Raw genomic sequence first — 252,510 nt, forward strand, 5'->3', positions numbered from 1 at the left:
CTCAAGACAGCAATGACTGTTGATCTCTTACGGAGTTTAACGCCCCAAAGCTACGTCTGGACTATAGGATGCACTTTAGTGGACTGCTAGGTATACATTTTCGAGTCATCTTTGCTGCCTGGGTATCCTTAACGTAAGCAAACATCTAATGACACAGGCATTTTCGCTTTTTGTCTCCATCAGAAAAGCAGCAACCGCGACCGGGATTGAACCCGCGTCGTTGGACTCAAGAACGCGAAGCCACTCAACCTTTTCAGTAACCTTAACATCTCCTGACGCAAAACCTGGAATGCCACGCAATCACACTTTTCATGAAATAGAAAAATCAGGGGGCCTATAAAGACCACAAAACTACTGCAAGAAAAGCTGCAAAACCTTCTTTCAGTTGTAATATATCCCAATTAATGTCTAAACCGCTCAGATGAAATGGCAGGCGTAAGCGACCAGCATACCGAAACTGAACAGTTCAAAAGGATGCCTTATCAACCCAATCACGAATCTTTTAACCAGACCCCACAGATTACAAGTAAAACAATGCAGGCATCGCGCTCAGGGCTCTTCAATGCAAAAACATAGCTCTTGCGTTAAAAGTGAATACAAATACATTGATGGGCCCAAAAGTATCGTTGTGTATAATAAAAGAGACGTGCTGACCGATTTCAGAGCCGAAGTGAACAACTTCGCATCTGCCTGACTGTGTTCCTGCTTGTGCCAACGGGAAGGTATTGGTATAGAGATGTCTATAGGCGACAAGAAAAAAAATCTTATGAGTTTCTACTACTACTACATTTCTATGAGAAGCAAGGTTGGACAATCACCGCTAAGTGACAACTTTTAATTGAGAAAACGAACGCGTCTTCACTTCTTCGGTACATTCCTTTCTGGGGTGAACAAACCGAAGTAGATGAGTCGAAACATCGTTTATGACTCTGGCTCGGCCAAAGCGGGATCTGGATTAAAAACGCATATGCCTCCAATGAGGGCGAATGGTGCGCAATATTGGAGAATGCAGCATCCCTTCCAACTCCAGCACTGAAAAAGAAACGTTTTAGTTAAAAAAAAAAATCTTTTGAGAAGCGCAAGTACGTGTGCCTCGAAAACACAACTTATCATTTGACAAAATGATACGTGTTTCTTAGTGATCAACTCTATAAACATGGTTTGGAGGTTATGGTAAAGAATATTAAATTTTTATTTAGTTCAGAACGTTTACAAAGAACTGTCTTATGACGAAAACTGTCAAAAGAACTATTTGTACCTTTGAAGGCATTCTTTACTCGTGGCATTTATTTGTTTTGTTTAATAAATGAGCCAGTCATTCTCATTTGCAAAAAAAAAAAAAAGTCGTCCTGGTTTTAATGCAAGGAGCCTGACTGGTTGCCCCATATTACAGAACATGGCTCGGTGTTGCTTTTATTGGAGGTATTAAGAAACAAATGGTAAGGTGTCTGGTACAACTCCGGCAACATTTTCTAAGGAAGGTTATATGTCTGGCTCATAGATAACTGCAAAATACGATTAACATAACACATGTGTAGTTAGTTATTACTTCTCATTACTTTATTGGGGTTTTATACACGATTCAAATTCCTAAGAGCTGTCAATACAAGTATTTCTACTGTGAGCAATTGGCAATTTAAAATGGCAAAAACTGGTGTTTTAAACAGCTAGTAAAAAGAAATTGTACTGCGTTCGCATGCTCAAACGGCTACGCACTCATAGGGGGTGTTTAGTTATAAGAGCCACAGATAAAGCAGCCATAGTTTCATAACAAACAACATGGGCTCATGTGGGGGGTGGAAAAGCGATTTCATTAGATGTTGCAACTTCCGGAGGGTCCGAGAAACAAACGTGGGATATTTAAATTGAATTCAACAAACCTCCACTTTTCCTTCATGCAAGTCTTGCCGGAGGAAAAGGATGAGCATAAGAGGAAATGGGCAAGAACTAACAGTTATAAAACTACTTAAAAAATGTTTTTACCTTGTGTTATCCCTCTTCAGCCGATGTTATCACAGCGGTCTGCAGCGCTTTGATAACACCGGCGAAAGGGGACCTTTATAATCCTCAGGTAAAGACTTGGGAGTCCACAGGCAGTCAACAACAGTCGAGTGGTGGATACCCTATTAAACAACCTTTAGCACCAGCTATTTTAGCGTAACCCATGGGTTTGGTCACCATAGTGGACACATCTTTTTCATAAGATTCTTTCCTAAATTACATTGAAATTATAACTCACCGACCAAAGCATAAAAATGCGACAATGTTCCCCTTGCCCTCCCGCCGCGTTGTAGACGGCTAAAGTTCGTTTCTTTACTTTTTTGAATAGCCCACTAATCCATACGTGTAATTCGGCAAGCATAGCCAGGGCCTCTGCTCTCGAATCCCTTATGCGAAAGCTAACATTACAAGGTTCCCCTCAGTCTAGTGCTCCTGACTGGCTGTACACGCCGTACTCAAGGCCAGGATGCTAAAAAACGGTCTCCTTCAACCCGTGCAGAAAGAGCGGTGCTGGCTAAAAGCGCCATACACCGCTGCGCTGAATAGACATACCACATAGATTGGCGGAAAACACGTTGGTCTTAAAAGTCAAATTTGTGAGGCATCAGGTATATTCGATCGGCGTGCATTCGATCCTCCCTCTGAATGCGTTTTTCAGCCCTTTTCTTTCCTATATAAACATAACATCTTAACTTCAATGAATGTACCAATAAAAAAACGATAATATTTCTCTGTACCACCTACCACCCCTTCCGTTATATACTGCTGACTTTTCATTTGTATCTCTTCGAGTAGCCTATGATTACCAAACACAGTAATGTATATCAACTGTGAGCAGCAATGTGTGCGCTGCTCTGGGGCCCACTACAGAGAGACAAGGAAAAGCGCCTTGTACAATTGTGCCCAATTCACACTGCACACCATCTGCTTCTGGCGAACACTACTACCATCATGTGATTCCTCATCCTTTTCTACTAGCCCTGCAGATAATCATTCATGGTGCTGGAATTGTTGGTGGGAGCTCGGGATGAACGCTTTGTACCGGCTACCCCTGAATATTTTTCTTCTGTGTGTTCGCTGTGCTTGACGCCGCCTTCATGAATAATACATACGTGCATAGATACATTCATATATACACATGTACATACACGCGGGCGGCCTACATGCATAGATACGTATATATATATATATAAATATATATATATATATATATATATATATATATGCATGTTTGCCTGTGCTTGTGTGGGTGTGCGTTTGTGTGCGTGCAAGGCCATTGCATGACGTGTGAGACCACAAAGTTACACAAGATATGGCAGCTAACGGTTTTTTCTACGTACCCATTTTGTTCCACAGGGGAGAGATTCCTGAATGGCAGTCTCCTCTTCTGAGTGTATTGTCATTGGAGCAAGCAGCAGAAGAGCCAGGACCACGTGCAGCTTGAAATACTGTTCGCGAATCAACAACATGGCGTGCGATTGACATTTAAGCCCAGAACAATGAGTTTCACATTGGTCGCCTGCAATGCAGGTATCTTAAAACATTTCGATAGAACGTGGAGCACAGTTTTACTAGTAATTGCGGTTTTAATACTTCTCATGCAATTTGATTTATTTTGTGGCGGATAAATATATGGGGCATGCTGTAAAAGCTTTGCGTCGCCCCGTCAACAGAGCGGGCGGCACCCTTCCCAATCGGAGGGCAGGAGTGAATTCAGAAGATTTCAGTAGTAATGAAAGGGCTGTTGCTCATTCCTACGCGTTCAGACTCGCTAACTTTCTGTCTCAAATCCCAACTTGGGCACTGCCGACCGCTGGTCATCACACGGCGAACAGGCTGCATATCCTAGGTATTCAATGGCGCGGAATATCACACGGCGAACAGGCTGCATATCCTAGGTATTCAATGGCGCGGAATGCATGCAGGCAACCAAGTGTGCGCCGCCATTTATGCGGCCAAACGTCTGTCGCTAGGCGACGTTGTGCGCACGGCCCGCAGATCAGGCACCCCTCTTCGCCTCCATGCAACCGTGTCAGTGCGCCCACGGCCTCCGCGATCGGCTGCCGGCGGCGCGCCGTTGGCAGCCGATCGCGGAGGCCGTGGTGCGCCACGGCCGGGCTAGAGAGCGAGCGGCGCGCGCCGCTTCCTCTCTAGCCCGGCCGTGGGTGCGCCGTCACTCGTTACGTCGAGCTCCGCGGGATGGCGGCACTTGTCCGTGATAAGCACGACTGTGTTACACGTTACGAACTCTTCGCCGAACACAAAGTATTGCGTCGATTTCACTGTGAGTGCGATTAATAACATCTCTGTTGGCGCCACAGTTTAGAATCGGATGTGAACGGAGCAGATGACGCACGCCGGTGTCTTTTTTTTCTTTGGCGTGCGGCCGCAGTGGCCCAGGCTGAGCCGTGTCCGTGGCGCATCGGCCATGTCTGCGGCCGTTTCCAGTGTTGCGAAGCGAAGAATTTGACCACTAAACTTTTCAACGAATACCGTGTACCCAAATGGGTACCACAACCATAAAGGCAATAGCTTTCCCCCATTCGAAATTAGCGCGTCAAAAGTTGTCTCCCCGCAAAAATCAGGCCTTGGTGCACTAAGCCCCTCTAGGTGGCGAGATTTGTCCAGGCATCTCTAAAGAGCGAGACTGCAAAAATGGCTTTCACCGGCGCGAGCGCTCGAATGCGTCCACAGGGTAAGAAGACCCAGACTACCCAAATGGGTACCATCAAATTTCATAACTTTCGTTTGCCTTTTTGCTATTGCAATTTTTTTGCACTTCTTTCTATGGATAATGAACCAAATAAAAGTGTGTTGTAGTATTTTTGTAGCATTTTTGAAGCATTGTAGAATTTTGAAAATATTGGTCCTTGCATTCCACACGCACTGAAACCCAGACTACCCAAATGGGTACCATCAAATTCTATTACTTTCGCTTGCTTTTTTGCTATTGTAATTTTTTTGCCTTTATTTCTATGGATAATGAATCGAATAAAAGTGTGTTACAAAAGATTTTTGTATTTGCGCATTCTTGGGACTGAAGCGGATATAGTTTTCCTATTGTATTTATATAGGTGACATGTGTTGGGGCCTGGTTAAGGTGACCGCGTGGTCATTCTGTCCCACTTCATGCCATAAGTCCTGATTGGAGCTTAAAAAAACATTATGATACGCTATGTAACCTTAAACAAGAAACTATGCAATGGGGATGTTAAGTTTAGAAAATTCGCCTTTTGCTTTTTTCTGATACGAAGTTTTGTTGGTTATTGATTATCAGTCATTCGGCAGGGCCAAGAATGTTTCGATAAATGCCAAAACAAGCGATAAATACCAAAACAAGAATACTTATTACGCAAATGGCGTCTTGTCCTCATACGGAGACACCATTACTCAATCCTGCTTTTCCCTATAAAAATAATAAATATCCTGGGGCAGTTTACAAACAAGGAGGTGAAATAAGAATTTTGTGCACATGAAAGAGGTGGTTCTGGCCTTTATAAATGATTTACGCCGCAGTAAAAGAGAACTTAGGACGGCAACACACCGGAGCTCCCATGAAACTTGGTGGCGTCCATTTTGAAACGATGTTTAGGAGTGCGGTCAAGCCATTCCACATCACATGGTGCTACATTTCACTTCCGTAGGTTTCGAACATCAGCCGCACCGCTCTGCAGCATGAACTCTTTTCGTTTTCACGAGAAAACCGACGAAGAAAGTCGCGTCTCCATATGAAGACACCGTGACTGAAAGGGCTATGTTTTAAATAGGAAACTTAGCCAGTGCAGTACGACTGCTATCCTCAGGTATGAAACCTGCGCCACGTAGTATAGCGAGACACGCCCGAAAGGCTGCATGATGTTCATCAAAGATATTGGAATAGGAAGGCGTGGGGATTGAGCGCAGGATTCATGGGTTCTGCAGCGCGAGCTTCCCCTGTACGCTTTCCGAGCTGCGGGTCACTCAAACTTCTTGGGGCATGCCTAACTCACCGCGATCCAAATGGGATTTCACTTCGCGCCGTAGTGTGCGCGTGCTGCCCTAACGGTATAGCGAGACTGCGCTATGTAAGCACGCTACACGTGCCCGTTTCGCTGCCCAGTTTTCGCCTAAAGAAGAGTTTAAATATCAAAGTCTGCGCTCAAAACTGCAGCGCTGATAAAATTTACGGCGTTTTTGGGCGGTTCAGAGTTCGACTGTACCGTCCACGCTAAAATATAAAGTCGGTCCGGGTTCTCCTATGAAAGCGTTGGCTTTTTGCTTAGAATCAAACGAAACGTAGACAAGGTGGCGTCAGTATGCCTGCAAGATTGGTGATTGCGGTTCAGCGCACTCAACCACAGAGCTAATGCGAAGAAACGAACTGTAGCATATGCGTATGCGTCACGCCGAAACCGAAACCGAAACTAGTTTACTGAGAACTACTTTGGCGCAGTAACACAAAGCAGTTCGCCCCCCCCCCCCCCCGGAGCTTTGTCTCCATTGCCGCAGAAAGTTGTTCCCGAGTATTGTTACGAAACTTACATCCAGTTTTACTCGCTAGACCGGAAAACGCCGCATTGTATCAACACTTGGTTAAAACTGAAGTTTCCAATCCTATTTCCTCTATAGACACCATACCTAATAGTAGTGGCGTATGCAGGATTTTGCTTCGGGGTTAGGGAGCGGGGAGGGGCACATAAAAAATTAAGAATATAATCACAAACAGAAATCACCAAAATAACAATAATAACAAGTAAAAATTAGTATATAATTGAAAACAACAAATACGAATGAACCAAAAAACAAAAAAAGCCTCCGGCTTGATGCAGCCTTAATAATCACCCCCACCCCGAAGATTTCACGGGGGGTCGCGGCCCCCCGGTCCCCTGCGGCGTACGCCAGTGCCGAATGAACATTAAACGGTGATATATTTTTAGAAACTCTACGTCCGACCGTTACTTGGATTATGTAACAAAGACAGAAAATGAAGACTACCAAGACCATGAGAGTGCACATTAAAATTATAAAAGAGTCGAAAGTTGGGCGAGTTGGTATTGACGCATCTTAAAAATCAAACTGCGCGCAAATTAACGAGGACGTGAACACACTGAAGACACCACAAGCGCAGACTCACAACTGGTTTATTGTTACAAAAATCAGAACATTAAATACCCAGGCGCCCCACATACGTCACATTCTCAACGCTATCGGCTGCACACACAAATAAAGGTAGAACGACTGAAGGAACGTGCTATCGCGCTTTTGCGTAGTAATAATCTAGAGCGTCTGGCGTCTTCCGTTAAGCACAAAAGGGAACTAAGCTTGACATTTTCTTCAATGCGAAGACGCATAAACCGGGCATTCCATTTAGAGCAATTGTCTCCGAACGTGGAACATGGCAGCGGGCTGTGTCAGGGTTTCTTATGAAACTTCTAGACACTTTACATGTCAATGACCCGTACATGGTCCCCAACTCAGCAGAGGTCGTCAAGAGTATGGGGGAACTTGACAATGGAAGCCTTGATGCATTCAGCATTGATGTGGAGGATCTTTATTACTCTATGCCGCATGACGCATTAATGAGCAGTGTAAAGAAATGCATAACACAGGACAACGACGAGTGTGCATTCATTGGTAGGTGCGGGATGTCGCTTAATTCCTTTTTAGAACTGTTGTCCTTCTACCTGGCCTCCACTGTGGTCGAGTGGGAAGGAGGAGCATTTATTCAGAGGAGTGGCGTGTGCATAGCGTCCCGAGTGGCCCCTGTTCTCAGTAATATCTTTTTGGGAGGTGTGGATAGGTGTCTGAATGAGAAGCTTGAGGGGCTTGTTGTAAAAGTGTTCCGGTATGTGGATGATTTTCTGGTGGTGGTAGACAGGCCCTCCTGCAGAATTTGCCCCGACGTACTAAAGGTTTTCAAAGAGTGCGGTTAGGGTCTTCGATTTACCTTCAAATTACCTAGAGATAGAGTGCTCCAGTTTTTGGATTTAAGGATGACTTTCGGAGAAGGGCACATGTGCTACGCGTACGCTCCCAGGTCTGTTAAAGCCCTTTTAAGCTTTGAGTCGGCGCACTCGAAAGTGGTGAAGCAGGGTATTGCACTTTCCTGCTTGAAGTCGGCCATTTCAAAATCGTGTGAGCATTCAATGCCCGAAAGTGTCTTACAGCAGGTGGAGAAGCTAAAAAAATCCGGGTACCCTGATCATGTTATTTCTAGAGCAAGTGAAAAACTGGTAAAGTGGGTAAAGTCGGATAGGGAGGCCATACCACCAAAAGAAAAGCCGAAAAACTTTGCCGTGGTGCCCTATGTTCACAAGATGTCACACGGTATAAAACGAGTGGCCGGGCGGTATGACGTAAAAATAGTGTTTTCAGCTCCTAATAAGTTAAGTAAGATCTGCCCAAAAGTGAACAAAAGGGCAGGAAAACGTCAAGGAGCATGTGGTATTAATCACAAAAAGAAGTTCGTCCAATGTGCCACGTGGGTTGTTTATTCTATACCACTTGTATGCGGCAAGGTATACATTGGCCAAACCGGGCGTTGTTTAAATACAAGACTTAAGGAACATAACTATTCGAAAGAAAAACGGGACCTCAGCCACATGTCTTCCCATTGCCGCGCATGCGTTCCTGAATGTACCCCTGAATGTACCCCTGTGTTTGAGCGCACAACCATTTTATTTAGGCATAAGAATCAGCAGACAAGAGAAATTGTCGAGGCCAGACACATTTTAAAAGCTGGTTCAGATTGTATTAGTCACCCATCTATTGCATTGCTTAGTCGCGAAGTCGCCTACATAGATGGGCACTAAACATGAATTTGAAGCCTCTTCAGGGCATGCGTGGTGAAGAGGGGGAGGATATTTCATGTGTGATGGTGTTATCGTCGCGGAATTATCTGTCATTCGTGTGCTTCTGAGTTTTTTTTATTTGTGTGTGCAGCCGATAGCGTTGAGAATGTGACGTATGTGGGGTGCCTGGGTATTTAATGTTCTGATTTTTGTAACAATAAACCAGTTGTGAGTCTGCGCTTGTGGTGTCTTCAGTGTGTTCACGTCCTCGTTAATTTGCGCGCAGTTTGATTTTTAAGACACATTAAAATTAATATTTTGGGGGCGACTCATAGCTTTAATTACAAAGAGAGAACTTTAAACAAAATTCACCGTTTAGAACGTATGCATTAAAATTAGTGCTGAAGGAGCTACAGCACCAAGCAGGTAAGTTGCTTAGGAGGGCTGTGCGCGTAAAATGTTGTAAACCGGTGAAGATTTGCATACCAAAGAAAACAGCCCCATGTTGAAGACCGGAATCTGCAACAAGGAAAACGCGAACATCAAAAGAGATTTGCTCTCAAGTTCCCCAACAAATATTTTTCCCTAACTGGTATACTGCTCTTAGCAGTTTTAAAATGCAAAGCGCCGTTATTCTTCGATGCACAATTCATGGGAGGTTTTTGTAACAGCAGGATCCTAGATTGAACTTACAAGGTTAGGTATGTATGTTGAGAATATCTTATTACAGGGCATTTAACACGGAGTCGCAAAACAATGTCAGCTCGAAACTACGCCAAATCTAACAAATACCAAATACGGCAGTAATTACAACTTATTCAGGAGTTTATGGTCACAAAACCTACTGAAAGTTTTAAATGATAGGTAACAAAATTGGTACTGTTCAGTTGTAGAATTCCGTGCAAGTATTCTTCAGGAGAGGTTTGTTTTTGCCTTGTACAAACGATGTCTGATTGGATGATCCCCAATGCCTTACTTCCAGACTTCAACTGAATAACCTTGCCACCAAAAAATCAACCTGCAATGTCATGACATTTGGCCACAAACATGAGTTTTGAGGCGCAACTTCTTCATAATGGCATTTTAAAGCATTAATTTCAAGAAATGCTTCTGTGTGTGGCAATTCTTGTCGGTAAAAAGTTTGCCATGCTCTGTTTTGGGTAAGTGCGTCCCCTTCGGGAATCTACGACTCAGAGTGACGCAATCTTACTGTGTTATATCGTTTTAGCTGCGTAATGATTGGGTCGAAAGTTCCGTTTTGGAAGTAGGTGTGTTTTCTGCAGCACCAAATGCATTCAAAATTATGAGTTTAATTTTGCATTTATTTTTCTATATTTTTTTAGAAGTACGTAACGGTTAACATTCGTTTCAAAGTTTAGATTCAGTTCGCTCCAAGTTCATAATTATGCATTGCACAAAAGAACTGGTGCAGTAAGAATCGCTCTTTCATTTGGTGGGGTGATCCCCTGCACACAAATAGCTGAAGAAAGGGATGAAGCGAATAGCAGACATCACGGGCACTTCACGCAAAAATGTGGCATTGCCAGCTTACCAAAGTCCTGCTTGTGTGTTGAACGCTGTACCCGCAAGCTATTGGTGCTGAGTCCACTCTTGGATGTCCCTTTTAAAGAGACGACGCCGTTCTCCGGTCCAGGGAATGTGGGGTTGCTATGTGCGGACCTTTTTGGTTTTTATTTTCTCGTCCTAGTAGCAGTGCGCAAATTGCGCCTATAATTATTCTTTTTATTTCTAGTATCTGATTAAAGAGTAAAACTGCAAAATAATTGCAGAAAGCCAGGGACAAATTGGATGTACGGTTCTAGTGTCATTGAACAAACTCGCACTTGCTTGCAATTTTATTTTGAAGCTGGAATTCACCTACTCTCATATCAGAAAAAAATAGCTCTTCAAAAATAACTCACTGGTAGATAACAAAGCTCTCATTACAGAAATGGCCCTAAACATAAGGTCTGATAAACGATTGTAAAAACAGAAACCGCAGAAGTTGTATGTGCAGAAACACTCCGAAGCTGTATTTGAAGGCGGGTCATGGCGCATGAGCATTCCAATATAGCAAACTGGGACGCCAAAGAGAGAAGCAAAAAATATTTTTTTTGCATTCTCATCATTTAGAGTGAACACGGCGCAAATATCCAAATATCACCAAAATCTTGGGGTCAATTTAGAGCGATGGCTCCAAATAGGAATTTAAAGAATCATAATATATTCACTGCCACACCTTATCCCACAAATCGGTGTTAGTTTTAGCATCGTTGAAAACACTCAACAAGACAATGTTTTCCTAATATATCAGGCAAGCTATCGAAGTGATGGTCTTAAGTGGTTTTTTGGTTTTTCGCTTTTTTTGAAGCACGGGACCATGAGAACCTGATCAGGGAAGAAAAAAAACATTCCTGCTTCTTTATCAAGAGTAACAGAAGATATCGCCCAATTAAACCAAATAAATGGTTGCTTCAAAACATAACGCGCATAAACTTCTCTGGTAAGAAAAGGTGTTTAAATATCTATTTAAAATCGTTGGGTATTTGCGTGAATTGCTATAAACGTTGAAGCAAAAGAAATAAACTGTTTTTTCCATTTTTATTAATTTCACATTTTGGAATAGGATGTTGTATATCTCCAAAGTCGAATTTAACGCAGCACATTGGTTTTCTAGACGTTTAAATACGGTGCTCCCGAAGGATCCAAGTACACACAGGAGGAGCAAATTGCTTGTAGAAAATTCTTTAAAATCGTGTGTTCGGGGCAACCATAACAAATTGGAAGTCTCGAAAGCTGGTAAAATTAATTTCTCGTTTTAGGATTCTCGATTTTATTTTTAAGCCAGATTTTCATAGCCATCAGTGATGCTTGCGGCTGCAATGAACTACCCAAGCATAATTATACAAAATTTCAAGAATTCATTCACCATGGGTGCAATCTCACACGTTTGAAAATCTGCAGTATCAGAAACATAGACTGTTGCTTTACGCAAGAGCATTTGGTGTATTCACGAGCCAAGTCGCATAAAAATGTATATGAAAGAGTAAAGGAGAAGCCAAAAGAGATGACCCCTACATAGTAATAAAAGAGGAAATATTTCGTTGAGATAAAAAAAAAATGAGCCATTGGTTAGGTTCTAGGATCTAGGCTGGCGCCAAAAATAGTTTCGTAGCACATACTCTGGGCAGCGTAGAGCTTAGTAATGCTCCTGTAGTTGTCACTATGTAATCCTTAAGCTGCACAGACTTCTAATACGGTCATAAACAGCGGTGTTTCGGTCCTTCTGTGTAGAGTAAATGCTGTGATACGGTTCATGATCACGGGCGGGTTGGTTAACGAGTGGTTGAAGCGACAATGGTCGTTGGAGGGGATGAGGCCGTGCTCGTTATCGGTGCCTAGCTCCGGTTTTTAGTTCATATCCCAGATCCATCCCAGATCCATCCCAGATCCATGACTAACATCCACCATGGCCCAGGTCCTACAATCCTGATAATCTTCGGAAGATAACATTCGTTTAGTGGGCTGATGCAAACGTCAGAAGTTCCCTAGCCAGTGACTTTGTGTTTGGTCTGTGGCTAATGACGCAAGGCGCTGTGGAAGCTCAGTGATGGTAGGGATGGCCAAAAGCTGGCGAACGTGTTGGATGGCCATAAGGATGGTTGCCAGTCGGTGGATGGTTGCCCGTCGGTGGTCGGTTGCCAGTCGGTGGTTTTTTGCTGAATACAAAAAGAAAAAATCCTGTGCGTCGGGATTTCGGCGCACATGGGGAAAACTCACGTGGTAGAAAAATAGGGCGAACATCATAGCCCGCGCTGAAGCTTGGCCGGGTGTACTGCCCGAATCGCATGCCGCAAATAACATTAGCTGCCTCTGTCTTGTGCCATCGCATTGAAGCTGTATCATTTCCTTTACACACAGCCGGATGGTTTTCGAGGGCCTTGAAATAAACTGGAGTTTAAATCGTGACACGAAACGTTTTTTCCGAGCGGATGCTCCAAATTGGGAAATATAGAATTGCAACTAACGGATATATAAATGCAACTAACAAAAATCAAGAAAAAGAGATGTCATCAACTTTCAGTTTTTATTGGAAACCTTAGATTACATAAATTTCTTTTGTTGGGTAAGTATCGCGGAAAAGTAAAGTTTACGTTATACGGCACAAAAAATTATATGCCCTTTTGTTCGTGCACGGTCTGCCTTCGCTCTCAATACCTGTGCAGAAACTATAAAACACTCCCATATCAAACCACAAATGTGTGAATGCCTTGCCAGTGCCAGTTGTATTTATTACCCCAGGATCCTACATCAATATAGAGATCTTTTACTCGCTATTATGAAACAAAAACCAAGGAACCATCGAATTTGCGACCTCATTCATGTTTATTTATATTTTAATATTTTCAAATACATCTGCCATTGCTTGTACACGGCTCTGTGAGAGTAAAGTCTTAGCACAAACCAAAAAATACTTTAACTGAAGTATATGTTTCCGTTAATCCGTATAAATTTTTCTCTTTGAAAGCAGTTAACGTCTTTTGGGGAGATCTTCGTGTTGACATGTAGATGTGCTGACAATTGGGACAGCCTTTTATGGCGACTGCTTATCAATGTAGACTTACGAGTACAAACAAAACGTATATATTCTGCCAAGCAGAATAACCAGTTCAGTACAATCGTATAAAACACAGAAAATTAGAAGTCGTAATTATTACTAGATGCCATTTATATATTTAGAGTAAAACAATTGCACTTCTTTGGAGCTAGCACCCGACGTCGCTATTGGGGACTGAAAAGTTCTTCGAAACCAGAACTGTTAGGTCGAAAAGTCATCGCTATAATTACAGAGACGAATTTTTTAAAGTATATGAAAAGCTTAGGACAATAGTGAAACATTCAATCCTGGTTACCGTATATACTGCAACGCACCAATGGAGACATTTTTGCAACTATATTTAGTAAAAAAATTAGCAACACGCTCTTCCCAAAAATCAGGTGACGCACAGAAACTACAGGAGGCGAGCTGAGCACAAAATAAATATTTACTAGTGCAAAAGCTCCCAGGGGGCGGCGCATAAAATAGCAGGAGAATGACTGTAAAAAGTAGAAACTCCGGCTTGTAAAGTCTTCTGTGTATGTTTCGGATCGGAAGCTGCCCAAACATGGCAGAACTTTCACTTGGGTGTGCTGACAACCCACATCTAGATCCGGCGCTAGCTCAGCGCGTTTAGGGATTGTTTCGCCACACTGACCTGTGACTGCAGAGTTGCTGCCTCCAGGGGCATCATTTTTACAAACTGAACCACACATGGCGTTCTAAAGATATTATCGAGTTTTCCTGAAGACAGCGGAATAATGTAGATTGAGATGCGGGAATATTTCTGTGGCTGTGGTGTAGTTCAGTGTGTTTATTGAGGTTGACTGCAAAATGTATTTGCAAAGCTGGATGGTAACACAGAGAAGTAGGAAGAGCACAAATCGTTTCAGTATATCATAAAATAAATGCAATATTGAAACATTCATTCGAGCAGTTATTTCGATAAGTGTACGAAGTGTAGATATATATTGTTACTCTAAATAAGACGTAAACCACAGATGTATTTAAGGCGCGTTTGCGTAACGGAGGGCTCCGCGAAGATAATTGTGGCTCGTGCCCACAATGCTTTACATAGGTGGTGTACTAGCGTGTCATTCGTCTTCGTGTATGGTTGATACACCGTAACAAAAAGGCAGTATTGATTTGGCGAAAATAATTTTTATTGTAATATCCTGGTACAGCAAACCCTGTTTAAGAAATAAATTACATTACAGCTTGCCGATTTGTATACATATTAGACCTCCTTAGACTCAACCTTTGCAAGCATTGGCCTGATTTTTTCTTACTCAAACAACAGCATTTGTATTTTTTCATGATGGCTGAAATTGGATATGTCATGACACGAATTCCATAGCCTGCATACTTCTATAACGATGCGCCGTAGTGAAAATGAGGGGACGGCATTGCTTCTCTCCGCGACAACATTGCGCTTGAACTGTCAGCTGTGGCATGCGATGTATCCGTAACAATGTGCCGCGTCTTTCAAAAGCTTTGCGCCTTTTATCTGGCGGTCAATGTAATCTGTTGTTTTGAAACAAGCCCTAAATGCCTTTGTAACACGCGTGAAATGAACAGAAACGTAACACCACTACGCTTTACGTGCGTCGTGCAAACCTAGTTTATATGCTGTGACCTTTACCACTACTACGATTAGAGAATCAGACACAATTGCGAAAGAGGAACGTTACAGCGGATATAAAATAAAATAAAGCATTACATCTTAAATACAAGTCAAGTTTTTTAAGAAGTCAAGTCCTCGATTTCAATAATCCATGTTTGTACTGCAAGAACGCCTGAAAAGAGGCTTCTTCGAAGCACGATGTTTACTCCTGACGCAGTTAAAAGTGACCGTTACATTCTGATTTTGAGTTGGGTAGCAAAAATTAAAGCGGAAATAAGCACCTCTTGGTGGGGAAACGTACAAATAAAGATATTATTTACTCTGCAACACCGACAGGTAATTACCGAACTTAAAATACAGTAAGAGACGTTCATTATATGTGCAAACCTGGGATATTTTGATGCAAAAATGTGTTTGAGCGTGCAGTGAAGAGTGGCAAAGCACTGTGTTTGTTTCGCCGTATATTTTCACAAACAAAATCCGCGGTAGAAACATCTTCGTTACAGTGCGCCTTGAAAAAATTGTCGTACCTGGAAACTTGAGTGATGACTTGTTTCTTTCTTCTTCAAGGACAATGGTAGGTTGCCATTGATTATCTGAGATTGCCAGCCTCGAGAAGAAAGTTTATGACAGCTGCATCTTACCGGTATTCACCTACGGAGCAGAAACTTGGAGGCTCACCAAGAGGGTTCAACTTTAATTGAGGACGACTCAGCGCGCAATGGAACGGAAGATGATAGGCGTAGAAGAAGAGAGCGGAGTGGGTCAGAGAACAAACGCGTGTTAAGGTCATATTAGTAGAAATTAATAATAATAAATGGACGTGGACAGGGCATGTAATGCGAAGGCAAAATAACCGTGGTCATTAAGATGGGTAACAGAGTGGATCCCTACAGAAGGCAAGCGTAGCAGGGGGCGGCAGAAAGTTAGATCGGCGGATGAGATTAAGAAGTTTGCAGGGATAAATTGGCCGCAGTTAGGACAGGACCGGGATAATTGGAGATTAATGGGAGAGGCCTTCGCCCTGCAGTGGGAGTAGATAGGCTGGTGATGATGATGATGACAAATGGCAGAAGAAGCAACTGGTTGCGATAAATAGCGATTATAAATGTTACCTCAGCTTTCTCGGGATTTTCAAACTTACTTAACTAGCTGGTTTAAATCGGTATAATTAGAAATCACTAAGCTCACATGCGGGATTGTATCGGTGCCTGCGCTTGTGTCGCGCGGTGGTGTAGCCTAGAACTAGCACATCAGGATGGCTAGGATCTGCTCTGTGACCCTTCGAAAGACACTCCACTCCGTTTTCTTTCTGCCGACAGCGGGGGCGTCCGCCGCTCTAGCCCGGCCCTGGCCAGCGCTGCTCCGTTCGGACGCCGCCCCCCATAACCCCAGGCTGGCAGAATCTCTGGTTACTCTTTGTAGAGCCGCGTGTGTGAATTCAAGTGACGTCGCATGGGCAATTGTTTTGGGTTCATTAACAGCTTTGCTTTCCACCCACCTTCACAGCGTGGACTGGAGCCAAATTTTTGCGCTTTTTAGCGTAATAGAAATACAATGAAATGAATAACCCGCAATCACATCACTTTCAAAGAGGAAGTATGGATATACAAAATCAATAAATAATTGCAAAAATATTGCGCATTTGCCTAAAATTACGTTTTTGTTTTCCGTCTACAAGCAGTGCGTGAAATGTTGTCAGACACGTCAAACAATGAGAAGTTTAAAGGTGTTTAGGAATTTTTTATTAAGGTGATTGTGTGGCATCAATGTTTGATGGCTCATACCTTTGCAAACTTTTAATACCAGGGACTATTTGCCACTTTCTTGCAACTGAAGTGAAGAGAAAATCTCTGGGTCAGATTTATTTAATAAAAAAATTTGTTTCACAAAGTGATGATAATACAAAAACTAAGTACAAGCTAGGCAATGTATTTGAAAGCATTTTGTTGTATTTGCATATATTAAAAGATTTTGCATGAACGGCCGATTTGTCTTTCTATGCAATGCGAGCCTACCATGAACAATGGAGACGCCACTTAGCATACCAGTAAACAATATTGAAATCCTCAGTGTACGCAGGCCAAACAATGTTTACTTTTTATTGAAATCGGCAACATGGTTCTATATTTATTAAGCATGAAAATAGGCCACCTAACTTTAAGCTTCAGTGTCCTACTACAACATCCTGAATAGTTTTTAAAAGTAATATTCTACAATATCGCTGCCAATTTTGACACTGAAACCTAGGGGCGATATAAAAAGTGTGAGCGATATAATAAAGCAAGATAAAATAACTACCCTTCGTTTGAAATGTAAACTGAAGCCTTTTCGCACATTACGATCGTGATAGACTGCCCACCCGAAAACTTCGTGCGAAAACTATAAATGACACTTTCCACGATAAAAAACACGCACCTTCGTCATCGGCATTAAACCTCTTATTTAGTACAGCCACATTGCTTTCCGGTGCGTCAATCTTCTCACTTTTAACATCTCTATAGTGACGCATGTCAATAAACTCCTCTCTTCTATCTCCTTCGTTCAGAAGTTCTCACGGAGCATCAATTTAAGACTAGAGGCAAATTCCTCTAAACCTGAACGACCACAAACAAGTCACCACACAAGTTGCCAGGGACGACAAATTTTTCACGGCGCACTGTAACGAAGATGTTTCTACCGCGGATTTTGTTTGTGAAAATATACCGTAAACAAACGCAGCGCTTTTGGCCCGAACACATTTATGTATCAAAGTATTCTAGGTTTGCACATGTAATGAACGTCTTTTACTGTTTTTCAAGTTCGGTAATTACCTGTCGGTGTTGCAGAGTAAATAATATCTTTATTTGCAAGTTTCTCCACCAAGAGATGTTTATTTCCGCCTTAATTTTTGCTACCCAACTCAAAATCAGAATGTAACGGTCGCTTTTAACTGCGTCAGGAGTAAACATCGTGCTTCGAAGAAGCCTCTTTTCAAGTGTTCTTGCATTACAAACATAGATTATTGAAATCGAGGACTTGACTGCTTAAAAATTTTGACTTGTATTTAAGATGTATTGCTTTATTTTATTTTATATCGGCGGTAATGATCCTCTTTCGGCAATTGTGTCTGATTCTCTAATGGTAGTTGTGGTAAAGGTCACAGCATATTAACTAGGCCCCGCACGGGGCACCTTAAGTAATCTTAGTGACGGGGAGTGGTGACACCGCTTACCCCGAACCTCCCATACTTAAGCTGTTACCTGCCGTGGTGCGAAGTTGAAAAATAAAGGGTTAGAAGCCGTGAACGGTGGCCGTCGGAGCCTTAGTCAAGCTCCGGCCGATGGGCTCCCTGTCTGTTTATCAGGCTGGGAGCTCCGGGACCTCTTTGACCATCAGGGTAACGTCAAAGAAGAAAGTACCCCAGATCCCTGCCTTATACTATGTCGCATGGCATTTTAAAAACCCTCTCTTTCAAACGATCGGGCCCCAAAAAGGGCCCGCACCGATGTAATATTCAAACCTCTGCCCAACATGAAGTTTAACACCCCGGACAACTTTCCTCGCTTCTTGGTGATACAATCCAATATCAAGGAATCTCCAGTTACCTGCAAAGCTGTCTTCTTAATTCCCACGTTCATTGAGAGTGTAGTTGGTGCGAACTACAAGTCAAAGAAGTTGACATCAGGGGACGTGCTTGTTGAACTATCTACTAAAAAACAACCTGACAGTTATTTTAACCAGACCGACTTACTTGGCCTTGAAATAACTGTGACGCCCCATCGGAGCCTAAACAGTTCGCAGGGCGTGATTTTCGAGATGGACCGGCTCAATGAAAGCGAGTCTGACCTCCTCAAGGGCATGCGTGATCAGGGCGTTACTGCGGTAAGAAGAATAATGATCAGGCGGGATGGTCAAAGAAGTAAAATCAAAACATGTGATCCTAACTTTTGACCGAAGTGTCCTAACGGAGTCTGTCACTACAGGCTTCCTCCATTGCAACGTCCGACCCTACATACCAAACCCACGTCGCTGCTTCAAGTGCCAGCGGTATGGGCACAGTACTAACACCTGCCGCGGAAAACTGACATGCGCCAAATGTGCAGGACATCATGACCCTTCAGAGAACTGCGCTTATAATGTTTTGAAATGTGCCTACTGTGAACGACCCGATGCCGCATACTCCCGGTCATGTAGTAAATTCAAAGCAGAGAAAGAAATTATAAACATGAAGGTCACCCAGAACATTACCTATCAAGAAGCACGACAAAAACATTCGATGTTTTCACAAAGGTATGCCGACGAAGCTCTCCGGGGGCGGAGCGACGTCTTGTCACAGCGGCCACCCAGCACTGCGAAGCAGACTTGGTGCCGTCCCAGCCCCCCTCCCCCCCCCCCCCCCCCCCCCGGGTACTGCCAAAGGCAGCCCAACCAGCCGACACGACACCTGCGGTGCCCGCAGGTGTTGTGCCCCTGTGCCCTGTGAACGTCAGGAGTGACGGCTCTGCCATCGGTCCTCCTCCGGCTGCCGGACTTCAGGTGGCCATGGACGTAGATGTGGCGTGTCTCACGACCATTTCGTCGTCCGACAAACAACAGTCGATGACGGCAGGGACTCCTGCCTCCACCTCAAACATATCCCTCGGTGGAGCCCGCAAGGACTGTATCTCGTCACTGTCACAGCACTCAGACGATGACATGGAGGTAACACCGTTTCGGCCAGTGCCAGCGCCAAAGGCGGCAAGAGAACAGCGCACCATGTTAGGATGGGGCAAAAAGCCACCAGCTGCCCGTGTCACAGGCCCAAGTCCGAACTGAGTGTGGTAGTTGATTCATCCAGCCCTAGTCCTAATCTACACCAGCTAAAATCTTCATTTTAAACATTAATGGTACCTCCAATAATTACACAGTGGCACTGCGGAGGTCTAATTAAAAACCTAAATGATATATATGAAATCCTACACAAAACGCAAACATCCATCCTGTGTTTACAAGAGACACACTTGAACTCCAGACACACCAAGTTCCTGAACCAGTACGCAGTATTTAGGAGGGATAGAGGTAGCTGCACGCATACCTCTGGTGGCGTAGCTATAGTTATGCAAAAATCTTTCCCTTGCCAATCTCTTCAGTTGTGCACTGCCCTAGAAGCGGTTGCTGTACGGGCAATAATTTTCAACAAGATAACAACCATTTGCTCACTATACATTCCTCCTGAATATTGACTGTCTAGCTCTTAATTTGAATCTCTTATCGATGAGCTGCCAGAACCGCTTTTACTTGTAGGTGACCTGAATTCGCACAGCCCACTATGGAGATCTGAACGCACATATTACCGGGGTCGTTTGAAAGAAAAATGTCTCTTCTCATCCGGAGCTTGTCTCTTTAACAAAAAAGAGCCGACATATTACAACATTACATACAACACATACTCACACACAGACCTGGCAATCGGCTCTTCTGTCCTCTCTCCGTCTGTTGAATGGGGAGAGGTTGACTACCCTTACGGGAGTGACCACTTCCTAGTAATCTTGAAAGGCATTGACAAAAGCCCCTGCAGATCCACCTGTCATAAAAAGTTTAAGGAATCTGGTGCAGATTGGTTAAAATTTACATAATTATCACAACTACCGTACACATCTTTAAGCCATTTGGGAATTGATGAAGCCTGTAAACTGGTTACGGCGCACATTGTTCATGCTTCAGAGTGCTCGATTCCACAAAAATCCGGCGCCGCACCTAAAACTAGGAGGCCGTGGTGGAATGAAGAGTGCAGGCATGCGCGGCAGGCTCAAAATAAGGTGTGGGTGTCCTTCGCGGGTACCCCACGACGCAAAACTTGATTTCTTTCAAATGTGCAAAAGCCCAAGGAAGACGCATTCGCCAGCAAGCGAAAAGGGAGAGCTGGCACTCTTTTGTAACCTCTATTAATTCGTACACAGATACAGGCCAATTGTGGAACAAAATAAAAAAGCTTAATGGACGGAAAACACACAACCTACCCTTGGTCAGCAGTACAGGCGACACCCTGGAGGACCAGGCAAACACACTGGCAAAACACTTCTCTTATGTATCAAGTTCTGCACACTACACGAATACTTTCTTGCAACATAAAACATCTATGGAGAAAAAACCGATTCGCGATAACAAAAAGTCTGACGAACCAACTCCGCATTTTGCGTAACAGAGCTTTTGGTGGCCCTGAGAACATGTAAAACTTCAGCGCCAGGGACAGGTGGCATATCATACGCAATGATCCAACATCTGCACACAGCAACTCTCCAAACACTCTTGTACTTACTTGATAAAATATGGGCGGCAGCATACTTTCCGAGGGCCTGAAGAGGAGGAGTATTAGTTGCTGTGTTAAAAGATGGCAAAGATGCTTCATTTACCTGCCAGTTACCGGCCAATAGGTCTGACGAGTTGCCTGGGGAATATTTTTGAGAAACTGGTAAATAAGAGGCTAATGCATTTCCTTTAATATAACGGCATCCTGGACAGTTGTCAGGCTGGTTTCCGATAAGGTCGAAGCCCAACTGACCAGCTAGTTGCCTTTGGGTCGTATGTCAAAGATGCTTTTATCCACAAACAGCATTGTCTTTCTGTTTTCTTTGACCTAGAAAAAGCATACGACACAACTTGGCGTAACGGCATACTGCTTGAACTGCGTTAGAACGGTGGTTTGGGCTAGTTGGCCTTGTGTCGTCGTTTCGTTGTCCCGTCTTTTTGCGCTGTTTCGAATTTCAGTATACTGCTTGATCTCAAGGCATTCGGTGTGTCTGGGTAGATGTTAAACACTATTGAAAGTTATTTCTCACAGCGAACATTTACAGTAAGAGTAGGGACAGCAGTATCTAGAACGTACACACAAGAAAATGGTGTTCCTCAAGGTGGAGTGTTAAGCTGTACTCTGTTTGTAGTTAAAATGAATTCGCTCGGGAAATCATTGCCACCCACAATCTCCTACTCAATGTATGTTGACCACGTCCATATTAGCTTCAGATCATGCAACCGGTCCATATGTGATAGGCAAATATAGTTAGGCGTAAACAGGCTTGCGAAATGAACGGAAGAAAATGGTTTTAAACTGAATCTTCAAAAAAGTACATGTGTTTTATTCACACAGCAGCGTGGAATTCACCCAGAACCCGACATCATGCTGAACGGAGAAGGGATTCCCGTCAAGAAAGAACATAAGTTTTTAGGTGTTATACTTTACGAAAAGCTAACATTCATACCGCACATAAAGACACTCAAACAGAAATGCTTAAACACCATGAAAATTTTAAAATTGTTGTCGCATCAGTCTTACGGTGCTGATAAAGATTGCCTTCTACGTCTCTTTGTCAGTTTAGTTAGGTCACGTATAGACTACGGAAGGGCAATGTATGGGTCCGCGCGTAAAACTGCCCTAAAAATGTTAGACCCAGTGCTACATCTGGGCCTTGCTTCGGGAGCCTTCAAGACAAGTCCAATTCAAAGTCTCTATGTAGAATGTGACCACTGGTGCCTAGAGTACGAGCGCGCTTATACAGCACTGCTCTATGTTATTAGAACATTGCCTATGAAGACTCATCCGTGCCTCTCTATTCTGAATGATACCTCATCTGCCCATTTGTATTCAGCACGCCTATCGATCCCTCCCCCTTTGCCCTTACGTGTCAAAGGCCTTGCAGAAGAAGTAGGGGTATCTTTCGATGAGGGCATGACGACCTCCATTGCCGATGTAGTCCCGCCATGGGAAATGTCAAAGATTTGTTGCGACACATCCTTTAAACTTATTGATAAGCGTCGTGCACCTCGTGAATTGATCATGCAGCATTTCTTACATTTACAATACACATATCCATATACCTGATTTTACACGGACGCCTCCAAGTCTGCTTCTGTTGTATCGTGTGCTGCACATTGGCCGGAGTTTTCCAGCACAAGTATTTTGAACACAAATAGTAGTATCTTTACGGCCGAAGCTTATGGTATTTTAATCGCAGTGGAGTAGATTACACAGAACAAAATACAAGAATCGATTATCTACAGAAACCCCTTAAGTGTGGTTACAGCACTAGATTACTTTAAACCTACCAAAAATGTTGTCCTCGGTCACCTTTTTAAAGCTCTTTTGACTGCTTATAAGTCAAAACTTAAGCTTGTTTGCTGGATCCCTGGACACAGTGGCATTCTGGGCAATGAAATTGCCGAGCGGGATGCCACTTTCGCGGCCCTCTATAGGGGTGTTGACATACAACAGGCCCCTTACATCGATTTGAAGCAAGTGATCCGAAGGGGAATCCGTAAATACTGGCAGCACACGTTGGACACACACACAGAAAACAAGCTCCACTTAATAAAACCCCACCTGGGAAGATACACAACATAAAAAAACAGTATCGATTTGCGGACTGCGCATAGGTCACACTTACGCTACACATGCATACCTTTTGAATGGTACACTCCAACCAGTTTGTGACAAGTGTGGGGACCGGCTCTCAGTTCTCCATGTGCTAATAGACTGCGCATCCTACAATGAGGCTAGACAACGACACTTTCCTAAAATCTATAACTGTAACACTCCGCTACACCCTTCACTGTTTTTAGGAGATGAACCTATGTTCACGAACAATTGCCTTTTAAGCTATATTGCAGACATGAAGTTTTTAAAGCTCATTTCGTACAGTGCATGACCTCGGAGCCTACGCGCATTGAACAAGGCTCTGATGTTTCCTTTGTTAACATGAGGGGACCCGCTCGCGTAGCATGCTCTTCGGCTTGAGGTGCAGCCACGTTCCATCCATACTTCCCTACATCTGACATTATATCCTCGTGTTTTAGTTTACGGGCCCTCTACACCAAAATATACAGTATTTTAGAATATATCATACTCGTGTCATACATATATGATGATCAAACATGACTATTGAAAGACCACGTCACGTCGTTGTGGCGCTGTTTGGTCTTAGTTACCCTTGCGCCAACAAGCACAAACATACAATACATATTAACTAGGTTTGCACGACGCACGTAAAGCGTAGTGGTGTTACGTTTCTGTTCGTTTCACGCGTGTTACAAAGGCATTTCAGGATTGTTTCAAAACAACAGATAACCTTGACCGCCAGATAAAAGGCGTAAAGCTTTTGAAAGACGCGGCACATTGTTACGGGTACATCGCATGCCACAGCTGACAGTTCAAGCGCAATGTTGTCGCGGAGAGAAGCAATGCCGTCCCCTCATTTTTACTACGGCGCATCGTTATAGAAGTATGCAGGCTATGGAATTCGTGTCATGACTATTTCAATTTCAGCCATCATGAAAAAATACAAATTCTGTTGTGTGAGTAAGAGAAAATCAGGCCAAAGCTTGAAAGGTTCAGTCTAAGGAGGTCTAATACCTATACAAATCGGCAAGCAGTAATGTAATTTATTTCTTAGACAGGGTTTGCTGCACCAGGATATTACAATAAAAAGTACTTTCGCCAAAACAATACTGCCTTTTTGTTATGGTGTATCAACCATATAGGAAGACGAATGACACGCTAGTGCACCGCCTATGTAAAACATTGTGGGCACGAGCCACAGTTATCTTCGCGGCGCCATCCGTTACGCAAATACGCCTTTTAAATACATCTGTGATTTACGAATTATATAGAGTAACAATATATATCTACACTTCGTACACTTATTGAAATAACTTCTGGAATGAATGTTTCAATATTGCATTTATTTTGTGATATACTGAAACTATTTGTGCTCTTCCCACTTTTCTGTGTTACCATCCAGCTTTGCAAATACATTTTACAGTCAACCTCAATAAACACACTGAACTGCACCACAGCCACAGAAATGCTCCCGCATGTCAATCTACATTAATACGCTGTCTTCGGGAAAACTCGATAATGTCTTTATAACGCCATGTGTGGTTCAGTTTGTAAAAATGATGCCCATGGAAGCAGCAACTTTACAGTCACAGGTCTGTGTGGCGAAACAATTCCTAAACGCGCCGAGCTAGCGTCGGATATAGATGTGGGTTGTCACCACATCCAAGCGAAAGTTCTGCCATGTTTGGGCAGCTTCCGATCCGAAACATGCACACAAGACTTTACAAGCCGGAGTTTCTACTTTTTACAGTCATTCCACTGCTGTTTTATGCGCCGCCCCCTGGGAGCTTTTGGAGTAGTAAATACTTCCTGTAGAGTAGTAAATACCTCCTGTAGTTTCTGGGCGTCACCTGAGTTTTGAGAAGAGCGTGTTACTAATTTTTTTTACAAAATAATAGTTGCAAAAATGCCTCCATTGGCGCGTTACAGCATATACGGTAACCAGTAATGAATGTCCTAAGCTTTTCATATACTTTAAAAAATTCGTCTCTTTAATTGAATTTAGTGATGCCAATGCCACCTAACAGTTCTGGTTTCGAAATATTTTTAAGCCCCCATAGCGACGTCGCGTGATAGCTCCAAAGAAGTGCAATTGTTTTACTTTAAATATATACATGGCATCTAGTAATAATTACGACTTCCAATTTTCTGTGTTTTATGCGATTGTACTGAACTGGTTATTCTGCTCGGCAGAATATATACGTTTCGTTTGTACTCGTAAGTCTACATTGATAAGCAGTAGCCATAAAACGCTGTCCCAATTGCCAGCACATGTAGATCTCACCACGAAGAGCTCCTCAAAAGACGTTAACTGCTGTTAAAGAGGAAAAATTTATGCGGATAGACGGACACATATAATTCAGTTAAAGTATGTTTTTGTTTTGTGGTAAGACTTTCCTCTCACAGAGTCGTGTACAAGCAATGACAGATGTATTTGAAAAGAATAAAATGTACATAAACATGAATTAGGTTGTCAATTCGCGGGTTCGTTGGTTTTTGTTTCATAAGAGCCAATAAAAGATGTCTATATTGATGTAGGATCCTGTGGTATTAAATACAACTGGCGCTGGCATGGCATTCACACATCTTGTGGTTTGATAGGAGTCTTTTATAGTTTCTGCACAGGTATTGAGAGCGAAGCCGTGCACGAACAAAAGGGCAGATAATTTTTTTTGTACCGTATAACGTAAACTTTACTTTTCCGCGATACTTACCTAGGCAAAACCAATGTATGTAATCAAAGGTTTCCAATAAAAACTGAAAGTTGATGGCATCTTTATTTCTTGATTTATGTTAGTTGCATTTGTGTAAAAAGAGACTTCAATATTTCCCAGTTTGGAGCATCCGCTCGGAAAATACGTTTCGAGCCACGATTTCAGCTCCAGTTACGGAGCAAGGTAGAACGTCGTAATTTATTCTGAGGCTCTCGAACACCATCTCGCTCTGTGTAAAGAAAATGTTTCAGCTTCAATTCGATGACACAAGACACAGGCAGCTAATGTTCTTTGCGGCATGCGACTCGGGCGGTACACCCGGCGAAGCTACACCGCGGGCTGTGATGTTCGCCCTATTTTTCTACCACGTGAGTTTTCCCCATGTGCGCCAAAATCCCGACACACAGGATTTTTTTTTATTTTTGCATTCAGCAGAAAACTAGCCACAGCGGCGGAACGTACACCTTGTAATGTCCACCGACCGGCAGCCATCTTTATAGTCATCCAACACGTTCGCGAGCGCCTCCCGTCATTAGCCACCGACCAAGCACAAAGTCACTGGCTGTTGAATTTCCCATGTTTGCATCAGCCCACTAAACGAAAGTTATCATCCGAAGATTATCAGGATTGTAGGACTTGGGCCATGATGGATCTTGGTCATGGATCTGGGATGGATCTGGGATATGAACTAAAAACCGGAGCTCGACGAAATATTTCCTCTTTTATTACTATGTAGGTGTCATCACTTTTGGCTTCTTTTTACTCCTTCATATGCATCTTTATGCGATTTGGCTCGTGAATACCCCAAATGTTCTTCCGTAAAGCAACAGTCTATGTTTCTGATACAGCAGATTTTCAAACGTGTAAGATTGCACCCATGGTGAATAAATTCTTGAAATTTTGTATAATTATGTTCGGGTAGTTAATGTAGCCGCAAGCATCACTAATGGCTATAAAAATCTGCCTTAAAAAATAAAAACGAGAATCCTAAAACGAGACATTGAATTTTACAAGCTGTCGCTTTAAGACTTCCAATTTGTTATGGTTGCCCCGAACACACGATTTTAAAGAATTTTCTGCAAGTAATTTGCTCCTCCTGTGTGTACTTGAATCCTTCGGTAGCACTGTATTTAAACTTCCCGGAAACCAAAGTGCTGCGCTATGCAGATATACAATTTCCTAGGCGAAGATGTAAAATTTGTGGAATGAGGGTAATAACTCCTATAAAAAACCCAAAAACCCAGTTTTTTCTTCTTCTACATGTATAGCAACGCACGCAAATACCCAACAATTTTGAATTGATATTTATAACACCTTTTTCGACCAGAGAACTTCATGCACGTTATGTTTTCAAGCAACCATTTAATTGGTTTAGTTGGGCGATTGCTTCTGTTACTGTTTATAGAAAAGCAGGAATGCTTTTTATTTTTCTTCCCTGATCGGGTTCTCATGGTCTCGTGCTCCAAAAAAAAAAGCGAAAAACAAAAAAGCCACTTAAGACGATCTTTTCGATAGCTTGCCTGATATATTAGGCAAACATTGTCTTGTTGAGCGTTTTCAACGATGCTAAAACTAACACCGATTTGGGGGATAAGTTGTGGTACATAATATATTATGATTCTTTAAATTCTTATTTCTAGCGATCGCTTCAAATGGGCCCCATGATTTTGGTGGTACTTGGATATTTGCGCCGTGTTCACTCTAAATTATGAGAACACAAAAAAAATGTTTTTGCTTCTCTCCTTGGCGTTTGCCGAATGGCGACCCAGTTTGCTATACTGGAATGCTCATCCGCAAGGACCCGCTCTCAGATACAGCATCGGAATGTTTTTGTACATACAAGTTCTGCGGTTTCTGTTTTTACAATCGTTTGTCAGACCTTGCTTAGTGCCATTTCTTTAATGAGAGCTTTGTTATCTACCAGTGAGAGTTATTTTTAAGATCTATTTTTTTCTGATATGACAGTACGTGAATTCCAGCTTCAAAATCAACTTGCAAGCATGTGCGAGTTTGTTCAATGACACTAGAACCGTACATCAAATTTGTCCCTGCCTTTCTGTAATTCTTTTACAGTTTTACCCTTTAAAAGTATAGAGACAGGAAGGAGATACTTGAAATAAAAAGAATTACAGGCGCAATTCGCGCACTGCTACCAGGGCGAGAAAATAAAAACCAAAAAGGTCCGCACATAGCAACCCCACATTCCCTGGACCGGAGAACGGCGTCGTCTCTTTAAAAGGGACATCCAAGAGTGGACTCAGCACCAATAGCTTGCGGGTACAGCGTTCAACACACAAGCAGGACTTCGGTAAGCTTGGCAATACCACATTTTTGCGTGAAGTGCCTGTGATGTCTGCTATTCGCTTCATCCCTTTCTTCGGCTATTTGTCTGCAGGGGATCACCCCACCAAATGAAAGAGCGATTCTTACTGCACCAGTTCTTTTGTGCAATGCATCATTATGAACTTGGAGCGAACTGAATCTAAACTTTGAAACGAATGTTAACCGTTACGTACTACTCAAAAAAATATAGAAAAATAAATGCAGAATAAACTTATATTTTGAATGCATTTGGTGCTGCAGCAAAAACACACCTACTTCCAAAACGGAACTTTCGACCCAATCATTACGCAGTTAAAACGATATAACACGGTAAGATTGCTTCACTATGAGTCGTAGATTCCCGAAGGGGACGCACTTACCCAAAACAGAGCATGACAAACTTTTTGCCGATAAGAATTGCCACACACAGAAGCATTTTTTTGAAATTAATGCTATAAAAGGCCATTATGAAAGAGTTGCGCCTCAGAACTCATGTTTGTGGCCAAATTTCATGACATTGCAGGTTGATTTTTTTGTGGCGAGGTTATTCAGTTGAAGTCTGGAAGTAAGGCATTCGGGATCATCCAATCAGACATCGTTTGTACAAGGCAAAAACAAACCTCTCCTGAAGAATACAAGTGAACAGTGCCAATTTTGTTACCTGTCATTTAAAACTATCAGTGGGTTTTGTGACCACAAAGTCCCGAATAACTTGTAATTACGGCCGTATTTGGTATGTGTTAGATTTGGCGTAGTTTCGAGCTGACACTAATTGTTTTGCGAATCCGTGAACCTTTTCTAAATGTCCTGTAATAGGATATTCTCAACATAAATGTCTCACCTTGTAAGTTCAATCTAGGATCCTGCTGTTACAAAAACCTCTCATGAATAGCGCATCGAAGAATAACGACGGTTTGCGTTTTGAAACTGTTAAGAGCACTATACCAGTCAGGGAAAAATATTAGATGGGGAAATTCAGAGCAAATCTACTTTGGTGTTCTCGTTTTCCTTGTTGCAGATTCCGGTCTTCAACATGGGAATGTTCTCTTTGGTACGCAAATCTTCACCGGTTTACAACATTTTACCCGCCCAGCCCCCCTAAGCAACTTACCTGCTCGGTGCTGGAGCTCCTTCAGCCCTAATTTTAATGCATACGTTCTAAAGGGTGAATTTTGTTTAACGTTATCTCTTTGTCATTAAAAAGATGAGTCTCCCCCAAAATATTAATTTTAATGTGCACTCTCATGGTCTTGGTAGTCTTCATTTTCTGTCTTGTCACATAATCCAAGTAACGGTCGAACGTAGAATTTTTAAAAATATATCACGGTTTAGTGTTCATTCGGCACTGGCGTACGCAGCAGGAGACCAAGGGGCCGCGACCCCCCGTGAAATCTTTGGGGCAGGGGTGATTATTAAGGCTGCATCAAGCCGGAGGCTTTTTTTGTTTTTTGGTTCATTCGTATTTGTTTTTTTCAAATATATACTAATTTTTACTTGTTAATATTGTTATTTGGTAGCATTTGTTTGTAATTATTTTCTGAATTTTTTATATGCCCCCCGCTTCCTAACCCCGAAGCAAAATCCTGCATACGCCACTGCTATTAGGTATGGTGTCTAGAGGAAGTAGGATTGGAAGCTTCAATTCTAACCAAGTGTTGATACATTGGGCGTTTTCCGGACTAGCGAATCAAACTGGATGTAAGTTTCGTAACTCAGAAACGATGAAACAAACATTTTCCCCTTGCTTTGCGAAGCATGTGTAGCCGCTAAACAGAATTTCCGCTGCTAATGCCGCTAAACGTGCTGTTTTATACATGAACATCAGTTCACTGATATTCCAATACACCTCTATTTGCACTGTCCAAGCACAGTGACAATACCTGTTACACTTTATGGATGTGTGACAGGGAATGTCACAACTCCATAAAATGCTGCGTATATAGTATTTAGGAAGAAACAACTACTGCGAATCACTGCTCTTCGTTAAGCGTGAGCAATAACTGGTGTACGCCCGCAAAAATTTTCACTGAATCCCTATGCATCTGCGTCACTCCTTAATGGAGCGAGCGAATGAGCTACCCAGAAGCGTAAGTGAGGAACAAGGATAACCAACAAACTGCCGTAGATACCTATTCCGCGCAGTTATATTTATATCTATTTATTTATTTATTTTTATTTATTTCATAGTACCCCTAAAGCCCATCAATAAGGGTATTACATAGAGGGGGGGGGGGGGGCATGCACGCACTGAAAACATATTTCAAGCAGTATTAGACAAAAATAGAAAAAAAGTAGAAAAGAAAAAGAAAACCCGCGTTAAAAAACAAAGATAGAAATGAACGAGAAAAAAAGCAAATTTAATACTACAAAATATCGCAGGAATACAATGTGTTAAAAAAATAATTTGAACGAATAAACGGATTGCGCTTGCGCAAGAAGGTGACAAGGAAATTGATGTACGGAATTAGTTAAGTACAGTTGAATACAGAAAAACGATGAAGGGCAAAAAAAGAGAACAGCGGTGGGTGCACAATAATACATATCCAGAAACAGTACACTTCAAATCATCACGGTTGGCAAAGCAGTTCTTGAAATTTAGTGATGTCAGTTTGAGTTGCTATATGTGAGGGTAAATCGTTCCATCAGATATGGTGTGGGGCAGGAATGAGTGTGCATACAAGGACTATTCTCAAATTGTCCTCAGACAAGAACAACACGAAAATTGGCCTTTAAGGAAAAGTGTAATGAGAAGTACATTGGCTGCGGGGGAAAATATCCCACTTCGAACTCTAAACCACGAAAATGCTCTTGTTGGCACCATGAGCGAAACTTCACCGAAGGGCTATGGGAACACCATAAGTTCGCATGCATATAATATCTTCTGAAAGCCGCGCTTGTGGTTAGACTACTTCGCTGTGCAAGCGCAAGTTCATACAAGACATATTTTTGACACGTTTGAAAAAGATAACAGAACAAAAAATTGCTCTGAATGAACAGAATATATAAAAAACACCACTGCCAACACACGCACGAGCTGCTAAACAGAGACTGTTTTACATCTCGATTTAAACTCAAGACAATTTTGGCGAATGTTTATATGAATAGATGCTGAATCAAGCCATTGTTGTTTAAGCTTTGAAATCCTGAAATTAAGCGATATTTTAGCCGTACAGAGACCATTATTGGTAGCGATAATTTTGTCGAAATATTGTTCCTGAATGATTTGACGGCAGATTTTAGAAGAACGGCCCCCGCCACCTACGAAAGATCAGAGAACTGTTAATCCCAAAAGGTTCACATGTCGCAACGCTAAACCTAGAATATCAAGGTTACAACGTCATCAAGCAGAGATTCGGAATTGGTAGTTGAATATAAACTAAGGCTTTTCGTACGGCGAAAACACTGCATTTTTGGCCAATATATAGACCTTGTGTCTCTAGAAACCTCCGATAGAACTAGTATGTGTTCAGCGAGTTGAGAAATGGCATGTTAGAATCAATTGCAACATTTTGGATGAACTTCTCATCGATTTCTACTCTAGAATGTTCCTCTTCATAATTTGTGATACCGAGACTTGTTGAGTCTGACAAAAATTCTTGTCGAATCATCTGCTTATTGAAATGAAACACTCCTCTGCTCGAAAACTAACGAAGATGTAGGTATCACACGCTTGTTTTGGTATTTATCAAAACATTCTTGGCCCTGCCGAATGACTGATAATCAATGCGCAAACAAAACTTTGTATCAGAAAAAAGCAAAAGATTTCCTTCGCGAATTTTCTAAATTTTACATCCACATTGCACAGTTTCTTATTCAAGGTAGCATCGAGTATCATGGAGTTTTTTTAAGCTCCAATCAGGAATTATGGCATGAAATGGCACAGAATGGCCACACGGCCACCTTAACCTGGCCCCAACACATGTCGCCTATTTAAATACAGTAGGAAAACTATATTCAGCCTGTTCGCTGTGTGATGACCAGTGGTCAGGAGTGCACAAGTTGGGATTTGCGAGGGAAAGTTAGCGAGTCTGAACGCGTAGGAATGAGCAACAGCACTTTCATTACTACTGACATCTTCTGGATTCACCCCTGCCCTCCGATTGGAAGGGGTGCCGCCCGCTCTGGTGACGGAGCGACGCAAAGCTTTTACAGCACGCCCCATATATTTATCCACAATAAAATAGATCAAATTGCATGTACTTCTTAGAACCGCAATTACTAGTAAAACTGTGCTCCACGTACTACCGGAATGTTTTAAGATGCCTGCATTGCAGGCGGCTAATGTGAAACTCTTTTTTCTGGGGGTAAATGTCAATCGCACGCCATGTTGTTGATTCGCGAACAGTATTTCAAGCTGCACGTGGTCCTGGCTCTTCTGCTGCTTGCTCCAATGATGATACACTCAGAAGAGGAGACTGCCATTCAGGAATCTCTCCCCTGTGGAACAAAATGGGTACGTAGAAAAAACCGTTAGCTGCCCTATCTTGTGTATCTTTCTGATCTTAAACGTGATTCAATGGCCTTACACGCACACAAACGAACACCCACACGAGCACAGGCGAACATGCACATGCATATATATATATATAAACGTATCTATGCATGTAGGCCCGCGTGTATGTACATGTGTATGTATGAATGTATGTATGCACATTTGTATTTATTAATGAAGGCGTCGAGAACAGCGAACACACAGGAGAAAACTATTCAGGAGTAGCCGGTACAAAGCGTTCATCCCGAGCGCCCACCAACAATTCCAGTACCATGAATGATGATGTGCACGGTTAGTAGAAAAAGATGAGGAATGACATGATGGTGGTAGTGTTCGCCAGAAGCAGATGGTGTGCAGTGGGAATTGGACACAATTGTACAAGGCATTTTTCCTTGTCTTTCTGTAGTGGGCCTAGAGCAGCGCACACATTGATGCTCACAGTTGATATATATTACTGTGTTTGGTAATCATAGGCTCGTCGAAGAGATACAAATGAAAAGTCAGCAGTATATAACGGAAGGGGTGGTACAGGGGAATATTTTGTTTTTTTTATTGGTACATTCGTTGAAGTTAAGATGTTATGTTTATATAGGAAAGAAAAGGGCTGAAAAACGCATTCAGAGGGAGGATCGAATGCATGCCGATCGAATGTACCTGATGCCTCGGAAATTTGACTTTTAAGACCAACGTGTTTTCCGCCAATTTATGTGGTATCTCTATTCAGCGCAGCGGTGTAAGGAGCTTTAGGTAGTAGCCACCACCGCTCTTTTTGTACGGGTTGAAGGAGACCATCTTTAAGCATCCTGGCCTTGGGTGCGGCGTCTACATCCAGTCAAGAGCACTAGACTGAGGGGAACCTTGTAATGTTAGCTTTCGCATAAGGGATTCGAGAGCAGAGGCACTGGCTATGCTTGCGGAATTACACGTATGGATTAGTGGGCTATTCAGAGAAGTAATGAATTGAACTTTAGCCGTCTACAACGCGGCGGGAAGGTAAGGGGAACATTGTCGCATTTTTTATGCTTTGGTTGGTGAATTAGAATTTCAATGTAATCTAGGAAAGAACCTTATGAAAAAGATGTGTTCACTATGGTGACCAAACCCGTGGGTTACGGCAAAATAGCGGGTGCTAAAGGTAGTTTAATAGAGCATCCACCAGTGGACCGTTGTTGATTGCCTGTGGACTCCCAAGTCTTTACCCGAGGATTATAAAGGTCCCCTTTCGCCGGTGTTATCAAAGTGCTGCAGACCGCTGTGATAACATCGGCTGAAGAGGAATAACACAAGGTAAAAACATTTTTTAAGTAGTTTTATAACTGTTAGTTCTTGCCCATTTCCTCTTATGCTCATCCTTTTCCTCCGGCAAGACTTGCATGAAGGAAAAGTGGAGGTTTGTTGAATTCAATTTAAATACCCCACGTTTGTTTCTCGGACCCTCCGGAAGTTGCAACATCTAATGAAATCGCTTTTCCACCCCCCACATGAGCCCATGTTGTTTGTTATTAAACTATGGCTGCTTTATCTGTGGCTCTTATAACTAAACACCCCCTATGAGTGCGTAGCCGTTTGAGCATGCGAACGCTGTACAATTTCTTTTTACTAGTTGTTTAAAACACCAGTTTTTGCCATTTTAAATTGCCAATTGCTCACAGTAGAAATACTTGTATTGACAGCTCTTAGGAATTTGAATCGTGTATAAAGCCCCAATAAAGTAATGAGAAGTAATAACTAACTACACATGTGTTATGTTCATCGTATTTGGCAGTTATCTATGAGCCAAAAAAAAAACCTTCCGTAGAAAATGTTGCCACAGTTGTACCAGACACCTTACAACTTGTTTCTGAATACCTCCAATAAAAGCAACACCGCGCCATGTTCTGTAATATCATGCAACCTGTCGGGCTCCTTGAATTAAATCCAGGAGGAATTTTTTATTTGCAAATGAGAATGACTGGCTCATTTAATAAACACAAAAAAGAACTGTCACAGTAAAGAATCCCTTCAAAGGTAGAAATAGTTCTTTTGACAGTTTTTCTTCATCAGACAATTCTTTGAAAACGTTCTGAACTACGTAAAAATTTAATATTCTTTAAGATAACCTACAAACCATGTTTATAGTGTAGATCACTAAGAAACACGTATCATTTTGTCAAATGATAAGTTGTATTTTCGAGGCACACGTACTTGCGTTTCTCAAAAGATTTTTTTCAAGAATAAAACTTTTCTTTTTCAGTGCTGGAGTTGGAAGGGATGCTGCATTCTCCAATATTGCGCACCATTCGCTCTCATTGGAGGCATATGCGTTTTTAATCCAGATGCCGGTTCGGCCGAGCCAGAGTCATAAACGATGTTTCGACTCATCTACTTCGGTTTGTTCACCCCAGAAAGGAATGTACCGAAGAAGTGAAGACGCTTTCGTTTTCCTCAATTAAAATTGTCACTTAGCGGTGATTGTCCGACCTTGGTTCTCATAGTAATGTAGTAGTAGTAGAAACTCATAAGAATTCTTTCTTGTCGCCTATAAACATCTCTATACCAATACCTTCCCGTTGGCACAAGCAGGAACACAGTCAGGCAGGTGCGAAGTTGTTGACTGCGGCTCTCAAATCGGTCAGCACATCTCTTTTATTAAACACAACGATACTTGTGGGCCCATAAATGTATTTGTATTAAGAGCTATGTTTTTGCGTTGAAGAGCCCTGAGCGCGATGCCTGCATTGTTTTACTTGTAATCTGTGGGGCCTGGTTAAAAGATTGGTGATTGGGTTGATAAGGCATCCTTTTGAGATCTTCAGTTTCAGTATTCTGGTCGCTTACGCCTGCCATTTCAACTGAACGGTTTAGACATTATTTGCGATATATTACAACTGAAAGAAGGTTTTGCAGCTTTTCTTGCAGTAGTTTTGCGGTCTTTCTAGGTTCCCTGAGTTTTCTATTTCATCAAAAGTGTGATTGAGTGGCTTTCCAGGTTTCGCGTCAGGAGATGTTAAGGTCACTGAAAAGCTTGAGTGGCTTCGCGTTCTTGAGTCCAATGACGTGTGTTCAATCCCGGTCACGGTTGCTGCTTTTCTGATGAAGACAAAAAACGAAAATTCCAGTGTCATTAGATGTTTGCTTACGTTAAGGATACCCAGGCAGCAAAAAATTATACCGCGCAATCCACTAAAGTGCACCCTATAGTCCAGATGTAGCTTTGCGGCGTTAAAATCCGTAAGAGATTAAGAGCGATTGCTGACTTGAGTTGCAACATTAGGTTACCTGCACTACAAAAAAAATTCGCTCCAATACACGCGGTGCAGGTGGTTGGAAAGCAAATCTTGAAACAACACCCACAACAATTGCCCATGCGACGTCAGTTGAATTTACACACGTGGCTTTACAAAGAATGAAACCAGAGAATCTGCCAGCCGTTACGTCTAATTCGCGGGGCCGGCATCCCGAATGCCGGAGCGTCGGCCACGGCCGGGCTAGAGTGGCGGACGACGCCGCCGCTGTAGGCCGGCCGTGAGTTGGAAGTGGGAGAAAACGGAGAGGAGCTTCTTTTGATGAGTGAGACAGCGGATCCTAGCCATCCTGATGTTCTAGCTTGGGGCTACAACACCACGCGGCACAAGCGCAGACACTGAAACTATTCGGCATGTGAACTTAGTGATTCGCATTTATACCGATTTTAACTAGTTAGTTTAGTAAGTTGCAGAATTGCGAGAAGGCTGAGGGAACTTTTATAATCGGTATTGATCAGAACCAGTTGCTCCTTTCGCCTTTTGCAATACTTGTTAAAACACTACCGAGTTGGTATTTCCTAATCTAGAAAACGGAGTCCTATTCCTGACAAGCAGTGCGCAAAAGGTAGCGTTTCTCTAGCTTCCAGATGTCGGTATGTGGTTTCTACATTTTGTTTTCTCTCCCTTCAAACCAGTCCTTAACGTATCTTTGCCGTACGACCACTTAATTCCGTCGTGTCCGGGTTACCCTGGAGCTGCTGTAGAACAAGTTAATCAAGCCGTGCGAAGGAAGCGCGCACTGAACGCGAAACACGCCAGAGCAAGCCAAAAATCACCGTCGCTAAAGCAGACAACAAAGCCGTTTCTCCAATGTGGCCGCCGGTGCGAGCAGGCAGCTGCGCGCGGGGAACGTTGGGTAATAGCGCCGTACCACCGCGCCATCTACACTGTGCTTCGGGAGTGAAAACCGCCATCCCCTCCCTATCCGCGTTCGGAGTTTCTTGCCCCGCACGCCAGGAAGGAATCGTTGGCTGGTAGAGGAAAAAAGCTATGCAAAAAAAATTCAGGGAAGCTTCTACTCATCCGCAAGACTTGAAGCGAAGCTGTTGTACGTGAGCATTGCCAGACACATAGTTAAGTGTCACGGTTTGTTTGCATAGTTGGGGGAGCTAGTAATCGTCGCCATATGCTTCGAAAAGGACGTCATTTTCATGGCGAGCGATAGATTCAAAGTCATCCTCAGACTTCTAGACTTCCACCAGCTTAACTAGCAAAGCTTGCCGTAAGTCTCCGAAGGTTAACACCATAGTGATTCTGCAAGAGTTATTTATTCGGGAGTAATGAAGGACACATCACCACGCATTTTTGCAAGTTTGAAATTGTTTATTTACATGTTTGTTCGTTGCTTTGCACTCTGCTAGAAGTAGCCATCGTCATATGCATCGATACTGTCGTGATCCTTACGAGAAGCAGTACATGTGGGGTAGCGCTTGACGACAGCGCTGAAGTTTATTTGTTTGATAAAGCAACTGCGTAAGCCGGGGACACGGCGGTCGCAGCGATGCACGCGGTCGCGAGCGGTCGGCATTATCTCGCTCCTTCAGGTGTTTACCAGTTTGCTTGCCAAAGCCACTGCGCGTGCCACGAACGCTCGGTGGTCACGGCAAGGCACGTGCTCCCGTGGACGCTGTGGAGGCATGTGCGCAGTGGACGCTGTGCGGCCGTCGCGTGGAATGTGCACACGAACGCATAAACACAAAAAGTTGCGATTTGCTAAACAGCGGATCGTAATTAAATATTTTATTCTAATCCCAGTAATGCCAGAAGGGGAATGTGGGTATCATGATAACTATTAATAAAGGAAAGAAATAAATAAAACCTAACGAAATCAGAAACAAGGATCCATTACACCGGCAATATCATCACCATCTTAATTTGAACGTGCCCAAAAGCAGCACATGGCCTTAAGCGGTGCTGCACAGGATGAAACATACAAAATTTAAAGCAAACACAAACAATTTGAATATGTAGCCTGAAACCAGAAAAATAAATACGGGAAGAAATATAGAAATAGGCGATCAGTACAATTGAGCCAGAGCGGGCTTAAATAAATGCAAATTGCTGTTGAAAATTTCAATTGTAACTTGCCTTCTCATTGTACAATCTAAACAATCTTGCATAGGAGAACAAGTAAAACTGATTGGAAATGATAGAAAGTCGCGGAAAGATTTACAGGGAACCCTCATATCAACAGATGACGATAAGGCCTTCACAATCAATGAAGCTGTTGTAACGACTTCAACAAAAAAATCAAACCTGTATTTAGCCTATTTTTAGACAGTTTAGCCCCCTGGGATTTCTGCAACATATTTTCGTACTGATTGTGAACACTGCGGTCAAAATACTTGTTCTATACAGTTCTAATAAAACGTTTTTTATATATTTCCAAGCTTAGCACTACTTATTATACCCAACCTGTTCCAAACAGCAGACATAAAATGAAGTTTTGGAATCACCATAGTTAAGAACAATTGACTACGACATGTCTACGACTACGAGTGTCTACGACATCTCTACGACATGTCTACGACATGTCTACGACTCTTGACATGTGGTAGACACTCGAGTCACGCCCTAGGGGTAAAAAGAAGGTCCCCCAAGCACTCACCCAAGCACAGGAAACACAAATACCTTAACATAAATACCCCAGAAAGTGGATGGGCAACCCCCCCCCCCCCCCCCGGTAGCGTAGTGGTTATCGCACCAGACCGGTATTCTGGAGGTCGTGGGTTCGGATCCCACCTGGCGGGAATTTTTTCTCCACTTTCTTTCTTTCCGAATTCTTTATCTGTTTCAATAACCTACCACATCCTCCCCTTTGCTTTCCGAAGTTTTCTTGACTGCCAACCCTTATTTCTGTCTTATTTTCAACGAGCCCCTCGTTTCCCATTCTAATTCGCTACATGCATAGCGAGGGCCTCTGTTCTGGCAGTCTTGGTGGCATAGGAAGCTTAAGATGGTTCAACGCTGGTCGACCACTCTTGACATGTCGTAGACACTCGAGTCACGGCACGGGGGTAAAAAGAAGGTTCCCTTCACCCCGAGTAGTCCGAGTGGCGCTGGCTACCACCCCCAAGCACAGGAAACAAAAATACTTTAACATAAATACCCCAGAAAGTGGAGGGGAAAATGGCCCCGCCGGTAGCGTAGTGGTTATCGCACCAGACCGGTATTCTGGAGGTCATTGGTTCGGATCCAACCTGGCGGGCATTTTCTCTCCACTGTCTTTCTTTCCAACTTCTTTATCTGTTTCAATGACTTACCACATCCTCCCCTTTGCTTTCCGAGGTTTTCTTGACCGCCAACACTTATTTCTGCGTTATATGTATATATATATATATATATATATATATATATATATATATATATATATATATATATATATATATATATATATATATACTGTCGCTAGATGAAGATAATGAACAATGGCTAATATCCCTTCAAAGGAAGACAGATGTGTGTGGCGCGGTGCCGGGCTCGAGGCATATTATGGTCGACATGATGTAAATACACCTTTCACATCCTACCATTGTTCCTGTTAGCTTTGCCCTGCCACCCTGTAACATCTTTGGTGGAAGGTATGGTGTTCATCCCCCTTAGGGGCCCCAACTTCGCCCCTTTTGGCTGCTGAAGCGGATTCCGTTTTAGCTTTGTACGGCTGCTGACGCCTTTGCTCATGTCGGCGGAGTGGAGTTGGGGAGAAGGGACGCGCGCTTAGGGGCTGCGCGTACATATCAAGCATTAGCGGCCCTGCATGTCTCTGGGGCAGCCGCAGTAACGGCATTTTGGGGAGCGCGGATTCCGCTCAAGACGCTTCGAAAGTACGCGACCAATTATGGCAATAAAGCTCCAGTGTTGCTGAGTGGCCTGCCTCGGGCCAGCGGGTTACGCTTTCAGGGCGTAACCCTTCAAGCACCGCGACTTCTAATGGCCACGCGAAGCATGAGAAACTTGCTTCTCTGATGTTTACACATTTCCGTGTTTCCGCCATGTTTGGGAGAGGAGACGAACGCCGAAAATTTGATGAGGAAGGTTTGGCTCCGGGGAGAAAGCGGAGAGCTGAGAGGAGTCCTGAGCCGTCCAGGTGGGACTCCAGGGCCTCATGGACTCCGTCCCACTCTCTGGTGCTGCATGGCGGCCACAGAAAGTCTTCGGGGGGCCGAGCCCGTCCCCTGAAGGCGGGCAACAGTTGCGTCCTCCCTGCCACAAACTGGGGCCCTCCAGGACCAGATGCGACTGGGTCTGGACAGCCGCCCGGCAGTGCTGGCACAACGGGTCTTCGACGAGCTCCAGGCGGTGTTTTCGCTCGGCCGTCCACACGCACCCCACGCGGAGGCGCAGAACAGCCTTGCATTGCTGTGGGGCATCCATGTGGCCCGCACGGGTTAAGGGGCCTCCCCAGCGGCCAACCTCGGGTCAGTGTGCCGGGCCCGTACATACCGTTGTATCAGCAGGCGGGCGCCATCCGCAGCTGCCTGGGCTGCCGTGGGCGTCAGCGGCCAGCTCGTCTGCCCTCCAGCCCAATGTGGCCTGGCACACACTGCAGCCGCATGCGAGCTCCCCGTTCAGCTAGCCGTGCCACCTTGTCCCGCACGGCACACACCAGGAGGGAGTGAGGTTCGCCCTCCCAGATCCGCAGTAGGACAACTAGGGTGTCGCACAGCAGGGCGCAGCGCTCAGGGTGTGGCTCCAGCTCCAGTAGTAGGTCCAGGCCAAGGCTTACGCCACCTTTTCGGCCGTGGCGGATGATGCGGCGTAGTGCAGCCGGGCTTGCCTGATGGCCTCCCCCAGCAATGCCGCCGCGTGGCCGAACCCTGCCGCTGCCGCACGGAGCCATCCGTGTATACCAGGGTATGGCCCTCCAGGTCGCCCCACATGGTGCCCCGGGCCAGCTGCAGCTGCCCGCAGTGCGACGTACGCCACTAGCTGCGCAGGCCCGGGATGTCCATGTGCACCTCGGCCTGCAGGGCAGGGGGGCGGCTGGAGAGGGAAGGGGGGGGGGGGGGCTGCTTTCACGGTGGCCACCACCTCTTTGTACAGGGAAAACCTGCGCCCCATGCGCGAGTGGTGGTGTGTACGTAGCCGATGCAGCAGGGGGCTGCCTTCCTCAGCCCGCCGCAGCCGGTCAATGTGGCCCAGGGTGTAATGACCGGGTTGCGGACCCGGCGTGCCCAAGCATGGACCTCGGCGCTAATTAGCGCGTTCGTCGGTATCGGCTCTCGCCTCGTGTCAATATGCAGTGAATACAGCGGTTCGCCAACCCTGTGTGAACCGCGCCCCTTTACCTCTGAGTGACTTCAGCGGAAACGAGCAGGCGTGCCCGGGCACGGGACTTCCTGAGCCCTCCCCGCTCGGGTAATTCTGATGAAACAGCAGGGACGACTTAGGAGGTGCGGGCCGTTAAATCGGTCATCGCCGAGCAGCGGGAATCAAGCATCCAGGCGCCCCTCGTACTGGGAAAGAAGGTCTTCCCGTACCAGCGGCGCTATGGCATTCTCTCCCTCGTGGTAGCGCCACCTCTCCCTCTTGGTCGCGTGGGCAAGAAACCAGAACGGCTTCACGCCATGGTGGTGCCAACGTGCGTGAAATTGTGGGTCTGTGATTGGACCAGACATTTGGGAGTTGAACTCCCCTGGAGAACTCTAGGGACTTTTGATTGAACAAAAAGGCGGTGTTGCGAGCCGCCGTACGTTGCTCTTGGGGTTGCTTCTGGCGCAGTTTCTGTTGCTGTTTGAGCACAGCATTGAAACTTTTACTCATCATGTAAATACGTGTATAAAGTTTTTCTCCTTCATCAGCAACCATCGGTCTCTTGATCAACGTCTCCGGTCACCAGTCCCGCTACCAAGATGGATTCCCGAACCCCGGAATCACAACTGGTGAACGCGGTGGGATTAGACCACCCAAGTCACAACAACTGGTGGCATGGGTGGGATCTGACCACGCAAAACCCAAGTCCACTGGTCCGTCATCATTTGAAGCGTCCATGCCCCCGCCTCAGCCAGCGTCTTTCCACAGTGGGAGTCTCAAGGCAGGCCCAGGAAGGTGCGGACGCCCCTGCTGTAGTCGCCCTCCAGTTGCCGCCAGCTGGGCTTTCGCAGGGTGACCAGTGGTAGCCCGTACATCAGCAGCCCCACACAGCCACGGCATTGTAGAGCCACAGGGCCGTTTCCTGCTAGCAGCCGCGGTCCCGGGCGGCCATCTTTCGCACTGCCGTAGTGGCCATCTGTGCCCTGGCTCGGAGCTACCTGGTGGCCTGCCGGAAGTTGACGCAGTGTGCCTGAAGTTGACGCAGTATGAGCCCCAGGTAGTGCAAACTGGTCTTCCAGGTGAGCTCCTCGCCATCGATGTGCAGGCACCTGACCCTGAGATGGGACTGGGCATCCGAGTGCACCAGCATTGCCTCCGTTTTGCTGGTTGAGAGCTGTAGGCCAACATTGGCCAGCTTGGCCCGCACCGCGTCCAGGGCCGCCTGCAGCTGCAGCACGACGCTTCGGCAGCTCCCCTTGGGGCCCAGCAACCAGCATCCAGGGCCCCAGCACCCACATAGACATGTACACCCTGTGTGCCCCTCCTATAAACAGGCTGTCTGGCAGTGACGCCATGACCAGGTTGAAGAGGAAGGGGCTGACTACGGAGCCCTGCGGGGTGCCCACGTCCATTGGCCGGGGCGCCTACAGGGCGCTGCCCACCTGCACCCGCGCCGTACGGCCCGTCAATAACGCCTCGCCCCGGCTGAACTGAACTGTGGCCGTTTTTTTGGTTGTGTGTGTGTGTGGGGGGGGGGGGCTTTTTTCCTTAGTGTTTTAGCCTTTGGCTTGTATATACTGTACATATATGTCCTTGTTAGTCCTGTATGTGTATCCTCCCCTTCTCGCTATCCTCCCTTTTCTGTAAAACTGTGTTCCCCATCCCCCCCACCTGCAGGCGTTCCGGTGTCCACCCTTAGGGGGGATAAACTACTCCTGCTGGTGGTCTTTCCTTTCCTTGTTAACGATAAATTCATCATTCATTTGGTTCCACCATTGCTTGAGTCGAGAGGTTGGCCTGACCGATCGAATCTGCTGCGCGGCATACAATGGGCGCGAGAAATTAAACTCCGGCACTGGATAGGCAGCGGCAGACTTAGCTTGGGCTTGAGACGTGCAGCGAGACTCCCTGCTTAGTGCACGTAAACTTTTGCCGTCTAGGGCGTAACTAATGGTCGATCGCTAAGGTTGGAAACCTAGGGCGCAATCTAGTTAGTGGATCACCAAAGCAGCAAGGTTTTCTCATCCCTTTTGTAAATGCATTTGTGCACCTAATTGTAAATACAGTTTTTGTTTCCATCATCTCTTCGTCCCGTCATCGTCTTCTCATCTCTTCGGATTCTTCACCAATACCGCCGAATTCTTCAAGCGAAGAGTAGTTTCTTCGCCAACACAACAAACCCACATCCTCAAGCACTGTATGCAATTAAATGATGCGACACTCCAAGGTTTTTTGGGTAATCATGGCCTAAAGATGTGCCACCACCGTCCCTGTCCTTCCTAAATATCATGTAGGTAGGTAGGTACGTTAAAAAGTAAAAGCTCGTTAATTCGGATTTCTAAGGACCGGAAAAAATGTCCGAATTAACCGAATGTCCGTATTATCGAATGGTCGAAATAAACACAATAAATGCAAGTTTTTTTTCTACATACCTTTATTTTACAAAGTAATCGCGTATGCTTGTCTGCTTTCGAGCAGAAATTCGCGCGGACACAATTTTTCTGAGCCCTTCAAGGTGCTCAGCAACGGGAACAAAGCCACAAAATGGCACCGATGGCACCGCCAAACCTACACGCGAAGAAAAGACGTTCAACCAGTCTCAAGTCAAGCCAAGTCGATAATTGATGTCCATGGCGATGCTGCGTTTGAGCTTCATTTTTGTTCCGAATTGTTCTTTTTTTGTTTTTGAGCCTCGCCAGCGGCCTGAAAGTCGCCAAATTATCCGATTTGCGGTCAAATCTGTCCGAAATAACGCGCGCCCTGTCTCATAGAGTGATGCGTATATTTACAGGGACCAGATGACGTGTCCGAATTAACCAATTTTCCGAATTAACGAGAGTCGAATTAACGCGCTTTTACTGTATTTAGAAAAATTGTGTGAGGCATTTAAATGTGTTGATTTTACACGCATCCACTTGGCTGATCGGAATGTACTATCACGTAAACATCATCTAGATTTATCGCGTAAGCATAATCTAGATTTTTCAAAGGGTCCGGCCAGTTCTAGTAGATTATGTTTTCCTTTTTCATTGTTCTCATGTAGGACGACCCGAGTGTGTTGTTCATACTTGTGTGCTTTAATATATTGCCTTTCGGGGTGTTACACTCGCAGGGTTCTTTTGTTTTATTTTGTCGGTAACCCTTGAACGTCGCGCCACGTTGCCTGCGCTAAGATGCAGTCACCGAAACGCCTATGAACGATGGGATTACATGTTTTCGTAATACACGAAATCATAAGAACACGCAAGTTCAATCTCAGGAAAATTTGGTAGGAAAAAAACTGACAGTATTAAGCGAGAAAAAATTAAATTTGCAAGCAGTTCAAATAAATTACTACCGTTTACGCTTTTCGAAGGCTTTTCATCTAGTTAGGCAAGCCCGAATTTGAGAGTTTTATGGGAATATTTAAACCTAATCACAAGCTACTTGCAGCACAAAAAATGTTATACTAATAATAATGAGACATGATTTGAACGATTGTAAGGTTTAACGCGCCGACGCAACGCAGGCGATGAGGCACGCCTTAGGGAAGGGCTACGGATTAATTTTGCCCACCTGGGTATTTTTAACGTGCGCTGCAATCTCGTACACACAGGCGTTTTTGCTTTTCCCCTCCACCAGAAAAACGACCGTCGCGAATAATGAGACATCATACGCTAAACAAACAAATTGAGATGCACGTCAAGGTCGCATCCTTGGGTTCTTGCTCCTAACCTTTTATTGAAGTAGTCTGTATTTCCCATGCAGCGCAATTTATAAGTTACGGAAAGATACCAGTTTATTTTTGATGCACGCAAATGCGGTAAATTTAGTACCTTAACGTTTAAAAAAACTGGAGGCTTGAAAGTTCTACATTTATTACCCTAACAAAAACAAAAGTGGTCCTTTCCAGAGAGAAAAACACAAGAACAAACGTCCATGACAGATAAATAATTATTCGCACTCCTATTAAATGTGTCCCTATCTTCAGGAGCCTGGGAGTCATTTTCGAAGAAAATTTGTCCTGGGATAGCCCTGTTAACTGAGTTGCGCGCGAAATTTATTCCACTACAGGTATTCATACAAAGCTTCGTTCCCTTTTGCCTTCGGGCATTGGGTTGCAGATACTAATTCCTTCTTCTTGTCAGATCTGGAGTAATGGTACCTATTTCGATAATGTACCACTACTTCAAATTTCAGCAACTATTCTTGCTCGGGGAAAAGGACATACGTGCGATTTTCAATTCGACATATGATGCCCCCACACACCCAGTTTTGAAGCAGCTTATCATTGTGGCAGTGCAATGTATCTGTTTATTACATTTCATGAGAAAATAGAAAAAATATTAATAACTACCAAGAACCCTAACATATAATTAAAAAAACAATTACAATAGCCGATGGACTAAAGAATGGCAAGTCACTCGAGCACGTACTGCATTCGGTCTTCATACGTTGCAATATACGCTACCAGCCGTAAAATGATACTAAACCCAGACAAATGCAAATTAACGCGGTTTTCTCGCCTAAACAAAGCACCTTTAGTTGATAACCTCAGTGGGACCGAGTTGGAAGCCGTCTCATCTTATCGCTATTTAAGAGTAATTATAACTTCGGCTCTCTCGTGGAAAGCACACCAGTAATGCCAAACGCACGTTAGGCTACCTCCGGCCAAATTTCCGCAAAGCCCCGGTTTCGTTAACGCTGTTACTCTACTGTGAGGGTGGTGCCAATGGGCACAGAAAGAGGGATATTTTAACAGATCTGATGTTGAATAAATAATGATTGCATGAATATATGAAAGCATCTTGAGCGTAGAAGAAAATTTCAGGGCAATTCAACTCAAAATAATAATGCATTAAGAATGGTTTAGTTGCTTCTTGACTTGGTGGGTTACAGCAAATTATGGAAACAACCAGCAAATATAGATTTAACGCGTAACATGTTTTTCAAAACATGCAACGTTATCTCATTATCTCTGCATTGAGCCATTTGTTTGCTTTATGGGGGTGATTACTATCGTCACTTTTGGGGATAGGCACGACGGCACATGGCGCTAGTACAGAGTACTTGAAATAAAGCTCAGCTAAGGTTGACAGGCGTCACAAATCTACACGTATATTTCTCACTTACTCTTTGTGGTTCGCTTTCATGCAACGGTATATACATTCTGTACATTCGTATGGATGTGAAACCTGCAAAGCAAAGTGAACATGAATAATTTAGCGGACGGTAAAGTTCTATAAAAACCTTTTCTAACGTACCTTGCGTGAAATATCCCCTTACTCAACAATATCAATTTGCGGAAACACAAGTTTACAAGCGCGTGAGATAACACGACAGTGCTGCTTTGTACTCTGATGACCCCTTTCTCGTAGCCAATCAAGAAATTTAGTTGATCTTCAAAGTGCTCCCGGTGGACCCTACAACAAGGTCATTCATTGTTGTTATTAATTTTTGTGGAATACTGTAGGCCAAACGTACAAGGCCTAGGGGCACGAAAAAAACCATAGAATTAACACGTGCGCAACAAAAGCTTAAAGGGACACTGAAGTGAATTTTTCAAGCTCTCGGTTTGGCTTGCACTGCGTAGACTGGCTCAAATTAACACACTTTTCATCGTTTATCTGGTAGATAAGTCGGTAATTATTTTATGAAGCGCGAAAGAAGAAGAACTACCATGCGCGGTCTGCGGCGGCCGCACCAACTAAAAGCTGTGACGACGGGAGGAGATGCACCGTGATTGGACGATGTCCGAGATTAGCATTCCAACATGTTTCCGTTTCGGTTCTGTAAAACAACATGCTTGACATCCGACGTTATCGTTGGATATCTCAATAATCGTCATACCGCGCTTCTGCCATGATGTCGGCTGTAAAATGCCTAAGATGAGCCTCCCGGGACTGCTTGGAATCGTAGCAATCATTAGCCGAGGCATACGCAGTGGATGAACACCCTCCGCGTCACCGCAGACGCTCAAATGCCATGCGCTTTTCCCCCATATTTGGAGCTTGCCTCAATCATGCCTGTATCGTAAAAAGCGTGTTCGCACCAAGCCAAGGGTCTGCTGATTATGGCTTGCGCCCACTGCCCGCAAGCAGTGGGTGCTTATGGCCACAGCACGCCAACGAGAACTCGTTAGCGCGTCAGTGTCAGTCAGCGCGAGTTCTGCGAACTCATTCGTGGAGCAGTGAAAATTACGGCCCAAAAATGGTGAATTCAGTATAGAAAACATCGACCTAAAACGAAAAAAATCTACTTACAAAAAAGAGAATGTATCCTCGGGGATTAGAACTTGCAACTTGCAAAATAACATGCTTAGCGCTCCAAACCACTCGGCCACGGACCAGTGCTGCCGGGGTTGGAAATATGAGGTATAAAATGTGTAACTAGTTTACACTTTAGTTTTAGCATTTCAAGCAGCTTAGGTGACTATTTGTTGTATAGGGGTCGTGAAGTAAGCGTCCCCCAAATTTCCACAGTATCCCATGTCTAGCAATTGCATTTCTTAGACGGAAAAGCGTTCGCAGATGCGTAGTCGTGCTGCTGACCGCTGTGCTTGTTCACCCAGCGCAAAAAAAGTGCTTCCTGCTCCCTAGTTTTACGCTGTACGGTAAAAGTTTCAGTTGGTTTCCTTAGTACCTACATTGACTTCGCTGACTCTTCTCCCGCCTTCAAGTGGCCTTCGATTTTCCTATTAGCGTGCCAGTCAGCGCGAGAGAGAGAGAAAGAAAAGCAAACGGAAAGGTTGAGAGGTTATCCACGCTTAGAGCCCGTATTGCTACTCGACACTGTGGAAGGGATGTGCAGGGGATGAAAGAGAAAGCAAGCAAAAAAGAGGGGAAAGGAGAAGGGCCGCGCACACACTTCAGTCCCTTTGCGAGCACTATAGTCTTTCGGCTAAGCCTGTTTCCTTCATAAAACGCAAAAGGGCTTTTGTTGCCTTCTGCGAAGTCGATTCTAGGGGTCGGTGTCCTAGAATAGTCTCTAGTGTGAATGGTTGATTGTCCAATCGGTTAAGCTCGGCGGCCAAAACACGTCTTTCTGATGAATACTGCGGGCAACGACAAATCACATGTTCAATTGACTCTTCAACCTCGCAGGCGTCGCACTGGGCACTACTGGCCATCCCGATGAGGAAGAAGTAGGCTTTTGTGAAAGCCACTCCCAACCACAGTCTACAAAGTAAAGTAGACTGTGATCGTGACAGCCCACACGGAAGACGGCGTTGGAGTAGAGGGGCTTGGTTATGAAGGCGCAATTGCACAAAGTCCGGTGTATTCCATCCTCCGCGCAGGTCCTCCGCGCGAACTGACGAAGCAGCCTAGCGGCATCAGTCCTTGCAAGCGGAAGCAAGATGGTCCTTTCACTGTCATGGCCTGTCCGGGCAGCTGCATCAGCCGAAACATTTCCGGTGATTCCACAGTGACTTGGCAACCACTGAAATACAATATTATGGCCCTTTATGACAGCCTGGTGAAATAATTCTCGAATTTCTGTCACCAGTTGGTGCAAAGGACCGTAGCGTAGGGCTGCTCGGAAGCTTTGCAGGGCGCCTTTGCAAGCGGTAAAAATGAACCATTTTTGGGGAGAAGCTTCCATGATGAATTGAAGAGCTTCACGGATGGCTGCAAGTTCAGTAGCCGTCGAACTCGTCAAATGGGCGACACGAAATCGAATTTTGGTTGATTCTGATGGTATAACGAAGCGTCGCATGTGCGCTTGTGCAGCGCTTTCGCGGAGCGACCTGGACTTGTAGCTTGATACAGTGTACAAACTAACAAAGTAAAGAAAATCACATTCTTCCACTCACAAACGTGTCGTGGCTTAGTTTCAACTGAGCGAACGAATTGCGACGACCCGTCGGCGGCCGGCGAACTAAACGCTGAGCCGACTCACTCTGTCGGAAGGTCGGCGAGCCGCGCAGCAGCACAATCAAGCCAAGTCATTTCTTTCTGACGGCGCACTAAAACGCCACAGAAAAATGGGCGAGGATTCAAGGAGGAGGACAGCATTTTCGAATTGATTTTTCTACAAAATAAATTCGCGTAAATTCACTCAGAGTGGTCGATACATGGCCTATGGACTCCAGACTACAATTTGGGCAGTGAGTTCCAGTTTCATTTAGTGAACAATCAAAGTGAAACTCACGGTTCAAACCGAATTGCGGTCTGGGCGCAAATTGGATGTCACTCGGGGCGCAACTTGGAAGTAATTTCGAGTCCCCGTACTCCACCCGCCGCGGTGGCTCAGTGGATAAGGCGTTGCGCTGCTGAGCACGAGGTCGCGGGTTCGATTCCCGGCCGCGGCCGCCGCTTTTCTGAGCGAAAAGCAAAAACGCCCGTGTGTACGAGATTTCGGCGCACGATAAAGATCCCCAGGTGGTCAAAATTAATCCGGAGCCTTCCACTACGGCGCGCCTCATCGCCTGCGTTGCGTCGGCGCGTTAAACCCCACAATCAATCAATCAATCCCCGTACTCCGCACCCTGGCCATCATCCATGGAGTGGAGATGCTGCCAATTTTTGTGCTTTCTTTTCCTCTCTCATGAGCCGGCGTTGCACTGCCACTCTTTTTCGCTTTCTATCGTAAAAACAAACCCAACGAGCGTTCCTAACTAAAAGAACGAGGGGGCTGCCGTTTATTTACGTATATTTTGCCCCAAATATACCTGCAGTTATCTTCGCGCTAAGCAGCGGTGAGATGCATGACAAGCGCCAGCAGTTCACCAGTTTCGAACGCTTGTTTTTATCACCCGGCTACGCCGGTCTGCGTTATCTGTGTGTCAAGTGAAGCACGTGTTCCCTTCTTTATTTTTATGCCTCACGTGTTATCTCTTTCGATAGGGAGAGCATTTAGGACGAACGTCACCAGCCGAGAATAGTCTTCTTTGGTCTACAGTGTTCTGGATGTAATTCGACGGTTCGAGAAACTATCGCGCCCAAAGATAAATGCCCGCAGAGCAGACGCCGCGGTATTCGAATTCCGACACTATCCTGCGCACGTCCCTTTGTTGACTGCTGCTTTGCCGCCTCTGTATTCCTTGAGTTGTTTGGGGAGCACAAGTTCGCTCCAATAAACTTGTTTTTTTTTTCTACAAGACAACTGCGTCATCTATGGCTCCGTGACAATATACACTCCTTGGCTATCAAAGCCTCTCGGTTATTCGCCGCGACGATATATCCGCTACGACGGAATGCCGTGGGGCTCTACCGGGGTCAAGCGCGCGAGCTACGACGACAAAGCGGGCCCCTAAAGAGCCCTTGATATATGGCGAATAATGACCAAACCGCTCAGTTGAAATTACAGGGTCAAACGACCAGCATGCTGAAACTGAACCGCTCAACCGCTGAACCGCTCAACCGCTCAACATCGACCTAATCCCCAGTCTTTTAACCCCACTCCGCAGATTACAAGTAAAACAATACAGGCATCGCACTCAGGGCTCTGCAATGCAAAAAATAGCTCTTGCGTTAAAAGTGAATACAAATACTTTGATGGGCCCAAAGCGATCGTTGTGTTTAATAAAATAAACTCGCTAGCCGATTTGAGAGGCGAAGTCAACAACTTCACATCTGCCTGGCAGTGTTTCTGCATGTGCCACAGGAAAGGTATTGGTATAGGGATGGCTATAGGCGGGAAGAAAGAATTCTTTTGAGTTGCTAAATTATTACGAGAAGCAAGGTGAGACAATCACCGCTAAGTGACAACATTTATTTGAGAAAAGCGAAACTGCCTTCAATGCCTCCATACATTTTTTTTCGGGGCGAACAAACCAAAGTAGATAACTCGAAACGTCGTTTATGACTCTGCTTCGGCCAATTGAGGGTTTGGATTAAAAGCGCAGACGCCTCCAACGAGAGCGAATGGTGCACAATATTGGAGAGGGCAGCATCCCTTCCAAGTCCAGCACTGAAATAGAAAAAAGTTTAATTGTTGAAAAACTCTTTTGAGAAACTCAGGTGCATGTGCCCCAAAAATACAACTTATCATTTTATAAAATGAAGGCGTTTGCTAAGTGATTTACTCTAAAAACATGATTTAGAGGTTATCTTAAAGAATATTAAATTTTGGCTAAGTTCAGAACGTTTACAAATAATTGTCTTATGACGAAAAACCCTCAAAAGAACTCCTTTTACCTTTCAAAGCGTTCTTGAGTGCTGGCGTTTCGTTGATGTGTTTATTAAATGACCCAGCCGTTCTCATTTGCAAGAAAATTTCCGCCTGGTTTTAATGCAAGGGGCTTGACTGGATGCATGATATTACAGAACACGGCTTGGTGTTGCTTTTATTGAAGGTACTCAGAAACAAGTTGTAAGGTGTTTAGCTCAAAACCGGCAACATTTTCTAAGGGAGGCTGTATCTCTCGTTCATAGATAACTGCCAAATACTATGGACATAACACATGTGTAGTTATTCAATACGCATCCTAATTACTTCATTGGGGCGTTGTACACGATTAGAATTCCCCAAGGCTGTGAATACAAGTATTCCCGCAGTGAGCAAGTGGCAATTTAAACGTCATAAACTCGTGTTTTATAACAACTACCAGGAAAGCAATTGTACTGCTTTCGCGTTCTCAAATGACTACGCACCCATAGGGGGTGTTCGGTTACAAGAGTCACCGATAAAGCAGCCATAGTTTTAGGTCAAACAACATGGGCTCACGCGTGCAGTGTAGAAGTAATCTCAACAGATGACGCAACTAATGGAGGATCTAAGAAACGGACGTGGGAAATTTAAAGTGAACTCAACAAACCTCCGCTCTACCTTCAAGCAGGAAGGAAGAGAAGGGAGAAGGGAGTGGCATAAAAGGAAAAAGGGGAAGAAATAAGAGCTAAAACATTTAGTGCCCTTACACTCTGTGAAGAAGGATGACCAGCAAAGCTGCGCTGCCGAGCCTGGACGTGAGCTTTGACTGGATCATATAGTTCAAGGGGTGCACAAAGCAAAACACGTTTGTTTGTAATTTGCGATTTAGCATAGTTCCTGGTTAATTTACTGAATGAACTTTTGAAGAACTAGAGTTTTGTTCCGGTGGACAAACATGGGGCTGTTCGTTTCGATCGCGTAGAATCCCGTATGTATTGACAGCGGACGAGAATTCCACAATATTTACAACTTCACTGTGAGCCATGTAATTTTGAAAACTATATGAAACCCGGCGTTGTGCTAGAGTCGTCTTAGCGGCGAAATGTCATGTAATTTTTTTCGCTATACTTTCAATAAAACAAGCGTTAGAGCCACTTTCTGTAATGGTATTCCCTCCGAAGATTGACTGTGCAACATTCGATGTGCGCAAGCCATCTTACAAAGATCAAGCTTACAACGATCCCCTTAAAAATCTGCTTCACCCCCTAACGCAAATGAATTGCTGGGAAGACATTTTAGGCCGCAGCCCCTTGTCTCCCGTCTCTGGGCTCAGCCGCGTCAGCATCGTCGTGACCGAACGAACGATGGGAAGACCGACGAGTTAAAGAAAGCAAAGGAGGAGAGTGTCGCGAAATCGGGAGGGGAGGGTGGTTCGCCGCGGCGGCGCGAGCCAGCGCTCTCCGAAAGTGTGCGGTGGGGGAAGGGAAGGGGCAGTATGCTGTGCCCGCACGAGGCGCTCGACGCTTGGTGAAAACGTGAGGGGGCGTGTGCGTGACAATGATGTGCGTTCGCTTAATGCTATGTTCAGACTACGGACTAAGAGCCCTATCGTGCGCTATGGACGTAAAAAACGGCGTTTCACGCAGTTCGGTTGGCTGAGACGTCAAATGGCGTCAAATGGCGCGCCGCCGCCGCAGAGGCCCACCGTCGAGAGAATCCACGAGTGAGTGCTGCGCCAGCGCACTGCAGACATCAGGAGGGAGTGCTGGACTGCGAGTAACGCAACCGGTAGTGCGCCTCTACAGCGGCTGTTGTGAAACGCGCACATGCGCACTCAGCCAGTTCCTACTGAGCAATGAGCGACGCAGCTGGCGGAACTGCGTCGACTGCGTCGTCGGCCGCTGCTGCTAAACGAGCTGCCCGAGCAGCTGCCAAATATCGCATTAGGGAGTATCGTAATCGCCAGCCAATTCTTTAAAGTAAATATAAGCCGTCTTGTATTAAAATATAAAGGCCCTAGGACCTTGTTTTTTTTTTTTGTTTTTTTTCCATGCGCCAGGGGTGTGGCGCGCAGTTTTACGATCCCGGGGATTTGAGTGGGCTCCGCAACATGGCGCTACGCTCGCTAGCGATTCTTGTCTACATCGCTCTGTTACCGGAGACGATCTGCTGGATTCTAGCCATAGACAGCTTTGCTGTAAACATTGTTCTTTACGTTGTGTTATCCCCCTTCAGCCGGTGTTATCACAGCGGCCTGCAGCGCTTTGATAACATCGGCGAAAGGGGACCTTTTAAATCAAAGCTGTCTATGGCTAGGATCCAGCAGATCATCACCGGTAACAGAGCGATCTAGAAAAGAATCGCTAGCGAGCGTAGCAGCATCTTGTGCAACACATTGGTCAAGGGCGCCGACACTACGGTGCGCGAACACTGACAATCGAACCGTAGAATTAGCAGTGTCGTCGACTACGAGACGCCGAAGAACTCTTGTGTTGCGAACTTCACGGCTGCACAACTCGGGAAAAAATTTCCCATAATCATGCAATGCCCCTAGTACGAAACCGGTCAGTTTTCATGATTGCGCTTTGTACGCCCAGTGAGCGGTTAATCGTTTTATTTACTTATTATTTTTTTAGCTCAACAAACACAACCTCAGTCTCGAGCCGCGGAATCTGCGGCGCTTTTCAGCGCGAAACTCTCCTAGCGGTTCGTGACGCCCGCACGCCCCCCTAGAAAGGGGCACTGCCGCTGCCAATTTTTGTGGGCGGCGACCACAGCCTCCTTCAATGCTTGGTCAAATTGGAACAGGGGTTGCTCGCGCCCGGCAAGAACATGAAGCAGCCAAAGCTCCCTGCCTTTTTTGCATCTGAATAACGTTTTGCTTCAGTGAATGCACTGTACTTTGATTTCTCGCAGCTGTGGCGTATAATAAGCACAACTGGTTTAGCTTTTCTCGAGTGGTCGCTTATATCAAAATACTGCTTATAAGGAAAGTTTTCGCCGTCCGGCTGACTTCGCTATAACGAGGGATTACTGTGTGGCAGACAAGAAATCCTCGGAAAGGAAAGGGGAGGATGTGGTAGGTCCATGAAACAGATAAAGAATTTGGAAAAAAAGAAAGTGGAGAAAAAATGCCCGCCGGGTGGGATCCGAACCCACGAACTCCAGAACACAGGTCTGGTGCGATGACCACTACGCTACCGACGGGGCTATTTTCCCCTCCACTTTCTGGGGTATTTTATGTTGAGGTATTTTTGTTTCCTGCGCTTGGGGGTGGTAGCCAGCGACTCTAGGACTACATGGTGTAGGACTACTCGAGTGTCTACGACATGTCGAGAATGGTCGACCAGCGTTGAACCCTCTTAAGCTTCCTATGGCACCAAGACATCAGCTAACCGTTTTTTCTACGTACCCATTTGGTTCCACAGGGGAGAGACTCCTGAATGGCAGTCTCCTCTTCTGAGTGTATTGTCATTGGAGCAAGCAGAAGAAGAGCCAGAACCATGTGCAGCTTGAAATACTGTTCTCGAATCACCAACATGGCGTGAAATTAAGATTTGCCCCCAGAACAAACTGTTTCACATTGGTTGCCTGCAATGCAGGCATCTTAAAACATTTCGGTAAAACGTATACGTTTTTGCTAGTAATTGCTGTTTTAGTACATCACATGCTAATTTGATCTATTTTATTGTGGATAAATATATGGGGAATGCTGTAAAAGCTTTGCATCGCTCCGTTAACAAAGCGGGCGGCACCCCTCCCGATCGGAGGGCAGGAGTGAATCCAGAAGATGTCAGTAGTAATGAAAGGGCTGTTGCTCTTTCCTGCCCGTTCCGAATCGCTAACCTTCCCTCGAGAATCCCAGCTTGGGCAGTGCCTACCGCTGGTCCTCAAACAGCAAACAAGCTGCATATATAGGTTTCCCTAGTGTGGTTAAATAGGTGACATGTTTTGTGGCCTGGTTGAGGTGACCTTGTGGCCATTCTATCACGATCCATGCAATAACTCATAAGTGAGGCCTAAACAACTTTATGATAATCGATGCTCCCATAAACAAGAAGCTGTGTAATGTGGACGTTAAAGTTTCGAAAATTCGCAGACAAAAGCTTTTGCTTTTTTTCTGATACGAAGTATTGTTTGCTACATGATAACTCGGTCATCCGACAGGGGCAAAAATATTCCGGTAAGTGCCAAAACAAGCGTGTGATACCCACATTTTCATTAGCTTTCGAGCAGATGAGTGTGTGATTTGAATGAGCAGATGATTCGACAAGAATTCTTCCCTGACTCAACAAGTCTCCGTGTCACAAAATATTAACAGAAGAATTCTTGAATAGAAACCGATTCGAAGTTCAATAAAATGTTGCAATTGATCTTAAGTTGCCATTTTCAAACTGGCTGAACATGTACTAGTTCTATCGCAGGTTTTGACCCAAAAATGCAGTGTTCTCGCCGTACGAAAAGCCTTAGTTTAAATTCGACTACCCATTCGGGATTTCTGCTTGATGACGTTGTAAGCTTCATATTCTAGGTTTGTCGTTACGACAAATGAACCTTTCCGGAGTAGTGGTTCTCGGATCTTTCATAAGTGGCAGGGGGCCTTTCATATAAAATCTGCCGTGAAGTGATTCATGAACAATATTTCGACAAAATTATGGCTACAAATAATGGTTTCTGTACGGCTACAATTTCGCTTTATTTCAGAATTTAAAAGCGCGAACAACAATGGCTTGATTTCAGCATATATTTATATAAACATTCTCCAAAATTGTCTTGAGTTTAAATCGAAATATAAAACACCGTCAGTTTAGAAGCTCGTGCTTGTGTTGGCAGTGGTCTTGTTCACATATCCTGTCCAGTCTGATGAATTTCTTCTTCTCTTATTATTTTTTTGAACATGTCAAAGATATGGCCTGTAGGAATTTTTTCTTTCACAACAAAGAAGTGTAACCACAAGCGCGGATTCGTGGAGATATTATATGCACTCGTCCTTGTTATGCCCCATAGCCCTTCCGTGAAACTTCGTCCACGGTTTACCTTAAACGACTATTTTTGTGTTGTTCTCTCCTGAGAACAAAAGATATCTACGGCAGTTTGTTGGTTATCTCGTGTTCCTCACTTACGCTTCTGGGTTGCTCTGTCGCTCGCTCCATTAAGGAGTGACGCAAATGGATAGGGATTCGGTGAAATTTTTTGCGGGCGTACACCAGCTATTGCTCACGCTTAACGAAGCGCAGTGATTCGCATTAGTAGTTTCTTCCTAAATTCCTTATCCGCCGCAATTTATGGAGTTGTGAAATTCCCTGTCACACCTCCATAAACTCTGACAGGGAATGTCACAGTGTTCGGATAGTGCGCACCGAGGTGTACTGGAACATCAGTGAACTTATGCTCATGCATAAAATAGCACGTTAAGCGGCGGTAAACCAAGCTGTTATTACAAGCAACAAACCGAGCCGCTACACATGCTTCGTATAGCAAGTCTGTTTCACCGTTTCCTTATTATGAAACCGACATCCAGTTTGACTCACCAGTCCGGAAAATGTCCAATGTATCAACTTTGCGTTAAAATTGAAGCTTCCAATCCTACTTCCCCTATAGACACTATACGTAATAGCAGCGGAGTACGCAGGATTTTGCTTTGTTGGGGGGACACGTAAAAATTCAGAAAATAATGAACAAATATTACCAAATAACAAAGATAACAAGTAACAAATTATTAAATAATAACGAAAAACAACAAATACAAACCCGGAAACAAACGAAAGTGGTGCGGCTTTATCCAGCCTTGAAAATTCCCATCCCCCCCCCCCCCCCCCGACCCAAAATTTCGTGAAGGGCCGCAGCCCCCTGGTCCCCTGCTGCGTACGCCAATGCTAAATGACACTTGTACCCTGATATATCTTTAGAAACGGTACGTCCAACAAGTACGTCCAACCGGACATGAAGGCTACCGGGAGCATGAGAGTGCACAGTATAAGTAATATTTCGGGGCAACTTGTCGTTTTAATGATAAAGAGAGAACGTTAACCAAAATTGACCCTCCAGAACGTATGCCTTAAAATTAGGGCTGAAGGAGCTACAGCAACAAGCAGGTAAGTTGCAGAGGAGCGCTATGCGGGTAAAACGTTTTCAACTGGTGTAGATTTGCGTACCAAAGAGAAGCGTCCCATGTTGAAGACCGGAATCTGCAATAAGGAAAACGAGAATACCAAAAGAGATTTGCTTTAAAGTTCCCCAGAAAATATGTTTCCCTAATTGGTATAGTGCTCTTAATAGTTTTAAAATGCAAACCGCCGTTATTATTCGATGCACTATTCATGAGAGGTTTTCGTCACAGCAGAATCCTAGATTGAACTTACAAGGTTAGGCATGCATGTGGATAATATCTTATTACAGGGCATTTAGAAAATGTAAACGGATTCGCAAAACTATTAGTGTCAGCTCAAAACTACGCCACATCTAAAAAAAATACCAGGAATGGTCGCAATTAAAAGTTATTCAGGACTTTGTCGCCACAAAACCTACTGAAATTTTTAAATGATAGGTAACGAAATTGGTTATGTTCAGCTCTGTAGAATTCCCTGCAAGTATTCTTCACGAGAGGTTTGTTTTCGCCTTGTCCAAACGATGTCTGATTGGATGATCCCCAATGCCTTACTTCCAGACTTCCACGTGCCCCAAAACTGAATAATGTTGTCACAAAAAAATCAACCTGCAATGTCATGTATTTTGGCTACAAACCATGAGTTTTGAGGCGCAACTTTTCCATAATGGTGTTTTAAAGCATTAATTTTAAAAAAATGCTCCTCTGTGTGAGAAAATTGTTATCGGTACAAAGTTTTCCATGCTCCGCGTTGGGTAAGTTCGTAACATTCGAGGATCTACGACTCAGAGTGACGCAATTTTACCTTGTCATATCGTTTTAACTGCGTACTGATTGGGTAGAAATTTCTGTTTCAGTTTAATTCATGCTGAATTTATTTATCCAATTTTTTTAGCGCAGTACGTAACGGTTAATATTCATTTCAAAGTGTAGTTTCAGTTCGCTCCAAGTTCATGATTATGCATTGCACAAAAGAACTGGTGCAGTAAAAATCGCTCTTTCATTTCGTGGGGTGAACCCGTGCACACAAATAGCCGTGGAAGAGAGGGATGAAGCGAATAGCAAACATCACGGGCACTCTTCAATGCCCTTTCTGCAAGGCCTCCGGAACTATAGAACACTTTCTTTTAAATTGCCGCAGCTTTTTCTCGATGCGACGCACCCACCATCAATACACGTTTAATCGGCTGAATCTCCCTTTATCTCTAACCGTTATACTTTCCCTGGGTGCTTCCGTCCTAGGATATTGCCACAGAGAAGTTGTGATCGCCTTTCACTCCTTTGATGTGGCGACAGGCCGGATGCCCTACTAGACAGCTATGTCTCCATTCGCAATTTTTTTTCTTCCTTACAATCCCGGTCTATCCAAAGATTTCTTTCTCTTCTCTCAATATTTTTCTCGTACTTCACTTTTTTCTCTCTCTAAAATAAACCGGGTCACAGCCTAGTCATTACACGCAGCTTCTTGGCCAATCCCCCCCGTGGGTACGCGCCGTGACTTAAGGATCCAACCAACGAACCAACCAACCAACTTCACATAAAAATGTAGCATCGCCAAGCTTACCAAAGTCCTGTTGCTGCCGGCGTGTGTTGAATTGGGTACCTGCAAGCTATTGGTGCTGAGTCCTCTGTTCGACGTCGCTTTTAAAGAGACGACGCCGTTCCCTGGCCCAAGGAATGCTCGTTGCTATGTGCGGACCTTTTTAGTTTTCATTTTTTTCGCCTCATTAGCAGAGCGCTAATTGCGCCTGAAACTCTTTTTTTTAATTCAAGTATCTTGTTGTTGTCATCTATCTTTTAAAGAGTAAAACTGTAAAATAACTGCAGAAAGCCAGGGACAAATTGAGCGCGCGGTTCTAGTGGCATTGAACAAACTCGCGTATCTTTGCAACTTAATTTTGAAGCTGGAATCCACTTTCTGTCATATTAAAAAAAAAAAAGCTCTGAAAAAAATTACTCTCCTTGGTTGATGACAAAGCTCTGATTAGAGAAATGGCACTGCACATGAGGTATGATAAACGATCGTAAATATAGAAACCGCAGAACGTGCGTGTACAGGAACATTCCGAAGCCCTGTCTGAGAACCGGTTGTTGCGTATGAGCATTCCAGTATAGCAAACTGGGACGCAATTCGGCAAACGCCAAAAAGGAGAGAAGCAAATTTTGTTTTTGTTTTTTTTTTTTTTGCATTCGCATAAGTTAGAGTGAACACGGCGCAAATTTCCCAATATCACCCAAATCTTGGGGCCAATTTAGAGCGACAGCTCTAAATGAGAATTTAAAGAACCATAATATAATCAGTACTACAACTAACCCCACAAATAGGTGTTAGTTTTAGAATCGCTGAAAACACTCAACAAAACCAAGTGCATAATTCTTAAAACATTTCACGCAAGCTATCGAGGAGACGGTCTAAGGTGCTTTTATGGTTTTTCACGATTTTTTGGAGCGCGGGACCATGAGAACCCGATCAGGGAAGAAGAATAAAAATCATTCGTGCTTCTTTATTGAAAGTGACAGAAGCAATCGCCCCAATAAACCTATTAAATGGCTGCTTCAAAACATAAAGCACATAAACTTCTCTGGTTAGAAAAGGTGTTATAAATATTTATTCAAAATTGTTGTGTATTTGCATGGATTGCTATAAATATGGAATCCAAATTAAATATACTGGGTTTTTGGCATTTTATAGGAGTTGTTATCCTCATTTCACAAATTTTACATCTTCACCTAGGAGATTGTATATCTTCAAGGTCGAATTTAGCGCAGCACTTTGGTTTTTAGGACGTTCAAATACGGTGCTTCCGAAAGATACAAATACACACTGGAGGAGCAAATTGCCTGCAGATAAATTCTTTAAAATCCTGTGTTCGGGCCAACCATAACAAATTCAAAGTCTTGCCGCTACAGCTGGTAAAATTCAATTTCTCGTTTTGGTGTTCTCGTTTTTATTTTTGACGCCAGATTTTCGTATCCATCAGTGATGCTTGCGGCTACAATAAACTAGCGAAAAATAATTATACCAAATAGTTAAAATTGCTTCATCATGGGTGCTCTCTTAGACGTAGGATAATGTGCAGTATCAGAAGTGTAGACTGCAGTTTACGCAAGAACATTTGGTGCATTCCCGACCCAAATCGCATAAAAATGTAGATGAAGGAGTAAAGGATAATCCAAAAGAGTTGACACCTACATAATAATAAAAGAGCACATATATGTTTGAGCTAATAAAAGGTAAGCCATGGGTTAATTATTCTAGATTGATGCCAAACAGTTTCGTAGCGCATAACCTAGGAAGAGTAAAGCTGTGTAATGTTCCTGTGGTTGTTACAACGTAATCCTTAAGCTGCACAGGTTCCTAATACCGTCATAAGCAGCGGTATTGCGGTCTTTCTATGTCGGGTAAATGCTATGATACTATTTTATGATCCCGGGCGGGGTGGTTGGCGAGTAGCTAAAGCGGCAGTGGTCATTGAAGGGGAGGAGGCCTTGCTCGTTATCGGTGCTTAGCTCCGGTTTTTAGTTCATGGCCCAGAACCCGGGGCCTGGGCAATTCCTACCATCTCCTACCAACCAGATATTCTACGGATGATCACTTTCGTTTAGTGGGCTGATGCGACCGACAGATGTTCCATAAATAGACAGTGACTATGTATTTGGTCGGTGGCTAATGGCGCGATGCGCAGTGGAAGCGCAGTGATGGTATGACTGGTCAAAATCTCGCGAATGTGTTGGATGGCCATGGGGATGGTTGCCAGTAGGTAGACACCAACCGGTGTACATTCCGCAGGGGTGGCTGGCTTTCTCGTGAATGCAAAAAGAAAAAAACTCCCGTGTGTCGGGATTTTGGCGCACAGGGGGAAACTCACGTGGTCGAAAGAGCCTGCCCCTTTTAACTACCGCGCGGATTATAAGCCTTGGCGTAGCTTCGCCAGGGGTAGTGTCCGAGTCACATGCCGCAAAGAACATTCGCTGCCTGTGTCTTTGCCACCACCTAGAATCTGTGACATTTTCTTTACACCGGTAGGGATGGGGTTCGATAGCCTCGAAATAAATTACAACGTTCTACCTTGCCCCGTATTATAAAAAATAGAGTTGAAATATAGAGTTGAAATCGTGGCACGAATTTTTTTTCCCGAGTGGGTGCTCAAAACTGGGAAATATTGAAGTCTCCTTTTTAAATGTGATGCAATTAACAAAAATCAAGTAAAAAGGACGTCATCAAATTTCAGTTTCTTTTTTTTTTTTGGAGACCTTAGATAAAATGTATTGGTTCTGCGTAGTTGAGTATCGCGTAAAAGTAAAGTTAAGGTTGTGCAGTAGAAAAAAAATAGTCTGCACTTTTGTTGGTGCAGGGTTTGTGGCCGGTCGGAATACCTTTGCAGAAACTATAAGGGACTCCATCACACCCGTAAAATGTGTGAATTCCTTGCCAATTCCAGTTTTTGTATTTAATACAGCAGGATCCTACATCGAAATAGAGATCTTTTATTCGCTATTATAAAACAAAAACCAAAAAACCAGGGAACTGACGATCTCATTCGTGATTTATTTACATTTTATACCTTTCAAAAAAATCTTTTATTGCTTGTACACGGCTCTGTGAGAGGAAAGTCTTCGCATAAAACAAAACGTACTTTAACTGAATGATTTTTTTGTCAATCCGCATCAATTTTTTTTTTTCCTCTTTGAAAACATTTAAGCTCTTTTGAAGAGATCTTGGTGTTGAGGTGTAGATGTGCTGGCAATTGCGACAGCACTTTTATGGCGACTACGTAGCAATTTAGACTTACGAGTACAAACAGAACGTATATATCAACCGAGCAGAATAACCAGTTCATTACAATCGTATAAAACGCACAAAATGTGAAGTCGTAATTATTACGAGATGTCATGTACAAATGTAAAGTAAAATAATTACGCTTCGTTGAGGCCATCGCACGACGTCCCTCTTGAGGGCCTAAAAAAATTCGAAACCAGAACTCTGCCGCATGGGCATCGCTGAATCCAATTTAAGAGGCGAATTTTTTAAAGTATATGATTGAAAAGTATAGGACAATAGTGAAACATTTATTACTAGTTATTGATTATGCTGTAACGCACCAATGAAGGGATTTTTCGGCAACTATCCAATATTTAGTAAGAATTAGCTACACGCTGTTCTCAAAAATCAGGTGATACGCAGACACTACAAGAGGCGAGCTGAGCAGAAACTAATTGTTTCCCTCTCCAAAAGTTTCAAAGGGGCGGGGCATTAAACAGGAGGAGCATAACAGCGAAAAGTAGAAACTCCGGCTGGTTAAGCCATAGAGTTTCTTAGTAAGTATACTAGAGGGGAAACTGCGCCTGGTAATCCATGTCGTCGGGGGGGGGGTTATGGGAAGACCCCACTTTTGGCTTGGGCTTGGCATGACAATTGGATTCTTAAGCGGTTTTGGGGATTTGCTTTCTTCACTAAGCATTAACACGTCTACGAGCTACGAGGGCGCCGAAATACTCCCTGTTTTGTGGTTTCCGTGTTCGGTGAAACAGTAGGCAGCGCGTTATCTTATCATCGTCCACAACTGTTTAACGCCACGTTTTCTTTTTTCTTCAAGTAGAAACCAACTTGCTTGGCAGCAAATTTTGTTAAACTATAGCTGACGGTCGGTGCACCGGTTCACCACGAAGGCGACGTTTTCATAGGCACGCTCAAAAAACTTTCCAAACTTTTCAAACAAATAATTATTTGAAATTAATAGTTAAATAATGAAGTAACAGTATCTAATGAGTTTCCCCCAAAATATTAATACTGTTCGTAACTACCACCTTGGCCTGCAGAATGGCAGGCACAACCATCCCGGGAAAAAAACGCTTTACTTCCTTTTTCCCTAGTTTTAGAACAGCCCGTTTTATTTTCCACTTACATAATTGCACACTATTCTTGGCGTTTTGCGGCACTTTGTTGAAATTGGCGGTCACTAAAACGTTTCATTCCAAGCTAATGATGAAACTAAGGCTAGCGCATGATGTAATGGCGGCCCATGACGACACAGACGGCCTTGATGTGAGCCTCATAGACGCTAGCGCCAGATTCCTCTCTAGTGTATATTGTAAGAACGTCTGTGGGTAAAGCCTTCTATGCGTGTTTCGGATCGCAAGCTGCCCAAACATAGCAGAACTTTCACTTGAATGCGCTGACAACCCACATCTAGATTCGGCACCAGCTCAGCGCGTTTAGGGATTGTTTCGCCACACTGACCAGCGGCTGCAGAGTTACTGCCTCCAGGAACATAATTTTTACGAACGGCACCACACAACCCGTTCGTAAAGACATTATCAAGTTCTCTTGAAGAAAGGGGAGTAATCCAGATTGAGATGCGTGATTATTTTTGTGGATATTGAGTAGTTCAGTGTGTTTATTGAGGTTGACTTCAAAATGTAATTATAAAGCTAGGTGGTAACACAGAAAAGGGAGAAGGGCACAAGGCGTTTCAGTAAATCACAAAAAAATATATGTAATATTTTAAAACTCCTTCCAAAATAATATTACGATAAGTGTGCAAATCGTAAATAAATATTGCTACTCTAAAGAAGACGTAAAGCAAAGATGTATTTAAAAAGCGTATTTGCGTAACGGAGGGCCCCTCACAGGCTATTGTGGCTCATGCCCTCAATGCTTTATTTAGGCGCTGTACTAGCGTGTCCCTTGTCTTCGTGTATGGTTGACACACGGTAACATAAAAGGCAGTATTGATTTGGCGAAAGTCATTTTTATTGTATTATCCTGATGTAGCAAACCCTGTTTATTAAATAAATTACATTACAGCTTAACCTTTTTTATAGATATTACACCTTATTAGTCCAAACTTTGCAAGCATTCATCTAATTTTTTGTGACTCAGACAACATCATTTTTAATTTTTCATGATGACCTTAATTGGATTAGTCATGACACGAATTCCATAGCCTGCATACTTCCGTAACAATAGGCCGTAGTGACAATGAAGAGATGGCGTTGTTTCACTCTGCAACAACATTGCGCATGAGCTGTCAGCTGTGGCATCCGATGTACTCATTATACTCTGACGCGTCTTTCGAAAGCTTTCCGCTTTTGGTCTGGCGGTCAAGGCAATCTGTTGTTTTGATAACAAGCCTGAAATACATTTGTAACACGCGTTAAAAGAACAGAAAAGTAACTCTGCGACGCATTTACGTGCTCCGTGCAAACCAAGTTAATACACTGTGACCTTTACCACTAAAATTATGAAAAAAATCATTCGCACTTGCTGAAAGGGGAACATTACCGCCGACATAAAACAAAACAAAGCCCTACCCCTTACGGAAAATTCAAACATTTTAAGTAATAATGCCTCGATTTCAATAATCTATGTTTGTACTGCAAGAACACCTGAAAAGAGGCTTCTTCGAAGCACGATGTTTGCTCCTGACGCAGCTAAACGCAACCTTTACATTCTGATTTTGGGTTGGGTGGCGAAAAGTGAGGCGGAAATAAACAACTCGTAGTGGAGAAACCTGCAAATAAAAAGGTTATTTACCCTGCAATGCCGACAGGTAATTATCGAACAGAAAATATGGTATGAGACGTTCGTTATGTGTAAACCTAGTATATTTTGATGCCAAAATGTGTTTGAGCGTACAGTGAAGAGCGCCAAAACCACTCTGTTAATTTTTCCTTGCATTTTCGCAAACAAGATTCCGCGGTAGCATTTTCGTAACAGTTCACCGAGAAAAGTTCGTCGTACCTGGCAACTTGAATGGTGATTTGTTTGTGTGCGTTCAGTTTTCGAGGTATTTTCCCCTAGTCACCAAAATTGATGCCCCATAAGGACTTGTGAATGAAGGAGACAGAACGAAGAATTATATTGACATGCATCACGACAAAGCTGTTATAAGCGATAAGATTGACACGCAGGAAAGAAATGGAGCTGTACTAAAAAAGGGGTTTGATGCCGTTGACGAAAAGCCGTTCTTTTTATCGCGGAAGGCGTCATTTATAGTTTTCGCAGGAATTTTTCGGGTGTGCAGTTTACCATGATCACAATGCGAGAAAAGGCTGCAGATTACATTACAGAACAATGGTAGTTGTTTTGTCTCTCTTTATTGGATCGGTTACTCTTTTATATCGCCCTTAGTTATCACTCTCAAAATTGGCAGCAAAATACAAACTTCTATAATATTACTTTTCAGTGTGTTATAGCAGTTCACTAAAACTTAACTTTAGGTGACCTACTTGTATGCTTAATAAATATACAGTTAAAACCTAGATATAACGAACCTGACAAAAAATTCGCAATTTTTCGTTAGATGCAGGTTTCAAGTTAAGGCTCCAAAGCCACCTATCTTAAAGGGACCCTGCAACACTCTTTGAGCAGTACAAGTAAACCTGCGCGACGTTTCGATTACACTGCCAGGAATACCTGAGCCAAATATTACGCGTGCACGTGAAGCGGTGAGCGCGCAAATAGATGTGAAAGACGCGAAAAAACAAACCGCTCTCTCTTCAGTTGTCCTCATTATGCATGGCCTAAGGGACGTCACATAGGCCATGGCTGCCCGATCGGCTGTCACTGGTCAACTCCGCGGCTAGATTCTCCCATTTCCGTCGTCGTCATCGCTGTGTACGAACCTCTTCTATGCCTGAACCTGTAGGCACAGTTTTGCCGTTTCTTTTGTGTTTTGAGTGCGCGCGGAGTTTGAGTGATGAGCTCAATACTTCCCTTTCAAAGGGACCACTCGACTACAAACGTTTATTGCTTCAAAAACGCCCCACCAGCCCGAGCGCGCACTTGCGAGCAGGCACTCATGCCTGCTTTTTTGTGGCACCAGACCGGAAATAGGCCCCTCCGCGTTGCGGAGAAAAGGAGAAAACTACCCAGCATGTGATATATCGAAGGCCGCCGAAGAGAACGCCGCGAGCCGCCCCCCCCCTCCGGGAGAGAGCGCGCAGCTTTCGTCGCCTTGTCCGCGCTCGAGTTGAGAGGGAACGATTATGCGCGATTTCTCATCGCGCGTAGTTTCATTAATTGTGAAGGGATTTTCATAATTCTTGCGGGAGGAGATTTCTGGGACAATAGACTTTATCCCAAAATACAGTACTAGTAGTCGATGGCAAGTGTTGCAGGCTCCCTTTAATGTTAGGTGGCCTATTTGCATGCTTAATAAATATAGAACCATATTGCCGATTCGAATAAAAAGTCAACATTGTTTCCCCTGCATACACTGAGGCTTGCAATATTGTTTACTGGTATGCTCAGTAGTCTCCATTGTTCATGGCAGGCTCGCATCGCATAAAAAAGAAAAGTCGGCGGCTCATGCAAAATTCCTTAAATTATGCAAATAAATCTAAATGCTTTCAAATATTTTGCCCAGCTTGTGTTCAGTTTTGTATTATTATCACTAGGTGAAACAAATTTTTTGGTATTTAAAGCTGACCCAGAGATTTTCTCTTCACTTCAGTTGCACGAAAGTGGCAAATAGTTCGTGGCATTAAAAGTTTGCAAAGGTATGAACCACTAAACATGTATACCGCACAATAAGCTTAATAAAAAATTCCTAAACATCTTTAAACTCTTCATTGTTGGAAATGTCTGACAGCACCTAACGCGCTGCTTTTAGACGAAAAACAAAAACGTAATTTTTTAAAATGCATAACATTTTTGCACCTTTTTATTGGACTTCGTAAACACGTGCTGCCTCTATGAAAGCGATGTAATTGCGTGTTATTCATTTCGTTGTGTTTTTATTACGCTAGAAATCACAAAATCTTGTAGCGGTTCATCCGCTTGCACGTGTACATGCCGAATTGGCAATCTCTGGTCGGGAAAAAGAAAAGGAATCTCCCTCAAATGTGGCGGTCTTTGGAGCGCCGCGTGTTCTTGTGTAGCTTCTCCGCCCTGTCCAGAAAATAAATGCCCCTTCATCGTAACAGTTTTGGTAGCGGTGCGGGGTACTTCTCACCGGAAGACGGAGTTCAACGAACTTCGCCGCAGGAGCCGAGTTGCGGGTCTTTCCTCTTCGAGCAAGCGTGCATGCGACCACAGAAGGTACAAACAACCACTCCGCCGCCTCCATCGGAGATACACCAAGAACCGCGTTCTCTTTCGGGTAAACCTGAGGACGACGTAGAAGAATGGCTCATCCACTTCGAACAGGAGAGCAAGTACAACCGTTGGGACGGGGCAGCGAAGCGTGAAAATGACGTGTTTTTCTTGAAGGACACAGCCCTGGTATGGTTTGAAAACCATGAAGCGAAGTTTACTTCGTGGGATCGGCTAGTAGAGTTAATGAAGGGAATGTTCGTGTATGCTCTAGCGAAGATGAAACGGGCCGATCACATTGTACTCCAGCTGTGACAAGTCCTAGGCGAAAGCTGCACCACCTACATCGAAAAAATCCTGAAGCTGTGTAGAGCAGTGAACGCCGCAATGCCTGAGGACTACAAGGTTGGCCATGTACTGAAGGGAATTGCTGAAGCTGTGTACATATTCCTTATTAGCAAGGAGCATTTGGACACGTGATGGATGTAATTCGGCATTGCCGCACGTTCGAAGCGCTAAAAGTGGGCTGATAGGAGAGCCCTGAGGAGAGCCTTTTAAATGCAGAGCATTTCAGTAACTCACGATGTCACCCGCGTTGACGTCCGTAGTCGTAGTCCGCACCCCTCCCCCTACACTATATAAACAAAACATCCCCCTCGCGAGGGGCACGATCAAATGCAGAGCATTTCCGGGGGCGCACGACGTTAAGTAGTTTGCGTTACGTTAATGTTGTTGCACTTGTGGCAACTACTGACGAGAGAGCGCTCGTCAGCAGTAATTTGAATGAGTCAAGGATATAAGGTGCGTTCGTAGCCTCCCATTCTGTGTCGGCTTTGTGGCGCAGTGGGTATAGCACCATGTACATTGCGTTCCGCCCGCAGGGTCGAGGGATCGAAACCAGGCGCCGGATAGTATTTTTTTTTATATAGTGTAGGGGGAGGGGTGCGGACTACGACTACGGACGCCTACGGACGTCAACGCGGGTGACATCGTGAGTTGTTAGCTTCATTCGATTCAGACGCGATTCCCTGCAACGCCTGCAACGTTGCACGGTGCGCTGCACCAAAGCGCTCGATTCGCCGCTGCAGGAATGGTGCCGTGCACCGCGTCGCTCGATTGCTCATGGTGCAGCAGTGTTGCCGCCGCGGTGCAGAGAACCGCTGCACCTGCTACGGAGGAGGTGCAGCGATTCGGTGCCGCGAGCGTTGGGGCGTTGCGGGTTGGCGGGCGGCTACCGGCAGTTGCGGCGACCGCGTGAAAATGTCCGTCGAGCTCGAAGATACGCGGGACGAACTTAGCGTCGCCGCTGATGCGTACGACGCAACCCAGATGGCCGTAAACATCCAGTTGTAGAGGACGACAGGCGAGGATGATTAGCAGACGAATATGCCTGCACCTCGCTCGATTGTAAACACGCAGGGGCGCTGCTGACGGTGCAGCCGTGATGCACGGCACCGCGGAACCACGCTGCTGCACTGCACCGGCACCACAGAACTTTCTCTGCAACGTTGCCGTGCACCCCTTCTGAATCGAATGGAACTACTGAAATGTTCTGCATTTAAAACAGCACGCGAGAGGCAGGAAGATGGTCAAACGTGAAACGTGCCGTGAACCCCCTGCCACGGCTATGACGCACGTGGAGCGGCTATGACGCAACGTGGCGCGGCTATGACGCAACACAATCCAACACAATCCACCTTAATCCAATACAATCCAAATCCAAACCAATCCAAGCCAAGCCAAGCCAAGCCAATCTAATCCAATCCAATGACAGACCGACGGGGAGCGATGCGGACTACGACTACGGACGTCAACGCGGGTGACATCGTGAGTTACTGAAATACTCTGCATTTAAAACACGTCGTATAACTCCAAAGTTTGGCCGCTTATCCAACGTAATTACTGTCGCAAGCGTGGATACTATACTACTACCGTTGATCTCGCGGCTACCATACGGCAAATAGTCCGTGAACAGTTGCGGCCGCAGGGAGACGTGGTTACATGCGGCTACATGAAGACACACAGGGCAGCTTGTCTGAAGGCTCTGTGACGAAAGATGTTCCGCGCCAATGCCCTAGTGTCCACAATGAATGCATGCGCCCATCCATCAACGCTGCAAGCGTTCAGTCCCAACGAGCTCACGGAAGTCCTAATGGTCCCTATAAAGGGGAATCAGATTTTCGACGGCCTGGAGGCGTTCCTCGTAACCACGATGCCAACTTATGAGCCCAATTTACAAGTGTGCCACCCAAACACAGCAAACTACGAGGTTGGTCAACGTGCCTACCAGCCAGATATGCAAAATGCGTATTTCGAACGGTCACATGCGGGGGTGCGCCTGGCACCTGTTGGGCACCGAAGTTGGCGTGACAGGGCTTCTGTCCTCCCTGACAGCTCCCTGTACACTTAGCGGTGCCACTTGCCGGGAACTGTGCGAAGAAAGACATTTTGTTGCCGCGGTGTCTTATTCGCATCAGCAGTGGGCACAATTAATTGTGGGCGTTGACCTGCTCCGCTCGTAGGATAGTTCTTCCAAGAGGCATGAAACTTGCCCGTTTTGAGGCTCACGTGAACGAGTCCGTCGTTGTGGTGTGTGTGAAAGTGGGCCTGAAGTTGGCACTAGCTGCATGCCTGATTCACAATTTCTGGACATGATTGACAAATCACTCCCAATCAGCTGAGCGTGCTACGCTGGTGAACGTTATATTCCTGCATGCTTCTTTATTTGACTTTGCCCAAGATTTCACAAACACCTGCATTCCATCTTCACACGGGCGTCGCACAACTGAAACTGACTCGGCACGTCCCATTCTAAAAATGCCGTACAGAGTTGGCCCATATGAACGAAAGGACAATGTCAAGAAAATTCTACAAATGGCGTGATACAAGAGCCATCTAGTCCGCTGGCTGCACCGTCATCTTAGTAAATAAAAAATACAGTTCATGGTGATTTTGCATGGACTATGGGCGCCTGAATTCTATAATAAAGAAAGAGGGATGCCCACTTATTCGAATACACGACGTAATTCATTGTCTTCACTCAGGTTTTTACTTCTCGTCCGTGTGCCTACGATACGGGTATTGGCTAATCCCGTGGAACCTGCGCACAATGAAACAACGGCCTCTGCCTCATGGTTAGGATCTGGGGTAACAACTTGGCCTAAGTAGATATATTGGCTTACAACTTCCACTTCCTCGCCCCCTATCCCAAACTGCTGTGTGTCCCGAGGTTATTGATCATTACTTTAGTTTTCTGCAGATTAATTTTCAGGCCCACGGTTCTACTCTGTTCGTCCAGTGCAGAAAGCATGCTTTGCAATTCGTCCCCCGAGTTACTTAGCAAGGCAACGTCATCAGCAAATCTGAGGTTACTGAGGTATTCTCCATTAACAGGCTCTCACCTGTTCCCAATCCAACGTTCTGAATACTTCTTGTAAACACGCTGTGAATAAAATTGGAGAAATTGTGTCTCCTTGTCTGACGCCCTTCCTTATAGGTATTTTACTGCTCTCCTTGTGGAGGATGATGGTAGCTGTGGACCCATTGTAGATATTCTCTAGTAATTTTACATAATGCTCATCTACCCCCTGGTTCCGTAATGCCTGAAGGACTGCTAGGGTTTAGATCGAGTCAAATGCTTTCTCATAATCTATGAAGGCTATATATAGGTGTTGAGTATACTCCGCGCACTTCTCTACCACCTGACTGATCGTGTGAATATGGTCCAGTGTTGAATAGCCTTTACGAAACCCTATGTCACCAAAGGAATGAAGAGGACAGAGGCAACCTTACTGTTCCGCATCCGGACCAACTCAGCGCGCACACCGGCGTGGCTCCATAAGCTGAACATTATCTCTTCACCTCTGTGTAAAACGTGTGGTGCTACAGGCGACATCGGTCATTTTATTATAGACTGCCGAGAGCATGCGGAGGAGTGGTTAGCTCTGTTTAAAGAACTGCGAAGGATAGCCGCTCCGCATGCCTCTTTGAACGATTTAATTTTCCCGGAAGGCCATTGGATCACGAGGAGGGACATCTTTCGTTTGATCCTGCAATTTTTACGTGTCACAAGCCTCAGCGAGTCATGGTGAATTCCTGCGCATAGCGGTAAAAATGTGCTGATCGGGTGGGCAATTGCCGGCATACCACGCAAGGCTAGGTCCACCCGTCAATAAACATCACCACCACCACCACCATCCGCGCACTTCTCTACCACCTGACTGATCGTGTGAATATGGTCCAGTGTTGAATAGCCTTTACGAAACCCTATGTCACCAAAGGAATGAAGAGGACAGAGGCAACCTTACTGTTCCGCATCCGGACCAACTCAGCGCGCACACCGGCGTGGCTCCATAAGCTGAACATTATCTCTTCACCTCTGTGTGAAACGTGTGGTGCTACAGGCGACATCGGTCATTTTATTATAGACTGCCGAGAGCATGCGGAGGAGCGGTTAGCTCTGTTTAAAGAACTGCGAAGGATAGCCGCTCCGCATGCCTCTTTGAACGATTTAATTTTCCCGGAAGGCCATTGGATCACGAGGAGGGACATCTTTCGTTTGATCCTGCAATTTTTACGTGTCACAAGCCTCAGCGAGTCATGGTGAATTCCTGCGCATAGCGGTAAAAATGTGCTGATCGGGTGGGCAATTGCCGGCATACCACGCAAGGCTAGGTCCACCCGTCAATAAACATCACCACCACTACCACCATCCGCGCACTTCTCTACCACATGACTGATCGTGTGAATATGGTCCAGTGTTGAATAGCCTTTACGAAACCCTGCTTGTTCATTAGGTTGACTGAAATCTAAGGCGGCAGAAATTCTGTTAGCGATTACCTTGGTAAGTACCTTGTAAACAACTGACAGTAAGCTAATAGGCCTGCAATTTTTCAAGTCCTTCATGTCACCTTTCTTATAGATTGGGATGATCGCGCTCTGCAAAGATTTCGGTACACTCGCGGTCATTACTCATTGCGTATACAGGTTTGGCAGTTTTAAAGCAAAGCTTCTATCTCTACCTGCCAACGGTTCTTTCGTGGCGTGCGGGACAAGAAACTCCCAACGCGGCTGGGGATGCGGAGGGCGCATTTCCCTAACGGAGCACAGTGTAGATGGCGCGGCGATAGGGCGCTATAAATCGGCGTTCCCTTCACGCAGGTGACTGCTCGCATCGACGGGTGGGTCTGCGGGACGGCTTTGTCGTCTGCTTTAGCGACAGTTGTTTTGGGCCTGTTTTGGCACTGCTTCGCGTTCATTGCGTGCTTTCTTCGCATGGCTTGATTAACTTTTTCGGCAGCACCTGCTGGGTAACCCAGACCCGACGGAATTAAGTGAGCGTACGGCGAAGATACGTGGTTCGCTTGGCGGCAAAACAAAATGTAGACACCACATGCTGGGATCTGGCAGCTAGAGAAACGCTACCTTTTGCTCAGCTGCTTGCCACGAATGGGACTCCATTTTCTAAAGTGGTGAATACCAATTCGGTTGTGATTTAAGCGGTGCTACAAAATGCGAAAAAAGCAACTGTATAATAGCGATAATAAAAGTTCCCTCAGCTTTCTCGAATTTCTCAAACTTACTAAACTAACTAGTTTAAATCGGTATAAATGGGAATCACTAAGCTCACATGCCGAACTGTTTCGGTGGCTGCGCTTGTGTCGCGTGGTAGTGTAGCCCCAGGCTAGCACATCAGGATGGCTAGGTTCCGCTGTCTCACCTTTCGAAAGACGCTCCTCTCCATTTTCTTTCCGCCGACGCGTGCACGGCCGGGCTAGAGCGGCGGCGTCCGCCGCTCTAGCCGGGCCGTGCCCGACGCTGCTGCGTTCGGGACGGCACCCCCGCGAATCCCAGGTAACGGTCGGCAGAATCTCTGGTTTCACTCTTTGTAGAGCCACGTGTGTGAATTCAAGTGACGTCGCTTGGGCAATTGTGGGTGTCGTTTAAAGCTTTGCTTTCCAATCGCCTTTACAGAGTGGATTGGAGCCAATTTTTTTCTAGTACAATTTGCCCGCCTTCCTTCAAGAGGTCTGCTGTTATCTGATCTTCACCAGGTGCTTTGCCCCCTTGCATTTTTTTTTTTCAGTGCCTTCTTTACTTCTGTCGTTACTGGTTGGATGTCTATCCCCTCTGAACTACTTTCTCATAACATATTATTCTGGATGCCGCGGCTACTGTGAAAATCTCTATAGAACTCCTCGGCCACTACAACTATTCTATCCCTATTTGCGATGACATTGCCTTGCTTATCTTTAAGAGCATACATCTGATTTTTCCCCATGCCGAGACACCTTTTCAATGGTGTTTTCAGGATGCCTCCGTTCTCTACAGCATGCTCGATCTTCTCCATATTATACTTCCGTATGTCAGCTGTCTTGCGCGTATTGATTAACTTTGTAAGCTCCCTTCTATTCTGTCAGCTAAGGTGGACACTGTCATGCTTTGCCTTTTCCTAATTAAATATTTCGCCTCCTGGGAAAGTTTACCTGTATCCTGTCTAGCCATCGTGCATCCGACTTCTACTGCACACTCCGTGATAATGCGTGTAAAATTGCCGCTGGCGTCATGTGTCGTAAACTCTGCTTCCTCGGTTAGAGCTGAAAATCGATTCTGCAACGCGCTCCTGAATTCTTCAAATTTACGTCTTACTGTTAGCTTATTAATCGGCTTCTTTCGTACGAGCTTATTACGGTCCGTCCCCAAATCTATCCTAATTCGAGATCTGACCATACGGTGGTCACTACACCTCCCCCTTCCGAGCACTTCCACATGCTGCACGACGACAGGGTTATCGCATAGTATGAAGTCTATTTCGTTTTTATGCTCCCCATTAGGGCTCCTCCTCGTCCACTTTCGGCTCTCCCGTTTGCGGAAGAAGGTATTCATGATGCGTAGATTATTCCGTTCTGTGAACTCTACTAATAAGTGCCCACTGTTATTCCTACAACCCAGACCATGGTTCCCAAGTGCCTTGTCTTCAGCCTGCTTCTTGCCTACTTTGGTATTGAAGTCTCTTAAAACTACGGTATACTGTGTTTTTAATTCAGCCATTGCCGATTCCGCATTCCACTCAGCCTTATCCACTCAACATTATTCACGGTTTATCCATGTTTCACAGGGTTCAAAGCAATATTCGTGCTTTTGAGACCTTTCATGGTTTTAAACCTTTGAGGGTCAGTTTCCAACGCGCCTGAAACTCAGTGAAGCGGTAACCACATGCAGCGACGAGAAAAACGTAACTCAATGGGTACAGCAAACAGGTAGTGTGGGTGACAGCGACGGGCGAAGAAAAAAATCCCCCCCCCCCCCGATGCCCTCTGTCGTTGTCGCTCCCGTATGGGATGCTTCTGGACTGCCAAAAGCGACTCGACAGCGACGGCCGGTGGCTGTTGCTGTCGTCGCCCCCGGCGGCCTGTGTATAATTTTTGTTTTTGCTCGTCGGTGTCGTCCACACTACCTCTTCGCTGTACCCATTTAGTTACGTTTTAAGTGCGATGCACTTTATAAGCGACCCCAGACCATCCACCGCCGGCGGCGGCGGCGTCCGCAGCCCTGCTCTCCCTAGCAACGGCGCAGAGCGGAGAGGAGCGTCGGTAGCAACGGCGCAGTGACGTCACTCACCACGTGACGCCACGCCCTCACCGCTCCCTCGCGGCGCGGCGGTGTGCGCCGCGCGCATCCCTCTCCTCACCCGCGCCGTGACGTCACGCACCGCCTCCTCTCCCGGCAGCTGCCGTGCGCCACTGCGCGCGTCCCCCTCCCCCTTCGCTCGCTCCTCCTCTCTCCTCGCTGGCTGCAGCTGCGCGCGCACCCCTCTCTCTCGCGCGCCCGCCTCCTCTCTCAGCCACCTGGCTCGGCGCGCTCAGCGCGGCGTACCCCCCTTTATATGCAGCGATAAACCGCCAGACCTCCGTGGGTCGGCTCGCGCGCGCTCTCTCGCTACAGTCTCCTCCTCGCTCTGCTCCAGTTTAGACCGTTCGCTGGCTGGGCGCCTCTCAAGGCGATGTCAGAATTACTACGCCGTGTACTCTCGCCGCAAGAAATGCATTCGCACTTCCTCACGATTCCCTTCGGGGAGGTGGGGGCAATTTTTTCGCGTCACCTGTCGCTGTCGCTGCATGTGGTTACCCCTTGATGAATTTTGATGTTGTTTCTGCAGCATGACTGACAAAAACAATAAAACTTTTCGCTGACAGCCGAGTTCATCATCCGTAACAGAGAAATTTTCAGGCCATCAAGCAATTACTTTGCCAATCCTTGGAAAACTGCGCAACCTTCCCTAGGCTTCCATCCCCTGCCTCGACACCACGACCAGTTGTGGACCAGATACACCCTTGAGTGGTCCTTCCCGCCTGGTGACGCCACTAGCTATTTTTCTTAAGCAAAATTGATTGAGCCGGATATCGAAAACACTGGTCAATGGATGACGCTGGTGGTAATACTGATAGCTGAGCGAGTTGGTGTACGTTGCTCAGTGTAGTCACCGAGCAGAAGCGCCCTACGAGACTGCGACATCTTGCGGCGATGGACCTCCACGTAAACGACGCATCCGCATACTACGCATGGATGGGCCCCATCATCGTTCCCTCCTAGACTTTATCCGCGAAACGAACATTTCCATTTTCATCTAACCAACTTTCTTCATCATCAACTCATGCCTCTTATCTATGCCATGTGGAAAAATAAACGCTCCAAAAAAAGACGAAAGACGAGTTGAAGTAACAGAGGGCAGGCGCTGACTCTCGACTGGTGTTTATTCAACAAACACAGTTAATGTTCCGCTCGCCAGCGCGGTAGTGACGAAGAGTTTTTTAGATGCGACGCATCTCTTGCTCTGATGCATGTCCCTCCTGCGTCGGCGTCGGCGTCGGCGGCGTCCGCACGCCATCTGCGCATGCGCGCCTCTCCTCCGCTCTTCTCTCCGACAGCTGTGCGCAACACTCTCACTCCGTCTCATTATCATAAACAACAGCGGCGTGCGCGCGCTTCGCTCCGCTCGCGTCTGCTCCGGCGCGCAAGTACGCGCATGCACGACTCTCCTCCGCTGTCTCCTCTCTTTCAGGCGCTGTGAATATAAAGCGGGTAGCGCGCTGCGGCGGTTCAGTCAGCGCTCGCTCTCGTTCGACGCCGCGTGCCTTTACTTGACGACTCCGTGCTTGACTTGATTCTTCCGATGAAGACGTGTTGGAAGCGACGGTCCCTTCAGCGAGTGGGCTGACACAATCCAATACCAGCGTCAGCGCAAACGCTCAAGGCAACGTTAAGACCAACTGAACCCCCCGATGCGTCTCATCACATCAGGGTTCCCTCGCTAGATGATGGGCGTAATTTTTTTTCCCCGAAGCACGAAAAGAAAGCAAAAGGGACATTACAAATGGTACGTACACATCGCCGTATGGTCAAACGGAGTATTGATCAGATACGCAAATTCCCCTTATGTCAAACCCAAGTACGGAGAGCTGAAGCTTTTATCATCCCCTCTTCTTATGTGGAAGGTCTCAGCAACTTCACGAACGGCCACATCTTTTTGGGTGAATATAAATGCGGTGTCATACGAAATAGTGGCTCGCAATCATACTCCTTATGTTCAATGATCCCGCCACTTGGCAGTGGCGGCGACACCTTGGACGCACCACTAAGCGCATGTCGACCTTCTTTGCCGCAGGTTAGTTACGGTTTACGACAGAAAATTTTCGTTCCGTATTTGTCGCCGTGACTGCCAAGTTCAAGTGTCTCAATTTCTGTATTTTGATGAATATCGTGTACCTGCAACATGTCGAAAGAGTCAGCTAAGATAAGAGGCGAAATGAAAGCGGAATTTCTAAAATTTAAGGAGGAGCTGAACCAAACACTAAAGACATTTAAGGAAACCCTCGAACGTGACTTGAGGGGTGACATACGAGATTTACGCCAGGAGCAAGAAGCTCTCAAAAAAAGCATTGAATATGCTCACGAGGAAATTACGGACCTAAAAATGCGACTTGAGACTGAACAATCAATAACCAAGCAACGAACGCAAGAGAAGCAGGAACTGCAGGCAAAATGTGACGGCCTTGAAAGGAAAGCGTTTGACCTCGAGAGACGACTCACTCAGTCAGAGCAGTATTCGCGTTCCTTCGCGCAGTATTCGCGTCAGAGCAGTATTCGCGTTCGCGACCAGGACGAATTTTTCTTCAACTGCGAAGTTTCCGAGAAAGCTGTATAGCTTTCCTTTGTAGCCGTATGGCTGCAATTAGGTGGATGTCAAACTTTCCTTTACAGAACGCTTGTTCTGCAAACAACAAAAATGATCACTTAGAGTATTTCCTTAACCAGTTTTCTTTTCGTTTCAATGTAATCATGCTCACCGAAACTTGGTATAGTAATGACAAAAGTATGCTCCAGTTGGCTATAATTTTTTTTTTCATTAATAGAACTGGCAGACGAGGAGGTGGTGTTGCTATCTACGTACACTCTTCCAGATATTACGACTTAGTTCCCGAGTTCTCAACAATCAGTGAGGACTATGAAATGTTGACCTTAAAATCTAATTCAGAAATTATATGTGCAATATATCGTCCACCAAATGGGAACATACCATGTTTCCTGCAGTTTATTGAGAAGTTCTTGGATTATGTTAGTAAAAACGATTTTTTTCTAATATGTGGAGGTGATATGAACGTAAATATATTATATGACAGTGTCATGGGTGGTAGTTTACTGATGACGTTACAATCCGCTGGTTTCGTAAATTTGATTAATACCCCAACACGCGTCACCCAGGCCACTTCAAGTTGCCTGGATCTCTTAATAACCAACGCCGATACGCTTATGTCCGATCGCGGGACGATTACATCAGATATAAGTGACCATTGTCCAATATTTATGTTCTATCATAGTAAAAATCAAACCGGAAACTTTCAACGTAAACCATTCCTTACACAACATATAACGGCCAAAACCCTTGAATCCTTTAAATTAGACGTTGTCGCTTATAACTGGTCTCGCCTCTTCGAAATAACAGATCCGAATCTTGCACATTCAAGTTTTCTTGCAGCATTCCTTAAAATGTGTGCAGCCCACTTTCCTTTTAAGCTTCTTTCCCGTAATAAAAAAAAACAAGGAAACCATGGATTACGGTGGAACATATAAAAAAATTAATGAAAAAAATAAACTTTACCATCTCTTTCTTAAAACACAATCTGCAGATACCCTGACAGCTTTCAAAAAAGCACGAAACAAACTAAATAATCAGCTAAGACAAGCTAAGGCAGCATATCACCAGCAGTTGTTTGATGACATTTGTTCAAAACAACCAGACGTTGCTTGGAAACTAATAAATCACTCTCTAGGCCGCGGCAAAATAAACACACCAATCGAAAGCATAGTCCAGAATGGCCATAAACTATCTGGGAAAATTCTTGCGGATTACTTCAATAGGTACTTTACAAACATTGACGTACCAGCCGGTGAAACTACTGCTCTCCAAATACCTATTAGTGGTCCTACTGGAAGCGTTTTTTTTTTTTTGAGCCTACTGATGATTTCGAAGTATACAGAACTTTTATGAGTATAAAAAACAGTAGAGCATTAGATATAGGCAACATTCAAATTAAACCTGTTAAGTACGCCCTAGAATTTATTACCCAAATTCTAACTCATATTTACAATTTAATTCTTCAGCATGCGTTGTTTCCAGATAAAATGAAGCGAGCAAGAATAACGGTAATTTTTAAGCATGGAGATAGAAATGATCCTAAAAATTACAGGCCCATATCTGTCATACCAGTCTTCTCCAAGTGTATAGAAAAATTAATCTTTTCGCGTATGTCTAATTATCTTGAAGCAAGAAGTATCATTACGAACGCACAATTCGGTTTTCGCAAAGGAAGGTCCACTGAAGCAGCCTTGCTAACAATTAAGGAGCACATATTGTCAAATATAGAAAACAATAAGTTCACTTTAGCACTCTTTATTGATTTTAGTAAAGCCTTCGACTGTCTAAACCATAATATTTTAGCCGAAAAGTTATCGAAATCAGGAATTCGTGGGAAGCCCTAAACACTTATGAAATCGTATCTCGAAAACAGAGTGCAGTCAGTGTATATTTCTGGTGAACAGTCTATTTTTCTACCAATTTTAAATGGTGTTCCTAAAGGCAGCGTGCTAGGTCCCCTGCTTTTTAATTTATATTTAAATGATATTACGCACATTGACTTAAATGCAACATTTGTAATATATGCCGATGACAGTACTATACTTCTTTCTGGTCCTGATGAGAATAGTCTAATGCTCAAATGTAATGCGGTTCTGGATAAATTATTTCATTGGTCAAGTTCAAATAGAATTAAGGTTAATCCGACGAAAACAAAAGCAGTTTTATTCCGAGCTGAAAACAGAAGAGTTGAACTGAAATATACACTTAAATATGCCAATCATGGTGTAGAATTAGTAAATGATCACAAGATCCTCGGTGTAACGTTCCAATCCCAGCTTTGTTGGAATAAACATGGAGATACTACCTGTAAAAAACTATCTTCTGTAGCCGGCACGATAGCGCGCACGCGACGATTCTTCCCAGAAAAAGTTAAACTGAACATCTACAATGCTTTATTTGCCTCATATATAAATTACTGCAGCTTAGTATGGACTACTACAACTAAACAAAACATCAATAAACTGCTCATCTTACAAAAGAAAGCCGTTCGCCATATTGAAACCTTGATTATTCGTGTTCCACTCGTACTTTCTTTCCACGTTACAACATAATCAAGGCAAATTACATGTACGACTTCCGAATTCTCCGCTACTTCTACTTTTCTTCGCTACCGATAAAAAACTTTCTCATACATTTGGCATCACTCGAGGCCCAAACTCACCCTATAAATACCCGTAACACAGACAACTGGCACCAACGAAAATTCCGCAATAACTACAAGTTGCAATCACTAGAGCACAACTTGCCATTAATTCTAAATAGATACGATTTTGCAGCTAATTTTTCTTTAGGACAGCTAAAAGTGTTTTTTGCCACCAAAGAGTAAACTGGAAACAGCCATGTATTGATTGATAAACATCACTCTCTGCAGTGCAAATGGTTTTGCTGATAGCCCATTTCTTTAGTTATACATTCCCCTCCCATTCCCATTTTCTTGATGCGTTTTTATAAATTTTATACAATTTTATACATTTTAATGTTTTATACTTCAGAGCGTTATGACGTTGCATATTTGCATTTTGTTTGAATATGTGAAATTGCATTTTTTCAAAATTATGTACTGGAACTGTTACCTGCTGTGTATTTCATTGTGTGAAAATCACTGTGTATCCATATGTTTCATTTTGTTAGAGTTTGTATAAAAGCTCCCTGCGTTATACTGACACTGTTGTGTAAGGGTTCATAGGCCCAGTCAAGCGGTTAAGTCTGCTTTTAGCCCATGGACCTCTTCAGATGTATTTCTGGGAAATAAACCGATTGATTGATTGATTGAAGTTGCACGCGCGTCATTTCTCAGGGTGCTCAAGTGGTTAAGCAACGATATACTGCCTCCCTCGGGATAATGAGATGCATTAAACTACCCCACTCTGCAATGCACCATTTCTTTAGAGCGCAAGCCTTAGGTGGGTATACTATGCAGCCATCACAGTGCTGCTAACCACCGAGTTGCACATATCCGAAGAGGTGTTTTGGCCAACGCATTGTAAGCAGGCTTTTATCAAGACTCTGGTGCACACATGCCAAAAAGAACGAACAAAGTCAATTTTAACCCGCTTACAAATGCAAATAAGCCGAATGAAGCTTGTTTGCTAACTAATCTGTAACTGGATCGTCCAGCAATTTTTTTTTTCTTGTGGTTGACCTGACCAGCTCCTATTTTTTCTTTCGCTCACCTGCACATTACCCAGCTAGGTTTTTTTAATGCCAAAAAACAAACATTACGCCATAGTTATTTGCAACGTTTTTTTTATTATTATTATTATTTGTGGCACAACTGGTGCGTTTATGGTTTAACTGCCATCCTATTTTTCGGAGATTTCTTTTTTCGGCGCCGGATTCTGGTGGCGATTGCCTCGCAAAGGTAAAAATACTATGGTAATTCGCAGTCTGTAATGTGGCCGTGGAAAAAAAACGTACGTTCGTGGGAACAAAGTTGCATCGTCTGTCTAGTCAATCTTACGAGAAAAAAAAAAAAAAAACTGGCGGATTGCATTGTGCTGGCGGATTGCACTGCCACCTATTATCCCGTGGGAGGTCGCATATCGGTTTTAAACGTGCGCCCCGTTATTACATGGCTCGATTGCAGCTCGCAAAATGACACACGTGCACCTTGCCCGATCACTGTTTGGGGTGTGACTGCGAGCCACTGTTTAATATGACCCCGCAGTTCTGTTCACTTAAGAGGACGTGACCACGTGCACGTGACGCTGGTGTGGCCTTGCACGTAAGCCGGAGTGGTGATAAAAGCATCAGTTCTGCGTCCTTGAGTTGGAAAGATAGGGAGTTCGCGTATCTGGGTTGGACGTGTTTTGTTTATGGGTGCTATCTTAGTGCAATGGTGCGACGATGTACACCCAAGAACAGAAGTTTACGTACCACGAAAGCAGCAATTTTGAGTCACTTCTCTGCTGTACGGCAGCCCGGAGTACTATGTGCGGTAGTTTTCATCAGTTCAATACTTATACGACATCTCGCATGCATTCGACAGTTTGTCGGGCTGCTACAGGAAGAAAAATGACCTAAAATTGCCGTTTCCCTGCTCCGGAAACTTTTTATCGTGGCTGTACGTACCTAATAACAGCTGTAGTCCACCTTTTAGTTTTGCCTATTCGTGGTTTTAAAAAAAATCCTTCTTCACAATCGTGCTGGTGAGCGCTGTATTAACTGGGTTTGTTCAATCAACACCAGTTGAGCGTCAGCGCCCGTCTTGTGCTACTTCATCTCGGTTTTCATGTTTTTTTTTTCTGCTGTTATGCTGATGAAGCTGATGTCCTATCAGATTTTGGAGGTGAGCATCAAGCGGTTCTGCAATTGTTCCCAACATTGACGTCCTTCGGGGTAGTTGTAGGCGGATCCCTAATGCTTGTGCCGGAGCACTTGCAAGCACGCGTATCGCCGATCGCTGAAGGTTACAAAGTTTAGGTGCACTGTACTGAAAATAGCCAACAAAGAGCGCCCGATACAGGCCTGCGTAATGACAAGAGAGCTGATGGGCCACATACAGGTCGTTGATTAAGCAAAACCTCTTTAGTTTCAGTGTAAAGACAAGCTTTGCCCCCGGCAGGTTTCGATCAATTGTTACAGAGAAACTTCTATAGTGAGCAACAGGCGGAATAATGGCTTCTTGAATACAAAATGTGTATTTTATCTCAGGCTTTCGTGTAAATGCTAATGTCGCTCTGGGACGACGAAATATCGGGTTCCTGCAGAGTAGGTGGGCGTCAGGCGCGTAGAACCACTACAAAAAACCCATGAGACCACCTCAGAACGAAATGCCCGTGAGCACTGGCGACAGAAACAGAAAGACAAGCTGTACTTACGCCATAGAGAAAGAAATTTCTCTATGCTTACGCTGCGATTCTACTTGATAAGCCACGGTGGCCGGGCCCTCTAGTTCGGCCCTGGCGGGAACGGCGTTCACATACAAATCAAACCACGCGCGCAAACGTTTTGATTGTCATGTGGCATAAACGTTGTGACGTAATCACAAATTAAGACGCCCACTTTTTTGTCTATCTCAATACTGCTTTTAAATGAAATAATTTGTAAATTACGGTGCAAATAAACAGTTGAGATAGTCGACGCTCGGTCGTTGGGTTTTTACGTAACGTATTTGTTCACTTCGTCGATAATTTTTACGTCGTAGTCCTCGCTGCAAGCTGGGAGGTTAGCGACTACTCAATTTATTTTCCTCCTGGGCTTCTGCAGCGCAGGGTTTTTTTGTTGTACGTTTTCTCTTGGTGCTTTGGTCGCCGTTGCGGCCTATCCGCGGGCTGAACATGCTTATCTAGGCAAACACCGCGAGATATCGCCTTTCTTCGCAACCTGCTCTGGCCACCACATTCATTCAATATGGCGCCTGCTGCTAACTTCGTTTAAGTGCGGCGCTTCGGTTACTAGGACGCTACGGTTGTGCGTTCTCGTTCCGCGGCTGCCTCGCCACGATGGCGGCCCCGGCCAAGCCCGGGTCCCAGGTTATCGACGCAAATGGACCGCTTCCTGCTCGCTTGGTGCTCGAAAAGGACGTTGAAGTTGTGGGGCGCAGCAGTGACTGCAGCATATGCGTGCGTTCCGTCATGGTCTCCCGACGCCACGCAGTCTTCAGCCGCGACCTATCGGGCCTGTGGAAAGTCGCGGACGATTCGAGCATGAACGGTGTGTACGTAAACAGCCAGCGAGTTGACCCCGAGCGGCCGCAGACGTTGCAGCCGGACGACGTGATTTCGCTGGGGCCGCCGCAGCGGACGAACCTAGTTTTTCGATTCGTCACAGACGAAGTCGCCACAACCCAACGAGGCGCAGGTCAACGCTCCACGGATGCCAGGCCGCGGGCATTCCTGCTCATGGTCAGCGGTGGCGCGAGCCACCAACCGATGGAAACCGACGGCGCCGGCAAGATCGGGGTACTGCGCCAGAGAGGCCGCGCTGCTGACGACAGCGAAAGTGAAGGCTCGCCCGCGTTCACTTCGGACAGGGCCAACAACAACCTCGCTCTCGAGTCGGGGCCGCTGACGCCTAACGGCTGCGTCGCCGCCGCCGGCCCGAGCTACTCGTGTGCCAAGAACACCAAAAAGATCAGGTTGTCCACGGGTGACAGCGTTGTGCGCAGGGTGGAAAGTATCATGGAAAACGAGTTGACGTGCGCTATATGCAGCGAGCTCTTCGTAGACGCCGCCATGTTGCAGTGCGGTCACACTTTCTGCTCCTACTGCATCCAGAACTGGCAGAAGCAGAAGAATAGCTGCCCTTTCTGCCTTGTGACCATCAGCTCGGTCACGCGCTCATTTGTGGTCGACAACATCATCGACGAACTGGTCGATTTCAATCCAGAGCTGAAGCAGTTTAGGGCCAATATAGCACGCTCGAGGGTAGCTGCATCCTCCCACCGTGGTGCTGCGAAAAACTGAGAGCCGTGGTGGTGCATGCCGTGCTTGTGAAGTGTCGCTGTAAACGTTGGCCATCTGTGAATGTGCTTTCATCAGTGCCTCCCGGTCATTTTCTTTTCTTGCATGTCTCTTCCCTTCTACTGCCTTTTTTTCTTTTGTACAGAAATAAACGTCGGTGTTCCCAACAGAATGCTATCAGGTGTTTGACAGGGGTCACAGGGTACCGTAGTGAATAGAGTTTTCCGGTTGTGCCGTATTTTGGTCATCTGTAATCATGAGCATGTGGCTTCTGCTTGAAGAAATAAAATGTTGGCACTGCCTGTAAACATTAGCTGTGAAAAATGGGCGTGTCGTTTACTTGAAAATAGTTTTTCTTGGTGGCACACACTGTCAATCGTTCACAGTAACTGCTGCTGTGTTTCACACAACTAAAGCTTGACGTCGGGCTAGTTTGGTACAGATGATACCTTAGGCAACAGCGAAGGCAATCGTGTCTGCCTTTTCGTTGTTAAAGTTCGCACAACAGCTAAACACCAAATTAACCGCCCTCCTCCCCTGGCAACGGTAAACCCCTCCAGCTTTATTAAAACGACGCATACCCATAGTCCTCGGTGTCGAAAAAGAATACATTATTTGGAAAGCTGCGTCGGTACGGTTTCGGCGCACCATCCACGCCTTTTCATAACTCACACCGCACCTTAGTTCGGGGTAGTTTGGATAACAGTTCTAAAAACTAGTAACTGTTGGAGGCCAATAATTGAGTTAGTGCTGTTAACTTATTTATTTTGTTCAGTTTATCCGATACTAAGCCGCATCTCAAGGCCGTTCGGGAAACTGAAACGTTTGCGGTTGTGCAATAAAATTTTAAGTTTGTCATAAGGCATTTTTTTTTTCACTTTTAAGCATGATAATGCTAACTAGGTAGACAACAATGACTTACAGTGAATTTCATTTCTCTACTAGCGGCCGATCATGCTGCTCGATTTCAAGCAACGCGACATGACATATAAACAACATGGCGCCGTCCAGCTCGTCGGCCTGGGAGACTTCAACTCAAGGTTAAAAGTAACCGTCTCAAATGACGCGGTTGGACCAAGTATGATCGAAGTGTGCTCCCTGAAACGCATAATATTCCTCACCGTCTTTCTGATAGGGTAAGCTGGCTCGCGGCGTTCCATCGCCCTCCCCCTTAAAATTCCGCACGAGCGCTTTCGCATGACCGCACACCCACGAACACTTTTAATCGCCTAGAGACGCAGTTCACAAATACGAGAGCGTCATCTGTGTGTTCGTAGTTATGCGGAATCTTTTTATAACGTTCGTTATTGTTATGGCGAGACGAGCTGTGTAATCGCAAGTAATGAGCCGCCCTTGCGTCTTCGCTCCAGTGCCTGCCTCATGATCTTGACGCTGGAGAGCATCCTGTCGGACCACGACAGTGATCGGAACGGCTCCAATTCATCAGAGGGCTGCTGGGAGAGGGAAGAGTATGTCGTCAAGCAGAAGTGCATGCCTTGCACCGAATTCGAGAGGGTGAGTAACTGGGCCTGACGTGTAACTTTGCCGCGACTTTCGTCAGCCGGCTGTCGCTGTCTGGTGTTTTTGCTGCGTCGTGAAAGTGCCATCGTCAGCGGTTCCGCACTGACCTTACCGTTCTTTGCTTTGTGTCGTTTTGCCGCTAATGCGGTTAGTACGCTCAACTTGAAAGGAGGCAACTGCGCTGTATCTTGTATGCCATTTCCTGCCTAAACTTAAAACTGAAACGCAATATAAGATTCGTGCCTAACCACCCGGATAAGCTGTGCTGTAATGGGGTTTAGTTCTTGCAGGCGATTGCAGAATAGGATGTCGGCCGGCTTGGTGTGGTATAAAATACTAAATGGCAGGCGATCGTTGTCATGTGAGTGTTGCAGTTAGGAGATTACCAGAAAATGTGTATGATAATGATACGGCACTGAGGCTGAAACTCATTTCAGACAGAAACAAAATGGACGGAAAGCCCGATGTTACTTGTTATTAGGCGTTCGCCAGCACCAAAATTCAAATAGAGAATGGCAAATGAAGTTTTGTCAGGAGTGCATGCACGGAGAAAACACCAGCACCACCATACCTGAAACACAGGATAAGAAAAAGCGAGAAATTTGCGCACTGAGCAGTTGCAGCGATACAACAGAATAAAGGGGACGAAATGGTTCCACTTGAGGCAAATAAGCCGTCTGAAAGGCCTGGAAAATAATTCTTTTTCTGCAGGTTAGTGTAACTAAAAAAAAAAAGCGAATGAATCTTCACGCATATCTGTAGTACAGAGTGTCTGATGTATTGTGAACATCTTATGTTTGCAGTGCTTGTAATTTATTAAGTCAGTTCTTACAACTCTGCTGATGGGTGTCCAGTGCTGCCTTGATAGACTGTTGCATCTGAAAAATAATCTCTATTCAGTGCCTGGCTTCGATATCGCGGCTTTTAAACCAAGTGGGCTACTGACCCTGTCACAGCAGCAGCATGGCCGGCTCGTGTGAAGCAGTCATATTGAAGGTGCGACACCTGACGTATCGCACACTGTTGAGGGATGTCATTGCAACACAGTGGAGTAGGGCAGGAGCGTCATCTTTGAGCAGTATTTCTAGCAAAACCGAGCAGTGCTGCTGCTTGTAAACAAATACACCGCAATACAGCAACTCTTGCAGGGAAATATCTCGTTAGCATAAATGGGCTCCTTTTTATTTCTGCAATTGCAAAAATTCTACAGGAGTACGTGCAGTAACTGTACATCTCAGTAGGCCGATACAGTGAGGCGGTCGAGGTTTCAGGGCTGTATGGCTTGCCTAACTCTTACCGTTTCCTTTGTACCTTCCTGAACTTCACAAATGTCAAAGATTTGGAGCACTTCAGGAAAATGCCTAATACACAGCCAGTCTGTTTCCTTCAATCCTTGTTTCCATGAGAACTCAACAATGCCAAAGGATGCTTTGATATATCCGAGCTTGTTACACTGGGGTTCTGCTGTGTATACGCGCATCTGATCCAACTTTCATCTTTCCCAAAGTTTTATCGCACAATGTGATGTACAGGGGGGGATACAAAGGAATACGAACAGCAGAGCACTCATGCTACACTATACACTATCTGGCTTGTGTATTTGGAAGCTCTGTCCATGCGCAAGTTTATCACAGTGCTTGAGAATGCGGCCTACTGCTAAATCAAATGCCTGCTCAATGGAGTGGTGCGTCATGTTTTAACTGCACCTTTTACACCACTGTGCCACCAAGTGAATTTCGGTATGCAGGAGCATCCTGTCAAATGTGTTCTTTTTATACACGCAAGTGTCATTCGTATTTCAGTGAGAAAAAATAAACTACCATTGCCTTGTGCTACACTTCACATTCCACATTTGAATAAACGTGCATCAGCATGGCAGCATGCATGTGTGGCTCTTGTCAATAACGACGAGACAGCCGTCCTATCTAGCACTTGAAGCAAAGAAAGCAAAATTGATGTCTGGTTCGTAGGTGTCTTCTTGCTCAGCTGAGCAGTGGTGTTGATGTGCAACTAAAGAAATATACTGCATCACCTCACTGAGCCAGCATCCAATGTAAGGGCAGGTTGTACTCTCAAATGTGTAAAAGACTAGCGCTTGCGCAGCGCTTTCTAACTTGGCAGCGAGATAACATCGTATGTATAGGAAGCTGTGCACTCTGTTGTTCGTATTTCTTGTATCCCCCCTGTGTGCCTAACTTTAGGGAAAAATTTGTCCATACGTACACGCGTCACAAAGTTTTTCCACTCCAAGTTTCAACCCCTTGGTGTACCCTGTGTAGTGGCACAGTGGCTGAGGCCAAAAAGCATAGAAGTCTGTTGACGTCTTATACCACTGCACAAGCTATTTTGCGAATCCCACTTATGCCGTTTGAATATGTGTTCTTGTTCGAGCAGATATTCAGTCCCAGTCCATCAATTGCTATTTGTCTTAATTTGTCTTCGAATTTGTTGTCTTCCAGGCAAGCAAACATCTTCCCATCTGCATCCAGTCAAAGTACAAGGAGCTTGTCACATGCAAGAACTCTGGGGATGCTTACCGAAGGTATGAAAGATGCATCGTCTGCATGTCACATAAGCCGGTTACTTTTACACACTCTGGGCCACATTTCTTCCAACAGATGCGTTTTGCTAAATCTTTGGTGTAGTGTTTTGCCGGGAACTAAACACTCAGTTTATACTCCTTGTTTAGGCTAATGCCCGGTTTTTTTCTTCTGGAACTTTTACTAAATAGTGGATTTGTGGAAGCCTGTTCGATTGGTTGTATTCATAGAATTGCATTTACACATTACTTCTTTTTATGGCATAGTATTAATATAGGGGGGAAATATTAGACGGCAGAGGTGAAGTGAGCAAACCAACTTTGGGGTAACTAACCACACGAGAGGCAGCAACAACATGTGTGCTGTTGTAATAACATAGTTTTAGTGCTCGTTCTCTTCCAAGATCCCAACCCTGAAAATATGGGAGAATGCTTGCAATGTGCTCCTGTCTGCACATTTGTCTCTGAGATACACCTGTCAATATTGAGAATTGTTAGGGAGGATTGAGGATTGGGGATTCCTAAGTGCTCGAATACATGGTGATAGGTACATTATTTGTTTTCATTTTGTAACAAAAGGATAAAAGGAGGCATGCAGAATCTTAGTGCGCAGTACTTCTTAAGCACCCGCTACTGTGGTTCTGTGTCACCGTCATCCCTTGTTGTAGCCGAGCGGACGAAGGGGACACCGAAGCCAGACGAGATACAATGGGCAGGAAAACGGAGGAAGAAAGTGTGGCGGAAGTGTGAGGGGGAGGGTGGTATGCAGAGGGTTACGCGAGACACACTCCCCTCGTGTGTTCCCCGATGCGGCAATCACTTCCTGATATGCAGCAGGAATGCGCCATCAACGAGAAGACTGCAGTTTGTGCTGTGCAAAAATTTCGCATTAGGGAGTATCGTAATCATCAGCTATTTTTTATGCTTTTCGTAATGGGCATGTGTTTTGTGTTGATTCAGAAGTTTTGTGAGGAGCTACTGTTCATCTCAGCCTCACTGCGAGAGAATGGGGAACTTGCCTCTGCCATCCCACGACCTCCCTGAACTACAGTATCTGGGCATCCTGTTTGTGTTGTGCTTTACCTGAATGACTAAGTGATCTGTGTTGTGTTTACAGTGATTCTTGTTTTCACTTTTGTTTTGGCGGCGTCAACTAGCAGAGAATTCTACGACATCGTTTGCACCAGTTCGAGACCGTGTCCCTCAATATTGAAGCAATATTGACGGAAGACATCCGCTGCCGAAAGCGCTTCATTAATTAAGCGTCGGACGGCTTGACATCCTCTGCCTCTTCGGTGCTTTCAGCAGCACCAGCTGTCATGACATCGGCGACGGTGCCTTCGTCCGAGGGGCTCGCAGGGATGGCAACGTCATCGTCGACACTCAAGAACATCTTGAAGGACACTCCTTTAGGCATAGCATCAAGAACGTTGACAAGATGTTCCCACAGTTCACCGATGCTGCCGTCTTGGTCAGGGCTCGCTGACTGGTCAGGGCTCGCTGACTGGTCAGGTTCCGTCGTGAGTCCCGTGCAGTCGGAAACAGTTATGAAAAGTGTTGAAATTACTCGTGCCGGTGTGAACGGCGACTAATGATGGGCATGTACAACTACAGGGTTCGTACGGGCTTCAAAAGCAAAAATTCAAGGACTTTCCAAGGACCAGAAAACCCATTTTCAAGGCCTCCATCCAATGTTTTATCTGAGATTATTTATAACTTTTTCAACTCAATTCCAAATTTTGCTATTGCCCAATACCTAAGCACATTAGTTCACATTTAGATAGGCGCTAACGGGTGTGTGAATGCTCCCCCCGCTTTATTTTTTATTTCACAGTTGGTATTTAGAGGTCTTTCTTTTTTCTTGGTGTTTTTCTGAGGCTGTTTGATTTCTAAACTTCATTAAAGTTGCCTGCCTCTTCTTTGTCAGCAAGAGTATGAGCTGAAATTAAATCAGCAAGTGTTGCTGCAAGGCAGGACGAACTATGTACGCGTCCACCATTTGCACATAAAAGCAAACGCAGATGGAGCGTATGAGGCACAGCAAACATGCAATGAGCGGCCGTCCACAGACTAAATGGAACATGCAAGATAGAGAACAGAAGCCGGCTTTCACTGGATTGTATTGTGACATGGATTCTATTGAGGAGTGCTGCTCCCAATGTTGCCTCGTAATAATGACAATCCACCAAACTCGTAATTTCACGCAATACACTGAAACTTGATTGTTACAATGTTTCTTTACATTTTTACACCTAAAACCCACGACAAACACTCTAAATTTTTGTAGAAAGACAGGGCCATTGGTTCTCTCGAGAAATATCAAGGGTTTTCAAGGACCATTTAAAAATTCCAGGACTTTCCAGGCCTTGAAATTGACCCTTCTAAATTCAAGGGTTTTCAAGGTTTTCAAGGACCTGTGCGAACCCTGAACTATCATCATCAGCATACTAAATGCGCGTTAGCTCTATCGCCATCGCCTGCGCTTGGGGGGTCTCGCCGCCATGCTAGCCTCGGTCGCCGCCTTTGTTCCACTGTCCAGCTACGCAGCTACGTCGGCACGCTAGTCACATGGCTATTTTTGTTTCTACGTGCGTGACGAGCTCCGGAAGCAGCATGAGAAAGAAACGGAGGCAGTTTTCTTTGCAAGAAAAAGTGGACATTCTTCGTCAAGTGGACGCTGGGAAGAAACAAATCGACATCTCGAAGGAGTGGGGGATGGCACCATCAACGGTTGCAACGATTTTGAACCCCCATCGAGAACTGCTGGAGGAAGGCCGGCCTACTTGACACGCCACCTGAAGCCGAACACATGGTGCCAGACAGTGAAGAATGCGATGCGTGGGATGAAGTCGCAGAAAAGCTTGCTGTGGACGCTGCAGTCACCTTTGAAGATTACGTGCAGTGCGACGATGAAGCATGCACGTCTCTGAAATGACGACTGAAGACATCGTCAACACCGTATGTCGCGATGACGAAACCAGCGACGAGGACGCTGAGAGCGACAACAATGACGCTGAGACAGGGTCCGCAAGCCAAGGCAAAGAAGCCGTGTCTAACTCCGATGTTTTGCAGTGCGTAACAAAAATGCGCACTTTTTTTTTTCTACGCAGTAAGACCTGTAAAAAAAAAAAAAAACTTTAAAATTTGTCAGCAATGCAGCTCGCGTGGTGTGCAGCAGGTGCACATTAGATCTCTGTTTCAAAATAGAGGCAGATTCTCTTCGACACCCTCTCCACTAACTTACAACCAAACTTCTTCGAAATGATCCCCTCCATTCTCCGTACACTCCTAAATTAGCAAAAGCAGTGTGGGACACTCTCGTGCATTTTATACTTCAACCAACTACAGTCAAATCTCGATACATCGAATTTCAAGGGACCGCTAAAAATAGTTTGTTATTTTGAATAATCGTTATAGTGAAAAAGTAAAAAATGCGTGGTAATAATTGTGAACATAACAAAAGCATCCATCTATCTTTACTGGGAACACGTGCACAATCGCGTTAGCCTCTAACGCGGGTCTGGATGCACGTTTATTTGAAGAAATTGGTTATCTTTGCCTGACGTGTGCCACTCAACTGGTGCAAGACGAACGATTCGAAGCTGCCCACGTTCTTGTGCACTGCCTCGGTGGCATTGGTGCACCTGCTAAAAAAAGTGCGCATTTTTGTTACGCACTGCAAAACATCGGAGTTAGACACGGCTTCTTTGCCTTGGCTTGCGGACCCTGTCTCAGCGTCATTGTTGTCGCTCTCAGCGTCCTCGTCGCTGGTTTCGTCATCGCGACATACGGTGTTGACGATGTCTTCAGTCGTCATTTCAGAGACGTGCATGCTTCATCGTCGCACTGCACGTAATCTTCAAAGGTGACTGCAGCGTCCACAGCAAGCTTTTCTGCGACTTCATCCCACGCATCGCATTCTTCACTGTCTGGCACCATGTGTTCGGCTTCAGGTGGCGTGTCAAGTAGGCCGGCCTTCCTCCAGCAGTTCTCGATGGGGGTTCAAAATCGTTGCAACCGTTGATGGTGCCATCCCCCACTCCTTCGAGATGTCGATTTGTTTCTTCCCAGCGTCCACTTGACGAAGAATGTCCACTTTTTCTTGCAAAGAAAACTGCCTCCGTTTCTTTCTCATGCTGCTTCCGGAGCTCGTCACGCACGTAGAAACAAAAATAGCCATGTGACTAGCGTGCCGACGTAGCTGCGTAGCTGGACAGTGGAACAAAGGCGGCGACCGAGGCTAGCATGGCGGCGAGACCCCCCAAGCGCAGGCGATGGCGATAGAGCTAACGCGCATTTAGTATGCTGATGATGATAGTTCAGGGTTCGCACAGGTCCTTGAAAACCTTGAAAACCCTTGAATTTAGAAGGGTCAATTTCAAGGCCTGGAAAGTCCTGGAATTTTTAAATGGTCCTTGAAAACCCTTGATATTTCTCGAGAGAACCAATGGCCCTGTCTTTCTACAAAAATTTAGAGTGTTTGTCGTGGGTTTTAGGTGTAAAAATGTAAAGAAACATTGTAACAATCAAGTTTCAGTGTATTGCGTGAAATTACGAGTTTGGTGGATTGTCATTATTACGAGGCAACATTGGGAGCAGCACTCCTCAATAGAATCCATGTCACAATACAATCCAGTGAAAGCCGGCTTCTGTTCTCTATCTTGCATGTTCCATTTAGTCTGTGGACGGCCGCTCATTGCATGTTTGCTGTGCCTCATACGCTCCATCTGCGTTTGCTTTTATGTGCAAATGGTGGACGCGTACATAGTTCGTCCTGCCTTGCAGCAACACTTGCTGATTTAATTTCAGCTCATACTCTTGCTGACAAAGAAGAGGCAGGCAACTTTAATGAAGTTTAGAAATCAAACAGCCTCAGAAAAACACCAAGAAAAAAGAAAGACCTCTAAATACCAACTGTGAAATAAAAAATAAAGCGGGGGGAGCATTCACACACCCGTTAGCGCCTATCTAAATGTGAACTAATGTGCTTAGGTATTGGGCAATAGCAAAATTTGGAATTGAGTTGAAAAAGTTATAAATAATCTCAGATAAAACATTGGATGGAGGCCTTGAAAATGGGTTTTCTGGTCCTTGGAAAGTCCTTGAATTTTTGCTTTTGAAGCCCGTACGAACCCTGTAGTTGTACATGCCCATCATTAGTCGCCGTTCACACCGGCACGAGTAATTTCAACACTTTTCATAACTGTTTCCGACTGCACGGGACTCACGACGGAACCTGACCAGTCAGCGAGCCCTGACCAGTCAGCGAGCCCTGACCAAGACGGCAGCATCGGTGAACTGTGGGAACATCTTGCCAACGTTCTTGATGCTATGCCTAAAGGAGTGTCCTTCAAGATGTTCTTGAGTGTCGACGATGACGTTGCCATCCCTGCGAGCCCCTCGGACGAAGGCACCGTCGCCGATGTCATGACAGCTGGTGCTGCTGAAAGCACCGAAGAGGCAGAGGATGTCAAGCCGTCCGACGCTTAATTAATGAAGCGCTTTCGGCAGCGGATGTCTTCCGTCAATATTGCTTCAATATTGAGGGACACGGTCTCGAACTGGTGCAAACGATGTCGTAGAATTCTCTGCTAGTTGACGCCGCCAAAACAAAAGTGAAAACAAGAATCACCATTCTTAAATTTTTTTTTTTTTTTTTTTTTTTTTGAGAAGTAGGCAGTTAAGTAGCTTTATAGCTTGCAATAAATGGGGATTGTTTTGTGCATGGTAATGACAAAGTTTTTTGTGCTCGTTCCTGCATGTGGGGGGGGGTCCCGAGCATTGCGAACTCGTAACAAGAAACTTGTTATTGGCGGGTTCGGCTACGTCGAACTGTTGGATACATCGAAAAAATCGCGCTGCATATTACAATTCACTATAAACGGGTTTGACTGTACACATATATACACACATACATACATACTGAGCTTTGTATATACGGCGGGGTATAACTTTGAGACTACGAATTTTGGAAAAAAAAAAACTTTGCCTTATATATTTGAATAAATACAGTAGTCATGCTTGGAGAAAGCCTGGCCGTTCTTGTGAGTGTTCTGCCTCTTTGCTGCCTCGTCCTTCAGGTGTGACAATGAAAAGGAGGGCCAGCGCTTCTGGATCTTCGAAGGCAGCATGCTGGCCGTGGGCCTTGTGAGCTCGCTCTCGGTGGTGCTTCGGCAGAAGCATCTGGACCGAAAGATGATGGAGCGCATCCAGCAGCAGGTGGCCGCGGGCGTCTGACGACGGTGCCTTCCCTCTCCCCCCGGGCCGGGGAACGATAATCTCACCCCAAGCTTATTTATAGAGGCGCTCCGACATGTTCACAAGGCGTGCAGTAAACAGGCATTCTGGTCACTCCGAACATGCTGGGCTGGTTGTCTGACATTGTGAAAGGAAATCGAGGGCGCAGTTCCGAGCTGTGTTTGTTTTTGAAATGAATATTTTACCTCCATTTCAAATCATGGCCTGGTTCTAGTTGTAGGGCACCTGATGTGTGCAAGCAATCTTCTGCCATGCTTTGCGTCGCATCCGGATTGTCTGCCATTAGACAATCGGTGATCACGTGAGGGGGACGCGTTGAAATGGACGAAACTCAGAATTGTGCCCCTGGTCCCTGAAACACTCTTTTGCTGTATGTTACAAGCTTGTAGAAGTGTTCTGGCTGGCGATTTCAGTTCCAGACCTTGGTGGCTGTGTTTTTAAGGAAGGCGAAATACAAATATGCCTCGATTCACGAGCCTTTTCAGGCTTGTAATTCTTATTAGTCAAAGTTAATCTTGAGCACCTTTTGGGTTATTGTTTCTTTGGCACATAAATCTGCAAGTGCTCTTTTTTTTTTTTTTTTTTCTTTGCTGAGAACAATAATTATTAGCACGATTTGCAAATATAGTAGCGAAAGCACCAAAGCGTTCTTTTTGTAAATACTGAAGTATAATGAGGTTACAGATACATCGCTTGCCGTGTAACCAAGCAGTGAGCCCTTTTAGTGGCCTACCCTTATGAAGCAGTAAAGTCCACCTGCAAACAAAAAAAAGCTGCCTCTGGCAAGTATCGCAACTTATGCACTGTGAAAAATCAAGTAATTTGCATACCAAGTAATATCGTGAACCAGGCTACAATTTCACATTATGCAAATATGGAAATAAGGCTACGAAATACTTCATGCTACTGTGCCCTTTTCACATGCATCCTAGTGAAATGATATTGCACAGAAACTATAGACCTACCTTCTCATAGGGTGACAATGTCAGAAGGTAGTAGAGCATTCGTTAGACAAGTTCAGTAAAGCATTATGTTCAAGTGATTGTTGGGAGTAGCACTGCCGCAATAGCTGCATTGTGCGTTGCATTTGCTTGGAATAAAACAAGAAGACAAGCTCAATGTATCCTTTGTCGTTGTGTCCATCTTTTTTTTGCTGTTGTTGTTAGATAAAGGTTGGCAGACAACCATGTAAAGAGTGTTGCGAGCTCAGCGCAGCTAAATTTTGAGTTGCAATTCTGCGGCAAACGCCACTCAGGGCAATCTTACACATCCAGCAATGTTTCACTCATCGATACTCACTGCTTGCCACCGTCGCCGTACAAACTCCTTTACAAGAACGCAGATTGGGCTTTAATATCATGCGGATAGCAATGTTTGAACTGGCAGGAGCGTGTTCTTTATGCTTCGCCAGAGCTTAATCTGCCACTGCTTGGTAAAATGAGACACTGGCAGTAGTTATGATGGATAATTGCTAACTTCTTGGCCAACTTCCTATGCTGATGGAGGAAGGGACAACGATCACAGTACAGACACTGAGCAAGTGAGAAAACTGTGTTGCAATCTCGTGGTTGTGGGCCGTAAACAGCTGCAAATGCAACCTTTTGGCGTTGCAGTGATGCCGTAGGAGATACATTCTGTGTCTGACGTGCCTAAATGCTATCGCATTTTCATCAGCCATGTCGTATGTACATCGCCCGGCAAGTGTGTCACCCTTGAAATAATCTGATGCTAAAAGGGTTAATAGTGAAGTGTGTGAACTTGTACTTTAGAAGCATTATCAAACGCTGTCTAATACCCTTACTAGTGTTAGTATTAGGTATGTGATACAATCGTACACGCTCCTACTGAATACTTCTTGTCATTGTCATGGGGTAATTTCATGAAAGGCACCATGCAGACAAAATAAAATTTTGTTTTATTCGATAGATTTCGTGTTTTATAGTTAGGGTTGTTCATTTTCGGGTTTTGTATTTTTTTAATATCGGGGTAAAAATCGGGTGCTATTTTTTATACTGATAATCGGGGAGAAATCTGGTTTATTGGCACAAACATTCCAAAATTCTGTTTTTTTGTTGTTGTTTTTTTTTTATATATATCTGGAGATGTACTAAGTAAATACACTCGGTTCATTTTGTCAGAAGGTATCATGAGCTGCTTATGTTTAACGTGTTGAAATTGATGTTCGCTTAAAGCAGGTAATTGGGGCGCGTCGGTGTTTTCTAGCATGTACTCTCTGAAATTTTGCGTTTGTTTGAAATGATTCGGTAATGATGACAGTAAAGGGAATTGAGAACCTCCAAGAAATTAAACATTTTATTCCCAAAAAGCTGGTCGTGTATTTTTTACATGTCCTTGTTTACATGCATTAACATCTGCATGCGCTGCATGTCAGCCTCCATTCGAGGCCTGTCCAATCGTTGAACGAATCTCAGCCGGGAGAAAGTTATCGTGACGTCACAGCTTCCATTAGGTAGGCACAGCAATGTTAGTGCCGCATTTGCCAGCCTGCAGTATCGAGCGGTAAAGTCATGCCAATACCCAATGAGTTCGAAAGCTGTGTTGATGGGGCTTTCTTCCAGCAAGAACCAGTTAAGAAAGGCAGACCGTAAGCGCACGATTGTGCATATCGCTACTTTGAAAAGGTCCATTCGGGAAGAAATCGGGTTTCACTGCTGACAGATGTTCGGGGTGTAAAAACCAGGTCAAATTTGATTATGCCCGAAAACGAACAACCCTATTTATAGTGCCCCTAGCGCTTGTCCGGGAATTAATTAAATTAATCGGAAATTAATTAAAGTTCAAATTTTCATTATCCTGCCAAATCGTGTGTTTCCATGACGTCTGCAATTGCATTACAAGAACGGGTCTTCAAGCTAAACTTGGTGGTGGGCTGCAGTGCCTTGTTTACCGTTAGTCAACGTAGACGGCGCCACCATACCGTGGCGGGCCGTTTTCTACCTTTCCTTTGTTTTTGACCGTATTTGTACCTGGCTTGTTTTTGTTCAATTAGAAAATGATCATTTCGTGAAACATGAGGTATCCTCGACAAGCAGAGTCACGTAAGACAACGCCGCTTACACCAATCGGCCAGTGTTGTGTGAGACAACCCCAAAGCACCGCAGTGCTGTGCAGCTAAAACAAGCATAGTGCTTGCAGTACCAACAGCAGTACGCGTCAGTACTTCTATGTTTACGTGTACTTTCGTAACTACTATTGTTTATCTCACCATTCTTACTGCTATAAAAAGAATGTGACCTAAATTTAAGCACAAATAGCTCGTTTGGCAAGCTGATAAGCCCTGCCTAATTCGCGTTTGCTTTTGCCGGCCTCGACCAATCGCAGAGCTGGCACATATGACGTCATAAATTCTGTTTCGGGAAATGAGCCAGTGGGTCGCATGGCCAATCCCTGGAGTGAAGTTTATGTTAAAAGTGGTGCCAGTATGATTCTAACGAGGCAACCCTTCGAATAAACCAAACTTGTGTTTTATCTGCGTGGCCCCTTTAAGTTCTGTAGTAGCACATGGACTTGAGATGCCTTAGCTATGCAAAATTCTGCTCCAGCAAATAAGTACCTGCAGCATATTCAAAACAGCAGATTATGGCTTAACAAGACTCTGGTGCGATTTAGTTGGTTCATGATCTAGAAACTTCAACAGCGCGAACTGACAGGACGAAAGACGAGAGCGCCCGTCTACGTCGTTTGTGTGTCTCGTCTTTCGTCCTGTCAGTTCGCGGTGTTGAAGTTTCTAGAGCAGATTATGGATCTCGTCTTAAGAGAACATGAGCAACAGTTGGTTTTCATGGCATACGATTTACTATGAATTGTTGGTATATTAACTCTGGCACACAAATGGTCCTTTTCTATGAAGTACGGAGCAGCGCTACAGTAGTAAACAGAATTAAACGGGCGGGAATGATGTCTCAAAAAGCTCTCAGGCCGTGTAGTGTGATCTAACGTTATCATTTGGGCAGAAAGATTGCAGAAAGAATGCAGAAAATTGCAGAAAGGATGCAGGCATGAGGAAGAAGCCAGGCAAAGCTTACCATATGAGCCCAGAAAGTTCTGAAGTTGGTTTAAGTTGGTTTTAAAGACTATAGTCTTTCTTCGGCTACTTGAACGAGAAAATTTTGGTCTGTCTGTAAGTCTGTCTAGTTGTCTGTAACACGATTCAGCCACCCGGCTAAAGTGAAATATAAGCTGCATAATAGGTTTATATACCCACAGCCAAACATCGTTGAGCAAGAACACAACATTACACAAATATAAGGCAAAAAATCAATACATAAGTGGTATTTGCAGTGTTCCTTTATAACAAATTCATGGATGCTCGAGTGAAATGAAATACTGCATCTACTGCTTAAAAAAATTTACTCTGTCGTCTGCTGTCGCCTGGGCCACTATAGCTTCTAGTGGCATCAAACGGGAAGAGTTACGAAAGGTTCCACTAGGTAGGTTCCACGTTCTGCTTCGAACGCACGTGGAGGTGGGCAACGTGGTTTTATAAACGTTGAAGGAGGGCGCCTCGATTCACGCGTGTCTTCGCCATACGGGAGCACTGGCATCGAGGCACCCGGCCTGGAGCAGTGGAACGCGGTAAATTTAAATTGACTTGAGCAAACCCCTAGCGTTTTTACCTTGGGAGGAGCGCAACGGGAGAGGAACAGCATGAGAGGTGAGCGAGAAAGCGAAGGGAGGCATTTACTTGGCAAATATGGACGAAAGACTATCATCTTTTGCGACATTTGTAACAAAAGGAGCAGATATGCAACCAATCTTTTTTGTACTTGGAGACTGCCCCTACCAATGTCTGAAAAGTTAATTCAAGATTATTCTCTCAGAAGTCCCAAAGTAGCAGGAACTGACATTTTGCAGTAGCATTTCTCACATAGTCAATTTTCTGAAGAGTGGGTACACTGGACAGCCTGACGACGCTAGCACCAGATGTGCGAACACGAACATTGTGAACAAATCCAGAATTGACAATAGCCCATTGCACCCGTTTCTTTTTTTCTTGTTGTTGCTTCATGTCCGACTTTTTCGTTACATTGGTACATGCCAGTGCGGTGACAGGTAATTAGAATGTGGGCCCATGAATGCAAGCCATCTCTTCATGCCTGGTGAGGCCTGACCCCTTGTGTGTGCGTTTCAGGCTCGCAATAGTTGCAGCAAAGCTACTCAGCGGCAAAATTCGAGTGTGCAAACCTCTGTTCTAACTAGATTTAAAGGCACCTGAAAGTATGCTTCTAACGTCTTTTTCTTTTTGGAAATGCAAGCGAAGCCAGTTAACCATAAACTGCAAAAGCCAAGTGTCGGTAAGGAAGCTCAATGTAACATTTCCATTTTTCTTTCATAGAAGTATAAACTTTGCACGTATTTGAAGCCAGAAATGTGCTCAATACTGGCAATTAAAAATATATTAGCTGAAGGTCTTGCTCTGTTCTCTTTTTGATTCAGTATTTTGAACAAATCAGTTGAAAAGCCGTAATGGGTGCAACCATTTATTCCAACTGTATCAATAGAATAATGAAGTTAATGAGTCTTGCAATGATTATCTTTCCTGATCACCTTAAAGCATAGTGGTGGTGTACATGTCAAATGAGTTCGACTCCTCTGCAGCGAGATTCAGATTGAGGGTGGGTATAAAATTAGAGCGTTTGGTTCAGAGCAACGTCCATAGCTTTTGTTCAAATGCGAGCATTGTAAAAATTGCATAGCATTCAGCCACCGCGACCAATTTAAAACAGTGCAGTGTTTGACTAGGTATGGCGTGTAAGAAGGGCATGAAAATAACCTTGTACTCTAGTTCCCAACCACTTAAGGGAATACGCCAATGTGAGGCCGCAAAGAGCCATAATGCTCGTATAAAGCCGCAACGTTGCAAAAGTTGTCACATAAGTGCGTCCCACATGCCTTTAATGGAGGCTTAAAAAGCAACATCCATTTTGTTCCGGACAATTGTGCAATGGTGATTGATAATGTCCTTTTCTAATACCCGTGGCACACAGCAAATTTAATGCCATTCCCAGCAAATGTCATTCATTTGACTTAATGCCATTTTCTTGACATATTGCTACACGACTAGAATTAATGTCATTTGCAAATGATGGCAGTTGCGATGGGTAAAAACTTGCGTAGAGAAAATATTTTAGTAAGCGCTACAATATCTGGGAGAACTGAGTGAAAAGAGCTTAAACATCTTCACTGCAATTTTGAATACACTTTAAGCACTTTAAAAATGCACTTTTTGAATGCACTTCAAACTGGCACCCACCACACCAGCTGAGGCTGGCCTGGTAGCGAGACTAGCAGTTTCATTTTTTACTACTCTGTTCGGCTTGTTTCATATGAATAAATAAATGACTAAAAGTCATACGCATGTAAAAATATTATAATGCTACTGGCACTCTAATAATCTGTTTTGGGGGGGCATTCCCACCGAGTCCCTGGTGTTGAAATATTTGCTGGCAGAACGCAGTCGAATGGCTTCTGCAAACTCATTCGGTCCCTTATGTTATTTTCATCGAATGTCATTACATTTTCTCGTGTGGCAACAATGATGATGATGAGGAATAAATCTTTATTTGCCAAACAAATGTAATTTTGAACGAATGACATTCTATGGGAATGACATTAAATTTGCTGTGTGCCAGGGGTATAAAGATGCTCTTACAGAACATTGGTGCAGGGGAGCCACGTGCATTCATGCCGTACAAGTTTGCTGCTTGAAACAAGGCAGCCAGAATTTCATTGGCAGCAGATACCTTTAAAGTAACTGAGCCAGTTATATACTCCGCCTAATTTCAGCAACCCCTGGAGGGGTCTCTGGAATTTGGCAGAAGGTGAGGTTTCAGTGAGTGTAGGCTTGTAAAACCATCTGAGCCACGAATGTTGACGCTGTATGGGGATATCATGGTATGCTGGAAGACGTGGATGGTAGGTTGGCAGATTACAAGTAAAGCTGAGTGTGAAGCTGGGTGTGAAGCTTGGGACACTACTCGTTTCTTCAAAAAATTTGTTCTTGGGTTGCATGCAACCGAGTGTTGAAGATGGCTAAGGTTTTCTTCATGGTACACTGGCTGCGCACTAGACAAAAAGTTGAACAAGGCGATCCAATTTCATGCTCATGTAACAAAATGTACGTTTATATATTTTGCTTCCACGAACTGTAATGATAGCTTTCATCATCTACATCAGCGAGCTGCAGCTGTGCACTTGTTTATTACTCATTAAGAAAAATGCGCCTCAAAGGAATTCCCAAACCAACAGCCGTGAGCACAAGTTCAAAAACTAGATTCTTTGCTTTCTAATCCTTGGAAGAAATATGATGAAATGTTAAGCATGAATCTACAAGCTTGACTAAAAACAAAATTGGTTTGTAATTAGCAAAAATCAGCTGCACCTGCCAGGTACTTTTTTTGGTGTTTTAAGATTAGAGTTCGGATTAGAGTTCGGATCAACCTGTATATCTTGCAATGTGTTAGTTTAATAGCACAGTGGTTGACTTAACGCATTCTGCGGAATATGAAAAGCCTTTACCCTTCTATGATTTGTTCCATAGGGGCACTGCTTGGTTCAGTATACGATTCTGATTACACATTAAATATGTTCCTGCCTTCTCCACTTGAGCAATAGCTCAGATGCCCGACAGTGCCCACAAAGGGTGCTTCCACCCTTGCAGAGCAAAGTAAACCTGTGCATCGAGACATGCGGGACAAAGAAAAAAGCTGCAGATGACATCTGTCTTTAGGACTTAAGATGTACGATGCAATAGCATTAACTTAACCTGGAGGGAGCATTTTGGAATGGAGTCGCTGCATTTACCTTTTCTGCTTTCCAAGCACTCAAGTTCAGTGAAGAGAGGGAGACAAGTGGCAACGCTATCAAAAATCATCACGGAACGGGATAGATAGGGGCCAATCTATGCTAGTGTGGATTAAGATGTGGGCTTGAAAGTTTGTGCCTACGGAGTGTCCATTGCATTGAACCAGGAAGAGGCAGTGTCAAGTGTTTTAAATTTGTCATTTTTTTTTTCTTTCCTTGCCTTCTATTTCTTCCCTTGGTTACGTAGATTACAGTGTGGGCCAAATGGTTAGAGGTTCTCTGCGTTTTGGCGATAGTGAGATAGGCTCTGCCATTTCTCTGTAGGCCCCTTCTCTGCCGTAGTACTTACCATCTGTCCTCCTATCCATACTATAGTTGCCGCTGCACCATATTTGAGATTCAGGCGAGCCCTCGCTGGCTGCTTCAGTAGTAGCTCCCTTTTGACAGTGATGACCTACTTCCACAGCCACTTGGTAAGTACAGCTTATCGTGGACGGCTAGCACCCACGGAAAAAACAGAAAAATTAGCCTAATAACGTTACCGCATTAAAAACCAGAAAGTGTGAACTGGATAAAATTTTTTATTCATAAGATAGATTACATGTGCATCGGATAAGCCAGCCAACGCACCTGTTTGATACAAATTGGTTCCACCCGTAATTTTATCTAATAAAAGCGAGTGCCTTTTCCCCCTTTTCCCTCACGGCTGAAGCACTGATATGTAGCGTAACATAATCTTGCAATGCATAAACCGAAAAGTGGCAGGACTGAGCTTCGAGCTACAGGGATTCATCGGCGGAGGAGGACTCCTCCTCCTCTGAGGACCCGGCCGTCCTTGTAGTGTCGGAACCGAAAGAGGTCATCTCCGTTGGCGTCGGCAGGAGGCGTTCCACCACAGGAAACGATGCCTGCAAGCAGAACAAGTGGAATTGCAACCGTTTCAGTCCCTTGAAAAAAAACACTCGTCACAGCAGGCGTAACAGCCAGGGCACGAGCCAATGCATTATTTCGGAGCAGCACCCTCGCAATTTATACAGAGAAGTTTCATGGCAAATTCATTCGAGCCACTTAATCTTTCACATTAAAAGCAGATGCAAACAAGCTACATGCCAAAGGCAAGGCTCCTCTCTGTGTTGAGTGCTTCAAACATTCTCACACCCGAAGTAACTAGCAAGCAACATTTCACGGGGCGTTCCTTCGTTTAGGTCTACTTTTCACAAGGTACTGCAAAAAAAACACTGGAAAACATGCGTGCCATACTTCTTACATTTAAATTATGTCTGTGCCACATATACGTACTACTTCTTCCGAACTAGTGCATTAAATTGCACAAAAGCGACGAGAGTAATTTTCTTAGGCTGTCCTGAATGCCATTCTTCAATTGTTATGCCCAACTAACATGAAAAGTAGTGCATCATGAAGAGTTCATATTGACTTTTTGTCTGTTCACAGGCAGGATGGTTAGGTTAAATGGTTGATAAATCAAACACCACCTTGCAGGCACAGTATTGCGTTCTCACAGCCAACATCACCAAATCAGTGAAAAGGGCAGTGAAAAGAAAAGGACGCTTTTGAATGCGATTTTCCTCATAAGAAAATGTTATGACATGTACGGCATGACTGAACTCTGTTCAGCCACTTCCCACACAGAGAGAGAAATTAGACCATATTTACACTTTTTCAGTGTCCCCTTAAAAGAAAATTGTTTCTTTTAGCTAGATCTAACCAGTGCCCAGGCTACTCTCGACTAGAACCGGCAGGCATGAAATTGCTGTACACAACAAGAACACAAGAGACAACTTACCGAGTAGCAAGAAAGGCGAAATTAACAACTTTCTTTTATAGTTTTCTGAAGTGTATGCCATAGGACTACTCTAGCTAGACCATTCACTTTGACACGCGTTACAACCACAGAATTTGTGCACATTTGCAATACTGCACCCAATTCTTCCCACCTTACGTCGTGAAATGAGTTAACTAGCTTTTCCAACCACACAAACTGCTTTTTTGCATCAACAGGGTACTTTATTAAGGGTTCACCAGCAGCACGCTACAGAAAGAACAGTAGTGAAACATGAATGAAGCCATTGCAGCCTGAATGCTGGCTTGGTGGTATTTCATCTTGGGAACATGAAGCGCTACCAAAGCAAAACGATAAAATTATGTTTAATAATGTCACGTAGAGTACAAAGGACTTTGTACTGAATTCGACATATGTAACCCTTGTACTTGTGTCATCTTTGGTAGCGCTTCATCTTCCCAAGAACATCAAGGCCAATATGGTGCGTACTTTATTCACTTTTAATTGCGCCTTTGATGAAATTTTGAAAGCAACAAAGAGAGCCTGCCAGACATTCGCTGGCAACAGCAGTAGCTAACGTTGAACAGACAGCACTAGTACCTCAAAAAGATGCTACTGACAGTTCCATTTTGAATAGGAAGCTCAGCTAATGTTTTGAAATCACTCGATGAAAACTACAGTGCAGCATCGCAACACTAGTCCTGCGACGAGAGTGGCTGCGTTGCGAGGACATTACGAGCTCTGCTTTGCACGACAGCGACAGGAGTCGCATTGTTGCAAGGGGGAGGCTGCCCCGCAGCACTAAAGGGGAGAAGCTTGGAGGCACACCCACCAGCCAATCAAGTGCCTGGTGGGTGAACAAGCGGAGCGAGTACTCGAGCCGGATGGACTGCAGGTGCAGGTTGTTGAGCGTGACCGTGGTGAGCTCGCCGATGTTGTTGACACCCGTGAGCATCTGCAGCATGTCTGAGGTGGAGTGGAGGAGGTGGCTGTAGGACTCCTGCAACTGGGAGGACATGCCACGGACCAGGACGGCGGGCTGCTCCAGAGCCTTGGTCGCAGCGCCCAGTGCACCGCGAGCCATCGCCAGCACTGTTGTCTGGAGATTCTGCACGTCACAGAAGAAACAAAAAAAATGCTTAGGTCGGTGTCGTGAACTGCCACAGGATAAGAGAATACACAGCCTCTAACACAGGTTTATATCCACAAAAGGAGCGATGGCATTCTCAATACCCTCCACTGCCATGGCTGGGAACTACAGCCACATTACTGAAGATGTTACAGCCCTGCATGTTTAAAGATAGTTAGTTACAACTGACACTCTTTTAAGTGAGACTGCCTCTCCTGCACTGCCCAAGAACTACACTGAGGCTGTGCCTGCACTCTCTCTCCCCTAGCATAGCCTATTTTGTACTCTGGAGAAAATTGACTAGTGCAATGTGAACCAAGTTTTGCCAAGTAGGACACCAGTGGTACAATTACATTGTCTGCTCTAATATTGAGCATACTAGGCAATACCCACAGCTTTGTGGCCTTGCATTGCAGTTTAGAAATCCTGCCAATCATGTGCACCCGAGCCAGAAGCCACTAGGCCATCAGAAACAACTGTAACCTAGAAAACAGAAGTGGGAAAAGCTAAGAGACAAATAAATGGTAAAAGCCGGCAGTGAGCTTTCTGTTAGCTCTGAAGGAATGCTTAGCTTTCATGCTTGGTTTCATGTTCTGTTAGGGTTCCACAAAAGCAGTCAAGAGCAATTTATTCTGGGTGGCCTGATAGCATGTAAGCACAGCACTGTCGGGTTGCCTTTGGCTGCACTTTTTTTCCGACTTTGCTCACAGGGCTAACACTATACCTATAGCTGTAACGATGCACTACATATATGCTCTTGATGCAATACATTCATTACTGGTTGCATACATTCAACCTCATTCAAAACTATCAGCAGTATTTTTTCCGCATACCTTGTGCTGCCTAGAAGTCAAAGTAAACCAGAGATTTCCACCGAAGGATAGCGGCACGTGCATGTCTATGGTGCAGCACTGAACAGGGACAACTGGCTGGCTCACAGCTCCTACTGTCATTTATGTTCATATTATCACACAGTCAAGGATTACTTGAGTTTCTCACAGTAATTTAAGTTTACTGGAGCGAACTTATGGCCCACAATAAACTAGAACAAAAGCACAAACGTTGAAGAAGCAGTCACCGAAGTGACGTGTGCAGTTTAGCGTCAGAGAATCGAATATTGCAGCATTTGGTCTGCATGCATTTATCTTGGAGTGCTGTCCTTTCGAGAAACATATAACTGGGTTGATTACGTTGTCGCTCAAACAAGAACAGCCCTAGTAAGAGACAAATTGGTCATCCTCTTTCTTTATCAAACCAAATGGCTTAGCAAACCCTAGAAGCAGAAGAAGCAAATGGGTACCCAGCTTTCAACCCTGCACGGCAAGGTGCTAAGAACGAAACAAACAAAGCCACACAACCAAACCATGGAGGTGTACAAGGGTACCAAGTAGAATCGTAGCCCCCCCCCCCCACACACACACCCACACACACACACACACACACACACATATATTCATAGCAGTGCAAAAAAAGAGACAAGATGGCAAGGACAGAGCTGATCTTTGAATCGTGTACCAAGACACTCAACACGCCATGCTAATCGAGTACACGCACGCACCTTAGCCTGTGCCTCTGTCCCCTCGGCCGGGTCGCTGAGCAGTCCCTGGAGCCAGGCAGACTGGAGGCTCATGCGGGCCAGGGTCTCCTGGAAGGAGTGGTTGGAGGAGGCCAGGCTCTGCTTCATGCTCTGGATGAGCTGCAGGGCGGCCTGGAAGCGGGCCACAGAGTCGCCCGCGTAGCGCTGCAGCACGCTCAGCTGCAGGGCCGCGTGGCGGGCCGCGCACGTGGTCGCCTTGCGCGAGATGCTGTCCAGCCGCGAGAGCAGGGCCACCTGCTCCTCGGGCATGTGGCCCTCCTTCTTCACGTCGATGCCCAGGGAAGCAATGTGCTGCGGGGAACAGTGGGCTCAGCACGGGATTCACCACCAACAGCATTGTGTGGAAGAAACGATTCCCACCATCCTTCCTTTTAGCTTGAAAAGCATAGGGTCAATACTGGAGGCTGCAACAGGCATGCTCAAATATCATAGCTCAGCTCCAGCACTATTTCAAATGGAAGGGAGGAGTATCCAAAGATTCCCCACTGCAATAATTCAATCTCTCTAAAGCAGTCAACACTAGAGAACAATATTTAGCCTAGCTCCAGAGGCAGCTGAAAGGTGGGTGGGCACAGACATACAAAATGAACAGGTGCTATTTTCCCCACCAAAATAATCTTATCCTTTTTAGTTGTTTTTTTTTGGCTCCCCAGATATGTCACACCATACCAAAGCTGCATTAATAAGCTATACGATATGGCAAAAAGAAAACTCTGGAATAATTCAGGTTTTATTTAAAGGGACAGACAATTAATTTTTGTCGACTATATGTTCTCATCCCAAAATGAAAGGACATTCCTTAAAACACCTTAATGTGAAATGGTTTTGCTGATAGTGCCCTAGAACTTTTTAAATCGAAATTTTTTAGATCTACAAGCCGTACGTGTCCACCCAAAAATAATGCTGGCAACCATGACAGAAGAGTAGCACGGGAACATAACACATTTCCACACGTATAACCCGCACCAAAAATGCGAAAATTTAAAGTAGGAGTGCGGATAATACACAAGGCATTTCCTTTAGTGCAGCTTCACGGCAATGCGCGTTGTGCCGTGAAGCTCATACGCAGTAACACTGACTAAGCCTTCCATGGCAGCGATTGCGCAAAGCATACAAGGACAAGGAAGAAAAAACAATGACGAGCGCACTCTAACAACTGAATTTTATTAGTTTGACGAAAGACCTACAAACCCACGAATCTGCGAACATCACGAAAATTCTGTGAACAACTGAGGACTGCGGCTCAAGTGATAGCTCCAGCGAGAGCAGTGGCAATGAGTGAATTGTGACTTTCGCCAGCTTTCGCCTAGCAGTCAGTGTGTTCTGCTTGCTAAATATACGCTTTTTCTGCCTACATAGTATGTGATGTGTTACTTGAGCAGTAGCTTTGGTGCAGCCTTTCCTGTATCAAATGTGTGGGCAATACGTGACGATTTTCTTTTCTTTACCGGCAGGATGAAAGTGCGGGTGCGAATTACATGCAGGGGCGGGTTATACGTGCGAAAATACGATACTTCGGTACGCATGCGAGATGAAAAGATGAAAAGATAAGAACTAGTCCCCAGCGGGGAAAAAAATGTGAATTGTAGGCTTTCTTATTCCTTTAGGTGTTTTTTTTAACCACTAGAGGAAGCCAGCTGTATGTATTGATGGCCTAGTACAACGCACTCTATTTTGCCCAAAGGCGCAATCTGTTGTGATGGACGAGAGGTAGGATGCTGGCTTCATGTTGTGGAGCCCAGCACTTCAATCCTCGCCAGGTGCATCTGTTCTTTTTTAAGCTGCCGTTGGTGTTTTTGGAAACTGAAAACGAATATTTCGGCAGAAGAAATGCCCCTGACTCGGGCAGAATCGTCAAACAACGTAGAACACAAGCAGGAAGCTCCTTCACTGGGTATGTTTACTGAACGCTGCCGTTGATTCTGGGCATGGAGGCTCAGCTAGCCACACAGAGCAACCCAGCAGCAATGCGGCAGCGGGTAGTGTGTCCTTAAAATTTTCGAAAGAATGTTTTTCAATAATAAGAAAGGTTTTCAATAATTATAAGAAAGGTTTTCATTAAGTGAATAAAGATTTCGGCAGTTTCAGTAGGTGCAAGGTTTGCAGGTCACGTGACCAGGACACATAATGTAGTGTCACATTTGTACACTACGAACTGCCACCTTTAAGATTTTTGAAAGTTTAGTGCCAAATTAAAATTATTTCCGTCACTTTGTTTGCAAATTGCTTGTTGTTACCCCACTATATAAAATGCTGGCTTTCATATGAGCTAGAGAACATATACTCGACAAAAATTGGTTCTTTGCCCCTTTAATGCATAGCTGAAGTTTTCTACACACTCATTTGCATCTTCCATCTCCATGAGAAAGACAGCCGTTGCTGCCTGGCACCAAAGCAGTGGCTGTGCATAGCAGCAGCATGTTTAGAGAGCATGGAATCACAGCGCATACTAGCCGTTTAGTTTTAGACACGATTAACAGAATTCAGTTCATGTAACAGGAGGCCACTAGAAGCTGGAGTGGTTACATATCTCTGCACGGCACAGAACAATGTGCAAGTCTCCTCAGCATGACATACAAAAGAATTAAGAATAGCTGGGAGTTGTATTTTATGCTTCAGCTGAAAGTTTACAACTTGTTTCGCTTTTTCCCAATTCCTTTCTTTTTTTAGAAATTAGGACAGCTCTAACTTCACATAATGCCAAGGAAAAGAACTAATATACACATATGTTGCCAGACCTACAGAGTGGGCATTTGTTCCGAATCAAAGCCTCATATATTGTTCTCACCAATTGATACAATCTAACAAAATTTCAACGCTATAGAAATGCCACCAAAAAGTTATTTGTTGGAGCCAATAATTGTTACAGCTAGGTTGGGCAGTAAAAAAATGATTTTCAAAGCATTCATTGTTTTTTACACAGCCTCCAGAAAGCTGAAACGAAATGTCACTGCAATGCATAGTGGCGCAGACTCGGCAGTGAATGAACCAACTCCATTGTGCGGTAAAGACTAACACCTTTTATGTAAGAGGAAGGCCCGGCATTACCCTTCTGCCTTTTTTTCTTTTCGAATGATTCGTAGGTTTCATATTACTGAATGACTTTTTCTTTAATATTTCGTATATTTATAGTAACTTAAAAGTTAAAGTTGATTTGACTTTAGTAATGCCGTGCTGAGGCATTCTCTTTTATCTGGAAGGCGTTGGAAAGACATGCTGGCTGCCCCCCTTATCTCTTGGGCCAGCTGGCAGCAGGAAGCAAGAGGGGGAGTTGCTAGTTGCAAGTGCGACTGCGAAGAAGGCAGCAGTAATTGGAAATATCAAGTGCAGTGCAGATAACAAGCACACAGCAGAGGACCCCTTCCACGTTTAAAAACCTGCGACAGGGCTGTAATGCACCCGTAATGCACAAAAATGCCTCCTACAAATGGAATGCAGGTTGGTTCATACTGGCTCAATCGTTATAGCCAATAATGAGGAAAATCAGCATTGGAAAACCACCATACAACATGCAGCAAAGTTGGTGGTGCCGAAACTGTTCATTGCTATGCACGATATATTATTGTAAGTGGTATTGTTGCAAGCAGGTTTGACTTTCTTTTTATCCATCTGATGAAAAATATTCAAATTACTGTAAAAAGTAACCATTTTTTCAGACGAAATGCAAAAACTTTCCACACTGGAAGCCTGGTGTTTGTGAAAGCTGGTCTGACCAAAATGGGTAGCCTACAGATCACCTTATAGGGTGGGCACCTTTTTCAACTGCCCGAGACCTGAAGTCACTAGCCCCTGAGAAACCGTTTTAGGGACATTATTGTGAGCGTACCTGATCGAGAGTAGCCTCAGTTGCTGCGAGAGCGTGGTTGGCGTAGCTGAGGACTTGATTCTGGCACTGCAAAATTGCCTCCACCGGATGAGCCACCATGTGGACAGTCCCAGCAGAGACATTCTTGATGCCATTCACCTGCAACGATGCAACAACGCAACGGTTTCTCTGAATGACCTCGCAGAAACCAGGTGAACACTGAACCACAGATGCTCAGTGATTAACTTCACAATGTACTCCAGTGCAAATCACTGAAATGTAGCACAACATCAGCATCACAATGATATCAAAGCCTTACTACTGGTCATACTGACAGCAGGATCAACTTCCTCCATTCACCAAGTTTAATCTTCAGACACTCCCTAATATTTTATGGTCTTTAACTGGAACCCTGCATGCCATGTGCAATGTGAGATTGGATGCCCTCAGCAACCATCAATGAATGGATGCTGCTGCTGCTCCTTTAGGAATTTAGAGCATGCTGCTGAGTGCACAGCATAATGAACAACATATCTACCCGCCTACATTGCTGTTGTACGAGCTGCAAAAAAACAAAAACAAAAAGCAACAATCTGCCTATTTTGAACTTTAAACAGACAATATGATGGGTCTCCTATGCAGCGTAGCGAAAGCTATAAAATAACTATAACTGCCCACACATTGACGAAAAAGGCAACAACTGCGATGGCTAACTTTTTGGCACACATCCTGCATCAATAAAAATGACGATAGCAACGGCAATGATCATTTTGGCATCAGCGTACAATCGTGAACAGGAGGGCGGATCAGCTTAGCAGCTCTTGCTACAAAAAAAAAAAGAAAAAAAAAAGGAAAAGTTACAAGCCGTGGTGTTCTACAGTCGACTCAGAACTGAATAATTGCTGCAACTTCTTTCTCATGACATACGATGTAAACAACAACAACAAAAAAAAAAACTATAGCTGGCTCGTGATGCACGAGGCTAGCTACATGTGTACAGGCAACAAAGTTTTTTGCCACAGCACGGTGCAATACCTTTGACAATGAATAACAAATTGTAGCTAGCGTTATGGTCCCAAATGGACGTTTCAAACTGCAGGAAAAATAAAATTTCGTGACCCACACATTACGATGGCGCGAAATCTCTGAAATAAACCGCTTTCGCTGTTAAAAACTATAATACTCGTCTTGCTAAAGCCACACTGTGGCCAATATGATGCACAATCAAGTTACAGCAGTTCAATTCCTAAAAGTGCACCATTCTGGGAGCAACGTATAAATTGTAAACTGTGACTGGCCCACTTCAGGCCATAGCATACATTTCTGAGAAACCTTTGTTCGCATTAGCTACATTCCCAATTCTGCTTCACAATGGGCAGACTTCAGCCTGCGAGTGGCGGTTCTTACATGCATTATGCAATACTGAGAAGAAAACAAAGGTTCTATATTTTTGTTGCTTAATTAACAGCCAAATGAGAGAAATCATAAAAGCTTTATTATAAACTACAGAGTCGTACCTTACACGAGTGTAGCACAACTGATATACCTTGCATGGTTGTGAAAGAAGAAAAAGTTTGCAGGAACGGCACCATGGCTTAGCATATTACAAAAAAATTAGGGGGGTCGTTTCAATGATTAGAAACAGCTACTTATTCAACAATACTTAGGCTTAACCATGCATGTGGTTATAAAATTTTATTCTACAGTGTACTGTTGTGCAGCAAGCAATCAAATTCCCCTTGTGCAGCACTTACCACAATCAAGGAGAACATCCGCTGCTTCTGGCTACAATCTATATTGCATTATAAATGAATCGACCATGCTGCAAAACAAGCTTTTGTTGCACTGCCAGCTATGTACAAAACGAGATTCCTATACACAGCTCAACCCCAGACGTGCTAACAGGTAACTTAATAAAATGGTTTGTTGGGCGTGTTGGTTCATGGTTTCAAAAAAAGAGCGCTCGTCCCATCTACTGTGTTTCTGTGTCGTCGTCCTTTGCACTCATTTTAATTTTTTGGTGCTAACAGGTTTATTTCAGGACAAATATCACTAGTCACTAGTCCATAATGCCAGCTGTGCACTACTATTGTAATTATAGAAAACGTATAGTGCTCAGACTTTTGACTCAAAGACACACACTTTGCAGAGTATCCGAGTTCAATAAGTTAAAATTCGTTATGGCTTGAAGTGGAAACTCCTTTCTCTTGCTTGTGACTATGACACAAGCTTTACTCCTTACATAGCTTCAGAATTGACATGTAAAATTCGCTGTGGCCCGTAGTGTAAACTCCATGAGAAAACACTTTATAAGCGAGAACTGTATTCGTCAATTTTGTAAGCTGACGCAACAGTGTGCAAGTACTGAGAACCCTTGCGCGCTGCATAAATTCAAAGCAGAAGCTAGCACTTGCAATGGCATGAGGCAATTAAGAATTCATGCATGGTCGCGATCGAAACAGTGCCAAAAGCCACAGCTTGAAACTGTCACAACGCAAAAACAAAAGATTAAAAAAAACACTGAGCGACAGTGGTCGCGCGATGCGGCCATTGTTGAGCGAGCGTTCAAAGCAACACGGAAGTATTCCCCCCTTGAGTCACACTCCCCGCGAGGCGATCGCGTACCAGTACACGCGCGCGCACCAAGGTGACCTGCTGGCCACTTTCCGATAGCCAATACGCACCTTTGCAATGCCGTAATCCTTGACATCGCCGTACTTCTTGAGGCCGTATTCGACGGCGTCGTTCACTATCTGATCGGGGGCATTCTTCTTGACGTCGGGGTACACTTCTTCCAGCTTGTCCAGTCCTTTGCAGGCCAGACTGTCGACGAAGCCGATGGGTGTAGCCAGCTTCTCCACGACCGGCTTGCCGGTGGCGACGGCCAGGGCGGCCGATCTCTCGGCAGTTTCAATCGCAATGGCCAAAAGGCCCGGGTTTGCCTTGGCCCGAGCATAGGACTGAGCTGCGGTTTCCCACAGGCTGGTGACTGCGGGCAGCTCACCCAGGCGCGTCACGAAGTTAGACTGCACGATCGGGCGGGGCGGTGCTTCGGCTTCGGGCATTTTTCTTTCTTGTTGAGCGCGACGAGGAAAGCTGCAACGGAAATAAAGCCGCCAATGAAGCTGCGTCGCTGCGTTCTGAGACGGGAGGCGAGCGATCACCGGTATTTGGACGCCCGGGCATGCATTACTTTAGTAGCTCTGTAGAGCTCCAGAGTCGTTGAATGCGATCAACAAGTTTGGGACGGCCGAAAACAACGTAAGTGAAAATCTACTCACATAGGATAGCTCCCACAGCGATGGGTGAGGTGCTGATGTAACGCCAAACTCCGAACAGCCGCTTATATATCAACGATACGTAAGCGGAACTGTCGTACCAACGTACGAACTTGACATCACGTACTTTACGCGCCAACATCCGGCAACAAAACCGAAACCGAAACTGGTTTATAAAAATGTTTTTGTTTCGAAATTTTTAGATGGATCCGAATTGATCCTTGCGTAATATAGGAACCTTTTATTTTGTATCCTTATCAATAATTTTAATAATAACAGTGAAATGATGCTCTGCTCAAGGGTCTCTATTCAGCGCACAAAAAGTGCAAAAAGTTCGTCTGCACGGCCTCCAGCGCAAGGTTACAGGGCACTGATGTGAAGTTCGCTTTTCGAAGTTACAAGAGCACAGTAGACCAGGAACCTTAGTTCGGGTAAAGACTTATCTAAAGGGTAAATTCAACGATCATGAGTAAGCTCGTAGAGAAATCTAACAATCTCAACGACACTATCTCTTCGACGTATGTAAGGTAAGTTAGAACGCGCCTCAGTACATGCAGTATATGAAAATTTCAGTATATTTGCAGTACATGAAAATTTGCCGGCGCGAGAAAATTCATAGTTCCTGACATTTCTGTTTTTCTAGGGCATCAAATGTGATTTCAAGGGAACCGTATGACATTTTCGCGGAGCCTGACAACGAAAATGCAGAGGATGACGTAGTTCAGCATGTCGTTGAACAGAACGTTCCCAAGTAGGTCTAAATGTGCTCAGACGTTTGACGTCGTTAAAATTGATTATGCGTTTTTATTTGCCTTCCACCCACCATGGTTCATTCAGCGGCTACCCACCACGTAGAAGGTTCGATTCCCGTGGTTGCAAGGGCAGAGAAAAACAAAAACGTCCGGGTGTGCCAGCTGTCTGAACACGTCAAGACCCCATGGTTTGAGCAGCAGCAGGTTTACAGTGTCGCTGCGGAAAAGAGCAGCGCGGTGCTGCTCATGCAGGCTCCTTTTCAGAAGTTGTTTTCTCCGCGACAACAAAAAATACTCCTCAAATTCTTTTATGTGCTTTAGAAATAACATTGAGCTATCGATCGTTTGATTACTTTGAATGACCGTACACCGATTCCCACACGACCTTTTCTTGCCCCCATAAGTGGCGATTTTTGTAAAATTTCGATATTAATAATTTGTGGGCAAAACAATGCTGCAAGGCTCTGTAATTTAAATTTTTTCAATTATATTTAAATGTCCTATAGGGCCAGTAAAAGAAGTTTTAATTGTTGCGGTCATTCGCTTTAAAGTGGACCAAAAGAATTACCAGATATCGACGACTTTTCTCGAATTCCTGCTGTTGATTCGGGTATAAAATCGCTTAGCTCGGCGTCTTTTTTTCTTAACGGAAGCGTAGCCTATAGTTATATACATTTATCTGCTCACCTACACTTTCATAACAGGTAATGGTTCTTTAGATTTTTTTTTTTTTTAAGTATCACTTTTCATGTCTTTCGCAGGTCTTTGGAGGCCGCTGTAAGGACAAAAAAATTATCCATAAAAAAGCTTTGCGAGTATCGTCTCTCGACTACCCTTTGCTAAAATTAATTTTTGAAGCATATTCCGAGAATAAACGTTTTCCAAGAATAAACGTTTTCCAACAACAACAACAAGCATATTCCGAAGATTTAAAAAAAATGTCGGGTCTTCTTTGCCGTGGAATCACCCAATTGACAAACAGGAACACCCATCACCACACCAAACATTCATGCACTGGAAATCCGGCAAAAAAAAAAAAAGATAAAACATGCTACTCACTCCACATCTTTCACATGCATTAGTGATCAAGACTTCCGACTGCGGGAACTGCAGTTTGCAGCAAAGCATATTTGCAGCGCCGCAAACAGCATGTATCTCGCACCCTGCACATGCACACAGAATCCCAACGTTCCCCACACACTCAATTCTTCCCCCTCTGGATTAATAAGAACGGAGACTGGACGATTCCAGGAACTCCAGTGCAGAGGTATACAGCGAAGTCATACTGAACGAGCGGAAATGGCCCTAGCTTTTACCAGACCCAGCTAGCGTCCGTAGTGGGAGACCTCTAAATGCTGGCTCCTGCATGGTGAATGGATGAATGAAATGAAGTCACCATCTACTTTTTTACGCAACGTAAAGACGCGATACGAAGAGGCTTGCTTTCGTGGGAGTGCTACAAAACGATGGATGACAAACATTAATTGAAAATTCGAGCCCTAAAACTGTCGGTTTTGTATAATGTGGTCGTACTCCTAACTCGACGACTTTACTTTCGCGAGGACCTAATTTTCGTGTACCTCGCAATTGAAAACGGTCTTCAATTTAGCGAAAATTTTAGCAAAACGTCACGCGTTAGACGCAAAAACAATAGCTGGCCGGCTTTTTTTTTTCTGTTTTTAAAGCACCCAACGCGACTACCTTATATAGTTTAGGATAAGGATGCAGAGCTCAAATATCGCGCAGGCTGGATTATATTTTGAGCGGGCGGAACAAGACTCAGCTTGAAATGTATTGAAGCTCTAAAGAATAGAAATATAAGAAATAAACACAATAAAAATAAATATGTAAATAAACATGTACTCAAACCTCGTCATAACGAAGTTGAAGGGGAGCCGTAACTATTTCATTATATCCATCATTTCGTTATATCAGTTATAACAGTTTACGGCCCACTGTACCGCTTCGAGGCCACGCATGCGACGGAAATTGAATAGAAGAGAAATATTGTGGTGGCTCGATGCGCGCACTGCCCATTTTATTCTCCGGTAGACACAGCTGAAACAGTCCCTGATGGTCCTGTGTTTCAGAAATCGCATGGGAAACACTTTCTCTTCGGCGGTGGCCACCGCGTTGATTCCGTTTTCGCCGTCACCATGGGCGCTGAAGAAACGACGTTGAAAGATCAACCTATATTGGTATCGAGTGCCTGAGACAACGTAGGCACGTCGAACGTGTGTGCATGGGAGACCACGGCGTCTTCGTCGTCGCTTTCGTCGGTTTGTTCGGTGATATCTGTGGCAACCGCACGATCCTGTCGGCTCATCCGTGATGGCCGCGTCGGCATCGGCGTTTAAATTATTCGCAAAAAAATGATCTGGGCAACAACACCGACGTCACCGCCTCCGGTCCACTGGCTGAGCTAGGGACGGAAGTTTTAAAACAGCCGCACCTAAGAAAGAGGTTGAAATCTGAGGAATACTTTACGCACTGTGGTCGGAGAAAGAGAGAGAGAGAGAGAGAGAGAGAGAGAGAGAGAGAGAGAGAGAGAGAGAGAGAGAGAGAGAGAGAGAGAGAGAGAGAGAGAGAGAGAGAGAGAGAGAGAGAGAGAGAGACACTGACGGGTCAATTTTACTTCGTTACACCGAGGTTTCAAATGCATGGTTTTCTATGGAGATTTCAAGGGGCATTTCATTGACTTCATTATATCCGTTATTTCGTTATATCCCGTTACGTTATAACGAGGTTTTAGTATAAATATGCAAATATAATGGGACAGCCAGAATAACTGAAACCCTCGTATGACAACCGAGGTCAGCATCGTCTTATGGACGCGCGCATGCTGTGATGTTGATTACTATTGTGATTACTACTGCTATTATCATCATAAACAACAACTTACTTTTTGTGCTTTCAGCTTGCCGAACGGATCTGAAAACAAAATCGACGATATACTTGACAACGTCGTGCGTCAGGTATGGTTTTTCTTACTCGTTTCTTCTGTTCGTTCACGAGTGTCGGCTGTGTATAGCTAACTGGATTGCGGCCACACGCGGTGTCGGGATCCAACGTGTGACTTTGAATGGCGTTGGTATACCAAAATAAATGTCAGCGACATCGCGCAGGTGGACACCGGAAGCGTGAACGAAAGCAAGTATTTAGCGAGTAATACATCACGCACTATTATGCTAGGCAACTGATGACGACTCGTGTAATTTTCTTCCTAATTTACCTCCCCCCCCCCCCCCCCCCAGCAATCCTGATGGAATGAGGACTCTTGACACCTACCAAACACTTAAAACAGGAAAGAAAGGGAGCAGTGGCATCCTGCTCATACGTGTTTTGTTTTGTTTTTTTTTTCTAGAAGGGGGGGGGGGGGGGGGGCAGCGCTTATTGTGAGACCAGAACACGGCTGTAATAAAGTTTCGAGAGTAAATTTATTTCGCAGGTGACGACCCAGAATAAACGAGAGGTGGTGGGAACAACAGACTTTTTTTGTTTGCTGGTAGCCTGATATGCATGGCATTCTGTATATGTGTGTGTGAGTGTGCACTCACAAGCGCGTGGCGGGGTTTGCGCAGGTGAACGCCGAGATCAAGGAGTGCCTGGAGCAAGGCAGGCCCTTCATCAGCATCCTTCGCTCGCCCCCCGGACACGGGAGCGGAGGAGCCAAGAAGCGACACCGCAGGCAGCGGTAACAATAGGCTATACACATGTTCTTTGCATCCCACAAGGCTAGGGGAGGCGCTGTTAAACGCGTGATCACGTGTTCAACCCCGATCGGTTTTCGTCCGCACGTGAATATAAACAAAAAAAATGCTTCTCTCTTTTTTTTTGTGGGTCACATATTATACGTGCCCCGGGCCCCTCCACGGGTGCATACATTGGCCAACAAAGCTCACGGGACTCGCGTAGAAATGCCCTAGTTAAAAAAAAAAAATTAAAGCTAGGTCACTGCGTGCTCTCAGTGGGGTCACAACGCCAGTAACTTTCTTGCGATTGCATCATAAAGCGCTTTATGATGCAATCGCAAGAAAGTTACTGGCTCGAGATTATGACCCCGTTCGGGATTATTATCTCGCTCGAGATTATTACCCCGCCCCTCACCTGCAGCCACACGCGCGACCGCTCGAAGCCGTCAATAAATGTCCGATGGGGTACATTGGCTGGACGCTCTGCTGCAATTCTTGGGTCCATAAAAATGATGTTTAGCGTTTCAAAAACGACAATCATTAAGCCTCCCACGTGTGCCACAGACAGTTTAGTTGAGTAGCGCTGGATACGTATGATTACCAGTGTTTTGTCAATCTCCATCCCAGTTTGTCAGGGTGTATTATCTACCATAAACATCCGCAATATTGAGCAAGAAGGAAGCAGTTTCTTATTCTGTAGGAGCGTTACTAAACTTTACTAGAAGTCTTCTACTTCTGCGTGGTAAGATCTTATCTCTTCCAGAATTCCTTATATACATGCGTGGTCATTCATTTGAGAACGTTCGTGTATGCGTGTGACCATTGAAACTTTAAACAGGAAAAACGAACCCCCTGACGAAGCAAGACCCTTGTCGAAATGTCTTTACTGGGCTGAGTCTGCCCCTGGTTCGAAATTTTGTTTCTTATTGCATAGGTAATATAAATTAAAGACATTTAACGTTTTGTACGTTTCTTACTTGGGAAATATGCCCTTTTAATTGTTTTGCCTCGTTTTCCCTTTAAGTAGCGTTGTATATCCTCTTCAGACCTCGCGTGCATTAAAATGCACATTTGCTTCAACCTCGGTTTTAAATTTCGCGCCACTGCTGCAGCAAAGACCGCGCGCGCGACCACATCCTCTATCATGTGCTGCCATCTGCCCACGAATTCAGGAAGCGCACCGCAGCGGGAGCGCCGTTCTGAGCTTAGAAACATGGCGTCTTTCTCGACATCAACGTTCTACTCGAGGCGTCCAAGTTAGTTGCAACTTACGCTATACTTGTCGGGTAATACTTTTTAATTATTGTTTTAATCTACTCGCAAAGTGTTTAGGAGTAATTGCCGCACGAACTGTAACTTTAAATGCCTACATTTTTGTTCGCGCAAGCTGTTTTCTTGCAGTGTGCATTATAATGCACTCTCGGTCTCAATTTATGTTTTTGCATGCCTATCCGCTTTACAATCTCATGTGTTCCTTGCTCTTGGGTGTGAAATTGAGCGTTTATTTCTCCTAGGACTCACTGATAAAGAAGCTGATCGTGTGCACAACGTGCAACATTTTCCTGTGCGTAACAGCAATGCGAAACTGCTACAAGCAGTTCCACTCGAAATAAGAGGTCTGTTTGTAAGGAGCAGCAGCTGAATTCTTTTGTACATGAGTGTTGTACAAATAGTATGTTTTAAGACCCAGTGTGCATTATAATGCACACCCTGATGCGCAACATCCGCTTTATATAGAAGTGCAATTTTTTTATTGTGCAATAAACTATCTGCAGACATTCCAAAAATGTGCTTTTCTCGCCCCTGTGTGGCCACACATTCCACCAGGTCTGAGGAGGATATGACATACTAAAGGAAGAGCAGTACCATAAACTAGTTTCCCCTGTACCATTGATTAACGCATATGTTTCTCTTATATCGTGAATATAGAAGAACGAATGTGCAGGAATACGACGGTTGCGAATGCTTTCAATTTGCTGCATGCCCAAAAATAAGCACAGACCATCACCGAACCTGAAAATAGGGGTGCACGTGCACCTAAACTATGCGGACGCATTCCTATCACACAACGCATTGTCCCTCTGACGGCCCGTTTTTTCCGATAACGTCTTGAACCCTGTGTTGAAACATATCGGGCACCGTGTCGGTGCTGTCGTACTCTGGAAAAAATATATAAATGTTATCTTCACTGGGGATCGTTTTATCGTGGCCGGTATGCACGCTGAACGGGCAGTTACGGCGCGCGCGTTAACTGGTGCGGCCGCGGTCAGACACATGTGCGTCCCAGTAGTCCGGCGGTTGGACGCACGCGGGAGGCCCACCCAAACCAAACCGGTTTAGATGGGCTACTCCCACGTCCGGCAGCCACACCGGTTCTCGAAGTGGGAGACGCGTGCGCAGACGCGTGCGCAGACGCGTCTTTTTCCGCTCATGTGAAGGTCCGGGAATGTGAGAGGATAACACTTTATACCAGGCATTAACAAGAAAAGCTGTTATATCGAAGCGTTATAGCACGTCGCCATATCCCGTATATAGACCGTTATATAGCACTTTGCTTGCAGCTACATCGTTTCAAGCATGCACTCGCGGCATGCGTGAGGCGCAAGTAAATTGCCAGAATGACAAGATAAGCTCACTTCGACCTTTTCATATGGCAGGAGGGAATGAAGAACGTATACTCAGGGCTCCGCCTCGCACCTTACCTATGCTTCAATAAAGCTCGCTGTATCCTGCCAATCGTAAGCTCTGTTTTGCAAGACCAACACATGCGGAGAATGTATGTTTGAACACACTGTGTGCGCTTACTCATATGTTCTCGGGATTTTTCCGTCCCGCGGTGTAAACAGAAAATCGCGCTTCACCTTTTTTGTCGGTGCTGAAGTTTAGGGCTCCATAACCATTACGCGAGCTTGCAAGCACTGGAGGCGGGCACGTGCCCGAGCTGAGTAGAGAGGCGCATGGAGTCAAAGGAAAGCGCCACATTTCATTGGCGCCCTCAAAGAAGGTTGGGGTAATCACAGGGCGTGTTAGCCATGGTTGTCTAGCATTTTTTACTGTTAATTGAAACCGGCCGTCTGTTTATTTTTCGCAAATTTCTTCACTCCTTCCCATTGTCTTTCTTCCGCGCGGTTAAAGTTCAGTATAGCTAATATATACACATTCGCACGCTGGTCTGGGGGTCGATAGTATTCAACTCGGTATTGTTTTCGGTCTTATGCCGAAATGCACTGCACGCCACTTCAGAGTGTGTGTTTCTGACTCATGATTCTGCACTCGACAGTCGGTCGGTGCAACCGAGTACGCGTTCATTGTATCTCCGCCTGACTCACACAAACCGCGGCGCTGCTCTATCGATGCCAAGTTGCACGCACGCACTACACGTTGCGTTATTTCTGTTTGTAATTGGTTAAAAAATTTTGCCCCGAGCCTCTGAGAGCAGTGTGCATTTTGTACGATTTGTCCGCAAGTAACGTAAGAAAACTAGGGGATGTCTTGGAAGACGTCTAATTTTAAGGATTTTTTTAGAGTGCCTGCCACATTTTGCTTCGTTTAATTGTCAGCACAAAGGCAGGCTTGACGCCACCAGGCGATGCAGTGTTTGATATTGAATAATGTACTTCACCGAAAGACACGTGCAGTGATTTCTGAAGCTCTACCATCAAGGATGTAATCAATCGCTATCACTGGCGTTAGCGCTATATAAATTCAGATGTAGAAGCATTGCATAGGGACATCCTTGAGCATCCTCAACACCTGGTGACCTTATAAGTCCAGTTCGGCGTTGCCAGCGGCCTGGCGAGCGTGATTTAGTGGGCGTCTACCTCCCTCCCTATTCGGGCCTCTTCGCCCACCAGCAACCTTCGGTCCTCCCCTTTATAATTTAAAGAATTTATCATCACCATTATCTGTTTATCGGTAGCGTCAAGTCGATAATGTTGCGACAGTAGGCAATCGATAATACCGATTGTAACAGTCCGGTAATAGTCGACTATCAGTAGCAGTATATCGATCGAGAGTTTCATGGCAGTACTGTGTACTGTCGACAGCCTGCCGATAGTGTGTCGATACTCGACTATATATATTAGCACTGTCGATATTTAGTTCGATTCTCAGTCGCCCGCTGCGGTGGCTCCGTGTCTAAAGCGTTGTGCTGCTGAGCTCAAGGACGCGGATTCGATTCCCAGCTGCGGCGGCCGCTTTTCTGGTACTAGATGAAAAAGGCGACAACGCCCGTGTGTCGAGGTTTCGTCGCACGGTAAGATCCCCAGGTGGTCCAAATTCATCCGGAGTCCTCCACCACGGCGCGCCCCATAGGCCAGTTGCAGCTTTGGCGCGTAATAACTCCAAATTTTGAACCTAGAAATTTGGTTTCAATTGTGAGTCATCGATAGTAGCGACAGAGTTTTAGCACTCCGTATGATCCGTCTGTTCCGTAATTACCGGGTTAACCGGGACCCTACTGCGCCTGCGCGCGCGGGATGGGTGAGGAGGCACGCCCCACCGTGACGAATGCGCGGACATGGCGAGGGCCGGCCCACGGAACTAATCCACCCTACCGCGACGAATGCACAAGTGCCCAGACGAGTCCCGGTCAACACGGTACGCACGTACAACACGGAGCATACGGAGTGCTAAGTCCTTCATCGCCACCGTTTTGTCGCGCAGGCCCGCGGACGAGGCGATGGACCCGGAGTACCTGCTGCCGCCTCCGCGGAAGAGTCAGCGGGCGGGCCGGCGGTCGGAGCGTGTGGGCGACCTGGGCGTGCGCTGGATGCAGACGCCGCACGCCGTGAGCGTGAGCCGCGGCATGAGCGGGCCCCAGCCGCTGCGTCCCTTCGACGATACCCGCGTGATGCAGGCCTACCGCCTGGCGCTCTGGCAGGACCGCGCACGCCGCTTCGGCATCCCGCTGGTACATGCCGCTTACGACAGGGCTCATCAAATAACGGCTATAGAATTAGTGGGCCCGTGATTGCAAAGATTCCGCCGGCGAACGGGGTAGCGATGCTGGTGGTGGTCAAATCTGTCGTAGTGATTTTGGTGGCGGTAGCATAAAAAGCAATGGCGTGCACGTGCGCGAAAATGGCAGCATCTCCACTCCGTGGATGATGGCGAGGGTGCGGAGTACTCGGACTCGAAACGACATCCAAATTGCGCCCCGAGTGACATCCGATTTGCGCCCCCACCGTCATTCGATTTGAGCCGTGAGTTGCACCTTGATTATTCACTAACTGAAACTGCAACTCACGGCTCGAATCGAATTTCGCTTGATTTTCGCTTGATGGTGGTGTGCGCCCGGACACTGGGAGGTCCTAGGTACTCAGCACCGTTACAGGCGAGGGAGTAAGCCGTTTGACTCTCGGGTACTAACTGACGATCGTAGCCCAATGGGTTAGACGACTGACACTAACTCTGTCTGGTCTACCGGACACCCGCTCGAATCCCGCCGGTGCCTGTGTGATTTTTTGCGATTGCAAATGCTATGTGCACGGATGCGGACGGACATTGTGCGGACCTAAGGTACTCCGCATCTAAAAGAGTCGGTGGGATTGACCATGATATGGGCCTCTTTTATTGGCCATTTCGGACTGCTCGTAAGTGCTCCAAAGCAGCTCCGTATTTTATTTTCCCATGGAATTTCCGTTGCGAGAGCAATTTCGGGCTGCCCAGGAACTACTCGATGCACCTCTGGGCACGTGGATAAAAGCGACCAAATGTACTGCAGGCCACGCGCGGAAGGAGACAGCGCTGCCGCTGTGCTGGTCGATGATGATGACGCTACTACCTCAACTACCACACGGAGAGCTGCAGCTCTCCGTGTGGGGATCACTAGTTCGGTACCATCCCCAATAATTACATTTAGAAAAGCTATAGGAGCAATAATACTAACAAGATATAGAAAGCCGTCACAGGACCCCCCACAGGCGTTTAATAAGTCTGTCTACGCACATGTGGTCTCCCCAAAACTTTCAGGACGTGAACGACCCCACGGTGCAGCAGTCCCTCCACGCGGTGCAGGCCTTCGACTTCCAGGCGGCCAGCAGGGAGGGCGTCGACCCCGATCCCGACGAGCGCTCACCCCAACTGCCAGACGACTAACGGCGCCCGCCGCTCTCTCCTTCCTCGAGCAGTTTTGTGCCCTACTTATATTTTACCTCTGTTCTGAATTGTATCCCTACTCATGTTCAGTAGTGCGCAGGTACTGTTCTGTTTTCGTTTCTTTCTTCCATGTACCCATATCTGAGTGCGAATGCCGGTTTTCGTTTTTACTTTTATACGTTATTCAAGTTGTATTCTGTGTCGGTTTTCTAGTGCTTTCGTTTTCTTCACGTTTTTTTACGCATTTTCAAGCCGGGCGAAACTGCAGGTGGACTGCTGTTCTCTTTTGTTGGAAGCCACGGTATGTCGACTCAACGGCGTCGCGGAGAAAAACGCACATCGCTGCGCACATGTGACGCCGGCGCGGCACGCATGCAAATGCATATGAAAATAAAGCTGCGCCTGTTGTAGAGATGAAATGATGTTCTGTTCATGATTATTTGCATTTGTCCGTGTGTGCGTGCGTGTGTTGAAAGCAAAGCAAGAATTATTTCTCAGTACTTCTACCCAACTTTTGTCGGCCCTCGAATCTTGTTCACGACTCGCATTTCATTGTCGATTTCTCTAAATGCTATCACTCATTGGCGTAGCCACTGGGGGGGGGGGGTATTTATAGATATTTCCTTCTCTTCCTTTTGAACAAACGTGTATAAAATGTGCTATATATAATGACATTATGGCGGGTGCACCAATCCCGCCCCCCGAAATAAATTTCTGTCTACTCCACTACTACCACTGATATCTGTAGATTGATGTTCTGTCAAGTGAAGTGTTGTTTCGTCATGGATGCGTGGAGACAGACTTAGAGAGAGAGAGATATATATATATATATATATATATATATAGAGAGAGAGAGAGAGAGAGAAATAACGCTTGATTGGAGAGTTTAACTCCAACCTAAACAGGGGCTAAAGTTTAGAGTACTCGAAAGTTCGGAGTAATTAAAAGGTACAATGGTTGTTTTAATAAACCACAAGGTTAGTACACTAAAATGGCAACGGCTAAAAGATCACATGCGCGCTCAGGACACTACTTGGTATGCATAGGAAGAAAGACGCAGGTAAGATATTTCTTCCGTCTGCAGCTGTATCTTCAAGCAGCAGTTACCAATTGTGCCTCTTTCACCAAAGCCCGTTGTCACCCCATAAAAAATCCGGCTAAGGGCGGAAAACTACAACAAAAACACTCGCCGGGAGTACTAGCAGCTTGCGACGACATGAGCGTCGCAGCCGAAAATATTTACACCACGTTACACTTGAACGTGACTTGGCACATTCGTGTGCTTATTTCACGCACTAAGCTTTCTTACACCCTTTTTGGCCGAAAAGGGTGTAAGAATCTTGTCCCATGGCGAACGCATTTAAAAGGTGTTTTGGCGAAAAAAAAGGTGTACGGATGAAAAAAGGGTGTTCGAGTGAACACCCTAAAAAAGGGTGTAAGGTTGTTCAACACCCTAAAATAAGGCTGTGGCCAGGGCAGCTGTTTACACGGGTGGACTGAACATTTTCTACAAAAAGGGGGGGGGGTTGTACCTCACGATGTTTAAAGCAATATGAATTGGCATAATTTATTACCAGTGAAGCTGTTTAAGCTTAAGCTAGTTTCGGTGGCGTTAACAAAAAAATACAAAGAAAAAGAACTGCGACACCTGTAAAGGGTGCACCACCGCATATAGGGTATTATAACAGTGAAGCCGGCTTTCGAGCTTGTTAGAGTGTGAGCACAAGGGGCGTATGCGAATGCGCACCTCTTACTATACCATTTCAAAGGTTACTAGTCTTTACTGGATCCTAAAAGGCAAAAAAAATTGGCGCCGCTTGCAATAGTGGTGCAAGGCTGGAGAAACAGCATAGCTCGGGGTCCACGTAGCTTGTCTCCCCCTTGGATCCCCTGGCAGTGGGGGGAGGGGGGGGGGCACACTGCAACAGCCTTGTAAAATCCAGTTAAACTTGGCGTCACCCCTCAGCGGTCATCCTAGCTTAGCAAGAACATTGCAAAGCTTAGCAAACACAACAAAACTTTGCAATACCGGAAGAAACTAGGTCGACCCCCAGCTCCGCTGTTCTTTTTTTGCAACTGAACACCTATTTCACACCGTTTCAACACCCTACAGAAAGCCAAGCGTGTTGCAGTCGGTAAGCACCCTTTTCGCCACACGACTATAGTCTTTTTAATTTTGAAGGTTCAAATTGGTGTTTCACATGCCAAAGCTAAACTTGGGTCATGAGGTGCACCGCATATGGAAACGAGCGATCATTGCCGACGAACAATTATTTTTTAAGTGCGAATGCACTTCTTAAGCGACCCTGAATCACGCGTCCACCGCCGTCCGTCCGTCCGCACCACATACCCACTTAGGGCTATACGCCTCGAGCGCGGCCTGTAGGGGCGCCACTGAAATCCCCCTAGCGGCCCGTTTCGAAAGCAGGCGCGGGAGTTCCCGGCCCGCTCCCCCCTGTAGACGCTGCTTTTGGGGCTCGTTCAAGACAGCGATTTACCGTTTGTCCGCGTTAGAAATACCGAATGACGTGGAGCAGGCACTCTGTTTGCAAGCGTGCTGTGTTCACGATAAACGTTTATGACGCGATCTTAGTGAGATCTATATGAGCGCCGGGCATGTGTCACAGGCCGGCGTACCGAAGCCAGCATTTGCATGCAGCTGATTGCAATTCCGCTGTCCTGAAATTTAGTGGCAGTGTCTCCGTAAGCAGTGTTTCTTCCGATGGCCATGTTGCGGCCACGCACACTATGATGTAAATCGACTTTGTGCACCTACAAAATCCAGCGGAGCACTCATACCTGACAGCACGCAAGTTACGCCTGCCAATATCACATATCAGATATTGATCAGTACCATGAACAAGCCAATTTCACAAACATTGTACCAAAGAAGTACGACTGATAATGCAAAATTACACTCCGGAGTCAGCACACGATGACAAATTTAATGCTGGGTCGTCTTCTCCCGAGGTGAGCGCTCGCAAAGATTCATCTGTTACATTTATCCTCCACGAGAAGCGCGAAGATGGGCTTATAGATTAATCCGCGTCCGTCACCAAACTCTTCTTCGAAACATCGTCATATGACACAGGGAGACTACAGAATCTAGCATAAACCGAAATCAGAGACCCTTATCAGATACGACACTCTTCCAACCAACGAGCCCGTGTGTACGAGATTTCGGCGCAAGCTAAGGATCTCCAGGTGTTCAAAATTAATCCGGAGCCCTCCACTACGGCGTACCTCATCACCTCCATTGCGTCGAAGCGTTAAACCCTGCAATCAATCAATCAAGTCTCCCAACAGCACTTGTATCGCTTGTGCACTGCCTACCCTGTATTCTTCAAAAAATGCGTCCGCCGAGTGCTCCTGCAGCCGTTCGTTGAAGGCGAAAAACAAACGAAAAGTGAACACGCAGCTTGTGTGTATGATTACTAAAACGTTCATTCGTTGATTTCGCTCCGCATTTGTAAGCAACGATAGTTGAGCGTCCTCCTCCTCACCCCCCCCCCCCCCCCCCCCCCATGCCTAGCGAAATATCAGTGCATTTCGCATCTATAGTTGGTCTGGTGAATACTACCTTGCTCAAACAAACGTCTTTAGCATTTCAGAAGCTGCACTCGGTTTTTTTTTTATTCCCGTACGACTATTCTATTTATTCCCGACTTGCAGACCATTCATTTTCCCGTGGTTTCATTAACATATACCTCGGTTCTTACTATAAGGCATGAGTGGGCACATATCTGACAATGCACAGCCTTTGAGTGTACTTACCATTTTCGCGTGGCTTATATTCCCATAAAAGGCACACGTTTTTGTCAGCTATTGGGTTATCACATGCCCGAAACATATTTTTCTACGACGTACATATTCGAAGCAAAGCCGCATTTGTTGTCTGCGCTGCAAAACGAACCAACCTCTGACAGCAGTGCCAATATCAGGTCTAAACGAGGCGACAATAAATAGAATTCACTTGTGCTGACGTGTTCGAAGGTGACAGCAGTGATATGCTGCTGCCCGTCGCCGACGCCCGCAAGAGCGGCCAAGAAGCGCGCAGAACCGCCTCCCCGGGTAGCTCTTGTTGGCGTCAGAGCGCTCTACCAAGACGCGGCTGTTTCTTTTAAGTGCCCTAAACGTGCAGTTAACTTACAGACGTCACCATAACAAGTTGTTTAGTGCGCGTAAAGGCAAAGAGAAGCGAAAGAGTACCAAAACACTGCATGACCACCTATCAGCCACGCAGCGATAATCCCGCAAACGCCGCGGAGAAGCGGCGGCAGGCGGTGCAGCGATCGCGAATCTCGAGGCGTATTGGCCAAGAAGAGTTCCTAATTTCTTTAACACATACCCACTTAGGGCGATTGGCCAAGAAGAATTCTTTCGCATCACCCGTGCATTCCCACTTCCCCATCGACGACTGCTGCTTCGCCAGGAGCGGAAGTCGGGGCGAGTACTGCGGCGTCTACCTCGTCGGTCACGTCTACGCGAACCTCGTGTCGCACGCCGTGTCCACCTCGCCGGTCAGGGACGAGTCGCCGTACAGTGCCGTCTACACCGACGCGTACTCGGGCGACGGAATCGTGGTCGTCACCCTCTACCTCGCGCCAAACATCTCGCGCGACGACGTCGTCGAATACGTGCACGCGGCGATGGAGAGTGTGGCCAGGCGCGTAAAGCCCTCGGACCCGGTCGTGGTTGTTGGGGGCTTTAACGTGGACGTGCGAAAGGGCGGCGTGTGGTTGATGGAATAGATGCTCGCCAACCACTCCATGACGTGCCTACCGCTAGAGGCTCCCACCACCATCAACGGCAGCTACATCGACCTGGCCTTTGCGAGGAACTGTCTGATACGCGCGGTCTTGAAACAACTCTTGACCGTACATTTCAGTGACCACAAGGCGGTCATAATGACCGTCAACTACAACGACAACACCAACAAGTGCTGAATAAAGAATACTGTCGTTTCACTTTACTTGCGTGTGTGTGTGATCTCCTCGAACATACACTTTAATTCACCAAGATTTCCAGAGAACGACTAACGGGGTGTGTGAATCCCCACTTGATCACGCGGGGGTGTTAAATGCAACTAACGGGCGAATGCCAACACAGTTCAACATAACTCCCCCTCATAGCATCACCCGTGCATCCTTCGGGGAAATGCGGGTGTTTTTTTCTTGTGTTCGAAAATTTCTTGCGAGTAGAGAAGTATGTGAGGGGATGTCTTGTTCTTTACAGTGCTTTTATTCATCCAAGCATGGCCTTATTCAATGAACAGCTGAACACTTTTTCCACACCCTTTCAACACCCTAAGAAAAACCAAGGGTGTTGAAGTTGATCAACACCTTTTTTCACACAAAAGGGGTGTAGAGCTAGGAAAAGGGTTGTGAGATTCAAGAAGAATGATGTAAAGGCCTTCTAACACCGTTTTTCCATTTATGCTACACCCTTTTTGGCTAAAAGGGTGTAAAAAAGTTTAGTGTGCACACTTAACATCTCCGCAGCTCACAGCTTGAGCGCCACTCTGACTAAGAAGGCTGAGCTCATTTCGAAGGTCCAGGATAGATCCGCCACCATCCCCATGAGGACCGGTGGCGGCGCAAGCGCTCTCCGCAAGTTTGCGGTAGAGGAGGGGGGAAACAGTATGCTGTAAGGAGGAGAGTGTCGCGAAATTGTGAGGGGGAGGGCGGTCCGCCGTGGCGGCGCGCGAGTGCTCTCCGAAAGTGTGCACGCGTTCCCGCACGCGTCTAACCTGCTAGATATTTTGACGCGCCGCGTTGGAAACCAGATTGCTCGGACGGACATGTGCCCGTCCGTACATGTGTCTCGAGTAGTGACACAAAATTTCAAAGCTTAGATAACTACGTACAATGCTTCCTTTTTATCAGGAGATATCTCTCAGCAAGCTTCAACAGTTACCATTCAGTATAACATATTTTAAATCCATTTTAATCTTTGCCCGCACTTTCTCGAGAAAGCCCAGAGTGGGCCAGCATGACATCATCTGCTCCTTGCCCCAAACTGCCGATGTCGGGGACCCCGTGACGTAACCGACGCGCCTGCTGCGGTTGGCGCGCGCTGCTACGCTGCGTGTATCACGTAAAGGTTTTGGGCGGTGACGTCACGAGCACCCTCCTGTCATGGCGGCCGCTCGGCGTTCGTTCCGTCGAAATCGAAACTGACACGAATAAACGACGCCGGAAAGGATTGTTCACGCTGCCATCAGCCGTCTAATGTGCTATTCAATGATTAGTGGGTTAATAGGCACCCATAGCAGCGAAAAAATTAGCAGTGGCTTAGCTCGGCTATGCTAGGATATACGTAGCGCGTGAGCTAAGGTTCAGCTGGTTATTCTTAGCTTTCCTGGTTGTCTAGGACTCAGTTTGATTATCATGCTTACTGCTGCTTCAATGACACACACACACGGTGTACGCATTATGTGACACATGTATATTTATCAAGCGGCTCCGGCGCAGCGTCACCAATCGCCCCAGAGCTAAGCTGGCTCCACAGGCGCACGCCGGTGTTGCTGCGACGCACGAGTCATCGGTTCCACACCCGGCCACCTCTCGCATGATCATCAAGTGGATCGGGCCACCACGTGCGGAACGGAGGCCGGCGAAGACGCTGGGCGCGTGGGGTGTGTGAGAGACTCCGGGCAGCGAGCAACGTTCTGTGCACCGTGTGACGTCACTGCTCCTCGCGCATGCGCAGCACGGCTCTCCAGGAGCCACCCGAAACTGCTCAACCTCGGCCAGTGTAGCTCACGCTACAAAAACGTAACACCAAAATTTCGTGTCAGTACTCCTTTAAGACGCGGGTCGCTGTCTCTTCCTGAGAAGCACTTCGCGCCGCCGACGCTGAGGCTCATCATTGCTGCCGTCTAGAGAATCCACGAGTGAGTGCTGCCTCAGCGCACTGCTGCTGAGACCAAATATCGCATTAGGGAGTATCGTAATCACCAGCCTTTTTTTCGCACAAAATTATCGAATGAAGAGAGGTACAACTTCACGCCGCAAATCATTGATGTGGGTCTGACTTGTCATGACTTTTAAACTTTTCTTTGTTGCCGAATCACGTACCGTGCATTTCACGTAAATCTGTTGAAATAGCAATTCTTGTGTGGCTAATTTTCACGAAGAAAATAACATTACTTTCCCACAGCAGAATACTTGTCCGCTGTGTTTACTGCAAGTCGAAAATTTCTCAGTAAAATATGCTGTAAAATAAATACGAATTGAGCCTATAGGGGCCCAAAAGACAGTATTTGCTGCCTAGAAATGCCTAAATGGCACTTTTCAGTATAACGCCTCGAGCTTCGCGATCGCTGCGCCGCCTGCCGTCGCTTCTCCGCGGCATTTACGGGATTAGCGCTGCGTGGCTAATAGGTGGTCATGCAGTGTTTTGGTTCTCTTTCGCTTCTCTTTGCCCTTCCGCGTACTAAACAACTTCTTATGGTGACGTCTGTAAGCAAATTGCACGTTTAGGGCACTTAAAAAAAGCAGCTGCGTCTTTGTAGAGCGCTCGAACCCCAACAAGAGCTACCAGGGGAGGCGGAATTCTGCGCGCTTCTTGGCCGCTCTTGCGGGTGTCGGCGACGGCAGCAGCATATCACCAATGGAACCCTCAAATTCGTCAGCACAAGTGAATTCTATTTATTGTCGCCTCGTTTAGACCTGATATTGGCGCTATAGAGGTTGGTTCGTTTTGCAGCGCAGAACAAATGCGGCTTTGCTTCGAATGTGTACGTCGTAGAAGAATATGTTTCGGAGATGGACAATAACTTGTGCCTTTTCTGGGAATATAAGCCACGCGAAAATGTTAAGTACACTCAAAGGCTGCGCATTGTTAAGTATGTGCCCACTCACGCCTTATATAACCAAGGTATAAGTTAATGAAACCACGGAAAAATGAATGGTCTGCAAGTCAGGAATAAAAAGAATAGTCGTACGGGAATGAAAAAAAAAAATACAGTGCAGCTTCGGAAATGCTAAACACGTATTTATCAGACCAACTAGATGCGAAATGCACTGATATTTCTCAAGGCACGGGGGGGACCTCAACAATCGTTGCTTACAAATGCGGAGCGAAATCAACGAATGAACGTTTTAGTAATCCCATACACAAGCTGCGCGTTCACTTTCCGTTTATTTCTCGCCTTCAACAACGGCTGATCACTCGGCGGACGCATTTTTTGAAGAATACAGGGTAGGCAGTTCGCAAGCGATACGAGATATCGTTGGAAGAGTTGATTGATTGATTGTAAGGTTAATTTAACGCGCCGACGCAACGGAAGCGATGAGGCGCGCCGGGAGGGCTCCGGATTAATTTGGACCACCTGGAGATCCTTTAACGTGCGCTGAAATTTCGTACACACAGGCTCGTTGGAAGAGTGTGGTATCTGATAAGGCCTTCTGATTTCCGTTTATGCTAGATTCTGCAATCTCCCTAGGTCGCGCTTCTCGTGGAATGTAACAGATGGATCTTTGCGAGCGCTCACCTCGCGAAAAGACGACCCATGCATTAAATTTGTCGTCGTGTGCTGACTCCCGAGTATAATTTCGCATTATCCATCGTTCCTTCATAGAATGATTGTGAAATTTGAGCCGCAAAGTGTTGGGTGATTACTTACCATTACCTCATAGTAGCCCATATTTGCGGTGGTGCGTTGGTAAACACTTTATAAACTGGTATACACTCTGCTTTCACGCTTCATTCAGTGGTTGGCATGGCGCAGCCAAACAGTCTATCATTTAACGTTTATTTCTCTCTCTCTATCACGTTTTGGAATAAACACTTGCGTGCAAAACGAAACCAGAAGTAAGCCCTCTCATTGCCTGGGCAACGCCATCGCCATCGCTTTCTACAACAACGCAGAAACAAGATGGAAGGCCAGCCGATCTTCAACTGACCGTCACATGTGCGGAAATATTGCTGACAGCGTTGTCTTTGCCTAAGGAAGGCTCTTCAGAATGCCAGGATCTATCGAGATCCCGTTGCGCGACACCGACGAGGTACGGCTTCTTCTTTCGCCAACTTTTACGCTATTCTTTCGCGCTTCAGTGAACGGCCCTGTCGGCGTCCCAGCAAAGTAGCGCACCGCATTCTTTTCCCGTTCTTGTTGCTGATCTTGGTCGGTCACTTTCCAGGTGATCGAGCTCGACGTGGATCAGCTTCCTGATGGAGAAGAAGTCCTGGGCATCCTACGACAGGAGCAGGCCCAACTGCACCTATGGGTCAACCTTGCGGTAGGTCTCAACCAGTTTGTGATCGTTCTGCGACTCAGATGACACACGGAGCGCTGCAATTTTATTGCAGCTTGCGAGCATTGCATTGCGCCAGTCGGTCACCGATCTGCCTAAATGGCAAGGATCTGGAAAGAGGAGGGGAAAATAAGGACAATCAAAATCACAATCTAAATCAAAACCCTTGCGCCGATTCATGCGTATGTTCACGCATTAGTATGCGCATTGTGCTGGCGGGCGCATTTTCATCTCATCTAGCTACATGTGCCCGGATTAGCACGTATACAGATGCACAGATGGAAACAGCAGTGCCTGATAAACTGTCATTCATGGTGGATTCCTAATCATACTGCAGCGTAAAGATCAGCGTATCGGAACAGAGTTTGAAGGCTCGTGTTTTCCAAACGAAGTATTGCTTATCACTAACCTAACTACTTTAAAGCGCTAACCACATGTAGCGATTTTCAAGTGATTTGGGGACGACGCAACTAGCGACGAACTACTTTTCGCCGGGGACCAAATCGCGCAACGGATCGCTCGGTTCTGGGTCGCCAGAAAAAGTTGATCACCTCCCGGAAGGGGCCTCAGCGACTATCCAGAAGAAGAGCCAAAGTATCTATAAACGTTGAGGAGATCCGTCCTCTCCCTAAACCACAACTTCCGGCTTAAGGAGAGAACGAGCGGTGGCACAGTGCATCCTAGAGAAGTACGATCCTCTGCTTACTGAAGTCCGTTTATTTACCGTTTTTGTGACAAATGCACCCATAAAAAAAAACCTTGCGGCTGGGTGTACTTCGATAATCGTATTGGGTGCTGTGCGGCAATATTGGGATCGCGTTTCAAAGTCGTTGACGCAAACGCTTTCATGTGGTTACCTCATCGAGCGATTGTGGATCCCCGTATCATCACTCATTGCGTCGCTCGCAAAAATTGCTCCGTATGGTTACTGCTTAACAATGGCATTTGGGATGAATCGATGGCTCGTGTGCACATTTTATTCTCATCGCTGATGCCTTTCACATCATTTGCCACGCGATTTTGGTTATGTCACTCATTTCTGAGCGATACTTAGTTGCTAAAGACATGTTCCAAGTGCTAAGATATTAAAAACAATAACATTCCTAATTATTCCTGATATTCTGTGCATGCTAGACCTTACACACTAAAGTCACTCAACTGAAATTTACAAAACACTGATCGGAGATACGGAGCTGCTGAAAACAAGTTGCTCTTTTCACTTATTTATTTTTCACATGCCAAGTTACTCCATTCTAACCCTTTTGTCCCTGGTGTTTTCAATGGAGGGCACACTGCAAAATTTCCCTGGCACATCAACAACAAAACCAAAGTAGCTGGTTGTTTAGGTAATGCTTGTTAAGGAATGCCTCTTGTGATAGACACCACCATCTTTGTTTTTTCCTGGAGCCAAACTCCAGAAATACGAAGGCATTACAGTGAAGATAACGCTGACATCACGCAAGTAAAGTAACTGAGGTCCTAGTTCGACGACAAGTCTGTGAATCTGAACATTTCAGGAGTCAGCTTTATTTTTTGTTTGTCGGCTCAGGGTTACATACGATTTGTAAAAACCTTCAACCATTTTTTTCCCTCGAAATTTAATTTTTAGTTTGCTGATGATCTAATTTAGATGGCATGTATGTAAGCCAGTAAATACTTGCACTACAAAGTCATGGGGTCCTTCAGTTTGAGAAAGTACACAGAAAAAAAAAATTGGCCAGCGACTACGATACTCCCTAATACGATATTTGGGCGCAGCAGCAGTGCACTGAGGCAGCACTCGCTCGTGGGTTCTCTCGATGGCAGCGATTAGGAGCCTCTGCATTGTGGCGTGAAGTGAGTCTTAGGAAGCGAACGCACATCATCGTCACGCGCTTGCCCCCCTCACGTTTTCCCCGAGCGTCGTGCCGTCGAGCGCCTCGTGCGGGCACAGCATACTGCCCCCTCCCCTCCCCCACCTTGCACTTTCGGAGAGCTCTGGCTCGCGCCGCCACGGCGAACCGCCCTCCCCTCCCAATTTCGCGACACTCTCCTCCTTTGCTTTCTTTCACTTGTCGGTACAGCCATCGTTCGCTCGGTCACGACGACAGCGACGTGGCGCAGCCCACGAACAGGTAATAAAGGGCTGCGCCCAAAAACATGCGTTGTTTGAAGGGCTGACAGCATTGTGGAAAGACTGTGACTGACTCATTGATGAGTAGGCATACAAATTTCAGTAGACTACTGGTGGACGTAATAGGGTTCTGGATAACGCATCGTTACTGGCACTGCAGTTTTGTTACTTACAAAGAATAATTATTTCGGGAATTGTGACATCTGACTGAGCAGCTTCTATTGAGATTAAAATGTGGACCACTGTTCAGCTGGAAAAAATTGAGTTCCTGTTCTCCTCTTCACCTGGTATATTACGAATGTGATGATTACTGTGGACTGAATTTTAATTGCTTTTGTTTTGCTATGAATCAAGGTGTGAAAATAGGTAGTTTGTGCAGCCAGCTTAGTCATAATTTCAGGGAGCCAAAAGCGTTGTATATTTGAGATGCTTACCTCAAACATTTTCACAAAAGTAGGGAGGGAGCCATCGTCTTTTAAAATGGTATGTGCAGGCCATCTGTATCAACAGTGCTCTTGGTGCACTTGTTATATCTACTCTTCTGAAATTTGCATGTCATACATTCTTTTCTCAATGCTGTTTAAAACAGAGCGATTTAATATTTGAAAATAAATGAATTAACCTCCTGCTGCCATTACTAGGTCAGCCATGGTGAGATGCCGTATTTTTCTTCTCAAGGGGTTGTTTAACCCACAAACGAATGGCTTAAAAGTGGATTTTCTTGTTAATATTTTGAAAGGGTAGGAGGTTAATACAGTTGTTGCTGAGGTCGCGGGTTCGATTCCTGGTCGCGGCAGCCGCTTTTCTGATGGAGGCGAAAAGGAAAAATGCCCGTGTGTACGAGATTTCGGCGCATGTTTAAAGATCTCCAGGCGGTCAAAATTAATCCGGAGCCCTCCACTACGGCGCACCTCATCGCCTGCGTTGCGTCGGCGCGTTAAACCCTACAATGAATGAATGAATGAATGAATGAATAAATGAGGTTAATACAGTTGTCTAACATGTCAGCAATGATAAAAAAACAACAGGATTTCAACACTTAATGCAAAAAATGTGAGCATTGGTCCCCTGATAATAAAATTTGTTTGTTAGGGGGCCCGTGTTTGTGGCACTTATTTCAGATGACATATCAAACATTCCACTGTGGCTAATTGTCCAAATCGTAGGCCACGGAAGCAGCAACTAGCCCCATTCATGTGTTCAGTCAATCAACTACTACCGAGTGGTACAGCAAATGAGCCAGACATGTGCCTGGCTTTTCTTGCAATAATTGCCCCCCCTCCCAATTGCAGCTGGAGTACTACCGGCAGGGAAAGGTGGACGACTTTGTGCGGCTGCTGGAGGCTGGCCGCACGGAGGCCCGCCTCGACTACCGGGACTTTGAGCAGGACCAGATGACGTGCCTGGACACCCTGGCTGCCTACTATGTGCAGAAGGCCAGCAAGGAGAAGAACAAGGACCGCAAGCATGAGCTCTTCACCAAGGCCACCCTGCTCTACACCACGGCCGACAAGATCATCATGTACACACAGGTACGGGGGGCGACCAAGCCATCGCACTCGGCTCACTTCCCAGACTTTTGATCTGGGTTGAGCAAACCGGGTTTCATTTGAAAGGTTAGAAATGCGGGAAGTCAGTCAGGTGAGAAAGATGAAGTCCTAGCCAAAAGGTTTTATAGTGATAGAGGCACCTTCAGGCAAATTTGAAATGTGGTCTAGGTATCTGCAAGCTGGAAGGCTTTATTTTTATGTCTGTTGTTGTTTTGGGTTGCAGGACTGCTATTCTTGAAGCCCTTTACGAACACCTTAAAGAAACCATGCAGACCAAATATAAGTTGGTTTTATTCCGAAGATTTGGTGTTTTATAGTGCCCCAGGGCTTCTCTGGCACCAAACGATGCCTTATTCGTTTAGAAATAAAACAATTTAAGCTATAATTTTGATTGTCCTGCTGAATCGTGTGCTTTGTAACATCTGCAATGCTGTATCCAGCGAATGTACTGAAGCGAACGTAAGTATGCGGGCTAGGGCTGCAGCGAGCGGCAGAACACCGTGTTTGATGTCAGTCCTCCTAGATGGAACCACCATACTGCTCGGGACTGCTGTCTACCCTCGCTTTTTTTTTTCTTTTTTTTTCTTTTTTTATTTGTGTTGGGAAATGTTTGTTGCTCTTTATAGCACTCGTTTTGTGAAACATTGGGTATGCTCGACAAACAGAGCCACAGAAGATGCTCATGCTGGTTGGCCAGTGTAAGCTTAACAAGCTATAACCGGCATGGTGCCCGTAGTACACACTGGTGCTTCTGCGTTTACTTGTTTGTTCGTAACTTCCATTGTTTTACTGTACCATTCTTACTGCTGTGAAAAGAACGTGTATTAAATGTAAGCACAACAGCTCATTCTGCAAGCTTATGACCCCTGTTTAATTTGCGTTGAATCGCACAGCTGTCCAATCTCCAATTGCCAATCACCAAATGACAGAGTCTAATTACACCGCTGTCTGTAATAAGTCATAGGTTCAGTGTGGGAAATGAGCTAGTGGGTTGCGTGGCCGTTCTCTTTTTTCCTTATTATGTAGCTTATTTGAGTGAAGGGTGCATTGAAAGTGGTGTTAGTGTTATTCTAAAGAGGCAATCTTTCGAATGAACCAAATTTGCAGTTTGTCTGCATGGCCCTTTTAACAACTTCTTTTCGTTCACTTGATAGCATACCTGAACTGTGTGTATCAAAAAGGCATCTGTAGACCTTTATGCTAAAAGCAGAATGCCTTATGCCACAATAGCTTGTGCAGAGAACTGACATAAAGTAAAACTAAATAAAAAACATTTCTTGGAAGCTCGCAGTTACAAATATGGCTGTAGGTATGACTTAAGGCCCTAGAAACGAGGGGAAAAAAATTCGCCTTATTCCCTCGCACTAGTTATATCTCTTCTGGGCATGTATAGCAAAAAATTGAACGCATTTATAAATTGAATTTGCACAGTTTAGTGTGGCGCAGTGTTGCTGTGGGCAGGTACTGCCCCTTTTAAACATTACACATTTTTATTGTATTTATGTGTGAAACACTTGTTTCTGCTTTCTTATACATTCGATCATCTTCTTCTCTAGTGATGTGATGTTTCTCCATCTTGACTTTTTCCAAAATTTTCAGTCTGTTTCATTCCATAAGTGCAATTAATTGAATTTGGGGCATGAACGGCTCCTTTGTTGCTTGTGACAAACTTGGGTAGGTTTACATGTGTGGGTGCTACCCTCATCTTCCTTCAGAACCACTTGCTCGGAAGAGCCTACTTCTGCCTCCTGGAGGGCGACAAAATGGACCAGGCTGATGCGCAGTTCAACTTCGTGCTCAACCAGGTCAGTGCCCAGTTTTGCTGTTTTAGCAACACGTTGCTGCAAGGCAAGGAGAGAGAGAGAGGGTGGTGTGTGCCACTGTTAATTGTTCCTGTTCCCATGCTCTCCCAGTCCCCCAACAACATCCCTTCCCTCCTGGGCAAGGCTTGCATTGCGTTCAACAAGAAGGACTACAGGGGAGCCCTGGCTTTCTACAAGAAGGCCCTGCGTACAAATCCCAACTGTCCGGCTGAGGTAGGTGGAATTGCAGCCTTGGGATTACAGTCTCGAGTTTGTAAATCCTGTGTTTTGCTCGGTTTCTGTGAGTTGTCCCGTTTTCAGAATAGAAAGCCTGTGGAAGCCAGCAGTGATTCCTTTGATAGGGAACAGGATGTGTGGCTGCTTTGTGTGAGAGGACTGCTGTTCAGGCGTTCTGGTCGTATGGAATAGAGTTGTGGCCACTGCAGCACTGCCTGTCAGAATAGGCACACACACCATCCTTTTTTCAGGCATATATATGCCCTTGACCCTTCTTGCAAGAAGCAGACACTTAAAATGGGGCAGCTTTACTGGATACAGATCTTTGCCAGCGGTGCACTTTATTTCCTCCAAGTAACATGCATATGCATTCTCTCTTTGCTGTGTAAAACAGGATTTACAGAAAAAAAAAAAGAAAAACTGCATCCTTCTTGTTGATTGTACAGCATGGAAAAACCTAGGATGGAGCTTTTTATTCACAAACACTAGCACTCTTTTGCCATGCTTCGCATAATTTGTTTTTGTATGTCTTAAGAGGACCTGCACGTGTCTGCAGTCCGAAATACTTTAGCTCCAATGACTGTGTTTCAATAAACTCTTGCAAACAGACTCAGGAAGTCATGCTAGGGGGAGAAGTGGATCAGTACAGCCCCCTACCCCCGAAGTTTTCTCTCTGTTCAGCCTTTTTTCAGCCCATGCTTTTTGCACACATTATCTATAAATTTGAATGTAAAGACGAGAACAAGAGAAGAAAACAAAGATAAGATATTGTTTGTGTACAGATTATCTTTTGTAAATTTTTTTACCAGTGGGGTATAACACCCCCTTGAAAAATATTTCTGGCTACGCCACTGGGGGTGGGGGTCAATTTTTGGGGGGGAGTGGTGGCGCTACTTGCAGGGAGGGTTAAAGGGCTTGATATTGGGGAGTTGGTGCATGATGCTTGGCGGTAACTACGGAGCAAGAAAACGAGGACAAAAGAAGAAGAAGAAGAAGCACTGTGTTGTTGTACGTGTTTCTTCTTCTGTCGTCCTGTCGCTCCATAGTTACAAGCAGCAAGAGTGCTTCTTGCCAGCTCATTAAGGAAAAATGCACCGGGAACAATTGCTCGGAACTGGCCCGGCCGATCATATCTCTTCCCTGCACGTGCGCGCGTGCAGGTGCGGCTGGGCATGGGCCACTGCCTGTACCGGCTGGGCAAGCAGGAGAAGGCGCGGGCGGCCTTTGAGCGGGCCCTGGCGCTGGACGGCCAGTGCGTGGGCGCCCTGTCGGGGCTGGCCGTGCTGCAGCTGAACCGGCGGGGGCCCGAGGCGACCCGGGCAGGCGTGCAGATGCTGTCGCGCGCCTACGCCGTGGACCCGGCCTGCCCCGTGGTGCTCAACCAGCTGGCCAACCACTTCTTCTTCAAGAAGGACTACGGCAAGGTGCAGCACCTGGCCCTGCACGCCTTCCACAACACCGAGAACGAGGCCATGCGCGCCGAGAGCTGCTACCAGCTCGCCCGCTCCTTCCACGTCCAGGAGGACTACGACCAGGCCTTCCAGTACTACTACCAGGTACGCTCCGTCGCCGCCCCTGTGCATGTGGGACGACGGTGTTGACGGCTACCCTTCCTCCTCTTCCCCCCGCTCTCGTCGTCAAGGCCACCCAGTTTGCGCCGCCCTCGTTCGTGCTGCCCCACTTTGGCCTGGGCCAGATGTACATCTTCCGGGGGGACGTCGACAATGCGGCCCAGTGCTTCGAGAAGGTCCTCAAGGCCCAGCCGGGCAACTACGAGACCATGAAGATCCTGGGCTCGCTGTACGCCAACTCGTCCAGCCAGTCCAAGCGAGACCAGGCAAAGACGCACCTCAAGAAGGCAGGTTCCTCGCTTGCGCACTTGTTGTCAAATTGGGGTGCTCAGCACCCTAGACATGCTGCTGTTAGTCCATGCAGATGGTGCAGGCGGTAAATGGGAGGGGCAGTTTTGGTGTGACTTCAGCTTTCCACCTGAATGGGTTCGATGGAACCTGAAGATTGTACAGCGCACATTTTTTGGGCAAGGACATAGGAAAGAAGTGCACAACACAAGCGCTTGTGTTGCTGGCTACTTCCCACCACCAACCCACTAGTCACCATATAGCCCAACATGGTACCTTATTTGATATAGCCCTGGCAAAAAGTGCACAGTCAGCCCAGTGTTATCTGTGTTTTTTATAAATGGTTAGAAAAAAAATGTTTGGTGAAGTAATGTCGATAGCATGATCTCAATTCATTTTGATTGGTTGACGGAATTTTCGTCAACCAATTTTGTCAACCAATTTTTCCTGCTGTCCTCTTTCTTTTGTGTGCGTACATGTGTGTGTGTGTGTGTTACTTCAGACAGTTAGGATGTCAATGATATTGCATGAGCTTGTTACTCCAAAAGCTGGATGGAATCTGTATAGGGTCCAGGGTCGGCCCAGTCCTGAGTGACGTCCTCTTGAGAGCATTGTTTACCAAACACTAATAGTATTGTTGCGTCCCTTGACAGCAAAATTTTACCGGTACGTTGATGATTACCTTGTTCTCTTTGATACGAATGCCTATGACCCTATGTCTGTGTATTTCTTGTTTCTCTTTGAGCAGAATGGCCTTGGCCTAAAATTTACCATTGAGAACAACAAGGAAGCCTGTATTTATTTCTTGGATCTGAAATTGAAATTCTTGCCAGACCATGTTTGCTGGATGTATGCTCCATGGTCGTCGAACCTTTGCTAAAGTACAGCTCAGGGCATACCAAGTTAGTGAAAAATGCCCTGGTCCTTTCCTGCTTTTTTTTTTGCCGGTGACCAAGTTGGGCCCTGATCTGATGGAAGCAAGCTTCACTGGTCAGGTGCAGAAACTAAGAGACGCTGGCTTTCTGCTGGACATACTCTCACTGGGCTGCCAAAAGTTGGTTCAGAACATTAAGAAAGGTGGTAGAACTGAGCGTGCATCCACTGAAAAAAGAGCACAAGAAAATTGCTGTGCTGCCTTACATACATGGCCTCACTCATAGCTTGAAAAAGGTTGCATCTCGCTATGGTGTACAGGTTTTAATTTTCGCCTGCAACAAGTTGGGCTGATCGTGCGCAAAAGTCAATCACTGCGTAAACAAAAAACGCATTGTTTCCACCATAGAGTTTCATACAAATAACTAGAGGGGAAAAAATACTGGCGCTAGTGTCAACGCGAACATGGCAGCGACGCTTACGCTTCAGTGGGAATGATGGGTAGTTCTGGAACCGGATTGCGTCGGATCGAAATGAGCCTCTGGCTGCGCAAATTGTGTTTTTTGACAAAAAAAAACTCTTATTGCCCGGTTCTCCATTTGTAAATTACATGACAAACAAGAAAGTTAGTGACCAAAAACTGGTTTTGTATGAAATAAAACGGCACTGTTTAAATAAACAGCAGATGCGGAGTCGAGGAGGATTGGGAGCAGGTTTGCCATTTTTAGCGTTTCTGTCAACCAAGATTTTTTTCAGAACCTGCAACATAAAATCCTAAACGGTGCTTTACTGTGTGGCAACTCCTGTCAAACGCAGGTGACAGAGCAGTTCCCTGAGGATGTCGAGGCTTGGATCGAGCTCGCTCAGATCTTGGAGCAAAGTGATGTCCAGGGCGCCCTGTCAGCCTATGGAACAGCCACCCGTTTGCTTCAAGACAAGGCAAGCTCCATTGGCCTCTTGTTGCCATTGTTGGCGTGCCAAGCATTTTGTCTGATATGACTTCAAGTGTGGGGCTACCATGCTAGTCAGCTTTATTAACTTAAAATCGCAATAACCTTGTAAATTTAAGACAGCTGTAGTATTTTTCAGGTAGATTCCTCAGGTCTTGTACAGTGGTAATGCAGAAAATAAATCGGGTGGTGAATTTTTGGTTTTTAATTCTTGCGTTCTTTCTTAAGCTGAACTGAAAAGATAGTGAAGAAAAAAGGACTTCAGTCATAAGAAAGCCACTCTTGTTAAATAACTTGCTGATAAAACAAGTTATATTTACTCAGTGAAGTACACCTTGGGGCCTTTCCTAGGCAGACTCTCTACCACACAAAGGAGGTTTGCGTTACTCCACAATTTGTTAAATATTAGTTAATTGTCTTGCCTTTTGAAGTGGCCCGTATATATTTTGCAATGTATTTGTTGCTACGAATACGTTGTTTCATTACTGCTCAGGGAAATTCCAGTTCAATGGGCAGGGAAAACCTGTGGAAGCCGGGGAATTTTGAAGAAATTAAAGCCGTTCCACTCGATGTGAAAGCTGTCGGAAGTGCAGAGCAGTGATTCGCCATAATGGGCTGTATTGCCGTTATCTGCGCACTGCTGCCACCCAATGCAACTCAAATTTCCCACCTCGCAGTGCTCGCGCACTTCCTGCCTAAAACCGCGCCAGCGGGAGTTCTGTTCTTTTTGTGCTTGCTGTTCCTCCCGCATGTGCCGGCGTTGCACTGCCACTTTTTTTCGCTTACTATCGTAAAAACCAACCCAATGAGCGTTCTTAATTACATGAACACGGGCGCTGCCGGTTAATTACGTATATTTTGCCTCAAATGTACCTAGTTTTCTTTGCGCTAAACAACGGAGAGATGTATGACAAGCACCAATGGTTCACGAGTTTCGAATGCTTATGACTATATAAACCGCTTGGCTTTTGAAGCCTCTGGGTTACGCCGCAACGACAGCCGCTACAATGGAACGGCTCGTGGCTCTACTTGGGTCTAGTGAGCGAGCTACGACGACAGGCCGAGTCCCTGAAGTGCTCTGCACTTAAAAGTAATTTGCTAGGCACTTTGCCTACTGGCTTGTACTGTGTAAGTGCGTCTGCCCTTTTTGAGAGCCTGTTTTTCTCTTCCTAATGTGGCGTGACGTGAATCTGCAGGTGAAGGCGGACGTGCCGCCGGAGATCCTGAACAATGTGGGGGCATTGCACTTCCGGATGGGGAACCTGCAGGAGGCGAGGCGCTTCTACGAGGCCTCGCTCGAGCGCAGTCGCAACGAGTCCAACAACGACGAGCACTACTACGGCTCCATCTCTGTCACGACCACCTACAACCTGGCCCGCCTGTATGAGGCCCTCAGCCTCTTTGACAGGGCCGAACAGGCCTACAAGAACATCTTGCGAGAGCACCCCAACTATGTTGACTGTGAGTGCAGCCGTCAGATTTTTCTGCCGCCTTGTTGCAGGGAGGGACGAGGTGTTGCACTAAGATACCCTTTGTGGGTTAAGCATAAAATGTATGAACACTAAAATATCTTGTCAGTAGGGCTGGCCTTTCTTAAGATTTTGCAGTAGAAGTCAGTTGAAATACCCTTCGAAATTGTGAAGTGTGAGTGCCCACTGCCGTAACTCAATGGCTAATGCGTTGTGCTACTTACTGTGCGGGAGGTGGCAGGCTCAGTTTCAGACTGCATTGGCTGTTTTTCCTGGTGGACGCAAAAAACTGAAAACAGCGGTGCGAACAGGATCTCAGCACACAATTTTGCTACCACGTCAAAGGTGTCAAGCCACCAAAGATCTCGAGGCGGTCAAAATTAGTCTCTACCCTTTACTGTCTACGCTGCTCTGGCATCTCATATTCCTTTGAACCTAATGTCTTTTGATTCAGTGTGCAGGTCGTGCATATTTTAGTGGAAAGATGTTTTTAAGTGGAATTCAGTTCAAATGAGCATCAAGCCATATGATCGTCATGGAGGCCATTCAAGGCTTTTAAAAAAGTGCTTTCGAAACGCAAATGTTTGCACCTTTGTCCACAATGCCTTCATGCATTTTTCAGAAACTGTATACTAATGGTTTATACCCTTCGGGCAACAAAGCAAGTACAGTCAAACCTGGATATAATGAAGCTGAATTTTTAGTTACATGCAGGTTTTAAGTTAAGGCTCGCTTAAATGAACCGGAAACAAAATCAAAATGCTAGACATAGTGACAGCGAACTCATCCTTCAATGATTTATTTCACAGTGACGAACTGAGTGATTTCCGTCCGCTGCTTTCCTACGAGCTTAGTCAGTGCATGGCACTCCAAAGAAGTGATGTCACTTGCCCCCATATTCACAAATGTAACGGAAGTATCACTTTTGCTTTTGACTCTTTCGGGTGCCTTAACTCTTTCGGGACCGCTCCTATAGGCCATCGATCACATATGATCGATGGTTTCGCGAGCCTGCAGAATAAAACTTTTCGCTCGATGGAACACCTAGCGACATCTAGGAGATAGTTTAAAAACTAGAGTTTTCTCTTTTGTGAAGTTTCTTTTTTTATCGCCAGGCGGCAACGCATCAGATATTTTATTCTGGCGGGCGGTGGTTCCGAATGTAAACATACTCACGCGCGAGCGCGATAAGAGATCCGCGTCGTCTCGTCTCGCATATCTTCGCCTTCCACTGTGGATTTTGACGATGAGAGTGGCAGTGAAGAGTCGAAATGCGACTTTAGAGATCGCATTTCAGCTCGAGTGAGGATTCGGGTGTCGATCAGCCTGGAACATGAATCGCGCTCAAAGGTGGGTGTTGGTTTCGGTTTCAATTGGCTCTGGAATAGGTATGTGCGCTCGAAATATGTTCTGGCTGGTTTATATCTGTTTGCTAGGGTGTTAACTACCTATGGTGGTGATCTCCTGCCACCAACGCAGAAACGGATCAAGTTTTCGCTGAGACGAGACCCCGGCGTGTACCTGGGCAACGACGTAGCCATGGCCCTACTGCCAAAGAAATCACACACAAAACAAAAAACCAGTTACACCTAGCTGCATCAAACTTTCGTGATGAATAAACAAAGCATTGTGTGAGATTTTGTATATCCTGAAATAATTTTATTCTTTTTTAATATTCTTAGATTTACGCTATTTTCTATCTTTTTCTGTAGTTTTTTTGCGAAGTTCTTACTTTCTGATTTTTTCATGGTGCTATCGTCAGTGTTGAAGTAAAACACGGTGTTGTGTGTCAAAGAACATATAATTAGCTGCATTTTGGTATATGCTAAAGCAGGATGGTATCTTTGCTTCATGTAATCAATTTTTTTTACCGAGACCTCCCTTTTTCATCGCTTTTTCTGGCGGTCCCGAAAGAGTTAAGCGTTTCAAGGACCAAACTTATAGTGAAAGGATAAGTTGATGCTCTTTCTTGGACTCAAAATTGGTGAGAGGGTACTAGCTGAGATACTGTAGCAGGCGGCGACATTCTTTTCTCGCCGGTGGAGATAGCATTTAAAATTGGGAAGTCGTCTTGGAAAGGCAAAACCTTTCGTCTTCTGGCAGCAGAAATAATCACCAATGAACAGACGTCACAGATGGCTGTGGAGACGGGCAACTACATCGCCAGCAGGCAGGCCTAGCACCTAACCGACACCGTACTCACACGTGGAAATGCACGGTAGTTCGCAGTGAGGGCGGAAGTCTCTAAATTGGTGCCTTTCTCCAGCCGATTTCTCGGAAAACGTTACAAAAAAGAAATGGCTCATCGGTGTAGCAAATTCGTTGCATCAAGGTTAACTGTCACAACTACTTCGTTACATAGAGGTCACAAACACATGGGTTTCAATGGGGCTGGCACTGGGGAATTAAAAAACTTCGTTAAATCCAGGAATTCATTACATAGAAGTTCATTACATGCAGGTGGTTTAACTGTAACAAACATGGCAGCGAACTTTACAATAAACTTCTGGTAGTGAGCCGCCTCTATTGTTCTGACGTTTATTGATATTATGCTCCCCATCCCAGCAGTGTAGAAAGCAAAAATTTTGCAAGCAGCTCGCAACCTGTACCTGACCAACCCACCAAATTACTTTAAATTTGTATTTTAATTATGGGCGGTGGTTTCACTGTGAGAAGTTATGTGTGATTTCATGAGTCCTACGGTAGGAAAGCGGAACATGACAGCAGCAGCATTTCTGCAACATGGCAAGGGAATGTTAGGACTTCCGCATTGAAATTGTACAATAGCTTGGTGGGTTCCGAACACCATTTGAAGCCTGTCATTTGAGTTGAGCGGCATTCATTTTTTTAATGCATTTGAAATGCCAGCGGAACATGCGTTCTGAGGCCCAGGTGAGGCCCAAAAAGCTCCAAATTTAATTTTATTTTGGATTCGCTGGCAACAGATATGTTTGTTGCTGCCCTGGCTTTCTTTTCCCCTTCTTTCCTTAGCAGCTGGTTTTCAAATACCTCAATTTCACTCTCTGTAACCCAGCATAACCTAGCTTTATCGTTCATGTCCCTATGGTCTCTCAAGTTTATTTGTGAGCTCAACTGGATTGTGCTTCTTTTGTACCTTCTTGACGCAAGGTGTAACAAATGTGCCAACTTTACTCTTCTGAGGCCTAACTGGGAGTTTACAGTAAATCCTTTGTGTGTTGCTTACCCCCCCCCCCCTTTCCCAATGGGTGGCAGGCTACCTTCGCCTTGGCTGCATGGCCAGAGACCGAGGACAGATCTATGAGGCTTCTGATTGGTTCAAGGAAGCCCTTCAAGTAAACCAGGTAAGAAGGAGAGGCTTGCAACGGTTACGTCCTGGGTTGCCACGAAACTATGGGCAGCTATTACAGCACGTGGGCGCTCTTCTCCTCGCAGGAGCACCCCGACTCGTGGTCCCTGATCGGGAACCTGCACTTGGGCAAGCAGGAGTGGGGACCAGGCCAGAAAAAGTTTGAGCGCATCCTGAAGGGCTCCCCGGGAGACGCCTACTCGCTGGTGGCCCTGGGCAACGTGTGGCTGCAGACGCTGCACCAGCCCATTCGGGACCGGGACAAAGAGCGGCGGCACCAGGACCGTGCCCTGGCCATGTACAAGCAGGTGCTCCGCCTCGACCCCCGCAATATCTGGGCTGCCAACGGAGTCGGTGGGTGCTCCTTGCTCATGGGAGGGGGCTGTGTTCATGGAGGGAATTGAAGCGAATCCGTCTGGTGTCGTAGTTTTTACGTTTTGGGATTGATTAGTGAAGAAGCTTTGTTAGCATAAAACGGTGCGGGTAGCAAGGGCATGATGAAGAGCAAACAACACGAGCGGTGACTGTCAACTGAGGTATTTATTGTGAAGACGACAATACAGTTAAACCTCAGTGTAATGAAGTCTGTAAAATTCGTAATTTACTTCGTTACATTGAAATTCGCAGTTATAATGAAGTGTTCATCCTATAAAGCGTTTCCTGAAAAAGAAAACGTGGCGTGCATACACGGCCGGCGCACCACTGTTTCTGTTTCTATCGGTGCTGAATCGTCTACGCGGGCATCAGCGTGAACCGCATGGAGCGTTTTCTTCCTGCAAAAACGTGCCCCACAAGCCACAGGCGCACTGACGCAGCCACGGAGACCACCCGCACGATGCGGGTAGCTCCAGCGACCGCTTCTAACCGCTTGCTGAAACGCAACTCGAGGGGCATGCGAGAAAAAAAGCGGATAACGTGGGCGAAATTTTCACTGTAAAACGTCATACGCGCCGCTTACGAGAGTGCCCATCAAATATCCTCCGCGGACTTCTACACCTGCCATATTTTTATTACGGTTCATACTAATCGTTTCCCAAAACTTAAGCTATGACTTGGCAAACATGGTCACGTAAGCGACCGTGCCGCTTGTGTCAGTTGGTCATTCGAGTCCAGCGCGTCCGACGGCTGTGCTAGCTCTGTCAGCCGACTAAGTGCTGCACTAACTGCTTTGGTGTTAACGTGTTCGTTCGTAACTTTAATTGTTCCTCCCACAATTTTTACTGCTATAAAAGGAATGTGTTCTACATTTAAGCACAAATAGCTCGCTCGACAAGCTTATGAGCCCTGCCTAATTTACGTTTGCTTTTGCCGGCCTCGGCCAATCGCACCGCAGGGCTTATGACATCATAGGTTCTGTTGCGGGAAATGAGCTAGTGGGTCGCATGGCCATTCCCTTTTTTCCTAATTATGTAGCTTATTTGAGTGAAGTTTACGTTAAAAGTGGTGTCAGTATGATTCTAACGGGGCAATCTTTTGAATGAACCAAACTTGTGTTTTGTCCGCATGGCCCCTTTAAAAACCTCACAGGCACCATGTGAATTCGTACCTAATGAACTGGTGGTATCTTTTTTTTTCCCTCTTGACAGGTGCTGTGCTTGCTCACAAGGGCTACATCTCGGAGTCACGTGACATCTTTGCCCAAGTCCGTGAAGCCACTGCAGACTTTTGCGATGTGTGGCTCAACATCGCACACATTTATGTGGAGCAGAAGCAGTATGTTGCTGCCATCCAGATGGTATGCACCACACTTGTTTTGAGTTCTTTTTTTTGTTGTTGTTACAATATTTTTTAAGTCTCTTGTGTTTCGTTCCTCACAATTGTCTAGTATTTCTGTAATATTTAACTTGAGGGCATCACGTGGATGTGTTTGTCTTTCTAAATATAGTTTATAGTAGATACGAATGAATGGCGGGAATGGCAGATTTTGGCAGAATGGCAAACTCTAGGGGATGGCAGATTTTGTTTTGCAGTCAGTGTAATTGCCAGCCACTAGGGCAGCTTCTGTAACTATTCTGTGCTAATACACACACTCCTTCTGACGCGCGCTGTTGCAAGTAGTCCGGTTGCCCTTGTATTTGGTCCTTGTGCCGCACTGTTGTTGTTTGCTGGAACAGCGCTGTGTACATGTCGAATTTCCTGCCATTTCCTTGTCCCTTCCCCTTCTGCTGCCCTGCAGTACGAGAACTGCCTGCGCAAGTTCTACCGGCACCACCAGGTGGACATCCTGATCTACCTGGGCCGGGCCCTGTTCCGCTGCAACCGGCTGCGCGAGTGCAAGCGTGTTCTGCTGAGGGCACGACGGGTGGCGCCCCAAGACACCCTGCTCCTGTACAACATTGCCCTGGTGCTGCAGAAACTGGCCGCCCAGTGCCTGCGTGACGACAAATCCTCCCTGGCCACTGTGCTCTCGGCTGTCCATGAGCTCGGCCTGGCTCACAGGTTTGGTTGGGCTGAAACTGCATCAATCCCTCCCCCTTTTTAGGGGAGAGGGTTTGCAAAGAGAATGCTTCGCAGTTTTTTGAGAGAGCTTTGAAGGGAATTGCTTAACCCTTTGCGGTCCAAAACTTTTACCCACTTTCCGGTCGTTCTGGTCCGAAACTATTTCACTAGTTTGAGGCACCACGGAAGAAAACGACAACTGTGGGAAATTAACTTGGCGGTTGTTTATTTCGTCAGTTCCTCTTTGTCCCCAAGTTATTTAGCGATACTTGGGCAGTGTGTGGAAGCGTTCAAAGCACTCTCCTGGGTGCAGTCCGGGATTATTTCTGCAGGTTTTGCAGAAGAACACTGTTTCCCTCCTGCCCCCTTTTGTTTTCCGGTCACTGCAAACAGCGCAGTCCTTGCTGCTTCGGCCAGGGATCTTGTAGATGAAATGGGGCTTTCCATCCAGCCTTTGTTCGCAATCCAATCTTGCAGATGGGCCCCGCTTCCCAGCGCGAGCCCTTACGTCACCAATCAGCTGCTCTATCAGGTTCCTCCGGTACTGGAGGTGTCGCTGCTCTTTCTCTCCCTGCTTCAGGAGCTGCAGTCTCATCAAAATGAAGCTGTTCACTATCGAAACTTCCAGAAGCCAAAAAAAAAGCTTCCTCCACCATTTCATTGACTTCCGGGAAAATGCATAACTTGCACAGTAATGATCGGCCCTGTCCACTGCACCCATGTTTTCAGTGTAGTCGCATATCACCACAGGCTTCTTCAGTGTCAGTGTTTTTCCTCCAGCTATCTTCCTTGTCACTTCTTTCGTAGACGCATTGTGGGCTCAGCTTAGCATTGTCACTTGACGCTTATCCCGCCAGGCAAGTGCCATGTACGAGTTTCCTCTGCGATAAACCGTCACTTCACCTTTTTTCATCTTTTTTTTGAGCTGCTGCGGCATTTGTTTTCGATTTGTCATCACAGTCCCAGTTAGCAAAATACTGTGCGAAAGTAACTCTTCCGCAAGCATTGGGGACGTATAAAATCTATCCGTATACAGATGATAGCCACTGCCCGGTGTAGCTTGCTCCACTTTCTCTAGCAGGTGGAGCACAATCCTGCATGTGAAGAGAAGCTCGGGACGGCAGAGGCTATCAGTTGTTGTGCTGCCGTAGTATGGTTCAAAGGCCGAAATGTAGCCTGTTTGGCAGTCAGCCAGTGCATAAACGCGCATGCCCCATTTTGTTGGCTTCTGGGGATTGTAGCACTTGAATGAGACTCGGCCTTTGAAGCCGACAGTACTTTCATCTACGCAAATTTTGGGGCCGGCGTTGAAATGCTCTCTGCATTTAGCATCTATGTAGGTCACAACATCCCTGATCTTGCTTCCACGAGTTGGTGGACCTGAAGAGGTATGTGGGCTTGGTGCAACGTGCAGCATCCAAAATATTTGAAGAAATCTTTTTCGTTGGAAAACGTGTGGGAAAAAAGGCATCTTCTTGAGGAGGTCGTTGCTAAAGTATTCCTTCAGCTCCGGTTTGGGGTTCAAGGCCATGTTTACTATAACCCCTAGGAAGGCTTTGAATTCTTCCACGCGCACATCTTCCCAGTCCTTCCAAATCGAGTACTGCTGAAGAACACCGGCACTCGAGATTTTATCACGGGCGTAGCGGTTTGTTTCGCGCACTGTTTGCTCAATCAGCTGGTCGGTGAAGAACAACTGAAAGTAGTCCAACTCGCACTTTACATTGGAAGAGCTTACTTGAGATCCCGGGTTCGGGACAGTGAAGGGAAGAGGGTCAAAATCTGGTAAATTATCCAAGTAGGCTGTCCAGTCGGTTCCACGTGGTCCTGTGTTGTTCTGGTTGTTGCCACCGTCTCTACCATCCTCGTCTTCTTCCTCGCTGGCTTCTCTAGAATCACTTTCTTCGGTATCCGATGGAGCCACATAGTTGTCTTCGTCACTAAAATCGTCTTCGCTTTCGCTAAAAGCTTCAGAATTACCGCCGTAGAAGGCACTCGGTGAGAAGGCGGCCATTTCGCTGCAAGCGGCGCCGAATCTGAGCTGCGCGCCCCTCGAACAATCGAAGAGTTCAACCGCGTAAGCTGCGCCATCTGGTGAAAAAAAACAAAGCTGAAATCAAGGCAGTTCTTGCCTTTTATAAGAGGTGGCGCCACATGCACAGTAAAAAAAAAATGCGCGCGCAATTCAACCAGGAGAAAGCGTGTCGGGAAGTGCCCGACAGCGGACCGGTGCGGCCGTGTTGTGTTGTCGGGCGGGGCCCGACAATGGACCGCAAAGGGTGCGGAAAAATTTTTTCACCTGACACAGAGTCGCGGTTAGATGCAGTAACATCTCGTGTTTTGAACATCAGGGCAGTGGGGAAAACCGCAATTCCTCTATCATGCACATTTGTAACACGATATCAAGACCCACTAAGTTGTGACCACCTGGTCTTCCATTTTTCTATGCATCAAACTTGACTATATGGAAATTGCATTAAAAAATTGGTATGGTTATTATTCTGACACGACAGTCTCTATTCTGACGCAACATTAAAATACCTGTGGTGGCCATGTACCTGGCTAATAAAAGTAAACTGAATTAGAGCAGAGTTCCGTTTTGTCTCTGTGTCCCCTTTATCGACTGCTTGTTTTGTGTTTGCATCGGCCCAGGTACTTCCAGTATCTCAGCGTCCACGGAGATCGAATGAAGTATGACCTCGCCCAGGCTGCTGTCGAGTCCAGGTGAGGGCAGTGGCAGTTGGAGCCAGTGATCAACTTGCCGAGGGTGAAAATAACAAAGTGGACTATGAACGGAGTGTTAGACCGACCGGGTTCCAGTAAATTTTACTGTGTGCTGCACTAGTTTAATAAGGTTCGATGTTGGGCCAGCTGGTCGATCATAGTTAAGAAAATGTACAGCGCAACAAAAGACGAGGGTCAGTAAGGATGCACAAGGGCAAAGTCCAAGCCATTTTATGCTTCTGCACATTCGAAGTATTTGGTACCTGCATGTGACTGGAACAGATCTAATTGTTCGAACGTTGCAGTTTAGACACTTGCCTCTCTTCTTCTGTGCCGTCATGTAGAAATGTGTACAATTCATTGACACACGGCGGGACTGCCATGCTTCTACCTGGGCTGCAGGCAGTGCCAGGACTTGCTGAGCCAGGCGCAGTACCACGTTGCCCGTGCCCGCCGCATGGACGAAGAGGAGAGGGAGATCCGCCGCAAGCAGGAGGAGGAGAGGGAGGCCCTGCGCCGCAAGATCTCAGAGGAGCAGGTGGGTGCTGGGGGGCATTCTTACCGTGGGAAAAACCTGGGTGATGGCATGTAATCCTACAAGCTCATCAACCGAAACTTATTGTGGCTGTGCCGTATTCAGACTTGTGCCAAAACAATGGAGTCGTTTACTCAGTAATTTTGTTGTTTAGTGTTCGGCACATTTGCTCAATGAGGAGGGATTGGCTTGGCTTGTCTTCTGTCTTGACGCGTGTTGTGGGGGCTTGCTGCAGAGGCTGCTGGAGGAGCAGAAACTGGAGCAGGAGCGAGCCATGATCATGAAGCGGCAGGAGTTTGTCGAGAAGAGCAAGGCCAAGCTGCAGTTCGTGGACACGGGTGACGACAAGCCTTCCAAGAAGTCCAAGGTGCGTGCTTTCTTCCCTCTTTTCACCCTTTGCGTGAGCCTTGGATTTTTCTTATTCTGCATTTTTCTACCCCCGCCCTCCCTCTCTGAATGTATGTATGCATGGATGCATGCATGTACAGTTGAGCCTCATTGTAACAAGCATTGACATATCAAATTATCAGATATAACTAACAAAATCCGAAATTTGGTTGTTCATGGTGAATTTTCAGAGCATTTGGGCTTTTTTGTGATAAAACCAAGATCAGCATATCTTAAGCCGCTTTGGTTATAGTATAATGAATAAATTTTGCTTAATGCATGGCTGAAAGGGGTGTCCACACTAGTGTGTAGGATCTGAGCCTGTCTAAAAGCAGTTTTCACATCTAGCACTCAACCTGCACATCTTCAAAAGCACACGGTTAGCGCTTATTTGTGAGCCAACGGTGGTAATGGTGAGCTCTGCCAATGCCACCTATTGGCCCACCGCAAAGCATGATGGTTGGTAGCTGCAACAGGACAGCATCAAAAGTGATCATCTTTGGACATTTCATGCCAAGCGAAGTTGCATGTGCAATAAGTATGAGCATAACCTAAAATCAAAATAAGGAACAGAGTTCTGCCATATAAGGATCGTTATCTAACCTGAGGTAGTGCTAGCGCATGTGCGTCTGTTTGAAGGTCAGGGTCTAAAATGCAGAGGGCAACACATTGATGAACGGTGTGGTAACAGGCCCAGTACGAGGGATATGGAAGGTTTTCTGAGATTAAAACACTCTCGCCAGTCGAGCAACGTAGTTTGTGTTGTGTAGGTAACAGCTTGTGATGGCTTTTTATTCTGAAAAAATTGGCTAGTAAATGTTTCATGCTGCACTTGTCCGCTGTAGTATTGTTCATCCTCCCCATTTTGGAACTTGTGCTATGCCATTGTCCCTTTTTCCGCGTTCATTTGCTTTTGCTTGAGATCACGCGCGCAGGCTTCAGATGCTTTTGAGCCTTCAGACACATGCAAATATATCTTGGTGCTAAAAAGATTGGCTAGTAAATGTTTCATACTGCACTTTGCCATGGCATCAAAGAAACTTGCATATAATACGCACCAATAATTGAAAACTCTTGAGAGAAAAGTAAAGGCAAAGCAAAGCCATGCCTCATCTCTTGCGCTGTTGCTGATTGCGGGGACATGCAGATGCATACGTAAAAACAACTGCGCAGTGAGCTGTGCGCCACAACTCTGCCACACTCCACCACTGCGAGGCGCAGCGTGTGCTGACATCACCTACCCTTTTTCTTGTCCGTTGTAGTATTGTTCACTCTACCCATTTTGGAACTTGGGCTATACCACTGTCCTTTTTCCGCGTTCATTTGCCTTTGCTTGAGATCATGCGTGCAGTCTTCAGATGCTTTTGAGGCTTCAGACACATGCAAATATATCTAGGGGCTAGTCCTCTTAGTGCTGTGCACTGAATGAGGGACTCTCTGTAGGGATGGATGGGCGCACGTGTGTGTGTGTGTCGTTGTATGCACCTATTATTTACATCAAAATTTTATGTTAGCTGTCGTTGGAAAATTTTTAGGAAGCAGGAATTAGGTGTTAAGCATCTAGTGCTGGTCACACTATTAGGCTGCTTCTGAGGGATTTGTCGCCTGCGTGTGTGTGGGTGTGTGTGTGTCAGTCCTGTGTGTGCACGTGTCACCAAAGTTGGAAGCACAACCTCGAAATGTTCTTTATGCAACTTCGAATGGAAAGTTGGATGAAGAATGCATGAAGAATGAGCCCTGATCTTGCTACTTGTGTCACATCGCTAATGTAAGGGGTGGCATCGTGACCTACGTACTCCTTGTGTTGGTGACAAGCAGGATGAATTATCCCTATTGTTTTCATTATATATGTTCATCTGCCACATTATATATGTTATTATGTTTGCGCAATAACTCCATATAGTGCACCCAGTAATGCATAGCTGTATTGACCAGTAGGATCTAAAGGCTCCTACCAACTTTCTTGTTAAATATTTTTATATGAGTTCATCATATACAGGTGTTGGGGTCTGAGGGGACATCTCTGCGTGCCCTTTTCCTTCTCCGGTGGAACTTGCGAGCCATGCCTGTGATTTACTCCTAAATTTTAAAACATACAGTGTAGACCGCTTATAACGTATGTCGCAGGAGCTGCAAAAATCCGCACTATAAGCGGTACCGCACTATAACCAAAACATGCGCGAATCCAACCAAACCGCAACCTAGCTCTCAAGTCAGCCTTTATTTATTATCACTCATAGCGCGGCACTTAAAAGCGAAGGCCTGGTGTTTATATCGCATTTTTTTATCACATCAGCTTACACATTGCAAGCGCGGTCTTACAAACAGCGAGCACGGCTCCAACTTCTGTTGTGTTTGTGTTTTGGAGGATTGTGGCTGCGTTTTTAGCGTCTATGAAGAGATACCGCGGTACGTGATAAAAACGCCAACGGAAGTTTTTTTTTTTTTATTACCCCACCTTGTATTCACGATGCCGAAGGCAGCTGCTTATCAGCGCAACGTACTCAGCTTCGTGCGGATCACTTGTTTGGAAAGAAAAGAGCGGTGGCTTATCTGCACAACATTCTAAAGCGTGAACCGCATGGAGCGATTTCTTCTCGCGAAAACATGCAGTGCCCGTCGCAGGCGCAGTGACGCCGGCCCAGTTACAACTGGTGTGGTGTGCGGCCAGTGCGGCGCAGTAAGAGGCGGCAACATGGCGTCGGCTGTGGCCGTGAAGTGGTGCGGGCAGCTCCAGCGACCGCTTCTAACTGCTCGCTGAAATGCCGCACGAGGCGCAAGCGAGGATGCTCACGAAAGAAAAGTGCTGATAATACTGGCTAAAAGAGGAATATAAACTGCCATCCACGTTGCTTGTGAAAGCGCCCATCAAAAAACACTGCGGTGGTAGGCCTAAACATCTCTGGCGCGGCCAGCCGGCTGGTCGGAGCGTTTCGGATCTCCCGCCATTAAGGTGCGCGTCTCCCCATTGGTGCAAGTCGTCAGGCTCCTCCCACTGCCATGCACTGCCACGCGAAGAAGCCACCGCGAGCGCAAAATCGTCGACACGAGCGTGAAAAAAACGCATGCGCAACGCCGTTTTCGCCCGAATCGTGTGCGAAAATGGGCCATGCGGTTAACGTTTAATGGAAACAACTTGCCGCGCGCGGACGGGGACGGGGGTTGCTATCTTCCGAGGTGCGTCAAGCAAGGTCATTTGTGGTTATCACGTACGCGTGAACTAAAGGGTGCCTATTCTTTTGTTGTGTGTCGAAGTTGGAGGAGAGCAAGAGGTGTGCACTGCGTCAGATGGCCGATTTCATCCCTTTTTTTTTCTTTTGCTACCATAAAACGATGTCCCAGCTGCGCCGGTCGATCAGCAGCCCCGCCAGAAAACCGCAGTGTAAACGGTATTGTGCTTCGGCCAACCGCATTTTAAGCGGTATGCTTATGCATTGAGTTCTATGGGAGGTGAACCGGTGGTCACAAAAACCTGCGTTATATCCGGTCCCGCACTATAAGCGGTTACGTTATAAATGGTCTACACTGTATTGACAACATTTGAGCCTTTGAGTCCATTTGCTGTTGTGCCGTCAAGCGATTCCTTAGGATCAACTTTAACGCAGTTGATCAAATGACAGTAGCAGAACGATTCATCTACCTCCTGTTCTAATTAACCACTGAAAGGATGGCAGTGACCTTGAACTGGGGTTGCATTTTGGCAAGTGAATATGTTTGTGCGTTGCCTGTCACTGCAGTGGGCTGTGTGCGCACCTGTTTTGTAAAGCGGACTCGCTGGCTGCGCTTTGCAGGGGCGCAAGAGTCAGGACTACGTCAGCGACAGCAGCGACGAAGGTGGCGAAGGCGGTGAGAATGGGGAGGTCAAGGAGAAGAAGAAACGCAAGAAGCAGCACGCTGGTTCCGACGGGGAAGAGAGGCCTCGCAAGAAGAAGAAGAAGGAGTGCGTTCTGCAACTTTTAACTTTTCCCCACCCATTTCTCTTCTTGCCTTTCTCTTTTTTGGTTTGTTGTCATGACAGCCTCATTGCAACGATTGCTGTACTGCCTGTCTGCGGCCACCTTAGCAGTCACTAAAGATGCAACTTTGCCGATTTTTCAATGACAAGCGCAGCTCACGAAATTGCCACATCCGGTTTGAAGGGAACAGTTTCGGGTGAATTGCTTAGAACGGTGGCGCTGTGCCACGCAGGCGTGCGAGCCGCAGAGACGGTGCGGAGAAGGAGGGCGGGGGCCGTGGCCGCAAGGGAGCCAAAAGCAGCAAGAAGGCCGCGGCCGCCGCGGCGGCCGCCAAGGACTCGGGCATGTCGTCCAAGCAGCGGCTGCGCATTGTCTCCAAGGCTACCATCTCCTCCAGCGAGGACTCCGACTCGGACAAAGGGGGCAAGTCCAGGTGGGCATGCTACTCGAGAAGAAAAAACAACCACTGTGTCTCGTGTTTGTTTGATGGATTGATTGAAATTGTAGTCTGTGTGGCCCCCAAGTAATTCATACTGTATTCTGTTCAGTGCTGTGGAGAAATGGGTTCAAAAAGACACCACTGACGTTGGCGGGGCATTTTAGCGGTGCAGCTGATTCCAAGCATTCCTTGCACTGACACTTGGCAAATTCCAATGCTTGATCCTATGCGGATCCCGAAATCTCATCTTGGCTTTGTCCATTTGTAGTTATCCCCCCACCCCAAGGCTGAGTGAGCGCTTGGTGCTCTTGGCAAACGAAATGTTGACACAAACAGGCCATGTCCCTAAAACAAAAAAGAACAAACAAAATAGTAATGCATTTGGAGAAATTGAATGTGGTTTTGCTTGCAGTATAAGATAAAGGGCCTTCAGAAATGTTTATCATACAGGCGCTAGGAATAGTATTTCCAGATTCAGCGTTTAAACCTTTGTGGCTAAGCTAAAGGAAAGATGTTCTTCAGTCATAACTTCGCTGTCTCCACAGTAAAGGCAGGCAGGGTAATTTAATGCCACGAACTTTTTAAAAGGGCTGCTAAGCATTTTGTATTATATGCTCCAATTAAAATGAACCGGTGCTGAGGTAAGGTGAAGCTGCAGGTTTGATGCATAAGAGAACGAGAACACATGCGAAGCTGAGCTGGCTCCCACCATATTCAAGTGCACGTGTGTATTTTACATATTGGGAACTATCATTTCTCCTTGTAGATTTCCCCTAAACCATTTTGTCTTTTTTCTTTACTACTGTGCGTACTGTTGGCTATTTTTCTTACTTTTGCGTGCGAAGCAGATTTGGCAGTAATTAAATTACAGGAATTAAATTACTTTTTGCTGTAATGAGTAATATAATGAATTACTTTTGAGTATTGGTAATTTGGTAATGTAATAAATTACTTCAGGCCAGTAATTTCATGGAAAAAACTTATTACTTTCAAACTTACTTTTGACTACGAAATAGCCTCTCCGCTTCTCTTACGGTATAAAAAGTTGACCAAGAAAAGTTGACCAAGTAGAGTTCAAATCCCCAGAGAGCCTCTGGGCATTGGATGAAAAAGTTCATCATGTTCAACACAATCCTGCCCTCATCCACACCAGCGGAGTACCTACGTACAATTTATTTACAGTGCTATACATTGGTATGTTAGACATCTTTATTACGTATCAGAAGGAGCTGCGATTCAAAGTGGGCGTCGGAAAAAAGGTGTCCCCGTTTGTACGACAGTGTCTTTGTCGTACAAACGGGGACGCCTTTCCGATGCCCACTTTGAATCGCATCTCCTTCTGTGATGTAATAAAGATATTTTGAATAGTAATAGTAATGCAATGTCATGACTCCCAGTCATGCGTAATTCCTTAATTACTTTTTAGAAGTGATTTTGCCATCTCTGGTGCGAAGTGCCCCGATCGGTTGTCTTTCAGTGGCAGTGAGGACGGCGGGGGCAAGAGCAAGAAACGCAAGCGCATCTCGTCGGGGAGCGAGGCTGGAGATTCCGACGCCGGAAAGGGGAAGAAGCGCCAGATTATGTCCTCGGACTCGGAGAACGAGAAGGAGCCTTCCAACAAGGGGTGAGGTCATTAATGAGTTCGCCTGAGGCAGCTAGCTCTACGAGGGGAAATTTGTGTGCAACATCAGTGACTACAATTGGACATGTGGTGCGTAGTTATGCACATGTCGCACTTTTTGAAGCTTCACCACTTAGGCAACTCATGGAGATAAAGGTACTGCATCATGAGGAGGCTGCAAATTTAATGTGCTGTTTGTCGAGTGCACAAATTCATGCACTGTGTGGAAGGAAGTGATGTTCTTTCGTGAACGAACACCACGTTTGCATAAGGGGGTATTAGTGCACTGTTCAGTTTGCATGCTTGTTTACAAACAAGGGGTGACAAATGCCTGTAGGAAGGATGCATGGATTAGCTGGTTGCTGTTCTCAATCCTGCAAGTGGACGTAGCTGTTCTGATGAATCATGGCATGACAATTAGGTAGTAATTTGCTATGGTACATTTGTTTCAAGCAGCAAGGGGGATGGCCTTCCTGACTGTGATTTCTTCATATTTATAGGTCTCCTGCCAGCAGCCCCAGGCGTTCAAGATCAAGATCAGCATCCGGGTCCCGATCTCCATCCAACAAGTCGGCACGGTCCCGCTCAGGATCAAAGTCACCATCCCGGTCCCGATCACGGTCAAAGTCTGGCTCCCCGGCCAATTCCCGTTCTGGCTCTCGCTCTAAGTCTCGTTCTAGGTCAAAGTCTGGCTCCCGATCTAAATCTGGATCAAGGTCAAAGTCACGATCCAGGTCCAAATCCGGGTCCAGATCGAGGTCACCGTCAAAGTCTCCATCACGGTCAAGATCTGGCTCACGATCTCGATCAGGCTCTAGGTCGAAGTCACGTTCGCGGTCGGGATCTAGGTCAAAATCGGGGTCACCAGCCCGTTCAGCCTCCAAGTCGCCATCACGGTCACGGTCTAGGTCCAAGTCTGCTTCACGGTCCCGCTCCAGGTCCAAGTCTGGATCAAGGTCGCGGTCAAGGTCAAAGTCTGGCTCACGTTCAAGATCAGCCTCTGGCTCACGTTCTCGCTCTGGCTCACCGCCCGGCTCTAAGCAGGGAAGCCCCCCCGGCTCTCCTGCTCGGTCAGGCTCGGAAAGCGAGTGACTGCATTCCCCAAAAAAGGCTGGAATGTTTTCCCTTTTTCGCCCACCTCATCAATTTCAGAATCCACTTTTGCAACACTGCATGCATATTGCAGACAGTAAATAAACATTGTGCCACTCATGTGACTTCTCTTTCGTTTAACATCACATCTGTGCTTATAATCTGCATTATGTAAAAGGCAAGTATTCGAGGTGACTTGCAAATCTTTTATTCCTTATTTAGAAGGTTGTTAAGGGTGGACATAGCTCTTAAAACAATTTCTTTTAATTTTTAAGTAAACTGTGAAACTTGCCAGTCTTGGTGCTTTTTTTCCACTGATTTCTAGTATGCCATTTTTTTAGTCAGTCAATTAGTTCCCAAGATAATTAAAGATAATTAGTCATTTTTGGAGGAACAATGGACAAAACAGTGTTAGTTATAAAACTGTAATCTTTATATTTTCCAATACTATGAACCCTGGTGAGTGCATTAAGAAAATCATTTGTTTGATGCACCACTTGGAACTAATTTTACAGCTCATTAAACTTTGGTGTTTATGGGCATTCAAAATGGTTCCTAGCCACTGGTTCTTCCAAAGTTTAATGAGCAGTAGTGAGCTGTAAAATTAGTTTCAAGCAGTGCATCAAAACACCAATTTTCTTATTGCATTCACCAGGGTACATAGTTTTGGAATATTGAAAAATATAAAATGACTATTGGAAGATAAAATTGGAAGATAAGATGACCCCTTATGACTAACACTGTTTTGTCTATGGTTCCTCCAAAAATGACAAATTATCTCTAATTGTCTTAAGAACTAATTGACTGACAAAAAAAAATAATGGAATATTTGAAATCAGTGGGAAAAAAGCACCAAGACTGGCAAATTTCTCCGAGCTTGCTTTAAAATTAGAAGGAGCTGTTTTAAGAGCAGTGTCCCCCTTTAAATTGCAGGTATTTGCATCCTTTGAAGCAGTGATGCCCTGCAGTGCTGACAGTATTGCCAGCAGGAGAATGGAGGGGAAAAACACTGGCGGCCTGTGGGGCAGAAAAGCTTAAAATTGGGAAGGAATGTTTCTATTGCAACACTCGTACCAGTGCATTGATCTCTGGGGCTCGGGCGGAATGCCTAAGAACATGGACCTACGAGGATGGCGGCAGGCAACAGAGAGACACCTGGGTTTGCTGCGGCAGTGATCAGGGAAACAATAGGTCGTATTGTGCAGGTCTGCAGAGACGTACAGCTGGCACGGGATGGTGGGAGCACGCTGTTAACTGAGGCTCTGGTGTTCGAGCTGAAGTGTTTGAGGCCAACTGCACTCAAATTTCACCTCGACCAAATTTATTTTTAATGTGTAGTACATACCACCAAATCGGCTGGGACACGGGTGGTAGCCCTGTGATACGACTCGTTAATCAGTGAGAAGTGTTTTAAAAAGCTCCGCCGCAGACCACGCTGCACCTGCTGGTGGATCACGTAAACAGCCATGACGCGCCTGTGACGCTCCGGCCGACGGGGGCTTCTTCCTCTGGCCAGCCACGCAGCTGGAGAACCGGTTGAGCTCTGCTGCACACGCTTCATCCATTTGCTGCCCCGTGCATGCGTAGAGTTTGTGCGCAGGCTTGCTCCCGAGCTGCAGTGCTGACCGTCCGGCCACTTGCTGGCCGGCTGAAACGCCACCTCAATGGCTGCGCTCTCCTCCATTTTGGTTTCAAAATCGCCGATTTTTTGCTGATTTCTTGCGGCGTCCACGCACGCGTATTTCAGCTGTTGTAGTTTGCGTTTTACTTTCTTTTTCAGCAGACAATACGGAAACAGTGTTTTCAAGAGGTCGAAATTTTGAGTGCAGTTGAGGCAGCTGTATACTGGTGGTGGAAGAAAAGTAGGGAAGAGAATACAGCACAGGAGGAGTAAATAGGTAAAATTTAGAAATGCTTAGGGAGGGTGTGAAGGGAGGAAAACAAGCAGGGTTGATAGAATGTGCCAGGGATAGATGAAAATTTTAAAAGCTGTGGAAAGGAGGTTAAGAGAGAGAGACTGCAAGTTGGCGTAGTTTGTTGGGGATATAACAAATAACTTCGATAAACCAGAAATGATGGTTTATAATTGGAACATCTGCCATGGCCACTGACATCTACACGAGCGAAAATCATTGTTTTTACTACAACTATTTTTGGTATTCAACAGAATAGATTGAGAAATGCGACTTTACAAATGAAAGATCAGTTTGCCCTCCAAATGTTGTAAAAGACTCTTTTATTGTTGCAATACTGCTTTGGCCGCAGCGAGATGTAGAATGCAAACGTGTCGTCCACTTAAAAGTACTAGAACTAAAAGTAAGCATCACGTGAAGTAGCTTTGCATGGCGTACCGAAAATTCATATGCCTTGATTTTGCTTGACATCGCCTGTGCGAGCAGCCATTGCGGCAGGATTCAGACAGTGTATGAGTCGGGAAAAAAATCTCTCTGCCCCAATTTGTGCATCTGATTTGTCACGCACCAAGGAGGCTCTGAAGGGCTCAATTGCCCTATGTGTACCTGTGCGGCCTCATGTCATACACACAGATGCCGCAGAGTACAGCATCGAAAGGCTTACATGGTAGCACTCCACTTGACCAATGCCGCACCGTTTTCCAACTAAGGTGGAAGAGATATGCTTGTCAACCATAACCTACTCCCACCAAAACTGTCCAAAATCTTGCATGGAGCTACGTCTCCTCAAATGCACTCAAAATTCTCGAGCAAAATACATCTGGTAACTTGGTGGAACTTATTTGGGCCCCTGCCCACGAAGGGCTGAAGGGGACAGGCTGCACGCATGGCATCCCGAGAGCTTACACACCGGGCCGACATCAACCTTTTCCCCCACCACAGCATCAGATCCACCAAAGACAAGCTCATTACTTTCGGTGGCATCGCAGGCCACTGTCGTCTCACCCACCTTCACGACCTCCCAAACTCGGTACATCTTTTCCACGACACAGTGGGCGGTGGTGGAAATTCCACCCACTGTTCTGCTTCACCACCCACTGCCTTTGGTAGGCCACCCACCACTCCCACTGACCCACCCGTCTGAAATGTGAACCCGCCGCGGTGGCTCAGTGGCTAAGGCGTTGCGCTGCTGAGCACGAGGTCGCGGGTTCGATTCCCGGCCGCGGCGGCCGCTTTTCTGATGGAGGTGAAAAGCAAAAACGTCCGCGTGTACGAGATTTCGGCGCACGTTAAAGGCCAACTGCACTCAAATTTCACCTCGGCCAAATTTATTTTTAATGCGTAGTAAGTACCCCCAAATAAGCTGGGACACAAGTGGTAGCCCCGTGAAACGCCTCGTTAATCAATCAGAAGCGTTTAAAAAAGCTCCGCCGCAGACCACTCTGCACCTGCCGGCGGATCGCGTAAACAGGCATGACGCGCCTCTGACGTTCCAGCCGACGGTGGCTTTTTCCTCTGGCCAGCCACGCAGCGGGAGAACCGGTCGAGCTCTGCTGCCCCGTGCGCGCGTAGAGCTTGCGCGCAGACATTCTCCCGAACTGGTGACCGTCCGGCCGCTCGCTGGACGGCTGCAACGTCATTGCAATGGCCGCGCTCTCCTCGGTTTCGGTTTCAAAATCGCTGATTTTTGCTGGCCGCTTGCGGCGTCCACGTGCGTATTTCAGCTGTTGTATTTTGCATGTTGCTTTCTTTTTAAGCAGACTATACGGAAATAGGGCTTTCAAGAAGTCGAAATTTTGAGTGCAGTTGGCCTTTAAAGATCCCCAGGTGGTCAAAATTAATCCGGAGCCCTCCACTACGGCGAGCCTCATCGCCTGCGTTGCGTCGGCGCGTTAAACCGTACAATCAATCAATCAAATCAATCTTAAATGTGGGCCTGAGGATCTAGGAACAGCCGCTGTGCGAAAGCAGCGCCAGTGGCAGCTGGCCGCATCGATCCCTCCACCTGGTTACATGAAAAGGAGCCTGAGCAAGTGGCTTTGAACAGTGGCGTAGCCGGGGGGGGGGGGGGGGGGGGGGGGGCTGACCGGGCTTCAGCCCCCCCCGAAATTTTTCCGGCCGTCGCCGGTCTGCCTGTATGCCTGGTACGTCGCCTGCGAACAAAGCTGCATATCCTTTGAAAGTGCCACTAGTAGAAGCATTCACGACTCAATGTCTTCCCTACGCAAGGGTGTTTACACAAAACCACGGCCGGTGGTGTTGGCCGGACTCGACCAAGTAACCACGGACGTCCGTGGGACGTCCGAAATACAGCCGGACATCCAAGGCCCAGTTTGGACGGCCACTGTACGTCCATTTTTGGACGTACATTTTCGGACGTACAGTGGACATCCAGAAACGGATGTACAAGTCCTAATGACATCCGCCAACGGACGTAAAAAAGTTACTATGAACCGTCAAATAATGGCCTAAATCGAATATCAAAGCAAAAACAAAAAAGCCACTGTGCTTTTCAATTAAAAAGATTTTGTACATCAACACCCTGGCTTGTAGGTTTCAAGTTTCATCTGAATATTTCTAATATTAAGCTTAATTTTTTAATTGTTTTGAAGCACTTCACCAACTCCAACGACGATCTCTTTGGGGAAGGGTATATAAGAAGTGAGAACCGCTACGAAACGTGAAGCAAGTTCACTGTGTTCATATATGCCGTCTGCCCGGTAGTGCGCTAGCCTTGCGCGTTGTACTGTACTGCTCGTTGTAAGAACATTAGCTTGTCGTTATGTGATTCCGTAAATTTTTACTCAACATCCAAAATACAGCCGATTTCGGACGTCCGACTGGACGTACGGAAGTGTTAAAACCGGACGTCCAACGGACGTACATGGTACGTCCATCGGCCCTGAAACGGACGTCATACGGACGTCCGCTACAGCCGGAATGGACGTACGGCGGACGGCCGACGGACGTCCGGTGGTTGCTTGGGCGACTCTTTTTCGCGCTGAACCGCTGAGGGATGATTGCGGAGGGGGGCAGCCCTGAAAGCCACGGCGCCTTCAGGTAAGCTCAGCGCACGGGACGACACAGGCATGCGTTGTGTCCCTTTGTGCGAGACATGTGGCAACACAGAGAATAATAGGCCGGCTGAGTACTTCTCAGCAGAGGAGATTGACTCGGCCGGGGAAGCAAGGATTGGTCCGCACTAGGCTCGCGGGAAAAAAAAAAGAGGGACCGCCGGTCATTGATGGTTTAAGACTGGTACGATGCAGGCCCGTAAGGGAACAGACGATCTTTGTATGTTAAGCAGAACAACGTGCACGCGGCGGTGGCTGACCACGGCCGCTCCATCTCCTAGAAAAGGGGAGATCAAGCGGCCGTGGGCACGTGCACATTCAAGACTCGTGTAAGGTAACTGAAGAATGCGATGGGGCTACGTAATGGATGAAACATGCAGTTTAGCTGGATGAATGTCGTGCGCGGGCAAAGGGCCTTTGCGAATGAGACACACAGCAAGGTACGCCCCTCTTCCTCGCGTCAGCCCTTCATTCTTCCTTTTTCACGTTTCTGCGAGCCCGGGAGGGTTTTGTTGGAGTGGGCTCAGACTGCGCGCACTGAGTGTCCCCTTCCGACGGCGATGTTGCGACAATCAATTTCACCCCTGCGATTAGGCAGCTTTGTTCGGAAGTATTCTCCCCTAACCTAGGAAACTGGAGAACAGCGGTTCGACAAAAAAAAAATTCCCCCGCATTTCCCCGAGGGGGAGAATGTGAAAGTGCGAATGCACGGTTGTCGGCCCGCTTGCGGCGCTTGCGCTCGGCCCCCGCAGCCCACCGCCTCGCTGCCTTCTCTTCCATCTCTTCCATCGGGTTTGTAGTATCACGTGTACACCACGCAGTTATCAAGCCGCTATAACGCCGCTGAGTCGCCAACGCACGCCGCTGACGACGTAGTTTGAATGCGTTAAAGATATAATGCGCGTCTAACACTGATATCACCGTCGCGGGCGTGGCTTGGTCGGTAGCGCGTCGCGCTGCGGCCCGCAAAGTCCTCGGATCGAAACCTGGCGCCGGATGCTGTTTTTTCTTTAAAGAGCACTGCGGACGCCGCCGCCGACGCCGGCGGTGGATGGTTTGGCGTCGCTTATAAAGATTCGCTCTTAAAAGGCGCGCTGCAGCTCCCCGAGCCAGTCCCAGACTTTATCCTAAATGTGAAGGCACCGCGGTCACCAGCCCTGCCACAGGCAGACGGCGTCGCGAGAGTAACAACGATCAGGTGGCCATATTCTACCTCGATCACAACTAAAGCCCCTCCATTGTGTCCACGGCCGCTTTTTCTCTGGACGGCGGCTGCCCAGAGCAGTGTATATTAAGGGCCTGAAACACAACGGCAATATGTCGCGAGGATAGAAGCGCCCCTGGTTTTGAGAAGCTCATGTTCCAAGTGCCAACACCCAAAAGAGGCCTCGAATTGTAAGTCATTTCCTTCCAGTGATTAATCCTTCCATGATCACTGATGTCTTTTGACGATGGAGGTTGCATTGTACGTTAAGTTGTGCAGTGCAGATCAGTTATGCATTCTCTGATATTTAAATAATAATTTCTTTATATTTATACGATGCCCCAGTATCTTGCGTCTGCGAGCTAAAATTGTGTATTTCGTTTTATTCCGAATGCAGTATTTGCGTTTGAATTGGTTGTTAAAAGCGCCCACGGTGGAGCGGATAGGTGATTTTTAATGAGGGAAAACGTAAATTCAACTCCTGTAACGCCTAAATATTTTATTATGCACGAAGTTGGAGAGGGTTACTCAGAGTGTATCGGGACAGCGTGAGTATCAGTACATGAAGAGTGAAAAATATATTTGTTCTGGCTGCAGTTTTAATAGTTTGCTTTTACTGGAACGAAACTCCATGTGATGTAGCCGCTGTTGCATTGTGTGCGCGTTATCGGGACTTTTGTTACCGCGTTTATTATCTACGCGTGCATCGACTGCTACACCAAATTTTAAACCCATAGCAGCGTGCGTGCACAGCGCAAGCGAAGGACCTTCGTACTGGTGGCGAAGAAACGAACGTGCCTTTCTGGTAGAATTTTCCTTTAACTCTTCCTGGCCTTCTTTGAAGTTCTGTGGACGCAGGAGTATCGTTCTTTCAAGGCTCAATCGGTCGTGCAAGACAACATAATTTCCTAATTAAATAAACGGGCTACAGACAGCAGGCCCCCTCAAGAGCACCAGCACACCTCTGCCCTCCTCCTCCGCTCACCTCCCCCCCCCCCCCCCGCACACACACATACGGGTGCGCGCTGTTGTCTTTCTTCCTGAATCCACAACTGCTACTTATACATTCTAAAATGTGGCATGAAGGACATTTCGAGCAATCGTCAGCATTTCCTAAGTAACCGAAATGACCGAGGAATTATCACGGTAAACAACTTTGCAACTTTTAGCCAATCTATCCTGTCGTATAGCCTGAAACCATGCTTGAGTTTCAACATCACGCTCGCTGTCAACCAAGGAAATAGTTTAACTATGTCATTACTGTCTGCTTCATGCTGAAGCATGGTAGTCTTTGGTCTTTCTGTATACGGGGCCATGCCAATGCGCATGGTTTCTTGGTGCACTCCGGAAAACAAAATGCTGACTTGTTTCGCGCATCGCACCACGCCCGAAGGTCATGCTGGCTCTGCACAGCTGCCCAATCCTCCGCTTTCTGGTGGGCCAAGGAGATTCCCAACATAATTTCCATTTCCCGCGTCTCTAACAAAAACTACAAAACTCATGTGCGCCCTATACATTCCAGAGCCACCCATGCTTATGCACTGATATTTTTTTATCGTTTAGCTTTAAAACCGGCAGTGTGTACTCGGCTGAAAAATGGCAGTGCACGCGTCAGCTAAAAAAGTATGTCCTTTCATTAAAGTTTGAAACCAAAATGGTAGGACCGCATTATAACTCTTTCCTCAGATCTCACGACAAAATTCAAAACAGCAATATTTTGCTCAGATTGCACAGAACACGCCTAACCGCAAGAGTACGGTCAGGCATCGTCGTCTTTGCGTTCCTATTTTTTCTTGCTAAATATAAAGTTCGATACAGCATCGAATGGTGAACTTTGCAGTGACTTGCTCTACCTCATCTAGGAGTGGTAGCTAAATGGGGTGGCTGCTCCAGAAAAGTTACTGGATAGTACACGCCTTCAGGCAGACTATAGGGCATTTATGCACGAAGCATTGAAAACTTGACAGGTAATAATGCAACTATTTCAGAACACCAAGCTCATTACAGCAGACTCTACATTTAGGCTGTGCCGAAATGTAAACCAGATCCATTATGTTACAAAGCACAAGCTTCTCATGTCCGCCCGGAGACCTGATAGAAGCTACGAAATGGCCTGTGTTGAGACTCAAAACAGAAGCGCAAATTTAAACTGGCATGACTTAACAAATACCAATGGCTGAATTATTACGCTTTGGTGTGGACTAATCTTGCCATGTTCATGTAATTTTCGTGCTTAACAGCGCTGTTATTGCGCATGATGTCTGTGTGTTTAGGGTTGATATTTGTTAAAATTATTGCTAGAGATATAACGCTTCTTGTATGTATAATTCATAGCCTCTCATTTTTTAAAGATAAGATCTGCGCTACAGATAACGCAAGTGCATAGAATCGATGTATACTGCACAGAATGAGCTCCATTGGCCTGACACTGGCCGCTACTGTGCAGGCGTACGCAAAATATTTTATTTTGCATTTTGGACAAGGACAACTAAATAAAAAAAAATCTAATTCTTACGGCCTACGTCATTTTATTGCGGTTGTCACACCTATCATACTCCACACGTTGAGATAAAGCAAGTAATTGCATGAAACTATGGCCGTTTAATGCAATGCCTGCACAAGGTTCCTGTGCGTGCAATGTACGTCCCGTATCACGGGCGCAGATTTGCACCACGCGGTCTGCGGATTTCCGCCCAGTTTACAACTTCAGCTGGCACTAATACAATCATAATCAACACCAATATCATGAGAGAACCTTAAAGAGCCTTTTAAAGACAAAATACAACCTTGTTCAATTGAATAGCAACTAGCCTTTGGTAACTCGCACAGCTCCATTCCAATCACAGGCGTTTTTTAAACCGAAGCAATGCAACAAATCTCAAAATTTTTTAAATTTAGCGCTGCAGTGAAGTGATATCGGCAGGAGCGGTATATATATAGGCTAGCACTAACGCGTAGTTATGAGTGTGTTAACTGCACGTTAGAATTCAAATGATAAGATCAATGGAGGCCCGTCTACAATCGCGCAATCATGTTCCTTGGCGGTGACTTAAGTCGTTGGGCACCAATCGTACCAACAAGATCCTGAACTGTCATAGTGAAATCGCCGCCGGAAAGTGGGCGGGGATTCGCCATTGCTTCAAACGTTTAATTTAATATTTTGATTATTCCTTTGAAGATTGCGATAAAACTGGTATCATTGATATCGGGACAAGGCAGACTTTTGAATGAACCAAACATGTATTTTATCTTCATAGCCTTTAAGGGCGCTTGCAAACTACCGCACATTTTTTGTTCGGGGGGGTGGGGGGAGGAGGGGGGGGGGACGAGAACAATCTTAGCCCCCCCCGAACAAAAATCCTGGCTACGCGCCTGGCTTTGAAGTCTCGCATTGCGTGCAAATCTTTGAGTCATTGCTGCTTTCTTATTTTTTCACTGCGCTGCTGCACCACAATATTCAGTATTTGACCGGAGGTGTTCGATTTTTGTGATGAAACTTTGAAATTCCTAAATACCCCCCCCCCCCCACCTCCTATGTTCTCAATATGGCCACCTCAGGATACTTTCTGGGGAGAACCCTGATCATGTACAAACATTGAAACTGCTTCAAATACTAGCTTTCCTAACCAGATCCCTTATCCATCATTTTCATCCTTCCAAATTCATCTGTTCTCCTAAATATCCCCCGTGTGGTGCGTGTGATAGAGTACCATGCAATAATTATTGTACACATGTATTCATACTATAATTATTCGATGAAACTGTGTGGCATGCACAGCTCACACATTCAACGTGGGAATGCCAAATAGATATTTCAGCCCGAAATACCAGCAGAAAGCAGTGGGAGGAGGCCCTGGGCAGATCGTCACCCAAGAGGACAAACTGCCTTAGCTGCCACCAGTGGCCACTCCCATCTCCCTAACCATGCCCCCACCTGAAGTTCCTACGATGGAGGGTCTTCACCCCCACCCACTGGCGGATCCAGAGGGGGGGTCCGGATGTCCTGACCCCCCCCCCCCCCTTCCTTAATTTTAGAATTTATAATTTCGATTTCCGAAATTTTGGTGAATAAAAAAGGCTGCTATATCCTCCCACTCCTTATCACAACCATCATGATCATCATCGCTGATAGAGGCTGACACCCCCCTCAGAAAAAACCTGGATCCGCCCCTGCCCTCACCCATAGAGTTTGTTGAGAAACTATATGCGCCCACCCACCCCAAACACTCGCACACTCTACTTTCCACTTCCCTAGAATTGGGAGAGTGGGTAGACCAGTTCCCGGCTTGAGGACCAGGAACACCTGCTGGTCAAGCGGGCCCGAGCAGTGGCGATAGCCCGTGGCCTTCTGAAATAAAAAAATTCCCCCGCATTTCCCCGAGGGGGAGAATGTGAAAGTGCGAATGCACGGTTGTCGGCCCGCTTGCGGCGCTTGCGCTCGGCCCCCGCAGCCCACCGCCTCGCCGCCTTCTCTTCCATTTCTTCCATCGGGTTTGTAGTATCACGTGTACACCACGCAGTTATCAAGCCGCTATAACGCCGCTGAGTCGCCAACGCACGCCGCTGACGACGTAGTTTGAATGCGTTAAAGATATAAGGCGCGTTCTGACACCGATATCAGCGTCGCGTCCGTGGCTTGGTCGGTAGAGCGTCGCGCTGCGGCCGCAAAGACCTCGGATCGAAACCTGGCGCCGGATGCTGTTTCTTTTATAATATAGAGGAGCACTGCGGACGCCGCCGACGCCGCCGCCGCCGGCGGTGGATGGTTTGGGGTCGCTTATAAAGTGCATTCGCACTTAAAACTGTCAACCAACGTTTTCTTTTTCATCGGCTTGAATAAGTGTTTGGTCGATTTGGTTGTATCTGTGCACCTCCAATACAGGAATGCTCCACATGCAAAAACAAATCCATTTTTTCCATGCTACATGGAGCGATCACGACTCGCTCGCGAATCCCTCGAGAAAGTGTGCTTGACTCTATAGTTTTCAATGAAACTCCCGCGGCAGCTAAAAAGTTCATAACCGGAACGGACAGGTTATCATGGTTTGGAAATTTTCACACAAAAGTTACCAATACACCAACGCCAAATTTTGGCATCAAAAATGCGTCAAAAAGCACATGCAACATGGTGTTTTGCAGTGTGTTTTCTTGTGACATTTATGCGCTTTTTTTAATTTTCGGTGTTCAACTGGTTTGAGTGGGTGTAGCCCGAAAGAACCCATTCCCGCTTGACCCGTCCCGTGTGCGCCCGTTCCCGAAACGACCTTCCCGTCTGGGCGCTTCCTGTTTCAGCCCGTTCCCCAAATGCCCTTCCCGTTACAACCCGCTCCCAAAGCGCCCTTCTCATCTGAACCCGCATCGTTGCGACCCATTTGAATTTCTGAAAATATGCGTTACCGTCTTCGAAACTGTTCCCCAAATGTGCTTACAAGCAACCGGTCATGCACTAAAAACTTGTATGCACCAAATTTTCCGGAATCGACCGATATTTCCGGCTGATAAGTTTCCGAATGCCTTAGGCCGATACTGCCCTCTTGACACAAAATTTGTAGCGGCGAAAGTGTACTATAAAGATACCCAATATCTTGAGTAATGCACGCATTGGATTTTTCTGCAGTTGGTTTTCGTACGTGCGGCTGAAGTTTATTTATCAGCCGCTCTTATGCTCATTGTTTGGAGCGTAGCTTTGTCTTAGGGTTCGAGAGATCTATATATATAAAACATGTCCATAGGAGAGACTTTAAAAAAGACCTGGCTGGCGATCCGTCATTTCCGTGCGTCGCCTCAGGGCTTTCTTTGCTACCCGAGTCCGCTCTGCGTTTGACGGACACCGCTCGTGCGCGCAGCATCAGTCGGCCCCTGTGGCTCTGCTTTCCTGCCGGCGTGCCGCTCGTCGAGCTGAGCCCACGCACTCGCGTCGCCTCCTGCCGCCGGAGTCACGAGCTCTTTCACCCGCTTTTCAAGCTGGGCCTGCTTTTCTCGAGCTTCGTCCAGTTCGGCCACCGTGCGCACCAACTGGGCGGTCTTCGCCTGCCCCGCCTTGTCAAGCTCGGCCACTCGCGCCTCGAGAGCCACCCGCGTTTCCCTTTCTTCCCTGAGGTACCCCTCCAGCTCTCCACCCTCGCATTCAGCTGCTTCTCGAGGCGTTCGAAGCCTTGTCTTGCCCGCTCGCAAGGCCTACATTCGAAGGGCGCCTTCTTAGCGTCAGCCACGCACTCGAACGCCGTCTCCCCCAAGTAGAACCAGCGCAGGCACTCTTGGCACTGCACCTGGTCCTCGTCCCCAGTGCCCATTCTCGTCCTCGGGGCCATTGTTCGGTCAACCCCTAGGCCTAAGTCGCCCGTCACACAAAGCCCGCTACTTCGCTAGAATTGTTTTTCCCCACTTGATCACTAACGCACCCGTCGCGTCGCCACCGTTCGGTCACACTCGTTGCTCCCACCCTCCTGTCACTGCGCTAATACAAAAAAGACAAAAACAAAGCAAAAAAAAAACAACTAACTACTAGCTACCACGTGGTTTTACCACTTGTTACATTTAGGTTCCCGCTTACTCACGCTAACTGCACATTTTCCTGTTCACCTATATTAATTAAGCGATTCCTACTTCTACAACATTATCTCTCACAAGCAAAAAATGAGAACATCCCCCTCGCGAGGGGCACGATCAAATGCAGAGCATTTCCGCTCTTCTCTTTGCCGATGAAGTCGATGGTGAAACGTGAAACGTGCCGTGAACCCCCTGCCGCGGCTATGACGCAACGTGGAGCGGCTATGACGCAACGTGGCGCGGCTATGACGCAACACAATCCACTTTAATCCAATCCAAGCCAATCCAATCCAATCGAATCCAATCCAATGCCCCTCGCGAGAGAGTGTTATAGCGCCGAAATCGCGCCACCACACGAACGCGTGATGTTGACGTCACGATCACGCCACAGATGTTAGCGACCGGAGCGCGCGCGAACGACATATGTGGTTTAAGCGCGAACCGACCGCGGCGAGAGAGCGCGATGCGAGCGCATCAGCAGCTTTTTGACGTAGTTTGAATGAGTCAAGGATATAAGGCGCGTTCGTAGCCTCCCATTCTGTGTCGGCTTTGTGGCGCAGTGGGTAGAGCACCATGTACACTACGTTCCGCCCGCAGGGTCGAGCGATCGAAGCCAGGCGCCGGATAGTATTTTTTTTATATAGTGTAGGGGGAGGGGTGCGGACAACGACGGTGCAGACTACGACTACGGACGTCAACGCGGGTGACATCGTGAGTTACTGAAATGCTCTGCATTTAAGTGTCGGCTTTGTGGCGCAGTGTGTAGAGCACCATGTACGTTGCGTTCCGCCCGCAGGGTCGAGGTATCGAAACCAGGCGCCGGATAGTATTTTTTTATATAGTGTAGGGGGAGGGGTGCGGACAACGACGGTGCGGACTACGACTACGGACGTCAAGGGGGGTGACATCGTGAATTACTGAAATGCTCTGCATTTAAAAGGACCGAAAAACAACAAAAACACCGTTTTCGTCTTCCGGGCCGTCACCTCCGTGCTGCTGCTCGTGCTGACCGGGGCACGCACCGGGGCAAGCAGACGACGGCTAAGCGACGTGCAGCCGTCGAAATTCGAACTATTCAGACCCAAAAATTGTGTGCGCTTTGTTTATGTGTTTATTTCTGTTGTCTAACAGTAAAACAATCACAGATAGCCTTGATTTAGGTATAAAATACACCGGGAATAGTTTCTACCAAGAATAACCTTTGTTTCAGAGAGTAATTCTTTTTTTCTCCTGAGCCAGTTTTCAATGAGGACGACTTTTTCTTTTTCCTGTGAGAATCATGCATTCTTCGGAATGAAACACATAGAAACGACTTCATAATCAGATGGTTATACTGTCAGCCGCTCATATTAGTAATCATGGGTATAAACATCTGCAATATAACGAACTATTTTTTCTAACCATGGAGAGTCAGGTAGCGGCCACGCAACGCTTGTGGGCGGAGCTGCACTCTTACCCTGTCATCGACTATAGTCTTAATGTCTTCTCGCTGAACGTCTGAAAGGCCCTTGGAGGTAGTATTCCCGCGACAATTTTAAGTTTCTGTAGTAAAGAAAATTTAGGCTTATTATGCAAAATTTAGGCCTATTATGCAAATTGAGTATGCTAGAGTGACGGGAATAAACAGAATCAATAAAACGCAAAGCTAAGTTTATAATTTATATAAAGTTTATAACAAAAATTGTAAAGTTTATAACAAAGCTAAGCCAGATGTGGCATATGTATCTAGATACATAGGGTTGCTTTATTTTTATACATCTTTTTATCTGTAATAGTTTTCATCTGTTTCTTTTCGACATTGATGTATACTTGCGCTATTATAACGATTAAATGTGTTAGTCCATCAAATACGATTTCTTTCAAAGTGAGGGTGTTGTGCAATTTTTTATTTGTGCTTCGCGGCGCTTTTCTGGGCTTTTTGATTGTATAATATCTTGATTTGTTAATTTAAAAGATTTGTTTGTTAGTTTAACAGGTTTGTTTATTAATTTGTTAATTGTTAATTTGTTTGTTAGGCTTTGTTAATTTAAAAGATTTGTTAATTGGTATGACGAATTGTAACCAAATGTCGTCATCTCTAGATTCTAAAAGCGAAGCCCAGGTTTGAAAAGCAGTCAAGGACTCTGGATGTACTGAGCATGCAATCGCAGCGGCTGTGAACAAACGGAAATAGATGAAAAACAATATGAAAATGTTTTTTATAACTTTTCATAAACTGGGTACGTTATCCCGGGAACGGGCTAAATAGGAAAATACGAAACGGGAAGGTTCTTTCGCCCCGGGTTGAAATGGGAAGGAACAAACGGGAAGGTTGAAATGATAATGGGTTCAAACGGGAACGGGCCAAGTGGGAAAGGGCGAAACGGGAAGGTCGTTTTGCGCCGGGTTGAAACAGGACGGAACAAGCGGGAAGGGTGAAATGGGAATGGGTTCAAACGGGAACCTCCCGTTTGAGTAGGGTCAGAACGCATTAGACTTGGCGAAAGACATTGTAGGAGTGAGTTTGTTGTATCGCCTCGTGCAACCCATCATGTCATCCTTTGCTTTCTGCATCCATGTAGAGCGACACTTTCCTTCCGCAGTATGTTGGTGGTGATGAGGACTAGCAAGGCGTCTTTCCTGTCATTGTGGGTGGGCCTGTGTGAGCCATGACCCGCTATCACTTCAAGAGTTCGCGCTGGCCACTACCGTCTGTTGCGTGAGGCGCCAGACAATAATGTCCTGAAGAAAAACGTTGCTTTTGTGCGCCTGGCGTTAGTTGAAGCAGTTCGTGTTCCGCACTTACGTATGGGAAATTAACGATTGTGTTAGGCCTTTGCTTTGGCGTAAAACTCTGAAGAGTTCGATGAGCATGCAGTTGTCAAGGTTGAAGCACTTTTCAATGACGACGCCAATACCAGCACCGAGTAGCCAGACACTTCTGCTGACTTCAGCAGCGTGATAATAGATAAAGATGCCCTACAAGGCATAATCACTCACCTTACTGTGACATTTGACTCTGCAGAAAAAGTTATGAAAGAAAAATTTTCATCGAAAATAATGTACATACCGCCGAAATGTTCCACACTAACGTTCAAATCTAGAGACAAAAGGAAAACTTCACAGGTCAAGGGAGTGAGATCAGTCGTGCTGAAAAGGCTTGCGGTGTATGAATGCAGTGATATCACGTCCATCACATTGGTAAGCGTAACGGCATGCCTGATTTGCTGTAAGAAATAAAGTGAGCATTAGGTAACCTGCACTTGCAGTGAAAAGCGCCGTATTGGGACGTTGCACTTCTTTCACAAACATAAAAAAGACACTGAAAATTACACACTGGTGGTCTACCCAGTGAATGCAAGCACGTCTTGTAGAAGTCTCAAACTTATCTTGTGTAGCTGTCCAAGACATCTTGATCTGCACATTAGGACAGCTACCACACTTCTATACGACATCTTGGCAAGACCTCCAAGATGTCTACGCAACACCTGATCAAGATTTTTATAGACATTGCCAAGACGGGAGATAGCCATCCTGTAGCTCGGCTAACGCGACGCTATGCCTGAGCTACAAGACGTCTTGAAAGATATTCTTGATGATATCTCAGAGACTGCTAAAAATTCCAACAAGACGCGTCGAATACTAAACACCTCATAGCTACCTGGATTGAAAGCAACAAAACGTTTATTCTCCGTTTTGACGACGTTCTTAAAAATCTTGAATAGCAATCTACGAGACGACTTCTAAGCATGCCAGATAGAGACATAATGTCTTGTGAAGATGTTTTCTAGTAGTTGTGGAGACATAAAGGAAAACCTCTCACAGCAGTTTACGCCAGCGTCATTGTAGTCATCTTGCTATCATCTTATTAAGATGTCATCAAGATGACTCTTCTAGCTCTCTTCCTGTTTTACGCCCAGGGGTATATAGAAATGCGGTTATCAGAATAAGAGTGCACATATATAACTGATTTCATCTAAAACAACTTTGATATTTCATGGATGGGACAGTATAACCACATTTTACTGCATTTCGTGTGGCCTGACAAATTTGACTGAGCTAAAGCGTCTAGACACACCTTAATGCAGCAATAAGCACACTGAGCAACTTTTGCAAGACTAGCAATTTTATTATTCAAAATAAACATGACAAGTCAAAATAGAATAAAAGGTGACCAAAAGATGTGGGAGTAAATAAAAACTTGATATGCATAAAAGGCAAAAATTAGAAACAACCCGTCCTATTTGGCTGCCATAGCAATTAAAACATGCTTATAAAAAATGACTAGATACTGAATGCCTTTCAGCCTTTCAATGTTATAGCGGAAAAAAAGTCAACTGCAAGAACTAAAAAGAATGATCATAAAAAATAAGGGACAGAAAATATATCAAAACATGTGCATTACAGTGAAAACCTATTTAAAGTGGCCGAGTCTTGATGATGTATGAAGTGCTGGAAATCCAGGTAGGCTGATCCAATGACGGAGGGTTTGCTCAAGTGACGACGAAATGAGGAAATAACTTCAGACAATACATCAACAATTATTAACGAGCGGGTACCCGGAGAAGTTTATTAACAATGTTGAAGATGTGTCCTCAATCCCAGGCCACCCCAGGGCAAGTCATTTCGAAGACGCGTTGGCATACATTCCTGGGGTCAGCGAAGCAAAGTCGTATCTTTGCAAGGTATGACCTTTGCGTTGCGTGCATGCCGTCATACAAGCTGAGGAATCAGCTTGTGAACGTGACAGATTGCTTGGACAGCAAGAGATATCCCGGTGTTGTCTACAAGATACCATGTGCAGACTGCAGCTGCAGTTACATCGACGAAACTGGCAACTTCATCAGGAGATAAAGGAACATCAAAGGGACGCAGGCAAGAACAGGAAAGTGCCGAACACGCTGGCCGAGCACGCCAATATGCATGGTCATTCCATCGATTGGGGAAGGAAGAGAATTCAACCACGAGACTACTTTTGGAATCCGTGTTTATTCAAACGACCGAGGATACTATCAATACGACAGATGGCAATCTGCCTGCAAGCTACAGATTATGTCACATTTTAGAATTATAAGCGAGTTACCGCTCTCGTCGGCTTAGTGTGATCAAGGAACGCGTACGGGTAGAGTGTACTAGAAGTTTTAGAGTGGCCCGAGCGGCGGCGCTGCTGTCCTCATAAATTACTAAGGTAGCGCCATCTTTAGATCTCGCCGCCTTTCGCCCTCGCCCGCGCTCCTCTCTTACTTCGTTTTTTGCCATTTTCTTTTTCGCCGGCGAACGCCGCGCGCCATTGGCCAAGGGAAAAGTCACGTGGTTTTGTTTTTTTTGCTCCGCCGCCGGGTCGCCTCTCCGATGCCTCGCCGGCTGGGACATTGCGCAACGCCGCCGCTGCGACGCCATTGCTGGCTTCCGAGCCACCGTCGCCACCGTGCTTCAGTTCCAGCTTTATCGTAGGCGCCAGCTAATATCAAAGTAAGAATTAGCTGCTCGTTTCGAAAAAATGTCGCACCGGTGTCGTTTTAGGTTGCTTCTCGGTGTCGATGTGTTGTGCCTTAGGCAGCGCGAATATCGTCAGGCAGGGCACAAGACTTCGTTATTCCGTCCGGGAAACGCGACGCAGAAAGGAGAAAAGTTTGGTTGCATAGATTTGAACGGGCATACTTCAGGCCGACGCTACCATCACTCTTTTGCGAGGTAAGTTTCTGAATTCTTGTTCTTGCTCTGTTAAATTCTGCGCGAGCTTGAGCGGTCACTTACGAAGAAATGCGTATTCCCTTCGCGACCGTCGTCCACGCTTTGTTCTGAGTAGGCATTGCGCGCAGCGCCGAGTTCGTCCCGTCGTAAGCTTTGGTTTGTATAAGAGGCCGTGTATTTGTCATGTGCGCGCTTAACTTCCAGCATCAATATCAGCGGCGTAGCATGTTCAGTCAGTTGTCGTAAGGTTTTCTGACGCGAGAATTGTTCACCTGAATTCATGCTTGTTTTGGCCGACGGCAGCTTGCGTCTGACCATGTATCGTGTGCGTTCCGAGTGCGTGTACGCTCTTTTTGGCGTGAAGTCATGTTTTGTGTGTTAGCTACCCGGGTGGTATTATAATCCCGTTGTTATGACATCGGAGTGATTTGCTGCGTAATATGGGCTTGGTCGGTGCGGCGCAAATTGAGGCTGTTGCGAGAAAAAAAAATTGCGGCTAGGTAAAACAATTTAAGGTCAGCTAATATAGTGACCGCGCCGTTGACGTACGTTTGATGCGCAATTTCTGTTATCGCTTTATTAAATTCGCGCACGTTTGAATGAGCACTTCAAATGCATATTCGCACCGTAACGGCTGTACGCCCTTTCTTCCGTGTATGCACAGAGGAACGTTAATTACGACTTACGTTTGCATTACACGCGATGCCGTACATTTGCAGTGTGCGCGCTTACTTCATCTTAGTAGTCAATGGCGCAGCGTATCCAGTCATTGCGATTTGAACCAAAACACACTGGGCGACTATATTATTTTCAGCAGATGTATTTTTGTCCAGCAAAGCGCTTGCTAAACGGGTTTAGTGTAGCGAGTTGAGCGGACGCGGCACTGAGCAGATGCGCGAACACGAATTTGACCATGCTACGGTAGAACAGTCACTAACTCCCTTCTGCAATGCATTATTGCCTATATTTGCGGAGTGTTTGTGGCGCATCTCAAACTCGGTGGCGACATTTTTTTTCCCTTCTCAATAGGATTATTTCACGGATCAATTTGAGCAACGGATATTGGAGAAGCTTGGCGTTAAAAAAACTAAACCCAAATGCCACTCCCAACATTTTTTCTCACGGGAAGCCACGTCAGCAGCACAAGCCACCTGCACGACGTCATTACGGACGTTTGTTCCAATAAAATATCTATTTGCTGGCACCAATTCATTTTTGTGATTTATTGTTTTCTCTTGATAATCATCGTGACATTGGTCCTCTTTCGAATTTCTTTCGGGTGTATCCCTGTGTTAGTGCAATGTACAAATCTGCCAGAATATATCCCAGCACAAAACAATTCTGTCCAGGCGCCTCCATTAATAACGGCTGTAAACGACCGCGCCCGGTGAAAAAACGTATTGCATGATTAATTAACTCTAGACGGGGCTCTAGAAATCCTCTAGAAGTTAACGGGGCTCTAGAAATCCTATAAATGCTACCAAAGAGCGATTTCGGCGTGAAAACAAGAGCAAACTGCAGCGAGCGCCCTGAAGCGTAGCGAGGGCGTCTGCTCTCAAGTGGCCAACAAATATGGCGGCCCCGCCGCGGAGTTAAAGGGACGGCGGCGCCGCGGGTGAGGGGAGAGAAAAAAGAGGAGGGCAGCGGAGAAGGAGGGAGCAGTTGGCGCTACCTTAGTTCTTTCAGGGACCTTACATCCACTGAACAGCCGCCGCTGCGAGCAGCGCAAATCTTGCCGCGCGCAGGCTAGGAGCTGGGGCCGGGAAGTGAGAGAGAGAAGTGATTTGGTGGAAGAAACGAAAGGAAAGTGCAATAATATCCCCAGTGCACTTTCATTTCCTTTCTTCCACCAAATCACTTCTCTCGCTCTCTTCCCGGCCCCAGCTCCTAGCCTGCGCGCGGCAAGATTTGCGCTGCTCGCTGCGGTGTTTAGCGCCTGGGCAGGTGATGAGGTTTAACGCGCTGACGCTACACAGGCGATGAGGTGCGCCGTTGTGGAGGGTTAAAGGGGCACTGACTCAAAATTTTGAAGGCGAGATAACTTCGGAGATAGATTGGTGGGAACACATATACATCATCTGCAAAATATCAGCGGCGAACACAGCCTAGAACATATTTAAAACGCAACCGAGCAGCCAGGAGAGGCCCACGCGCAATCGACATCCCGAGGATATTAATTAAATAAAGAACATCCAAACACGTCACGAGTTTATGTTTGCCGCTTCCGCACTGCCGGCGTTTTTCGCCGGCTCACCCGGCTCGCCGCTCCAATCGGAGGGCCGGAGGGCGGAGCTTGTGCTCTCGAGAACGAACGACCTGATCGTTGGCGGCGGAGGCGCCGTGATTTCGTTAGCTCATCGGGCAGCTGGCCGCGACCAAAGTTCTACAGCGATTCCAGGCATTACTGTTCATTACCATTGGATGCGAAAACGCGCCGGAGGCACGAAAAGGCCACTGAGCTAGCCGCACGGTCGCTGTGCAGGCGGCGGCCACGGCCGCGAAGTGGCCCAGGCCGGCGCAGGTAGCTCGAGTGATAGCTCCGCTGCACGAAATTGTCCCCAAGTCCCGACCATGCTGGCTTGCATGAGAAAGGAGTTAATGATGCGATGGCGGGTTGCATTAAAAATTGTCATCTGCACCGCTTACGAGAGCGGCACTCGAATATCTGCCGCAGTGCTAAGCCGAACACATCTGTAGGCAGACCTGTAGGCAGACCGGCCGGCTCATCCCAGCGCGCGTCTTGCCACCCACCGTCTCGAGCGTCGCGCGTCGTTCTTTAGCCGCGGTAGCATTTGCACTCGCAGCGGCTGTGTCACATCCACGGTCGCTTTTTAATTAAGCGCCTCACGAGATCAGTACGTGGGGGCATTCGCAGAAACTGCCGTCGATGCGGATTCGACAGTGGTACGGCGGCTGTGCTCTGTGATATCCCTCCGACTGTCACGTGGTCAGCTTTGTTCACACAAAATCCATCGTTTCGCGGCACTCGCTGAAACCGAAACTGCGACTGGCCGCATTGAAAATGCCTCTAATTAAACAACCGTTGCACGCTGAAGCAAATGAGGTTTCTACAGGTTATAACTCTACAGGTTATACAGGTCACTAGCTACTTATCGCAACAAAAAAAAACAAGATGCAAAATTTTTGTGTCAGTGCCCCTTTAAGGATTAATTTGGACCACCCGAAAATCTCTAGCCTGCTTTTCTTTTGCATCAGAAAAGGGGCCGCCGTGGCAGAAAATTGAATCCATGCCTTTGGGCAGCTAATTTAGAGAGTAAACGCCGTACGTTGTAATTCTGCTTGTGAAAATTTTATACTAGTACGACCCAACATAAAATTATCGACGCCTTCCACCCAACAATACTTTCACATTTCCTGATGCGTATTTTGAAAACCCTCTTGATATACAGCTCTCGTTAACTCAAAGTCGTAAAATTGTCTGAAAATTTTAAGATATGTGGAATGCCGAAAATTTGTGGCCAGGTCACTGACATAACAGCTGGTGCTCCTTAGCTCCACTGCAAATGGGTGCTTTCCTAATAAAGGGAAAATAATTCGCGGGGAAAACAATTTTTAATATTGCAAAAAAAAAGAACTAAGTGGTCCTCACCTTTTTTGCGTTCGCATCTGCATCCCAAAAAAGCGTTCTCAAGCTGCTCAATGCATCACATCGGTTGTTGGTCGCCGCCGTTACTTTCTATCTTGTTGTGAAGCAGACGTTGCATGTTTGGTGTTTCTTCCGTTGTAAGCACTTCTGGAGGCTCCTCGTCATCCGCATGATCAGCTTCGTTGTCCACATGTACCTATCAAGTGTACCGGAATCTTGGAAGAACGCGAACATCATCCTAATCCATAAGAAAGGCGACATGAAGCACTTGAAAAATTACAGGCCGATCAGCTTACTGTCAGTCGTCTACAAGGTACTTACCAAGGTAATCGCTAACAGAATTTCTGCAACCTTAGATTTCAGTCAACCTAAAGAACAAGTAGGGTTTCGTAAAGGTTATTCAACAATGGACCATATTCACACGATCAATCAGGTGATAGAGAAGTGCGCTGATTGTACTGAACCCCTATATATAGCCTGCATAGATTATGAGACAGCATTTGACTCGGTCGAAACCCTAGCAGTTATTCAGGCATTACGGAACCAGGGGGTACATGAGCATTATGTAAGAATACTAGAGGATATCTACAACGGGTCCACAGCTACCATCATCCTCCATATGGAGAGCAGTAAAATACCTATAAGGAAGGGTGTCAGACAAGGAGACACAATCTCTCCAATGTTATTCACAGCATGTTTACAAGAAGTATTCAGAAGGTTGGATTGGGAACAGGTGAGAGTAAGGGTTAATGGAGAATACTTCAGTAACCTCAGATTTGCTGATGACGTTGCTTTGCTAAGTAACTCGGGGGACGAATTGCAAAGCATGCTTTCCCCACTGGGCAAAATTAATATGCAGAAAACTAAAGTAATGATTAATAACCTCGGGACAGCACATCGGTTTGAGATAGGTGGCGAGTCAGTGGAAGTGGTAAGCGAATATATCTACTTAGGCCAAGTTGTGACCCCAGATCCCAACCATGAGGCAGAGATAATTAGAAGGATAAGAATGGGGTGGGGTGCATATGGCAGACATTCTCAGATAATGAATAGCAGCCTACCATTGTCGCTGAAGAAGAAAGTGAAGATGACAGCTGCATCTTACCGGTACTCACCTACGGGGCAGAAACCTGGAGGCTCACTAAGAGGGTTCAACTTAAATTGAGAACGACTCAGCGTGCAATGGAGCGGAAAATGATGGGTGTAACATTAAGGGACAAGAAGAGAGCGGAGTGGGTCAGGGAACAAACACGTGTTAAGGACATATTAGTAGAGATTAAGAAAAAGAAATGGACGTGGGCAGGGCATGTAATGCGAAGGCAAGATAACCGCTGGTCATTAAGGGTAACAGAGTGGATCCCTAGAGAAGGCAAGCGTTGCAGGGGGCGGCAGAAAGTTAGATGGGCAGATGAGATCAAGAAGTTAGCGGGGATAAATCGGTCACAGTTGGCACAGGACCGAGGTAATTGGAGAATAATGGGAGAGGCCTTTGCTCTGCAGTGGGCGTAGATAGGCTGATGATGATGATGATGACCTATCTCAAAACGATGTAAGCGACAGACGGCATTCCGGTAACGGGGAGATCGGTTTTGCACAGCGCGTACTTCTGTTTCCTTGATTCGACTCCTTTCTTAGCCAAGTTACGCTGTTGAGCTCAAGGACGCGGCTTCGATTCCCGGCTGCGGCGGCCCCTTTTCTGATGGAGGAGGAAAGCGGAACCCCCTTGTGCTCGAGATTTCGGCGCAAGTTAAAGATGTTCACGTGGTCGAAAAAATTATCCTGGAGCCCTCCACAACAGAGCGGCTCCTCGTCTGTGTAGTCAATCAATCAATCAATCAATCAATCAATCAATCAATCAATCAATCAATCAATCAATCAATCAATCAATCAATCAATCAATCAATCAATCAATCACTCAATCAATCAATCAATCAATCAATCAATCAATCAATCAATCACTGAACCAGGTTAAAGGTGGTACGAAAAATAGCTTGTGTTCGGGGAATAGTTGCCAAAAAACAAGGTTTTGGGGACAACTGGCCTAAGATAACCCTTTAGTTAAAATAATTTTTCGCTTGCGTGTGTCATTTTCTGCTGGGTCAGGCGACAGCATGCATTAACACCACGCTTATCCTTAATTATTACAAGTGAACCACTGCTCACGGCTATAATAACGGCTCACGTAAATTACACCACAATAAAAAAATCTTCTGAAAAGTCATCATTCCAGGCCTCATATTTTTTTCATTTCATTTGTGTGAACAAATTATGTCCATCTAGCAGCATAACATAGGATCATAAAGCAATCATGAACGCGTTCATATTTGGCCATTTCACGCAGAATATTTTTATTGGGGAAGTTGTCGTACCGAAAATGTATCTTCAATTACTTAATTTACAATCCGCTACGAATACTGCATGGAAGGATCGATAAAACCGTAATTTTTTAGTTGTTTTCGATCGGAAAGCGCAAAATTACCGGAAAATGCGCCGCAGCCTTTATTTCTCATTTCGCCACCCACACTCCACTGCACCTACAGTGTCAGTCGGACGTCGCTCAGAACAAGCTTCAAGCGCTCTGCGCGTACAGCAGCAGCGTTTCCTGGCCGCCGACAATACGGCCGGGCGCGCGGCCGTGCGCGCTGCCAGCCGCCACTTTCAGTTGTCGTTGACTACAGCGCCGCCGCTATTTTCTGCGCGAAAGGAGCACTGATCCGGGCCGCCGGTCGGGCCGCCGGTCGGGCCACTCTAAAACTTCTAGTACACTCTAGTACGGGTACAGTGCCTAGAATATACTGGCCAGTATATTCCAGGCACTATAGTACGGGTCCCGAAACTGTACCGAAACGTCTGTGTTTTCACCTTGACTTGGTCAGCGACCGCATCTTCGTCCTCATAAAATAAACTGAGTACATTACGTAGTACATCTGTAGATTTAACCCGAAAAAACACAAATTGCCTACTGATAAAATAAACTGTGCATTACTTAATACATCTGAATATTTAACATAAAAAACAAATATTTCAGAATGGTTTTACATAAAAGTCAGATTTGTCCCCGATTAGGAGTTTGAAAAATAGCAGCTGATTTTTACCAGCCAATTTTAACAGAATATTTCAGATCGGTAAATCTTGAGCGTGGATGTGACCTTTACGAGGCATGCCATGTGTGTTATTTACGCCCATACTCAGTAATTACAAATAGCAGACGACGCTCAATGCGCCAAGCTGGAAGTCAAGCTGGAAGTGAAAGTCCGTTCCTTCGTGCCATTTTTTCATGCCTGCATGCAGTTTGGCGTATCGAGGAGTATATTGCAGCTACATGCTCCCACAAAGACGGGGTGTGCAACCGATCCAGGAATGCTGCGGCGCTGGCTTTTAGGGGGGGGGGGGGGTGCTTTCTAAGATTTACTTCAAAAACCACATTGTAACGGACGACGCTTCCGTAACTTCATTAGCCATGGTTGAAACGTGTTTAATTTCACAGAAATGCTCTTACTACAGCCATCGGGAATCGTTTACAGAATAAATACCACATGATAGTAGAACGTTATTGTTTGTCGTGGAAAAGCATTGCTCTACAAGGATTGCAATAGTTTCTGGCTAGTTGGTCAATGGTTTTTCAAAAACCAATTCCTGCGTGGCTGAAGGACGCGAGACAGGGGGTTGCCGGAAACCTGTACTCAGTTTCACAACTGAATGCTGCGGTCGAGTTTTACAAGCTGTCACCTACGCTTGAAAGGGCATGCTCTCCTCCGTCCAACGACGATGATGGTTTATATTAACGCTTTCTCGTGTGGGTTTCCTTGATTGCCTTCTGGATTTAAACTTTGACTAGGTGAGCTTTGAATTTGACCAGCACGCTGTTTGGTCTTTTGATCACAGGGTCTTTGACTTTGACCATTTCCCATTCGATTTCGCACGAAGGAAGCCTCGCGTTCGACGGAAGGCTGGATGATTTTGCTGTTTAATTTTGAAATTCCGTGCACCCCTCTCCAAATCCAAACTATTTCCAGCGTGTCGGAAATGTGTCTGTGTTGGAGGGCTGGCTGATGCATCCATTGAAGCAACTTAATCGCGCGTTTTTGGTGTCTTCACAAGGCATTACACGACTTTTTTGGTACTCTGTAAAGAATGCTTAAGCATTAAAAAACACAGGCTGACGTTAACACTGCCACATTATTTAACTATCGGTACCAGCTTTTATTCCGCGCAAATGGTAAAACGGAGGGGAGGAGGGATGGTTTGTAGCTTGGGCGATTAAATAACTTTGGCTCCTGATAAAATTACCACTACAAATGTGGGAGTTCCATTTCGGTTCTCAGGCCCCCATGCTGTCACAGTGTCGCTCACCGAAACCGGAGGCACAAACCTCACGGTTACAGAAAGAAAGTGTAAACTACCGCGACATTCCCACGGCTGTACGGTAACCGATCTTGTACGCAAGCGCCTTTCTCTTCAAAGCACACGTATCGAGGTATCCCAGCGTTAAGGCTGGCGTGGAAACCGTAGTCATTGAAACCAGTGAAGATAATTTAAAGCTGTAGAAATGACTACCAATATTAATAGTTTCGTGCAAAGCCATTCGCAGAGCGCTGCAAAAAGCGCTCATGTCAATGTAGCCCATTCCCAAACTTAGAAGCGTCAAATGAGTTTGCGCAGCCGTTAGTGCATTTAGGAAGAAATGAATACTAATAATAGTAGTTTTATTCATACTCAGAATGGGTGGAGCCAAGCGTAGAAAGCTGCAAAAAGCACTCATGTCATTGTAGCCGATACTCAACTTTAGAAGCGCCTGACAAGTTTACGTAGCCGTTACTGCATCTAAGAACCCAACGCATCTGTCCAGACTTCGTTTCACCGCACATATCCGCTCACAACACCACATTCAAAGCACCGAAGCACACACGGCAAAAACAACAGGAGGCTGTGTAGTTCAATGCACCGGCTCATTCCACTAACGAGGGGAGCGCCGAGTGGTGGCGCCACCCTTCCAGCTGCCCGGTCCCTATAGGCTAGCCTGGCTTACGCACACCCCTGCACACCCTTCTCTCAGCAAGAAAGAGGAGCGCTACTGCCGTCTCCTGCAAACGAGCACCTTTCCCCATCCTACCAAGCTGCACTTTATCTGGCCTACGCAACACGACCCGCAGTGTCTATTCTGCAAATCACCCTGCACTCTATACCACATGGTGTGGGAGTGCCAGCTTAAAGGAGTACTGACACGAAATTTTTATGCTACGTTTTTTTCGCTGCTATGCGTGCCTACCAGCCCACTAATCATAGAATTACAGATTAGGCGGTCGAGCGCAGCGTAAACATTCATTTACGGCGTCGTTTATTCGTGCCAGTTTCGGTTTCGACAAAAAAACGCCGAGCGGCCGCCATGACAGCATGTATCACATGGCGTCACCATTCTTGCCGTATCGCTGCCTCTCTGGAAGCGCGCGCGAGCGAGCGCACGCGCGCGCCCAGACCGGCCGAGGTCTTCGCCGTCCCCACAGGCCCTGGCAGCATGACGTCAGTCCCAAAACCATGACGTGTACACACGCCCGAGCAGCGCGCGCCAACCACAGCCAGCGCGTCGGCTTCGTCACGGGAGCCCCGACGTCGACAGTTTGGGGCACGTAGCAGATGATGTCACGTCGACCCGCTCTGGCCTTTCTCGTGCGGGCGAAGATTAAAATGGATTTTAAATATGTTTCGCTTAACGGTTGCTGTTGAAACTTGCTGGGAGATATCTCCTGATAAAAAGAAAGCGTTTTACATAGTTATCTCAGCTTTGAAATTTCGTGTCAGTACTCCTTTAACCCCTCACTTTCCGCCATTTCTAACCCCTCGGTTGAGCAGTGGGAGGAAGAACTGGCCAGCGCGAGCGTCGAAGATCAGCTTCGGCTGATCCACCGGACTGAGACGGCTCGACACTGAGGAAATCGACCGTTTAGCTCGAGCTAAACGGTCGATTTCCTCAGTGATCCTTTCCACAGGAATGGATCACACAGGATCCTTTCCACAAGGATCCTTTTCACAGGAAAAGATCCTTTCCTTTAATAAAGTACGGTAACCGATCTTGTACGCAAGCGCCTTTGTCTTCAAAGCACACGTATCGAGGTATCCCAGCGTTAAGGCTGGCGTGGAAACCGTAGTCATTGAAACCAGTGAAGATAATTTGAAGTTTACTCTCTCTCTCTCTCCCATAGATCTCAAATTATCCCGGTCCTGTGCTAACTGCGACCAATTTATTCCCGCAAATTTCTTGATCTCATCTGCCCACCTAACTTTCTGCCGCCCCCTGCCACGCTTGCCTTCTCTAGGGCTCCACTCTGCCCAGAGATTATCTTGCCTTCACATTACATGCCCTGCCCACACCTATTTCTTCTTAATTTCTACTAATATGTCCATATTAGTAGACTGCATATCAGTAAGGTATGCAGTACGCGAAAGTAAAAACACCATGAAGGGGCTTGAGGTAAGCGCACCCGCCGAATGGGTGGTTTGGCGGCAAGATATGCATGGGGAGGGCCCTGGAGCCTTGGTGAATGTAGCGCACAGCAAAGGACGCCGCGCCGCCGTGCAACAGCCCTTTGCGCTGCAGTGACACCCCTTTATCCCATCTCTTCCATGTCTTTGTCGAAACCGCAAGAGTGTTGTGTGTAGTACGTTGTATAGGTGTGCAGTCCTGGCGGTTCGCGCAAGGCGTGTTAGCTGTCCGAAGTGGGGAGGAACGGGATGGGTCCACGTAAAATGCGCATGAGGGGACTTAGGTCAACGCATCCAGCGGCATGCGTAATACGGCGGCAAGAAGGGTCCGTACGTGAGCTGGGCTTTGAGCTTGAGAGAATGGAGTGGACAGCAAAGGATGCCTCGGCTACGTTCAACAGTTCAACAGAACCTGCCAATGCAAGCTACAGTTGTTGCACTGTGTCACCCCTTCTTCACCTATCTCCCACGTTGTGTCGAACCGGCAAGAGCGGTGTGTGTGTGTGCGTGTGTGTATGTGCGCGTGTGTGTTTGTGTATGTGTGTGTGTGTGTGTGTGTGTGTGTGTGTGTGTGGTGGTGGTGCTGCTGCTGCTGCAGAAAGGGGATCTAGCACTTTTCTGATTGGGCAGCATCGTTTGTGGACACTTCCTGACGTAGAGAACGACGAAAGGACGGGTAGAAAGAAAGGCCGGGCTGCGGCTCGCCGAGTGTGACTTTTAAACACGTTATAAACATGCCAGCTCAGCTAGTGTGAAGCTGCCCTAGTCTTTTCGCTCAAAATTTACGGCAGTGACCAGCCCATAGCTGCTACTGGACCGACAGAAAGCACTCGCTATGGTATGTACCGTTATTTGCAATTATTGTTAGTTTGGTAGGCGTGCACGTTTACTCTTGATAAATAGAAAATTCGTCACTCATACACTGTAAACTCCGTTAGGGCGGTTTGTGAACTACATCAGTCAGAAATAAGAAGCAGTTCGTAACAAAAACATTTTTTCCACATGGTATAGAAAAAATAGAGCTCTTTCTCTAGAGCGGTACTTTGATTTTAAAAGCTTAAAATTATTGAAGTACATAAAAAAAATTCGCTTCAGCTCCCCCACTGAAAATATAGTTCCGGTGTCGCTGGTCACTGGCACTCCAAGGCTGCAAAACGGTAGCGCAAAGGCAGAGAAGGTATTGAGAACGCTATCAGATATCCTTCAGCGGATCGCTCTTTTCCCTTCCTTCAGTTTAGTCGCTTGCTACAGTTTTACCTCATAATATTTAACTCTCGGATAAATACAAAATATGCATGGGGCAACTATTTGCTAACGTAAGCGCGAAATGTCAATCTTACGCTTGTTGCGACCGGGCGGGGGCACCCGATCCGTTCTCCGTGGCCTCCAACATACGATGGGTAGCGTGTATGATGCGAGCGGCCAGCCGGTGTTGCAGCCGTGAAGAAGTCCAGAGCACTAGGATAACGTAACTGTTTACTTCATAGCGAGAGGTGAGCCGAAGCCAAAAAAACATACAATGCCCCGACGGGCGAGGTTACAATACAGGACTCGAGCAGAGCGACCGCATGGATTCGCTGCTCAGGCAGGAATGAATTTCAACGTTTGTGCTGCTTCTATTTGTACCCAAAAAACGCCCCCAAGAGTAATACGCCACGAACATCACAGACACACACACACTCTTTCCATAGTTCGTGAGTCATTCATGGGTTCGCCCCTCGTGGCGTCCGAGAGAGGGGAGAGAGTGTCCTTGAAAGGTGCCGGGGTCGCGCTATCGAAGGTTTGATCGCGCCGATAGCGAAACGTCTGAGCCGGGGAGGTCAAGGCGGGACTCACCGACGCGCAGGTGCCTGAAGGGTGTGGCGAACGTCATGAAGCATGCCTGGGCGTGCCGCTGGCAGCCGCCGGAGGCGCGTTGCAAAGCGAGGTGACTGACCCGGCATGGCGAGACACGAAAGTACGATTCACCGACACGCGGGCGCACGTGGTCGATTCCCACGTGGTGGCTGATGCGGGAAAATACGGCGGCGTTGGCCGATTCGTAACACGCTAGAAACAACATAACAGCGCAATACATGCCCAAAGAAAGGCGTTTTTTAGCATTTAGGTTGTCAGCACCCAAAAAACTCCTCAGGTGTTTTGTGTGCAACTAAATTTTCTAATTGGTTAGGAGGGAGAGCACCGCGAAATTTGAAAATGCCCAGGACCCCAAAAATATCGAGGTTTGTCCGACCGACTCGATATTCTCCGGTTCACTAACCATTTCCGGACCCGGTTCGGAACGGTTCCTTCGATTCGTTCCGGCTATAATTCATTTCCAAAATGGCGGAAAAAATACGGGTTCGTTTCTGGTTTTCGGTTCGACACCCTGCTTCTGACGCGAATGCGCGAGTCCGCGCGAGGAGACGTATTTGTCAACTTTGTGCCGCCGTCGCTGCCCCCGGCGGTCTAGATTGCGGCATCATCAGCACGTCGGGAATGCGTTGTACAGTGAAAGCTCGTTAATTCCAACTCAGAAGAGCAGACAGCCTGTGAAGACGAAGCACCCGTGCAGTTACGCGCTGAAGAGAACACAGCCAGATGCAATGCCGCCCGTCTCTTCTTCAGTTTTGAAGAAAATGAAGAGAAGCTCTTCTTTCTCACTCACACTCACTCCTTACAGTAAGAAGTGCTGGCTGTCGCCTTTAAGGACAAAGGGCAGACTGCAATCCCGGATATTTTCAGCCATTATATACTTGTTGACATGTCCTGCAGCTGTCTGTGGTAGTGGAATGTTGTCCTTCATCACTTCCGTTAGTTGCGGTTCGAATTAACGAACTTTTACTGAAGTAGGGGAGGTACTTCAATTGGTTTTGTTGGCCCTATTATAAAACTCTCCACTGAATCTGGTTGATAAACATTGAATACGAGAAAAAAATAGATGAAAACACACTTTCGACTGTCCAGCTTTTTCTTTTCCTTTATGAATTCATTCAAAGTTGTTGCCCACTGATTTAAGATATTGTGCTAGAAAAAATAAGGCGGTATCTCGCTAGAAACTCTTCAAAAGTGTCACCCCAATCACCATCGCCACGATCATCATCATCATCTACGCCGACTTGTCTCCACCACCTCATCTGGCACTGCCCCAAGTTTTCTCGATTTCGTACATTCACTCCCCCACACCACGACACCTCTACCTACATCGACCCAACATCCCTCTCACACGACACACTCTTCGAAATCGCCATTTATGCCACAAAGAGCGGCCTAGTACGGGCAATATAGCAGTGGTCTGCACGACTCCTGAAGAGAACCCTTGAAGCCGGCATTATAAGAACAGTGCTCCGTCCTCCCTTCCCTTCCCCCCCCCTCCCACCCCCACCTGGCCTTTGGCCATCCTATCTAATAAAGTTTGCAACAACAACAACAACCGTCTTTTTTTCTTCTTCCAGTCCGTTTGTTGTCTAGAAGGCGACATCTAGTTAGACAACAAATTTTTCACATTTTACTTTTGTTCAGAATGCGTCTTGCCTGAGACTTGCCTTTATATAAGTGGAGGTACAATATTGCGTCTCTCTGCTTCATTGGCTCCAGTGATCCTGACGAAGCGCTGCTACTGCTGCCCCAATAATCGGGTTGGGTGCGGTCTTCTTGTTTCCGTCGCCCCTCCTAGTCTGAACGCCTGCTTGCTTGCCTGATTCGCTGTTCGGATGTATTTAAAGGGACCCTGCAACACTCTCGATAAACGCTTTCGATCTTTCCTTTGCGTCTGGAAGCACTGCGAAAGCTATAGAGTTATCGCCAGCACAGCGGCACTGCATGCACTCGTCGCACCAGGTACGCCTTCCGTTTCTGCTTTGTTCCTGTGGGTTTATTTTTAAAGTTGCTATCGAAAAGCGTTCATTGCTGCAGCTGAAGGAAAACCGGCGAACAGCCGCTACATAGCCTCAGTGACGTAATTCGGGCCGTCGAAGAACGTCCATACCGGGAAAGGGAAAAAAAATCTCATGAGCGAGTTTCCAAGTTATCTGATGTGCATAGAGTAGTAATTTTTGGCTGAGGTACTTTGCGACTCCCTAATCTAAGTACTGAGTGTGTTGGTTGACTGCGTTCTGCAATCATTTAAGGTTTCAAAAAGTGTTAAAAAAAGTGTTTCAGGGTCCCTTTAATGCGATCTTTTTCATCGCTCGAGCGTTAGCGCAGCGCAATTTTGTGATACGGTTCCCCGCTTTGACTGCTCTCCGCTTTCCATTTACGCCACGTTGCTGTTTACGTAACGTTACTGTGCTGCAGCAAACAGCGGAGTCATTTTTCTGTACGACCTTCTCTGAACTGGCCGCACTGAATAACCCTTGCGCTAGTTTTTACATCAAAGCTGTATACCTCTACCCCCCCCCCCCCCCCCCAACGGTTTCATCGCCGTGGGAAAAAACGGTCTCCGTGGGCAAAAACACGAATGCGCCAAGGCCTAAGACGCCGAGCGCATGCGTCAGGCTAATCAGGCATACAGCGTAGAGCTCAGAATTAGTTTCTGGAAACCAAACCGCATTATGAATGATAAGGCGCTTGTGAATAATGAGACCCCACCATGCGTCCCTGGAAAAGGTTATGTTTGCATATTATCTTTGAAGGCTATGCAGGACTAGTGTCATTAAATAGAGCAGCTCTTGCCTAAGACGCCGAACGCATGCGTCAGGCAGGACACAGAATTTGCCGCCGCTGAGCTCAGCACGCAAGTTATCAACGGCGGCCATTTTGTCGTTTATCGGTGTTGTGAGAGTGCCGCATCTACGGCCTCGCCGTTAACTTCGACCGGCTCGTTTGTTAACAACACTACCGGAGATTCAGCAAAACGGCATCTTTGGACACACTGAAATGCTGTTACACGCGTTATCTTTGATTCGCACTCAGAACGACGTCAGTCGTGCCGCAGAGCAGGGAGGACAAGCTAAGCCTACCAGAGTTGACCGACTAAAACACATAAGCAAGAAAATGGCGGCGGCCATGAACCGTCGCAGTGTAAGCAAATGTCACATAATGCGAACTAACCAATGATGCATGGCGGCGGAACGGAACAATAGGACAAAAGAGTGCCGATACTGTGTACGGTTATCTAGTGACACTAGTCGAGCGCAAGCGACAAGCCCGCAGAAACGACGAGAAACATTTCCTAGCCTCCCCCGTCACCATTGGTAGTGGTTTACAACAGCTTTGCTCAGCATCCACTTTCGCGGAGCGGGATGGCGACCATTTTTAACACGAAAGTGTTTTATTCCGGGTTTCACAAAGATTTTACTTACGTCATATCCATCACGGAAGTGACGCCATTACAACGAAGCAATCGGCCTGTAAAGGGTGCACCCCTGCACACAGGGTATTGCGGGGAAGCAACCTTTAGCACTAAAGAGCACGTTATACTTCGGGTTGTTCGTTTTCAGGTTTTATATTTTAACACGATAGTGTTTTATGCCGGGATAGACCAAGATTTCACTGACGTCATATCCGTCACGGAAATGACACCAGTACAACTTTGCCGAAGCGACCCGCCAGCACTACGTCGCTCGCCAAGCACATCCACAAGACAGCCGCCGACTCGCAAATCATGCTCAGCTGCAGACTTCGCTGCTCATTTCGCTTTCGTGTTTTAATGATTCCTATGACAGAGGAATCAACCACAGTTTTTTTTTATTCTTGTTGTGGGCCAATCTATCGCCGATGAGGCGGTTGTGCGCACGCGCGTGCACGAGCCGCGCGGCAGGCCGGGGGCAGAAGAGGAGGCCGAAGTTGTCTCGCGCACCGGGGGCCGCCGAAGCAGCAGCAGCCGACCACCGCTCGCCCCGCCATGGCCCAGGAGATCCAGGAGGAGCTTGGCAGGGTGCTGCGGGAGCGCGGAGTCGTCGGCGACACCTTCGACAACATCGAGAGGAAGACCAAAGTCAAGCGGGAGCAGGTCGTCTACGGTGAGCGTTCGTGCCTCTCGAGCTGCGCAGGCAGCCGTCATTACGGCCGCGCACCGAGCCCTGCGCGCGAGATTCGAAGCCTGCCTTTCGTACCGCTCGGCGCACTGTGCGCCGGTTTTCGCTGCGATAAAGACCGATGGCAGTGTTTTCTTAGGCGAAGCGTTTTTGGCTAGGGTTCCATGTACTTTCGTAGGTGCGAACAAAAACTCCCGAGGCTCCTCGTGGCTTTCGAAGCGCGAGGCGGCGGAAAACGAACGTCTTCTCGTGTTTCAAGCGGCTTACGATTTCGATGGTGATTACGCAGTTGTAGAACACGCCGGCATGTTCGTTCTCGCCAAAGGTGCTCGGGGTTTCCGCTCGTACTTGGCAAACGCCCCGAGTGGGTCGAAAAGGCGTTTCTTTCGTTTTGCGGCTGAACTTATAGGACGCGGGTTAAATCCTGGCCATGGCGGCCGCTTTTATGGTGGAGGCGAAAAACGAATTCAGGGTGCCCGTGTGTAGATTTCTGCCCACTTTCAAGATCCCCAGGTGGTATAAACTAACCCGTAGCCCAGCACACCGCATATCCCATTGGTTTATCACCAAAATTCTGCCTTTTAGGCTTTTCTCGCGAAACAGCGCCCCACACGCCGCGTTGTCCACTTGCTTCTCATGGAGTACAATATATTGTTTCTGCTATTCCCGCCTTGCCATCGAAACTTAACCTATAAGCTAGGTATGCCGTGCTAACTTTTGTTTTTCAATGCGCAGCATTCTTTACCGAGTAGCCCCACAGCCCGGACCGTGTAACGCCCTGCATTTCTACAATAAGGCAGGTTTGCTGAAAGTACCATCTGTAATCGTTATAGTATCGTAAATTAAGTTAATTGGTCGGACAGGATTTAGAAAAATTAAAACGTTTGGCTTTAGAGAACTCACACTGTAGACAAGTGGCAAAAGAATGCTACGGCTTAGCAGACAATGCTCTCAATTTCTGCAGAATTTTTTTATTAGGACATGTGTAGATGTCCGCGTTAATGCATGATTAAATACACAAGAACTTGACGATGGCCCTACAGTGTGAAAAACGCAATGTGAAAAACTTGTGCTATGGCAAATAAGGCGCGAATTCTCGCCGGCGGACGTGGCTGTCTTCTTCCCTCCGTTATGAAGAGAGCTCTAGGAATTGCAGGTGCCTATTGGGAAATACCAATTGGATTGTTGCCTACTTTCAGCCTTTCAACAAAGAGAGTCAATTTGTCGTATGCTTAGTGCTGAATTTGCTGAAGGGTTCCTTTCCTCCGTGAATTTGATTACAGCTGTGCCACGTTGCAGCAGCAGTCTGGCGGTGGAATCCCGGCCATTGGCTGTTTTCGCAATAGCTGGAAGTTGTCAAATGTGGGCTCGAGACATCATGCTCTGCAGAACTCTTCTCGTTTACCCCACATTCTCCCCAATGTTCTTGTAAGGCGAAAGCCTATAGGTACCCCACTCAGCGAAAAACCGTCGTTGTCCACTCAAGGAAAGCACAGTAAAGAAACTCATATGTTATCAGATGCGATTTGATCCTGGTTCTCCACAGTAGAAGCCTAATACGCTGCCACCGCGCTATCACCGCACGTTTCTAGCGGTGGAACAAAAGTCAACGCAGTGCGTGTCGTGTGAGAACATAGTCGAACAGCTGCATTCCAGCCAAGCAGAACTCTGGTAAGCTATGACTCGGCCATTTCTGTTCATCGCAGCAAATAAATTAAGTTGGTGTGGAGTATCATCGCCCGGCTCTGCAGCAAATAAGTTGGTGCCTTCAAAGCGCGTCACCAGAATTTGGTTCCCCGGGGAATGTTTTCGTCAACGCAGTGTCTAGTGTCCGACGGCACTCCAGCTCAGCGCCCCAGGCATGGCTAGAGCGCCGTCCGATAACATTCGAATATTTAAGACTCGGCATGTCACATTCCACAGCGTCTGCCACTGTGGTGAAGAGGCTCCGTCTTGGGTTACTGTTCCTGAAGTGGGTGGTTCGAGCCCGGGTCGCCGTGCCTTCATTTTTTTATATTTGTCAGTTTTATTATATTTAATAGCTTAGATTAGTATTTGGTGTCCTAAACAGTTTTGTCACTTCGTTTGTTTATGTTAGGTTAGTTAACGGTATTTTACCCTAATTGAGGCCAAGTAACGCCAAACGCGGCATTTTTTCACCGAAATGCCGATGGACGTCGCTTTAGTGATGTGCTTATAATACCGTCGGACGGCACTTTAGCCACAGCCTTTCGCCAATGACGCGCCAGAGGGGCACCTTGAAGCGTGCCCCCATTCTGTTGGCGTGGTGTGTTTAACCGCCGGAAAGCAACATTGAACCGCGTGGGCGGTAGGATTTGCCATTGAGTCACGTGCGCGTTGATAGATGTACCGTATTTACTCGATTCCGTTCTTCAACGCAGGCGTGGCGGCGCTGACCTGCATCCTGTTCATGCTGAAAATTCTGGGCGCTAAGACGTCCGTCTTTATCACGACGGTCTGGCCCATGCTTGGAAGGTGAGCAGGAAGCAGCTCTCCTCTGTTCCCGCTTCCTTAAAACCACTGATACTCAATCAATCAATCAATCAATCAATCAATCAATCAATCAATCAATCAATCAATCAATCAATCAATCAATCAATCAATCAATCAATCAATCAATCAATCAATCAATCAATCAATCAATCAATCAATCAATCAATCATTGGTTTATTTCAAGCATAGGTACATACGCGCGTAGTGCTTTCTATTCTTTCTTTTGGCGTGCAGTGAATGATACCCCCTTTTTTTTTGAGAAAGTGGCCACTATCACAAGAAATCTTTGCGGCATACATTGTTTTAAATGGTTACGAAGAGAAAGTAGTAAAGAGACTAAGACAATGTCATCGTAAATGTTCCGCAACATGTAAAACAACCATTCCGAATAGAACGAAGGCGCCCCGGTATTTTCGCCACACAAGCGTGTATTTACACTGAAAGCGCAACCTAGAATAGTTGGATCGGGGCCCTTGGTGTGAGCAGGCTCATACTTTTTTTTTTTTCAAACGGGTATCGCGTGTTTTCAAGCCGTCGTGCTTGGGCGTTCGCAGCATCCGGGCCATCGACCGTGCGGACGTGCTGGCGATGCAGAAGTGGACCGCCTACTGGATCGTGTACGCCCTGGTGAACGTGATCTTCCGGTTCGTGTTCGTGGGCATCTACAAGCACTTCCGGCGCATCTACTTCCTGCGACTGCTCTTCCTGGCCTGGTGCGCGGCGCCCATCCAGGCGAACGGCGCCAACGTCATCTTCCAGAAGGCCTTCGCCGGAAAGATCTTCAAGGAGGGCGGCGGCGCCATGCCCGGCGGTATGCCCCCCATGGGCGCGGCCCCGGCTGCCGGCGGTAAGAGGGAGCTCTCCGACAACAGCCGCAAGATGAAGAAGTGAAGGAACGGCGAGTGAGTGCCCTCCTACCCTGCGACGTCTCGTTGTTGAAGGCGGAAGAGACAGTTTATTTTACGGATGATATTTACATGGCGAAGTTTTGCCTCTCAACAGAGAGTACAGGTCTCGCCGGGGGAGGGAAGAGCAAAGGAGGAAGGGCAATGGATTATAAGAAGGGCAGTGAAAGGGCAATGGATTAATAGGAAGGGCTATGAAATAACAGGCCGTGATCAGGCTATGTGCAGACTTTATACGTACACGTTGTATAAAGTCTTCACATAGTCTGATATATACAGGCTATGTATATATACACACAGAGTATATACAGGCTATTTACACACACACACACACACACATACACACACACACACACACACACACACACACACACACACAAACACACACACACGCACGCGCACACACACACACACACACACACACACACACGCACGCGCGCACACGCACACACCATACCACACCACACCACCACTACACACCACCACACACCACACCACACAGACATCTTCACTACAGACCGACAGTCTGTCTGTCTGACACAAAAAGAAAAGAAAAAAAAGGAAATGGGTGGTTTTAGGCTTGAGCAGTTCAGGAGCGGGTGTTCAGGCCCGACTCATCGAGGTATGTGATGCGAGTCCAAAGTTCGACGAAAACTCGTCTGGCGAGGAAATATTGCCGGGACCAAGCTGACGCTCGCCAAAAAGGTAAAAGCAATAGGTAGAAACAAACTACTTTTCGCGGCCAGCACGGGTTCCTTGTTCACATATGAAACGAAATGCGGCTTGGCCGTATTTATAAATGCGGAGAACGTTGCAAAGCGCTTGCGTATGCTGTAGGCAAGGGCCCATGTGTCCGATTAAGAGCGTGCGGGGTTGATAGTATGTGGAAGTATTCTCGGAGTAGGTGCGTTGATATTTTCTCGGTGGCAATGATTCTGGCCGAGTCTCGAGCGATGACATGAACGGTTTCGTTGTGGTGTTCTGCCAAGGCGTTTAGCTGGTGCGGCCGTTAGCAACGTCGTTTTTGTGCTCCTTCAGTCGCCTCCTGAAGTTTCCTCTTTCGCCAATACTATATAAGCTTCGCAAGTTTGGCAAGGAATTTTATTGACCGCCCCAATCTTTCGCGTTCTAATGCATCGATTGTGTGTACAAGTTGCTGTCAGAGCTTGCTTGTAGGCACGTGTCAAACTGGGGACGTCGTTGTCACTGAAGATTCTTGATAGCATTTCACTTAACCCGACAGCGTAAGGAATGGCGTCGCGCTTCCGCTCCTTCCTCAGTGAAGTGGGTGGGTTTGCCGATCTGCGTTGCTGAGCGCTTAGGATTCGGCTGGGGTGGCCATTGCTTGCAAGCTCCTCTCTTCTTCGACCCTAGAGCTCCGCACCTGTGCAGAAGAGCACGGGCGTTGCGCGCGCGTGAAGAGTGCCGAGGCCACAGAGCGCTTGTGTCCGACGTGTGCGCAGAGGTGAAGTCCGGGTATTGACCGTGGACCGTCGTCACGAAGCCGGTATTCTTGCGCTGTACATCAACATCGAGAATAGCGATGCGGCCGGCAACCTCCTCTTCCATCACGGAACTGAATCGTTGGCTGGATGAAGTTTAGGTGTTGCAACAGTGCTGGCGGGTGTCTAGATTTAGGCGCACGTTGAAGATCTCCAGGTGGTCAAAATTATTCCGGAGCCTTCCAGAACGGCGCGCCACGCATACCCCAGGTGCAGCTTCGGCACGTTAAACCCAACAATCATCCCGAAACTTCACACGCACGTCGCCATTTTTCCGAGGACGCGCTCTCGCGTGGTCGCTTTCTGCGAAGCCTTCCTTAAAACGGGGGCTCTGGGTCTTCCGTTCAATTTCGATTCTTCTGATTTAATGAACAGCAACCCTTCTGGCGCCTACATGTACGACCATGTGTTCTACGAATGTTAGATGATGCAGTGCCCTTTATATATGGAGCGGGAAAGAACTTCATTAAGAAGAGTGTTTAGCCGGCGCACAATATCGCCTTCACGCAACCGTCCGGGGAGATGGGGAATAGGAGAGACTGCACGACGTAACACGGAAGTGTAGGCGAATATTATTGGCAGATGGGCGATTCCGCGCAAGTGTGAAGAAATGGGAGCTTTTGCAAGACACTTCCGGGCACGGTTACTTTGTGGGGCTGCCTGGCCAGTGGCAGGTGGATGCAGCTTTCCGTTCTCTCACGTGTTTTTGAACCACCGTTTGTGTGTACAAAGCGTGCTGGTGTTGGAAATGGGACACTAAATGGCACTGCTTGCGCGCTTACAGGTCGCCCGGGCGCCAGACTGCAATGCCGCCACTCAACTGGGCTCAAGAAATTCCAGCATTTTTCTCGACGGGCAGGGCATCCCGGATTGGAGAATAAAATTCCCACCTGCGAGCGCTGTTCGCTAGTGCAGGAGGTTCCTGGTACTTCGATAGTGTTACGTGGCGGCAGGACGGGTGACAGGAATCGTGCCAGATCTACTTGCACGAATGTTTATGCCATCGTCGTTTGTAGGGGATGCCCGCCACTTTTTATTCTCATTACACTGCCCCCTCGTTGAAGGGGACCGTCCTGGTCATGGCCACAGTAGGTTGGAAAGTCATACAATGGTGAAGTCCTTACCACCATGGCTGATGGTGAGCTGGATAAACAGCGGCCCCGGAACAGCGATTTCCGCCGACTCAACAAAGCACCGTCCATATATCCCTCAAATGGATACGCATCGAAGAGCGTTGGTAGATTTCCATGGCGCTACGCGCCACTGTACCCTTTTACAGCGAATCTGTATGTCTAGTTACCCCAGTTCTGGCGCGCGTGTGGAACAAGAACTTGAGGCGCGCGCCCTCTTCAGCGGTCGCAGCTTAGCATAGCTCTGACCAAGCGCGACAAAAAAAAAAAGAAAACGTGGTTACGGCTATGTATCGTGCGCTCCATAGTTTCATACTAATTTATACTAGAAAGCAATCAGGCGCCGCTGTCTAGGGGAGCCGCGCTTCAGCGATCGTTCCATCATGTACCGAGCAGGCACGTGGCATGGCTCGTAAACAGGCTGGAGAGTTGCCTGTGGCTGCAAAGAAGCAACAATATTGCTGCAAAAGGTTATTCAAATTTGTGGTATTATAAAATTGAAGCAGAAAAAAGATTTGTCAGGAATTTAGAAGCTTCATGCACGATGAACGAGAAAAACGTTTGGCTTCGGGACAAAAAAGGAAGCCTTGTGGCTAACCAAGCCAAGTATCATCGGCGTCGCTAGCTGCAATGGCGGTGCACGCCTACGATGGCCCGCTACTGCAGCGCCAGATTTCCCTCCAGCATATATTGGTATGACTATATGGTGCGCCCAGCTCAGCGAGGTGAGGATGATGTGGCTATCCCCTTTGTATCAGGTGGGCGCAAGTTGCCTACCCCAGCCGTCGCTTCAAACAATTACAGGAAGGAGATAATTGGAAGGATAGGCATGGCATAGGACAGGCTCTCTGCGTGGGTCACGGGGCGCCCTATGAGTCAGCTGTCCCCGTGTGCAGCACTGCTGTCTCTGAGCCCAAGTTGCCGGACCCGCCACCCCCATTGGCGCAGCCTCTCCTTGGACGTCACCAACGTGGATCTGGAGGCCCACCGCTTGTTTTAGACGACCGTGTAATCGACCGCTAGCGCCATCTCGCGGATGCATGCAAGGCGGCGACGGCGGTAGCCATAGGGTTGATACTAGCCACTGTAGTTGATACTACTGACTCGGCGATAGCCATTGGCGGTGAGCGCGACCACGGGCGGCGCTGCGTCGTATTTGTCGTCTGATTCACTCGGGCTCGCTCTCCCTGCTGTTCTTTGCGCTTTGTTGACTTTTGATGGTTTTCGGCACCCGATTTCGCGTATGCGCAACTGTTTATCATAATAAAACATTTAAAATCTCATACAGTGGCTCATGGTGTGATTTAAAGTATAGTTTTTGATTACGCTCTGGAAGAAGCGTCGCCGATGCCGCCCCATTCCTGCGAAGCCGGTCTTGTGCGGAGCGCGAAGAGTCCGAGCTGGGCGTCAGCTTCTGTATTTAAGCAGTCTTCCGAACAACGGGAGTAGCCAGGGTCTAATAACCGACAACAGCAAAAATGCAAGACCAAAACAAATTCCGGGTCTTCGGGGCTGTCGGTTCTGGCAGAAGGCATTACGAGTCCCGGTAATCGTAAGGTAAAACAGTTCTTGCAACCTTGCCGAACGCTCGAAAGTATTGTATATCATCACTTTACATTGTCATAGCGTGAAAGTAAGCCAACATGCACGGGGCGCAAAAATATAGGTTGAGCTGTGTATAGGCGCATGCTGGTTGTATACCAGGCTTCTAGCCAGTATGGCGGCTTATTGAGCAACACGAGTAACGTGTACGGTTAAAATACTAGCAGTTTGTTCAGACCGGGAGGGATATTTATGGTACATTTCCCACAGCCATATATCTTCCCAATGTTCAGATATGCGTTATAGTAAAACTGCACTTACAGGAGGAGGAAGAGGAGGAGAAAACTTTAACAGTGAAATCAAAATGTTTAGTGGGCGGACTCTTCACTCCAGGACAAGAGCGTAAGAGTAATTTTCTTCAATTCACGGAACGTCATCCGGAATAGGCGATGATTTGTTCCTTACGCCTGAAGGGGTCGGAAAACAAGAACTGTTTGGACATATTCATCGGCTTTGATTTTAGTCATACTGAAACCGGCACGTATACTGTTTATTGCGTTCGTTAGCGAGTATATCAAGCCTACAACACCGTAATCATGTCGTAACTATTCGGGTTGAGGTTCAGTTCGTTACGATAACTATGGTTGCGATAGAAATTCGGTACAGAAACGTCGCCTTCGAGTACTCTGGACAGCGTTGTATGCGCCGTTTCGGGGTGGCGTAGCCCCAACCTTCGCATATTGCATTTCCATGTGAATAAACAACGCACGCTTCGGATATGCACCTTCTTGTACGCAACTATAACGGAAGCCAATTTATGAAGAAGGTACTCTATGCCTTACAGCCTTAAGAATATATCCATATGAACTTTGTGAGCCTCCGATTTGTGACAGCGCAGAAAAAAAAAAAATTCCCCCGCATTTCCCCGAGGGGGAGAATGTGAAAGTGCCAATGCACGGTTGTCGGCCCGCTTGCGGCGCTTGCGCTCGGCCCCCGCAGCCCACCGCCTCGCCGCCTTCTCTTCCATCTCTTCCATCGGGTTTGTAGTATCACGTGTACACCACGCAGTTATCAAGCCGCTATAACGCCGCTGAGTCGCCAACGCACGCCGCTGACGACGTAGTTTGAATGCGTTAAAGATATAAAGCGCGTCACTAACACTGATATCAGCGTCGTGTCCGTGGCTTGGTCGGTAGAGCGTCGCGCTGCGGCCGCAAAGTCCTCGGAACGAAACCTGGCGCCGGACGCTGTTTCTTTTTTAAATATAGAGGAGCACTGCGGACGCCGACGCCGCCGACGCCGCCGACGCCGCCGCCGCCGCCGCCGGCGGTGGATGGTTTGGGGTCGCTTATAAAGTGCATTCGCACTTAAAAAATGCGTTGGGCACATAAAAACATTTATCTGATATTAATCAACATCGAAAGAAATAGGAGACAGTTGTTTTATTTCCAGCTGCGCGATGGGCGTGTAGTGTTGTGCCAGAGCACCCTGCCCAAATTCGTTACACGGTGCAACACGCCGACAGCGGGGCGAATTCACGCCTCGACCAAACCAGACGAAACCGCTCGCGGCCGACAGGCCCTGACTTGCACCGCCGTAGAGTAGCAGCTCCCTTTTGCGTCGCGGCGGCTCGGCCGAATCATGCATCGGGTGAACGACCGGCAACCGACATGCAGCCACACGCCTGGAGGCGGCTTCGCGGAGACGGCGTGGGCGTCGCCCTCCCTTTCCCAATCGTGGCAGCTCGGTTGACTCAACCAACCGCTTTGCTTCCATTCGTCGGATTTCAAACTTCGGCCAGCGAGAGTCGTGATTGGAGTGATTCAAACTTCTCGGGGCCACAACGGACCCGCCCGGAAGCACTTATCACCGGCTTTCCTCGGCGCCATTCTTCGGCGGCACTTTTCGGAGGCACCGAGTGGAGAGGTGGTGTCGCCTTTGTGCGAGCCCTGTAACGTTTGCTTACCCTTGTACATACTGTATATAAATGTTGCTTCAACTTTTCGTCGGCTCGAGAATTTCATCGCTCTGCTCTGCGCCGCGTCGATAGCGGACTGAGCAAGACAACGCCGCTAAACCGGTGACTGCGCTGGGATGGCCAGTCACAACAGTGGTGGCAGCGTTGGAATGGCCCAGTCCCAACAGCGGTGAGAGCGTCGGGATGGCTGATTCCCAACATCGGTGACAAGCTGGGATGCGAGTCACAACATTGGTGACTGCGGTGGGATGCCCAGTCGCCACAGTAGACACCCGCTGCTTGGTGCGTATCATTAGACGGTTCAGCCTTCATAAGAGCATCTCAAAAATACTTTAGGGAAGCCTACGCATTTTGAATACTTATCGAGGATCTCTGATTACTGAACCTCGCAAATAAGTTAAAACGAATGAGTAACAGACGATCTTCTGGCCGTTGGCCTTAAAGGAGTACTAACACCAAATTTTGACGCCTAAAAAGGATATAATTGGCTGCATTAGTTTGTACAGATGCCTCACAGAAATTTTTGCAGCGATCCGAGGCCGGAATCACATCTAAAATCGATTTTGATTGTTCCGGCCGCGAGCTTCCACAAATCGGCAGAACTAGCGAAATCGCTTTCGGCGTGACGAAACATCGGCCGGCGTGTCTGGCCGGTTCAGGGTGACGTCATATAGTCGTTTTCGGAACCGGAAACGACTATATCCCGCAAACAGTTGCGGCAATACTTCGTAAACTTGTAGTTTCCATCACTGTTACAATCATTGCTGGTGTTTTGTATTTATGTGCTATTGCTGTTGTTTCGTGTCTTCCTGTGTCTATATATAGAACTGTCTTTTTGTGTTAATTTGTACGAATTGAGAATTTTGAAACCATAATTCTTGTATAACTTTTCGAATTCAGCTTATTGTGAACTACGTACGAAGGATGTACTCTTTCAATTGTTTTCGTTATGAGTGATTTTTTTTCCTTTCTTGAACCCTGCCAAGTGAGGGTTTCCGGGCCACTGTCAAGCTGTCTTTTAGCAGCTTTTAGCCCGGATGACCTTCCAGTTTCTTCTGGAAAAAATAAAGATTATATATCTATTTATTATATCCTGCACTGCTGTTGTCGGTGGTATTCGTTTGGGCAGCAGACGTACGGGTGTAGCTGTGTGAGCAATGCTTGTAAACTTTGCGCACTTTGCGTGTTCGACGTCTTTGCTCTTCAGTTCGTGGCCGGCGCATGGTGTTCCCTTGCACTGGTGCCGAAAACCGCGCACCGTGGCGACGCGGCGGTGCGCGTCGCCGAGCTCGCCCAAGTTGTGCTATGGCAAGCTCGCGCAATGCGAAGTACCGCTCGTGGAAGCCTGTCCGAGCAAATCGACGACGACGCCAAGCTGCATTATTTTCCACGCGACGACATGCAGCGCTAAACGTGGACTGAGTTCGTGCGCGGCGGCGGCCGCAAGAACTGTCGCCCAAGCCAGCGGGTTCGGCGTTGCTCGGTCAGCTTGGGTGTTGCGAACTTCAGGCTTAGTATCGTGGCGAATATTTGATCGCCGGTATCTACAACTGCGAATGACCATCCCTTAAACAACTTTTCATTACACTATCATCCCCTTTTTCGCCTACTGAGCTTTATTTTGGCGATAATTGCCGTTTCAGCGATCGGTGACCAAGACATCTGCCGTGGCCTGTTTTGATTCTAGCGCGCAGGTGGCGCCATCTTTCGGCCGCTCGCCGCACCGCGGTGCCGGCAGTGCTGGGTCGGAGCGCCGAACCATTAGAGCTCTATGCGCCGAACCTCCGCTTCCGGTCAGCGTAGGCTTACCATCGCGGCAAATATCTGAACGCCGCTTTTAAATTCAGCGCTGATAACAACCCCTAGCACAATTTTTCACCACACTAACATCTACTTTCTCGCATGTAGAACTTCTTCTTCGCGATCAGATTGATTATAAGAGTGGCGACAAGCTGTTGCTATCACTGTCTGCGCCGCTTCGAGCCGCAGTGATATTAAAAAACGGAGGACGACGGCGAAGACATCGCCGGCCTAATCGCCTGGCCAAATAAAGTTGCTCTGTCTGTCGGGTGGCAGCGACTCATCCGAGTCTGACGATTCAGACGACATGTCGACTGCTCGGGCGAGTGCGGACCATGTGCAATCGTAGCAGACGATGCGGCAAACGTCCCTGACGTCACGGGTGAGACCGTGACGTCAGACTGGCCCGCTTGCAGGCTGGCCTTCGAACGGCCATTTTCCCGCGCGGCGACCGAATTTGAAACTAGTTGCAATAAATGTGCTATAATTAATTCTGTGTTGGCGGCTGACGGCTTTCGGTTCGATTTTCGTAATTACTGGGCCAATATGTATTCTTTACAGCATAAAAACTGAAAGCGAGAAATTTAGTGTCAGTACTCCTTTAAGAAATATTTTGTCTCCTCATGTGCTTCAAACTTGTGCGGGATACAGCCCGAAAATATGCAGAAGTGTCAAAAGCTGCAAAAATAACTGAACTACTCGAAATATGCTCTTTAATGCGCCAAAGCGCCGCAGCGTGCGTTTACTATCACAGGCACTGCTGCCCCTCACAAGTGGACGACAGCGGCGCAAGTGTAGCAGACGACAGCGACGCCAGTCCCTAAGCTGACGTCAGAGCCAGGGGGCGCCACTGAAACATCTCACCGCCAATAGGAGCCGACCGGAGGTAGTCACTTCACGCTGTTGCCACGTCGACATGCGCCTGTTATGCGCCCGAAGCCACGCACAGAACATTACGTTGTTGGCGGATGACACAGGTGGGTAGAGATTGTTATAAAAGAGGAAAGCAAGGAGGAGAACAGATGTTGAGAATGGGTGGGGGGCAGGCCCCCAGGGACCCCCTCTGAATCCGCCACAGGTTTCTATTAACCTATAGTGGTTCAAGAAAACGTCAAGGAAAGAGGCCAGTCTGCATCACTATTGTTATGACTATTGCACCTTAGGTCACGGCCTCCGCGATCGGCTGCCGGCGGCGCGCCGATCGCGGAGGCCGTGCTTAGGTACAGTTAGTTGTGGCAATGACCGCTCTAAGTAGTGGTGCACCAATCGGTTTTGTAAGCCACCTTGCGTATTTTAGAACCAGAGTGGGCGAAGAAGCAGATTGTGACCTGCATTTTTCAGGTGCTGGCATAAGTGGCACGCCTGTGAAATTGGCGGGGCCCTTAATACTGAGGCTTCCTGCATTTTCCTGTGCATAACTTGTTCGTGCAAAGCTTGATGCATAGTAGAAAGAGGGGGTAACATGGGTATGCGTTGGCCAAATGTTCAGCACGGCGCCATGCTTTTAAATGTAGCGTCCTCAACAGGTGGCCAAAACAGTACTCATTGTACTCACTTACCTCAAACTACATGTACTGGTTGACATCGCAAGACCTCAGAGCGAAGCGGAAAGTCTAGCTCTGGTGATCTAGCACATACCAAACAGTTGCTGCTGTTAAACTAGCGAAGTGCTGCATGCTTACAGAGTTGCAAACATCTGCAGTGGGGCATTTTTAGTTTGAGTAGCCAAACCGTCTATGCAAAGCACTTAAAAACTTGCGCCACACTTACTCCACGGAGTGAAACTTCAGCAGAACTTTCTTTTTTTATATGCAATGAGGGTTGTGCCTTCTAGTTAATAGTAGGCTGCATCTTTGCCATCTTTTTCTTTGGATACCTGTATGCCAATGCTCATAATTGTCACATTCCATACAACGTCACATTACAATCGCTATGCACATTATTCCATGTTAGTGTGCAGCGTTGCGGTAACTTGCCTATGCACTGAAGCATATTTTGTGTTTGGGATACTGGGAAAGGGTGAGGTGGCCCTGAAAATATACGTTTTCTCAGGTCTGACAATTTATGTATTTTTGTGCAGCCCAAAAAATGTTGCTTCAACAGTCATAGATAAAGACTTCTCACAGGCATCCTTTACACTAATTCGAAATTGCCAAGTGAAATTCGTTGTTACGTTGTAAGGTTTTTCAAGAGGTTTGTTCCTCTGCCAGCCGTGCCTTGTACAAAGTTGTGAGAACATTACTTATTATAGCGTGGACGCGCTAATAGTGGCACTTTTTGTGATATTTTCGCTTTACAAATTCACCCAGTGCGAGTCTCTTGCGACGGGTGTAAAATATTTATAACACAGATGAAGGTTTACAGAATAGAACCTTTTATACTCATTGAGCGTGTTGTCTCCAGGCAATATGTTTACGAAATGTGTTATCCAAGGCACACACATCCAGCACTGCAGGTATAAGTGAAAGTAAAAAAAATTCATGAAATAAAAAAATACCATCGTATGAAATACAATGCCGAAAGTTGATTGATTGTAGGGTTTAACGCGCAGACGCAACGCAGACGATGAGGCGCGCCGTAGTGGAGGGCACCGGATTAATTTTGACCACCTGGGGATCTTTATCGTGCGCCGAAATCTCGTACACACGGGCGTTTTTGCTCTTCGCCTCCATCAGAAAAGCGGCCGCCGCGGCCGGGAATCGAACCCGCGACCTCGTGCTCAGCAGCGCAACGCCTTAGCCACTGAGCCACCGCGGCGGGTCACAATGCCGAAAGTTTAAGAACTGTCCAAACCGCTGTTCCTGCGCTTTGTGGAGCTCTGCAAAAATCCCCCCACCTCAGGCGTTCGGGGTTGCGCGGCGTTTTCGACTTCCACCGTAGGTCACGGGAGAACACCGCTAGGTGTCACAAGTGCCTCATGTTCTTCCCACCTTTTACCCTCTTACAGCGGAAATTTCGTTCCCAGCAAACATGTCTCATTACCTTTTGACGCCGCTAACAAGCTCTTTACGAACATACCACCCTGAAAACCGCAGTATTTCGGCCACAAATAAGCTTTCCATCGAACACTGCTTTTTAGTATTGAATACTTGCAATACTTTGAACAATGAACACTTTGCATTGAATACTGTTTTAGACATTACTGTTTTAGGCCCCTTTCGCGCTGTCTGTTTTTCTTTTTATTTATTTTTTCTTCAAATCATGTGATAAAAATGCCACAGTGCCTTTTCTGGTGTTCGTTACCATGGCTCTCTTTCTTCGACCTCTTTTTTACTTGTATTATTTTGTATAATTTCAACTGCAATGACGCTGCTGTGTCGTGTGCAGCGACCCTATACGGGCCCAGTTAGGCGATAACATGTGTCACCTTTCACTCATGAGCCGCTACATGGTGCTGTACGGTTGTTGTTAAATAAATACATAAATAAAAATAACCGAGCGTCCCCAAGAACTAGGCCTCAGTGTGGTTTCGGCTACGCCTAGGCGCGCTCTATTGGTGGTAATCCCGATTATGTGAATCCAGCTGCTTCGGGACTGGAAGGAAATGACCGAAGATGTGCGTACGACGGGGGTATGCAGTTCCATCGGATGGCAGCGTAGGTAAACCGCCGAACCGAGCAACAGCAACACAAGTTCGAAATGAGCCCCGGAAACCACGACCCCGTTTTCAGCACCCCGACCACACAAGTGAGAGCCTATCTCTAGGAACAACTACAAAGTTTTTGTTACACAACAAAAAAGTACTCGACTACAAAAATGAAGGAAGCGTGCACTCTGACGCGTAAGACTTGAAGGTTGCGAAGCTGTACGCAACCGTCACCACCATCACTAAGTCCAGAATTGCGGCCGATTTGCTTCTTCTTATTCGCTGCCGCAACGACATTATCTCCGTAATTGTTGCTATTAGTGTGACGTACTTCCATTTCTTGAAAGTGATAATCATTTACATCACCTACCTTGGAGGTGCGTACGCTATGATGTGTCTTTCTCGTTCCGAGCAAGTGTTGCCACGATATATATATATATATTTTTTTTTGGGGGGGGGGGGGGGGATCTTGGCCCATCTCCCCAAGTGGGTATGCTTGTCTTGACAAACGTGCGCAAGGGATGCTGGGCGGTCGTCGCGAGGCACGCACGCACGAGCGCTCAGCATTTTCTTGGTTTTGTTCATTGCTGGGCGGTCGCCGCGAGACCCGGGCGCTCACGTGCCCGCGCTCGGCAATTTCTTGGTATTTTTAACTGCGGACACGAAAATGACGATCGCTGTTTAAAAATTGTTCCTCAAAAGATTTATTTTCCAGGAACATTTTAAATCTTGGTGCAATACAAAGACGAAAAAAAAAAATGTCCCTGTTGTTGCTTTGGTCGTCAAGAGCGACAAGGAGCCATGTTTTGAGCCAAACCAAGTAAGAATAGAACACAGTCAGTTGTTACGGCGCTTAAGCGACTGTAGTATTTATTAGCCTGCAACTCTATCTGTGCGACCTCCGAACTGCCGACAGGCTGTCTGAATGCTAGAGGTATAACTTTGGCTTTTGTATATATGCCATGAGGTTTCTTATCAAACAGATATATCACACCGTGCGAGGGTGTGATGTCTTGTTTTCATTAAAAATTAAAATTACTAATATATTATGGCTGCAATAAATATATCTTATTGCCCCTAATTTATTATTCAACACTCGGTTGGTACCTCGTTCAACGGCTATACTGAGCCCAGAAGCGACCTTATTCCAGAAGCGACCTTATGAGAGAGAGAGAGAGAGAGGGTTTAGGGTGCGCCATTTCCTGTGAGCTTTGGTCGACCTAACCTTTAGCGGGTATACACTTCTAGGACGTGATCATCGTCATCTTGGTGACAGTGGTGCAAAGATGAAGAGGCGCACCGAAGCGCGAGCTCAGGATCGAGACAAGGGCTTGGACGGCCCGGCCCGTTCCTGCACGCCCTAGCGGCTTGGGAGCGGCCGTGAAGGGCGCCGACGCGGACGCGTCCAGCCCCGCCGACGTCGGCCACGGGCCTCCTCCGGCAACTCTGCTCAGCGCTGAGCTGCTGCGATGGCGTCCGATGACAGCCTCGACGAGCTGCTGGAGCTCACGAGGGACGGCCGTGGGGGCCACCTGGACATCGCTGGTGAGTGGACGAGCGCAGTGCCGTCTAAGCCCGCATTCACACAGCCGTTTTTCACCCCGTCACGTCACCGTCTTCCGTCACGGGCTTTTTTGGCCGATTGCTCGCCGAAAACGGTGCGACGGTGACGAGAGGCCGAGCTCCACGTTTCCGTTCCGTCAAAGTGACGGGACCACGCTCCGTGGTAAATCAGCCAATCAGAAAACAAATGTTTACGGCTAAATTTAGCGAAAAGTGAGCACAAGCCATTTTATTTACTTTTCAGATTAAGCACGCTCAATTCTAGGCTAAACCATATACTGGGCAGACGACCATGTATTCTAACGGCCAGTACGAACGCTACTCTGTCACGTCTCCATCGCGGTTTCTTGACGTGACGGTGCCGTGACGGAGAAGGTGGTGGCTGTGCTAAAGCGGCAACCACATGGAGCGTTTTGCTCGCGTCTGGCGTCCATTGGCGACTCTTAGCGGCGAAGCGAAACAGACGATGGAGAGTGCCAAATTCAAAAAAAAAAAATAAAAATAAAGAGCCAATATGACCAATTAGGCAGTTTTTAGCTAACAAAGCAATCTGGCAGATGTTGGTGGGGTAAATTGTGCTCTCAAACGTTTTTCGCGTCGCCACCAGGAGACGCCGACGGCCTCCAGACGCGAGCAAAACGCTCCATGTGGGTAAAAACCCATAGTGAGAAACTCTATGTAAAAACCGACCCAACGAGCGTTCCTAACTAAATGAACGCAACGGCTGCCGGTCATATGCACAGATTTTGCCTGAAATGTGCCTGCAGTTTTGTTTGCGCTAAATAACGGGGAGAGGTATGACAAGCGCCAGCGGTTCACGAGGTTCGAACGGTTTGGTCTATTTAAACCGCGTGGTTTTAGAAGCCTCAGCGTGACTCCCTGACCCCGGTACAGAAGGCTATACCTGGGTCATGATTGACAATCCAGCGCGCGAAAACACGGCACAAAAAAGAGCGAGAGTTAGACAGGACAGCGCTGCAGCGTCTAACTCTCGTTCTTTTTTGTGCCGTGTTTTCGCGCACTGGATTGTCAATCACGAACATTCACCAACTCGCCCAAATCACAGTCCTCTTATACCTGGGTCCTTTATCTCGCTGCGCGACGCCTGTTTCCGGCAGTCGCATCGACCGTTAGCGAGCCAAGACGTCAAGACGAGCCCATAAAGTGCTCTGCACTTGAAACAAATACGCGCACTGCATAATCTTTGTCCGAAGCGTGGTGTCCTAGCGTTGTTCATGTAGGAAGGGGGTGTTGTGCCTTTTTCGAGTGTTAATTATGGGTCACAGGCTGAATTGGTGAGAGGGTGAGCATTGTGTCTGAACCAGGGATGTTTTTTGCATGTGGTTTGGAAAGCCAACTTTCTCAGTGCGGTTTCTTTCTTAGCCCACTGTGCCCATCGAATGAATTCGAGCAACTGGGTTCAGTCCTCGGTATCGCCTGATGCAGAGAAGACCAACGTAAAACTGTCGATTAGGGTAGTAGGGACCAGGGGCCGGACGCGTGCAGTGTTTGTGCCTTATTTTACACCACATTATTTGGCTCGTATACGTTTTGATGGTTCGGGTACGCGCTTATATTGTGATGTAGTGGTTTTTCCTAAAGCAAAAACATGACTAGCGCCATCTATGTCTCTTTCATCAATTCCAGCCTTTTTTTGTTAAATCTACTGCTTCTGGTGGAACGGCTAAATTATGCCTAATTTGCTTAGTGCGCAGGCAGCCTTGGGCAGAGTTAAGTCCGAACAAAGGTATAGTGTCTGGAATCCCGGCAACCATGAGAATTATTGTCAGAAATTTCTCACGGCAGTCGCCTCTGATTGGATACACACGCCACTTGCAGATTCTCTGTGACAAACATTCCCTAAAAAACTCGTTCCTACAGCTGCGCCTGTGGCGCTGTGATATAGCACTTGTTTTTAAACGAAAGGGCTAAGCATAAAGTCCGATTCTGGGGAAGTTGTTTTTTTTTTTTTTAGCGTTCGGAATGTTTGAAGTTTTGTTTTGTTAAGGCTTTTTTTTTCATTATGGTGGTGAGTGGGGTGGAATAGGTTTTATATAAGTTGTGTTCTGTGTCGTTGGGCTGGGTTAGGTTAAGTTTGTTGCAGTAGGGTTGGATTTGGGCAGGTTATGATACGTTCGGTTAGGTTAAATTCGGTAGCGTAGTTTATGTTTGGGACGGGATATTATTAAGCAAATTTTAGGCCAGCCAGCTGTTATCAAAACTGCCGTGAGAATTTTCCGGAGGTAATTCTCACGGCTGCCGTGAGATTAGATGCAGCCCAACAAAAATACGCGAAGAAAAATAATGCCGCTTTTTTAAAATAAAAATTCAGGCCGTATTCGACACGAAAAAAAAAAATCCGCTTCCAAACGCTGTATCAGAGAGGAAAAATAAAAAAGAACAAAAACAAAAGATAGACAAAAATTTCCGCATCGCGCTGCCGCGAGTGGCCCGACAAAAAAATTGTAAAGCTTCGGCTTTGGTCTTGTCAGATGCACATCAGTATTTTTTCCAAGGACTCATGTCCGCTCATACACATCTATAGTATACGTACGTTTGCCATGGAGGACTTATTATTAAATCGCCTTTTTATTAGTGCCCCATATGGTTTATGTATATACCTTTGGAGTGCAACGTGGCGCGCATCGAACTGAGTGTAATATTCCCTTCTGTACCAAATGTCCCGCTGCTTACGCTGTATTTACCCCATTTCCTTTTATACTGCCCTGCGGCTTAGCTATCGAGCTTCTATGCCTCCAATTCCCTTTCGATTCAAGGCGAAGAACAGTGGGAAGAACAGTGCCGTCTGGTCGCCCAGGCGGTCGACATGCTCGGGCTGTATAGTTTCAGCCGAGTAAAAGTATTTACTACTACTACCGTGGGGGTTTCAAAAGTCCAAGAAGCGAGCATGTCTGGTGTCCTTCTATAGGTCTTTGTTGTTTCGCTGTTGTTTGCCATGCAGTACTTTGTGCTACTTTACGGCTTATACATTGCTCAGGGCTGTCCGAAGGGGATGTACTGATGATCTGTTTACTCTCAGCGGCATAGACCATTTTAACAGAGAGGCTGTTTAGCAATTCGTTGATTACGGCGTTTCACAAAACTCGGTATAACAGTGTAGAGAAAATAATTCACCGGCGCCGGCAGGATTTAAACCTGTGTCTGGTAGATCAACAGATTTAGAGTCCGTCGTCTTACCCACTCGGCTACGACTGTGAATCAGTACACGATTGTCAAACGGCTTACTCACTCGGCGGTGACTGTGGGGAGAGGAATCACGCCACCTGGTCGACGCAGAACACGTGATAGGGTACACGTTGCACCTGCGGGCGATTTGCTTCTTCTTCGCCGTTATAGCAACAATGATGGAGTAAACGAGGTCGTTGCGGCAGTTAAGAAGAAGCGAATCGACTGCAATCGTGGACTTAAACCGTCGTGATGGTCGTGAAGGTTAATGGCTTCAGTGCCTTCAAGTCTTAACGCCTTAGTGTGAGCTTCCTTCATTTTGTAAGTCGAGTGCTTGTTCTTTGTGTAACAAACACTTGTGGTCTTAGTTTTTTGGGTCATATTTCGAACTTGTGTTGCTGTTGCTCGGCTCGGCGGTTTACCTACGCTGCCATCCGATGGAACTGCATACCCCCGTCGTACGCACATCTTCGGTCGTTTCCTTCCAGTCCCGAAGCAGCTGTATTCACATAATCGGGATTAGCATCAATAGAGCGCGCCTAGGCGTAGCCGAAACCACACTGAGGCCTAGTTCTCGGGGACGCTCGGTTGTTTTTATTTATGTATTTATTTAACAACACAGTACAGCACCATGCAGCGGCTCATGGGCGAAAGGCGGCGCATGTGATCGCCTGACTGGGCCCGTAGGTTCGCTGCATACGACACACAGCCACATCATTGCAGTTCACATTATACAAAATAATACAAGTAAAAAAGAGCTCGAAGAAGGAAAGCATGGTAACAAACACCAAAAAAGGCGCTGTGGCATTTCTATTGCATGATTAAAAAAAAACAATAAAAACAAAAGACATCGCGAAAGGGGCCTAAAAACAGTATTGTCTAAAACAGTATTGAATGTAAAATATTCACAAAGTATTCAATACTAAAAAAACAGTCTTCAAAGGAAAGCCTATTTGTGGCCGAGAAACTACGGTTTTTCGGGTAATAAGACAAAGAGAATAAGACATGTTTGCTGGGACCGAAATTTCCGCTCTCAGAGGGCAAAAGGTGGGAAGAACATGAGGGGCACATGTGACACCTAGCGGTGTTCTCCCGCAACCTACGGTGGATATCGAAAACGCCGCGCAACCCCGAACGCCTGAGGTGGAGGGATTTTTGTAGAGCACGACAAAGCGCTGCAGGAACAGTGGTTTGAATAGTTCTTAAATATTCGGCATTGCACTGTGCTGAAAAGCATCACCGCCTGTGAAAACCAGTGTATATGTCCTGTTTAATTATGCGCAATCCGTAGCGTTCTCCGCATGTGCCCGGATTGTTTTGATGCAAAATGATTGGTATGGCGAAAATTTATCAATGTTGCGGAGAGGGGGGGGGGGGGGGGGGTTGTCGTCTTTTTTCGCATATTAGAGTCGCGCTCAGCGCTTATGAGGGTTTTTCAGAAAACTCGATCACTTGGTTCGTATGCGATAGGTGGCCTTGGTTCAAAGGTCAGGCATAGTTAAGGCGGCTTTTCTTGCGAGGTAGGTGCTTCGCATTGCTTTTGACAGGTAGCGCAGGAAGCATTATGGCAGACAGCACAGACCGTCATACATAGACGCCGCCGCGTAGCTGGCATCAAAAGCTTAAAGGGGCACTAACACAAAAATTTTGCATCTTGTTATTTTTTTTTTGTTGTTGTTGCGATAAGTAGCTAGTGGCCTACTTATCACCTGTAGAAACCTCATTTGCTTCAGCGTGCGACGGTTGTTTAATTAGAGGCATTTTCGATGCGGCCAGTCACAGTTTCGGTTTCAGCGGGTGCCGCGAAACAATGGATTTTGTGTGAACAAAGCTGACCACGTTACCGTCGGACGGATATCAGAGCAGAGCTGCCGTAGCGCTGTCTAATCCGCGTCGCCGGCACTTTCTGCGAGTGGCCCCACGTACTGATCTCGTAAGCCGCTTGACGCAGGCGCTGCGAGTGCAAATGCTGCCGCGGCTAGAGAACGACGCGCGACGCTCGAGACAGTGGGTGGCAAGAAGCGCGCTGGAAGCAGCCGGCCGGTCTGCGTATACAGGTCCGCCTACAGATGTGTTCGGCTTAGCACTGCGGCGGATATTCGATTGCCGCTCTCGTAAGCGGTGCAGATGACAATTTTTAATGCAACCCGCCATCGCATCATTAACTCCTTTCTCATATAAGCTGCCATGGTTGGGACTTGGGTCGAATTTCGTGCAGCGGTAACAAGCTATCACTCGAGCTACCTCCGCCGGCCTGCGCCACTTCGCGGCCGTGGCCACCGCCTGCACAGCGACAGTGCGGCTCGCCCAGTGGACTTTTCGTGTCTCCGGCGCGTTTTCGCGTCCAATGTAAATAAAAAGTAATAAAATAGAGTGCCTGGAATCGCTGTAGAACTTTTGTCGCGGCCAGCTGCCCGATGAGCCGGCGAAATCACGGTGCCTCCGCCGCCAACGATCGGGTCGTTCGTTCTTGAGAGCAGAAGCTCCGCTCCTCTGCCCTCCGATTGGAGCGGTGAGCCGGCGAAAAACGCCGGCAGTGCGGAAGCGGCAAACACAAACTCTTGACGTGTTTGGATGTTGTTTATTTACAAAATATCCAGGGAATTTCGATTGCGTGAGGTCCTCTGCTGGCTGCTCGGTTGCGTTTCGCGCAATTTAAAATTGATTTTAAATATGTTATAGGCTGTATTCTGCGCTGATATTTTGCAGATGATGTGTGTTCACACCTATCTCCGTAGTTCACACCAATCTATCTCCGAAGTTATCTCGCCTTCAAAATTTTGTGTCAGTAAACTTTTAAGGTTGGCTTCTCGAACGGCTGGCGAACGCTTATCTGAAGCAGTGCGCGTAAGATTTAGCGCCACATTCCGAAATAATGCATTAGATTGTCTGCGTTCATTTCTACATGTGGTGGCTGCGCCGTCCATCTGTCCATACGTCCATCCTGCCGTCCGCCTGTCCTTGAACGCTACATCGGTGAAAAAACGACGACGTTGCAGGTTCATTTTACGTTACCATGGTAACGTAAAATGTTACTTGTTAACATGGTAACTTCATGGTAAACGTACCATAGTAACGTCATTTTACGTTACAATGGTAACGTAAAACGTTATCATGGTAAACGTACCATGGTAAACGTGCCATGGTAACGTCATTTTACGTTACCATGATAACGTAACGCAGCTTTAGGGAAATGCATTGCCCTAAAGCTGCAACAAAGTAACACTGCTAACGTGACTTCAGTAGATTCCCACAATCCCACGTGTTAAGGTGTATTGAAAATTTTTTTGAAGTTACTTAGCTCTTGTACCGTAATATGTTGTATATTTCCCTGTTAGTTCGTGCCACCTGTATTGTTTCCTTTTTTGGTCACGTTTTCGTATTGTACCACCCCGACTCCTGCCTTGGCTATTCTTAGCCTGCAGTATTTTCTAAATAAAATAAATAAATCTGAAAGCGCACCATGTATTTCGTTCGATCCCAGGTCACGAGTGCGACGATTCTTCCTGGGGTCGAGCAGAGGTCGTGCCCACCCAGAAACTGCCCTCGGAAGGTGACGGGCGGGTGCAGCATTTCGGGAGGTCAAGTCCTGCTGCTGTGCATAATCTGGTCAGCTCGCCGTGTATCTCCGATCCACCGCACGAACGTCCCACAAGCAGTGAAATGGCTTCAGACAGAAGTCACAGGCGCCACCACATGAAAAAGCATCACGCAGTCAAGGAGAGCAGCGAAAGCGAAGACAGTGAAGTTTCACCTAAAAATAGCAGCAGGTCTCCGGGTGTGTCTACAGACTCAAGAAAGAAAAAGTCTGCCACGATGCTTTCAGTCTTTGGTGTACCGTCCCTGCCTGCAACCGAAGCAAGACGTCGAGCCTTGAACTCGGTTTCGAACCGCAATATCCATCAGAGGCCCATGGACGCAGCTGCCATAGGTGAACCCGCAGGTGTCTTGGAAGGAGAGGTCATCCGGAAGAGCCGTAGAGAGCGAACAGAAAGTACAGAAGGGGCTCCGCGTCAGAGGATTGAAGACGAGCAACGCGTACACCATAGGGTTCATGAAGAAAGAGCGCAGGATAGTAATCAGGCCCGAAACGCGGAGAAACTTACCTCGGGGTCGGTGGGGGCAGTCGGCCGTGTCACGGGCGACATAGGCTTCTCTGACGCGAAGGAGGCTGCACTAAGCGCTGGGGACCCACTACGCACAACAGTTGCCGCCTATGTCGTGGAAGATGACGCCAAGAAAAAGAAAAAGAAAAAGAGGAAGAAGAAAAAGAAAAGCAAGAAGAAAAGGAAGAAGAAGAAGAAGTCTAAAAGGAAGAAGAAGAAGAAAAAGTCAAAGAAGAAGAAGAAGAAGAGAAAGAAGAAAAAGTCTAAGAAGAAGAAGAAAAAGAAAAAGAAGAAGAAATCCCAAAGCCCCGATAGTACTGCCACATCAGCGGCCTCATCTAGCCCCACGGTGTCGCAAGCTCCACCAACATCTCAGACGTCCCTGCCCGCCACGAAGGTAGGCCTGGCTTCTACACCAAGCACGAGGTCGACCCAGACGGACGACTTGCTGAGGAGCATGCGAAGCCGCATCCAGCGCGAGGCCTACCTTCCTCCGCCGAACGAAGGGCCGCGGCACAGCAGGCGCCACCGCCGACGCTCCAGTTCCGAAGGTTCAGGCAGCAGCAGCGGAAGCGTTAAGAAATACCGCATCGTCACACACGTGGTCCTTGGAAATGCCGCCAGCTCAGGCAGCAGTGGTTCGCAGAAAAGCTGCCAGATGGCCCCGCTGCCCCAAATGCCCCCTCAGAATGTTCGGTCCAGGTCTTGGTCCAGACAGATGATGCGCCAGCCGGAACCTCCTCCCGAGGTTTGGGACAGGCCAGTGAAGCGGACTTCTTCCCTATGCACCAACTGCGGGGGACCGATTACGCCTCCCGTTGCAGCACAGAGGCCTGTCATCATCAAAACCCCGTTGATTCTTTCTCGGCGATCGTCAAGGCGATGTGTGCGAGACGACGATTACGATGACGAGCCACGGCGTCGATCGCGGTCGGACGAGAGAAGGCGACGTCGGTCGGGCTCTAGGCGCTCGTCGCACTCTTCCCGGTCATCGAGGAACAGGTGCCACTGCTCGCGCTCGTCTTCGGGAAGCCCGGCGTCCGGGTCGCGACGCTCGAGCAGACGGCGCCGCCGCAGGCGGCGGCGTTACCGCCGCGACAAGCTGCTGCCCTGCCGAATGGATCGCGAGATTACGGGGAGGCTCGGCTCCTCTATGCTTAAAGTCCCGCCACTGGACATGTACAGTCCTATGTTATTCGGTCGGCCGCCCCAAGCACGTTCTTTTGAGCGCGTTCCGCCCCGCTATGGACCGCCTGTAATGGGCGACATTCCGTGTGCGCCACTCCCTCCCACCGAAGGCGCTCCTCCCGTTTCTTTGGCGATTACAACTAACATGCTGCCGCCAACAATGCCCTTGCCTCCCGCTCTTCCACCGCCGATGCCACCCCTCCGGCCACAATTAATGCCGCCACCTATGTTACCAAGCATGGGGCCATCTCCTACAGCAGGCTTGTCGCCGTTTTTGCCGCAGCTTCGGGCGCACTCTTCGTTCACGGTGCAGCCGGCTCTCGGAGTGCCTCAGATGATGCAGCAGTCGCAGACCAGGCGGCCACCCACTAAACAGCGCTCGGTCACAATTGAGGTAGGAAAGGGGCCCGAGCTGCCGTCCCCCACAACTAACATGCTGCCGCCAACAATGACCTCACCTCGCGCTATTCCACCGCTGATGCCACCACTCCGGCCACAATTAATGCCGCCACCCGTCCCGCCACATATGTTACCAAGCATGGGGCCGTCTCCTACAGCAGGCTTGTCACCGTTTTTGCCGGAGCTGAGACCGCACTCTTCGCACACCCGGCAGCCACCCACGAAACAGCGCTCGCTCACAATTGAAGTAGGGAAGGAGCCAAAGCTTCCGGCCCCCACAGCGGCCGTACCGACATCTTACCAGGCGTCTGCGCCCCTCCTGGGAAAACAGCAAACTGGCCCGCCTAGAGCTGAGACCACCACGAACAGCAGCGACAGCATTAAGCTTCTTTACTCTTTCAAGCGGGAACCCTCGAGCTTCTCGTCAACGGGGTCTACGTACAGCGGTGCCGCGGTTGGCCCTCCGGTGAAGCGGCCCGACAGCAGCTCATGGAGGGCACCGTACAATTTTGTGCAGCGTAGTTTTAACCAAGGTGGCCTAGCGATCAGCGTGATCTTCGTCTTGGGCATCGTCGCCTGTGTTTTGGCCCTGATTAGCCAGTCCGCCTCCGGCCGAGAGGGGAGGGGTCGCGAGGTGATCGACGAAGAGGGAGACGAGGGGACACTGATGCACGGCCCGTGGTTGTTCAACCTGTCGGGGGCCGCATCAGCACTTGTCATGCGTGCCTACAAGCTCTGCCACTCGTCGGACTGTAAGAGCGAAGCCACACGGCTGTCCAACGTGCTAGCCTCAGAGCCGTGTGACAGTTTTTACGACTACGTCTGCAAGCGACGATGGGCGCTCACCCCTATAACCTTGCGCAGCGCGGACGAGCTCACGTTGAATGACATCCAGGACAACGTGTGGAGACATATCGAGCTGTTCAAAACCAAAAGGAACGCCGCCACTGCTGCCTGGACAAGCTGCGTGAATACGGCAGCCATCAACGAGCTTGGTTCGACTCCATTCCAAGAAGTCCTCAATTCGTCCGGCTTGTCGGGCTGGCCATTCGAAAAGGCGCCGGTTGCTCTGAACCCCTGGCGGGCCGCGGGCCGCCTAATGCGGCTGCTCACACTGGCCTCACTGCTCAGCTTGAGTGTGGAGCCTGGCCCCCGCCCGTCTCTGACCATCATGTTGGGGCCTGCGGAGGCACCACTGAGCCTTCGCGACTTCAGGGACAACTCCACCACCACCAGCTTCCTCAAGAGAGTCGAAAGATCAATTAGTTTTCTTTCCCCTGATGGAAACAAGACAGCGAAAAAAGCGATGGAAGTGCTCAATTTTGTGCTCAGACTTGCAAGCATAAACTCCGGCAAGCAAACTGCGCCCGCATTTGCCGCTAAGGCGCCCTTCACCACGTTTCTTGACGCTGCACTCGGCGACCTCATTGATTTGAAGAACAAAAATGTCCACGCAAAGTTGCAATCGCCCAAGTATGGAAGCGAAGTGAGTCAGATGATGGCTGTTGTGCCTCTGCGGTCCGCTCTCAACTACCTGGGTTACTACGCAGTCGATCACCTTTGGGCGTTCTCCCCAACGAGCGTGGGCGATGTCGTTCCACCCCTTCAACGGCAAAGAATATGTCTCCAGATGACTGAGAGGGCGGTGCCACGCCAAATTCTCGAAATCGGGTACAAGGTGTACAAAACCCGTCTCAACCTGACCCACCTGCGCAGGCAAGCCAATGAAACGAAACGGCGTCTCGAGGAGAGCATCCGTTCTCTTTCTTGGATGGACCACCAGATGAAGCTTAAGGTGATCGAGAGGGTGCAGAGGACCACAGTGGAATTCGCTTTCCCGTCCGAGCTCCTCCTTCCAGGCTCGATGCCCGGCGTGCCACCTCCTCTGCCATCGCGCACTACAGGCGCCCTGAGCCTTTACCAGCGGTGCGTGGAAAATGAATTCGTGTCCTCCGTAAAGCGCATTATAAACGGCGACGACGTACGGCAACCTCGCAGCCTCTTCTCTCAGCGCATCGAGCTCAGTCCGGACGGAGTGCTGCACGTGCCGCTGGTGGCTGTCAACCCTAGCACGAGTGCGAAGGCCACATCGGGTTACGTGTCCCTCCTTCGCGATACGCGCCTTAACGTTCGACTAGCCAGGGCACTGATGGAAGCAGCGCTCGGACGGACCAGCGACGACAGGTCCGTGTGGTCACCCCTTGCGCGTGCCCGCTACCGCGGCAAGCAGGCTTGTTTTCTGGCGCGCTTTCCGACGCTTCTCGACCCCTTGGAGGGATTGGAAGTCCACAAACCCGCCGAGGCGGTCGCGAAAGACGTACTAGAACACGTGGCCGTGGCCTTGGCACACCTAGAGTTCCGGCAGGCTGTGCAGCCCTTGCGTGGAAACATGACGGACTACCGCCTCGCCGACGCCCAGAACTTGTCCTCAGAGCAGTTGTTCTTCATCTCGTACGCCGAGTCGGCGTGCGAGGCCTACGACGACGAGTCGGCGTTCCGGCACTTCTTGCTGCGGAAGGAGAGTCCTGCCCGGCAGCGCGTCGACCTGGCCCTGGCTCATGATCCCACTTTTCACCACGCTTTCCACTGTCCCCGTGGGTCCGCTATGAGGCCACGCCACAGCTGCAGCTTCTGGTGAAGCACACTGTTTTGCGTCATCGGAAGCGGTTCTGTGAAACGTACTATAGTTAACCTATAGTAAGATCAATCTGGTCGTTGAGGGCGTCATCACCGTCCACAAACCTCACTGAATAAATTATAAACAGTCAGCGTCCTTGTCGGCGTCATCTGTAAGGATATGACAGGAAGCTACATGTAAACGAATGTAAAGGATTGCAATTCTCGCCATCGTCTTCGTCCATGCGGGAAAAGTCAGCCGTACTGCGGGACAGTTAGAGGTGGGGAAACTCGAACGCTTGGAAACGTTCAGATGAGACGCACGGAAAATGATTGTGTCCGAGCACTATACCCATGCGGTCCCGCATACAAGTTCACTAAAGCAATTTGACGGGCTATTTGGTCAGACATAATGGGGAAAAATTGCGTTAAAAAGGACAGGATGAACAGAAAGAAGCACCATAAGCACACAAACTCAATGCTGTTAAACAAGAATTCAAGGCCTCAATAGCCAGATTATTGGTTTGAGGGGTGAAAATGTTTGAAATGCTGTCAACTGTCCAGCATAAATACTAGTAAAAAGTCATCGACTTATCGAAATACCTTTTTTTTCTCGAACTGTTACCAACCGGCTGTTTTCTGTATAATCTCAATCACGAAAGCGCTAAGTACAGGGGCGAAGCCAAAGTGGATACGGAAGCACTCACCCGCGCGGTGGCTCAGTGGCTAAGGCGTTGTGCTAGAGACCAGCGCCGCGGTTCGTTGCTCTTCAGATGGATGCGAAAACGCCCGTGTGTCATTTCCGCGCCAGGTCCGCACAAGGAAAAGTCGTTGGGAATTGCCGAAAGCAGCCAAAAACGTCGCCACCTTAAAGTGCATGTTTGAAAAGGGGCCAGAAAAGTCGCATTTTCGGCAAGGCGATGCTAGTAAGTACTTTTTGATTACGTTGGCGGAAAAAATGCTGAAATTTTGAGAAGTAGAAAATGGCATCACAAATTTTATTCCTTTGCGGTAGAGCGGGAAAGCGACAGCGGCTGACTACTGCCTCCAAAAAAGCTAGAGAAATTTTATTGAAATGAAAAATAAAAACACAGGTCCGTATGATGGTATTAGTTCTGGTCAGCTATTCTGTGTGTGGGAAGGGGAAGGGGAAGAAAGATCGTGGATAGCGGATGAGAGAGATTAAGATGGCGGAAAAATGAAAAAAATTTCCCCGCATTTCCCCGAGGGGAAGAATGTGAAAGTGCGAATGCAGGAGTTGAATTTGCGCGGTTCGGTAATGTTCGCGAAAGAGAGATCACACACACACACACAACTACAAAGAAAGAAAGATGCATTTATTCACAGACACCTATTTGTGTTGTCGTTGTACTTGATTGCTAGAGCGGATCTCAGCTTTGAAATTTCGTGTCAGTACTCCTTTAAGCGGGTGCATTAGCCCTTCTCACGCCCGATTCCTGGCCAATCCCCCACGTGGGTATGTGCCATGTCAGCGGCCAGGCAGCGCGCGCCCATCTCCCCCCGTTGCCAAGGAAGACGAGGAGATTCCTGGCAAATCCCCCACGTGGGTATGTGCCGTTACAGCGGCCAGGCAGCGCGCGCCCATCTCCCCCCGTTGCCAAGGAAGACGAGGAGCGCGCGCACCCGCAGCTGTTGCTATGTGGACGGACGGCGGTCAACGGAATTCAGGGTCGCTTATAAAGTGCATTCGCACTTAAAAAATTACACCATCTTCCCCCGTAGGGGAACCCTGAGGCTTGGGGTCGATTCAAGTGCCCATTAGTTTTCAGTTCGTCGTTTCCGTGAGGTTGAGGTGCGTAGCTACGGTTATATTTACCGTTTGGTTTCCATGGTAACTACCACACTTTTCACTTACCGGAACTACGAAATGTGAAATTGCGTTGACCCCATGGCTGTTTCGCATACTACTCAGGATTCCCCTACAGGAAGATGGTGGAATTTTATTGGAGGGGGTGGGGGGTGTTAGAGTGGAGAGGCATTAAAGAGAGAGAGAGAGAGAGAGAGAGAGAGAGAGAGAGAGAGAGAAAGAGGTTGTACGTGGTATGGGTTTGTCTTTATTAAGGCATTATCATCATCATGTTCAACGTAGGTGACGTCGAGCTGTGGCTGGTGTTCCGCTTTGATTATGAATGCTTTATGGTCTGTGAAATGTAAAGTCAAGGGCTGTTGTAGTGGATGAACCCTAAAGTTGCTGAAGATGAGGTCGATTCACGTTCCCGGGATGGTTGTGGGCTGCTGGTAATCACGGCCCGCCGAGACTCGCCGACGCACGCCGCTGCCGACGACGATGAAACGTCGAAGGCGCGCGAAGCGTGCTCGTTTCGTGCCGGCCCAGGAAGACACCGGCAACACTGTCGCTCCAGGAGCCATTGAGGGGGAAGACACCACCGTGCGCTCAGCAAGCCGAGCATGCGCACTGGGGGTGTGGACGGCGCAACAACGACAACGACAAGGGAGGGGCATAGCCCCGACCATGAGATGCTTCGCATCTAAAAAAATTACACCATCTTCTCGTAGGGGAACCCTGAGTAGTATGCGAAGCAGCCATAGGGTTGACTGAAGTTCCCATTAGTTTTCAGTTCGTCGTTTCCGTTGACGTTCATGCCTTCGTTGTATCAGTTGCTTCTTGATGTAGTTTGAATGAGTGAAGGACATAAGGCGCGTTCGTAGCACATGCTCCTCTCTCGGTTTGTAGTGCAGTGGGAAGAGCGCCACGTACCTCCCATTGCGGCCAGAGAGTCGTGGGATCGAAACCGGGAGCCGCCTAACTATTTCTTTTTATACTGGACTGCGCTGACGTCAGCCCAAACGCTGACGGGGCTGAAGAGACGCGCATGCGCAGTAGAGTGCGGACGGCGGACAACGACAACGGAGGGAGGGACACCGCCCCGAGCATGAGATGCTTCGCATCTAAAATGGAAGAATGAAAGAAAAGGGGTTAAGTTATCAGGACGGACCTCAACTACAATATCGCTGCCAGGCCACTGCTGAGCAGAGATGAGCGCACTGCTTTGAATGCCTTGTGGGGACGCTGCGCATGTTGTCAAGGGCCCAGCATTACTTCCTCAGACACAAACCTACAGTCCAAATGGGCGAATGATGTGGCAAAAAAGCTAGAATATTGTCACGAAGCCAAAGATGACGCGGATGGCCTGAAGGAAAAACGTGCTTATTGGAGCGAACTCGTGCTCCCCTAACAACTCAAGAAATACACAGGCGGCGAAGCAGCAGTCAACAAAGTGACATGCGCAGGCGAGTGTCGGCGAATCGAATGCCGCGGCGCCTGCTGTGCTGGCGTTTATCTTTCGGCGCGGGTGTTTCTCGAACCGTCGAATTATATCGAGAACACTGTAGATAAAAGAAGACTCTTCTAGGCTAGTGGCGTTATGGCGAAACATTCTCCCTATCAAATGAGATAATCCGTGCGGCATAAAAAAAAGAATGCAACATGCGCTTCACGCGGGGCACAGATAACACAACTTGGCGCAGCCATGCGGTAATACCGAAGTCATAAATAAACAAGTACAATGCATGGTTCACGGGAATATGCAGGTTTCGGTAAATCATCCAAAGAATATGAATGACTTTAAAGGGGTCCTGAAATACCTTCCGCCGATGCATGGATGTACATGTAACCAAATAAGACAATGTATTAGCAATCTCCTCCCGCAAGAATTTTGTCAAAGCGATGAATATTAGCTGAGAAATCGTAAATCAAAAACCGCGCATTATCGTCACGCCGCGTTTCCTCCTCTTTTCAACTGTTGACCGCGCGCGAGCACTCCCTCCCATGATGCTGCGCTAGTCAGCGGTGACGTACTTCCGCATTACGCTCCTCCGACTGCCGTCTGCTACGGGCAAGTTTTGTTGACACCATGAATTCCGCACTCCGCTCAAGGATGGATAAGCGAACGAAAAATCTGGCCGCATGTGTGCGGTGGCCTGGCCTTGCCCTTTCGCGGTGTGCGTTGCTGCAGTGCAGCACGTGACTTTTAATCGGCGGCGAACTCGCAGCCGCTGGGGAGGATCTTGCGCTCGGTCCCTTTCATGCACCGCGCACAGTTTATCTAAAAAGCGCCGTATCAGATGTGGCCCCGCTGGTGCCGGGTCTTATTTTGCGGCGGTGGTAATTCCTGCCGGCGGCATGTGAAAAAGTCATTTTAAACCGATACAGAACCCGTAAACAAAACGCTTTAATCATGGGACCAGTTCAGCTTGGGGCGACGCGTGGTGGAGAGCGGCAACGTTGGCAAAACATGCTCCGGCGCGGCTCTGAGCTTTCTAGCGCTGGAGCGAGCGCCTTTCTTTGACGATCTCAAACATCGGTTGCCTTGGCAACAAGGCACAAACCGCCCCAGAGGTCAGTTACGGTTGCGTGATCCCGGTTCAGCTCGGGGCCCCACCTCGCGACATGTGGGCACTGCAGACGTACCACTCACTCTCATTAGGAAGTGTGAGATGCGTTTGGCATTACAGGAGGCGATGGTGTGTGTGTTGTGGACGCCTTTGTTTCGCGATGAAATGCGACGTTGTGCTTCTGCGGCTGGATAGTGCTTCCCGTGGTCTGGATTATCTTTCTCGAGCGACGTACGACTCAACCTCACATGGGGTATGTGCAGTGTGCGTGGCTAAAAGCCATCTCGGCTTGCGCGCCAGAGTTAAGTGACTTGCTGTTCGTCCCCGCAAACCGCGCGCGAGGTGAGTGCCGAATTTACGGACGGGCAGGAGGAGGCAACCCATCGTCTGTCAATCGCGGTTCAGACTTGCAACGCATGTTGTGACGTTGTGTTCGTTCGAAACGCATCTCTGGATTGTTTTGAAGTGGAAAAAATGTATCCGTCAAACCCGGGCATTCGGCTCAGGGCGTTCTCTGCGATTGCACGAAAGAAGTGCCACGGGGCTTCAACGCTTTCTTTATGGAACGTACTCCGGTAAGAGAATATCCATGTCGTGTTATGGCCGTGTTGCATTCAATACGAACGGTTAAGCGTTTGTTTACACTTGTTTCGTTTGTCGTAAAATGTCCAAGCACTCCGGCACTACGCTGGCAGATCAGCCGGCGAGTCGACGCTGAGCAGACGACTCATCTCTTTGCCGGAAGTGCGTGAAAAAGCCGCCCAATAGCAGGATGTCTAGCTCATGACGAACATCTGGGAATCGATGATGTAGACATGTGAAGATGGCGGCGACCAAAAACACGAAGGAAAGGGTGAGAAAAAAAGCGACAAACTTTGCAACAAAAGTGTGAGCTTTCCGCTGCTCGTAAAAGAGTAATACTTGGCCCAGATGACCTTGACGACCCAATCTAACGATTGCGCTACTTCATTTGGTGTGCTCAAAATGCCTTTCAGGGCCCCTTTAAACGGGCATTCACTGCACACCATGTTTTACCACTTTCAGTGCCTCTTTACATTCCCGTGCCTGTTATACCTCGTTAGACACACTTCCAACCACTCTGCATGAAATATCAAGCTCCCGTAAACTACTGAAGCATTACACGTACTTTAAACCGACGGCGTTGCTTGAGAGAGAGAGAATAAACTTCTTTATTAGCAAAAAAAAAGAAAAAAAAATGTGGAGTGGTGTCCTCATTTCAGGACCCCATTCGTGGTGCCAGCTGCGACAGCCCTTTCAACCAACCGAAGCTGGTCTTCCGGACTGGAACTGGACAACACGCTCTCCCACTGCTCATAAGACGGTCGAGGAATTCTGTCCAACTTGGGGTTTTTCTGACAACCCCACACCATATGGTAGAGCGTGCCAGATTCGCCACAAAACTGACACAGAGGAGTACTGGGTCGGGTACATTAGGCGCAATTTCGTCAAGTGGGGAAACGTATTCGTCTGAAGCAGCCTAAGTATTCTTTCCTGGGCTTTCGTTAAGGATTCGTGGGCCGGGGGGTAAATCCTGCGCTCGAGCCTGTAATGCTGGCTGATCTCGTGGTAGGTGAGCAATGGGCTCGCAGCCTCTATCCCTCGTGGTGCCCGGAGGGATAGCTCTCGGGCAGTATTATGGGCGGTGTTGTTGCCCTGGAGGATCGAATGGGCTGGAGTCCAGAGTATTTTGACTCGTCGGTGAAGCGGACGTTGAAGAAGAATATTTAAGGCACATTTGGATATTCTTCCATGCAGGTAATTTCGGCATGCCTGTTGGGAGTCTGTGACAACTGTATCTGCGGTGGTCTGAGAGATGGCCAGGGCAATGGCAGCCTCTTCTGCTTGGTCAGTGGTCGTGCAGGGTAGGGTAATGCTGGTAATATGCGACGTTGCGGTTGTCACAACAGCAGTCATCGATCCCCTTCTGGCGTAGTCAGCCTCATCAGTATAGACCGTGCTGGCCCTGTTGTCATTGACCCTTCCGATTGCACGAGCTCTTGCCTCTCTTCTGCCTGCATGATGTACTGGATGCATGTTGCGCGGTATTGGCGCTACTGCAATCTTCTCTCGCAGTTCGATTGGCATATCCCGATACTGTACCTCTTCAGGGGACGTCATTCCTAGTCTGCCTAGGAGGCTTCTCCCAGTAATACTTGACCCCAATCTTTGTCGCTGGTTTGATAGATGAGCCTCGATGATTTCAGCCACTGTGTTGTGAATACCCAGTTTAAAAGTTTTTCATTCGAGGTGCTTACTGGGAGGCCCAGAGCCTGCTTATATGCCTTTCTGATTAATGCGTCCAATTTAGCTGTTTCAGTCTTATTGAGTATGGCATATGGAAGGGTGTAAGCCAGTCGGGAAATCACAAAGGCCTCAACGAGCCGAAGTGTGTCCGCCTCTTTCATGCCCGTAGACTTTGTCGTTATTCTTCGGAGCATATGTGTCACTTGTTTGGTAGTGCGCTTGAGCCGGCTGATAAGAACTGTGTTCCTGCTGTCCGCCTGGAAGAACATTCCCAAGATCTTGATCTGACGGGAAGGCCTGATGGTATGGCCATCCAAGATGATCTCGATGCTTGGGGCTTGCCGCCTTCCCCTGTGCACCATGAGGAGCTCTGATTTTTGCGGTGAGCAAGCGAGGCCACAGCTCTTCGCGTATTCATTTACTACGTCGACGGCAAGTTGTAAGCGGTCCTGCATTTCCCCCACCGAGCCCTTTCCAGTCCACACCGTTATATCGTCGGCGTACAAGCCATGGTGCAGATCTGGTATGACCCCTAGTTTAGCGGGGAGGCCAATAAGGGCGATATTGAACAGTAGGGGTGACAGAACCGCTCCTTGTGGCGTACCCCTCCCCCCGAGGTCGATGGGGTCCGACGCAATGTCTCCGATCTTGATAACTGCTTTCCGTCCTGACAGAAAGTCTCGGACATAGTTGTAAGTCCGGTTCCCACAGTCTAGACCATTGAGGTTTACTAAGATAGCCTGGTGGGTGACATTATCAAATGCCCCCTTTAGGTCGAGGGCCAGTATGGCTTTTGGCGTGTGGCTGTTGGCTTGCATCATGATATCTTCTTTCAGTTGTAAGAGGATATCATGAGTTGAAAGATGCGGCCTAAAGCCAAACATGGTTGATGGCAGTTTTCCGGTGCTTTCTAGGTATTTCTGCAACCTCGTGAGGACAATGTGTTCCATGAGCTTCCCCACGCAAGAAGTCAAAGAGATGGGACGGAGGTTTTCACTGTGTGGTTCCTTGCCAGGTTTGGGAATGAATCGGCACTTCTGCGGTCTTCCATTCCGGTGGGAGGGTTCCGCTCTTCCAGCAGGTGTTCATGTATGCGGTGAGAGCAGTCACCGAGGAAGGCTCGAGGTTTGCTAGCGCTTTATTGGTAATCTCATCTCGTCCCGGAGTGGTGTTGCGTCTAAGCTTTACCATTGCATCTTCCACCTCGCATAGCTGTATGTCCCTGTCCAAATCAGGATTTGGCCTTCCCGTGTAGTCTGAGATAGGCGTAACAGGGGATGGTGGCAAGTATTTGTCCTGCAATTTCTTTAGTAGCTCTGACTACGTCCCGGGAAATGAGTGCAGAACCGTCGTTATTGTGCGGCGAGATTGGCCTTTGCTGTTGGCCGGGTCTATCAAATATCTCAGCAGCCTCCACGTCTTTGAGCTTGAAGCTTTGGTGCTATTCATACGGCATTAGGCACTGGATACTAAAAAGAGCAATTTCGGTTCGTGCCGATAAGTAGCGCTGTGGTGGTGTGCTTGAGTGACTGATTCGTTGGAACCTATTCTGGACTTCGCTCCATCCCCACCATCTGCCAAAAAGTTTGTTCTGTGCTGTTTGTTCAGTTTATCTCGACGGCTGAAAGGTCATATAGGATCCTCTTTGTGGAAAGTAATGCATCGGAAGGGCTCCGAAGTATGTAAGATCACCAATGCTCAAAACAACCAGAAAGTCGCCAAATCGCCACACTGAAATTTCCGCCGCCACGAGTCTCAAGAAGTCGCCAGTTTGGCGACAAATTGCGAGACCTGGCAACCCTGTCTTCCTCCGACATCTTCGAGAGCAGACAATGTCGGTTTCCCGCCTCTCGTTTTTTGCCGGGCGGCACCTTGTGGAGAGCCTAGGCGAAGCCGGAGAGTGCAAAACTTCGTGGCCAAAACTGCACGCATACGTCACTGTGACGACACTTCTTGTCCAAACAAGAAGTTCTCGGTAGTCTTGGGCAGTAACTAGTTGCTAGTAACGCGTTACCGGTAACTAGTTACTTTTTACGGTAACTTATAACTGTAACTAGTTACTTCTGAGATAGAAGAACTTGTAACTGTACTACTTTTACTTTTTTACGCAGTAACTGTAGCAGGAAATACCGTTACAGTTAGCTTTGTTTATTTATAAAAGTTTTCCAACAGCACCACTTGTTAAAGGGACGGAAAACCGATTTTTGTGGCGTATATGTTCTCTAGCACATATGAAAGCCAGCGTTTTATATAGCCCGGTAACCACAAGCAATTTCTAAACAAACTGGCGGAAATAATTTTAATTTGGCAGCAAACACACATAAAGGAACAGGAAAGCCTGAGATTCAAACTTTTTTAGCTGGGGACAAGTTTTTAAATATCGTTTTTTTTTTATTTCGCATACAGACAAAAGTATGTTGCCGAGCTACTCTGTCATGTTTGCCAGCATTATTATTAGGAGGGACACATACGGCTCGTAGATCTAAAAATTTCGATTTAAAAAGTTCTAGAGCGTTATCAGCAAAACCGTTTCTCGTCAAGGTGCTTTAAGTGATGCCCTTTCATTTGGGATAGAGAATATATACTCGACAAAAATCGGTTGTCTGTTCCTTTAAAGGCCGACGCACAGTTCGCGCTTTTCCCTCATTCAGACTTTCTTCTTTCCCATATCCTCAGCACTTTTCATTTTTCCACAACAAGGCTACCCTCGCAGCTTAGGAAAGATAGTCAGCAAGACGATTATTTCCCCTGCAGAAAACCGAGGTGAAACTTTCCCTTCGTCCTGAGTGCAGCGGAAACAAGAAAAAGAAAGAAACTGAAAATTGGTCCTCCCAAAAGAGGGATACTCTCGGATGCTAACTTTAAAAAACAACTCAACCAAAGTTGCGATGAGTTTTGCCAATAAATTCCCCGAAGCGTGCCCCAACGAAACAGTGGGTGCAACAAAATGAGGCGTACGTAACGATTGTTGGTGTTGTACTTGAGTGTGCCCCCTTTTAGGTTCCCTTCGTCGAGGATTCTACCTCGTGAAATTTTAACTACCCACATGCATCCATACGCTTCTCTTAAACAAACTGTATGATTTGGTTAGTGATCTAACCTTAGTGTCATACGTTGTAACGGAAAAGTAACGACGTTACTTTTTCACAGTAACTAACTGTAACAAATTACTTTTGTAACTAATGAGTTACTTTTCTGGGTCAGGTAACTGTAACTGTTACTTTTTATCAGTAACGTACCCATGACTGGTTCTCGGCATGGTGGCTAGCCGCACAAGCACATCGGGCCAGAAGGCACGGCACCCTGACTGGCCGGTTAAAATAACGTCACACAGGAGAAAACCGGATGTGACGTTGCATAAGATTTTTTTTTAGTTAAGGTTCATTGTGGCGGCCTGGGGTTAGTGAACATTCAGGCACACGTGTTGCTCTTGTCTCGAAAATTTTCATTGTACGGTATTTTAGTCTGCGCAGTAGTCGTACATACCCACAGCTAAATCTAAACGTCTAAGTCCGGTGGCAATCTTCATACTTGTCAACATTGTTGAACAATTGATTGATTGATTGTGGGGTTTAACGCGCCGACGCAACGAAGGCGATGAGGCGTGCCGTAGTGGAGGGCTCCGGATTAATTCTGACCACCTGGGGATCTTTATCGTGCGCCGATATCTCGTACACACGGGCGTTTTTGCTTTTCGCCTCCATCAGAAAAGCGGCCGCCGCGGCCGGGAAACACTGTTGAACAAGAACAAAACATGGCCGCAAATGTGAGGCAGAAAATCAATACATGTGATATTTGCAGTGTTCCTTTATTAAAAAAAATTATAAACACTTGGTTTTTCCAATATCAAATGAAATACTACAACAACTGCAGAAAATTGTCGCCTGATGTCGCGCACGCGGAATGTTAAGAAATGAAACGGCAACTGAAACGAAAGGTTCCACTAGATAGGTTCCACCGGCGTTGGTTGTGCACGTTCTGCTTGGAATGCACGTAAAGCAGGCCAACGTGGTTCTATAAACATTGTAGTAGGGTGCCTCGAATCACGCGCGTCTTCGCCGTACGGCAGCGCTGGCAACGAGACACCCGGCCTGGAGCAGTAGAACGCGGTAAATTTAAATTGACTTGAGCAAACCTCTAGCGTGTTATCTTGGGAGGAACGAGACGGGTGAGGAACCGCATGAGAGGTGAGCGGGAAAGAGAAGGGAGGTGTTTACATGGCAGGGGCGCCAGTCGACTATCGTCTTTCATCGACATTTGCAACGAAAGGAGCAGAAACACGGCCATTTTTTGACTGCGCCTGGAAGGAGCAGAAAATTACAGAACTTTTCCCATGTTTTTCGTGTACTGCCGCAAAATATTATAGGATATGTGAATACCGGCAGAAATAAACTAAAGGAATGCATGTTCTGCTTTGTGTGAAATTTGACCCGTCAACTGCAGTAGCAGCATTAGAGATCGTTTACATGCGACAGTGATTGCGCGAATTCTGTGCTGCTTCTCATCTGAACCGATGAAAATTGGGCTTTATTGGGCCTTTCAGGCTGGTGATACACTACAAACTCGAATTGAGACCAATATTTCGCACGCTAGTACGATCATAACGTGGTGGGCTTTGGACCCGTCCTGATGTTGTGAAGAAAAAAAACTGTGAAAGCCAAGGCATCCCGTGTGGGTGTATCTAGCAGGGTGAAACATGTATCACATTGCGTTGCATCAATGCTTGAAACGCGCAGCTGCCACTTACGGAGCGTACCACGCTAACAGGGTAGGCCTAATAGAAATCTGAAACGGAACAAGACATGAAACAAAACAGTCGTTACTTTTACACATTAATAACGTTTACTCGATGAAATAACGAATATACATCACCTCATATCTACATTTAAATGCATTCAGCGCTACTCATGGACTCCTCGTACGATAGTAAACGACACTGAGCCAGCGACATCCAGCGACGCCTACGGCAGATACGTGTAACACTGGGTCAGTCACGGCGCGCCAGCGCGTTCGTTACTGGGGCGCGCTCCCTTCTCGCCGCACCCGATAGTAGCCCATTTTATGCTTAAAATAAATTGCGCTCTTCTACATTAAAAGCGCGAACATAGTTGTAAATTGCCTGTCCAAACCGGACAGCCACCATACGTCTCGGACCAATCCATTCTGACACTTTTCCCACTCCCGCGAAAGGAACACCACAAGGATCTGTAATCTGGGGCGGTATTCTCGACACTGTCCCTTTTGAAAACGTCCCTTTTGCGTCCCTTTCATCGTGGCGTACTTCCGGTTAAGCAGTGGGCCTTTGATTCAAATACCGCAACGGTTCTTGCGAACGCATTTTAAAGAACTGAAACCGTATCAGAGTCTCTTCTATGTGTTCATTGTTCGCGAGCGAACCGAGAATAAGGCTACGAAAAATCGTCTGCTCCAAATCGTCTGCTCCGAGTAGACACGGCTCATAGCTCCGCCGTGCTTGCATGCGTCACACCCGGGTGTTCGCTTTTAGCCAATCAGGGCTAGCTCAAAAGGGACAATTTCGAAAGGGACACAAAAGTGACAAAACACGGGAATACCGCCCCTGATTGATTGATTGTGGGGGTATAACGCGCCGACGCAACGCAGGCGATGAGGCGCGCCGTAGTGGAGGGCTCCGGATTAATTTTGACCACCTGGGGATCTTTAACGTGCGCCGAAAAAATGGTCCCGGAAAAAATGGTCCTGGAAAAAATGGTCCCGGAAGAAATGGTCCCGGAAAAAATGGTCCCAAATCCAAGGTAGGAAAAAATGGTCCCGGAAAAATTGGTCCCGAAGCCAAGGCACGAAAAAGTCTTGTTCGAGTAAAGCCGGTTAATCGAACCAAGAACGTTTGTCTTGCTAAAATGAACGAGGTATTAAAGAAAAATATACTAATGTTCAGTTTATAAAAATACCTGGAAAAAATTGAAGACGGCACCAATCTAAAAATGCAAGCGCTGCGCTAGATTGTTGTCTATAACCCATGTTAAGCGAAAATAAAAATATAACGGCTGTTTCAAACAAGCAAGCACACGATAATTCGGACGCCGAAATGTTCGCGCACGGAGGTGTCCGTGCAGCGAAACGGTATTCATACACCGATATGTACGTACACCGAAATATCCGTACACCGAAATGTCTGCACCGAAACGTCCTGCATCGATATGCCTAGCACCGAAATGTCCTAGACCCGGGACGACGCTGTGTGCTTCTTTGATGGAGCTCCCACAGCTTCTTGTGCAATTTTCACCGATACTGACGAAACCTCGCAGCGTAGAGCTTCTATGACCTTCCAGACACTGAGATGGCTGTGTTCGACTTAGCTACTAAACCGACGGTTCCAGGCCTCGCAGTTGCTTGTGCGGTTTTAATCCAATTACTTGCATTAAAATGTTTAATCCATGCTCAGCCCTACCATCCATCCATCCATCCATCCATCCATCCATCCATCCATCCATCCATCCATCCATCCATCCATCAAAACGTCCGTCCGTCCGTCTGTCTGTCTACCCAATTTTCTTTGTTAGATTTTAGCCTCCAAAGGCGTTAATTTCGGCCCCTTATAGGAATGTTAAAACATTCCATCTCTTTCTCAAACCTTTAGCTCAAACGCAAAGGGACAAAATCAAACTGCAACAAAGTTCAGATCGGACTAACTTGAAGGGAAACACGTTGGCTGGGCCATGGGACCATTTTTTCCTAGATGGTCACTGGGACCATTTTTTCCGGAACCATTTTTTCCGGAACCATTTTCTCCGGGACCATTTTTCCGGGACCATTTTTTCCGGCACCATTTTTTCCGTTTCCGCTCAGCAGCACAACGCCTTAGCCACTGAGCCACCATGGCGGGTGGATCTGTAATCTCCCCTCTGCTATTTAATATCGCCCTTTTTGAACTGCCAGCCAAACCCTACAACATTCCTGACCTGCACCATGCCTTGTACGCCGATGACCTAACAATATGGACGGCAACCGGCTCCTCTAGACAACAGCAAGACAACCTGCAACAAGCTATCAACGACACGCTCGAACCAGGCACGTACCCAGGATTTTTTTTCGGGGGGGGGGGCAACCCAAGGTAACTTTTCTATGCAAATTAGGGGAGAGGGCGAGGGTACCCGCCGTTACTAGTTAAACACGTTGAACGCCAAGCGTTTACCATAAATGCGCCTAAACCTGCATACAGAAATGAAATTAAGTGTATCCGCCCTTGTGATGCAGGCGAAAAGCGAAAACACTCGTATGTTCGAGATTTCTGCGCATGTTAAAGATCCCTACGCGAAGTTTGCAAAATTAAAAAAAGAACGGCAGTAATTAAAATATTTACGGGAATAAATACGCGTACTGCACAGTAACTATACGTTTCCGGAGCATCCCACACGTTATACGCAATCGAAGTCGGCAGAAACGAAAGTGCATTAGGCACTCGAGAGTTCAGATCTCCGTAGCAAACCTCTTGCGCTTCCATATTTTTCTCCAAACAAAATCTGTGGCTACTAGTTATGAAGGAAGGAAACAAAATGCTAAGTAAATCGGGGATGTCATACGCCTAATTCCGTGTGTAATTACCCTAAATAGCCTCCGAGTTCGACGTTTAACCGTCTGCCATTCAAAGCACCAATGATTCAGGCTTGGGAAATTGCAGTATCGAGACGCACTGGACTGCAGTAAATGTAGATAAAAAAACGGTGGCAAGCGCCAGCGCGTGAGCGTTACCTCTGGCTGTTTTGTAAAGAACCTTGTTATATCCAGGGATGCGCCTTGCCGCTTCCTCGGCGTCGTAGCGTTGCTTGTCCTGAAAGGCGGGAATGAGCTTCTCATCTGTCCTCTCGTTCGGCCCGTTGGTGAAGTAAACTCGTTGCTCTCTACCGACACCTTGACGATACTCCGACATCGCGAGACTAAGCTATCATATGTACCCGGGGTTTTATAACCTCTCTAATACAAATATACACAGTTCGCAGTCCAATTTTAAAGCCGAAATTGCTCTCGGCCAAAAGTCTGGTTGGTGTCCGTCGAGATGTCCGGCCCGGGTTCATTTTCACCGATCGCCCGCTGCACACCCGTCTCTCTCATGTTGGTCATTGGCCACCTTGACTCCATGCCCTTCCCCGCTGAAGCCCGGTGTTCTCGAGTTCTGTTCATAGGAATGCAGCTCGGGGTCCGTAAACCCACCAGTAAAGTTTGGTTCATCATTGAGGTGGGTAGTGTCGTCGTGGAGGATGGTGAAGAACCCGATGATGAGACGAGGCAAGTAGATGATGAAGAAAAAGTCTGTTTACACTTATTTACAGGAGACGACGAAGCATGAACATAAGCTAACACAAGACAATGAAAACTGCATTACAATTAAAAGGTGCCGCAGCGCACAAAAACGGTATTGCGGCATGATCCCTGATGGCGGCCCGGGAGCCAAAATGGGTGACGAACCGCCGCGCGGTTGGCGAGAAATTCGCGGGGCTCTGGCGCCCAAAAACTGCCACGAGAGCAAGTCTTGATGCGACCGCTCTTGGTCGCAGCTCCGGACAAACTAAGCAAAATTGCACATGCAGTCGCAAGCGAAGCAGCCTCCACACAGCAACACACGTACCAATTAGGATTTTGACCCTCGCTCCCCCCTGTCCGCCGCCCCAGAAAGTCGGGAGGAAACGAGCCTTCCCAAAAGCCGCGTAGAAGGTCGCCGGCAAGGCCGTCTCAAAGGGCTGCCACTCCACCGACGGCTTGGGGGACACGGCAAAGCGACGAGAAGGGAGGAGGGTCATCGCCCCGACGGGGTCCACCGGCGCTGGCATCACTACACCGCCGTTGTGCATAGCAGCCATTAACCAACAATGGCTGTCAATCAACAGTGCCGCTGTCACTGCCTTTAGTTGTCCAAAGCAAAGCCGCCGGTGTGGTGTCTCTTGCCGCCGTACAACTGCGATGCGCGCCTTCACTTTGTCACCCTGCCGTCGCCGGGCTTGGTAACGCTGTTGCGCTTCCTTTTTGAGCGATCCTTCTTGTCCAGACGGACGCGCCGACTGTGGCGCAAGGCTTTTGTACTCCCACGGTAGCTTTCCCTAAGCGGGCGTAATGTTAACCGCGCCGGACAGTGGGGTCAAGCATACCCTCGCGCCACTCCGCTCGTCGCCATCCGGTTCCAAGCCCTTCTGTCGCCTTGGCTTGCTCGGCGGCCGCGGACGCTGCACACGTGCGCGAGCCGGACGTTGGAAGGCCTTCCGTAGAGAAACCCTACAGAGGGTTTCTCTGCGGCAAGAAGACTTCTTACCCTTCTTACCGACAAAAGCAAAAGCAGCATTTCCACGAAAACTAGTGAAAAACGCGCTGTGAGTTCGGCTCAGGGAAGGAATTCGTTGAGCCACAAACACCAGGCATGGGCGATAGTATCGGCCGACAGCACGGCGCGCTAGGATGGAGGAATTTGTTGAATGTTTAAAGACAAAAATTTTCTTCCCCACCAAAACATATGCGACCCGAGCCGCTGAAACCGCCACCCTGGCTAAACAGTAGTAGTAGTAGTAGTGGTTTGATGGAAAAGGAAAAGAAATGGACTGGGGATATTATTGAGCCCAGCTGGGGGCTCACCGGCATACAACCCAGTCCGGGGGGTGGGGAATATAGAAGGGGATGAATAGGATAGGGTAGAGAAAAAAGGAGATAGGTAAAGAGAAAAGTTTAGGCGCCGCGAGGAAAAGAAGCGTTGCCACAGTCACTGGGGGCCACCGAACAGAGTACACATCACAAACACAGGTCCTGGCGTCATGCTGCGTCCGGGAGAAGTTCTCGAAGGGAGCGGTGGAGCGTAGAGGCGAGGCTGTGCTGCGATGAGTCGTGCGCGGTGGTCCGAAGTGAGGGGAGCTTGCTGGGTGATGTTCGTGGTAGTACAGCGGTTACTGGCGAGCGGGAGCAGGCGCTCGACGGCCCCACGCAGCAGAGCGCTTGACGCCCGAACGAAACACCCATGGCTCGCGACGCGTGGCCGGCATAATCGCGATACCGCCCCGGCCCCGCAGGAGCGAACGAAAAACACGTCCGCACCCCACGACGACCGAGGCTAAACGGCACCCTGGCTACACAGGCGACAAGTACTGCTGTCGAGAGAACGGAAGCACCGATTGCAGACGAACAGGGTAAAGGGGGTGCAGCGAATAGGCCTCCTGCGCTGCCCAGGGGGCGCTGCGCAAGCGGCTGCGATAGCGGAGGAGGCAGCGGAGGTGACGGCGCGGAAGACGAAAACGATAGATAGATTGAAGTGGATGAACACCTTCCTACACCCGACAAGCACCTTCTCAACCTGTGGGACACCCGTAGCCAGCTGCATCGAGTTTACCTTGACAGGGGGAAGCGGCATGTCGACCTTGTCAAGGTGCGCAATAAGACCGCACAAGCGCGCCGTTACGCCAAAATGCTCTCTCGGGAGCGATGGCACAACCACTGCGCCTCGTTCAATGAACGGACTGGCGGGCGGAAGCTCTGGCAAACTTACAAGGCCATGTCAGGCAACCGCAAGACTGGAAACACCGTCAAAAACGTCAGGCTGGCGACCGGCGACTCGGCGTCCGACTTCGAAAAAAAGGCAGCAGAGACGCTCTTCCCGCAGCCATCAGTGCCACCAGACCCCAGAATTTATCAACGCACAGCACCTACTTCCGACAAAGATGTTGAGTCGCCTTTCACAATGCAAGAATTAGGGTAGCATTTCGGCTGGCGTACCCGCAAATTTTCCCGCCATTTTTTTGTGGGGCTACCATGGTTGCCAGACCAGAAATGCCCTCCCCGCTAAAAGAGCGGCTGCAGGTGGTCGCAAATTATGTTCGCAGATCTGTCAGTCCGCTCTGGTTACAAAGCCCTGCGCGCTCGCGCCGCGGGCTCTGGCTCGGGGCCGGGTGCGGATCTGTCAGTCCACTCTGGTTGCAAACCCTTGCTCGCTCCCGCCACGGCTCGGGCTCTGGCCCGGGTTCGCTCTTTTTTTTTTGCTTCGTCCCTAGGGGAGGTACTACAAACGTATGGGGCCCGTAAAGGCCGCGGGAAATTGCGGGAAAATTGGGTGAGATTGCGGGAAAACCCAGGCCAGAGCCCGAGCCGCGGAGCGAGCGAGCAGGGGTTTGCAACCAGAACGGAATGACATATCCGCGGCCTTTACGGGCCCCAATACGTTTGTAGTACCTCCCCTGGGGACAAAGCGAAAAAAAAACGAACCCGGGCCCGAGCCAGAGCCCGCGGCGCGAGCGCGCAGGGGTTTGCAACGAGAGCGGACTGACAGATCCGCGACCATAAACTGGCGACAACCTGCAGCCGCTCTTTTAGCGGGGAGGGCATTCGTGGTCTGGCAACCATGGTAGCAACCTGGCAGATGCTGCGCAACCTTAAAGAACACGGGAAAATGCAGCTACTTGAAGAAATTAACAAGGTTTGGTTGTCAGGCGAAATTCCCGCTGAATGGAAGCACTCCGTGGTGAGCCCCATTCCCAAACCAGGGAAGCCAGCCGTCAGCATCAGTAACTTGAGGCCCATCTCGCTTACCTCAACACTCAGCAAGCTCTTGGAGCGGATGGTTCTCACCCGGCTTAACTACCACCTTGAAGAGGCACAGAAAGAACCCTACTTCGACCCGGGCCAGACAGGATTCCGTCCAGGCCTCTGCACACAAGACAGCATTTTCTTGCTCCGCCGTTGTCTTCAAAAGCGGAGAGGAAGAAAAAGGGTTCCTGGCATACTGGTAGCCGTCGACCTGCGGAAGGCGTTCGATACCGTAGCGCACGAGGCAGTAATCTCCGCACTCGAAGACACGAAGCCAGGAGCCCGCATCCTCAACATCGTCAGGTCATTCCTGGAGGGACGCACCTTTGAGATTCGGAGTGACATTAGGAACCCTAGGATTTACAGCAGCAGCATTGGCGTTCCCCAGGGGGCCATACTGTCGCCCACGCTATTTAACCTGGTGATGCGAGGGCTAGCTACACGCCTGCGGCGAATTCATGGTGTGCGCCTCACCATGTACGCCGACGATGTGACGCTGTGGACGGAGCCTGGTGACCCTCTCAGAACAACAGAAGACGCAGCCAACGCTATACAAGACGCCCTCAATACTTTAGCCGATTACTTGAAGACTACGGGAATGGAAGTGTCTCCGGAAAAAACAAAATATATTCTCCTGGGCGGCTCCACGGTTGAAAACGAAAAGGTCAAGCTCTGCCTCGCCGGCCAGACACTCGAGAGAGCTCCAGACCGGCACATCAAGATTCTTGGCATCCCGATACATGAAAGCGGAGGTGCGGCAACGTGGCTACGGCAGCTAGAGCCTAAGTGGAAACAGCTTCTGCATCTTGTAAGACGCATAGCCCACAAATCCGGAGGAGCCAGCACACGCACAGCTCGTACCCTCACAATGGCAATACTAACGTCCAAAGCTTGCTACGGAGCTGTGTGTTTTGACCTGACAAAATCGCAATACGACAAGCTGGAAATACTACACCGGGAGTGTCTTCGGGTGATAACGGGCCTGCCCCGCCATGCCCGGGTCGAGGAGCTGCACCGCTACTCTCGCATCCCGCCGCTCAGAGACATCATCGCAGAACGCAAGGCAGGACACGATCGCCGCCGTCTCTACACGCCAGCGGGCCAGTCGCTCCTAGAGCTGGACGGGGAACAGCTGGGTGAACAGATAGAAGTGCTCCGCGCGATCGCTCCCTGGGACGACGTCCAGGTTCGTGTCACGAAGCCAGTCACGCGCCGACGCACGAAAGGGGATCACACGGCCCAACGAACCGCCCTTGCTGAGAGGGCTGACTTCCAGGACAACGCCATCTTCACGGACGCCGCCTGGGACCCAGACACCTTCCGGGGAGCGGTCGCTGCCGTCCGAGGACAGCAGCGGGATGCGCAGGCGTTTCAATACTGCCAAGAGCAACCTGTGAGGTCACTTGAACTGCAGGCCATCCTTTATGCACTAGAGAAGTTGACTGAATGTGCAAGGACCAGCCCACTTTCTGTGCGAGGACAAACCTTCACAATTTTTACCGACTCTTTGGACGCCCTCAAAAATCTGACGAAGACACCTAGAGCCGGCACTTTGGCGCACAACGTGAAAGTCGCTTGCGCAACCCTTCACGAGCTCTACGGCGTGATGGTGCGGGTGGACTGGGTCCCGGGGCATGCGGGCAGCATCGGAAACGGCGCCGCCCATGACGCGGCGAGCGAGCTGTTACGTTTCCGCTCGTCCCCCCTTGACACAGTCCCTCAGGCTTCGCTGCTCTTTCACCCGGACGAGGAACGCGAGCGGATGAAGGTGCAAGCCAAACGAGAACTGAGGGCGAAGGTGCCGCACAATCCCCACCCACTTCCCAAAGGGCTTCCGCGCGGTGCTGAAGTGCTAATACACAAGGCTAGGACAGGTGCTGCACTTACGGAAGATGTTCTGGCCAAGTGGCGAGCACACACTGCATCCAAAAGAGCTCGTGGCGGTGACCCACAAGTGGACATCACCGATCAGAACGAGGAGGGCGACCAGGCAGCCACTGCGACGTGCTGCACGTGCAGTACCGATGCCTCTCCAACGTTAAGGCACCTACTGTGGGACTGCCCCGGCCTTTCGCCGCTGAGGAACAGGCACAAGGGCGCCGGCGTTACATTATTGGAAGAATGGACAACCCCGCCCCCTCACTTGGACGCCGCGAGCACGATCCTTTCTTTGTGGGAGTTCGTGCGAGCGGCAGACCTGACCGGACGACTCTGACGGCCGCCCCACTCCCTTTCCCTTCTCCCCTCTTCCCCAACTAGGCTACCAAGCCCCCCGTATCGTTAATAAAGTTTCATTCATTCATAAGTTTTTTATTTTTTTCGTTCCTTTGTTTGTGATAATGTTGCAGAAGTAGGACTCGACTTAAGTAATAGAGGTTAGCAGGTAAAAGAGCAGTTAGCGTGAGTTAACAGTAATATAAATGTAACAAGTAGTAAAGCCACGTGGTAGCAGTTAGTCCTTTTTTTTCTGGGTGTGTTTTGGCGCAGCGATAGGGATGTTTTGAGGATTAGGAGCAACGTGGGTGACAGCACAGGGGCGACGCGACAGATTTTTTGGTGTTCGAGTGGAGGAAAAAAAAAACAATTTTAAGCGGGCTTATTAAATTTGTTTGTGTGACGGGGTGACTTAGGCCTAGGGGTTGGCCGAACGATGGCCCCGAGGACTATAGGGACGAAGACCAAGTGCAGTGCCAAGAGTGCCTGCGCTGGTGCTACTTGGGAGAGACCGAGTTTGAGCATGTGGCCGACGCTAAGAAGGCGCCCTTCGAATGTAGGCCTTGCGAACGAACAAGGCAAGGCTTCGAGCGCCTCGAGAAGCAGTGTAATGCTAAGGTGGAGGAGCTGGAGGGGTACCTAAGGGAGGAGAGAGAAGCGCGGATGGCTCTCGAGGCGCGGGTTGCCGAGCTTGACAAGGCGGGGCAGGCGAAGACCGCCCAGTTGGTGCGCACGATGGCCGAGCTGGGCGAAGCGCGAGAAAGCAGGGTTCGTACAGGCTTGAAAAGCAAAAAATCCAAGGGTTTTCAAGGACTTTCAAGGACCAGAAAACCCATTTTCAAGGTCCCCATATAACGTTTTATATGCGATTTTTTATAATTTTCCAACACAATGCAAAAGTTTTTTATTGCACAATACCTAAGCACATTAGTGCACATTTAGATAGTTGCTAACGGGTTCGTAAATGCTTCCCCAGCTTTATTTTTTATTTCATGGCTCGTATTTAGAGGTTTTTCTTTTTCCTTTGTGTTTGCTGAGGCTGTTTGATTTTAAAACTTAGTTAATGTTGCCTGCATCTCCTCCTTTGTCAGCAAGAGTATCAGCTAAAATTAAATCCGCAAGTGTTGCTGCAAGGCAGGATGAACAATGTACACGTCCACCATTTGCACGAAAAAGCAAACGCAGATGGAGCGTATGAGGCACAGGAAACACGCAAGGAGCATGCGTCCACAGACTATATGGAAGATGCAAGATAGAGAACAGAAGCTGGCTTTCATTGGATTGTATCGTGACATGGATTGGATTGACAAGTGTCTGCTCCCACCAAACTTGTAATTTCACGCAATACACTGAAACTTGATTGTTACGATGTTTCTTTACATTTGTTAGCACCTAAAATCCCCGACAAACACTTTGAATTCTTGTGAAAAGACAGGGCCATTGATTCTCTCCGGAAAAATCAAGGGTTTTCAAAGACCATTTAAAAATTCCAGGACTTTCCAGGCCTTGAAATTGACACTTCTAAATTCAAGGGTTTTCAAGGTTTTCAAGGACCTGTGCGAACCCTGGAAAGGCAGGCCCAGTTGGAAAAGCGGGTAGAAGAGCTCGTCACTCCGGCGGTAGGAGACGACGTGAGTGCGCGGCATCAGCACGATGAGCCGCACGCCGGCAAGATCGCAGAGCCACAGGGAGCGACTGATGCTGCGCGCAAGAGCGGTGTCCGTCAACGCCGAGCGGACTCGGGTCGCAAAGAAAGCACCGAGGCTTCGCCGGAAAGTGGTGGATCGCCAGCCAGGTCGTTTGCTGCCGTGGTCAACCACAGTAGCCGCCGAACACCTGCAAAAGGGCCGGTTAAAGGCGAGAGGAGGCGCCAAGTTATAGTTGTCGGCGACTCCAACATGGCCAGGGTGGGAGAGGTGATTAAGGGGAGGGTGGGAGACGACGAACGCGTGAAGGTGAGTAAGCTTCCCGGAAAAAGAGTCGGGGAAGTAATGCAACAGGCAAAGGGGCAACTGTGGGATAGAATGGAGGACCGCAGCTTGGTAGTGATAATGGGGGGTGTGAACGATGTGTTGCAGGGATGCGGGGGAGGGTTCGCAAAGCAGATTGCGAAGGGGGTCACCGAGCTGAGGGCGGTCTCGGAGGATGTGCAGATTGCGGTTTGCACGGTGCCGGAGGTGCAGAAACAAGGGGCCCACGTAGAAAGGGCGGTGATTGCGGCAAACAGGGAGCTTTGGACCCTGGGTAAAACGATGAAGTTTGAGGTGGTCAACCTGAACCGGGACCTGGTCCGTGCAGGCCGCAACGGGGCGTGTTCGACGGCATACACTTCAGTGGCCGTCTAGCTGAGCCTGTAGGGCACCGACTGGCAGCCCGCGCAGTGGCTTTTTTAAGGGGGCCCCGAACGTTCAAGAAGAAGGCGGACTGAGTGGAGGCGGTATCGAAGGGCAGGAGGGAGGGGGCACTGATGCACGGCGGCGGAAACGTAAAACAAAGAAAAGGAAAATAAACCGTGGAACTAAAATTAGTTACATAAGCATGCAAGGCGGCCGCAATCAGGAAAAATGGATTGAGATACAAACCCAACTCGAGAAAAAAGAAATTGACGTGTACGCCCTGACTGAAACCCACCTGAGAGATATGGAGGAGCCACCAGTGATGGATGACTACGTATGGGTAAGGTGCAACAGGGCAGCGGGAGAGAGGAAAGGTGGGGGCGTGGGCATGTTGATTAGGCGAGGAGGGAATTGGCAAAGGGAGAATCAGGGCTGTAAGGAGCACTTATGGGTTTGTGGAACGGTGGGTGGAAAAAAGACACGGTTGGGAGTGGCATATCTGTGGACAGGGAATGACGCCAGAGAACAAAATAAAGAGTTGGTGGACTGCCTCAGGAAGGACATAAAGAAATTTAAAGAATCCGGCGAGGTGATATTAGTAGGCGACTTAAATGCCCACATTGAGGATCTAGATGGATATACGGACTATAACGGCTCAATGGTTCTAGATATGTGTGAAGAACAGCAACTAGTAATAGTTAACCGGGAGCATAAATGCGACGGGCAGATAACGTGGCAAAGCAGCAATAGACAGTCTTGCATAGACTACGGCCTGGTCTCGGAGCACACGTACGAGCGCTTGAACCAAATGACGATAGATGAAGAAGGAGAAAACAGCCTGGGCAGCGACCACAGGCGTATAATCCTGAAATTTGACAGTGGAGGGGTTAGGCAGGAAACACCGGAGGTTGGGCTCCCGAAATTGAGCGAAAAGCAGGTAGCAGACATTGTCAATAGCATCGAAAGAGAATTAGAGGCCGAGCCCACGAAGGTGTGGGAATATGACGAGGTTGTGAGTTGTATACAGAAGGAAATATACAAAGTAAGGAAACAAAACCGCTGGAGGGGTAAAAGGAAACCACGAAGCTGGTGGGACAAGGAAATTAAACTGGCTATTGAAGAGCGACAACGGGCTTCTAGATTGCACAGAAAGGCAAAACAAATGGGATATCAGGATGAAGAGGTGCAGCTACGGTGGAGCCGGTACCGAGAAAAGAAATTTGAGGTGCAAAAACTAGTACAAGCAAAGATTAAAACTGCGAGTGAGAAATGGGTATCAGGTATACTTAAGAAGGATAAGAGCGCCCCCCAAAAATTCTGGAATCATTTAAAAGCATTGGGAACAACGACTAAAGAGGCGCAGACTCAGATACAGGACGGGGACGGTAACGTTCTTCTGGGGGACAGCGCATTAAAATACCTTCATGGAGTCATAGCAAATACTTTCGGCCAAACACGCGAGATATCGGCTACCCGGACACATGTGGCCAATAGAAGAGCGACAGATAAAGAATTTAATATCGAATTTTTGAACTGGAAAAAGGCAGAACACAGTGTTCCCAAAAGTACGGCAACAGGACCGGATGGTATCCCAATAGAGATTATCAACCATTTGGGACCAGCGGGAAAGACGCACTTGTATAGAGCCATCGAGCGCGCTATAAAATCCGAGAGGATTCCCACGCAATGGCGCGAAAGCAGAATGAGTTTGATCTATAAAGGCAAGGGAGAGAAGGACAAGGCGAGCTCTTACAGGCCGATTACAGTCACGTCAGTGCTCTATAGATTAGCTATACAAGCCATCAAAGTCGAGTTGTTGAAGTGGGTGGAAAGTAACGGTATTTTAGGGGAACTGCGAAATGGATTTAGGCCGGGTCGACGCCTAGAAGACAATATTTTCGTAATAACCCAGACCATCGAAATTTCGGCAGCGCAGGGCAGACCAACATGGCTACTGTTTCTGGACATCAAGGGAGCTTATGACAACGTGGATAGGGGATTGCTGTGGCATATACTGAAAGAAGAGGGGATTGGGTCAGATTTTGTGGGGCTGCTAAGGGCAATATATGAGGATAACAGGGCGCATATTACATGGGAAGGGCGTACAGGCACAGAGCCTGTATACATTCGAAGAGGTTTAAAGCAGGGGTGCCCCCTTTCGCCATCGCTGTTCACACTGTACATTAGAGGAATGGAAAGACGATTGGAGGAGAGTGGATTAGGCTTGGACTTGTCGTACCGAAGCAATGGAGAGTTGGTGGAGCAACGGATTCCGGGATTGATGTACGCGGACGATATAGTGTTGCTGGCAGATAATGCGGAAGACCTTCAAAAACTGGCCGACATTTGTGGTGATGAGGCAACGTACCTAGGACTACATTTTAACCCACAGAAATCTGCAGTCATGGTGTTCAACGAGGAAGCTCATACAGCACCAATAAGAATTCAACAGGAGGCCATACCATTAGTAAATAAGTATAAATACTTGGGGATCTGGCTTAATGAAGGAAAAGGCTACCTGAATGCCCATGAAGAACACCTCAAACTGAAAGGGAGGCGAAATGCAGCAGTAATGAAACATAGAGCACTTTGGGGTTACAATAAGTACGAGGTAGTGCGAGGCATCTGGAAAGGGGTAATGGTGCCGGCGCTCACGTTCTCTAATGCAGTATTATGCTTAAAGTCCGATATCCTGTCGGGACTGGAGGTTAACCAAAAGGCAGTCGGCAGATTAGCACTGGGAGCTCACAGTAAGACTACAAATGAGGCGGTACAAGGCGATATGGGTTGGGCTTCATTTGAGGCGAGGGAAGCGCAAAGTAAGATACGTTTTGAGGAGCGGCTGAGACATTTAGATGAGAAGAACTGGGCAGCCAGAGTGCACAGGTACCTGTACCTTAAAAGTGTGGACACCCAATGGCGGAAGAGGACGCGAAAGCTGGCGACTAAATATACCTTGACCGCGGCAAATAAACAAGGGGGGGCAGTTAAAAAGCAAGTGAAGGAAACAGAGACGCTCATGTGGAAAGAGAGGATGGATAAGAAGGCGTCGCTGGGAATCTACAAAGCAAGCAAAAAAGAGATCCGGAAAGAGAACTTTTATGACACCAATAAAGGTAGTGCGTTGCTCTTTGAGGCGCGGGCTGGCTGCTTGAGAACTCGAACTTACATGAGCAAATATTCGTCCCAGGATGAGACATGTGTTGTATGTGGCAGGGATAAAGAAACAATCGACCACATAGTAATAGGATGCCAAAAGAATCAGCCGGATAGAATTGGGGGGAAAGTCCTACTTCCTGAGGCACTGGGCTTCGCAATAGATGGAAACATTAACTGGTCAGCAGTAGGTATTACTAAGCAGCGGCTAGAGTATTGGTGGAAAAAAAGCAGGGAAGTCGATAAAATAACAGCCCAGCCAGGGGTAGCGGCAGGGCAGAATTAAAAAGAAATCCGAGTTGAGAGACTAAATTTAAATTCAAACTACTAAGATAGGCTAGATGGCGCACGCTATCACCCCGATTCAAAGGGGAGGCCTTTAATCATCATCATCATCACCGGGCAGTACTTCCGGTGCTTCCGGGTAGTACAAAGCTGCGCGGGTCCCATAGGATCCCGTGTTGACAGAAGCAAAATGAGCTCGATGCTCCCGATTGTTTTGCGACATAGACACCAGCCCATCCCCGACGAGTCCGATATCTTCTGGCGAACAACTTGGAATAAGGGGAAAAAGCTTTGCAGCGCTAAACACGTTTACAGCGCCGACAAAAGTGCTGGGACCGTGACGGCGTCTGCTACTCGCAGGTTCACCGATCGATGGTCGTACGAAGTGAAATTTTAAGTAAAATTTCTAGTTTTAAACTAATACTTTAGGTGACAAAGACTTCTCAAAAAAAGCCGATCAAAAAAGAAGAGTGACGCAATCGGCGATGATCGCGCTTTAAAAAGCCAGCCAGTCCGGCGGACCGCAGGCTCGCCTGCTGCGGTGCGCCGCTCTTTCGCGTACCTGCACACTATGCGTGCACTTTCATTAAACAGTGGTCGTTTGCGTCGCCGATACGAATACATGGTGCAGCATTAGCTTGCCGTTTAGTTGCGTGTCTCGGTGACAAAATGCCGCGACCGTCAGAAGCGTGAAATCTGTTTTGCGATTACGAAATTAGTGGCCGTAAAACAAAGTGGTCGGGCGAACTAAGAGGCCGCTCGCCTTCCTTGTTTGCACTCACTTTACTTAATTACGCTCTTGCAGCATACATTCCCAGTTCGCACTTAATAGCCTAAAATGAGGGATGAGGGTCAGCAACGGCCGAGTTCCATGCAGCCGACACGGCGGAGGGCTGGACGGCAAACCAAGAAGGGGGGGAGGGGGGCTTTGAATGCACAGAGAAAAAATTCAGCGAATTTCTAATAATATTTGACAATAATCTCCTCCAGTTGACAATAATTCAACTGGAGGACGCCACTTCTCTGTTCTTGATCGCTGTCTCACTCCATTCGAAGTCAAAAAACTGGCGTGTCGGCGTTCAGATTCGACGACCCCTGCACTAGAAAACCAACACAGTCAGTGATGATCGTATATAAATATTCGGGGCCCGCGCCGTGTATGCGGCTGTGTTATGTTATGCTGTGTTATGTGTTGTTATAGAAGTACACACCTTTGCAGGCAGCGGGCGTGTGATTTGGTGCGTGTTTTGAGTCCTAAATTTAATAGCGCTTAATTTGTTTATTTAATTGGCGCAATTGCCCCACGTACTCGCTAGTATATATGTACCCTGCCGTTCGTAAATCGCGCGGCGTAAAACGTTACGCAAGAATCATTTAGTTTGCGAAAATACGAAACAAAATTTCCCCTCGTTCCAAGGGCGGTGCCAGGCCAGCATTGTCAGCTGAGTCGGCTGCGCAATTCTTGCGTTCGCTTGCATCCTCCCAATGAAGCAACCTTTTGCAGTTACCTCAGGATGTAAGATGAGCAGCGTTCCGTGTTTATGCTACTCGTGAACTTTCCTTTGTCGACCGCACGCAAGAAGAAAAATCTGTAACTGTCGTCAAACAGTTAAACCACCCGACCTGGCGATACTGTCCCACGCCGCGACCACCGCGACAGCTCGCTCAAAAGAAAGCCGACAAATCGGCTTCTTTTAGCGGATATTGTTTTGTTTAGCCTCTGCAATTACTTTAAGGGCTATGATATGTCATGATATCAAATAGCTAAAGAAACATTTAGGAACGTCAACGCCTAAAGAGTGCACATATTGTCGTCTACATTAAATACGGCGGCTACCCTGTGATAATTGCGTTTGAGCGTCCTCGTTGTGAACAAATATGCTGCGCAGTGCGCACTTATGCGAATTTACAGCCTGCCAACCAACCTTATAACCACCTGCTATTTCACAGCAGCGCGTAATCCGCTCACTTACTCTGCTTTTAAAATGCAGTAACCAATGCAGTAAATATCGCTTCGTACTCGAAAAAAAAAAAAAAAGAGAGAGAGAAGAATCTACGAGGAAATGCAAAGCCTTCAAAGCAACCTTCACAGTGTGCCGGCCTTCGCCTCGGCAAGAAGGCGATATTATTCCATCAGCACCGTCTTATTTGGAGGCTTCTACCTTCTACAACAATTCTTTCTGCCGTCGTTGCAGTATTTAGTAGGTATGCGGGC

General features: G+C 47.0%; 7 protein-coding genes and 2 long non-coding RNA genes across 9 annotated transcripts; 7 read left to right on the top strand and 2 right to left on the bottom strand.

The window, feature by feature from the left end:
* Positions 1 to 848: 848 nt before the first annotated feature.
* On the bottom strand, positions 849 to 59,261 carry LOC144167538 (uncharacterized). Its single transcript, XR_013322028.1, has 4 exons — positions 59,152 to 59,261; positions 57,637 to 57,669; positions 3,342 to 3,449; positions 849 to 1,032 (listed from the first exon to the last, which is right to left on the bottom strand). It is a non-coding gene; the product is annotated as an uncharacterized LOC144167538 (long non-coding RNA).
* Positions 28,254 to 35,324, top strand: LOC144169568 (uncharacterized). The gene is made up of 4 exons (XR_013322469.1): positions 28,254 to 28,367; positions 29,400 to 29,432; positions 32,727 to 32,834; positions 35,107 to 35,324. It is a non-coding gene; the product is annotated as an uncharacterized LOC144169568 (long non-coding RNA).
* A 24,391-nt stretch (positions 59,262 to 83,652) lies between the features above and the next one.
* On the top strand, positions 83,653 to 84,903 carry LOC144169569 (E3 ubiquitin-protein ligase CHFR-like). Its single transcript, XM_077698804.1, has one exon. It carries the CDS (start codon positions 83,767 to 83,769, stop codon positions 84,727 to 84,729), a length of 963 nt encoding a protein of 320 aa, XP_077554930.1. The 5' UTR covers positions 83,653 to 83,766; the 3' UTR covers positions 84,730 to 84,903.
* Positions 84,904 to 85,665: 762 nt separating this feature from the next.
* On the top strand, positions 85,666 to 95,170 carry Jtbr (jumping translocation breakpoint protein JTBR). Its single transcript, XM_077698805.1, has 4 exons — positions 85,666 to 85,862; positions 86,097 to 86,241; positions 88,707 to 88,789; positions 94,867 to 95,170. Exons 1-4 carry the CDS (start codon positions 85,681 to 85,683, stop codon positions 95,021 to 95,023), a joined length of 567 nt encoding a protein of 188 aa, XP_077554931.1. The 5' UTR covers positions 85,666 to 85,680; the 3' UTR covers positions 95,024 to 95,170.
* Positions 95,171 to 103,431: 8,261 nt separating this feature from the next.
* Positions 103,432 to 114,601, bottom strand: LOC144169572 (perilipin-2-like). Its single transcript, XM_077698806.1, has 6 exons — positions 114,482 to 114,601; positions 113,885 to 114,296; positions 111,222 to 111,359; positions 107,357 to 107,686; positions 105,502 to 105,777; positions 103,432 to 103,776 (listed from the first exon to the last, which is right to left on the bottom strand). Exons 2-6 carry the CDS (start codon positions 114,263 to 114,265, stop codon positions 103,648 to 103,650), a joined length of 1,254 nt encoding a protein of 417 aa, XP_077554932.1. The 5' UTR covers positions 114,266 to 114,296; positions 114,482 to 114,601; the 3' UTR covers positions 103,432 to 103,647.
* A 255-nt stretch (positions 114,602 to 114,856) lies between these two features.
* On the top strand, positions 114,857 to 125,635 carry LOC144167539 (uncharacterized). Its single transcript, XM_077696776.1, has 6 exons — positions 114,857 to 115,005; positions 115,122 to 115,229; positions 118,148 to 118,205; positions 118,812 to 118,924; positions 123,588 to 123,834; positions 124,896 to 125,635. The coding sequence occupies exons 1-6, from the start codon at positions 114,944 to 114,946 to the stop codon at positions 125,019 to 125,021; spliced, it is 714 nt and encodes a 237-aa protein (XP_077552902.1). The 5' UTR covers positions 114,857 to 114,943; the 3' UTR covers positions 125,022 to 125,635.
* An 8,237-nt stretch (positions 125,636 to 133,872) lies between these two features.
* On the top strand, positions 133,873 to 161,775 carry Ctr9 (RNA polymerase-associated protein Ctr9). The gene is made up of 20 exons (XM_077698807.1): positions 133,873 to 134,032; positions 134,168 to 134,266; positions 137,687 to 137,926; positions 139,660 to 139,749; positions 139,858 to 139,980; positions 141,144 to 141,539; positions 141,626 to 141,841; positions 143,532 to 143,654; positions 144,862 to 145,126; positions 148,369 to 148,457; positions 148,549 to 148,816; positions 150,049 to 150,197; positions 150,639 to 150,901; positions 153,554 to 153,625; positions 154,028 to 154,163; positions 154,396 to 154,527; positions 158,339 to 158,487; positions 158,736 to 158,936; positions 160,420 to 160,566; positions 161,064 to 161,775. Exons 1-20 carry the CDS (start codon positions 133,991 to 133,993, stop codon positions 161,653 to 161,655), a joined length of 3,792 nt encoding a protein of 1,263 aa, XP_077554933.1. The 5' UTR covers positions 133,873 to 133,990; the 3' UTR covers positions 161,656 to 161,775.
* Positions 161,776 to 195,106: 33,331 nt separating this feature from the next.
* On the top strand, positions 195,107 to 202,344 carry LOC144167540 (receptor expression-enhancing protein 6-like). Its single transcript, XM_077696777.1, has 4 exons — positions 195,107 to 196,097; positions 198,515 to 198,608; positions 199,181 to 199,528; positions 201,818 to 202,344. The coding sequence occupies exons 1-3, from the start codon at positions 195,980 to 195,982 to the stop codon at positions 199,515 to 199,517; spliced, it is 549 nt and encodes a 182-aa protein (XP_077552903.1). The 5' UTR covers positions 195,107 to 195,979; the 3' UTR covers positions 199,518 to 199,528; positions 201,818 to 202,344.
* Positions 202,345 to 219,187: 16,843 nt separating this feature from the next.
* LOC144169574 (uncharacterized) lies at positions 219,188 to 224,280 on the top strand. Its single transcript, XM_077698808.1, has one exon. The coding sequence runs from the start codon at positions 219,482 to 219,484 to the stop codon at positions 224,147 to 224,149; it is 4,668 nt and encodes a 1,555-aa protein (XP_077554934.1). The 5' UTR covers positions 219,188 to 219,481; the 3' UTR covers positions 224,150 to 224,280.
* Positions 224,281 to 252,510: the final 28,230 nt, after the last annotated feature.

The sequence above is a fragment of the Haemaphysalis longicornis genome, unplaced genomic scaffold (genome assembly GCF_048455015.1).
Source record: "Haemaphysalis longicornis isolate Haplotype H1 unplaced genomic scaffold, Haemaphysalis longicornis Haplotype H1 scaffold_2, whole genome shotgun sequence".
NCBI classification, from domain to species: Eukaryota; Metazoa; Arthropoda; class Arachnida; order Ixodida; family Ixodidae; genus Haemaphysalis; species Haemaphysalis longicornis.

Coding starts and splice junctions, on each gene's coding strand:
- LOC144169572 (XM_077698806.1), bottom strand. CDS start 114,265: ATGCCCGAAGCCGAAGCACCGCCCCGCCCGATCGTGCAGTCTAACTTC. Junction 111,360..113,884: donor AGGATTACGGCATTGCAAAG/GTGCGTATTGGC, acceptor GCATCGTTGCAG/GTGAATGGCATCAAGAATGT. Junction 103,777..105,501: donor ACCAGGCACTTGATTGGCTG/GTGGGTGTGCCT, acceptor TTCTGCTTGCAG/GCATCGTTTCCTGTGGTGGA.
- LOC144167540 (XM_077696777.1), top strand. CDS start 195,980: ATGGCCCAGGAGATCCAGGAGGAGCTTGGCAGGGTGCTGCGGGAGCGC. Junction 196,098..198,514: donor GCGGGAGCAGGTCGTCTACG/GTGAGCGTTCGT, acceptor TCTTCAACGCAG/GCGTGGCGGCGCTGACCTGC. Junction 198,609..199,180: donor GTCTGGCCCATGCTTGGAAG/GTGAGCAGGAAG, acceptor GGGCGTTCGCAG/CATCCGGGCCATCGACCGTG.
- LOC144169569 (XM_077698804.1), top strand. CDS start 83,767: ATGGCGGCCCCGGCCAAGCCCGGGTCCCAGGTTATCGACGCAAATGGA.
- Ctr9 (XM_077698807.1), top strand. CDS start 133,991: ATGCCAGGATCTATCGAGATCCCGTTGCGCGACACCGACGAG. Junction 141,842..143,531: donor CAAAGACGCACCTCAAGAAG/GCAGGTTCCTCG, acceptor TGTCAAACGCAG/GTGACAGAGCAGTTCCCTGA. Junction 148,817..150,048: donor CTGGGCTGCCAACGGAGTCG/GTGGGTGCTCCT, acceptor CCCTCTTGACAG/GTGCTGTGCTTGCTCACAAG.
- LOC144167539 (XM_077696776.1), top strand. CDS start 114,944: ATGAGTAAGCTCGTAGAGAAATCTAACAATCTCAACGACACTATCTCT. Junction 118,925..123,587: donor AAGCGACACCGCAGGCAGCG/GTAACAATAGGC, acceptor TTTGTCGCGCAG/GCCCGCGGACGAGGCGATGG. Junction 123,835..124,895: donor GCCGCTTCGGCATCCCGCTG/GTACATGCCGCT, acceptor CAAAACTTTCAG/GACGTGAACGACCCCACGGT.
- LOC144169574 (XM_077698808.1), top strand. CDS start 219,482: ATGGCTTCAGACAGAAGTCACAGGCGCCACCACATGAAAAAGCATCAC.
- Jtbr (XM_077698805.1), top strand. CDS start 85,681: ATGCTGCTCGATTTCAAGCAACGCGACATGACATATAAACAACATGGC. Junction 85,863..86,096: donor CTCACCGTCTTTCTGATAGG/GTAAGCTGGCTC, acceptor TCTTCGCTCCAG/TGCCTGCCTCATGATCTTGA. Junction 88,790..94,866: donor TCTGGGGATGCTTACCGAAG/GTATGAAAGATG, acceptor CTCGTCCTTCAG/GTGTGACAATGAAAAGGAGG.